Source organism: Podarcis cretensis (assembly GCF_951804945.1).
Source record: "Podarcis cretensis genome assembly, chromosome: 2".
Lineage (NCBI taxonomy): Eukaryota > Metazoa > Chordata > Lepidosauria > Squamata > Lacertidae > Podarcis > Podarcis cretensis.
The window spans coordinates 98,614,433-98,902,790 of NC_137171.1; the positions used below are offsets into that span (position 1 = coordinate 98,614,433).

Here is a 288,358-nt window from a genome sequence, read left to right on the forward strand (position 1 = left end):
CAAAGCTGCTGCTCAAGCTGGAGGTGTGTGTGTGTTGAGATGCTGCCAACATGGGTAGGAAGCACTGGTCCAGATGCACTAATAGTGTATGGCAACTTAATTTGTGCCTTGTAACAGGCACGAGTGCATTTTCCTCACTAACCATAGCTAGTTTTCCTTAAAGGTGGGTTGTTGTCTTTTAAAGGCCTTATTTTCATTTCCTTTGCGAGAAGAATGTTCAATCTTCCTCTGTGGTCTTTTTTCCAGCTGTGATCACTTCCAGAGGTTTGGAGGGTGACTCTCAAAAAAGTTTTCTGCAGTAATAATAAATACCGGTAATAATAACTTTTTATTTATACCCCACCCTTCCTGGTTCAGGAAACCGGGCTCAGGGCAGCTAACAATAAATTTAAAACACTTAATTAATGCTACAAAAAAATCAGCATAAAATATGGTATAAAGCGTAAATAACAATAAAATCAAGAATCAAAAGTCAATTAGTTCCTTGGTTGTGAAGCATCCTCCTTAGTCCACAGGCACATTTGCCTAGCTCAGGAGAATAATTTATTCTTTAACGTGATTGCCAGTGAGCAGATCTGCAGATCTCTATTTAAGACAAAATGGCTTTAGATAATACAGACACATGTCAGAGGCAAGCAAACCCTTAGAAGTGGCATCCTGTAAACCAGAGGAATGCCTCGTCTCAGAAAGCGCCCACAGGTTTTCATTAATTTATTGGATTCAAATAATTAACCATTTAAAATATCTGTTTCCTGATTCATTGGGGTTAGATTTTATGGCAAACCAAATGCTTTTAATAAAATAACCATCTAAAGTAGCCCTGCCGGAAAGTCTCTGGCAGGCATAGCTAACGTGGGACTTTCAAGAGATTCCATTTCAATTCAGTTCAATTTATGTATCCCTCCACATTGCCAGGCATCTCAAAGCGATTTATATATGCTATGTGTAACGATAACATTCAAAACAGAATGTAAAACAAAAGTACATTAAAACAAAACACATATACTAAAAGTATTTATCCCTATGGAAGAATCACCAGTGACATAACATGACTACTCTTTCTACCCAATAAGGAACACCAAAACTAAGGATGAACTCCAGCTCCCATCAGCCTCAGCCACCATGACCAATGGTTAGGGATGATGGGAGCTGGAGTCTAACATATCTGGAGGGATGCAGCTCCCCCCTCACTGTGACAGACAATAGCAAAACCATGAACTGAAAGCCTTATCTGATACCAAGAACAGATGATATCCTGCGCACGAACAGTGAAACTTTACTTATGAAGTGTGGCTGGATATTTCCCCCCTCCCCCTCGTTCCTCTTTACTCCAGACTCCCAACTCCCATCAGCCCTGGCCAGTATCAGATAAGGCTTTTGGGACCCTAAGTGGATTGACTTCATCGTTACACCCATCTCTGTCCAGTTGTGTACATGGAATCAACTATAAGTCTTCCCCTCGCCCCACTACCACAAGCCAGATATGAGAGCCTGGTTGTTAAAGAACTAAGCATTTCATATCACCTAATGATATCATTTAGCTCAGAAGAAAGCTAATTTTGGACAGTAAGTGGATTGACTGACCAATTTGTGTTTTAAGATGATAATTCCCCCATGTACTGCACTTCAACGCGCTCCACGGAGAACCGCTTAACACCTTCTGACACTCCGCGGAGCAGCTCTGCCTTCCGCAACTAGTGTGGCAGAGATGCAGGGAAGAGTTAAAAGTGAAGCCTCTGCCTATTTGAACTGTTTTCTCAGCGCTGCGTGTACACAGATACACTTTTGATGTGTTAACTAGAAAATCTGACGGAAGAAGAACAAAGCAGCTGTCACTGAAAGGAAGACGCTGATGAAGAACCACACAGCCTTTTATTGAAGAACTGTCAAGATTGATCCTGCAGCACTCAGTTTGTCTGTAGTATTTATCAAAGACCCAGATCAGATGAAGGAAATTAAAAAAAAAAAAAACCCCTCTCTCCACTGGACAGTTATTAATGGTATCTCAGATTGCGTTGCATTTAAAATGTCTAGGGAGGGGTGGCTGTATTTTCCTTTTTCTTCTTTGAGGGTTGGAATATGTGCACAACAAAGCATAAACAAATAGCTTTTCATAACTGAGCAAATTACTTAAGGGTGAATTCATGCCTTTTAAATGGATGATTATCCTTTTCTGGATCCCACATCCATGCTAGCTTCTATACCAGCTGATTCACTTATTTATATTGCAGCAGCTCCTGGAACTGGGTGGATGTGTGAGGGCTCTGGGATGCTGCTGGAGTCCTCCTGATCCCTTCCCAAAGACCAGTAAGTGAGGAAAACCCCACCTATCTGAATGGGTTGCCCCAGCCACTCTGGGCAGCTCTATTTAGCCACCCCCCCTCCCCACAAGGTTGTGATCACAGAGTGCTGGAAGGAGCTGGGTATGTTTAGCCTGGAAAAGAAGAGACTGAGAGGAGACATGACTCCCTTCCCAAAGACCAGTAAGCGAGGAAAACCCCACCTATCTGACTGGGTTGCCCCAGCCAGCTACTACTTAGCCACGCCCCCCCCAACAAGGTTGTGATCACAGAGTGCTTGTAGGAGCTGGGTATGTTTAGCCTGGAAAACAAGAGACTGAGAGGAGATATGACTCCCTGGTGGAGTACAGGGTCATGACCTTTAAAGCCCTTCATGGCCTAGGACCCTCATACCTACGGGACCACCTCTCCCGGTATGCCCTACGGAGAGCCTCAAGGTCCATAAATAGCAACACCCTAGTGGTCCCGGGCCCTAAGGAAGTTAGATTGGCTTCAACCAGAGCCAGGGCCTTTTCAACTCTGGCTCCGGCCTGGTGGAACGCTCTGCCTCATGAGACCAGGGCCCTGCAGGATCTGATTTCTTTCCGCTGGGCCTGTAAGACAGAGTTGGTCCGCCTGGCCTTTGGCTTGGAGCCAATTTGATTCCCTCCCCCTCTTTCTTTTTCTTTTTTCCTTTCTCCTCCTGTGATGAGGCTGCATTTTAATATTTTAATGTTTCAATATTTTAATGTTGTATTTTAATTTTGATTTTAAGTTGTATTCATTCAACTTGTTTTTATTATTGCTTGTTAGCCGCCCTGAGCTCGGCCTCGGAAGGGCGGGGTATAAATAAAAATTATTATTATTATTATTGTCTTCAAATATCTTAAAGGCTGTCACATGGAAAAGGGAACAAGCTTGTTTTCTCCTGCTCTGGAGAGTACAACTAGAACCAATTCCGACTAAACATTTGGAAAAAACTTTCTGACAGTAAGAGCTGTTTGGCGGTGGAACAGACTCCCACAAGAGGTGGTGAACTCTCCTTCCTTGAAGGTTTCTAAGCCAAGGTTGGATGGTCATCTGTCATGGATGCTTTAGCTGAGATTCCTGGAAGGGACCACCTTCCAACTCTACGATTCTATGATTCTACCACTGAGCTAAGAAGACCCTTCCTCTAACTGTAAATCAGGCAAAACCTTTCCCTGAGCACTTCCCCACACCCCCAAGGAAGGATATCTTATTTGATAATGACACTATCTGAATCATTTTTATTTTTTATGCAAAAGAGAAATACTTATTACAGCAACTTACCTTGTACTGGAGCATCTCGAACTGTCTCCTGGTTGTTGGGAGTGTGGTTTGGAACAGCAGGAGGGGCAAGTGGCGGGTGCTCCGCTGTCCATTCTGAGAAAAGAAAACAGATGTGCATTGGCTTTTACTCTGTTGACACCAGGGGAAAATCAGCAATCAAGAGGGACTCGACATGCCGACCATGATGGCTCTTCAAGTGCCTAGTCAACTTTATTTGCAACCCTACAGAAGACTTGTCACATAGAATCATAGAATCATAGAGTTGGAAGAGACCACAAGGGCCATCAAGTCCAACCCCCTGCCAAGCAGGAAACACCATCAGAGCACTCCTGACATATGATTGTCAAGCCTCTGCTTAAAGACCTGCAAAGAAGGAGACTCCACCACACTCCTTGGCAGCAAATTCCACTGTCGAACGGCTCTTACTGTCAGGAAGTTCTTCCTAATGTTTAGGTGGAATCTTCTTTCTTGTAGTTTGGAGCCAATGCTCCATGTCCGCTTCTCTGGAGCAGCAGAAAACAACCTTTCTCCCTCCTCTATGTGACATCCTTTTATATATTTGAACATGGCTATCATATCACCCCTTAACCTCCTCTTCTCCAGGCTAAACATGCCCAGCTCCCTTAGCCGTTCCTCATAAGGCATCGTTTCCAGGCTTTTGACCATTTTGGTTGCCCTCCTCTGGACACGTTCCAGTTTGTCAGTGTCCTTCTTGAAGTGTGGTGCCCAGAACTGGACACAGTACTCCAGGTGAGGTCTGACCAGAGCAGAATACAGTGGCACCATTACTTCCCTTGATCTAGATGCTATACTCCTATTGATGCAGCCCAGAATTGCATTGGCTTTTTTAGCTGCCGCATCACACTGTTGGCTCATGTCAAGTTTGTGGTCAGCCAAGACTCCTAGATCCTTTTCACATGTACTGCTTTCAAGCCAGGTGTCACCCATCTTGTATTTGTGCCTCTCATTTTTTTTGCCCAAGTGCAATACTTTACATTTCTCCCTGTTAAAATTCATTTTGTTTGTTTTGGCCCAGTTCTCTAATATGTCAAGGTCATTTTGAAGTGTGATCCTGTCCTCTGGGGTGTTAGCCACCCCTCCCAGTTTGGTGTCAACTGCAAATTTGATCAGGATGCTCTTGAGTCCATCATCCAAGTCGTTGATAAAGATGTTGAATAAGACCGGGCCCAAGCCAGAACCCTGTGGCACCCCACTAGTCACTCTTCTCCAGGATGAAGAGGAACCCTTTGGGTTTGGTAAATCAGCCAGTTACAAATCCACTGAGTGGTAGCATAGTCAAGACCGCATTTTACCAGCTTCTTTACAAGAATATCATGGGGCACCTTGTCAAATGCCTTGCTGATATCAAGGTAGGCTACATCCACTGCGTTCCCTTCATCTACCAGGGTTGTAATTCTGTCAAAAAACGAGATCAGGTTCGTCTGACATGACTTATTTTTCAGAAATCCATGCTGACTATTGGTGATCACAGCATTCCTTTCTAGGTGCTCACAGACTGTTTGCTTAATGATCTGCTCCAGAATCTTCCCTGGTATTGATGTCAGACTGACTGGGCGGTAATTATTTGGGTCCTCTCTTTTCCCCTTTTTGAAAATAGGGACAACATTTGCCCTCCTCCAGTCTGCTGGGACTTCGCCTGTTCTCCAGGAATTCTCAAAGATGACTGCCAGTGGTTCTGAGATCACATCTGCCAGTTCTTTTAATACTCTTGGATTTACTCTTCAGCTTCTCACCATGGATTAAAAAACAAAACAAAAAAACAAATAGTGATAACTCATTTGTTTATTGGTATGTATACTGTGTTAGAGGAGGGGCAGTAACTCTTGAGAGGGATCTGTCATGTTCATTCTGGGTAGTTAACCCACCTTTGGTCCCTTACCCTGCACTCAGTTCTCACCAGTGGCACATAGAAGCTGTCAGCGTGTCACAGAGGCCACATCCCAGAAAAGGGCTTCGATTGGTTGGCTAAACCCAGTGAGGGTAGCCGATGGGCCTTAAATCTTTGGTGAGTTAGAGACTTGTCTATTGCCTGCATGCAAGGACAAGTTCCAGCAGACTGAGGGGACAAGGCTGATAGTGGGTCCAAGGGTCAAGCAGGCAGCTTCTGCATGTGCTGTTGAGGGAAATGAGGGCTCCCCAATCTGGGAAGGTAGCCCATCCACATCTACTGCATCTACTGCCTATACAGTGGTACCTCGGGTTAAGTACTTAATTCATTCCGGAGGTCTGTTCTTAACCTGAAACTGTTCTTAACCTGAAGCACCACTTTAGCTAATGGGGCCTCCTGCTGCCGCTGCGCCACCAGAGCACAATTTCTGTTCTCATCCTGAAGCAAAGTTCTTCACTCGAGGTAATATTTCTGGGTTAGCAGAGTCTGTAACCTGAAGCGTATGTAACCTGAAGCGTATGTAACCTGAGGTACCACTGTACTCGTTTGTGAGGAAGGCTTTCAAAGTAAACCCTGAGGAACAATCCATATTCACTACCTTTCAGGACATCTTTGGGAGAAGAAAAGGCCAAGGAGTCAACGCAACACAAATCCGGAGTGGAGCCCCTAAGGCAGTTGGATGGCACCTTGTACGCCTCCTTCCTGCAACTCTGCAGCCAAGCTGGTGCCAAACGTATTGCTCTGCGTTCCTTTGGACCACATCAGTGAGGCCGAGGGGGTCGGTGGGTGTCTTGTCATCTGGGCAGCCCAGGATTTCCATAGACACTGTCCAGGCTTGTGCCCTAGAGAGGTCACTTCAGTGCTGCAATGGTAGCAAAATCAATGCGAGAGACAGCACAATATTGAATTCCAGCCTGTATCTTCTGTATTTTTCTGTGTATAAGATGCCCCCATGTATAAGACGACCCCTACTTTTTTAAACCCAAAATTAAAAGATTAAGTTGTTTAGCTTTTGGGGTGGGGGTCGGAAGGTCACTTCCACCAATTGCTCACCTGCCTGCCTGCCACGGCCGATCGCTTGCCACAGCCACTGCTGATCGTACACATCACCACAGCCGCCAATTGTCTGCCTGCTCACCGCCACCAACAGCCCACCCGACCACTTGCTGCAGCTGCTAATCGCCTGCCTGCCTCACCACGGCTGCCAATCACCTGCCCAATTGCCACAGCCACAGCCAATCAGCAGCAGGCCTTGCCGCAGCCACCAATCACCCACCCACTCGCCGTTGCCAATCTCCTGCTTGCTGCCATTAATTACATGTCTCCCCTCTGCATTCACTATCTGTGTATAAGACGACACCCAATTTTCGCCCTTTCTTTTAAGCAAATACGGTATATTGATACTTAGACAAAGGTCTCACTAAGTTCATTGCAGCCTACTGCCATGTAAGTTTGCATAGGATAGCAGTCCAAGGCTGCAATCGTATACCCATTTAACTGAAAGTAAGTCTCGGTGAACTCAGGGGGACCTACCTGCAAGTACACATGGGCAGGATCATACTGTTGGTGTCTATTCTTGCTTGACAATGCAAGCATTTCCTCTTTGCCAGGTCTCAGAAAACTGATGGAATGAGCTTGAGGATTTATTTTGCTAAAAAACCCCAAAACAAACCACCCTTTGTGGGAAATGAAACTGGCTGAACTACAAACTACTGTTTTATCCATCACTACCTGCTGTAGTGCATTGGCCTCTAGAGAAAGGATGGGAAACCTGCGGCCCTCCTGATGTTGCTGGACTACAACTCCCATCATCCCTCACTGTTGACCATGCTGGCTGAGACTGATGTTAGTTGGAGTCCAACAGTATTTCGGCGGCTAGTCACAGGCCCTCTGCTTTAGAGAGTGGCTTTTATTGCTTGCCTACCATAAATGTAAGGGATCCTTCAGCTATTATTATTATCTTCTGTTTTGCTTATGGCATTTCTTGCTGAAATTGTTTTAAATTTGTCTTATTGCTGGCACATATTGTTGTCTGTACTTCTCCATAGACTGCTGCTTTTTAATTGTATTTATTATCATTCTAAGCTGCCTTGAAGGCAAAGTGGAGTATAAATATTTTTAGTAAATAAATATGTCCAGAGGGAGTGAGGTTAGTGCAATTACTATGCCTGTTTTTGATTGGATCGGTTTCCCAGTAAACAACAAATAGATATCGGAAAAACGGTTCTGTTTGAGGAAACAGTAACTGTGGGGGTAGCTTGTGTTAGGCTGTTCACCTCTTCTAAGAAAAAGGCTGACACTTAACAGGCACTGACATCGCACAGGAGTTTAGAATATGAAATATAAGTCATTTTCATCTTGCCATTGTTCTGAGCAGGGTTGGAAACATATTGCCCCCAAGCCTTATGAACCTGTTTCTTTTTTTCCTTTCACGGCGATTGGAACCTCTTGAGCATGCATGAACTCACCATCCACCAGCTCAAGCCTCCCATCATTAATATACAGTGCAAATCCAGACTGGTTTAGAGGATGTTCATGGAAGTTACTGAGGCAATGAACGTGAGGTACTCTTGAGAGTTTGGGAGAACTTCCCCATGACTATCAAATGCTATCAGCACAGTCCTACACCTGTCTATTCAGAAGGGAGTCCTATTAACTTCAAAAAGTAAGTGTGTATAGCCAGGGTCAGCAATTTGGCACCTGCAGGTGCATACATATGAGCCCGGCAATACCTTCCCTGTCACCCTCAAGGTCTCCTTCCTCTGGTAAAATTAGGCTTGAAAGAAGCCAGCAGAAAAGGTGGCCTTGTGCAGATGGCATCCACAACCTTTTCTCCAATATGTTGTTGTGTCCACAAATCCAAAGAGGCTGAAGCGTCATCGTTTGTTTTAGACAGTAATTTCTCAGTTTAGAAAAGAAAAACCATTCAGTGAGAACACAGTCTTTCTGTTTCTGTGAATACTTCTGCTGGCCTTTGTAGTCAGATGCTTTTGCCAAAGGGGCCGCATTTTCTTGTCGGGAGAGCTTTCTACACTAGCTTACAGAGCTCCTCTTTGGGGTTTCCTTTCTACCTTTTAATACACTTTCATAACAAAATACAAGCGGTCATTCAAACAGGTTTATTCATGGGCGATGCTCATTCATCTGCCAGCAACCAGAAAGAAGCAACACTGCTTTCTCCATTACAGAGAATGAATACGAAAAGGCCGCCAGCTTTCAGGGGAAGTTTGGTGGAAAGCACATTGTGGCTAGGAAGAGGTATCCTTTTCTTTCATGTAAATAAATAGATCACTTTACAGCAGATTTTTTTTTTTAAATAGAGAAATGAATGCAGCCTATGAATGCATCCAGGGCCCTATATTCAGTCTGAGAGTAAAATGTAAGCAGGCTGAAAAGAGAAGGGGTGGGGACAGAATGTTCGTTTTCAAAAAAAGAAAGAAAAAAGATTGATACACAGGAGACAAATTTACATATAAATACTCTATTTTTAAGATAAAGAGAAAAGTTAACTACTAATAGGATGCTGTCTTGCACTAATTCAGACTGTCGGTCCACCTAGCTCAGTACTGGCAGCAGTATCCAATGGTTTTTAGGCAAGGGAGATTCCCAGCCCTACCTACAGACCAGTGTTCCTCTAAATGTAAAGGAGATGATGCTGGCCCAAGACATTTTGACACCTGAGGCAAACCACAGAATGGTGTGTCCTCCTGCCTTGACAAGGGACAGAGGGCTGAGTGAAGATCTACATTGGGAACAAGGGTGGGGCAATCAATTTAACCTTACCCAGCAGTTGTAAGTGGAAATAAGAAGCCATCGTTGAGGGGTGGAAGAGATCCTCTCTAAATCACACCAGGCAGTTGCAAAGCCTAGGAGAGCCCAGTGTATTCACTGAGAGGCTGCTGTAGAGGCGGAATTGCCAAGGAGAAGGCAGATCCAGCCTCCAAGGAGCAAGTCACAGCCATCAAGACCACTGTAGCAGCAGCAGCCTGAAGTGGTCGCCTCAACTTGCCTCATGAGTGGGCCGGCCCTGAAAGAAGAAGGTCTGCCACTGAGCTATGGCCTTTCCCCATGTAAAATGTAGATAATAATGGTAATCTCCAGGCAGCCTGCAGTTTCTCTGCAGCGAGTGCATCATGGTGAAGGAAGTTCTTTTCACTGATCCCCTTGCAGAATATGTGCCTTTGGAGTAAGTGACAGGATACCGAAGCAAGGAGAGAAGGCTCCCAGAAGCCTATTTTCATGGAAATTTACTGCAATGGGAAATCTGGCACAGATTTGAAAAATGGCTCCCCACCCCCATTATTATTATTTTGTGAAAGTTGCAGATTTTGAAATGTTCACATTTGGACTGTAGATTTTGATTTTGGTGAATTCACTGAAATGAATGCTTAAATCTTACTTAGTTTAAATAAAGTTTAGGTCTTAATTTAGTCTTATTTAGTTTTTAGGTAATACTATCAGGCACCGGCTCCCAACCACAATACATGACATTGTTCTTAAAATTCTAACATTATATAATCGAGACTTTTTATTGCAACACAATTATGAGAATACTAGTCCTCCTAAATAATTTGCAGGCTGTTAGTCTTACTCAGCACAGCAGACTCATTGAAAGTAATGGACATGACTAACTCAAGTCCATTAATTTTGATGGGTTTGCAATGAGTCAGGCTTAGTTGGATGCAGCCCTGTGAGCATGATCCATTTCTGAATGGGTTCAGTTCTGCGGGCCCTTGAATCATTTACACAACCGCACGTCAGTCTCTCAGCCCCACTCACCTCACAGAGTGTTTGTTGTGGGGGAGGAAGGGAAAAGAGAATGTTAGCCACTTTGAGACTCCTTCGGGTAGGGATAAAGTGGGATATCAAATCCAAACTCTTCTTCTAATTATTTGTAATGGGGTGCCCCTATTTGGGGGAGCTGGCTGCAGTTAGTATCAGTCCTGTGTAGAGAGTAGGATCATGGTGAAAACAGCAGAAAAGCGAAAGAATATCTTAGCTGACATCTTTTAATGAAGCAGAAATTTAGAGGGCAATTTCAAAACAATGTAGAAAGTAACCTGGGTAATGTAGTTCTGTATCATCCATTGATAAGAAGAGCCTGCTGGATTAGACCAATAGCCATGGGGTGCCAACTTGAATAAAATATGGGGGGCAGAGCTAAGCCCTGCCCTGCATAATCAATCACATTGTGGGGTTCACCCACACCATCTGAATGGCCACGGCCATCAGTTTTGTGGGGGGCCAGCCCCCTCCAATATTTTATTGGGGAAGCTGAAGAGACCTCGGCCCCTAAGAGTTGACTCCTATACAATAGCCCATCTAGTCCAGCATGCTATTCTCACAGGAGTCATCTTGTTTTTTAAGCTGTATTTCAATCAATTGTTTTTATATTTGGCGTTAGCCGCCCTGAGCCCAGTCTTGGCTGGGGATGGCGGGGTATAAATAATGATGATGATGATGATGATGATAATAATAATAATAACAACAACAACAACAACAACAACAACAACAACAACTCAGAAGCATAACTGCTTTCAACCATGGAGGCAGAGCAGCACAGGGAAATGAAGAAAACAGGTTGTGTGGTGGCAGTAAATATATATTTAAATGATTGTATTTTTCTTTTAAACTGTTTTTAAGTAAGAAAAATCCGGTGGTTGTTTATGGAAACAAATATTTCACCTTTAAAAATGAAGTAGAGGGACTAAGTGATAAGATCTGGAACACAGTTTGCTTCTGCACGGCATTTCTGTTTGTGAAGGATTAAACTAACAAGAAGTGCGCTGTTCATAATGTCTCTCCACTCTAGGCTTAATTACACCCAATATTGAATTTTTGTTTTGTTTTTCAAAGTACATTTTCACTGTTCCCTGCAAAGAATCGCTCGAGGACTAAGATAAGCAATCATTTAACATAATTATTCAAGCCACTAATTGTACTTAGAAGTCTGCAGAACAAACTTTGTAGAGTTGGCCAAGGCCCCTTCTAGGCTCGATCCCACAAAAAATTAGTTGTGCTTAAGTTAAGACCTAACAAGACGAATTTCCCTGTCAACTCCATTGTTGCTTAATTGTCTCCCTTTAATAAAAGGCTGGAACCTTTGCTTCCTAGCTAATCAGGAACCAGAATACTGTATGTGAATCAGCAGCAGGCTAGCTTACACCCACCATACCACAACAGGATATGAAAACACGGGTTTCAACAGAGACAGAAACCCGTATCCACCCAAGAGGGATATGTCTGCAGGACCATTTGTCTTCTAACATTATGGCACCATGCTACAACATCTCAGAGCAATGAGTCCCACAGATCAGTTTGTGCACTGTTTGGGAACAAAATGTGTGTGGATTAAGTATAATGAGTGCTTTCTAACTGGGAGCTAGAGACAGTGTAATTACTTCTTTATATGAATATATGTATAAAGAAGGAGTCTAAAATGTTCCTTTCAGTTCTTTTCTAACAAAACATTGTTTTAATCAGAAGTGTAATTAAAGCATTCTGAACAGTCCCTAGCAAATAATCTCACTTCCACATCAATATATCATTTGTGCCACAGTTTATACATCTGTATTTCCTCAATGTTTCTAAAAAAAAAAAGCCCACTGGCATTTTTTTAAAAAATATATAACAGGGTTTTTTGTTTTTTATTAAAGTGTGGAAAAATTACATATTTGCAAGTTTAATAGCTCCTCTAGAAACAGTTAGAGCCTATCAAACAACACACCCAGCCCCGCCAATACAGTTAATGAAAATTGTAAAACCACATGGTGCATATATGTAGCCCAAATAATATAGGAATTGTAAAGGATAAATTTGAACTCCTCAGGAAAAAATTGCAGACAATGATTGAAAGGATACACCAGGAGTTTTGATGCAAGAGAGGACATGGGAACTGGGAAAGCACAGGTAAGTTTCTTTTTCTTTTCTTTTTTAATACTGTTTTTATTTACTTTTATGGTACGGAAGATAAATTCTGAGAAAACCATTGTTACAACAGTAAATGACAAATAACTTGTCCTGATAAAATTACAGACTTTTATCACGCCATGTGTTAAAGTTTCATTTGATTACTCTAACAGTGGTTCTCAACCTGTGGGTCCCCAGATGTTGTTGGACTACAACTCCCATCATCCCTGAGCTCTGGCCTTGCTAGCTAGGGGTGATGGGAGTTGTAGTTCAACAACATCTGGGGACCCACAGGTTGAGAAAGGCTGCAAGAGATCATGCCACATTTTCCCATGAGTGCTGAGCGGATTCCTGCCACAGTCTGAACAATGTGTGTATTCAATCAACATTTGCCATATGTTATAAAAGGAATATGGATTGTGTTTGCCCTTTGCCGCTCTCACCTGGCATGTTCGTTTCTCAGCCAATGCTCTGCTATACCAAGAATCAATGTTCAGCCCATCACCAGTTTCCCAACATCTGCCTATGACTTGCACTCATTTATTTTGGTAAGCCCTTGTTATCTCAAGGTGTTAGCATGCATATGCTCCAACTGCCCTGATCTACCAGGAATGCACTCTGCTTCATAATTCCTATTGCTATGAATCTGTTTTTGCTTTTGGGTTGTTAACATGGGTTGCTAGAGTTGCCTTTCTTCATGTTTTGCCTTTCAGGCCTTTTCCCCTGGGTCTCTAGCAGTTTGGCATCAAGGTGGAAGGTAGGATACCCACTTATGCATCTGCAAAAGAGAAGGTGGCAAAGGAAGCCAGAGATTTGCACCCACTGATTTATGACAATAAGAGCTGCTCGACAGTGGAATTTGCTGCCAAGGAGTGTGGTGGAGTCTCCTTCTTTGGAGGTCTTTAAGCAGAGGCTTGACAACCATATGTCAGGAGTGCTCTGATGGTGTTTTCTGCTTGGCAGGGGGTTGGACTCGATGGCCCTTGTGGTCTCTTCCAACTCTATGATTCTATGATTCTATGACTGCACAGGCAAATTCAGAAATAATTATTATAATTTAGTTAGAAAGATGATACATCTCAACACAGTCTGAAAGGCCTGCTTAGCCTGATCTTCAGGTTCCAACTGCAAGACCTCTGCTCTCTTTCCTCCTTACGGCTCTTTGTAGGGCAGCCCTTCAAACATAGTTCATCAGATGTCGTTGCACTACAATGCCCATCATCCCCAGACAGTTTAGCCAGTGGGTCATGGATGATGGGAGTTGTAGTCCAACATCTGGGGAACCAACATCAAGGGACACTGAAATGGAGGGTTCCTTCAAATAGAGGACTAAGACACATGGCCACTCTAGTCCACAGGTTGCACTCTGCCTGAGTCCTGGAGCTGGCACTGTTTTGAGCTGTCTGTGATTGCCAGTTAGGTGATGGCAAGTTACTATCGCTCAGAAAAGGGACACAGAAGTGAGTACTTAATTTCACATAGTTCAGTGGCAAAGCATCTGTCTCCAGTTTCTTTCAAGCTTCCGCTTGAACCCCTGCCAGTCAGAGCCTTACACGGAGTCAGACCATTGTCTCATACAGCTCAGTATTGTCTTCTCTGACTGGCAATGGCAGAGCTAGCTAGAGACACAATCAGTCATAAGGGAAATCACCTGTGCACTTGATTGGAGTATTATTGCCCGCACAGTTCAATACCTTGGCATTGAAAGCAATGGCCAAGCCTGAACCCTGATGCAAATTAAGGCCTGCCTTTCTGTAAAGGGATGCGGGTGGCTCTGTGGTCTAAACCACTGAGCCTCTTGGGCTTGCCAATCAGAAGGTCGGTCGTTCATATCCATGCGACAGGGTGAGCTCCTGTTACTCTGTCCCAGCTCCTGCCAACCTAGCAGTTTGAAAGCACACCAGTGCGAGTAGATAAATGGGAATCACTGCAGCAGGAAGGTAAACAGCGTTTCCGTGCTCTCTGGTTTTCATCACAGTGTTCCATCGCACCAGAAGCGATTTAGTCCTGCTGGCCACATGACCCAGAAAGCTGTCTGTGGACAAACGCCGGCTCCCTCGGCCTGAAAGCAAGATGAGCGCCGCAACCCCATAGTCACCTTTGACTGGACTTCACCGTCCAGGGGTCCCTTACCTTTTACCTTTTCCTTTTCGCTGAGCTCTTGCTCCCGTCAGGATTCCTCACCACCAGCACCACCCAGTCACTGAAAAGCCTTTTATGTGGGATGGGAACAAGAGCTCCATTTGCACAAACTCTTCAAACATCAGGGGTTAACAGAAACCCTTCCAAATTGAAGGAGGAAACAGATATGTTGGAAGCAGCAAAGGTCCTTCATGGAAATGGGAGTGTGTGTGTGTGTGTGTGTGTTCCAAAAGTACCATTACAGGCTGACTTTCCTTCATGATGCAGCTTGAGTGAGAAGAGGTCATCTGGCCTCGTATCTCCATTACTGGGGAAGGACTGTGGTGGAATCGTTTTAGATTTTCCCTTTGGATGCCAAACAGGCCCTAACGCTGTGTACACCCTGCCAAAGGCCTCCTTCTGCCCATTCCCTTCTCTGCCACGATCCTAAAGAGGTTAATCTCTTATTCTTACGGAACATGCTAAAACAAGAGAAATGGAATTTATCCATATTAAACATTGGCTTGGCCCATTTCCCCTCAGGTTTGCACGCACGTATATCCACACCATCCACACCAGATCTCAGTGTGTCTAAAATGGCTGGAAATTGTGCTTGCATGCCTGCTTAGCACAAGGGATAGGAGTCCTGGATCACAGAACATCACCCAGGATGCTGACTGCCATCTAAGGTGTCAGCTTGACACTTGTTTTTAAATGTGGCCATTGATGGATGGATGATCTGGGTATGAAGCAAATATCCTCCTTTTCTCTCTCCAAGGCAGGCGTAAGTTCAAATCCCACTTTCATGTCAAGTTTACGGATACAGCTCTTTACATATGCAAGGAGGCTGCTTTTCCCCCTACCCCCTACCCTTAAATCTAATGTTATGCTTCTGAATACAGAATTTACCTAAGTAAATAATTATTTTTAAACCTAAGATTTAGGCAGCATTAGGATTTGATGTTATGCTAATGTTTGACAATTACTAAATGTGGGTATCAGGCAGTATTTTTTTTTAAAGTTTAATTTAAAGCAATTTGACATGGAAAGGTTATTACTTTAGTTGCCAATAAAAGCTGTACTTTTAACATAAGTGTACACTAGACCCTAGGGTATGTGACTATTATCTTTTCTGCAATTATGTGGTGTTCTACATAAATGCTAAAAAAAAAAATTAGAAATATCAAAAGTATGAACTTAGATACAATATAAAAAAAAAGTTGAATAGATAAAACCAGAAAGCAAGTTGACATGAACATAGACAGGTTGAGGTTTCCCCCTAGAGGTAATATTTGGAAAATCCTGTAGCATTTCGGTTAATACATGAATTCAGATTTTAAAATTGGCAAAAACATAAACTCTGGTCAGAGTGTTGCTTTGTCTTGTAAATTCGTAAAAACAGACCGTGAAATATGGATGAATCTGTCATGTAGGCATCCTGATATCTGTAATCAAGTCATTTCCTTTCAGCAACCCAGAGTAAGGCAATCCTTTACATTTTACCACATCCCCTCTCAGTTTTACTGGACAACCAACTTGGCAAAGAGCTCTGATGAATTCAAAAACTTGCTCACTTTTTGGTGGCATCTTTGTAGCCATAGATTGATTCTTCTTGTATCAACGCGATGTGTAAATTTTGCTGGCATTCCACAAAAGCAGGGCTTTTTTCCCCGGCTGGAACTCAGTTATGAAACCTCTCTGGTGGGCACCATTGCCATTATAAGAGAACAAGGGTTTGTGGTGAGTTCCAGCACCATCCAGCCTTAGGTGAGATGGGTGGTGACTGAGACAGAAATTTCTTGGTTGTGACACCCAGCTTCTGAAATTCCTTCTGGGACAGCTTACCTGGTCTTTTCAGTGCCAGGCAAAGGGCTCTTTATTTCCCACGACACCTTTAACACTGAATTGCACTGTTTTATTTCTGTTGTTTTGCCTGCTGCTATTGACTGTTGTATTATTTTAGCTAGCTCTGGGGACTAGGAAGGGTAAAGGCGGTTGTGGAAGAGGAGGCAGGCCCTCCCAGGACCCTGAACAGGACTTCAATCACCTCACTCTTGGTCGCATCCAGTTGAACAAGAGCGCTCACTTTCGAAGTGAATTCATGTGACATCCCTAAAACACTGATCTAAAGCGACTTGGACAGGGGTCGGGGGAAACTTACATCAGATATCTGTGGAGTAAGTGGACAAATCCTGCAAAGGACTGGTAGCTGGTTAAAGAACAGTAAGCAGAGAGTAGAACTAAATAGCGAGATGTTGGCTCAACCCTTGGTGCTAGATGACAGCATTTATTGTGAAGGGACAAAGGGAAATCACCCCTGCCAAAGCAATGCCCCTTTAGCCTTCTTAAAGAAGCAGTCGGGGTTGTGGTGGATAGCTCCATGCACATCAATGCATATGTGAAGAAAGGAGTTCTGCTCCCTCCCCAATGCTTGATTACACTGAACCACCTTTAACATTCTAATGCCTGGTTTGGGGATTATTGTTTTTTTGGAACAACTTGGTGTCATCAGCAATAACTCCATATTATTAACACCAGTCCAAAAGGAATCAATCCCAGTGCAGAGCTTTGGAGAACCCTGCTTCGTACATCCCTCCGTTATGAGAACTGATTATTTTCTAGGCTACTCTGACATATTGGTGAAGGTATGCCCCTCTCCTGTACCCATGAGGTTGATCCTTTACACAAAGGTTTATGATCTATAATCCACAATTTGGGGATTTGGAAGCCCCTTGTAGACTGCAGTACGGTTGTTTCTACTTAGTTCAGAAAATGCTGCGGTGTTACAGACCTGTTGGCATATTTATAGCTCAAGGAGCTAGTCCAAAAGATTACTAACCAATACCACTTTACCCGCCATTACTATGAAGAAGTATATACTCAAAGAATATCGTCGGTGGAGGAAGGGAGAAGCACCATTGATTTGAACAGAAGGACTAAATTATATGGTCTTATGACTACAATGTGATTCATATCATAATTTTGCCCCAGATGTTTCCAGTTTGAAAGTCGGAGAAGTCATTATTGGACATAAAAGGTTGGTTCACAGTCTGCTTACTCCATAGTCTTTCCACTAGGTCTGGAAAAAAATAAGGCTTTTTTTCTTATTATTATTATGCCAATTGCAAATGGTGGCTTATGTTTCAAATTAGCTGAAGTTTGTTATTTTCCCCTCTTAGGTAGGGTCTAAAACAAGCTGTTCACAAGAGGTCCAGCCACAGTATTACAAGTCCCCCTAGAATTAGTTGGAAGAACTCCTGATGAGTTCACTCCTGTTTGTACATTAACCTTGGGATGAAAGGCCAGCCACAGTCATGTGAGAATCAAACCAAGTTTTCCAAAGCATGACACAATTTGATGGAAGTGTACGGGGCTCACAGAAAAATGTTTCGTGAGCCCAGAAAAACAATGAAAAAGCTTTAAGTTTTTAATGGTTCCACTTGAAGAATTACTAAGAGGTTGTTGACTCCAGAGGCCATACTGTAATGTTTGGATGAAGAAACGGGTCAGGGAAGGAAGAACAGCCAACTCAGCTTGTGATGGGCAGTAGAAAGTCATGAAGGTGGGTGGAAAATTAGGCTAAGAATACAGCTCATCTGCCCCCCTCCATATCAGCATTTGCTGAGAGCAAAAATTAGTATCCCAGATGAATGTTGGTGTTTGCATAGGACCGTGTCCATAAATTCGTCAGATATACAAAATTTTATGCTAAGAAAATATAAACTCCACATTTATAGCAGTAAAGGGCAATGGAAGGGCCACTGTGCCCTGCAGATGAACAGCTTTCCCCACCATTTCTAGAGCTATTGCCAGCCTACAGGTGCATCACAAGTAAGGATGCTTGAGGAATTTGACCTTGTAATGCAACTGATCTCATCCTCACTTCCTAGACTGAAATCCGGACTAGAAATTAGTTTATCCCCCAGCTATCAGCCTTCCTAAATATTTTGCTGCAGTTCTCAGCACACCTGCAAAAATCAGAGCTACACTTTAAAATGTGTGTTTTGAAAGACACTATGTTTAAAAATGTGTATTTAAAATGCAAACTTTGTGCAGCGTTTTTTAAAATGGGATGCAGGTCAACGCTGGGCAAGAATACAGAAGACAGCACACAGTTCTTCCACTGCCTATCTCTGCATTATGGTGCAAGGGAAAGCGTGCCACTGCTTACAAAATGTGGTCTGAGCATGGAGCACCACCAGAGCAAATAAAAAATGACAATATCAAAAATGAATTAGATAAAGTGATTTTAATTTTGCAATGCAGAATGCAATCCCAACACCTTTTAGAGAAATTGCTGGAATCATTTCCACTTAAAGACAAAATCCTGCTGCAAGAATAACTTAGCATTTCAAGCATTTCTCTTCCCACCCCCTGTGCAATCCCCCCCCCTTATATTTGACATTACAGCTGCAGTAGAAGTATCAACAAATTTTCTTGATTAATTGAAGCAGTAATTTAGCAAAGATTCAAACACAACATTCAAGCTGGCAACAGGATGTCTTCTCTGTTGGCTAAAATATAGGATCCTACTTTATTTTTATTTTTTTAAGTACAAAATTATTTGCATAGTGGCAATCTGTTTACTCCACTGAACTGAATGTGTCGATAGAGGGGAAATCTCTCTCTCTCTCTCTCTCTCTCTCTCTCTCTCTCTCTCTCTCTCTCTGTGTGTGTGTGTGTGTGTGTGTATGTCTGTGTGTGTGTGTGTGTGTGTTTACTAGTACAGCATTCAGCCTAGGGCAGATTTTTTTTTTAAATAAACAAACCTCCACATGCCGACTTTTGTTAAGACAAGAGCTGCTGTAGATTGGGTCTAAAATAGCAGTTTGGAAATTAAAAGCTGTATTTTGGGGAGGAAGGAATTAATGGACAATGTCAAGAGAGAAGCTGAACACTCGTAACTCGTGCAGAACTGCAATGTGATCAGGGGAGTCTTTCCTGTGTGCCTGTCATTCCTCCGCATGCATTGAAAGAGCATTTCCATTCCTTTTCTACCATAAGCTTTGCCCTCCTTCAATGACTAAGTTGTGGCCAGTCATATAATCTGAAGCTTCAGATGCCAAGTATACGACGGCAGCTTGCAAGTCTGTCACTCGAGCCAGCCTTCCGGCTGGGATGTCCATGAGCCAGCACTGCACAAGGGGTTTCAGCTCCTCAGAATGGATGAGTGGTGTTTCAACAATCCCCCTGTATAAACATATAAGACACAAACCGGCTTGTTATGGCTTCTTTCTTTCTTTCTTTCTTTCTTTCTTTCCTTTGCAGCACAAAATTGCAACAATACAAAAATAGCCCTGGGGGTACTTTTCAAACGAAGGATGAGAAAGATTCCAAACCTCCCTGGCTAAAAGCCACCAGAAACTTCAAACATGATTCCCGTTAAATGTCTTTCTAATATAGTTTTTATGTATCATCATTGTGTCCTTCATTTATTTCCACATTAGCAATACATTATTTAGCATAACGTCCCAATTGAAAGATTTGCCTCACAAACAATCACATCATCTAAATTGAAAGTGACTTGCGAGCGTTTACCTACAAATAGATTTTTTGGAACTGGACATAGCAATTATTCTATTCATTAGGAGACACTGCGAAAGGGGGTTTACAATATGTTCAGCGAATGCAGGCGGTTCACATGCTATCATTTCAAGAGTAAGGCATAACCATTATTTATTTCTTTTCTAATTTTAGAATAAAAGTTCACGTTCGCTAGGACTTTTCCCGAGAAGAAAATGTCAGTTAGTAAAAAGCTTGAAGGAACTGGCTCCTATTGTCTTCCAGCTTAGACACCTTCTCTGCAATATGACAGAGAATTTATCAGGAAATGTTTGCATATATATATCAACCCCCCCCCAATATATATATATATATATATATATATATATATATATGAATGAGAGCCAAAGAATCCACAGCACTCCATAAACACTTGGTGGGTGTTTAGGGCTTTAACAATAACTGATTTGTCACCCTCCTCCTTAGCAACATATTTGTATTTTGAGAAATGTTATAATTCTCTCCCCCCCAGTTCCTGTATAAATATATTTACATAACTGGGCCTAACAAGAAATTACATTTAACTTCTCAGAAATGACAATAACTAAAACCTGAGCTGCCAATTCCACTTCATTAGTGTGGTAGAAATGCATTCCAAATGTTAATAAAAATTCCAACATGCTGATAAATTAGTGCTTCTAAGGAACATGTGACACCTTGGTTAACATATTCAACCTCAATTATATTTCTCTTCAGCACCCTGTTATCTGGAACCTTTGCTGGCAATCAGAGGTGCTGTTTTTCAGCGGCCAATTTTCTAGATAATGTAGCTTATCAACACTGTGGGTAAACTTGCCAATGAAATCAGACTGCACTGAACCACACACGCGCTAATTGCATCTCTTTTTTATGCATATTTACAGACTGTCACTTCAAAGAAATCAGTGGCCCATTGAGGCAGCCAGTTAGCTGGAAGAATTGCCTCTTGCAAATGAAAATTAGCAAACAAGCTAGTGATAAATATGAAATGAACAAAGTCTCGAAATGCCGTTTTGTTCTCAAACTTCATCCTCATCCCAATTTATGCTTCCAAAGAAACAGGGTTTAGAAACACTGAATTCTGGGAACTAGAAACCCCCGCCTTGTACTTTTGTTTTAAAAGAAACTCTTACGATATTGTTTAATGGATGTGGTTCAGACTTTGCTCTCTTTCTCATATACATGTTTTTAAATGTTTTAATTCTTTTGCTTAACCGGTGCACTCTTCCACAACCCGACTTTCTTTTCAGTCTGAAACTGACAATAAACAGAATAGCTATTCAGAAATAATACCACACAAGGGCAACACGATTGACCTCTGGCACTATCCTGCATTCCAAAGTAATATTATAATCACAATATTATTTTCCCTAAGTAGTTCCCTATCCCAGTCTTCTCAACCCCTTGACTCTAGCACATGTTTTCTACAAAAACAATTTGATTTTTCAGTTGCAAAAGAATATCAACAGGCTTATCATTTACTGTTACTCAACAACATTTCCCCCGTATATATTAGACACATGCACACACACACACAAAATATGAAACAATACTAGGCTTGGGTCGCACTGATAATAATGACAATAACAACAATAATAATTATTATCAGAATGTGCTAGGTGCTCTAGGGGTAGTGACGGATGATCCAAAGAAGGCCAGCCCTATTATTTTATTTTACTTTTAGTAGACATTTGGAGACTGGGGGGGGGGGGCAATCCCATTTTTTCAAGCATTTCCTGTGAATCTCTGATTACAATTCAGTACCAGCTTTATTTGCAAATGTTAGCAGGGTGTGGCCTTAGGCTTCATGCTACACCATTTTATTTTCTATTCATTAGAAACTAGATAAAAAGTCTGACTTTGATCATTTAAACCCGATCCAAGATGCATCTCTTTCTATATGGAGATATATTCAAGAACCAATTGTGTAACAAATAGATCGCTCAGTTTGTTTACCTTTTCACCAAACAAAAGGTTTTTTAAAAAATAAAATAATTGAATGGGTTTATTCAAATGAGGAATATCCACACAGAGATAATTGGTGGGGTGTATATGTGTGCAGTGATGCAGTTTGGTAATTTTAGACTCTGGAATCAAGGGGAAGAGCTCCTATTAATTCTGCTGAGTATGGCCCTGAACGTCTGCCTGAAAGTCCAATGGCACCCTTGCTGGGGGGGGGGGGGGGGGGACACAGTCATCTCTGACAAGTCTGTCTACCCAGCAGTGTGTATAGCGGGGAGAAGAGGAGAGCAAGCTTAGCTTCTCCCCAAAACAAACAATACTGGGCGGGAGGTTTCTGCAGTAAGATCTTTGCAATTCTTCACTGGGGAACAAAATAGGATGAAGTAGGACTACTTGAATGAAACTTTCCACCTCTCTCCATTTAACAGGCTAAAAGGATCGTCAAACCTGTCCATCCATTATAGTCCTCTAAATTTTTCCTTTTCCAATCTTATATTCAGTTCCCCACATTTCCACAAGGTTTTGTTTTTTTAAAAAAAAACAAAACCCTCATGAACGTTCATCAGCATTTTAGTGTGAATTATTCCCCAAAAACACATTTTTTTTGTATGCAGTTTTGACAAACGTACACATTTTTGCAAGCAGTTATTCTTATTATACTGCCTTTTAATACGTTGTTTTCACTGCTATATGCATTTTTAGAACAGAACAGAACAGAATAGAATATCTATATTTATTGTTTGGTTGTCGAACTGCCTCACAAAATTCAGACAAGCGTGCATTTTGAAGGATAGCTGTGTTTGGTTCACACATTGGTTCAAAATATGTGAATTAACTAATTTCTCAGTAAAATAAACACAAAATTCAATTTCGTCCTTAATAGCAGGACAACAACCAGCTTTCTGAAAGGAAGGCCTCGGAAACCCTCCTGAGCATACAGAAGTCCTCTGAATAGCGCTGCAGCCATTGCCTCCAGGCAAATAAAACCCAGCAAAACTGAAATTTCTGAAGTTAATTGTGATATTCATAAATTATAGAGCACGGTACCACATAGTAGAACTTAGGCCTTTCGTTTAATTATGCTGGCGGTGGGAGGAAATTGAACGTTTTATACTAAAGACAGCATAATTTAGGACTGTTCTGGTTTGGAAAAATAAGCAAACGAGAAAAATAATAACAACAACAACAACATAGTGGCTTGTAAGCACGCTTTTGGGTTCTTATACAAATATTAGATATGCCCCAGTATACTGCACATCTTCTGGGAGAGGCTCGGTGCCAAGATGGGCAATTTAATGCTGGAGATGGAAAAACCCTTTTAGGCAAATGTGCGTTGGCTCTTAACCATTCTGAGCGGTGACAAGTGCCAAGGCGTTAATTCTCTGCCTCATCTGGAATGCAATGCTGTTGCATAACAATGGCTTATCACACTATCTAGGTTCCCTTCACGGGAGATGCAGAACTGACATTTCGCTGCTGACTGTGGGTTGATTTAAGATTCAAGTAGCCTCCAAACAATCCCACACTTTATGCCAGTGGATATGTTGGTCTTTGAGTGCCCTGTTTATCAGCTGCTCCCTTAGAATGCTTGCAAGAGTTCTTCTCCCAAAGTGTGTGCATTTGTGTGTTTTGGAGAAAGGGGTTTCCATCTGTGTATAAGTTGATTTCTTTCAGATGAGTTATTAATTTGAATGATTTAAGTACACTTCAATTACTCAGGAAGTGTTTAATCAGTAAAACCCACTTAATTGGGACATCTCCCAAGAAACTACATAAAAGCCCAGAGATATTTAAGAGCAACTGCTGTTGCTTAATGGGGATGGTAATGCTGGTTAATTGGGATGCCTTTAAGTGATAGGGCTTTGCTTGGTTCTTCCCTCTGGTGTCCTTTTATGCCAGTTAATATACAGCGGAACCTTGGTTCCCAAACTTAATCCAGTTCGAGTCTGTTCGATTCTCGAAACAGTTCAGGAACCATGGCGCGGCTTCTGATTGGCTGCAGCAGCTTTTTTGCAGCCAATCAAGAAGCCAGGCGTTCGGCTTCCAAAGAACATTAAAAAACCGGAACAATTACTTCTGGTTTTCGTTCGTTTGGGAGCTGAGGTTCCACTGTACACACAAAAACTTATTGCCCACCCCCCTGTCAGTGTGAAGATGCTTCATCCTACCCTGAAAACTTCAGCATTCCAGATCTCTTGCAGATTTTGTTGATCCAGATTGGAGAGCAGTGTTTGGATTGCTAGAATAAGCATTCGCAATCCAGCTGTTCTCAACTGGCCTTGTCATTCACATGTTAACACAAGAACCGAAGGTGCGCTTCCAAAGGAAGCTTCAGCTGTATTTATGTATGTACCTAGCCACAGCAGCAAGGGATCTTTATGCATGGACGTGGAAGGAGGGAAGAATATCCTCAAAGGAAGAATGGCTGGTAAAAATCATGGAATATGCAGAAATGGCAAAACTGACGGCTCTGATAAGAAACACATTTAGAATCTTTCAAGGAGGACTATATACTTTTACTGTATTTAAAAAATAATTTTCCATATGTGAAGTCCACAGCAGGGTTTGAAGTTTAAGAAAAAAAAATAGAATATACTAAGAGGATGAAACTCGATAGGATGGATTTTTAAGACGCAATCGTGTATAATTATGATTATAAACATGGGTGAGTATTTTGGAATAAGCATTATAACTGCTGAGTGATCAAATGTAAGTTTGAATTGAAAAGAAAAAGAAAGTGTAAAAAAAAAGAGAGAGAGCTGTAGAGAACATTATGGCGTGATGGAATTCCATCACGACGTGATCATGGGCTAACTGCGGTGAGAAAAAAGCAGCAGATGTTACCAACGATGGAGACCACAGTCAGTGGTTCACAAGAGCACAGAAGCTGGTTTGATCACAGAACCATAGTGAGTAAATGCGGTTGGTTTCCTGGAAGTGTGATTGAGTGGGCAGCCTCCATAACATGAATTCCGTCTACAAAGTTATTCATGCCCACAAACCAATCTCCTTCCAACTCCCAAACCCAGATTTCTCTCAGACCAGGAATGGGAGAACTGTATCCCTCCAGATGTTGTTGGACTACCACGGCCTTCATACCTGACCACTTGCCATGCTGATGGGAGTTGGAGTCCAAACCAACATCTGGAGAGCCCCTGGCTCAAATTTTCTGGGTTTTGAAGCTAACTGCCTAGCCCAAACAAAAACCGCACAATATCCTCTTTACACCACATTCACCCACCCTTCTGGGGATCCTAGGAAACCCAAATTCAAAGTGTTGGTGCTGACCTTTAAAGTCCTAAATGGCTTTGGCCCTGTATAACTGAAGGAATGTTTCCCGGACACCGAGGTCCAGCTCCAAGGGCGTTCTGGTGGTACTCTCATTGCAAGAAGTGATGTTACAGGGAACCAGGCAAAGGGCCTTCTCAGTAGTGGCGCCCTCCCTGTGGAACACCTTCCCATCCAATGTCAAACTGATCAGCAACTACACAACTGACCCATCTGAAGCAGCCCTGTATCAGGAAGTTTTTAATGTTTTGCTGTGCTTTTGATTATGTTGGAAGCTGCCTAGAGTGGCTGGAGCAACCCAGTCAGCTGGGTGGGGTATAAGTAATTAATCCTCCTCCTCATCACCCTGGTCATTTAGTTTGGGAGGCCCTATTGTTATAAAAGTGACGCCATGCTTTCCTCTTTATCAGCCTGTCCAGTCTTCCCCCATCCCTGCACTATATCTACCACTAATTGTGTGCCGTATATTAGGACATTTCTGTTGTTTTATGCATAACTGGAAACAAAACATAAATGCACAAGCAGATATGCATTAGTTAAGATATATGCATTAGCACTTTCATACTGCAATAATTCTGGCAATTAGATATTTGCTAAAGGAAGCCTTAGGCACCGACACAGCAATAAATATGGATTCTCTTGTAAAATTTAGTTCAGGAATGCATTTCCTTGTGGAGCTGGAGTCTGTATACTTGCTAAAACCCTGTAGAGCTTTAAAAAAATGTAACACATAGGGAACAGTGCATGCAGGGCTCATGTATTCACTTATCTAATACAAAACTGTGAAACATGTGTCAAAACTTCTGCCAGTATAGCTATTACAGCCAGGGTAAAAGAGCTAATCACTTCAAAGTGCTTGTTGTTGTTGTTTAGTCATTTAGTCGTGCCCGACTCTTCGTGACCCCATGGACCAGAGCACGCCAGGCACTCCTGTCCTCCACTGCCTCCCGCAGTTTGGTCAAACTCATGTTAGTAGCTTCAAGAACACTGTCCAACCATCTTGTCCTCTGTCATCCCCTTCTCCTTGTGCCCTCAATATTTCCCAACATTAGGGTCTTTTCCAGGGAGTCTTCTCTTCTCATGAGGTGGCCAAAGTATTGGAGCCTCAGCTTCAGGATCTGTCCTTCCAGTGAGCACTCAGGGCTGATTTCCTTCAGAATGGAGAGGTTTGATCTTCTTGCAGTCCATGGGACTCTCAAGAGTCTCCTCCAGCACCATAATTCAAAAGCATCAATTCTTCGGCGAACGGCCTTCTTTATGGTCCAGCTCTCACTTCCATACATCACTACTGGGTAAACCATAGCTTTATCTATACAGACCTTTGTCAGAAAGGTGATGTCTCTGCTTTTTAAGATGCTGCCTAGGTTTGTCATAGCTTTTCTCCCAAGAAGCAGGGATCTTTTAATTTCGTGACTGCTGTAACCATGTGCAGTGATCACGGAGCCCAAGAAAGTAAAATCTCTCACTGCCTTTATTTCTTCCCCTTCTGTTTGTCAGGAGGTGATGGGCCCAGTGGCCATGATCTTCGTTTTTTTGATGTTGAGCTTCAGACCATATTTTGCGCTCTCCTCTTTCACCCTCATTAAGAGGTTCTTTAATTCCTCCTCACTTTCTGCCATCAAAGTTGTGTCATCTGCATATCTGAGGGTGCTTATTGCCTGTTAAATAATGGAGGCCCATCAACAGGAACACAACAATCTTTTTTAAAAAATAATAATAATACAGGTAGGCATGTTGGCCCATATGCAAAATTCCAAAACTCATCTTACGGTGACACTTTTATTAGACCAGATGGCAACAACTGTGCAAGCTTTTGAGTTCAACAGGTCTCTTAATCAGGCTAGATGGCAAACAGAGCACTTGGGCTGGTGATGGTGGGGAAACAGCAGGAGATTGCAGACGTTCCATGAGGCTCTTTTGGACCTTTGTGCTTATCAGGTTACACCTAGGCCCTGCTGGCATAAGGGGTTCACCTGGTGGGGCAGAGCTGCAATACTAGCTTTCCCACAGAGGAGTCGCTGTGGCTTACTGGGAGGGAATGGTGGTGCTTGGGGTGTATGGGTGCACTGGTGCGAGTGTAGTGCTTCTGATGAGTGTCAGAGGCTCCACTGATGAGAAATCAGGTACATGGGGTATCCCTGTCACCTAGGTCCACCTCCATCCTGAGACAGAACATGCAGGTTCCTAGATAGGTGGAAAACATGACTCAAGAAAAACTGGACGGTCTTCATATCAGCAAAAGTGGATATTAATTTTAAGTGGTGTGCTAAGCCAAAACGAAATTGTCAAAAGCCAAACTGGATGGCTTCACCGAGCCTTTGTAGAGAAGGTTCCCTCCGAAGTCCTATCTGTAAAACCCTACTTTCTCTAATTTAGGATTCTGCTGTTGAACACCTCACTTCACTTGTTGGGTTTTTTCCAAGTCACATAAAGGTGGCCTTGTTGATCAGGCAAAGGAGAAGATGGTGTCCCTCCCACTCCAAAAATATATAGAAGCCCACCAGAGTCACAGTTGAATTTTACTTTACACTGATGACAAGACAATGTCCTCCAACATGCTGGAGGCTACAGGGGGAGCTTAGGGGGAGCCCAGGGCACGTAGTGCGGCACACACAGCTCAGGTACCCAATGTGGAAGAGAAATGTGTGTGTGCGCATGCACAGACACATGCACGAGTCTTGTATTTTTCCTTTTCAGAAATTCCTACCTTTAAGCCTTCAAAAAATAGGTAAAATGCAATTGATAATGAATATATTTCATAAAAAACAAAAAATATACCGATGTGACTTGTAATTGCTACCGCCGAATGGAATTTCAATGATGGTAGTATAATGACGTCCCTTTTAAAGTGCCTGTATATTTGTCTGAGGTAAAAAGAAGGGTGAGGGAGGGGGACTGGAAGGGGGAAAATATTGTCTGTTAAGTGTCAAACGCCTTTTCTTTTACCACAGAAGACTTGGACAGTAGCAATGAAATATTTCACCTGGGAAAGAAATGTTAAAAACCACCCTTCACAAAATTAGAAAACCTGTTATCAAATGGCATAATCTTTTCAAAAATCCCAGAACATATACAGCAATAGAGAAGACTTTTTGCTACGCACTTGGCATTGGTGTTATGCTTGAGAGTATTCCCCCCCCCCCTTATATAAGGAACTGAAGTTTTGCTTTCTTACATTTTCTTGAGAACTTCATCACATTCATCCTTATTTCCTTATTTCCTCACACATACCCCAAACCCTACATGTTACTTACGGAGAAATGCAGTTCACTCTCACTCCTCTATCAATCCACTCCGTCCCCAATGTCTGAGTTAACTTTACAACCCCGGCTTTCGAAGCATTGTAAGCTAATTGCTTCTGTGGATGAGGAACTGGGTGGTTGGGAAGGGAGAGAGATAGAAATTTAATTATTACTTCTCGACAGAAAAAGAGTAAATAAAAACTGAGACAGTTATTTGTAGAGGTTTGGAAATCAGGCAGGCATACCTTTCCATTGTATTATCCTGACTTTTGGAACAACATATGGAAAATGAAACAACTGCAAACAGACCCCTCAAAAGTACCTACATTTTAGTGTTACATATAGCAAACCTATATGCTATTTAAAAGAGAAAGCCACTGCGTTCAGTAAGACTTATTATTCCCATGTAAGTGTGTGTATCATATGCCAGCCTAAAACTTATTATACCTGCAGATGCTTATTAAAATTAAAACTCAACCTATAAAAAGGTAAACAAGCACAAAGTTATAGAGCATGGGTAGGCAAACTAAAGCCCGGAGTCCAGATCCGGCCCCATCGCCTTCTTAATCCGGCCCGCAGACGGTCTGGGAGTCAGCGTGTTTTTACTTCAGTAGAATGTGCCCTTTTATTTAAAATGCATCTCTGGGTTATTTGTGGGGGCATAGGACTTTGTTCATTTTTTTCTCTCCAAAATATAGTCCGGCCCACCACATGGTCTGAGGGACAGTGGACCAGCCCCCTGCTGAAAAGCTTTGCTGACCCCTGTTATAGAAGATCAAACATTTATGCAGATATTGGTACACTTCTGTCCCGGAAATGCCAATCTCTCAAAGCAACTTGACTGGTTGGATGCTTTTTGATGGGGGGGGGGGGGGAGGGGGCGAATGCACACATGTCACATGTCAGTCAGAAACTAAAATGATCGGCTTTGTTAATTATAACGTTCATGCTTACAAGCGACTTTGGTATATTCTCCTCCTCCTTGCCCCTTTCCTTAAGCTGATATACCTGCAAAAAGACAGCTTATTTTTAGCAACCAAACCATTCTTGTGACATTTTAAAACAGAGTTTAGCCCCCACCAGGCAGTATCTATGAAAAGTGCCTATGAATTGATTTTAGAATGAATTGATTTTAGAATGAATTGATTTTAGAATGCATTTCAATTAATTGATTGAGATTTTATGTAAACTGTGTTACTTTAATTGTTGTTAGCCACTCTGAGCCCGGCTTCGGCTGGGGAGGGCGGGATATAAATAATTTATTATTATTATTATTATTATTATTATTATTATTATTATTAAGAAATTTAAAAAAAAAAACCTGAGAGGGAAATAGGACCATATTATTGGTCAATTCATAATTAACATGAATTTGTCGACAAGGAGGTATTTTAGACCCATTTTTTTGTAATGCACATACAGAACTTTTCAAAGTGCAGACCGTCATCCCACCCAGAAATACCCTTTTTAGTAATCTATTCTTCATCTGGGCTATTTTTATTCCCTTCCCCTCAATTTTATTCTGGCGTTCATTCATTTGCTTCAGTATTTCCATGCTGACTTTTAGGGCCAAGCCCTTGCAAGGCAACTTAAATAAAACTGTCATAAAAATCATTAAGAACAGTGGCTTAAAACAGCAGTGTTTTGAATAATACACAGGTGAGCAACATATCATTGCAACTGAGCTAAAACAATTAAATCATTTTCAATTAAAACAATTAAATCAGTTTCAGAATGTTGACAAGTATAAGACATATTTTTGTTTAATTGTTATTTCGATAATTATTGGGGTGGGTGCAATTCTGCTACAGATCACAAGTCTGTAGAGTTTAACCATGATCTCCAGTAGTGCTCAACCAGATCCCTGCATCACTACATTCCCCAGAAGCTCCATATCAGGCCACGAAACACTCTGCAAATTTTCTTTTTTCAGTTTTTCTTTTTTTAATTACAGTAATAATAATATGCTTAAATGGTTGGAAGTGTGGTAAGATTTAGGATTTTTTATTTCTAGAAAGAATAAGAAAATACAAATAAAAGGAAAACAAAAAAAAGCCCCACAAATCAATAGTTAAATTATTACTGCATGTCAGAGTGGTTTTCATTTAATTGGGAGCAGTCCTATAACAAAGTCAGGAGAATTTGACCAAATAAACGAACTTAGTAAAACAACATTTTAAAAGGCTGTAGCAGATTTATCCTTCCAATTCATGTATTTTGCTTGCCTGCCTGCTTTCTTGCCGGTTTCTTAAAATCAACACGGTGGAAAAGAACGTTTTTGTTGAATTGTACAAAAGCATGTAAAAACATACCACATCTTGAAATCACTTAAATAGACATAAGACTGTAATCCTAGCCAGCCGTTGCCTCCCTTTTTCCACTGCATAATAAAACTTGATTAATAACGATTTTTAAAAAAGAATCCCTTTGCTTTACAACAGAGAAATCATTTTTACAGACCCAACATATTTATTCAATAAGCTTTCATTACAAATATTTTCCCTCTTTTTGCTGTTGTTTGGTCTGGCATACCGGCAAGCAGCACTCCATGTGGGCTGGAGAAGAGGAGAGGAATCTAATTTCTTGATTAATTACTCTACTCAAGATCCAAGTTACATACAACTTTGGTAGTTAACCCCATCGCCCTTGCAAAAGTAGCACCTGCTAAAGTTTCCAAATATGCCTGTTTATGATAAATTACTGCATGTTTGCTTAAAGGGGCCAAACACTTTTGCATCTTTCCCATCTGAGAGTCTTTGTTTCCAGAAAAGCAGAAACTTATTTATTTATTCAGCCAGTTCTCTGACCTCTAATTATGAACAGACCTATCAGGTGGCTTCCTGCAGTGCTTATCATACATTTTATAGGAGAAACTTTTGAGACTTCTTCCTACTTCATCCCACCCTTGACAGCATAAAAGTTTGTTATAGAGATGGAAAAATTTGTCAATTCCCATTTCTCCCAGTTTCTCATGTTTTCAGTCTTAAGTTCTGTTCTCTTTTCCACATTTCTGCATCACTTTGCTTATTTATTTATTTTTAAATCCTCATTCAATAGCATTCTATGAATATACACATTTCTGTAGGTCATTTTGCCTGACATTTGTACAAGCAATCTCCCCTAATATAATGCATTCTATATGTTCTTTTCAGCAACATACACATTTTTTGCACACATTACTTGTCTGGAAAACCGTGCCACAAAATTCAGAGACGTGCAAATTTCGAAGGACGGTTTTGTTTCCGTTCGTGTAGCGTTTTAGAAATTGCAAATTTGGGAGGTTAGCTCTTACACCGCATCAATTATTATCAGTGATACAGTCGGGGGGGGGGGAGCTATGAAAGGAAATCTCTCCTTGTTGAGTGAGATGATGTGTATGCTTCGAGCTGTGCAGCTTGCAGAACAAAACTGGAAATTGGGAAGAAGGACCGTGCAGAAGGTCCCAAATCCTATCTCCAGTCGAAAGGATCAGATAGCAGGTAAGGCAAAATACCGTATTTTTTGCTCTATAAGACTCACTTTTTCCCTCCTAAAAAGTAAGGGGGAATGTGTGTGCGTCTTATGTAGCGAATGCAGGCTGCGCAGCTATCCCAGAAGCCAGAACAGCAAGAGGGATCACTGCAGCGATCCCTCTTGCTGTTCTGGCTTCTGAGATTCAGAATATTTTTTTTTCTTGTTTTCCTCCTACAAGAAGGTCTTGTGGTCTGGTGCGTCTTATAGAGTGAAAAAATACGGTAATTCTGCCTGGGGTCATGGAGAACCACAACTTGTCAGAGTGGTCAGTACTGCCATAGACAGCCAGCTAATCTGATTTGATCTAAGGCAGCCTACTTTGTGGGAAACAGCCATGCTTAAGTCATTCTCACTATTTCTGATGCTTGTACTGGGAGTGCCGTTTATATAGCCCAAATGGCATCATGAACATAAAAGAAGGAGGTACCAGCAGACTTGGAGGAATCTTGAGGTTTAGGGGGAGGGAAAGTCCTCATGGCGGGAACACCCTAAAACATCCGAATGAGGATTGAATTTAGGGGTGGGACTTTCCAAAAATCTCAATGTTATGATTGTCTGCATGGATTCTTTTCTTAATTCTCATCTCACAGCTTGGTCTCAATTACAAGGGAATTATTCCTCCCTGGGTCCTTTAAAAATACAAACATATTATATGCATTATTATGTGTATCATTATAAATATAATATTACACACATATTTCATACATATACCACCCCGGTTTTCCTAAAGTAACCAGCACATAAGTAAATATATACAACAATGCCTATAAAAATACATAAGGATTAATTCCTTAACGCTGCAGAAATATAATACCACATGTGGTTTGACTATTTCATACTTTTTATACTCTCTGCAGGTACCCGTATTAAACTGTCTTAGATGCCTCCTAGAAAACTTTTTTATTTGAAGAAGCCTACCCAAATACATAATTTAGACTTGTATTTTAACGTATGCTATTTTACCTATGTGTTACTGCTACTGGTTTTATGCATTTAGAGGGTTGTTTTCGTTTTAATTGTCTTACAAATCTTTCCAAATAAACAAATAGGAGATGTAGTTTGCAAATAATTCCCCATATAATGTGCCAGAGTGGCAACCCAGTCAGATGGGAAGAGTAAAAACAAAAACATAAGAATAAGAATATTTAAATAGACTTCAAAAACAAAGAAACCGACAGTTTGCAGGTGGCTTAGACATAAGCAGGCACTCTGTGCAAAAGGCAGTCCAATGTGGGCAAAGCTCACCAAATCCCATATGTAAGGGCATAAAGCAAGCCAGTGTAAGTTAAGCCAGTGTAAAGATACACCAGATATACCAGAGTAGCTGCTGCTCTGCCTGAGTCTGGCAGAGGGAAAACAAGCCTTTTTAAAGCAGTGTTTGATGCTGGTCATGTGACCAAGGAGAAAGTATCCCCATGGTCCACAAACAGCCCCTTTTAGGGACTTAACACCAGGCTCAACTAAGCCAGATTTGGCTCACCTGGGATGAGCCCGTTATGCTGTCATATCGTTGGCTGAGCTGGGGTTGGGGACCGTGCCAATTTCAGGTGCCATCTTGCCGGTTTGGGGCGAGATTTCTCCCCAAATCACATGAAACCTCGTGCACTCTGCAAGCTCCCATGCAATGATGACGAGATCTTGCCCGAAATCAGCACCAATGTCGGTGTCGCTTCTCCGCCTCATCCTAAGGCCTACCGACAGCGTTGCCTTCTCAAGGGTTTTGGCTGCTTGAGGCATTGGCCTCACTATTCCTAATGGGTGGGCCGGCCCTGGACTTCAAACTGGCTGAGCCAGGGAACAGAAAACAAAGGGAATGAAAGGGAGAGGATGGAATCCTGACCTCTGCACTCCACATAGCAACACTTGTGACACACTACATGCATTTCTGAGTAGTATTTTGTCGGGATTGATATCTGAGAACCCACTCTTGCAGAGATATGACATTAAGAAGATAAGAAAAGCCTTGTTGGATCAGGCCAAAGGCCCATCTAGTTCAGCAACTAGATCCCTATAGGATGCCCCCAAGCACTGGTGGAGGAAGAGGAATGTGGGGGCAGCGCACCGCCCCCGGCAGCGCAATCCCGGTGGGGTGCCATCGCAGCTGATCCCCACCTGCGCTGGGCGCCACGCCCTCGCAGACAGTGTGCCACACCCCCAGGATGTGCATCACACCCCTGTGGACGGTGCATCATGCCCCCAGGATGAGCACTGTGCCCCTGGGGTGCACGCCAGCCCCGCCCCCACCTGCTCTCCGCCCCCCGGTGCCGGAGCATGAAGCTCCGCCACTGCCCCCAAGCAGGACCCAAAGGCTTGAATTTATTGCAAACTTGAATTTTTAAAGTGCTGTTTGTTTTCCAGCCGAACAGTGAGCTCGTTTCCAGTGCTGCAAATTTAGGCAGAAACGTACTTTTAAATTAAACATTTCAGAGCAGAGTCGAAAAGAGATCAATGAATCACAGTGCTGAAAATGCCCTTCTCGCGCTTTTAATATTATTAACAGGATCTCTAATCCAGTCGTATTATGGCAACAATGATATCAGTAAATTGTTTCTGGAAATGATTTTTCAGCAGCAGTGGATTACTCTGAAAATGTCGGTTCAGCTCAGAGGAGTGCCGCTTTGCTGCTTTCGTGAAAAATAATGGTGTTTGAAAACATCTCTATATTACCCTAAGCTGTTTTGCCTTCCCAGAATTCCTGAGAGCTGTCTTGAAATAGCTGAAGGGGTGCTAGTATAGAAGATGGAGTGTGCATGCTCTCGCTTGCTCCAAAGGACCAATGGGTGGAGGAGGCAGCGGTGGCCAGCACTAAAAGAGGATTGGACAAATTCATGAAGGATGAGACTATCAGTGACTATAAACTATGATGGCAAGGCTCTACCTCCAGAGCTCGTGGCAGCATGTATTCTTGTGCTTGGGCCCTGCTTTTGGGTTTCCCACAGGCATCTGGGTAGGCACTGGGAGAACAGGATGCTGAATTAGAAGGGCTGCTGGCCTGATCCTGCAGGCTCTTCCTATGTTTGCGGGTTCTCCCAAAAGTAAGAGTGGGAACACAGTGCCTTGGGAGATGGTGGGCTCTCCTTCACTGGGAGCACTTAAGCAGAAGCTGGATGACCATCTAATTGTGATTTATCCTGCATTGCTGATCCTGCAGGATGTTGGAACCGATGACAGTACAAGATCCCTTTCAACTCTAAAATCATTACTATTCTCTCCCCCCCCCCCAGCTCCAGTTCTTCAAAATTTGGCATTATAATGTTCATAGTTGACAGACTTTGCCACAGTTGGAGGTCCTGTTTTGAGCCTCAGCTCTCTTTAGGTCAATGGATCTCAATGCATCATGAGGCGTTTCTAGGCTGCTCTCTTAATAAGAGCGAGAAGCTATTTATGCTGGCCTGACACAGAACGTTTAAACATTGTGAATGTCTAAACGTGATTCCTTTTCAGAGAATGGAGTCTAAAATGTTTGCAAGATCTTCTACTTTACAGATGCCTTTGACTTGACTAGCAAGTCCTTAGTGACTCTCTCCCTTATGGCTTTGGAAATGCACACTTTTCACCTTGAGAGAGAGACAGAAAGCTAAGCCTTTTTAGAAGGCTCTGGCTGAAAACTGAAGCATATTGGGTACCACTGCTTACTTGAGGAATCTGATGTATAACCAGTGTTCATAATGCTTGTGTTTGCTTCCAATAGGCTTTGCTTGTATATTTTTAAGTAAACATATTACATGGTCTCCTGCGCCTTTATAATCCAAATGTAATGGTTTTGTAGTCCTGCCACTGAATTTCACACCAGGATATCCTAAAGAATAACACTCTTATGCTGCTCATTCATTATGCATTCATTTCTTTCCCATCTCTAGCAATTAGCTCCCAAAGACTGTTTCTTTTCCTTCTCTCCCTTTTCCAAACTTCCCAGAAGCTATTCGGTAATCTAGTTAGTAGCCAACACGGTGCCCTACAGATGATGTTGGGGACTAGAGCTCCCATCAGAACCAACCAGCTGAGAATTCTTCTTTGGCTCAGGTTAAAATCTATGCAGGTGAACAATTCAGGGGTCATAATGCTCAGGGGATTGCTGGGAGAAAACAAGTCCAGTGGCGTCATTATGTTTGAGACGGATCCAGTGAGTTGCTGCCAATTAGGGAAAGACCGTACTGGTCTACATGGATCAGTGGTCTGACTCAGAACCATCGCTGTGCCCAATTTGACATTCTGCAAACGACATTTAATTAATTAATGGTCCTCTGTGAGCAGCCTTTAACATGGCTAGCCCAAAATCCAAAAGGACAATCCACATACAGACTCTGTAACCTGAGAAATGGATGAGCCGTTGAGGAGAATGAGGAATATCAACGCTGGAGTAATGCAGTCAATGTCTGGCCTCTCTAGTCTAAATCACCAGGCCTACTGTTCTTCAGTCATTTGATAAGGAAAGTTCATCCTCGATTCTTTTCCTCCTTACTTAGGGAACACTTACTACCAGTCCAATGGTGTCTAAATTGCCAAGGTGTTAAATGGCCATTTTGTAATCTATATTCACAATGCATTTTCAGCCATTGGCCTTTCAGCCTAACTGCAAGCCACATGCATCATGCAGCCCAGGCCATTGAGCATTGCTGCTGTGCAATCTTCATTCCTGCAGACATTGGTGCAGGGAAGAGACTGTGCTAGACCATCAAGGGGTCATGTTTTATACCTGCCCTGCCCCTGCCCTCTTCCTGAGACGCTTACAAGGAGGAACTGCTCCCTAAGGATTTACTCCTGCTCTCTCTGACATTTTTGTGGGGACTGGCCTTTGCCAGGACCATGGATTTATTTGGACTTCAGTCTTTTTTTTATTTTTTAAATATACATTAAAAAGGTTTGCATTTTGTTGACTTAAACTTTTGAAGAGTACATTTTCCCTCCTTGGATTTTATTCTCGTGTGTGAACCTTTGTGAGCTGCCTTGAGAACCCTTTTGGCTGAAAGGTGGCATGGAAACAAGCTCTAACTATCGCAATCCCATTACTTCAAATAGGACTTCTACAAAAGCCATAATCAAATCTGGTGCACTGTAGACCTCAGCCTTCGCTTTCCATCACGTGTTCTGGGTCAGGTATTGGAGAGATCACCGTTTATTGTACATTACCACTGAACAATAAACAATATAGGGAATGCATTTATTTATTTATTTACTTTAATCCCTACAGGACTTGATATTGTCCTAAACTGAGACCAGTATTTTCCTCCCCTTATTTTAAAAAAATGACCTTATTTTTTGTTTGCAAAAAATGCCTTCCACTTGGGCAAGAGCGACATCTCTGGTATTAAAAACCGTTAAGTGAAACAGCTGGTAAAAGCACTTGAAAAAAAAATTAACAGCAACATTATAAATGCATTTTTCCCCCTGAAGAAACAGTTAAAGTTACTAAGTAATAAACTGAACAGAATGTCATAGAATGTCAAACTGGGCACAGTAAAAATAAATGTTATTCCCAAGGAAAATAAAAAGACTGCATATTTATGTAACATTCAGCAGATGGACATGATATTAATATCGAGCTTTTCAGTTGCACTTCTATAGCTACTGGATTTCTCTCTCTCTCTCTCTCTTTCTTTCTTTCTTTCTTTTTTTTTTTTTTTGCCTAACTTGGCAGCCCACAGGCACCATTTGATTTTTGGATTTGGACAATCCTGCAACAGATGTCCAGACCAATAAAACAAATTCCTAAAGGGCTACGCTTAATTTGTGTAATTGATCAATTTTTGTTACATGGGCCTCAATTCACCAGCATGTAACTGCCTTCCAGATTAGCTCTGCAGTTGGGATTTCGTTCCATATGTTGCAATAGTTTATTGGCTCCTTGACGACGTGTCTGATACAACAGCGCAAGTGGGGAGACACCTGTTGGCAAGAAGCATCAAATAGAACAATTGGTATTAGAGCAGAGGCAAGAGAGCCCAGCTGGCACACAAGGGTACACTCTCAGGCATGGGCCCAAGGCTGGGATCGGAAAGGTCATTGCCAATAACAAACAAAGACCATCTTCCAAGGCCAAATGGGCCTGGATAGACAAGGCGACAGGGCAGAGGGTGGGTACAGACATGGGTGTGAATCAGCAGATGTAAGTGTGGCCCAATTTGGCTCTAAGAGCTAAAGCTGAGGTAGCTCTGATGCACAGCCTGCACACATCACACCCGGAATAAGGCAGGAGGCTGCCTTTTGATGAGTCAGACCACTGTGGCGTCTGCCGTTTGAATATGACTTTTGGACTAATGTGAAAATCCACACAGGACTACAACAACGTTCATTTCAACTCACTTGTGGAGACTTTCAGAGATTATAAAGAAAGGGGAAAAATACAATAACAAGAAAATTGAAAGATGATTTGTAAAGGAAAACAACAAAGAGATGAATGGACAGAACTGTGAACATCAAAGCAGCAGAAAGATGAGAGGATTGGACCCTTTCTGAGCTTGAAGCATGGGTACCCCTAACAAAAATTTAAAATTCGGTTTTGTAATTTGGAACTAATGTGATTTGATTGGTTTGTCAATAAAAACTATTTTTTTAAAAAAATGAGCCAGTCCACTGGGTCCATCTAGCTCAATATTGTCCACATTGATTGGAAGAGACTCTCCTGGGTTTCAGGCAGGGGATAGTCTCAGCCTTGCCTGGGGATGTCAGGGATCAAACTTGGTACCTACTGAATGCAAAATGTCCTGTCACTGAACCATGGCTCTTCTCCTTCTGGAACCAGGAGCTGGCCTAAGGATATATCAAATTGTCCGAGCAATTCAAAGGACGATGCTGGAGACCAATCAGAGCTCAATTTCCATATACAGGGTGGCTCTCCACCTGCAGTATTTCGGAGCTGTTCTCCCCACTATATATAGAATGGAGTAGTAGAACTATGGATTCCAGCATGTCAGCTTTAAGGTGGGTGTTAAAATATTTATTATTATTATTATTATTATTATTATTATTATTATTATTATTTATTAATTATTATTATTATTACAGTCGTACCTTGGTCAACAAAGCTTTGCTAGTCGAACGTTTTGGCTCCCGAACACCGCAAACCCGGAAGTGAGTGTTCCGGTTTGCGAACGTTCTTTGGAACCCAAACGTCCGACGTGGGTTCCAATTGGCTGCAGGAGCTTCCTGCAGCCAATCGGAAGCCACGCCTTGGTTTCTGAATGTTTTTGAAGTTGAATGGACTTCCAGAACAGATTCTGTTTGACTTCCGAGGTATGACCGTATTATGTATTTAATTTATATACTGCCCTCAAGTTCTCGAAGCGATTCACAAGATAAAAATACAGGATAGAAGCACAAAAGAGGTAGTTGAAACAAAACAAAACAATAACCCCATGCTTGTATGACTTCATTTCTTATACTGCATAAAAAACTCTCCAAGTGCCATGAAAACAGCACATTAGGCAGAACTCTACACTGTTATGCTCATTCCATACTCTTATAGGAAGCTTCTCACATAAGAGAACTTTTTTATTAAAAACTAAACTATACCTAACCTACCTGCAGCCTCCAGTGCTACATTTCAGAATCCTACCATTTACCACATCATTCTGCATAATGGGTAGATTGGCTGTGAGCTTCCTGGGTGCATCGTGAGGTGGAAACATCCACCAACCAAGGCAAGGAACTTGAATTCCAGTCCTGTATATAAATGGTGAAAGGATTAACACGCCTTTCACTCTGAGGGTGAATGTAGATTACACCCAACACCTTTCTTACATAATAAAATGTGTCAGCTTCAGAGGGCTTTAACCCCACCTCCTTATAGGAGTAATAAGTGCTCTAAAATGGAGAGGACAGATAAATGTTGAAAAATGATATCAATAAAATTTTTGTAGTACATTTTCCCTAATACAAAATGTCAGTGATTTACTTCTGCGCAATACAGGTTTAATTGATTCAAATAGCATCGGCAGTAATTAAAATATGGATTCTGAAGCACAACTGTTAGCTCTCATCACTCACCTATTAAACTTGCCATAGATGCTGTGTTAATTATCTTCCCATATCCTTGATTCAGCATAATGCGGCCTGCAGCCTGTGATAGAAATTAAAGGAAAGACCAGTGACCCCTTTTGTGATTCCGCTAATAATGACATGATAATAAATTAGTACTCACTTTTCAGAAGAGTTTATGTGCTAACTAATTTTCCCCTTCTCTAAAGTGCTTGATGTAAAAACTTGATATGGGGGAAATGGTTAATGCGGGAAAGTTTACGTAGCCATTTTAGTACACTCCCAAACTGCAGCTCCCAAAAGCCGTCAGCAAATTTGGGGTCTCTGCTTTAAGTCCTTAGAGCTGATGCTGAAAATATTAGCTTGAGTTTTTGTATCATTAGTAAATGTAAGATGAATGAAGCATTCCCCCGTCCCCCCAAAAAAAATCTGTATCCATTGCACTGGTTGTAAGCCCAATTCAACTTGCTGGTTTCTAAATGTTTGTAGGCCACATGATTTGAAGGGCCACCTTTCCCCCCCTCTTTTTGAGAGGTGGGGACAGATTGAAGAACTCCCTTCCAATTGAGCTGTGCATGGTCTCATTCCCAAGTGTTAAATGGATGTATAAAATACACCTCTTTAAGTCTGCCTTTTATAATTAAATCCTTTCAAAAGAGCTGGCCCTGAAGGGAGAGTTTTTGAGTTCTGATATTAAAGTTTGGCTGTTCTTTTAAATTGTGCTAAAATGATTGTCTACATTGCTGCCGTTGATGCTTAGTTTTATATTTCGCTATATTGAATTTGATATTCTCATGGATTTAGGAAAGAGAAATCAAGAAAAGACATAATTTAATTTAATTTTGAAGTGTTTATCACCCACTCTTCAATGAATGTTTTCAATCTCTGAATGAGAGTTCCACGGCAATTCCTTACATGTCTAAACCATGCTTTCTATGTTTGTAGCTTGGACTGTAGATCTTAAAACCTCCAGAAGCTGAGCCATAGCAGTGGGATGTTCTGTTACTGGTCTGTGCTTCTATACGCTTCTGCTCTAATGGATAGTCTGATCCAATGAGATGATTATGATATTACTGAATGCTAACAAGAGGCGATTCCAGATGGAAGTTTATTGTGAAATCGGCGCCGTTCTTGCATTGTCCACATGGCATCATCATCACAATGCCAGCCTGATTTTTTTTATTTATTTAACATTTAATCTAGAGTTCCTCTTGGAAAAACTGGTAAGTAACAATAGAGCAATTTTTGGGTGGTGACATTTTGGTGAGTGGTCTCTATAGCCACATCTGTATTTTTGTTTGTGCCTCACCTGAGCACAGTCAGCCATTTTGTTTTTAGTGAACCAAATGATGCAAGCATGCCTCCCTCCACCAATTGCCACATACCAAAGGCATTTTATTTATCATATCATATCATATCATATCATATATCATATTATTATATTATATTATTTCAGAGTTTCAACCACTCAGACAGGAGTAGCTATTCTATCAAAATCTCAACACATTGCGAGCGACTATGTTGCATATTGTGGTCAATATCCAGTTAAGTAATTCTGTCAGCTCACGGATTTCTTGCTGTACAAAGAACCTACTTTCCCTCCCTCTCCCTCAATCATCCTGTAAATCTGTTCTGGGGGTTACTGCAACCCCACAGAGCAAATCTGGAGAGGATGAAGAGCACATGAGGAGAGATGTCCCTTACGGCGGTCAACTTTGCAACCTTGATGTTATCAGCACCACACTCTAGCCAACTTAAGCTATCCTTGTGTTACTACAAGGTAACAGCCTGTAGTTGTGGTACATACATCAGGACCTTTAAAAAAAATTAAGTCAGAGGTCTTGTGCAAGACCTATTTTATCAGAATTTCAATCCAGCTAAATATCAGACTTGTGCAGGATCTCTCTTTCCTCTTTTCCCTAGCCTTTGACACTTGAGGAGCCTATTTTTATGATCTGCCCTATTCCTGTGTCTGTAATTTGTTATAAACAGTTTTTAATGCTATTTTAAAAACTGTTTTAAACTACCCCAAGACCTTAGGGCATGTAACAAATCAAATAAATTAATTACTAAAAAAAAATGTGTGCTGTTTTTTAATTAAACCCCTAAAAAATAGCACAACCATCCATTGTGCCCATTGAGAAACCTGATAATTAATGGGTGGTAATGTTTCTCTTGGGCTCTTTTGCACACTTCCTGCGCAGACAGATATAGAAATTGCCTGCACATCTGCAGATCAGGAAAGTACTGTATAGTGGAAAGATAAGCAGTGGCTACTGAGGGGAAGTTTCAGAACACAAATCACAGAAACATTCCACCAAGGATCACCCATGGAAACAGCATTATAGCCATGCAAAACAGACGGTCATGTGTGTGTGTGAGAGAGAGGGCCCTCACATGTCAATTTTGCACAAAGAAAAATTGAGATCCGAGCAACTCATTTGCAAGATATACCGTAACTTCCATCAGGAAACGCCTTAGTAAATATAGTGTCGGCAAATTATTTTTGCTAGAACCTTGTAAAGTAGTCAGGATCGTGCTAGCAAATCTCTGACAATATTGCTTTGAACGCTTAAAGATGGGAAACATGTTTTTATATAAAGCATTGCAGGGTCCTATACTCACCTGGCAACACAAAAACAAGCCTCGCAAATTCACATTGAAAGTTTTGTCCCATTCTTCCAGGGAGGTAGCTTCACTTGGTGAATTCATGTTGATCCCTGCATTGTTACATGCAATATGGACTGTGCCCCACTTATCTACGATCGTAGCAAGCATCCTCTGCACATCTTCCGGTCTGCTTACGTCTGCTGCTATAGCAATGCTTTTTATCCCTAAATGAAGAAGCAAAACAAAGAGAAAACATCTGACTTGCTTGCGGTTTTGTTGATGTTGTCATCGGTTTGCTCTTTCAACCCTCTTAATTACTGTGTGTCATTGCAATTAATACAGTAGTGGTAATAATTTGCAGATGCATAATGTTTGAAGAAGCAAAACCATTTTCGACGGTGTACAGTGGTACCTCGGTTTAAGAACTTAATTTGTTCTGGAGGTCCGTTCTTAACCTGAAACTGTTCTTAACCTGAGGTACCACTTTAGCTAATGGGGCCTCCCGCTGCCGCAGCCACCACCGCGCAATTTCTGTTCTCATCCTGAAGCAAAGTTCTTAACCCGAGGTACTATGTCTGAGTTAGCGGAGTCTGTAACCTGAAGCGTTTGTAACCTGAGGTACCACTGTATGTGGGGTTTTTTTAAAAGTAACATTTCAAAAGGGCTAAGCACAATCAACCCCTTGCAAGGCTTTTGGATTTTGGCCGAAGCTTTGAACACCCTGCCATCTACTGGCAAAGGATTTCAACTGCAAGTCTTCTACTGAAATGTTTGAGATGCTGCTGTCGGTTGTTGAAATCTTTATTTCCGTCTTCTTCTCACCCCTCTTCAATTTTAGAATACAATTCACTGTATTTGGTGTGTGGGGGGGTTGTCTCTTGGCTGCAAATATATCTGAGAATGCTAGTACCCACAGCTGCCACAGGAAGCAGATCTATGGACACTGTGATTCCAGAAGGAGACTCACAGCTTTCAGGTTCTGTGAAGAAAGTGAAGAAGTTTGGGGAATGCCATTCAGATTGTCCATTTGCACCTATTTCAATTTATTAGAATCAGGGCTGGAGCCCTGAACTTCCCTTATGTCTTGAAAACTGCATTGTGGGAAGTGACCTTTACTTTTTCTTAGGGTACTTTTGCAACGTAGTTGGACAAGGGTCAGATTAATTGGCCCACCCTTCAGCCAGGAATTACATTTGGCAGTTGCTGCCCTCTGCTCATGCGATGCTGCTTTTTGCAGGCTCAGTCTAGAAAATGCCTTTCATGCGATTGGGGATGGTGGAATCTGACAATTTCAGCCTCCCTCTGTTTCTGCATTGCAAAATTCAGAGAAGTGTGAATGTAAAAGGATGGCTGTGTTTCAGTCTCTGCAATTTTGTAGATCCATATTTACATGTGAACTGGATCTCCCCTGTCCCTCCCACACCCCTTTTCTGACAGTAAACAAAGAAGGCAGCTACTTTCCCAAGGTATTTGCTTTATTTCACTTCCCAACTTCCAGGTACGTGTAAATGCACCTAACCACTATGAATATGGTTGGGTACAGTTGTGGCCAAACACAGACCCCACCATGATTTATTGAGGTAATGTATTGGGGCATTAACTGCTTGCTGAATCCACAGTCAAATCCTGGCTGAGCTACTTACTCACCTGTCGGTCATGCTCAAACCCTTCTCTTTATCATCTACAATTGACCCCTGTGAAAAATGGGCCCCACAGGGTAGTTGCAGGAACAAAATTAGGTAAGGATTTTAAAAGTGCATCTCAAAAGTGCCCTATAGTTGATCATAATTTTGCCAGTTGCATATTGTGCCCATTCTAGGGTCAGCCAGCTAAGTCGGGCTCTGAGATCATTAAACTGGCTCATTCTTATCAAACTGTAACAAGCATATAGCTGCTCCAGGATTTTAAGAGATTGGGAAGCCCAGGTTTCCTGGCTTCCTGATCAACACAGGCCTGGGCAGCTGATCCAATGGCCAAGCACAACACATTTCAACATTGAGCCAGTTAAACTAAAGCAGGGCTTAGAAGGGTGAAATGCTCACATTTTGATGATGATGATGATGATAATAATAATAATAATAATAATAATAATAATAATAATAATATTTCTTCACATATTCCTACATGAAACAAATCTCTACAGAACAATAGTCTTGAAAATGCAACTGATTAAATAAATAAAATGTAAACATAATTATAATGTAACAACAACCACACCCTCAAAGCTAAAATTGAATATTGTATTGAATCATCTTGTATAGGACCATTTTCCTATACATTTGTCATTATGTTGGCCTCTAGATTAAGGTGGAAAAATCTGTCAGTTTTGGTTTCACTCAGTTTCTCATTTTGCCCCTTCAGCTCTCCCCATTTCCACATCTGTTTGTGAATATATACACTTTTCCCCTCAAGGAAATCCATAAATGCTTTAGAGTATGTTTCTCCTAATATATTTTGTGTATTTTGTATGCAGCTTTGCCTAATATACATTTCTTTGAAAACCAAATTCCCTACTGCTATAATACATGTTTGTTGTTTTTACTAAGATGTGCATTTTTATGCACACTTTACCCTAATATAAGCATTATTTGGCTGCAGAATTGCTCTGCAGAATTTGGAGAAGTGCACTTTTTGAAGGATCTTCGTAATATTATATTACATGTTTCCCAAAGCCAATCTACCCCACAAGGTAAAGAGAGAAGGTATGGACCACACTGGAATGGAAAAACAAGCCTTGTTATAGGGAAGAATAACCATCCTCTCTATGTCTTCTCTGAAGGAAGCCCTGCTGAACTGAATGGGGCTGATGCCCAAGTAAGGCTGCATCAGATTGCTGTCCTAAATCCTTATTCACTTGTATTGATTTCATCTGAAGACATTTAAGTATTTGAAACCAAACGTAAACCAACTTCAACTGCTGGTTCATCTGGCCCAATCCTTTCCAACTCCTTTTGGCAGCAACTCTCTAGGTCAGGCTTCCTCAACCTCAGCCCTCCAGATGTTTTGGACTACAATTCCCATCATCCCTGACCACTGGTCCTGTTAGCTAGGGATCATGGGAGTTGTAGGCCAAAACATCTGGAGGGCCACAGGTTGGGGATGCCTGATTGAACTGGAGGAGTCAAGGACTAACCTTAGGATAGCTATCAAGCAATGCTCTTTCCCTAGCTATGGGAGCAAAGGAGCTCAGGTTCGTCAAGGTCTTCTTACAGAGTTTTCCTTGCAAAGGAGCTCAAGTCTTGCACAAATGTCTGCCTTCACCCAACCCTGCAGCTTCTCAGGTGCTCATTTTCATGAGCAAGCAAATTATTGGGGAGATGGCTTTAATGACATTGCTTTTAAAGCCTGAATGAAGATGGTGTTGACTGGGCTAGGGGTTTGGGAAGAGAGGTAAGGTCAGATTGAATTTCAAAGCCAGAGGCTCTCCCTTACTATCAGGTGTCCTCTCAATATGAGAGAGTTGGCAGGTCTGGATCCCATGGAAGCAACCTGATTTATTAATGCCCCCCTAGTGGAGCTGAGCCAGCATTTTTGATCCGGCAACCATTTTAGCATGTGCAATGCGCCCGTAACAATTTGCACATGAAGGTAATAAAGAGCCCTGCACGGCGTTTGATCAGAACTGGCCCTAATTTGTTGTGGCTATGCAGCGGATATGTTCTCTGGTAGCATAAAGAGCAGGGAGAGCAATAGCTGCTGTTTGGCTCCACTTTGTTAGGGAAAAATCTTAAATGCCACAGCTGACACATGATTTATTGTATGGAACACCTTCTTTTGCTGGCTGATTGATGTGTATTATATAGAACCGGTTAACAAAAGATTGCTCTCCTCTGTTCCCGTCAGTCATGCCTCATTGTATGTTATTTTTCCTTCAAGTACCCCAGTGAAGAATTCTATATAGGGTAATTTGCTTTCCTGGTTGAATCATCTCTGCTAGGCAACAAGGATCCGGCTAAGCTAAGTTAGTCCTTGTTTACCAACAAAGAGTTGAGGCAGTAGCTTTAGAGAACTTGCTTTATTGTTCAAAACAATCCCCTTGTACGGAATATCTCTTAAGCCGCAGGTCACATACACCCGCCCAAATGTACTGATTCACCTGCCACCACCAATCTCTCGCCTGCAAGGTGAGTGCCATCGCTTTATGTAGCCTTAGAGAAACCTGACTGCAGCAGTACAGAAAATCTTTGGGATAAAAACCTCTAACTGAGGGCAAGGGAGAGGCCAAAAAAATAGCCCAATGAGGACTGAGCAATCTCAGTGGCCGCAATATATCAACTAGCTGTTGGAGAGAACAGAAGGAAGTTGGGGAAACGGAATGGAGTCAACTGGAGTGGCTGGCACACTGATTGGCAACCCTCTGCACTGCAACATTTTGTTGCAGCATCCCACTTGGGAACATCCCACCTCTGACCTTTCCATTGCTGTTCTAAGAAGAAACATACGCACCGTCTTTGTACAAGAGCCATGCTTGGGAACTGAATTATGTAAACTTGCCAAATGACACCGGGAGAGCTCGCGGCAGCAGACGGCAAGAGCAGAATCATTGCATCCCGGACTAAGGATGTTACTGGCAATTGCTGGTCTGTGCTAACAAATGTTCTAGCCAAAGACAATGAGAGGTTTGTCAAGACAAGCAATGCCTGCTGGGCTGCCTTTGCCTTGGTGGGTTGCACAAGGTCCATACAATTGCATTTACGGGAACCAGCACTGACGGCAAATGTTGATGTCCAGGTACACGCTAAAAAGTCAGAGTTGTGTAAAAGACGCTGCATTGGATTCGGGTCAGTGACCTTTGGCACTCGCTGTTTCATATGCTATTCTCCTCGCAGGGCTGTTTTGAGGACAAAATAGTGGGGAGCAATGTATGCTAGCCAGAGCTCCTTGGAGAAAGAATAGAGTAGAAAAGTAAAGTAATATATAAACAAAGTGCATAATTGTTCTGAATGATGTCCAGAACATTGGGGGCATAAACGATTATACTGTCAGAGGAATGGTCTATCTAGCTCAGTATAATTAACACTGACTGGCAGCAGTTGCCCAGGGCTTCAGGCACAGATCTCTGTCTGGAGATGCCTAGTGTGGAGCTGGGTAAATTTAGACCCTGAATTTAATCGTCTTCTGCTCCTGCTCTTTGGGTGGCCCTTCAGTTGTGAACATAGCTGTCAACCTCCCCATTTTTTTGGTGGGAAATTCCCTTATTCCAGCACCATTTCCCACTGCTTCCCTCTGCTATCCCGGATTGCTAGATATCCCATAGACTGTCCCCGGGACCGGTGAGGCAGCTGATCCCTTATTTTCAAGGCTGCTGATCCCTTATTTTCAAATCTGAAAGTTGATAGCTATGGTTGTGAAACACACAGCATTTCCCTTCCTCCTACCATGCTTTACAACTACTTCTAGATGTCCAGATACATTAGAACAGGGTTTCCCAAACTTGAGTCTCCAGCTGTTTTTGGACTACAAATCCCATCATCCCTAGCTAGCAGGACCAGTGGTCAGGGATGATGGGAACTGTAGTCCCAAAACAGCTGGAGACCCAAGTTTGGGAAAACCTGTGTTAGAACAACTACAGCAACAAAAGACAAGCCTGTTTGTTTGTTTTTAAAAAGTTACTCTGAACATGTGTTGTTTCACATTTTAAGCTCGTTTCAATCATAGCACCGTAAAGAGTTTTGTTTCTACTGTCCTGGTGCTAAGAACGTACTTACTTGGAACAGGCACTATTCCAAGGAAAGGATGATCCATATTTTTAACAGGAAAAATATATCAAAGTGAGCATATATACCCAATTACATGTCTGGGCCCCTGCTTTTTATTAAATTTGTGCACTGCCCTTCACCCGCAGATTCCAGGAGGGTTTGCAAGATAAAATTACAATATAAACCAACCAATAATTCCCCCTCCCACAACACATTTAAAAGGCCTTTGGATGCCAATCAGCCAAAGGTCTGGTTGAAAAGGAACATTTTCACCTGGTGCCTAAAGGTGTATAATGAAGGCACTAGCCGAACCTTCCTGTTTGCTACTGCCTTATGCATCTGCTGTTTCTGGGTGCCATTGGCTAGGGACCATAGGATAGGGACCGTGCCCCCAACCCAGCCCTAGCTGCACCACTGGAGACGCCAAGGATTGAGCCTGGAACTTCAGCACAAAAAGCAGATGTTCTCCTGTTGCTATCTGTGTTTCATACCTTTGAGCCTCAGCTCACATGCTACTGCCTCTGCTTTGGCAAGCACCAGGTCCGCCACAGCTACTTTTGCCCCTGCTTCCCCCAGCGCATGGCAAAAGGCTCGGCCGATCCCCTGGCCTCCTCCGGTGACATAGGCGACTTTGCCGTCCAGCTGCAGGCGGTCAAGGATGCGGCGGTCACGGTGGCCCCAAAACACGTCGTCTTTCACAACACCCTTTTGTAAGCAAAACAGAGGAGTTCGCTGAGGCACGAAGGAAGAGAGTGTGACATGTAAAGATGAGCCGACACACTCTCACTTTCAAGAGCTTGCGATCAGGAAGCTCAGCAAGCCTTTCACCGTTAATGAGTGTATACATAGTGCCCCCATATGGATAAGACGTGGATTTCTAGCATGGGCATTTTTCCATGCTTAGAAAGAGTTGCATTTGCTGCTGCAAGCTTTTGGAAGGATTCAGCCAGTCCAACCCCCAGGAAGCGTAATCGGAATTAGCTCAACAATTGCAATGGATAATCAACATTTAAATGAGGAGCAGGACTGTGCCCTTCTCCCAAACTTTATGCACTTGCTGAAGCTTTTTTTTTCTTTACAAAGTTGTTATTACACTTCACCAGATCTTAACCTATTACAGGAATTGCAAAATTGGATTCCAAATATCATTGAATTTATCAATGGCAAGTATGTGTTTATGTGCAAGTTGTTCATATGTTGCAAATTTGTATAAGTCTTCAATCCAATCGTAGAAGGGAGCCACATTTTTACTTTTCCAATTCATCAGTATCAGTCTTTTTGCCGTGGTAAGGGCACAGAGAGTCCACTCATATTGTCCTTTTGTAAGGTTCCATGTGCTGGGCATATAATTCAAAAGGATATTTCGCTCTGTAAGTGCAAGGTTGTTCTGCACAGTTCTGTTGATAGTTTCCATCAGTGCCTTTTTTCCCAGGGGGGACTCAGGGGGACGCATACCCCTAAACATTTTGTGAATCTTTGTATTTTGTCCATTTACTGTATTTATTTTTCCTGACTTGAACTATAAAACAGTGATTTTCTTGAGTCAAAATGAAAGTACCCCTAAACATTTTTTTTAGGAAAAAAAGCACTAGTTTCTGTTACCTTCTGCCCAGAATCTTTCAATATATGCACTCACTCAAACTTGTGAATAGAGCACACACACAACCTGTATGTATCTATAGTAGGGGTTGACAACATTTTTGATGCAGTGGGCACATTTCGAGTTTTGAGAAAGCGCCTTGAGTGCCAGTCCCAGAATCATAGAATTGTAGAGTTAGAAGAGACCTTGAGGGACATCTAGCTGAACCCCCTGCAATACAGGAATCTCAACATACAGTTGGTTCCTCCCCCCCAACCAATCTGAAAACATACCAGACCTGGCTTGGCTTTGCAAATATGCTGGCAGTTTTATAAGGGAGCACGGGCAGGAGCTCACTGTTGCAACCACAGAGATGTGCCAAAACAGCTGCAACTTCACTACTGCCCTTCCCCAGTCCTATCTAGCTGCAGCACTCCCGCTGTTAGGAGGCAAACTCCTTAGTGCTACCCCATCACGTGTATGACTACTTCTCGGGGTAATATGGTGCTATCATGATTAGTGGCCACTGGGTACTCAGGACTGTGTGGCTCAGGATTGCTGGTTAGGAAGTTTGACTTTATTTCCTTAGGGTAGATTTGTGTTTTGTGTTATTTGTTTATAAAAAAAATATATTTAGATATCACAACACTATCAAAATTCTTTTAGTATTATAGACATATATAATAAATACATATACAAATTAAAAATCAGAGGCCATCAACTGGGGGAGCAAAGTTCTGACTGGGAGGGATGCAAATGTGTGAGGCCAGCCTTACTAGCAAGTCAATGGCGTGAGGGGATAAAATGGCCAGATTTTTTTTTTTTTGTTTCTTTCTTTCAAGTTTGAAATGCACACAAATTCCTTTAGAGAGAGGCAAATACATACTCCTAGGTTAGTCTCCTCATTGGCACATATCCGACTCCTTTGGAGAAGAATCAAGCCACCTTCCACAGGGAGGACCACCTTGACAAATGAAAACACACTTCATGAAACGCTTCAGATAAAACCTCATCCATTCACTTTGAGCCCAGTCATGGCAACTATTGCAGAGAGGAGTGTCAAAAACATTCACAATGCCCCTTCCTCTCCCAGTAACAGGGGTCCTTTCCTCCCGCCGTGGTCTCAGGAAACACTTGTTACTTCATCAAACCACCTTTAGATACATCAAGGTCAGTTTTGAAAGGGATCAGTGGAAGGTTTTATTCTATCTTGGCGGCAGAAACTAGTGTGTTTGCTGCTGGTCTGAACTGGGTCTGTGGTCTTGGAATGCAAGACTTCACAGTTGCCTGGCTTCTGTCAGCTTGAAGAGGGAACATAGAGGTGAATGGGGAGAAGAAGCCATTGTGGGCCTGGAGACCTAGGAGTAAGCAGGGCTCTCCTAAAGCTGTGCATGTTTGAGTTTACCTGAAGTGCCTGGAGTCTAAGGCAGGCAGCCCTGCTGGGCAACAGCACACCTGTGTCTGCTCTTGACTTGAGACAGAGAGCACCCTTCCTTCCCTATCTTCCTTCCTTCCCTATTTCACACCTGTGAACAGTGTGGAAAGATGCCCAGTGACAGCATGAGGGACATTCCCTCAGTGATGAGCGAGGGATTCGCTCGATTCTTTGCCAGACTTACCCTTTCTCTCAAATTCTTCTTTTGCCCAGAAGCACCAGCATTAGACCCTGTCTGTGTCAGACTCAAGGAAAAACCCTGGTACCCACCAGAAACCCAGTACAATTTCACAGGCCTATAACTATCTGATATGTAGGAAAGCCAGATTGACAGCTCCATCTCATTAGTGCCACACTAAGAAACTTACAGTGAAAAGCTACGGTGATAATTTTTATCTGATTCCATCTAGTCTCCCCCTGCCCAATGAGGCAGGCATCTCAGCTATCTTGAAACTTGTGGATCCGGCAGAGAAAGAGAAAATAAGCAGTTCTTAATGTATTTATTATTTAGTTTTACAGTGAATCCCACCAGAGGTTTCCTACCACTCTTTTTTTACACAAACACACACACACAGAGAGAGAGAGAGAGAGAGAGAGAGAGAGAGAGAAAGAGAGAGAGAGGGAGGGAGGGAGAGAGGGAGGGAGAGGGGGAGAGAAAGAGAGTCTTATACAGAGGCACCTCGGGTTATGAACTCAATTCATTCTGGAGGTCCGTTCTTAACCTGAAACTGTTCTTAACCTGAGGTACCACTTTAGCTAATGGAGCCTCCTGCTGCCACCGTGCGATTTCTGTTCTCATCCTGAGGTAAAGTTCTTAACCCGAGCTACTACTTCCGGGTAAGCGGAGTCTGTGACCCGAAGTGTTTGTAACCCGAGGTGTTTGTAATCTGAGATACCACTGTAACAGCAAAAGAGAGCAGCAGGCATACTTTGAATAAGCACTAAAAGCACCAAACATACTTTTAAAACTAGAGCATATATACCAAATCAAAAGGAGCGGGCAAATAAATTTGTTTTTACCTGGCAACAGGCAGAGCATTTCAGAGTGAGGGGTGGGGGGAGAGAGACAAACAAAGAAGGCTCAGTCCTCAGTCACCACCCACCTCACCTTAATGTGATTATAATATATTCCTATTAGCGAGGGAAGCTTATATAAAGATAATCAGTATGTTTATGTCAAATGGAAGGGAGCAAGCAGAAGCGCCTAAACAAACATAGCACTTCCACCCCGAAACATGCAGAAAGCTATTATAATATTGATGTCACCCTTAATTGTATCACACTAACCTGCTCCGTGTGAGGATCTGAATTAATTACTTGATTCAGTTTTTTGACACCTAATACATTTTCATCTGCCGTATTCTCCAGGTAGGCCTCTCCTTTCATGAGGGCGTTCTCTATGCAGAGCGTCCCATCCATCCTCAGCAAATGGTTCTCCATGACAAAGCGATAGTACTCTGCAGGGTTCCTTTGATCGGCATCAATAAAGACTATATCAAAATCTTTCCCCACGGCTGCTAACTCCTGGAATCAAAAATATTATAACCATGTCAAAGGAAACATCATAGCTATGTGTTATTTGGCCCCGAGGCCAAAACAAGTCAGGTGTCCTTGCTTTTAAACAAGCAAATGTCTTGCCTGCTTGCTTTTAAAAAAATACATAATAAAATCCAGCTGCCGGATAGTTCTGGTCAGGTCTAGACATGTTCTTACAACTCTCACTTTGTGGATCAACATGACCCGAGCCAGCATTTCTAAGCTTCGCAAACTTAATACACAGTGGACTTCACCCTGCACTGCTAGTTGACTATGGCTGGCAGTGGCTGGTGCAAAGACAAGAACGGCGCTCAAGCTGGTATTGCAGAGACACCTAAGGAAAAGAGACCTGCCTTGCTTTGAGTATTCAAATTGGAATCTGGACATCGCCCAACAGCCCAATCAGACACTTTCAAACATGGCTATCTGGTTTCCTTTAAAACGAACTTTTCCATACTAGTCGCCAGCCATGACAAATCTGAATAAAAAAACAAATACACATAAAGGGATGCCGTGCCGCAAATAATAGTCTCTATTTAGATCTCTGCATCTCCCTTACAGTTCAATAATGCTATATTGTCCAGGGTCTTCTTTCTGATCTTTTTGGCTGCCAGAGGAAAAAAGGGTGACTTTATGAGTCAATGAAGCGTTTACATTACTAAGAAGCCATAGGACCTTCTCTGCTGTGGGGAGAGACATCTTTCCTGTACAGATGGCAAGGTGAGAAATCACCTCCTGGGTCCAATGAATCTCGGGCAGTATAGTAAATAGGGCAAGATGCCCTCCATCCGCGGTTGCCCACATATAGAGAATCTGTCTTCATACAGCGCTGGTACACCTTGGTGATTTCCAGTGATGCACCTTGTTCTTGACCTAAATGAGGTTGTAATTCTTCTATACTGTGGAATATATAGGATACGGCACAGGTAGCCAAGAAAGCACACTACAGATGTTGTTGAGCTATAGGTCCAATCAGCTATGGCCAATACTCAGGGATGATGCGAGCTGCACCTCATTGGCTACCCCAGGGGCACCTAATATACCTGGGGGAAAGCACACGGCCCTTTTAAAAACACTATTGGAATATTTCACTGTATGTGGACATCTACTCTTGTTGCTTCTGGATGCTATTCTATTGAGTACAGTTTATATTCACTGGCAAAGCTAAATCTCGGGGGAAGCTAGAGAGGGAATGCAATTTCTAGTAATAACAGCTCACAACAGTGAATACTATCCACTTATCCCCACAATTTCCAGCTATTTTGGACTCCTTTCTGAATTAACCTTTCATATCAAAAGGAGCAATTCTGCACACTAGAGACTCCGACACAATTTCATGCATAATTTATTCACTCAGCTCAACATTAAACGTGGAGTCCTTGACTTTGTCAAGGTGGATTCTGTTGGCAGACTTCACAAGCAGCCAAACAGGGGGAAATGAGATCTGCGCTTCAACCTCTTCACCTAGCCTGTCGAAGAAACGAGAGGAGGGGATGACAAAGGCAGCAAAGTCCCTTGCGCACGTCCACAGCGGTGCTGCAATTACCAGCAGCTTTTGCAAATGCGTCCTTATTACTTCCCGGTATTATCTGGTTAAGGCTTTCAAAAGGAGCGATCTGAAACTGCGCCTCCATCAAAATAATAATAAGCCTGGAGGGCGTGAGGAAAAAGTTCCAAACCCGCTAGATATATAAATAACATGTTACAACGGTGCCTTACACGATGGGGACCCTGTAGCATGTCACCAGGATGATAATGTATGGTTTCTGCCCTAATCAATGTGAGGGGTATCAAACACTCAAAACGTTGAGTGGTTGTTGTTGTTGTTGCTGTAGTGTTTATTCTCATTATCCTTTTATAATGAGGCAATTGTCTCCCTTTATGGGCAAGGGATTAAGACACAAGGCAAAGGAAACGCAAAACCCCTGTGGCCACCACAGGATATCAAGAGTCTGGCTATATCAGCAGCTCCTTTAACATGGCCTGGGTGTCTTAAAGAGAAAGGAGAGCATTCACGGAAGGCCGCCGCATATGTTCTGCTCGGCATCCAAGCAAGCAGAGAAAGCCTGTGCAACAGGAGGCTACGGGATAATTTTGCTTGGCGGCTGTTCAGACCAGCATCTGCAAAGGGATTGGGGAACGTGCGAGAGTAGGCCCGCCTGTGTTCACAACCATCTGCTAATTCCCTGCCTTGTGTACCCAAATCCCTACTGAGGCACCTAGGCAGCCTGTGGGCTGCCCTATCCTTCAGTCTATGATCTGCAGCATGAATTAGAGCTTGCCTCCTTTGACCTTCTGCAAAGCATCCGCACAGGAAATCTTTGGCTTTAGCTTATTGGCGCGTCCATGCGAGACAATGAAAAGCTCCACATAGCCAAGTCTCATATAAGCTCAACAGGGGCTGGCCCGAAACATTTTGATGCCTACGGCAGCAAAGGAGATGACAGTGCCCTCTCCTATTCCAGGTACAGAAACCGAGCAGACTGGCAGCTGAATCTTGCTTTGGCGCTGGCAATGGGACAGCATCTTCCTAGCTCCCCAGGCGGATGACCCATCTCTTCCTTCTGCACCATGCCATCTTTTATACACAGCCAGTGTGGTGTAGGGGTTAGTGTCTCGGACTAGGACCTAGCAGACTAGGGTTCAAATCCCCACTCAGACTTCAAGCACACTGGGTGTCCTTGGGCCAGTCACTGCCTCTCAACCTGTCAACCTGAAGACTGGTGGTTCGAGCCCACACAGCGATGCCTGTGGGCAGGATTCCTACATTGCAGGAGTTGGTCTAGATGTCCCTCGGGGTCCCTTCCAACTCATCAATTCCATGAATCTATGAATCCTTGGAGGAAAATGTGGGGGTAGAAGTGAAATAAATAAATACTAGTGGGTTTCTTTGTCTATTTGAACACTACTTTCTTATTCCCCATTTAGTAAAGCCATCTTGCATAGGCTTGCCATGCGTCCTCTTTTTCCAGGATACGTCCTCTTTTTCAGGGGTAAAAAATTGAGACAAATTGCATTTATTAGCTTTGAATGGCCACCATGGCGTCCTCTCTCTTTTGGCTCTTGTTTCTAGAGTCTAGAAACAAACACGACCTTATCTCAGGCACCATAGCACTGTTTGGGCAGAGGGCCATGTTGAACTCCTAAGAAAAAAGCTAAACTCCATAGTATGGGAACACCCTTATTAGCAAGCCAAATGTCACAAAAGGGTGAGCAAGAAGTCTTTTGCAGGCTTGATGTTGAGCAAAGCATGGGAGAGGCGGGGGAAACTGCCTTGAAATCTGTGTTGGAAGACTGTGGCTAATTTCAGTCAGAGTCTCCCATTACTATTATATGGGTGGCTACTCCACACTGCAGGGGCCTGATCTGGTCCCCCCAGGATCTCACCAATTTTGGCCAAAAGCATAGGCCCCAACTCCTAGGGGCTGAGGTCCCTTTCTCCCCCCCAATAAAATATTTGAGGGGGCCGTTGTCCCAAGTTGATGGGCATTGTCATTCAAATGGTGTGTGAGGGCTACATCTTGTGATCGATTATGCAAGGCAGGGCTTACCTGGGCCTGCCCAATATTTTATTCAAATTGACACCCTTGAACAAAAGGAGGGGGGGAGTATAATAGACATAATACTGGGATGAGTGGCGCTCCGAGCCCCGACAGAGATGCAAATGGATCCCTCCCATCAGATAAATTATTTAAATAAATTAGCATAGACACAAAATTTATGCAAACTGTACCAATTATTTTTTTTTGCGAAGGGTAAGTGTCTGCCCTATCCAGAGTTGCCTCAGTTTTGCTTTAACGTCCTAGGCCTCATTTGCCTATGTGATGAATTATTTTTCAGTCTTTTGGCTTTGTCATCTTAAACAACCCTCCCCTCCACACACACACACACACACACACACACACAAACTGGCAAGGAACAAATCTGGCAAGCAGGCAGAACACATAAGGCACCTCCATATGGCACTTATTTGAGAAGATGGCTCTGCACACACACACTCTCTCTCTTCTCTTTCTGAGAGCAACTCCATCCCTCATTCAGTATCGTAATCTTCTTGGCCCATCTAACCAGAGTGCTTACTGCAGCTCGTCTTCAGTCTGAAGAAGCCCTTTTCTCCCTTGAACGGGCGTACCTTCAGGCACCAGGAAACCTCTCTGCACTGGAGAGGATGTGCTTGCTCCAATGCATACAGATTAGTAAACTCTGTGTTTGCGGGAGTTTCAGTGCTTTAATGATCATGAATGAAAGCTAACCACAGATATGGGATAAACCAGAAAGGGGCAATAGGGGGACAGGGAATGTTGTCTCTAATGCTACATCAATCCAATCCAATCCAATGCACAGATACTAACAAGGAGATCCTATGAACATTCTGCTGAATTTCTACATGAAGAGGGTTGCCACCTGGAAGGATGTGGCTGCAGCCTCTCCCCACTGCTCAACCACATGAAATGTTCAGATCGCAGCAAGGTCCACTACCACAAGACCTTCAAAAGCTCAGATGTAATCGATGTCCAAGGTGGAAACAATCACAACAAGAGCTCAAAAGTGGGCAAGAATATTTTCAGTTATCAGTGTGTGTGTGTGTGTGTGTGTGTGTGTGTGAGAGAGAGAGAGAGAGAGAGAGAGAGAGAGAGAGAGAGAGAGAGAAATATATTCCTGAATGCAATATGTTTGGTGGACAATGACCACCATGGGTAAGACATGTGGTTAAACAGACAATATATGTATTCCTCTTTTGGCATTTCCTGGTGTCTCTCTCTCTCTCTCTCTCTCTCTCTCTCTCTCTCTCCACCCTCCATCTTTGGGAGCCTCTGTTCCCTCATTCTGGATGTTCAGGGCTGAGAGAAAAGCAGCAGTGCTAAATGTGCTACAAAGAGTTTTGACTCTTTCCAACTTAACTCCACTTTGGAGGTATTGAAAACGTGCTCCTTCTGGCCGCGTTTGACAATCTAGATCACTTAGCCTTTCGCAAGGGCTGTTTACAGCACGCCGTCGGAAAATCAACCGCGGCGCTCTCCTTTAAAGGTTCCATTTTCATGTCTTCGCTCCCATCCAGGGCCCTTCTTTAATCTTCACACTGCATGTACTCTGCTTGCCTCTAGATATTTTTATTCACAGTCAGTTACACTGAATGAGCACTAGAGAGCAACAGCAATTCAATTAATTTCACACTCTTTGCAGGGAGCCAAAAAGGATTTTTAAAACCTTGCACCATTGCAGGTGATCTGTAACGTTCTCCCCCCCCCCACCACCACCACTCAGTGTATCTGCCAAAATCATTGTATCGAGGTGTACATATTTATTTCCTGTCAAGCACACAGCGACAAAAGAGTCCGAGAAGCTTGCAACCATTTAACTGAGAACCAAAGGAAAGACAGCAGAAATAATGCAAAAGAAAGCTGCAGTGAGGAAGAGCAGGAAGAGCATATGAGGATCTCAGTTGGCCCTAACTAAAGCCCAGCTGGGTAGTGAGATGTTGGGCCTTTTTCAAGCTGTATCATTGACTGGGAGGCCTGATCTCTAGCAAGCCCACCAGAACAACTTTATATCCTCCTCTGCGTCCTCTGTGTCCAGGGCAGCTGTTTACCAGCTCCATCTGGTACGTAGGCTGAGACCCTATCTGCCTGAGGACTGTCTCGCCAGAGTGGTGCATGCTCTGGTTATCTCCCGCTTGGACTACTGCAATGCGCTCTGCGTGGGGCTGCCTTTGAAGGTGACCCGGAAACTACAACTAATCCAGAATGCAGCAGCTAGACTGGTGACTGGGAGCGGCCGCCTAGACAATATAACACTGGTCTTGAAAGACCTACACTGGCTCCCAGTACGTTTCCGAGCACAATTCAAAGTGTTGGTGCTGACCTTTAAAGCCCTAAACGCCCTCGGTCCAATATATCTGAAGGAGCGTCTCCACCCCCATCGTTCTACCCGGACACTGAGTTCCAGCACCGAGGGCCTTCTGGCGGTTCCCTCACTGCGAGAAGCCAAGTTACAGGGAACCAGGCAGAGGGCCTTCTTGGTAGTGGTGCCCTCCCTGTGGAATGCCCTCCCACCAGATGTCAAAGAGAACAACTACCAGACTTTTAGAAGACATCTGAAGGCAGCCCTGTTTAGGGAAGCTTTTAATGTTTGATGTATTACAGTATGTATTACAGTATTTTAATATTTTTTTGGAAGCCGCCCAGAGTGGCTTCTTCTTCTTCTTCTTCTTCTTATTATTATTATTATTATCCTCCTGAACATGCTTCCCCAACTCCTATACTACTATATACAGTAGTACTCAAGAGTTCAGATTTAAGGCAAGCAGCATGGGGAAATCTGAGGATTGGGGGGAAAGCAAATAGTGCCCTTTTCCTTTCGACTCTCAGACCTACCTCCCTGTGTAGCACAGATAGGTGACCTTTACAACCACAAAATGTGCATCTTTCTGATCCTAATTCCACTCCAGGTTAGTATGAAGGTCAAGGTCTAGAAGGCCGATTTCCTCTTTCCTTCCCTTCATTTTATGTAAATCACCTGGAGGCTCATGAGCAAGATGATTAATACATACATTTCCCCCCTTCCCCACCCAGATAAGACCCTCAGTATTTTGCAGCAGTATTCTGCACCAGGCAACTTGTTAAATGCAAGGGTGGGGTAATCTTATGAGCCTAGTCTAATTTGTATGACCTTCGTTCATGGAGTCAATCTTTGGTGGGTCTAATGAAGCAGCAAGGGAATTTAGAATACAGGTGTATGTGAAGCTTTGCAATAATTTACAGTGTTTGTCACTTAGATTCAACAAACAGTTCTTAAAGCAAAACTGTACCTCCAAGGAGTCCATTATTGGTCCTATTTGTGCCCTCATTTTGTTGCCATGAGCTGAGAAATCAAAGGCCTCCTGGCTGGATTCTCCAAAATGGGGCTGTGGGGCACATATGGTTATGCTGCTATCTTCTGGCACCAGTTCAGCCATAGCCAAAATGGATGGGACTTTTAGCCTTCCTATTATCAAAACCGTTTTGGCTCCCGTCATACGCACCAGCATCCTGTGAAGTTGCCCTGGGCAGAAAGGAAAACAGGATGCAAATACATTACATTTCTACCATTTTGACTTCACATACACAAGTACCACTGGCAATGTCCAACGCATGAAACTTTTATATTTATACAAACTGACTAGAAGCTGCCGGGGGGGGGGGGGAGCTGTGATTCTTAGACTGGCAATTTCCATGAAAACAAAACATTCTTCTAGCCCTTGCGGTGGAGGTCTTGAGGAATATTGTGGGATGTGTGCTTAGTATCTGAAAAAGGCTTAAAAATGGTTCAGGTCTGTGTAGGGCTTTCACAGATATTGCTTTGTGGTGAGCAACTTGTGTGGTAAATTTCTAAAATCGGATTGTTTTGTTCCATTACATTTTGTCGTTGTGCTTCCGCGGCTTATGGAGACCCCAACATACCGTAAGTTAAAAATTATGGTTCCCAGGGAGTTTTTTGTTGGGAAGAAGCTATGTCTGTTAAACATGTTATTCCTGTCAATCCACACCACAGCTGGGGCCAGAGTTTTACTCAAGAGGTACTCAAATGGCAAGCGAAGGCGCAGAATGATGATACAAGAAGATTTCAGAATTGGGACTATAACCACAAAGTGACAGCATCAACATGGAGCTTCAGGAAGTAACAGGCAATCATTTAAAATGTTAAAAGCCTTTTTGATAAATGCCAGCTAGCATTGTTCTAAAGCAGGGCCTGAACTGCTGAATATTTGAATATTAGCCCCTGTGAAAAAGGCTTCAAGAGGTTTCACATATCATGTTCCTGGGACATGTTAAGTCAGTGGGGGGTTTGAGAATCACGAGATTACCTTGCATTTGCTCTTAAAGTCATTATCCCCAGACAGCAACATCATTTAAGAGATTTATCATCGCTGCTGCCCTTTGAACAATGTATTCCTGCTATACGTTTCCAGGGCACTTTGTTTCGATGATGTATTACTCAAAAGATGGCAACATCTGGGATGCACGAACCTGGCGATTTAGTGTAATAACTTCACAGAGGAGCAAAGGCACTGAGTGTTGAAATAATCTGAAATGGACCAGTATTCATCCCTGACAAATCATCCTCTATAAAAACACCCAGATTTTTGCAGGAATAAAAATTTGACTCCTCCTTCATTAATTTAATATCCTTACTGCCAGCAAAATAAGTAAAGATGGCTTGAGGGGAAAAGGCTGTTCGCTCATATCAAATGCTTGGACTGTGCATTCTTCAGGAACGGAATAGGTTGCTACTGGTGTGATGGCAACAATGGGTTGGGTCCAATGTTAATCCTACTCAGAGTAGACACATTAAAATTAATGGACACGAGTAACTTTGGCCCATTAAAACTTTGTTGTATACAACCCTATATCTCCACATCTTTATCTCCCATTTGCATGATTTTGAATTTATAACTGGAAGCTTGTTAAAGCTTGTCTTCAGCCTGCGGGTGTGCATACCTATTACATTTTATCTCTTTTGTGGGGTACAAAAAAATTAGAGCACCTATGGACCATAATAGGATTGCAAGCCCTCCTCTGAGACTGCATACTTATAATTTTCAGCATGTTGATGCAAATCATGGAAATATCTATGGAAAAGTACCTCTTTTCTAAAATTGAAGTATGACTGCTACTACGCAGAATGTGCAACCATTACTCCCCGGCACCGGGAGCGGCATACATCCAGGGGTGTGGCTGGCATGCATCCCAGGGGGTGTGGCGCACCACCCGCGGGGGCGTGACACGTGTCGGGCAGGTGCGTGGCAAGCGGTGCGCATCCCTGGGCGTGAGCGGTGAGCATCCCGGGGGTGCATGGCAGGCACCGAGCATCATGGGGGCGGGGGCGGCCATGATGTCAACCCCCCGGGATAGCACCCAGGGTGGCCTGCTCCCCCCACCCCCACCTTCATTTGCCAGTGTGTAGGATTGCCTCCTTTTGTGGCAAGGATAGGAAGGGAGGAGAAAGAGAACTGTGGACTCAATTGTACAAAAACTGTGGTTTCTGCTGTGTATGCATAGCTGTCAACATTTTTCCTTTTTTTAAGGGAAATTCCCTTATTTTGAATAGGGTTCCTTGCAAGAAAAGGGAAAAGTTGACAGCTATGGTGTATGGTTCATACAACTGACCGCCTTCAACACTGTTTAGATATTGCCATAAGCAGTACCCAGAATGCTCAGTTGGCAAGAGTGCTTTTCACCAGCTTAGGTTAGTTCGCCATTTTTACCCTTTTTGGGGATAGAAACAAGTTAGTACAAGTAAGTCATGCTTTGGTGACATCCTCTAGACAATGGTAACACACTTTATGCAGGGTGTGGCTTTTTGGGGACTGCAACTGTTCCAGAATGCAGCCGCCAGGTGGCTAACTGTGCAAACCAAATGCTTCTTTTACATATGCTGGCTTCTAGTTGGTTTCTGGACCCAATTCAAAGTACAGTAGTTCCTCGGGTTACGAACTTTGTCCCAGGATGAGAACGGAAATCGCGCACCAGTGGTGCGCTGGCAGTGGAAGGCCCAATTAGTGAAAGCACGCCTCAGGTTAAGAACCGTTTCGGGTTAAGGATGGACCTCCGGAACGAATTAAGTTCGTAACCCGAGGTACCACTGTACTGGTTTTCACAAAAAGTTTCAGACTAAAACTCCCATCACCCCCAGCCAGCATGGGTGGATGGGAATTATAGTCCCATATATCTGGAGGGCACCAGGTTGGAGAAGGTTGTCATAAATGGTCTAGGTCTGGGATACACTAAGGACCATTTTCTTCCAAGTGGACCTTCCCACACATTGAGATCTTCCTTAAATTTCCTGCTCCATTTATCCCACTTTTTTATGAAGAGGGTAGGGCTTTCTCTATTGTGCTTTATTGATTCTGTTGTGTGTGCTTGATGTTGGTGCTATGTTTATTTGTTTTAGTTTTTATTGTGTATTATAATGTGAAATGTTTTTTTTCAATATTCACCAGCTAACTTATAGAATCCATAAAATGGAAAGGCAGGATATCAGTATTTTAACAAATGAATGAATGAATCAGGCAGACAGGCAGGCAACAACATTCACAACATTCACTAGATGTCTGCAACATACCACAAGAAATACTGTATTTTTTGCTCTATAAGACTCACTTTTTCCCTCCTAAAAAGTAAGGGGAAATGTGTGTGCGTCTTATGGAGCGAATGCAGGCTGCGCAGCTATCCCAGACGCCAGAACAGCAAAAGGGATTGCTGCTTTCACTGCGCAGCGATCCCTCTTGCTGTTCTGGCTTCTGAGATTCAGAATATTTTTTTTCTTGTTTTCCTCCTCCAAAAACTAGGTGCGTCTTGTGGTCTAGTGAGTATTATAAAGCGAAAAATAAGGGAGTTGTTGCAGCCTATACACTACATGATATTGTAATAAATATAAACTACACTGGCATAAAGCTAGTCTACTCTTGGATATAAATAAATAGTGCATGTGATCACATCTCTATGCTTGCAGGTATGCATTTCATGGTTTCTTAGTTCTACCCAAAATTTGGAAATCCATATATGCTTTGTGAGTAAACATATAGGATTAGATGAAGCCTTTGTTGAGGTTTGCCAAATTTTACCTGCATGCAAAGCCTAAATTCCATTATCAATGTGAAAACATAGTTATTTCATAATGCAAATGACTCACCTTCTGCATAGCTTGAGAGCTGCTCTTCATTAGTTTTGACCTTCATTTCACTGAATTCGACATTCAAAAGGCAATCCTTGGATGACGTTGTCCTAATAAATGGGAAAAAAGAAAAGGACCAACTCACTGGAAACAGAATTTTTTTTTGTACCCCTTTCTAAGAAATCCTTAGGCTATGACCCTAGTCTTTAAAAAAATCAATTTGCTACCTCAATATGTGTTGATTAACACAAGCTTAGCTTGCTTTAGATAAATTTGTGAAGGACAGATCTCTTCATGGATACTTCTGGTTTTGAGGTACCAGGAGCAACTAATAGAACAGGTGTGGGGAAACTTTGGGTCTCCAGATGTTGCTGAACATCCATCATCCCTGGCCATTGGCTATGCTTGCAAGGGCTGGTGGGAGTTGTAGTTCAGCAACATCTGGAGGGCCAAAGACTTCCCACTCCTGTAATAGAAGATGGCCATGATCTTCAAGTCCTACTTATAATCTTCTCAGAGCCACCTAGTTTGCTGTTGTTGAGCAATAATACATTGTTGCATGGAACTCTGGCCTGATCCAGCAAGGCACTGTTTATATGACTATGGCCACCCATGTATAAGAATAGTCATTGTCTAGGCACAACAGACATCAGAATGATGAACCCCCAAAGAAACTGTAAGCTCTAGATCAGTGGTTTGTACATTCTGGTGAGATCACCTTCCTGAAGGAGAGCATTGCGGAACCATCTTGTGTAGTTGGTCGTTTTTGGCCACCTAATTGGCAATGCTTGACAATTTTACATGCATTTATTCCACACTGAGCTAGTGTGGTGTCGTGGTTAGAGTGCCGGTCTGCATCTCTGACTAACCTACCTCACAGGGTTGTTGTGGGGAATAAATGAGGAGGGGAAGAACCATGTACACCACCTTGAGCTCCTCGGAGAAAAAGGCTGGGCATAAACACAATCCAATCAATCAATCAATCAATCAATGTAGATAATTAGGATCACTCTATGCAGCTGTTTTTTAAGTGGGTCACAACATCAGCTGCAATGTTCGAATAGCCAAGCATTCCTCCTCCTTTCAAAGAAATGAGATCTGTCTCAGTGGAAGAAAGCAGAACCCCACAAGGCTTAGGTATGAATACCTCCAGGCCAGCATTTGAAATAGACATCATCTGTTCCTGCTCTGCTCCCCACACAGTCTTCCATAATATAAGAAAAAATTCATAACCCATAACAGATATGCTCAGCTACTCCAAGACTGGAAGAGTAAGACATTTCAGGTAACCTCTTTGCTGCCCCTCGCCAGTGCTTGAACAACTTTAATAAGATAATGTATAGCTATTATCACCAGCAAGCGTTAGTCAGACAACTACCGACTATTATTTCAGCAACAGAACCAACACTCAGTTTTCCTATAACCTACAGACTGGAACAGTTTACACATTGGTAGCTCCTAAGAAATGAACAAACTTTTTTCTCTTTCCCCCCCATAGCAGAATATATGCTGATAAATGGGAACTATTTAGCAACCCAGGTATTATTGTTATAGCTGAGAAAGGAATAATGACAGTCCCAGTCAGGCTGCTGAATTAATGATACCTAAAATTAGCTTAATTAATTAGTTTAGTTACTAAAGCAATTTAGTTAGAGGATTAATTAATGCTCACAGAGTAAGTTATTTGAAGACCCAAGCTCTGGTGCATCTAAAAGCACAATCTTAGAAGTGTCTAAGTGTTTAATGGAGTTTTATTCCCAAAATAAGGCTGAAATCCTAACACCATGTATCTGGGAGTAAGCCCGATTCAATAGTATACTTGGTTACAATTGCAACCTGTGTAATATTGTAGCGTAAATTAATTGAATAACTGGAGTGGGCCCACATCTACTGTGTATTTGTTTAGCATACTTTTTCCACAGACTGAAGTAAGAGCCATGCTTCATCCATTAAACTTTCTGAGCTCCTACTTTCCTGATCTCCATTGCTTGGCTTGAGAGGCACGTGAGTAACAATTTTACTTGCATGTCTCATTATTTGCATTGTTATATGACAGGAGTTAGGGGACACAGGTGGCGCTGTGGGTTAAAGCCTCAGCGCCTAGGACTTGCCGATCGAAAGGTCGGCGGTTCGAATCCCTGCGGCGGGGTGCGCTCCCGCTGCTCGGTCCCAGCGCCTGCCAACCTAGCAGTTCGAAAGCACCTCCGGGTGCAAGTAGATAAATAGGGACCGCTTACCAGCGGGAAGGTAAACGGCGTTTCCGTGTGCGGCTCTGGCTCGCCAGAGCAGCGATGTCACGCTGGCCACGTGACCCGGAAGTGTCTCCGGACAGCGCTGGCCCCTGGCCTCTTAAGTGAGATGGGCGCACAACCCCAGAGTCTGTCAAGACTGGCCCGTACGGGCAGGGGTACCTTTACCGTTACCTTTTATGACAGGAGTTGGTTTAAGTTTGTCATTGTGAGCTTCCCTAAATAATTCTTGCTTGAGCTGAGGAATATAACTCCCCTCTCAATGCTGCAATTTGGCATGGGAGGGAAGCTGTAATATCCCAAAATTGTTTCTTTCGTTCCTTCACACACAAACAGACACACCAGCCTTTTACTAGGGGTAGATCAGAAGTGTCACTCTCACCAAACTCTGATTCTTCTCTGGTTGCAAAACAATCCCAACAGAGACTATCAAGAAAACATTTCCTAAGAATTAGATTCCATGAAGAGAAATCACCTAACCATCATGGGCTATTAAGAAATATTAATTTTTTCTCCAGATTTCCATCAAAACATTTGTGATAATCCCACTCATGGCAGTAAGAGACCCAACACATAACAATCAATTGAACTATACATTCACAATGTAGAGAAGGTAGCAGAAGATAATTAGACGCGCCTTCTGTCACAGCCAGATGATAAATGTGTTACCTGTTAGAACTTGCCTCTCTTGTCAGGTAAAGGTCCAATCCTCCTGCTGCATCAAGAGCTTTCTGCAAGTAACATCCTAGCTCTTCAGGAATTCCAGGGTGACCATGTGCTACCTCTCTCGCTTTCTTGAGGTTCTCAACTATAGACCCAATAGATAATTCTAAAACAAAAGACCGAAGGTAAGGTTTTAAAATGAAAATCTGTGAGACATCTCCATTGCTCAGGCACCTACAGGTGATGGTGATGAAGATGAAATGGTGTGATTTTTGAAGGAAAAAATAGATTTGTAGAAAGCAGTTGGCAAAATAATATGGGTTTACCTATTGCGGATTGACATTTTCTAAGTTTCAGTTAAAAAAAGGAAAGAAGAGCAGGGGCAAAAGTGTTTCCTTTAAAGTCAGTGATTTACATAATTTACCTACAAAAGCACAGCTAACTGCTAACCGTGCCTTGCTGCCCGTGAATTATGGCCTTGGCATCTGTAGTTTTATAACCCAACTCCACCCTTATGGGTTATAACACCAAATGCAGGTCTCTAACATGGTGTGGGAATGATGACTGTCGAGCATCATGCTTGACTGCATAATAAGATCAGAAGTGAACATGGCATTTATATATTCAATATGGCATTCATAATGGATATTACACGTGCAGAATAGGGCACCACATCCTAACACTAGACAACACTGATGCATTTCTTTATGCAAGCCCATAAACATGAGCCACTGAGGCATCCCCAGACAACGTGTTCAAATGGGATGTTACCTAGACGAGAATTTATGCAAACATTTGTTAATATATCTATTAACAATCCCTGAAAGGTCCATTATCAGGTGCATTCAGTTGTTTTGAGAGGGGAGATCATGTCTAGCTTGTTTCAGAAGACAGCTCTTTTGCAATAACTAGGAGCATCTTGGAAGTAGGAAGCTATTATTCAAACAAGAGTGACACAATCATGCAATAAATGTTAGCAATTCAGATTTCTGACAGTACATGGAATATAAAGCATGAATGTATAATATTCATACCCCCGGAGCAATGAAGACTAGAGGACATTCTAAGAGAAAACAATGTTTTATTACAAATCTTTTAGGCGGCAATGTTTTATCAGCAATCTTGGTCACAAAGTCATATTTCCCCAACATGAAATATTTCTTGCAAAAAACCCCAAGGTGCATTTATTTTTAGTATTAAAGGTAAAGGACCCCTGACAGTTAAGTCCAGTCATGAACGACTCTGGGGTTGCGGTGCTCATCTCGCTTTACTGGATAAGGGAGCTGACATTTGTCCGCAGACATTTTTCCGGGTCATGTTGCCAGCATGATTAAGCCGCTTCTGGTGAAACCAGAGGAGTGCACAGAAATGCCAATTACCTTTCCAATGGAGTGGTACCTATTTACTGTTGTTAGCTGCTCTGAGCCCGGCTTCAGCTGGGGAGGGCAGGATATAAATAAATTATTATTATTATTATTATTATTATTATTATTATTATCTACTTGCACTGGTGGGATGCGGGTGGCGCTATAGTGTAAACCACAGAGCCTAGGGCTTGCCAATCGGAAGGTCAGTGGTTCGAATCCCCACGACAGGGTGAGCTCCCGTTGTTCGGTACCAGCTTCTGCACACCTAGCAGTTCAAAAGCACAAAGTGCAAGTAGATAAATAGGTACCGCTCTGGCAGAAAGGTAAACGGCATTTCCGTGCACTGCTCTGGTTCGCCAGAAGCAGCTTAGTTATGCTGGCCACATGACCCGGAAGCCGTACACCAGCTCCCTGGCCAGTAAAGCAAGATGAGCGTCGCAACCCCAGAGTCGTCCGCAACTGGATCTAATGGTCAGGGGTACCTTTACCTTTACCTTTACTTGCACTGGTATGATTTCGAACTATTAGGTTGGCAGGAGCTCACCCCATCGCAGGGATTCGAACCGCCAACCTTCTGATCAGCAAGCCCAAGAGGCTCAGTGGTTTACACCACAGTGCCACCAGCATCCCTATTAACAAGGTACTAAGGACCCAAAGAGGCAAACCTGGGTCAGGTCAGCCTCATGCCCCCCTGCCCGCCCCCTGAAGGTCTCAGTAATACAGACTTGGGCTGCTGCTTCATCCACAACCAAATTGTGGATGACTGTTGTTTTATTATGGGATGACCTAGTGTTCAGGGTCAGCACACACATATCCCACATACAATGGTCTATTGATGTTCTAATTTCTAATTTCTTTTTTTAATTTTCCCTTCCTTTAAACTTGTTTTCATGTATTTGTAAATTGCTGTGATGCCTTTTTTATGATACAGTGGAATTTGGATATTTTTACAAGCAATAAATAAAACACAATTAGGAAGGCTAACATAAGAGCCTAAATCTTGTTGGGTGGGAGAAGGACCAGAAAAGGGCAATAGCTTCCAAATGTCTAAAGCCCCTCTCCTTACATAACTAGTCTTACCTCCAATATTATACATCCCTCTAGAAGCCGCAATGAACCAAAAATTACTTTTCCCCCTTTTGATCACCCAGGTACTTGTCAGGCCCTGCCCTTACCTAAAACAACCAACAACCAGATCAAAGTCTGTGACTGCAAATAACGGTTAAAAGACGGACTAATAACAACTGTTGAAAATAGTGCCCCAGGGGAAAGGCACCATTACCAATACACTCATCTCCTCCCAGTCCCCAACTCCATCCTTTCCCACCACTCCTGGACAGAGAAACAAAACAAAACAAAACAACAAGGCTTCAAATAAAATAAACAGTTCAACCAACTTAACGTGTCACAACAAAATGTCTTCTCCCGCCCCTTTCGTGATGCAGACCCAACTTTGAGGTTGAAAGACACCTCTCAAAAAGAAAAAGAAAAAGTGAAACACAAGGAAGTTGCTGAGAAGTAAAGGGTTACCTGCAAAGTGTGGCATTGTGGTACCCTTCACCCAGGCTTCTGGAGATGTTGCGGCTGATTGTACGAGATCGGTTTTGCAGAGCTGGGGAGGGGTGCATATCTTTTTGTCCACGTGACGGGCAGGGCCAATTATGCCAGCACGTTGGAGCCTGTGGGCCCTCTTACAGAACGACTTGGCTGAGGTGCAAGATCAGCAAGACTTTCTGCCGCCCTGGGGCATTTTCAAAATTTGCTCTTTGGCTAAGGAGTATAAGGACTTCTGACAGTATCACACGGCAGCAGCGGCAGCACATGTGCTTGTTTGCTTTATATAAGCTGATATAAGTCGGCCTTGGAGAGGGGGCTCTCGTCGAACAAGACGTATGCCTGGAATCTGAGGGAGGGACCAGCAGGTGCACTGAATGCAAAATGAGACCATTATACTGGGTGTCATGAGGCAGGACATGCAGATTGATTACAGTTGGAATCTGATGGGTCGCTTGTAAGATTCCCGGGGGCTGCAAGAGACTGGCCAGAGATAGTAGTACAGTGGTACCTCTGGTTACATATGCTTCATGTCCAGAGGAGGGCAACCAAAATGGTCAAAGGCCTGGAAACGATGCCTTATGAGGAACGGCTAAGGGAGCTGGGCATGTTTAGCCTGGAGAAGAGGAGGTTAAGGGGTGATATGATAGCCATGTTCAAATATATAAAAGGATGTCACATAGAGGAGGGAGAAAGGTTGTTTTCTGCTGCTCCAGAGAAGCGGACACGGAGCAATGGATCCAAACTACAAGAAAGAAGATTCCACCTAAACATTAGGAAGAACTTCCTGACAGCAAGAGCTGTTTGACAGTGGAATTTGCTGCCAAGGAGTGTGGTGGAGTCTCCTTCTTTGGAGGTCTTTAAGCAGAGGCTTGACAACCATATGTCAGGAGTGCTCTGATGGTGTTTCCTGCTTGGCAGGGGGTTGGACTCGATGGCCCTTGTGGTCTCTTCCAACTCTATGATTCTATGATTCTCTGTTACATACACTTCAGGCTGCACACTCCGCTAACCCAGAAATATTACCTTCGGTTAAGAACTTTGCTTCAGGATGAGAACAGAAATCGGGCTCCGGCGGCGCGGCAGCAGCTGGAGGCCCCATTAGCTAAAGTGGTGCTTCAGGTTAAGAACAGTTTCAGGTTAAGAAGGGACCTCCGGAACAAATTAAGTACTTAACCCGAGGTACCACTGTTGTCACAACAAAGCTTTGATCTGACCTAGCACAATGTCAGTGCTTTTGCTTTTGTCTTGATGTTTGTTCTTAAGAATGCATTTACCTTTATAAAGATGGTAACTGCTTCACATGTGATTTAAAAGGAAACAAGAAAGCATGGGTTTTATAAGGTGTACAGGGTTCACTCGACAAGTTGCTAGCTTATTTTATGGAGTGCCAAAGGAGTTGGAACATATTGAAAGGGCACTAACTACAGCACCTTCTAGTTTATTTTCATTATTATTAGGATTAGGCTTTCTCACCCATCCTTCAAAATAAGGTCCCAGGAAAGGCTACCACAACATAAAAATACAATATGACACCTCCCCGTTTTGCCTGTAAGGTCTTTTATGCAACACTTTCTTTTCAGACCCCATAATGAATGTCCTCATTGGGAGAAAATATTAAGTTTTCCTTTTCTAATAATTTCACCAGTTACAGGGTTATTTAGTATTTAGCAGATTTAAATGTTGAATCTGCTTCAGTACTGACCCCTGTCATCATGCCCTTTGGGAGGGCTTCATCCAGGGTCTCTAGAACCCTGCAATGGGCCAGTGTTTTGCCATTGATGCTTCCAATCGAAAACATGTAAGTGATATGCCTGAGATTGCAGTTAAAAGGTTAGCAGCAGCTAGACTGGTGACTGGGAGTGGTCACTGGGACCATATAACGCCGGCCCTGAAAGACCTACATTGGCCCCCAGTATGTTTCAGAGCACAATTCAAAGTCTTGGTGCTGACTTTTAAATCCCTAAACAGTTTTGGCCTTGTATACCTGAAGGAGTGTCTCCAACCCTGTCATTCAGCCTTGACCCTGAGGTCCTCCTCCGAGGGTCGTCTGGCGGTTCCCTTACTGTGAGAAGTGAACTTACAGGGAACCATGCACAGGACCCTCTCTGCAGTGGCTCCCTCCCTGTGGAACACCCTCCTATCAGATGTCAAGGAAATGAACAACTATCTGACTTTCAGAAAACATCTGAAGGCAGCCCTGTATTGGGAGGTTTTTAATGTTTGATATTTTACTGTGTTTTTATATATGTTGGAAACCACCCAGGGTGGCTGGGGCAACCCAGTCAAATGGGTGGGGTACAAATAATATGTATTATTATTATTATTATTATTATTATTATTATTATTATTATGTCATTTGGGGTGTGCCTTGAAAAGCCCACAGAGCTGAAAGAAAAAGTGACAAAGAGTGCCACTCTTTGGACTTCCTCCTTTCACTCAGTGCTATTTTTCTAGAAAAAGAGCTGCTGGAACTCACCATGAACGCTCCCTTTTTCTCTTATAATGGCAATGGCGCACACCTGAGAGGTGCTGGAAGTGAGTTGCAGCAAATTCTGGCTGGGAAAAAAAGCCTGCTTCCGCTCTGTGTATTGTTCAGAGGAAGAGGCAAAGATAATCACCCTCACCATTTCATGATAAAGGGGACTGTGAGTGGGGTTCAAGGGAAGTCGTCAAGGCCAGCATTCCACCCAAGGTACCACATTGGCAACCCCAGGGCTTTGGGAAGGTGGCGCATCTTGGTCCATGTTCTGTGCCTGTGGAAATAATATTGCATACTTGTATAGGGGAGAGAAATCATGCAGGAGCCCTGAAGAAGAAGAAGAGTTTGGATTTGATATCCCGCTTTATCACTACCCTAAGGAGTCTCAAAGCAGCCAACAATCTCTTTTCCCTTCCTCCCCCACAACAAATACTCTGTGAGGTGAGTGGGGCTGAGAGACTTCAGAGAAGTGTGACTAGCCCAAGGTCACCCAGCAGCTGCATGTGGAGGAGCAGGGAATCAAACCCGGCTCACCAGATTACGAGTCCACCACTCTTAACCACTACACCACACTGGCTGATCATTCATAACTCTAGATTAGAATGGAAGACTGAATATTTTAAAAACACACTTTGTTTTGGGAGATGCTTTGGACTAGAAGACAACATGGCATCAGCAGCTGTGTGACAGTATAACATAGTGGATAGTGCTGCAATTTGGATGGGAAGACATGCCCTCAAATCACTGCTTAGACATGACCTTGCATGACCTTGAGGCAATTAGTTTTAGTCATGTCTATTTCAGTGGGCTGTTACATCAATGAAATGAGGTGGGGGAGGCAGAGGTGTATTACTCTGGGCTGCACTAAGGACAAGTGAGCTACAAATGTGAGAGAGAGGAGGAGAAAACAGAGATTGAGAATTGTTGTGAAGAAGATCTCATGCATTTATTTTATGTACTGCATTTACAAATAGTTTAATATTTTTTTTAAAAAAATCTCCAGAAGTGCACAGTATAAAACAAACGATATGTTTAAAAAACACAGCATAAAACCAACAAAACAGGAGCATAGAAGCCCATAAAAACAAATATAAAACACACAATTCAGCAGTGCCTTAGAATCCAGTTCTACTGTACAATATTATGTGGCTCTATCTCAAATACCATCAAGGCTTACATAAAGTTGTGTTATAATCAAAAGGGTCAGGAAGTTGAGATAAATTCCTGGAATCCTTCTTTTTATGGCATAGAAATGATTCAACATTAATCACTGCCGTTTCGTTGCAGGGCCTCCTGTTAGAAGTTAAGTGTACTCTAATTGTACTTTTTGATCATTATAAAACTATTGAGTTATACAACCCTAGGCTCTGCATTTTCACTGTACGTGTGTGTATGCACACGTGAGCACGCAGGTCCGGGTGATGTGACCACCCCTCTTTCATGTCTACAGATTAAGTAATGATAGTTTTGTAATCCCCCCCCCCGCAGCCCAACCTTTTCACTCCACCAGGTGAGGAACACCTCCCATTCCAAACTATGGTCCCCGTGGAGCTTTTATAAGCAAACAGCAGTCCCCCTCTTACCAGACACCTCTTGAACTAGACATTGCAACCATGCCACAGTCCAAAGAGATCTTCTTGGCTGATACAAAATCTGGAACACAGGGTTCCAAGCAAACAGACTTCCAGCTAGTGCGGGTCAAAAATACTTGGTGCCGAATCAAGAAAGATGAAACCATTCATGATGCTGAGAATGAGATTGTGGTCTCCCAGGCTAAAATGTAAGTAGATGAGGTTACTACTAAGAATAATTTTATTATTTATACCCTGCCCATCTGGCTGGGTTTCCCCAGATACTCTGGGCAGCTTCCTGCAAAATATAAAAACATAATAAAACGTCAAATGTTTTATTTGTACAATACTCTGTGATGTGAAGCAACAGAGACACTGTTCCTCTTATTTGGGTTAAGTAATCATGCATGGTCTCTGCAATGGGAAAGCATGGAGCTATTAGATGTCGATGCCTAGATTATTTGTTCTCATATATTGTCCTGACGAGTGTCATTGCTAAGCTTTCAATTTCAATATCAATATTGACATGCAGCCCAATCCTAGGCATGTTTACTGAGAAGGAAGTCTCCCTGGGTTCAATGGGGCTTATTTCAATGTAAGTATTTTACTGGGTTTTCTTCTTGTTGATATTTACATATATATATATATATATATATATATATATATATATATATATATATATTGTATTTGCAAATTTAACAAGGAAGAGGATAAAAGATAAAAGATAATTAAAGAAGAGAGAGAAATGGAAAGAAACAAAATAATAATATACAAACAATGCTGATAATATGGGTAGACCATCACCAGCTCACACCGCAGATACATTGGCCGTCAGCACACAAATATTAAAATTAAACATACATTATAAGCCCTCCACGTGTCCGAGTAGGTATCCACGCAATATTGATGCCTCTATGTAATATGCTTTAATGTAGCCAGGGTGGTAAGGTCCTCAAACAACTGTGTAATAAGCGGTTGTTATTTATCCTTCAAGGCTTAGAGTGCACAGGTCTCTTAGCCATCTGAGTATGGCTGAAGTTGGAGACAACCCTTTGAATTCAACAGGGTTGAAGCAGCCTATGGTCAGATCTGCAGCCTAGTCAGAATAAGAAACCAGTTTCGGTTGAGCATAAGTACCGAGGCACAAAAAAAGGAGACTGCAGTGGCATGACTTAATGATGTTGCCTCTCTCATTGTTGTGCTAAAGCTTTCTCTAATGCTTGGAAAGTCTTTTGAGCTAAAATGGAATTTGATTGGGGTTGGGAATTGAACAGAGAAGGGATTTTCGATGGCAGACATTTCCAAATTCACAGACACGGGTAATGAACTCCAGAGATGGGGGAAAACAAATACAGTGATACTAAAAACCATCAGCTTGATCAAAAAGCATAATGCATTTGTCATAAACTTCAAGTGAAGTTTGCATCCTGCAGCAACATTAAAGGGGGGAAAGTCACAGATGGGTGAATGTCTGACAAGTTTCCCCCTAAGGACAAACGTTACTTTCTGTACAGGAAAGTCATCTCTCCAGTTAATTAACCTTTGAGTGTAGGACAATCTCCTTCTTCTTTCAATAGAACACATTTGTGACCATTAAATATTAACCATGTTGTATTACTTCACATATTGCAGATTTCCACAATATTTGCAGTTGTGTAAAGATCATAATCATCTTTGTAGAATCAAGATGAATTTTGATGTAGACCATCAACGGTTACAGATTTTTAGGCTGCATTTTACAAAGGTAGAAACACACTTCGGTTCCTGTTCATTCTGAGTCACTGTGGAGCTGGCAGGTTCTAGCAGTGCAATGACTCTGACAACCTTGCCAGCAACAGTGTGAGTGAACTACAGAGATTCTTTGACGGTTGCACAGAATTTATGACAGAAATAATATGTTTGATTCCCCTCCTCCCCCACCAACTTGCAATTTTATCCATACAACGGCCTTGCGAGGTAAGGTAGTCTGAGAGGTGGTGACTGGCTCACAGCCACTCAGTGAATTTCACTGCTGGGTTCTTAAGCGTGTCTCTCCACTTCCAAGTCTGACACACTAACCACTACACTGCACCTAATCAGGCCCACCAGGCCTCCCCAGTTGGTCTTGTGACAGGGTTTAGCCCAAACCATGCTCACCTGTCCATCATCTGACAACACACAGCATCAGGAGCAAAGCAGAAAAATACCTGAGATGCTAAATTCAAAAGAAAACAAATCATTCCTTCCAGCTGCTGCTTGACTTCAGCCTTTTTAAAAGTTGGCATATAGTTTAAAAGTTTTGTTGCCCTGCATAGCGACAGAAAAAGACATCAAGTTCAGAAAGTGCTGCATTCAAACTGAAAAGTAAAAAAAAATTAAGATCACACCGAGGCCCCATCAGCGGCACACATTTAAGGCAGACCACTTTAAACAAACATGGCTTCCCCCAAAGAATGCAGGGGAAACTCTTGCTTGCTAAGGGTGCTGAGAATTATTAGGTAGCCCTCATTCCCCTCACAGATTTAGGATTCCCCAGAGTTCCCTGGGAAGAGGAATTGATTGTTAAACCACTCTGAGAATTGTAGCTCTGTGAGAGGAATGGGGGGGTGGTCTTCTTACAACTTGTGGCTGTGGTAAATCAGGTATTTCTTTTCATGGTAGCTAGAGGTTACCACTTTGTTCTCCTGAGCGTACCCCTGTGAATGATGTTACTTCCTCAGTATGTGATTTTGTACACCCAACAGAAAGAAAAAGAGAGAACCCAAGGCTTTAGAAAAGCCACAAAAGAATTAGCAGAGGAGAGAGCAAAATACAGAAGACTGAAGAGAAATCTAAGAGAGCTTATTGGGGGAAATGGCAACCCCTCATTTGTTCACATTCGTTCACCCCCCCTCCCAAAAAGAAGTGCCTCTGTCCTTTAGAAGGACACCACATCTAGATGTTTCATAATGCTAAGTGCATTCCAAAGGAGAGAAAATAGCAGCCAGAGGAGGGGCCTCTCTACCAGGAAGAGGTCCAAGATGGCAGTGAGAGGGCAGCGAGAATAGCTTTTCAAAAAGATTAAAAGGAAATGATGATGCTGTCACTGAAGATAAGAGTGGGTCTGATTTTCAGCAGGGTCTCCGTCAAATGGACTCTGCCCTTCACGTGCAAATGTGAGAGTGAAAACTGTGGAGGGCATTTTGGCTCAGCCATAGACAAAACTAATGTATATTCCATACTACTCACCCCCACCCTCATAATTCCCAACAGATCTGAAACTGTCTCAGATGGAGAGATATCCTGGACTGTGGAAGCACCTATCTACCTTTGCTATAAGGTGGTGGAAACACGCGGTCTCCTGGATCCCTCCAACAAGACATTGCTGTACGGGCACATCAGAGATCCAAAGGAACTGGAAAGAGCACTTCACAACAAAGAGGCCCAGAGGCGTTTCATTGTAATCGATAAGACGGTCGATGACTTGTATGGCACCGCAGTCAGAGAATATTTTGAAGCAAACTTGGTTCAGTGTAAAATCCTTTCCCTGACCACCACAGAAGAGACCAAATCCATGGATTTGGTGCTTGATATCTTGCAGGAAGTGCAAATCTTTGGCATCGACAGGCGTGCTGAGCCTATTATAGCAATTGGAGGAGGGGCTTGCCTGGATATTGTGGGGCTGGCAGCATCGCTGTACAGGAGGCGCACCCCTTACATTCGGGTCCCCACCACCCTCCTGTCCTACGTGGATGCTAGCGTTGGAGCAAAGAACGGCGTCAATTTCCTTCAGTGCAAAAACAAGCTCGGGAGCTATGTACCTCCTGTTGCCACTTTCCTTGACAGAGCCTTCCTCAAAACAGTCCCCCGCCAGCAAATCTCCAATGGACTTGGGGAAATTTTAAAGGTATGATGGTTTTGCTGCAGAGACTCCTTCCTCACTTTCACCAACTGCTTCCACGCTCTCTCTGCTCCTTGCAAGCTCATTTCCACAGATGCTCCCTGTTTATTCATTTCTCTCACAGTGATTTTTGCTATGTGGCTCTTCAAGAGGAAACTGGAAGGACAGGCCTCTTTCATTTTTTGTTTCTGCATCTCTCTGCAACTCCTAAAGTGGTACTTACAACCCCTTTTACCCCTTCCTGTGCACATCCCTCTACACATGGAAATGAGTAGTCCCGTGGAGCTGCCTTATGCTGATTGGTTGTCTCTTTAGCCCAATGTTTTCTGACTGGTAACAGGAGGGGTGCTCACCTGACCTCCCATCATGCACATTGCTGCTGCTTTCCAGGAGGTATACGAGGAAGGGAGAGGCAGCAGTGAGGTTAGTGTGGTGCAAACACACCAGCAGAAACACCAGGTTCCCCAGTGTGTTTGCACTGCAACAACTTCCCCACTGTCTTTTCACTCCCCCTCTACCTCCCAGTAAGCAGCACTGATGCAGGTGATAGGAAGACTGGTGAGTGTCCCCACCCCATCAACTACTTGGCAATAGCAATCCAATGCTTCAGGTCTGGATCTTTCCCAGCCTTCTTACCTGGGCTTCTTTGCCTGGGCATGCCAGGGATTAAATTTAGAACCTTAAGCATGCCAACTATGCACTGTACTGCTTTTAGCTATGTCCTCCCCAATTCTTGCATATCCAGAGTCACTCTCAATGCCGCTACCTTGCTATTATATCCTATTCCCTGTATTGGAAACATCTTCTCCCTTCTTGCATTTACTGCTTATCTTTTACATATTCAGAGTCTCCCCACAAAACCCACTCCATTCACTTTCCTGGATCACTGCATGTCAACTGTTACACAGAGAGCACCATCTCCCTTCCTTCCTCTATCTGTACCTTTGTTGTTTCTTAATCAAACTCTGTCCAATGTCTTGGTATTTGTCCCATATACAGTGGTACCTCGGGTTAAGTACTTAATTCGTTCCGGAGGTCCGTACTTAACCTGAAACTGTTCTTAACCTGAAGCACCACTTTAGCTAATGGGGCCTCCCGCTGCTGCCACACTGCCGGAACACGATTTTTGTTCTCATCCTGAAGCAAAGTTCTTAACCTGAAGCACTATTTCTGGGTTAGCGGAATCTGTAACCTGAAGCGTATGTAACCTGAAGCGTATGTAACCCGAGGTACCACTGTATCCTATTCACAATAGCTTTCACTGCATGCACTCCTTATGAAACACCTCTCTTCTCTTGTGGCTCATGTACCACATCTATTATGTGGTCTTTTTGGCTGAAACATCTACAGAACAAAGCTGTTGCTTCCTTTTCTCCTGTGACTGACTTTCACTCCCAAAATATCAGCTTCATGTGCATGCTAAAGCCACTCAAATTGCCTATGATCATCTCTGAGATCTACTCAGTCTCTTGTTTTATGTCTACAATGTGAGGTCCATGCTTTCAAAGCAAGCCTCTTCCTGGCATTATTGTACAACCCTCATTCAGTCCACTGCAACCCTTCTTTCTTTCTGTTCAAGATGGCACTAATGAAACACAAGGGCCTGTTTGACGTGCTGAAAAGTCATGGGAAATTCTTACTGGATACCAAGTTCCAGTCACACAGCGGCTTAGCTGACCATGGTGACGCTGCACTGAAGACGACCAGAATTGCCATAGAAACCATGCTGGAAGAGCTTGCCCCCAATCTGTGGGAAGATGATCTGAACAGGCTGGTTGATTTTGGCCACCTTATAAGCCCAGAACTGGAAATGGTGAGGAGCACATAGCATATTTATTGTGGAACAACATTTCTATCCCGTCTTTCCACCCAATGGGCTTACAATAGTAATATCTTAATTGCATGCTTCTGCATTTTCAGCTTGTAACATATCACTACTTGTACCCAGAAGTGTGTGATGATATTGGGTGGAATATAGTGTTACAAACTATTATGATTGTTCTGTAAGTGCAAGGATGGATTTCTGCTTGCCAGGTGAAAAGATCTCCCCCTTTGCCTCCCCAGTGCACTATTTTGGGGGTTCTCCTGAGCCCCCCCCCCCCGAGCTAGTTGTGGGGGTGCAAGGGGAGGTGAGGGGGCAAAGCAAACTCCTAGCTCTGGCTCCCGCTAGTCCAACTATTTAACTGAACCCAACCCTTTGCTTTTATATAACCAAAAATATTCAGCAGGAAGCACTCTTCACATGACAATAACATGTACAAGTAAATTATTATTATTATTATTATTATTATTATTATTATTATTATTATTAACATACTCCGCCCATCTGACTGGGTTGCCCCAGCCATTCTGGGTGGCTTCCAGCATAATAAAACCACAGCACAACATCAAACATTAAAAACTTCCCAATACAGGGCTGTCTTCAGGAGACTTCAGTAAGTTGTGTAGTTGTTTATCTGTTTGACATCTGATGGGAGCCACAGCCCCACTTTCCCCATACATGCAATTATCATGTGAGGTGTTTGACAGGGGGCTGGGTTAGCATTTCCTGCCTTCTCCCTTAATATCACAAACATTGGTTTCCTTTGGAAGGAGGTTTATGGCATTTTGACATGTTTGGGCTTATTTACAAATGTACAGATTGAGCATAGGTGGAGGTGGCCCCATGAAACCTCTCCTGTCTAAATTCCCAATCTCGCAACAATATTGATATGCTATAAAGGTAAAGGTACCCCTGACTGTTAGGTCCAGTCGCAGAAGACTCTGGGGTTGCGCGCTCATCTTGCTCTATAGGCTGAGGGAGCTGGCGTTTGTCCGCAGACAGCTTCCAGGTCATGTGGCCAGCATGACTAAGCCACTTCTGGTGAACCAGAGCAGCACACGAAAATGCCGTTTACCTTCTGGCCAGAGCGGTACCTATTTATCTACTTGCACTTGATGTGCTTTCGAACTGCTAAGCAGGCAGGAGCTGGGACCGAACAACGGGAACTCACCCCGTCGCGGGGATTCGAACCACCGACCTTCTGATCAGCAAGCCCTAGGCTCTGTGGTTTAGACCACAGTTCCACCAGCGTATATGCTATACGATATAATAAATGCTTGTGTGTCCTTCATTTCAGAGAGTTTTACCAACGCTGATGCATGGAGAAGCTGTGAATATTGACATGGCTTTCATGACTTATCTGTCCCACGTGAAGGGATTTTTGAGTGATAGTGAGAAGGCTCACATCATTCAGTGCATGGTCGCTTTGGAGCTCCCAGTGTGGCACAAGAAATGCACATGGCATCTTATCAAAAAGGCCTTGACGGAAAGATTGAAGCACAGTGCTGGGCACATGAGAATGCCTCTTCCAACTGGACTAGGAACAGCAGGTGCGTCATTACTGGGTCCATCCGCTTTAAGGGCAAGCTGAGAATGGTGTTGTGCTTCTTTCTAAAACACAATATTGTTTGTATTTCGTTCTGAAGTCCAGACCATCCTAAAGGCTCAGGATGTGGAGCAACAGAGTGAAAAGCAATATGTAAAACAGATAGATGATAGATAGATAGAAGATAGAGCACAACGGGGTGAGCTTCCGTTGTTCTGTCCCAGCTCCTGCCTACCTAGCAGTTTGAAAGCATGCCAGTGCAAGTAGATAAATAGGTACTGCTGTGGTGGGAAAGTTAACGGCGTTTCTGTGCGCTCTGGTTTCTGTCATGGTATTCCATTGTGCCAGAAGCAGTTTAGTCCTGCTGGCCACATCACCCAGAAAGCTGTCTGTGGACAAACGTCGTCTCCCTTGGCCTGAAAGCAAGATGAGCGCCACAACCCCATAATTGCCTTTGACTGGACTTAACCATCCAGGGGTCCTTTACCTTTACCTTTTTTTTTTTTTTGATAGATGATAGATAGATAGATAGATAGATAGATAGATAGATAGATAAATGATAGATAGATGATAGATAGATAGATAGATAGATAGATAGATAGATAGATAGAGTAGATGTCTCACTGTTGTCTTCCATCCAGGATGTACCTGGGTCAACGTGGAGAATGTGTGGGTCCAGTATCACCCACACATGCCCAGTGAGGGAGGAAAGCCCCCCCTCCCCAAAGAAGCTCTCTCAAACCTGGAGCCAGCCCTGCTCACAAGGAACTTTTCAATGCTCTGCACTATGTGTTCATTCATACATTTAGCAGATATATGAATAGGTTCTTGCCAGACCTTTTCTCCTGGAACTCTGGTTGCAGTCTTGAAACCACTCACTCCAGAGCAGTTCCAACAGAGTTCTAATCTTGGTTCTTATTTTACACTGGCAGTGTTTGTGGGAAGAGGAAAATGATGGGGTGGGGAGAAACCTCTGCACCTGAAATCTCAACCATTGCAGCCCCACAAAAGGGATATACATTAGCATGCCCGTCACACAATTTGCAGTTCCATGCTTATAGTTTTAATTGGGTTTCCCTTTTAATTACAACCTTTTAATAAACTATGACAAAGCATTTCCTTCAGATATTATACAACCACCAGAATTATTATACAACCTCCAAGATGTAATTAAACAGGCAACTTTAAGTAATTGCATTAGGGTTGACTAATTCCCTTTGTAAAGCTTAGCGGGTATCAAAAGCATTTAAGCAGCATGTGTAATTCCCATTACAAAACCAGACTTAGGCTCCAACCCTGCTCACACTTACTTGGGATTAAGGTAACCAAGTCTGGAAAGAGAAGATTCTGATAGTGGGCAATCTGAAAGAGCCAGGAAGGACAGCTGACAGAAAATGCTTTCTTCATCTAAGACAGGGACAGGGATCCTGTGGCTGTCTAGGTCCCATCTCCCATTAGCCTCAGCCAGAATGGCCAATGATCAGGGATGATGAAGTTGTAGACAAGGAGGACCACAGGTTCCCCATGGCTGTTCAAAGATGTACAAGCACTGCAGATGGTTGCGAGTCCCTTGCCATCAAGTGATAGCACCCAACCCTGAGGCCACCTTAGCTCTACCTAACAGAACCATGTCACGAGCACAAAGCAAGAACTAAGAGCGACTACAAAGACATAAACAGGACAAGTCTATCTGCAGACTGCCCATCAAGTCACATGCATAGCTGTCTGATTTTTTAAAAGGAAGTAAGCATTCAGAAGACATTGAATCCATGGGCAGAACACAAAATGCACACATAGCAAGCAGCACTCAAGGAAGTGAACAAACTTAGCTGCAGACCATGATATATATTGTATGGTTAATTAAGCATTCACGAAACGTTTACTCAGGGCAAAAATGCACACACTCACAATGCAAATACAGAACTTAAACACAACAAAACAACTGCTCAATTTACCAGAAACAAAAAGAAACTAGGTAACAGTACAAATCTTAGTTTGGCACTATTTTGGATTACTGATTAGAACTTTTGCTTTCCAGATATATTCAACGACATCAGTGAGGAAACCCTGGAGAGGGCTTACATTCTCTGGACCAGTGAATGCAAAAACATCTCTGCATAAGCATGAATACAATGGAAGCAGATGAAAACAATAAATCACCACCAGAGCAACAGGCAAATTGGGAATTCAGATAAACAGCCAATGGGCACTTTTGAAGGACCAACCGTTTGGTAAAATCCCAATACCTGTCTACATGAAGTATGGCGAACAACATGAATCCAGGATGAAATACCACAAGCCACTCCTTCTTCCTCCTTCTCCAAGATGGCTCTTAGGACTAATCCTTATACTATCTCTGTAGTATGGTTGGTTGTAGTCCCCATCTGATCAGGTTAAATGGGGAGACTTCCTGAGAGAAGCAATGCCAATACAGTGGTACCTTGGGTTACAAACGCTTCAGGTTACAAACTCCGCTAACTCGGAAGTAGTACCTTGGGTTGAGAACTTTGCCCCAGGATGAGAACGGAAATCGCGCGGCAGCAGTGGGAGGCCCCATTAGCGAAAGCGTGCCTCAGGTTAAGAACGGTTTCGGGTTAAGAATGAACCTCCAGAACAAATTAAGTTCGTAACCCGAGGTACCACTGTAGCATGGAAAGAACCATGTCACCTACCTGCCTCAGGTAGTCTTCCTGGTTCACATATGACAGAATTAGCAAAAAAATTTCTCTACTCACTGGATACTGCTTGGGCCACTCCCAAACTTTCACGACAAACCATCAACTGAAGAACTAATTAGTTAAATAATGTTTTTAGATTAGCAATGTAGAATCCATCTTTTCTTTTCGTTTATAGTTTTTTGCTGTCTTTCTTCCAATTTTTGTTCTACACCTCGCAGTCTATCTCAGAGTTATTATGTGAATTGCTATTCAGTTCAATCCAATTCACCATGCAAGTCTTCACAAGCAAAAGTTTGACATCTAACAGGCGGCTTGTCAACTTGGGAGTCCAGATTTGCCCTGAGGAATGCGATTAATTTGATTTTGTAGCAAGGAAGCATTTCCATTTTGAGGCATTTTGTTGTGTTTTCCTGTAACTGGTGATTTGTGTAGAAGGTGTGTACAGACCCCCCCCCCCCCACATTCGGTAGCTTATGCGCTTCAAAGTAAAGAGAGCAAGCAGCCTGAGCGATGTTTGTGGCACTTTTTCTGATGAGCTTCTTTTAACATGCTGAGATATGAGAGTCAGGTTGTATGCATTTTTCCCCCTCCACGAATGCTGCTTCTTATGTGCATTGTACTGTATTGTATTTTGTAGCTTTCATTAAATCTCCAAAGGTCGTCTGAGGTTTAAGGAGTTCATTTAACAAACTCGTCTGAGAGTATTAAGGAAGCAGACTTATCTTATTACTCCTGTTGACTCTTCAGCCTGAAATGCTACTGAGATTTGAGGTTCTACCTTTCCCTGGAGGAAAGGAGAGGAGATGGGGAGGTTCAACCAACTCTGCCGTAAGTCTGAAGTAGTTCAGCAGGGTTGGAGGGAGGCTGCTCCTTTCTTGGCTTGAAACCTAAGTCAGCAGATAGGGGCAGCTTCACGCTTCTCCTGCTAGAATGCTGAAGTGATCCCATGGGGAGAGGAAGGATGGTGTGAAGTCTTCCTAATGGCACATAGAGGGGGAACAAAGCTGAGGATAAGGCAGAGTGGATAATTCATGAATAAGAGATAAGGAGGAGAAGGGGACGACAGAGGATGAGATGGCTGGATAGTGTTATCGAAGCTTCTAAAATGAGTTTGACCAAACTGCGGGAGGCAGTGGAAGACAGGAGTGCCTGGCGTGCTCTGGTCCATGGGGTCACAAAGAGTCAGACACGACTAAATGACTAAACAACAACAAAAGAGATAAGGACTGAGGGGGTGATTGATATACAGTGGTACCTCGGGTTAAGTACTTAATTTGTTCTGGAGGTCCGCTCTTAACCTGAAACTGTTCTTAACCTGAAGCACCACTTTAGCTAATGGGGCCTCCCACTGCTGCCACACTGCCAGAGCACGATTTCTGTTCTCATCCTGAAACAAAGTTCTTAACCCGAGGTACTATTTCTGGGTTAGCGGAGTCTGTTACCTGAAGCGCATGTAACCTGAAGTACCACTGTAATGAACTGAAGACCATTTGGCAGGGAGGTAGGATATGGTAAAATCAGCAGCAGAGGATAAAATTATTAGGAGTACTTTCAAACAGTTCACAAAATCTGATATAAATCAGATTACCTTAAGGGAGTGCCTCATTCCGTATATCCATAGCAGTCAACTGGGCTCCTCAGACGGGGCACTGCTAGAGTTCCCATGTGTGCTCTTGGTCTGGACTAGAAATTGGGCCTTTACTGTTGCAGCTCTAGCCTCTCCCACACTATTCAAGGGGTGGTGCTGCTGGTGGTGGTCCCCAACCCCTAGAGCAGCTTTTAAGGGAGCTGTCAAGGAGAGGGGGGATTGTCAAAAACCACCACCCCTCACCCTTCTTTGAGACAGATATAAATCAGGCAGTCTTGTCCTCAGTGTTTAGCCACTGTCTGTCTTGAGCCGAGGCTGCCGGTGATGCAAATTACATGCTACATCCAGACAAAAGTACTTACAAATTGGAGTATTAAATCACGATTCGCATTAGAGCAACATGAATTTCATTGGGTCTTCATTGGATTAGAACTGATCATATGGAACTAATCTAATGTGGTGTGTGGATGTCACATTAGTTCTGCATTTGTCAGAGAAATTATGCAAAGCTGCAACGTGCAACAGAAATAACAAATCTGGCATGCTGGGCCAAGCCCGCGAACACAGATCTACCTTCAACTAAAGCCTCAGGCATGTCAGTTACCTGCCACCCACAGTCATTCCTACTCCCCGTTTGACTTCCTTTTTTTAAAAAAATAAATAATATTTATTCAAATTTTAACGATTACAAATAGAAAAAAGAGAAAAAAGAAAAATAAAAAAGACAGAAAAAATACAAACAATTAAAAAAGAACAGATCAAACCTTTACATAGCTTTCTTTCCTTTGCTTATTTCCTTGACCTCCTCACACCTCCCATTTTTGTATTCTAATTCAATTTGTTATTTCAGCAAATCCTTCCAACCTTGTTTTTATCTTAATAATTTGTCTTAATATACTATAATTTTACATTCTCTCTTTCACCAATTCATTTTTACTTAATCCTTTATGTCATTTCTGCTAAAACCACATAATTTTCTTTTCCCAACATCTTTCTAGCAATCCTTAATTTTGCAATATTTTTGAAGATAGACTTTAAATTTTTTCCAATCTTCTTCCACCGACTCTTCTCCTTGGTCCCGGATTCTGCCAGTCATCTCAGCCAGTTCCATGTATTCCATCACTTTCATCTGCCATTCTTCCCAGGTGGGTAGATCTTGTGTCTTCCAATACTTTGCGATGAGTATTCTTGCTGCTGTTGTGGCGTACATAAAAAAAGTTCTATCCTCCTTTTGCACCACTTGGCCGACCATGCCCAAGAGAAAGGCCTCTGGTTTCTTCTCTCCCCGTTTGACTTCCCTCCAATAAAAGCTTGGCTGTGCCTTGAGCTGTGCATATTGTGAAAATTTGCATCCTTTCTCCAAGTAGAGAGCCAGTGTGTGGAATGCCAAACTACAACCTGAGAGGCCAGGGTTCAAATCCCCACTTGGCCAAGAAGCTTACTGGGGGACCTTGGGCCAGTCGCTGCCTCTCAGCCTAACCTACCTCATAGGGTTATTATGGGGATTAAATGAGAAGCGGGGAGAGCCATGGACCTCACCTCGAACTCCTTGGAGAAAATGTGGGACATGACTGCAACCAAGCAACCAATAAAGACATAAGTAGTATGCAGGTGGTCTAGGACTTGCCGATCAGAAGGTCAGCGGTTTGAATCCCCGCGATGGGGTGAGCTCCTGTTGCTCGGTCCCTGCTGCTGCCAACCTAGCAGTTCGAAAACACATCGAAGTGCAAGTAGATAAATAGGTACCCCTCTGGCGGGAAGATAAAAGGCGTTTCCGTGTGCTGCTCTGGTTTGCCAGAAGCGGCTTAGTCATGCTGGCCACATGACCCAGAAGCTGTACACCAGCTCCCTCAGCCAATAAAGCGAGATGAGCACCGCAACCCCAGAGTCGTCTGTGACTGGACCTAATGGTCAGATGTCCCTTTACCTAGTACAAATTACCACTCCTTCAGGTCTATTCCTGGCTCTGGCTCTCATTGGCTCTGGCTCCACCCACTATTAGTCTCCCTGCCTTGCTCCCTACCAGTCCCATGGCTCACCAACGACCACCGGCCTGAGGATTCCAGGAATTAAGACCCCCAGTTCTGGTTGCCCCAGATTGCTATCGTTTGATTGTAGCAGCCGTTTCTCAAGAACCATGGGCAGTAGAATTTGCTTTTTTTCAGTTTGTGGCTTTGGGCATTCCACTGGGAGGAAAAGGCAGGAAAATGAAATGAGAAACCAGCTGGTTCAACCTGGCCTTCTCTGATACACTCATATATGATGTGGAGGGATTTGACACTCTGAATGAAGTCAGTTGTTAGACGCTTGCTATATTGCTCCCCCCCCCCCGGCTGTTACATATACAGCCGCCATTTATGTCAGAAGTCACCAACCTACTGCTCATATGCACTCGACATACTGCTCATTGTTCTACTCAAATTACTCAATTCAGGTTTGTGTGCCTATTTCACAGTTTATTTTTAACGTCCTCCAAGCAAGATGATGGCATTTTAAATTGTGTATCAGTTTGAATAGAACTGTATCAATAGTCAGTGTTAGATTACACAGCCAACACTAGTTTCCACTAGTTGTTTAGTGGAACAAAATTATGAATAATTATGTTTCTCTATCTTATAAGGCGCTCTGGAAAATGGCAGTTGGTTTGTGCCATGGGGCTTTTTCAAACCCATAAAAATGAGCAGTTTCTGAACCAAGATTTGGGTCTCCTGGATGTATTTCATATGGTTAAAAAGGTTGTACACATTTCTCGCTTTGCCCAACATTTTGCACCATCCATCTGTAATATTGGCCTGAGCCCACCAGATGGCACAAATGAACCTACGTGAAACAAATAAAATGTGCATTAGCAGCAAGAAGACTTTCTTATTTTTAGGCAGACTTGATTTCAGGTTTGGAATCACATCTATGGAACTGCAATCCCAGTGCCTTTCAATGGTATACACAATTATTTGAGGTAATTCTAGTGCACTCAAGTATTAGAAATCACTCTGGGATTCAAGTGTTGGCATGAAGTTACATGAGGAACCCTTAAAGAACTGGGTAACCTGGATCCTTGAACAATTTACTTATTTTGTTGTTTCTTGACCATGTCTCTGTGTCTAGGAGTTCTTTAGCCCAGGAGATGCAGGGACAGGGTAAAGATAAAGGGTAAAGGGACCCATTACCGATAGGTCCAGTCATGGACAACTCTGGGGTTGCGGCACTCATCTCGCTTTACTGGCCGAGGGAGCCGGCGTTTGTCCGCAGACAGCTTCCAGGTCATGTGGCCAGCATGACTAAGCCGTTTCTGGTGAGCCAGAGGAGCGCACGGAAATGCCATTTACCTTCCCGCCGGAGCAGTACCTATTTATCTACTTGTACTTTGATGTGCTTTCGAGCTGCTAGGTTGGCAGGAGCTGGGACCGAGCAAAGGGAGCTCACCTCGTCGCAGAGATTCGAACTGCCGACCTTCTGATCGGCAAGTCCTAGGCTCTGTGGTTTAGACCACAGCGCCATCTGCGTCCCACAGGGACAGGGTGGGCTGATGCAAAAAGGGGACAAGTTGCACCTGCTGAAACCTGCACCTCTCTTCTACACAATTGTTATAAAAACAGCAGCCCTGCCCTCTTGCATCTGGACATGGTAGACCTCAGAAGTGGGAAAATTTGTGCAGTCTGAGGGCCACATTCTCTTCTGGGCAACGCTGTGGAGGCCACATCCAAGTGGCAACCAGGGCCACAAGCAAAGGTTGACAAAAGCAATGGGTGCAAATTATTACCTTTTTACAGTAGGCTAATACACACACAGAAGACAGGAGTGCCTGGCGTGCTCTGGTCCATGGGGTCACGAAGAGTCGGACACGACTAAACAACAACAACAACAACAACAACAACAACACACACACACATACACACACACAAAGCTATCCTCCATCCCCAAAATGCATGAGGTATTACCAGAGTTCAAGGACCCATTCTGGGCAGGCAAAACCATTTGGTGTTGCAAAGCAGAGCCAATGAGCAAAGGGTGGTCTGTAGAGAGGGGGGGTGGCCTGGAAATGATTTGGAAGCTGCTAAACACAGGGGTCATGAAGAGTCGGACACAACTAAAGGTAAAGGTACCCCTGCCCGTACGGGCCAGTCTTGACAGACTCTGGGGTTGTGCGCCCATCTCACTTAAGAGGCCAGGGGCCAGCGCTGTCCGGAGACACTTCCGGGTCACGTGGCCAGCGTGACATCGCTGCTCTGGCGAGCCAGAGCCGCACACGGAAACGCCGTTTACCTTCCTGCTGGTAAGCGGTCCCTATTTATCTACTTGCACCCGGAGGTGCTTTCAAACTGCTAGGTTGGCAGGCGCTGGGACCGAGCAGCGGGAGCGCACCCCGCCGCAGGGATTCGAACCGCCGACCTTTCGATCGGCAAGCCCTAGGCGCTGAGGCTTTAACCCACAGCGCCACCTGCGTCCCTCTGTCAGACACAACTAAACAATGAAACAAGCAATGAAAAAACCCTGCAGTTCAAGAGAATAAAATGTGGAAAGGCCTCGTCTCTAATCTCGATGCAAAACAAGCAGCACTTCAGGAAAGGGGAGAAGACTATAAAGCTGTCGCAATGTATTGAAGGTTAAACTGGGCATGTTTTAAAGTCTTGGTGCTTTCTCCACTCTGTGCCAAAGCAATCCAGCTTTCTACAACATGCAGTGCAGTGCAAGGCTTCATTTGTTTACTCAGAAGTAAGCCCATCTGAATTCAGTCTGGGTACTTGAAACAATGAGATAATTCATACCGCACTCCCCCCAACCCCAACATTTTGGGAGGGCAATTTGGAGCAGCCCTCAACCTGCTGACCCTGTCCCTCGTGTATACCAGTGTGGTGTAGTGGTTAAGAGCAGTGGACTCGTAATCTGGTGAACCGGGTTCGTTTCCCCGCTCCTCCACATGGGTGTCCTTGGGCTAGTCACACTTCTCTGAAGTCTCTCAGCCTCACTCACCTCACAAAGTGTTTGTTGTGGGGGAGGAAGGGAAAAGGAGTTTGTTAGCCACTTTGAGACTCCTGGCGGTAGTGATAAAGCGGAATATCAAATCCAAACTCCTCTTCTTCCCTCCCTGCCCACCAACCCCTTCCTCACTCACCCCTCCCTCCTTTTTCTAGTTGTCCGCAGCACCCATGGCACAGGCTGGGAGAAGAGGTGCAGGCCGGGCCAACCTTCTAGCAAGCCAGCCGCCTCCCCTCTTTTGGTCCCTTGCTCTGGCACAACCAGTGTGAGGGACCAAAATCAGGACATTCAGGACTGGGAACAGAAGCTGGGGCGGCTTCTGCCGATTCGTGATGTCCCAACTAAATCAGGATACTCGAAGGGTCTGGATAATTTGGGAGTGGGAGGGGTGCAAGCAGCTGCTTAGGCAGAAGGCTAGCACCCTCACACACCACAAACTCAAGTGTGAACTTTAAAAGCGTTACCAGCATATACTGCATTCAAATATTATAAATAAAAAGGATTGTGAGAGAAAGGTTCTGTATGGTGTGCTGTCAGTTAAATGGATCCAAGGGAAGACTAAATGGATGCCGAAGAGACAGTGTCAAGAAGTCACAGGAAAGATGGTGCAGGAACAAAGCCTGTCCCTTTTTCTTCAGCCCGATGCTTCCTTTGTCACACAAACTCACACAAAGCTGGAAACACAGTCCATTGGTTCACACAATGCTAAGTATTTCATTTGCACCATGCACAAATTATGTAGCCGTTGTGCGAAAAACCAAACACTTTAATCCATCTATTAGGAACAGTTCAAATTATTTAATTGGCTTACATTAATATTGATCCATAATTTACAGTGCGATGGACCATACACAACTTATTGCTGTGGCCGACAGCAGGTGAAAAGATCACTAACAGCATGGTACTAAGCATCCAGAACAAGAGGCAGTCATTTATGTCACTTTTTCAAGATACAGAGGCCTTTGATACCATCAATTTCCATTTTTCACCAGTGCATTTTATGTCCAAAAAAATAAAAATAAAAATGGTAAGTGCATTATTTTGTGCTTTGCTTTGTTTATTTTTCTCCATATATGCTTCCTAAAGGCTTTATAGGCATCAGAGTTAATATTGCTTTATCTATATCTATCTATCTATCTATCTATCTATCTATCTATCTATCTATCTATCATCTATCTAAAAGTAGTAAGGAACATGTTCATGGCACTAATATATCTTGCATGGTTTTGGCAACAGTTAAAATTGCTTGGTACTCTGTGTTACCTAACTAGCCGTGTCATGACTCGCTCCCCGGTTTTGGCATCTGGGCTTGTGTAATCATTGTGGTTTGAAGAAATATCAGAACAGCCACACGCTCCATGATTTCCTACCACTTAGCAAGTGTCTCCAGCATCTCTTCCCCTGTAGAAGCACCACACTTTAAGGCCTAACAGTTCTGCAGCTCTTGGTTCAAAATAAAACAAATAAAACGTCTTCATTCAAGACCTTAATTCCAGGCTTGCAATTCTGGAAGTCCTACTCACTCCAAGAGATTTCAATGTCGGTGATATGAAAACTCCACCTTAAAAAACATAGGGGCTCCAAACATAATTTGAGGAGAGAAAAAAGCAAAGTAACCAAGGAGAATGTTGACGTGCAATGGTGAGAAAGCCCAAGGGATTTTGGAAGCGCATGATCCAGCTGAAAAGAGCCATAAATCTGATCCAAGAGAAACCTAAACTAGGAAGTTTGCATTTCCCAACGTGCCATGGCAAAGCACGCTTACAATTCAGTCACAGAGTAGGGTTCAATTTTATCAGGACCCAAGCGGTACACTAAACCTTTATTTCTTGATCCAAAAACACTGCTGAGTTGAACCCTGGTAAAAATGTTTTTCTTAACTGAACAGTTGCGCTATGTCTCATTTGTTATTACTACTATAATCAGGGCTTTGTATTTGCAATCACAAAATATGGTACCTAAACATGATACAAAGCATCCTAAAAAAAATCTTAGGCTGCTGTTGTTATCGTTGTTAAAAGCAGGTTTCTAGTCCTTGCTGTGCAAAGACAGGCTTGACAGTGTGGAAAAATAAATAATGCCTGAAGCCTGAGAAAGGATATCCAGTGTTCTGAGGAGCAGGGATGGGGGTAGGTCTGAGCTTCAACATGCCCACCTTGTCCCAATGACAAATGAAACATAATAGATTGTGCAAAACAAGCAAATATGTAAGCTTGCCTTATGTGCATATTTTACATGGTTCGCATTGAAGTAAAAAAAGAAGCCAATATCTAGAAAAGCTAATATGTACAGGATACACACAGCTGTAGTTCTCTGCTTTTTACTTCTAAAGATACAGGCCACTTGCATTGTTAAGGATCAAGACTTCACTGAAGCAGACTGGGATAAAATTTGAACCCAGTTCTCCCGTATCAGGGGGGGGAATAAGCTTCCTTTCCACACTGAAATTCTAACTAGCTTCCAGCTACTAGTATGCCTCAGGGACTGGGAACCTGCAGTCCTCCAGGTGTTCTTAAGATTCCAGCTCCATTAGCATGGCAAGAGGTCCAGTAAGATGGGAGCTGGAACATCTAGAAGACCACAAGTACTCCATCGCTTGTAGATGGCAACAAACCTTTCATGAGCTGTAACTTGCACCACATTGCTAATGATGGGCCAAACACCCGCTTGCCTCCACAGTCACTTACGAACTCATTGTTAAAACCGTGTTTATGGAAGACAATCTTACTCGGCTACGAGTGATCGCCAAAGAAAGAAAGAAGAAACAGGTCAGGATTCTTAACTCGCTGTGAAAGCTAACACTGCAATCCCAATCATGCTTACCTGGGAGTAAGCCCCATTCAGTTGGACTTACTTTTAAAAGCAGGCATGGTTAGGACTGCGCTCTCAGCACTAAGGCAGTTCAAATTTTGACTCCTACATTAACAGTCATTTGTGACCATTATTACTGGCCAGATAATAGTCAAATTGGAGGGGGGGAACCCCTACCACATGCAGTTATTGAGTTGGAAGATATTTTGAGGTTAGGAGAAAATGCCTTCCTGTTCCTTCAAACCACAGTTGCCACCTCTGATTATTTCTCTCTTTTTTGTCTACAATGGCCTTTCCCAATCTGGTGTACCCCAGGTGTTTTAGACTACAACTCCATGCTGGTTGATGCAAGTTGTAGTCCAAAACATCTGGAGGGAGCCAGCTTAGGGAAGGCGGGTCTATGTGGATTCTTGGCGTTGCAAAGATGAGGCCCTGGTCTTGCTCCCCCAAGTTAGTGGTGCACTTACAAAGGAGCATGATTTGGCCTTAGTGGTTTCACAGATGTTTAACCAAACTACACAGCAGCTGTTTGCTTTTGAGACTCGTCTACCTTAACAAATCCTGATTGTTGCCATGCTTTCACCCTAGCGTTTTGAAGAACTATCAGCTGCCTATAGCTCGGGTTTCCAAAGCACAGATTCAAAGCTAGAGCAGAAAAGAAGTCCAAGACATCTGGAAATAGTGTCAGAATTTGCACAGGCTTGGGTGAAAGATTTGGGTGCTCTTGCTTCACGTCACAAGCGCTGCGCCCCACCCATCAGCCACCACCAGCAATCCCCTCCTCCCAAACCGTCTTGGGTCGCACACTTCAGTCAGTGCTAGTTCACGGAGACTACGGCTAAATTTAAGGCACTTCACTCTGAATGAGATATGCTTCCCTGCCATTTGCAAGTCAGCTGGGTGGCTGCTAGGGCGGGAAGCCAATCACTTGCTCAACTGGTAAGACCACACAACCACTGTATAAAATATTTAGGCATGACAATCATACAAGTATCACTACTGTTATTGCATAGGACTACGCTGGAGAAGATAATGCACGGAACATGCTCTCACGACAACACTGTTGCATGGTTAAACTTGACAACGTTGGGATCAAGTAACAGTTAATACCTGCAGATATAGTAAAATCCTCTTTCAACCTGAAAAATCTAACAGCGCACTAAAAGATATAGCAACCGTGTTTCTCAAGCATATTTCTATTTGTCCTGTATCACTAAAAATAAATACGTTAAGTTTGGGGTTGGTTTTTTTTCCTTTTTCCTTTTTTTTTTTTTTAACACAGAGCATCGTCTTGTTAACTAGACCTAAATCGGTACTATGATTTAAAGCTCTGTCGGTGTCAAAACATTTCTTCCAAGTGAGACTGTAATATATAAAATAGTCACAAAACCACTCTTGAAAAGACAGGAACCTGCACAAAAGCTTACTTTGAAGTGTGTACAAAGAATGCAGAACAACCCCCTTTGTGGGGTTTTAAAATGTTAAAAATAAAATCATTGCGATAACTAGAGGCATTTTCTTACAAATAAAATACAAATGTACTCAGAATGAAAAAAAAGTGAAAAATTCATGCAAATCAGGTAACTGTACAATGCAATTAAAAAAAACCAAAATCCAATTGGTTATATCCAATTGACAGAAGGTACTAAGATTTTTTTTTTGTTAAGAGCTTGAAATATTCACCTGTCTTGCATTGTTAAAATACCAGTATAGATTTCTTACCATGATTAAAAGTGATTTCTTAAAAAAACACACCCTGAACCATGATTTAGAAGGTTGTCCACTCACCGGAGACCAGAACAAAAATAACCACATGCCAATGTCATTGAATATCTCTCTTTGTCTCTCCCTACTTCATTCTAGCTTGTACTTTGTTCGAGATCATCGTGAGTTAGTTTCTGTACAGGTGACCCGCTGACATACATATTATATTTAATGCCTTGGGAAAGATTAAATTGGATTAACAAGTACTGTATCTTTAAAAGGAGGCACTATTAAGTCAACACAAAAAAAAAAGTTTTACAAAGCTAGTCCTTTTTTTGGTTTCTTTACATTCTTCTACGTTTCATTTCCACGTCAATGGGTATCATTTACAGTTATGCAGGAAGTTTCACCTTTTGTGGATCATGGACTTGGTGATAAGTCTAACTCTATTGCTTTCAAGTAGACATGAGCTCACTTTGGAGCTCTTGGCGAATCTGGTTCACAGATGCAGTACAATACTTTGGAAGCATTGGTAGTTTTAAAATAAAATATACAAGTCTCTGCAAACATTAAAAAAGTCACATACACTGGGCTATTTGAAGATTTATATTAAAAGATAGTTATTAAGAAAACAGAGCAAATTACTTAATCTACTGATCAAGAAACAAAGAAGTCCACGAAGAGCCTTTCTAATTTGCATTCACTAGCAAGCGTGGTCAGATTCATCCATGCTCACGCTGCTCCTTCGGCTACTTGTTTTCGACGCCCCAGGAGACAATGAGGAAAGGAGCGGGTCGGTCACCCCGACAGGAGAAAGGGTATCGTCCATCAAGATGTCTTCCAGTTTGGAGCCCATTTTCGTAGGGACAGCATAAGTGCCGGCAGCTGACTCAGTCACATTGGCCAGGCTGTCGTTGAAAGTGATGGTGCCGTCGGTAAGGTCAAGAGTGGTTGTGCAAGACAGGTCGGGGTGGCGCTGCAGGACCTCTTGGCTGCAGTTGTCGATGGCGGGCTCCTGCTTGATGAGCCGGTTCACCATCTCGGGCGAGCAAAGGCCTGTGGACGGCACGATAGAGAGTCCGTGTGCTCGAGCCTGCATCTCAAGTTCCTGTGGTGGAGAACCATGCAGAACAATAAACGTGTTTGAAGAACAATTATTAATTAAGAAATGGCAACTCTGAAAATGGACACTTCCCTGCAAAATAGACCATTAAATCCATGTGTCAGGCTTCAGGGAATCTCTTCTATTCTACGTCAGAGAAGCGCTGGCTTATCTGTGCTTTCTGCCTCTGAGCTTTTTGTTCTATTACTCTCAAAGCGCGCCGGGTCCTGAGAAGGGTGGGTGTGTCAGGAATGCTGTCTAAAGTCACTGAGTCTGTCAGCTGTCTCTCCCCTGGTGTTTCTTCTTCCTGCTGCTCTCCCAATATTTCCCAGTGTCTCCCCTCTGAACCTTCTGCAAACCACTGTTGTAATTCTATACCGTCCTCCTCTTCTTGGGGAAGTTCAGGAAGGTGGGGGTTCCCCACCATGCCTCCTCAGTCCAGTCCCCGACATCATGTTATGTTGAATGTATCTGCTTGTTTTAAAATACCTGTTCTGTGTGTGTGAGTGGTGGGGAGGGCAACCAGGCTGGGAACCAGACTACCACACAAACACAAAACTGTCCCTAGATATTTGCACTGGTATTTGCAATTTTCGTTGTATAAGTTTCACTCTGCTGAAAAAGGAGAAGCTTGGCTTGATTTACTTTGTAAAGGTTTGCCATGTTGCCAGTGGCTATTTGCCACTGTTGCTTACTGCTGCATTCTCTGAGCTCCGCCCTACAAAGTCATGGCACAAGTGGAATGACCACACAATGACCTCCCTCTTCTCCTCCTGTGTGCCTGCCCCCCAAATCTACACTGGATGCGACCACAACCCTCTAGATCACAGCTTGAGGTAGGGAGGCTTGGAGAGAGAGGAAGTTGCTTTCCCAGTGACTTGGTTGGATTCAACTTTCTGCATTACAGTTTGACATGATGGCCTCAAAGTGGAGCTAATATGCACACTATTGCTTTTTTTTTTTAATGTTCCTGATGCTTTTGTGATACAAACGGGGGAGAAGTTCTGTTCAGTTCACATTTAAAGGCACATCTACCTAAGTCACACTTTGCAAAATGACGCACAAACCAAAACACAGTCATCCTTCGAAATCTGCCCTTCTCTGAATTTTGCAGTGCCACGTAATGTGTACAAATTGCATATAACTAGGGTAACATGTGCCTGGATACGCATATATAGTGAAAACAACATACAAACATCCAGTTTATTAAATGTGTATATATTAGGCAGAGCTGTGTACAAAAATGTGTCTATTAGGAGAAAGAGGCACAAAAAGGCTGGTGAATTTTCATGAGGGTGTGTGTGGGTGTGCTTTAAATGACCAACTGATGTGGGGGAAATGGAGAGAAACCAGAACTGACAGGTCCACCCATTCATATCCTACAGTACACTTGTTATGCTCTCCTGCATTGTAGCCCATTGTGATCTCTAGGTAGAAGGATGAGCCTAAGCATGTTTAATATATAAACAAAATGTAAATAAATAATCTGAGACCTCCTTTACCATTCAGGTATAGAGAAGTACACATTGCTTCCCACACTTGTGCTTCTGGAGCACTGCCTGGTGTCGCAGAGAATGAGGCCATGACTTCTATCTCCTTGGTTACAGAACACAGTGCACGTGAGAGGAAGTGGGAATGAGGGAAACGCCCCTTCACTGAAGTTGCTCTCTTCCCCTGAGCCACAGTTCTATCTAAACCCTTTTAGATCTCTTTATTTTGTGAAATCATTCAGCAGGGCAACTTTTCCTGCAAGGATTCTGCTTTATGTGTTGGTGGTTTATTAAGATGTTCCGTATCTGTAATGTAGTGCCCTCCAGATGCTGTCGAACTCCAACCCCCATAGGTGCCGGCTCGCTGGAGCCCTGGGTGCCCGAGCACCCACAAAATTCCCCATGAAGGGGCTGGGCACCCACAAAGCCCATGGCCCCAGGCACCCACGGCTAAACTGGCACTCTTGCCAAACCCCATCATTCCTGAGAGGAATCCTGACCACAGGCCATGCTGGCTGGGGTAGTCCAATAAGGCGTGAGGAAATTTTAGGGCTGTTCCTGAATACTGTATCCATTTAGAAAGCACATATTCTGCCTTCTGGAAACTATTTCCATGCTGCCTTACTGAATGTACCTGGGTGGTCATACCTTGTCTTAACCATGCAAGATGTGCCTTTGTGGCTCAACCCCTGGTTTGTTCTGAAAGTGGTGACCATCGTTTCCAGGTTAATTGAAACGTATTCATTTCATTCTGCTGTGTCACAATGGGATTGGAGAAAGAGATGGATGCCCAAGCAAAAGGCTCATCCTACATTGCATGGAATATGGTCATTTGAATGCAGCTCTTATGATCTTATGACTGCTGCTTCAGGACAGACTAATATTAAGAGGGCAATCTGGAAAACACACACACACATCTGAAGCGCCATTATATTTATGCATTAATCAGCAAACCTGTATTCTGAGCAAAAGGTGCCTGTTGGCATGTTCCAGTTTCTTTTGTCTGTTCTCTAGTTCTTTTGTACGTTGCTGTTCTCTTTGCAACTTGCGGATGTAGTCCACAGAGGCCTTTAAAATAGTTCCCTTATTCCAACGCATGTCCCTGCAAGATGGAATGTGAATAATCAAATCTGGAAAGAAGCAACATTGAGGCGATGGCAGGGGGAGACATTTGTAATACAGAAAATTCATTTACATTAATATGCTCCAAAAGTGAGGATTTAATAGGTTTGCACTCAAACCTATTAAACTCAAAAAACCTGCTTTTTTGGTTTTTGGGTTTTGCTGGGAAGCGGGGCTAATCAATGGTTTCTCATAGGAAAGTCGCCTTCTGTCCTGTCGCCTTCTGTTCTTTTAGGTGGACCTACATTGCTTTTGAAGGGATTCGGGTGGTGCTGTGGGTTAAACCACAGAGCCTAGGACTTACCGATTAGAAAGTCGGTGGTTCGAATCCCATTGCTTGGTCCCTGCTCCTACCAACCCAGAAGTTTGAAAGCACGTCAAGTGCAAGTAGATAAATAGGTACCGCTCCGGCGGGAAGGTAAACGGCGTTTCCGTGCGCTGCTCTGGTTCTCCAGAAGCTGCTTAGTCATGCTGGCCACATGACCCGGAAGCTGTAGGCCAGCTCCCTCGGCCAATAAAGCGAGATGAGCACCGCAACCCCAGAGTCAGTCACAACTGGACCTAACGGTCAGGGGTCCCTTTACCTTACCTTTACATTGCTTTTATGTTTGGTATGTAAAGCAGCAGCAGGCAATGGTATTCACCTAACTCAGAGCAGACCTACTGAAACTAATGAACATGGTTTAAGGAGCCATCCTAGGTATAGGAAGCCAGTGTAATTTATGCCAGTTAAAGTTAAGTCAGCAGATCCAAACTCCATTCAGGAGCAGTGCTGCTGCCAGCTGAGCCAACCAAAGCCTGGCAGAAGGAAAGCAAGAATTTAAAACAGAGTTTGACTTACACCACCCTTTTTCCAGGGGAGAACTTCTGCCAAGTTAGGATCCAACCTAAGCCCCCCTGCCCCTGCCCTGCAATGCCCATTTTTCAGGGCTCACGTCAGCATAAAGGCCACTAGCCTGGCTCTGCAGGGATGAGCCAAGGTGAGCATAACTTGGCTGCACTGGGAATTGGTCGGCTGAGCAGGAAATCCAATGCATATTAACTTGCTTATCCTGGTGAATCTCAGCTTTGGACTAAGTTAGTTCCATTAATTTCAATAGCTCTACTCTGAGCAAAACTTTGACTACTATCCACTGTTTTGTTGGGTGGATGATTCTGCCTTTCCCTGTAAGTTTTGAGGAACCCAGGTTATGTTTATTAGTTAAACATGTTCATAGAACTGGCAATGCAGAACTGGATTAAATGCAGCTGGATTAAATGCCCTATGTCACAACAGTATTCCAGAGCTTAAGGAACATCCACTAATTTCTCAAAAGAATTTCACCCCTTGCATTTGATAACCTGTTCTAGGACATTGACAGTACTTACGGGTCGTTCGACTTGGGTATCAAAGTGCCAAGTTCTTTTATACGATCGTTAATATTGAATCGTCGTCTTCGTTCAACTTTTAAGGAATCAACACAAATTAGTAAACAACAACAGCTCAAAAGGTAACATAATTGTCAAAAGCATCTTGCAAAATACAACTGCAGATATAAGAATTTTACTTAAGTAGAGATGGGATATAGAGATGCATTGATTAAGGAGCAAGAAGGAAGGAAGAAACCTCATTCTGCTCTTTTTTTAATTGCCACAAAAGTCTGAGGCCACATCTGTTTTCCAAGCATATCATCCAACTCCCCCATTGGAAGTTAGTGGAAAGTTCTGCTGATTAATCTGAGCGACCCAGGAAGGGTATTGGAGGAAATCTTTTAGAACTTAGTAGCACATGGTTATTATCCTTTACTGGGTTTTAATCTATGACTAAAGATGAACAAGACTAATCTTGTTTTGCTTTGGCCACATACGCAATGTTTTCCTAAACCACAGACCCTCTTTTCTGGTAAGATTACACATCCCCAAGCATTGTCTAAATTCAAACTTGGTCCTATCAAATTCTGTTTTCCCAGTCAGGAGGTTGGTGCCCATTCCATGAATGGAAGGGTTGTTCCCATTCCTAGAAATGACTGAGATCCAGCAGAGGCTCCCACATGAGGACAGGAGGATGCAGTTCATTGATAATCCCTTCCCTCTATAGTGCCCCATAGCCCCTCCTATAATGTTACTGAGAATTCCCAGAGAGGCACAGGATGCAGGGGGAGGGCAGAAAACATATTTTATTCCATCTTCCTGCAGAAGCCTCCTATGAGTGGAAATCGGAGGAATTATTGATCCAAGCTCAGGTCTGTTATGCCATGTTTCTGCAAGAATCCTCACTTTTGATATGGTTTTTGAGCTGAGAACTGTGTTGGGACATTTGGGAAACACAAGCACCAGTGGTTTGCCAAGGTCTGATTTGCACACTGATCTGTGAGGTCAGTTTGCATCCAAATTGTTCAAGGATCTCTAGGTAGCATCTAAGGCAGCCTTTCTCAACCTGTGGGTTCCCAGATGTTGTTGAACTACAACTCCCATACCCTTAGCTAGCAAGGCCAGAGCTCAGGGATGATGGGAGTTGTAGTCCAGCAACATCTGGGGACCCACAGGTTGAGAACCACTGGTGCTAAGGCTTCCGTGACTTGCACTTGAAGATCGTTCAGAATTACATCGTCTTCAGCAAGGCACTTGGCTGACCAAAAATTGTGCGAAGTACAAGGCACTGGAATTTCAACTGCACAAGCATTGCGGAAATGGGTGAGTTTTGCTTCTAGATGGGGGCCTAATCTGCAAAGAGTTTTGGTTATTTTAAACTTACTCGATTTTCCCTGGAAAGGGAAAATCCAAATTAAAGGGTAGGGGAGAATAGAGGAAGATATGTCACGTTGCTGCTGCAAAATGAAACAAAAAACAAAACAAAAAACCTACATGGCTGATGAGCACTGTTTGTACAATATACACTCATCTGGAAGTACCCAGGAATTAAGAGGGCAAATTTAACCTATTTCAATACGGACTGTGTGGTAAAAGTAATTCCAGAACATTATGTGCAAATATTAAACCACCATTTTCACAAATTAAATAATGAAAAACAAGAAACTTACTCAAATTGTGATTGTCTTTCTTTTGTCTCTCTTTCGCCAGCGCTCTCGCCTCTGACTCTGTTGGAAATACACATGCTATGCATGTTAACGAAGTAATTAGAATTAGAGATATGTAAGAAAGGCAGTGTTAAGCCAAGAAAACATTCACACATTTCACATGCACTTCTTGCATGCAGCATCAGACAAGACCCTTGCAATGCTTCTTGTTTAATATCACAGCATATTATCACGCAGTACTATTTAGTACGCCCCATCCTAAATATTGGTGCAGGCTGGAAGATTAACAAGTTTGGAACAAAACTTTCAGGGCCAGGCACATGGCTATTAGTCGCTGGTGAATAAGTTTTCCAAGTGGGCAAGGTATTGAAGTAACATTTTCCCTTTAGACAGAAGTGAAAACAGGGATATTGAAACTCTTGTCCTTTTCCATGGAAGCCATTGCTTTCTGCAATGAAATAAAGCCAACATCTCTTGCGCCTAAATATGAAAACCAAACTAGAAAGGGCTACGTATGCAGGAGTTAACAAGTTTATGAAGGTCAGGCACACAAAACGTATAGTACATCTTTTGTGTAGGCCACTTTTAGTTTACGTTCCAAGTTAGGGCAATACAGGGCCCTTTATTATAAAAACAAAATAATGAACAAAAACACACAATGGTGAACACAATGGTGCATTATCTTTGCCTGCTGCGAGTCTTGTTATTTTTCCTTCGTTAAATAAAACAGGCAAAGGGTAGACATTAAGGAAGCACTGCTCTGCACTCATGACTTGTCCCATCCATTCATAGATGCAACTGCAGCTCGGCACAATGTGACTAGTACAATGAACTTTCTGAGAGAACTTGACATTTCACGTTTCAACACAGGATCATTTATTTTCAGAGTACACTATGTGAACTGCTTCGGGATACGGTCTAACCTTGAGCAACTTAAAAGATTATTTAAAAAGGCAAGTGTCTAACCGCCCATTTACCATGGGTCTGACCAGCACCGTCTTCACAGATTCAATGATCTACAATCATCGAGTCTTTCCACCACTATTTAGCATGAATGGCAGAAGTATGAATGGCAACCATTAAGGCCAACAACAAAATTAAGTTTTATTATCAAAGTTTCTCCTTATTCCCTTAAATCCTGCCCGCCCCCCAATGTATGCTTGCTCCAAAAGATTAATGAGCAGATTTCCTTCTCCTTGACCGTGCTCGGCGAATCTCCACTGCAATTACACTTTTATGGCAGATTGGTAGACGGCACCCCTAAGTGTCCACTGTCAGTTACACAGCATCCTGTGGCGAGTGATTTGGACCTAAGAGATGCCTCCTGAGATGCTTTGTACTTCGATACCCTAAAATAAAATGACATGCGTGCAACACTGGTCTTTTCTCCTTTGAAATATACATCAAGCAGCAGCCCAATTATTTTCAATCGCAACCAATGTTCTTCCTAAAAGCTGGAATCCGCATCTTACAGACATCTGCATCCTTGCAGTGCTTCATACATTATGGATTAAAAATGTGCCCGATGTGTATACTCAAAGCACCGACTGACTTGAAGCACTTTTAACACCTGGGAAAAGGATGCTGAGCTGTCCGGTCCAGCAGGGTTTTGATTTGGACAGGACAGAGCATTTGCTTTCCACGCAGGCAGCTCAGTAAATGGGATCTCCAGGTGAGGCTAGAAAACACGGAAACTTTGGAAAGCTGCTGCCAGTCAGAGTAGGCCATACTGAGGAAGGTAAACCACTGGCCTGATTCAGCATCCAATGTTCCTGGTATAAATGTATTACCGGCCATTTATAGGTTCAGCAGAATTCTTAAGTTCCTAGAAGCACCTTTATCAGAAAATGCACATTTTGAAGCATACTGTTCTAAATTACCTGTGAGTTCCCTTTTTATATTAGGAAGGTTGGCAGGACAAGAGTTGCTGATGTTGAGTCCGGGGGGAGGCATGCCTTGATTGCCATAGAGGTCCACAAGATTGCCGGAGACAGGTAACTGGGGGAGACAACGGAGGGTATGGATTATTTCCCAAGTCCCATATGAGACCCTTGGATGCAGAAAACTGAAGCAAAATGACGGCTAACACTTTTTGCACTGTTGGCCACTTGCTAATGCAATTCTCCATAGGACACATAACAGGGCCGGCCCTCCCATGAGGCATGGCGAGGCAACCGGCTCAGGTGGCAGGGTCCATAGGGGCAGCAGATCCCCATGCAGATCTTCATTCCCCACCTTGTTTCCGATGTAGAACTTCAGTCGCCTATTCTTCCCTAGTGGGTGCCACTTTGTGATTTTACTCAGGCAACAAAACATTTTGGGCCAGCCCTGATCCATACTACGTATGGATAAGGAGATACCGGGTGCATGCTCAGAAACAGCAGCTGGTTCAGAACACAGTTTAAAGAGTGGGCTGCTCAGAGTGCAAACTTCACTGGCTTTCCTTGGGTTTCTGGGCACAATTCAATGTGCTGTGTTTATTCTATAAAGGTCTAAATGGTTCTAAGTGGCTTGAGGCACAGACGTCACATTCATGGGGCTTTTTCAGATAAGGAAGTGCAATGAAAAGAAAAACACCCACATGACCCACAGCTACCTCTCAAGAATAAGGCAAGCTCGAGCATGCACCCACCAAAATTGTAAATAAATTCTAAAGTCCCCAAAGAAAGGGACAGGGGGAATAGAAGCAAATTTTGGAGGAGAATAAATTTTCTGGGAAATTGGAAGGCAGGTTCCAGCAAACCACTAGTTAAACTTATCCACAGTTTAGGTTTCCGGCATAATACTAAACACATGGTTAATCAAAAACAGAAGTGAAAGTTTCCAATCTCCACTCACCCAAGAGTGCCATCTTGAATAAAATATTGGAGGAGAAGGCAGTCAAGCCCCACCCTGAATAACTGATCACATGATGTCGTACACGCACACCACTTCAATGGCAATGGCCATCAACTTTGGGGGGTGGCCCCCTCAAATATTTTATTGGGGAGGAAAAAGCCCACTCGGTCCCTATGAGTTGGCTCCTATGCAGCCCCCCCCCATACACACACTTTGTCTGGTTCCAATCATGAAAAAACATGGTTTAATGTGATGTCTCCGTGCAGCCACTTGTGACCTTAAATGAGATTTATGACAGAGATGAAGGGCCAGTGCAGAAGTATATAATGCTCGCATTTCATGCTCCTAGTGTAAATGGCACTTTAATGATCTCTGTAGATGCTTGAGTAGCAATTGAGCACAGCTTGCAATGTAACAAACAGGGGCTAAACCTTTGCTGCAAAACAACAGAATCTTTGTTCTCTCTCTGAGTGTAGAACTATTTATAGGCTGCAGGCAAGCTACTTCCTCTGCAGGGATTTTGCATACCTTCTGTTTAGGAGCCCAGACATCTTACCACTGCAAATGTTAAGACCGAGAATGCATACAACTCTTAGAGAAAGGCACTGCATTTCAGAAGCAAGGTTAACTTATCCTGGATATTACAACTTGTTTCAGGAAAAACACTGCATGAATTGTGGCTGTGTTCATCTAGAGGATGAAACTTACTGAGACTTGGCGTTACTCTTGAATCCAGTCCCGTCTACTTATTTCACACAGAGCCAGTATTCCTAGTTAATAGGTCATCAAGGCCTGTCCTAGAGATTGTTGTTTCAACTACCATTTTGTGGGTAGGAAAGCAGAAGGAACACATAAAACTGCTTAACTACAACTGCTTCTCTCATTTGCATGTTGATAGCGGTGAAACAGTTGGGAAATGCCTAATCCAATGCTTTTCTTCACCCAAATCCAGAGGCAGTGCCTTGTCAAAATCCTTTCCAAAATAATAAGAGCACCTTTCCGAAATAACAGGAAAAGGGGAAGCCACAGATTTCAAGGATGTGTCTAGAAACTGGTTCTAGACACTGGCCCTATGATCAGAGAACTACAAGAGAGTCACTAGAATTCTATCAAATAAATAAATAGTGTTATGAGAATGGGGAGGAGCAGACTCGCCACAATCTCTAGGGTCAGTAAAGAGCTGAAATTTGAGAAAACTCATAAATTCATGAAGCAAGCAAAGGCTGGCTAATTAAAACTAAGCCAAGTGCTGTTGCATTCCATTTAAGATCAGAAAGCCCAGGCATCTTCACTTAGTTAGCTAGGGATAAGCCAATTCATTAACATGACAAAAGGGGTTGGTGGCCTTTTAAGAGAAATACTCTGGTATGGGCAGACAGAGGTTGCCAAGGTGTTGGGGGGGGGGCGATGTTTGAAGTGACAGGAAAAGAGTGTTTTTAGCAAGGTGTGCTGGGAAGAAGGAGGAGTGGGAGGACAAAGAGAGAACCATCTTAGCAGACTGGGTGAAGGGAGGTTGGGAAAGATGCCTTGGGCTGCAGTGCTGCACAGCTTGTGGGGAACAAGCCCCTCTTGAGATGGCCATCCAAACTCAGGTGTAAATGTGCGAATAAATTCTATTTCTTAAAGCTACAACAGTCTCCACTGTGTCTTGCATCTCAAAGAAACAGAGACCTTGGGTCAACGCCTGGAACCCCCTGGAATCTTGCTACCGATCAGCGGAGCGGTAGGGGCTCCCAACTTTTGCAACAATATGGTTGCTTGCAATAAACAGGCATTGTTCTTTATTTGAGATTAGATTGAATTGCTGATTACTATTTCAGCTGGGGGAGGCAGCTAGTTAAAACATGCCACATTTAAACAAACAAATAAACTCAACTTTCATCCTTACAGGCACTCTGAAATAGAGGTGCTGAATAATACAACAGCAAAACAAACAAACAAACACCCCACCAAAACACAGATTATAAACACAAGTACCGTATTTGCTATTTGTAGGGCAGGATCCATTAAACCAAATATTTCTTCGTTATAACTTGACTCCAAACTGATAATGTCGTCAATTACATCATCCATCTATAATGGAAAGGTGAGACATGTAAGAAATAGGAACTATGTTCAAGAGGAGGCATACATGAAGAGACAAACACTAACCAGCGAGATGCCCAGACCTTTAGCTACTCCCAATTTAGTGGCTGGAACATTAATTGCATAACTGGTGGCAGTGTAGGGGTGGGTGGGGAGGAAGAGCTACAAGGAAGGGAGAACTGTACCCTCAAGTTCAGAGTCAAAACCACATGCACAGTTTTCTCCTTGTCCTTTTAAAATAGTGTAATAGAAGGAACAAGCCCCTTGTACCGAAAGGTATATTAGTGAAATACTACAGGCATTCCTGGATGTGACACTAAATACTGAAGTCAAAGAGGGATATTTCAGTCATTAACAGACTAACAGCAACAAAACCCAAGAGTGACACTGGTTGTTTGTTTGGCAGAAAACCTTAGCCAATTCGCAGCCAGTTCTGCGATACGTATGGTCCGTGCTTTATGCTTGATTGCAACAGCCACATTTCACACTTTTAGGTGTACATTAAAAAAAAGAGAGTCTGGAATGGACACTGTTATTTCTGATTGCAAGGAGGCTTTGTATCTCCCCAGGATGATTAAACCGCTTCCAGCGCAATGGAACACCATGAAGAGTGCCAGGGCGCACGGAAACTATGTTTACCTTCCCGCCACAGCAGTATCTATTTATCTACTTGCACTGGTGTGCTTTCGAACTTCTGGTTGGCAGAAGCTGGGACAGAGCAATGGGAGATCACCACCGCAGAGCAGATTCGAACCGCCAACCTTCTGATCGGCAAGCCCAAGGGGCTCAGTGGTTTAGGCCACAGCGCCACCCGCATCCCTTTGTCAACTAGTACCTGCATGCAAGATGCTCGAGAATGTGTGTTGAGAGTCTGGCATTCATTCTCCACCCTGTTGCTTTGCTCTTCAAATTTATAAAAGCCCTGTAAACATGAAAAATGAGAAATATAAGGAAAAAAAGGTAGATATGTGTGGGGGTTTACAGTTAAGGCATAGCTGTCAACATTTCCCTTTTTAAAGGGAAATTCCCTTATTCCGAATAGGATTCCTAGTAAGAAAAGGGGAAAGTTGACAGCTATGAGTTAAGGGGGTCGGTCTTCCTTAGAATGGCTGGTGTTGTGAACCTACCGAATGCCAGAATGATAACTAGAGAACTTTGAACCACAGTTTAAAATAACTAGGTAGGCCAGGCCCATCCAGGCTCACCCTGAATGCCAATTCTGCAATTGACTTGACATATTGCAGCTATTCCCATTCTCTGTACCAATTATGTGCTGAATGCATTACAGCTATGTGGAAATGGACTAATATGCACAGCCCTAAATGTGACATGAAGGCTGCCAACATCAATCCCGCCCTATGGGAATCCCTTGCAGACAACTATAGTGCCTGGAGACAGACAGTCAAGTTGTACATCCACAGCAGTGACCAGAGGAGGAATGACCGCTGGGAGGAGTGCAGTGAGAAGAAACTCCATGGTGCGTCTGTAGTAGCACAACTGGATGCCTTTATATGTCCCAGCTGCAACAAAACATGTCTCTCTCGTATCAGTCTCTACAGCCACAGCAGGCGCTGTGACCTTCCAACAGTTAAAATTCGCCCACAAAGGTGCACTCCTCCATTGTCTCCAGAGATGGAAGGATGCCAACAATGTGACCCAATGGAAGTTTTGTCGTTTAAGACCATGCATCTAAATTCCAAGGTAGGTGCTCATTTTGACTACAGCTTCTGCTAAGTTTCTCCTTCATGCACCCACCGATTCCTTGCATTGTTAACAAGGAATCCTAAGAGCAAATATCCTTCTCCCCACCCCAAAATGTAATGAAATCCCACAACATCTACTTTTTTTTTTTTTGGTTCAGTGCCACAAAATAACTCAAGTATACACTAATATGCACAAGTGCAGAGACAGATAATAGGAAGTACTTATTCATGTACCGTATTTTTCGCCCTATAGGACGCACCATCCCATAAGGCGCACCTAGTTTTTTGGGGGGGAAATAAAGGGAAAAGAATTATTTCCCCCCCCAGGCGCGGGGCTGGGGCGGGGGAGGCCCGAGCTTCCCCCGCCCCAGCCACCAAACAGGCAGCTCTCTGCAAGCCGTGGGAGCCCAGCGCTGGCTCCTGCTGCTTGCGGTGAGGTCCGCGAAGCCTGGATGCTCTGAGCTCAGCGGGCAGGCTTCTGCATGCAGGCAACTCTCCGCAATCAGCGGGAGCACTCCCGCTGCTTGCGGAGAGGTCCGCGAAGCCTGCAGAGCGAGAGGGGTCGGTGCGCACCGACCCCTCTCACTCTCTAGGCTTCAGCGAAAGCCTGCATTCGCCCCATAGGACGCACACACATTTCCCCTTCATTTTTGGAGGGGAAAAAGTGCGTCCTATAGGGCGAAAAATACGGTAGCTTATAGTTAAGCTATGGAATTTGTTCCCATAGGAGGCAGCAACAGCCACCAGCCATGTTGGCTTTACAGCGCTGTTCTTGACTTTTAAAGCCTTATTTAGCTTCATACCAAGTTATTCAAAGGGCTGCCACAGACTGAAGATCAACTAGGGAGACAGAAAGGCTGACAGGCCGAAGGAATCTGGCCTTTTCCATGGTGGCCCCACCATTGTGAAACTCACTGCCCTAAGAAAGAGGACTGGCCCCTTCCATGCTATCATTTAAAAGGTAAAGGTAAATGACCCCTGACAGCTTAGTCCAGTCACAGACAACTCTGGGGTTGTGGCGCTCATCTCGCTTTACTGGCCGAGGTCATGTGGCCAGCATGACTAAGCCGCTTCTGGCAAACCAGAGCAGTGCACGGAAACGCCGTTTACTTTCCCGCCAGAGCAGTACCTATTTATCTACTTGCACTTTGACGTGCTTTCAAACTGCTAGGTTGGCAGGAGCAGGGACTGAGCAATGGGAGCTCACCCCGTCGTGGGGATTTGAACCGCCAACCTTCTGATCGGCAAGTCCTAGGCTCAGTGGTTTAGACCACAGTGCCACCTGCGTCCCTATGCTATCATTTAGGTGGTCTCTAAAAAAATTTTGTGTTCACATAGGGGCTTCCGTTTTGGTGCGGTTGTGGGTGGGTGATGGAACTGGATTACAGAAAGTGAAATGTGTTTTGCTGCTTCTGTTATTAATGGTGTGTCATTTGATACATTATAAGGTTGTTAAAGACAGAAGTGCCTGGCGTGCTCTGGTCCATGGGGTCACGAAGAGTCGGACATGACTAAACAACTAAACAACAACAACAAGGTTGTTAAAATGTTTGTATATTAAAATATTTAGACCAGTGGCATACAGAGCCATTAAATGAAAACGATAATATAGGGAAGCCATGTTAAATATGCAAGCAGTCGTTAGTACAGAAGGTCGGCAACAATAGGGTATTTAAAACAGATTTGAATAGTTAAAACCAATGGGTGTGTAAATAGTGGAATGGTTGGCCATGCCAAGCAGCAAGTTAAGGAATATATGGCAGTCCACATAGACACTGGAGCGTTAGTGGGTAATTATCATGAAATTAGAATGCTGGGTCACCTAATGAAACTAACAATCTGGCAAAGGCAGAAAAGTTTGTATCATTTACTTAAAACATTTATATGTTTTTCATCAGGATAGATTCCAGAGTGGTTTGCAAGCATCAAAACTATAATAACCATATGCAAAATACTTTGGCATATCATAATTAACTTACAGAATCTGCCATTATAAGATGCAGAAATTACCATTGGCTTAGTTTGCTTCAATAAGGGATTAGAGAAATTCAAAGAAGATAGGTTTATTAGAGGGTAGGGATGAATGGATTGTCAGTTTTAGCTACACTGTTCCTCGTTTTCTTAACTTCATTCATCCCATTTCTTCATGTTGGTGCTTTTTTAAAACAGCCCACACAATAACTTGTACACAATTTCATGTGTGCTTCTCTTAATATACACCTTTTTTAAAAAAAAAAACCCCACACATTTATTTATCATATATAAATAAATAAATATCATTTATTTACCTAATGCTAGTCCTACTCAGAGCAGACCCATTGGAATTAATGAACATGACTAATTTATCTCCGTAGGGCTTCTCTGAGTAAAAATTAGTTGCAATATTTATTATTACAAAAGCAGTTTCCTTGCATAATTTGCATTCCTATATCTTACATTCCAAAATCACAAACTAAAATAATTTGTACACATTGTGGTAATAGATTTTGGCATATTTGGAAGCAGTTCCCCATGATTTAATGAATTTTGTATGCATTTTGGTGTACCCTTGCCCCTAGCATAAGAGTTTTTGAAAATAATTTTTAAAAACTGAAAGTTGTACAGTACTACAGAAGCAAATTTCAAAGGATAATGATGTTTCAGTTTATGTATTTGTTCGGGAAGTTCGCTTAAAAATGCAAACCAAATGAATTGGCCCCTCCCTCCCTATCAGCAAACAGCTAAATGGAATCTCTGTGTTTGGAGGAAGCATGCCACTGATTGCTAGTTCATGGGAGATGAACAACAGAAAATCTGGTTAGTCACTGTATGAAATAGGATGTCATTCTCTACAGACCCACAGTCACATATAACAAGTCTTTTCTTATGTTCGAAGTATGTGCCCTGGCAGGCAATTCAAAAATGTCACTGTGTGGTGGAATCCTGCCATCTGAATCCACCCTGAGTCACAATAACATTTATCCCAGAAAGTTTTGAAAGAAACAAGAAGGACATTGTATGCTAAAAGGTCAGTAGCATCCTTCCACACAGTGTATGCTAACACAACACAAAGAAAATCTAAATAATTTCGCTAAGGGTTGGCACAGGTTTTTTTTTATTGTTGTTGTTAACCAACGCATATTTTTACGCCAGACGCATTCACATTAATACCGTGACTTGTTTTGCCTTCTTAAAAAAATGAGTTACATAATTAGCTGTTAACAAGAGTAAATTAAAAAGCAGCATTCACGCATCGTAAGGAATACACAGAGGGCTCCTGCTTAACTCCTCCCCTTGTGTGAGCGGGAGCAACAAACAATGATCACTTGCTTAGTGTTTGTTCCAGGTGTACAAACCATGGTTGGTTTGAGTGAAACAAGTCATGGTTCCTGGTTTCAATGTAATGGTAAGTGGAAGGAGTGAAGTGGGAGCATTTTGGTAGAATATTCCGTTCCAGGAATGATTGTTGTATGTCACATGCGTGTTTACACTCCTGCACAGCACAGCTTGCTGGGAACTTCCGTTTGTGTATAGCTTTTGCTTATGCTGTTTGCTTGGACATGAAGGGGAGAAGGCATGTTTTTCCCTTCCTCCTGATGCTGAATAAACTGCCTGTAAATACGCTTTACACAGCCTCTATCTGCCACTTCTTTTGCGTGTTATTCACTCTGCTGATTAGAGCGTGCTCAAGCTTCTGGAGGCTTCTGAAGCTGTGAGTCGCTGTTAGATGCTGAACCACGGACCGGAGATTACCCGGCTGCCAACCAGTGGGCTGGAGCCAGCTGGGGGCCAGCGAATTGCCCCCGTTCCCTTGGATGCATCCCAACACATTTGTAATGAATCAGGATGCATGGTGTGTGAACCACTGCTATGAAATGTAAATATCTGCATGTTTAGATGGAGGAGGGACGATAACACAAATAGAAAACATAAGATCTTCCTTACCTCCTTTTCACAGTTGGAGTTGAGCGTAAGCATGGCCATTGGGCTGTTTGGTGCGCTGCTTCCAGTGCCAGGTGGTATAATATGATCCCCTGGCTGATTTGGGCACGGTAAGCTTAGCGCCTGGTTGGTGTGCTTGTTTCCTAATGTAGTAGAGAGGTACTGCTTGACTTGCTGCCGTTGAGCTTGTTGGATGTGGTACTTGGTAGGGTTTTCCAGGTGAGTCTGCACCTGCAAAGGCATAATAAGAAGGTGGTGGCACCTAGTTAGTGTTCATCATTTCAACATCAGTTTCTGTACGTTCATCTGGCATGGGTTTATCTAGCACTGAAAATTTTTAGGTTGCGCCTGGAAATACAGCTCATTTGCAAGTTCAGATGTTAAAAAGAAATGCACGTAAACGAAGGCAAACACATAGCTTATAATAAAAATCAAATGCAGGTTTCGCAAAAGATGACAGGCGGAATCCTACGAAGTAAGAATTTCAAAATGTCAGCAACGTATTGAACTTAGGTAACGGGAAAATAAAGATGAAGTCAACTAGAAAGTTCAACTTTCCTCCCTCAAATTGCTGGAAAGTAGACAAAATCTGTATGAAGCAGCAACACACTTAAGACATTAATAGAAAATTGTGTTGACAAGGAATACGAGAAATATTTGACTTATCCACAATTATTTATCTTGGTCCTTATAGTAGAAAAATGAACTTAACAAACATTAAAGCTCATATAGTAACCGCACCATGTATACGCAGAGACTTAGGCTCAATCACTTTTAAATGGGCTTTATTTGATTCAACTGTTTATGTTGGCTTTCAGCTGAATAATGAAGCGAAACACAAAGAAAATGCTCATTCCATTAAATCAACTATATAGGCACAAATAGGAAAAGGCGTATTACGGTATGTCCCCCTTACTATTCTTACGGTAAAAGTTGTATCGAATGAAGTCACACTCCGAGTAGACACACTGAAATCAACAAAACTAGGTGAGTCGTGCCCATTAATTTCAAGAGGTCTGAATCTTATTTAGTTGGCTAAGATTACAAACATTATAATGCAGGAGGGTCTGCATGTACCCATAGCCCCAATGAAGTAATTGGGTTTAGGCATATGCAACTGTGCAGAGATTTTTTAAAAAAGAAATAAATAAGGTAACTCACCTGGTAATGATTATACTCAAGCATTTCCAGCATGACATTTATATACTCCTAGAAAACTAGACAACCAGTTTGGCAGCTTTCCTTTAATTTTCTCCTACTCCAGTTCAAAGGCTCATCCACGGACGCACTGTAAACAAGTTATCCCCAAAATGGCACAAGCAACTAGGGTATAACAGCTCAGGCTTATAATAACCTAAACTAATTAGTTATGCATGTAGAGAAACTGTTCACACAGGGGGCTTTTTTGGAGGCTGTGCAAGTCTGGCCTGACATTTTTGGGATTCATGATTTTTTTCCATGGCTTTTGACGTCATGCTTTTTCATAAACATGAAAGGGCCTTTTAAAGTGATGGGTTATCAAAGTCAGATTGATAGTTTGCTTAAGGCCAATTTGCCATTCAGCTTTCGTTCCAGTCATACTAGCAGACAATGGGATTTTTCTTTGGCAGTACCATTAGTTGTTGTGTGTCTGCCGCTAAAGACGACACTGGAGGAAAACCACTAGGCGAGTTTGTCCACTATGCACGCTACGGCTAGGGAACGCTGCAACCTTCTGTCGGACTTGCTAGCCGTCTCTGAGTTTCCACAATGGTTTGTTGGGCTCACTGAATTCTTACTCCAGACAGAATGTGGCTATGGTAGGATCGCAACTCGCACACATTAAACTTGCGTGATCCGTTCAGGACACTACTGGAAACCGTGGAGACCTGGGACAAAAGCCCACCTTATTCTGCGTTAGCAGAATTCCACTCTTTAAAAAGATACTTGCCATACATGGTAGCATACCCAAAAGGTGCTGATAGTACTCTACTAAAAATGTGTTTTGGCTTTGTTTGTATTATTTCTCCACTCTTTTTACATGAGTACTTAATTCAATAGGAGTCAAATTATCTGGAAAATCAAAGATCACAAGAACAGTTTGAACTGTACCTCTTTAACATTTTCTTCTAAGAGCGAGGGAAACTTTTAAAGCATTTTCTTTAGCATGCATTGAGTACTTCAGCCACAGAAGAGAATCTAACTTCCTGTGCATACAGACATCTTCAGGGTGCTATGTAAGCCAGCCTCATTCAACTGTAAATGTGAAAATTCACAAAAACCAGCTCAACGTGTATTTAAAATGTGCCCTACTGAGCTTGTATTGGGAGTGATTTATTGTGACTTTATTTCAAAAGTTAAAACCACCACAGAACAGACTAAAAGAAAGTAATAGGAAAGAACGGATTGTTTAAATTGTTTCCTGATGCTAGGAGTATAGCACTATTTAGAATTAACCCTGTATTTTTGAATCGGCAAGTGATCTTCTGCCTCTACTTTCTATATAAGGTAATGGATGACCCCCCATTCTAAAATATTAAGACAATTATTTAGATAGATGTACCTATAAACCAAAGTGAGGAAAAACCTCACTTAACAAAGCCCAACCAAGTCTCTTTCTTCATATGTAATTTAGCTAATAGTGGCAAACATGGTCAGAAAAACATACCAGATTTCAAGTAAGACACGTATTCAAAGGGAGGATGTTTATAATAATGACCTTTTGTTCCTATTAATATTGCCCTAGGAACTGGGCTTTGCGATTATAAAAAAAATCAAAAAATCAAATACTTTTTTAGCCTTTGCTCTCATTTCAATGGAACTTTTGTTTCAAAATGTCATGGGATATAAAAGAAAAGGTTAAAAATTTAGGTTTCTAACAATTAATGATGCCAAAACACAAGCCCCACCAACCCACATCAACTAAAAACATTTCATGAACTATGCAGTGCCTTTAGGGTTAGGCCAATTTCACTAGAAAACCAGTCCAGTCAGCGAGACGGAACTCAGTCCGGAAACAGGACTGCGAAACAAGGCTTCAACCCACATTAAAGTGGCTTTTAGTTTCCAGAAATGGAGAAAGGAAGCCTCTAAATGATCTTGTAGTTTTGACTCCATGCTTGGTGACCAGTCTAACAATTCATGGTCCAGGCCAGTTTGCATTTCTTAGTACAGAAAGTATTGATCCGATGTGTAGAGATCTTTGCTATTCTAATTAATTCAAGGGGGTCCTGGAAGCTTCTCTGTGTGAAAGAAGCAAGCACAAGGTTCATGGTGTTTGGGTTATTCCTTCAGAGAAGCTGAGTACAGCTGGCTTAAACTGGTTTTGTTATCACTTCTGTCAAGGTCATGCTGACTATAATAATAGGCCAGAAGGAGCCTGGGTCTTCACTTTCTCTTTCTATCTCTCTTCCTTCTGGTGTGGTGTTCCATACACAGTATACTTAATGGTAAGGTTTAGTCTTATTATAAGTTATTGTAAATTTAAGTCGGCTGCAACTGGATTTCTTATGGACAGTGCCAATCCTGAATGTATTGGATTTGTGACCATTATGCTCATTTGCCTTCAGTAGCAGTAAGCTCTGCTGGGTGAAATACAATTGTCTCTGGTCTATTTTGGAGGGAACCTTGCAATGTGTGTAAGTTTTTACTCTGCTAAGTGTACATTGGAATCTGCTCTGGATCAATACTGAATAGAATTTCATGACAATAGGTAGGCAGTATCCAGTACTACTGTTTTGCTAGACTTTGTCCTGAGCAAAGGAACTTTCCCATTCTCTCCCCTGCAACCCTGCCACACACCCTTGAAATCACTTCCAGGGGGTTGATGGACCCTCCAGAGCAGATTTTGAGGGTGCAGATGGGGAGAGAAGAGGAAAGGCGTGTCCTGTTGCATAAGTAGACATGTGCAGCAATGGATACAATTCAGAGTCTCCAAATCTGAAGGGCACCTGGCTCTAACTTTTAGGAGCGTCATCTAAGGTCTTCTAATAAGGCTCAGAAAAAGAACTCTGAGGGTTCGCAGAAGTTCACTTCAAAGGAAAAAGCTTTCAGGTTGAAAAATATTCTCTGGCTCAGATCAAAAACCTGATGGCGAGGTGGAGGAAGGGATGTCAGGTTCCTTGGATGCGAAATGCTTTACATAGACTCTCTCAGCCTGCATCATGGGGACATGACAGCTCTTCTCCCAGGCGATTTCCTGGTTTGGCCTGTATTTTGACACTGTCTGGCAGCCCATCTTAACACTCCAAGCATTGATTAAACTCCAACACCCACTAGACACAGGAATGTAGGGGAGTCAAGGCACAAACTCATAACAATACCCCACAACAAACTCATTACTATAACAATACCCTAAACCAATCAGCTACTCTCCATGTTTTATGATAGGATCTGGAAGGTGCAACAACAAATGACAACTAGTCATCACATTCTGCAGCATCACACAATGAGAAAAAACTAATGCTGCTTTGAGATGCTGTTTAGGATCAGGTAGCCATCCACAGACAAAAGAATCCATGTGCATTTGAATAATAAAAGCCACCATTATAGTTCTTAATGCAGCATTTTTATTTTTTTATTTTTCCAGTACTGTCCACAGCACAAAAGACCACTTGTTTTATCAGTATGACCATGTTTTCACGCTACATGCTTTTGCAGTGAATATTAAGTGCCACGGGAACAATTTGGCAAAGAATGGGAGATTTTGTTAATTCAAAACAGTTTTGTGCCACTTAAATGACTTTAGCTATTAGACATCATAGTTAATAATAAAAATAAAGCAAGCCAGAATCTACCCTTCGTTGCCTGCAGCCTGTAATAGCTTTTATGTCAGCATCAATACCGAGAAGGTTGGATAAGCAGTAGCACAAAAAAACAATTTAAAGGCTTTCATTTTATCACACGATTAACATAATCATTAAGAGATTACCTTTTTTATTTTTTAAAAAATGCTACCGGTATTTTACGGCGAACATGTGCAATGGTTTCCTACTGAATTGCTTGGTTTTATTTCTCTGCTTAAATGAGCTGTGATGTTATTTATGTGCATACTGAGCCCACTGAATTATAATAAAATACTTTTGGATACATCACTGAACTTGATGATCAAACACTAAGTGCAGGATTATCGCAGTCACCTTCATGGAAACACAGCCGATCTGTTTCATCTGCTGAATGAAATAACAGCCTCAGAAGTACTTGCATCATGGAAATATAGTAAATAAACAGGAAAACACATTGCAAAAGGGTTAAAGGGAGTGAAGAAGCACTCAACTTCAATGGCTTGAGTCAGCTGGCCTACAGAAAATGGAGTTCTGACCCATATTGCTATCTAAAGAAATTACTGCCTGTACATAGTTACAGATTAGTTTTTGAATTATCTATGTTTGTGGCAGCTCGCATACTGTGTGCTATGTTCTGGAATCTCCCAAATTCCATCAAGCAAGGAATGGCTGATTCCCTTTTTTGGCCCAAGCGGAGACTAAAAAGCCAAGTTAATAGCAATAGGTCAACTGAGGGTCAGGCAAAGCAGTACTGAGCCACTTAAAATATTCACCTCTCTATACTAGATACTGGAGTAAATGTTTTTGAATAATGATTGAGCAGAATCTATTTTCAACTGTAAAGCCTTGTTTTGTACACTGCATAGTTGCTTAATAAAGCGAAGAAATGTGATGAATAGGTTGCTTTGCAGGCCTTTATTTTCAACAGTAGCAAATCTCATGAGATAATGGTTTGAATTCATAAATGAGCTGCTACAGAACAGAGGTTTCCACTTAGATGGAAGCAGAGATCAATTATTAAGTCACCATTTTGAATTTAACATTGTGCCATCTGTGATATACAAGCAGTGTGACATCACCATGATATTACCTAGCTGGATTTGATGGTGTGACAGCATCATGAAGCCAAATCAAATTGAGGGCAATATTTCCTGTACTTACTCTGAATAGGCAACAATTTTTGCCCCATTTTACTGCCAAAACAATTGCCAACACGGGGAGGGATGTGATTCATGGAGGTGAAGAAATATGTTCCCTTTAGGTTTCACCTCAGTCCTACAAACAAAAACCCTCCAAACCTACTCAGCATAGTAAACTGCATGTACTGCTGACATACTATGAAAAAAATCCCTTAATAGCTATTCAAATTCCCATATGAGGCCTGAGGGATTTGTGTATCATGACAATTGAAACAACAGTAAAATGACCTTTTGTACACCAGGAAATAAAGTCTATCCATAATTTCAGAGTAGAATAATAGAATAGAGTTGGAAGGGACCCCACGGGTCATCTAGTCCAACCCCCTGCAACACAGGAATCTCAGCTAAAGCATCCATGATGGATGGCCATCCAACCTCTGCTTAAAAACCTCCAAGGAAGGAGAGTCCACCACCTCTCGTGGGAGTCTGTTCCACTGCCAAACAGCTCTTACTGTCAGAAAGTTTTTCTGAATGTTAAGTCAAAATCTCCTTGTAACTTGAAGCCATTGCCTCGAGTCCTATCCTCAAGAGCAGGAGAAAACAACCATGCTCCCTCCTCAATGTGACAGCCCTTAAGATATTTGAAGTTGGCAATCAGTCTCCCTTTTTTCCAGACTAAACACACCCAGTTCCTTCAAACGTTCCTTGTAAGACCCCTAGATTCATTTCACATGTACTGGTAGTAAGTCAGGTGTCCCCCATCCTATATTTGTGCATCTGGTTCTTCCTGCCTAAGTGCAGAACCTTACATCTGTCCCTACTGAAATTCATTTCCTTAGATTGCACCCAGTTCTCCAATCTGTTAAAGTCATTTTGAATTCTGATTCTGTCTTCTGCAGCATTAGCTACCCCTCCCAGTTTGGTGTCGTCTGCAAATTTGATGAGCATCCCCTCCGTTCCTTCATCCAAGTCATTTATAAAGATGTTGAACAACAAAGAACCCTGTGGCACCCCACTTGTCACTTTTTTCCAGGATGATGAGGTACCATTTATGGTTACTCTTTGGGTTCGGTCAGTCAACCAGCTACAAATCCACCTAACAGTTACCTTGTTCTGCCCACACTTTGCCAGCTTCCTTGTGAGAATATCATGGGGGACTTTGTCAAAAGCCTTACTGAAATCAAGATACACTATGCCCACAGCATTTCCCTGATCCACCAAGTTTGCAATTCCATCAAAAAAAGACAACAAGTCACTAAAATAAACAGTCATTTTTCCTTGTTGTGTGAATGTTTCCTATGTATGTTCTGACAATACAGCCCACAAGTCATATCTGAGAACAAAATATGTCGGAGTGATGTTCCAAACCATTACAAAAAGAAAGGTTTAGTAAAGTGAACTGAGAAATTACGAAGGCAGTTTTGCAAAAGGTGTTATGTGAGAAGATCATATTACGCAGGATATGTTTTGATATTAATTCAGTAGGAAGGAAACCAGAGCTTGTTTTTCAAAGGATGGCTGATGAATTATTAGGCTCCAACTAGATTTCTCTCTGTGTGTGGTTTGACTTTCTAGCACAGGCAAACAAAACAGCGACTTCTCACTTTGCTGTTAACAGCCAGGAACCTCTTAAGTAGGAGGAAATCCTCATTACACGCTTGCTTGTGTGATTCTGAATATAAAGCAACTTGGATGCCTTGTTGACATTAAACCCTTAAGTAAGACATTTGGTCACATTTCTGAGGGTGAGAGCAAAGAGGTTTCCATTGGTTTCAGTTTTAAGCCAAGCATATCATACTAACACAAGAGAATTTCAAAGATGGGGAATTATTGGCGCACACTTAAATGAGCAGCATTTCATTTAAAATAGCATCTAGTTTCAAGCAGGAATAATTAATTCTAATTGGAACAAAGATAATAAGAGAAACTAGAATAATTACAGGGATTGTTTAGTCAGGAGAGGAATAAAAGGTAAAAAGGTAAAAGACCCCTGGACAGTTACAGGCAACTATGGGGTTGCAGCGCTCATCTCGCTTTCAGGCTGAGGGACCTGGCGTTCGTCCACAGACAGCTTTTCAGATCACGTAGCCAACATGATGAAACCATTTGTGGTGCAATGGAACACTGTGATGGAAACCGGAACGCACAGAAATGCCATTTACCTTCCCGCCGCAGCAGTATATGAAGTAGAATGCTGCAGTCAAAGAGAATTCATTCTCAGGCATTAGTCTCTTACAGGAAAGACACAGAGACTTGTAGCCCCTTATTACACATGAACTTTCATGGACCGCAGTCCACTTCATCAGGTGCATGAGCTGTTATCCTGAATGAGATAGCACTTCAAGATAAATCAAGGATAAAGGTACCCCTGCCTGTACGGGCCAGTCTTGACAGACTCTGGGGTTGTGCGCCCATCTCACTTAAGAGGCCAGGGGCCAGCGCTGTCCGGAGACACTTCCGGGTCACGTGGCCAGCGTGACATCGCTGCTCTGGCGAGCCAGAGCCGCACACGGAAACGCCGTTTACCTTCCCGCTGGTAAGCGGTCCCTATTTATCTACTTGCACCCGGAGGTGCTTTCGAACTGCTAGGTTGGCAGGCGCTGGGACCGAGCAGCGGGAGCGCACCCCGCCGCAGGGATTCGAACCGCTGACCTTTCGATCGGCAAGTCCTAGGCGCTGAGGCTTTAACCCACAGCGCCACCTGCGTCCCTAAATCAAGGATACTAAATACTTAATGCGTCAGATGAAGCGAGCTGCAGTCCACAAACACTTATGCCATAATAAGTGTTTAGTCTTTAAGACTCTTTGTTGTTTCAGGGAAATTAGTTAAATTCTGGCTGATATGAAATCCAGTTTATTAACTTTTGCTACCCAATGCATCAAATTTATTTATTTATTTGGTTATTGCCCTTCAACAGTAGGTCCCAAGTCTTGTAATAACAATCTAAAAAGGAATATAAAAAGCAGTTAAAAAACAAATCCACAGGAATACAGTGATTCCATAAGACACCTATCTCTGGTGTCAAAGGTTGGGGCAGACAGGTTTGTTTTCATTATACAACAAAAACTGTATAATGAAGGTGCCAGACACACCTCTGTGGGGAGGGAATTCCATATCTAGGTGCTACCACACAGAATGCCCTCTTCTCAGGTAACTATCACCTGAACCTCTGAGGGCAGCGGAACTACCAAGAAAACCACCTCTGCTGATCTTAACATTCAAGACTGCCTATAGCGAAGGTGGTGGTCTTTCAGATATTGGGGGTCTAAGTCATTTAGGGATTTAAACACCAATGTGAGCACTTTGAATCAGGCCTGGAAACAAACTGGCAGCTGGTTTTAAAGCATAAAAAGCAATAATAATAAAAAAGTTTTCTTTGTATGTAAGAACATGAAAAGAGATGTAATGTAGCATAATTAATCAATAAGCAGAGGCCATGTATAAACTGCAGATCTGTGGAATACATCTTCAGCAGCTGCTTAGGAAACAAAATGAATGGCTGACCATCTTGGCAGTGAGACAGGAAAGGCCTGCTCTCTGCCTTGCAGGCCTTTTTTCCACCAGGTCCCTGACTGACTCCAGCTCCAAAAGCTGAGGCTGCTGTAGAGGCCAGAGACCATCTTGGCTGTCTCTTAGGGCAGACTCAGATCATCAAGTATGAGCTTCCACAGCTGCTGTCCGCCATGAACAACCATGGGCACGATTGGCAGCAACAGTAGCAATATACTATGCTTATGATATTTCTTGCTAACTATGCTGTTTTAGATGTGGGTGTTTTTTTTTTTTAATTTTTGACTTCCTTCAGTGACATCTTCTTCTGAAATGTTTCAGGTGAACAATTGTTTTGTTAACTTTGCTGCGTTAAATGTGCATTCTGTAGTTTACCTTTGTAATGTTTTATTTTGAAATTTTTAAGGTAACATTTTAGTTTCCTGTTAATGATGTTGCTTTGAATGTATACTTTATATTTGACTTTCCTCAGTAATGTTTTATTCTGAATTGTTTTATTTGGTATTTTAATGTAGGTTGTAAACTGTTTGGGTTTCCCCCCTTAAAAATAAAAAAGCAATACAGTGGTACCTCAGGTTACATACGCTTCAGATTACATACGCTTCAGGTTACAGACTCCGCTAACCCAGAAATAGTGCTTCAGGTTAAGAACTTTGCTTCAGGATGAGAACAGAAATTGTGCTCCGGCGGCACGGCGGCAGCAGGAGGCCCCATTAGCTAAAGTGGTGCTTCAGGTTAAGAACAGTTTCAGGTTAAGAACGGACCTCCGGAACGAATTAAGTACTTAACCCGAGGCACCACTGTATAAAAATGAAATGAATAATAATAATATCTGTATGGGGTGTTAGGGGAGGGGTAGTACCTCTGGTGGGCAACACATCGTACTCCTTCTGGGGGAGTTTCAGGGGCAGAGGAAGGGGGGTGCGGTGGGTGCAGGTCGCCCCGGGTGTCACTGAGGGGGGATGACAAAATGCCGAGTGGCACTCACTGTGGGGCCTGCAGTGCGCCTGAGCCACGTGTCTCTCCTGGGAGAGATGCAGTGGCTTGCGTGTGTGCAGGCTCCACGCTGCCCAAATGGTCCACCCATTGCCTCCCCCCCCCCAGCTGTAGGGCAGCTGAGTGGGAGGAGGCAGGCAGACTCCAGAGGCCCCGCCCCTATTGGAGGATCGCCTCGCCCCTGGGCATGCCGCCCCAGGCGCCCAAGCGGCTTTCTCCGCCGCTGGGAGTTTGTCCACCTTTGGTCCCCACCCTGCACTCTGTTCTCACCTGTGGCTCCTAGAAGCTGTCAGCATGTGACAGCGGCCACACCTCAGGAAACAGTTTCAGCTGGCTGGCTAACCAGGTGAGGGTTGATGGGTCACAAACCCTCAGTGAGTTAGGGATTTCCCCTGCATGTGAAGACAGGCTCTGGCGGATTGCGTGGAAGAGAGCAAAAGTGGGGTCAGCAGTCAAGAAGGCAGTTTCTGCATGTGCTGAAGTGGGAAGTGAGGGGCAACCTGAAAAGGCAGCCCATCCAGGAAAAGGAAAACTGTGATCCTAAACTTTCGGTGCCTTGCAGAAGAAAAGACTAAGGTGTAAACTCTACACAAATCCAGAGTGGAGTCCCTAAGGCGATTGGATGGCATCTTGTACGCCACCTTCTAGCAACACCTGCAGTCAAGCTGCTGCAAAACCTATTGCTCTGCTTTCCTTTGGACCACATCAGCAAGGCCAAGAGGGAGGTCTTGTCTTCTGGGTAGGCCAGGACCTCCATACACACTGCCAAGGTTTGTGCCCCAGAGATGTCACTTGGGTGATGCTAATGCAGCAAAAACAACACAGGAGGCAGCTGCATCTCTGCAGCCACAGCAGGCGCTGTGATTCTCTAGCGGTTTGACTTCACCACCAGAGACCCACTCCATTGTTTCCCAAGACAGACAGATGCCACCATTTCAGAAAGTCAAAAATAACAAAATAGAAAACTCATCCCTCTTCTAAAAAGCTGATATGCAAACCCATTCTTCCTATTAAACATTCATCACCCCATTTGAAACACTCCACAATTACTTTTAAAAAAAATAAATAGTAAGGGCACAGCATTCTAAATGAAGCTTCTCTATTCATAGTACAAAGTTCTGAATTTATATATGTTTTTAGGACACCTGGATTTTAGCAAAAACGGGATTGGTTTCAAAGATGTCAAAGGATCACAGTCTTTAGGGCTGTAGAATCCTCAGAATAGCTAGAAAACAGCACCAGCAGCAACTTGTAAGCAGCAGAAGCTTACAAACGTAAAGTACATTGCCCCACGGCAATCAGGGGCGAGGGACCTCCATCGCTTTTATATCTCGGTTTGTTTAAAGCACACAGAAGAACCCTTCAATATGCTCCTTTTCAAGACACGACGCAGATTCTGAAGAAGTCAATAACAAAAAAGTTGCCGTCAGAAGCTATTTGTTCCCCACCCCACAGCTAATAATGGCAGCTTTAGGGTCTTCCAAGGTCTTCTAGCCTAAGTGAACTTTTTTTTTTAATAGTACAAAGGATCGGTCTTCAGCTTTACATCACTGAGCAGCCACGTGCTCACCGCCCCCCCCCCACCCTCAATGACAGGTTTCTTCATATATTACTTACTGGATACAACACTTTCTAGACTCACTCTGACAATTCAACAAAGAAACACTGGATGTTTTAAACTAGGGATGGGGGAAAACAAACACAGAGATACTTATAGTTACTTAATAATAATTTTCACCATGGCTTCGTCAAGTTAAAATTCCCAATCCTGTGCAGGTTACTCAAATAGTAAGCCCCACTGGGCTTGAGGAGATTACTGTCAAATAAGTATACAGCAAAGTTTTTTGGGGGAGGGGGGTTGTTTGCTTTTTTGGTTTTTTAACCATCTACCATGTCCTTTTCCTTCAGCCCTAACCCCCCCCCCCCCCGTGGGATAACTGCAATAAACTGTTAGAGGTCTTGTGCAGGCTATCTCCTTTTCTCTTCCCATCTCCTTCCTTCCCACCCACCGTCTATGGCACCTCAACATTGTATTTAATATCTTGGAAGGAACCAATCTGCTTTTGAGGTTGCTGTTTTTAATTATCCTGTTAGATTTGGTGTAACTGTACAAAACTTTCTAGCCGTGGAAATGCATCTAGAAATGAGATACTGTAGTTTTCCGTGTATAAGACTAGTTTTTTTTCCTTTAAAAATTGTGCTAAAAAGTGGGGGTCGTCTTATACATGGATAGCGCATGGGGTGGACGTTTGACTGGTTGCTGCCATGGCTGTCAGCGGCTGTTGGGCATGTTATTGGTGGCTGCGTGAAGGACTAGTGCTGATTGGCTGTCGTTGTGGCAATAGGGCGGGCAATTGGCAGCTTCTGCCGGCGAGGGGACGGACAAGAGGCAGATTTTGCAATGCGTGCGGGTGAGCAATTTTCAGCAACCCCCCCCCCTAAAAAAGGCTCAGCAACCCTCGACAACCCCCCCAAAAAAGCTCAACAGCTCTGTGCCATCTCCCCCCATTTTCTTAAATTTCAGTCCCCCCCAAATAGGGGTGTGTTATACATGGGGGCGTCTTATACATGGAAAAATACGGTAAGGAGCATAAATGACTAATCAACTGACCACTGTGTGTATGCAGGAGATAAAAGATTTGAAAAGCACACTGTGAAACTGCTGGTACATCAGTCCTAAAGATATGAAAAGGGATGCAATGGCAAGATGACTTGTACCAGTGCGTCCCGAAAGCAGCAAGCGGATGATTCCTGCAAAGAAAAAGCCTATCATCAAGAGGCGAAAAGGCCATTTAGTGTGGCATACAAAAGAGCCATCCCTGGTCCTGAGGAGTTCTCCTCATCCCAGCAACTTTCTACAAATCCAACAGTCATGTTTCATTTTATTTTGGTTGGTTGGTTGGTTGCATTTACACCCCACCTTTCCTCCAAGGAGCTCAAGAGAATGCATTTCTCCTCCCCCTCTTATCCTCATCACTATTATCAGGTCAGGCTGACACTGACTGATTCGTCTCCCAGGTCCTAGTCCTGCACTCTAACCAGTACACCATGCATATACATTGACAGATTTTTTTTCCAGTGCTTTATTTTTCCATGGGAAAAACCCACAACCACCTGCATTTCATAATAATGAATGGACGGCAAGTGCTAATAATGTGGCCAGCTTGGCAGCTTCAAAGCTTTTAGTTTTGTTTACTAAATACATGCAGAATAAACATGCTAAGTTAAAATCCCTCTCCAGGGCACCGGAACAACTTCCATCACAGCCTGAATTTTTTCCTACATGAAATTCCACTCATTTGCGAATTTTCCGAAACCCCCACATTGCTGACTATGTAACAATTTTTTTGCAATATAGCACATCGGGGCTGCATACTTGCTTTGAAACTTGTCTGTTTTACACACACACAAAAACTCAGTGGTGTACAATAAACTGTTAAAGCCTGTAAACAAACAAAAAAACTCAAAAACTTTAAAATCCTCAGCTGTATTACACAGCAACAAAAGCATCAATGGCCACCTGTCACTTCCATTTCATGTTTTAAGCATGCAGTTTGCTTTTTGTCCTATCGTAACAGATATCAAAATGCAGAACCAAAACAGTAAAAAAAAAAGTAAGTGTAAAAGCGATTCCTAAAATGCTTTTATGTATTTTATTGGCAGTGAGTGGGAAATACTACGTTTCAAGACACTTAATAAATCAAATTAACAGTGTTAAGAAACAGCATCTCTAGGAAGCACTATCGCCATCTGCCGACTACTTCAGGAAATACTATTGTCTGGTATTCAAGAGAGGCTTTGCATGACCTAACAAGTGCTAGACTGACTACAGATCAGGAGTTAATGTTTAGTAGCCTTTGAGAGCAAAGGTGCCTATATAACAGGGTTTCACAACTCAAATTGCTGTGATGCACACTTTTCAGTGTTTTGTTTTGTTTTCAGTGTTTTGCTTTGTTTTAAGGTCATCTAGGGACGAAGGCAGGAGGGCGATTCAGCTCAGTTCACATTTTAATGTGAGCCAACCTAATTTGAACTTGCCAAAACAATATTTGAAACCAAAACACAGCTATCCTTTTGAGATTTGTGCTTTCCCAAATTTTGCAACGAAGTTTGCAAAAATAAAATAAAAAATGCCAAAAAGGGCACATATTAGCCCCTAATACATGCATGTTTTGGTACCTCTTTTGTTGTTGTTGTTAGAGAACTAATGATTACTCTATATAAAAATGCATATATGAGCAAAAATAGCATACAAAAATGTATTACATTAGGAAAAACTGGTTGCAAAAATGATACAGGAAAATGTCTATATTTGGAGAAGTTTGCACCAAAATGGTGTTTTCATGAGGACTTTTTTTTTTTAATGCAAACTGATGCAGAGATTTGCTGAATTGACTGGAACAAATGAGAAACTTAATAAAAACTCAAATGGGAAGACTTGTTGATTGCTGTCAATTGGATGCCAAGAGGAGTAGCATTTGCATCAGGGGACAAAGCCATGAGTCGGAACCAAAGAGCAAGTCAGCCCTGGAGGAAAAACCAGAACGCAGGATAAAGGAACAAACCAGAAAGCCAGGACTGGAAAAGGATAGAGAAAGGCACCAACAGCACAGGAAGAGAGTGCTGCTTGGGCAAAAGGCTCAACTGGGACAAGAAGCCGTTTTATGTACCTTCTTGGTCAAGGGGATTCAGTGGCCAGCATGGGTGGGAAAAGTACTTCATTGCCTAGGTAGATGCTGCAAACTTCTTGTTTTAACGAGCCTGAACAACTTAGTGTTGTCAGCAAACTTAGCCACCTCACTGCTCATCCTCAATTCTAGATTATTTGCGAACAGGTTTTATTTATTTATTGAATTTCTGTCCCCAAGGAGGCGAGGACAGCAAACTACAATTAAAAACTACAGGTCCCAATACCGATTAAGCAAGGACTCCACTTTCTATGTCTCTCCAACTGGAGAATTGTCCAATTCCCCTTAGCCATACCACACATGGTCAGAAATCTGAGGTGATGAGAGTTGAATCCCAGGAAGGCCAAAGGTTTCCAATTCTGGTGTAGGTAAGAAGAGAAGAGAAATAAAGACCACAAACACAGAGAGGGGGTAATTATCCAAAAGAAGCCACTCTTATAGGGAGAATATTACAGCGCTAAAATCTGGTTTATAAATGCACTGTAGTATTGTTTTTGTTTAAGAGCTCAGCTATGCCTATGAAACACCTCAATCATAGTCGAGCGGTCATTATTTTAAAGCAGCCAATTTTACGAAATGAAGCTGAAATGGGAGAGGTTGGGCTAATTGCAAACATTCCTTGATGTATTATCTAGTGGTGTGTGGTAAAATCAATGTGTGTCTTGATCCCTCTCCCCCACCCCACCCAAATCTAACCCCTTATTTATTTCTCAGGAGGTTAAAGGACATGGGGGCTAATTAAGGCACCAAATGAATGAAAGAGAGAATCATTCAAGGTAAAGACCTGGGTTTTACACACTTTCTGCATCTCTGCCTGGTACAACTTAATCTTTTCTTTTCTTTCTTTTTTTACACAACCATTACGAAGGGGTTGGGGGTAGAGAGCGAGAACGCTAATCTTGTCACGGTCAAGCAGGCTGAAATCGCCATGCAGTACTGGGCAAAATGCTACATATTTGTAATTTAGCCAATAAGAAATTCCTTAAGCCTCTCCTGAATGGCAGGAATGTCTCTGGCTTGTCACTTTCAATCCAGTCATTCTACAGGTTAAGCTCCAAAGAAAATAATGCTCCCCAAACCGGCTATCTGAAAAATAATAATAATTAAAAAGAAGATGTAGCAGCAGAGGATATCTGAGCTGCATTTAGTTTTAAGAGGCAGTGTGGGTAGTGGTTAGAGGGCTTCACTGGAGCTGAGGGAAATCCAGAACGAATCCCTACAAAACACAGTGGGTGATATTTGGATTGTCACTCTAGCCTACCTCACAGGGGTGTTGTGAGGATAAAAGGGATAACCATGTATACCATATTCTGAGCAACTTGAGGGACAAATGAAATGTGAAAAAAAATAGATTTAAAAGATCATGAACTATACCATCTTTGTAGAATATGGACTCACAATTACAGTATTGAGATACATGATAAATTTCAGTTACAGTTCCAAACACAGCAGTGTTTCCAGAGCATTCTAGTAGCTTCTAACATCAATTTCAAGGATCATGACAGTGGGGCAATAACAACCCAACTATTGCTCTATTTCCATTAGCAGCTCTTTTTTTTTGAGAAACAGGAGGAAAGCCAGGTGTTCAGAAATATCATTTCATGTTTAATGAGATATCTATGCTGCCCTCTTGGGATCCCTTGAAAATGTGATTCTCTGAAATCAATAGTCCAACTGTTTAGGACGCTGCAAAGGGTTTCAAATGCTATTTGCTGATGACACATTGTCACCAGCCTTCTGCCTGCCAGTTGGGCCCCACATGAGTTGTCCATGTTTTTGTCATGGCAACAGACCCACCCATTTTCGCTTCCACCCCTGGCTGTTCCTGTCACATGGCACTCCTTGTGCAATCCCCCAGTTTTCTGCTTTTGTTATTGAGGGAAGAAGCCTGTTTTGCTATTAAGAGGAGAAGCATCAGGCCTCTTCCGAAATAAATAACTCCCCATTAGCCAGATTTTGTTAACAACCTGCTTCAGTGTTATTTCAGCACAGCAATGAGCTGTTCTCATTTTATCTGTAAACCGCCTTGGCTCCCTGTCAGGGGAAAAGGTGGGGTATAAATAAATATCATCATCATCAAAAGTCTTAGATATGCCTGGCTCCGTATTGCTCTCTAGCTGCTCCCACAGAGACATGTCAACGCAAAGTCCTACTGATTGTGCCTCCAATTCAGTACAATGGTACCTTGGTACTCGAACAGCTTGGCTCCCTAACAAATCAGCTCCCAAACGCCGCAAACCTGGAAGTGAGTGTGTGAACTTTTCAGAAGCCGGTCGTGGCTTCCAATCGAGTGCAGGAAGCTCCTGCAGCCAATCGGAAGATGCGCCTTGGTTGTCGAACCGTTTCAGAAGTCAAACAGACTCCTGGAACGGATTAAGTTCAGAAACCAAGGTTCTACTGTACTCTACAGTTGTACTGAGGCTGCTTAAGTTGATGATTACTGGTGTCTTTCTTAAGAACCTGGCAATTCTTTTTGGACCAACTCATAAGAAGGAGTGGTTGCCTCAAGGGAACATTCTACACATTTCTGAATTAAGTATTGGGCATCTCTCAACTAAGACTCATTTTAACATACCGACCCTATTTGAAATGATCACAGTTGGAAACATTGACACTGGAACTGAATAATTTTACCATTTGCACAATACAATGGGTGTTGATTAGCAAACCATTCTTAGCACAGAGCTTGGCATAGGATACGGGCTTCTACTTCACCGTGTTATAAAGTACGTTAAGAGCAGTATCAGGTAAACGATAAGCCTGTAGACCAGGCATGGCCAAACTTGGCCCTCCAGCTGTTTTTGCACTACAGCTCCCATCATCCCTAGCTAACAGGACCAGTGGTCAGAGATGATGAGAATTGTAGTCCTAAAACAGCTGCAGGGCAAGGTTTGGCCATGCCTGCTGTAGACAGTAGGCAATCATCAGGGCTTGGATGAATGGGGCCGGCTGAGCTAGGGTATCCATCGCATAGCCTCTTGCACTGCACTGGTTTGAGAGCTGGGAACAGGGTTTGAAACTTCTGACTTCTGACCCAATGGAAATAGTCCCTGGAAAAGGTAAAAAAATTGCACCTTCTTCATATCATGTCTGGGTCCCCCAGACCATACTGGGGGTTTCAACAGGAATGAGAAGCCAGTAGAAAATCAAATGTGTATGTGTGTGCACCTTGTTCTTGGCACAGAGTTGCTAGTTGTACAACAGCGTTCTCTATAAATACTCTAGCTGGCATAGCATAGCCTCATTAACATACCTTTCCATAATCCCTGCATATCTTTTTTTTTTTTAAGGGGGGGGGGAACACTACGTTCCACATGCTTGCATTCTTGGCGTGATGTAACCACCTCTGTAACTGGGATAAAGTCAGGTTTTCCTACCAAAGAGTCCCAAAGTTGATAGAGACATTAATTTGCTTCCTGATGAGATTTAAGGCAGCTCACAAATCTCTTTGCTAATCTTCTGTCTTTCAAAACAGAACAGTGCTTTTTTATTTAAAAAGAAAAAACACCACCAGGGATCACAACTGAAGATATTCTGGCACAGGAGCCACAGCCTGGGGCCTGAGGGGGAGAAAGCTTCGCTCCTTACACACATTTTTGAAAACGTTCTCAGTTTAAAAAGAGAGAGCGCTTTCAACTTTGTCAAAATTCAAGCCCAAGTTCAGCTATAGCTGTCAGCCAAGGGTGTGCTGGACACTCCTTCAACATCTACATTTCATTATTCATAATTATTTATTTTAACTATCCAGGGGTTTTTTAATTTACAAAGCAAGAGCACATGTGTGTGCATACACACACACACACACACACACACACACACAATCTCTTACCAGTGAAAATATAACTAATCTGTGCTCAATAATTCTGCCTGGTATCAAATCGGTCCCAACAAGCTTGGTATTTGACTACACTGACTGGCAGAAGCTTAAACAAAATAAAAAAAATTCCTTCCAGTAGCACCTTAAAGACCAACTAAGTTAGTTCTTGGTATGAGCTTGGTATGAGATACATCTGAAGAAGTGTGCATGCACACGAAAGCTCATACCAAGAACTAACTTAGTTGGTCTTTAAAGTGCTACTGGAAGGAATTTTTTTATTTTGTTTTGACTATGGCAGACCAACACGGCTACCTATCTGTAACTGGCAGAAGCTTGCCAGGGTTTCAGACAGGGGACATCCAAAGCCCTACCTGAAGATGCTGGGAAGTGAAGCTGGGACCTTCTGCTTGCAGAGCATGTCTTCCAGGGTGAGACTATGGTAAACCTAGTCCGGCATTAATTGTATGAATCGCAGAAGACAGGAAAACTAGGCTGTACACACTCTGCGCACACTTGCTCTACAGAAACATGGCAGTATACATTGCAAGGAAGACTAAGATGCCATAATGTGCTGCAAGCAAAGGAGGACAGGAGAATGGCCATGATATGCTATACATGAAACCCCCTGCTGCTGCTCCACTTGTGGAATGGCTCTTGATCCAGCAGAAGCACCCGCTAATGTAAGAGGAAAGGAGACAATTTCCCCAGCACCCCATGGCACCTTCCACACTGGTTCCACAGCAAACCTCCAAAAAAGATCTGGGGAACGAGTCACAGTGCAAATCAGCAAATGTTGCTGCTGTTGTTAAACTTACCGTACTAGTCACCTAGGCGGTCCCCAAGCAACTGACATTGAAGGACACATGCATAAATACAATAGAAAAGAAAAATCAAATGAAAACATTTCATACGGCGTGTTAGAAAACAAAAATAAGCAACAGCCCCCATTCCATAACAGCGATAACTACATTGGCAGCATGGTGACAAACAAACCAAATCCTCCACCCAAAACCACACCAATATAGGAATATAGGAAGCTGTCTTATACTGAGTCAGATGGTAACGAATCCATCTATCTCATGCCTGTCTACACCAGTGATGGCCAAACTTGGCCCCCCCAGCTGTTTTGGGACTACAACTCCCATCATCCCTAGCTAACAGGACCAGTGGTCAGGGATGATGGGAATTGTAGTCCCAAAACAGCTGGAGGGCCAAGTTTGGCCGTCACTGGTCTACACTGACCGGCAATGGCTTCTCCAGGGTTTCTGATAGGGATCTCTCCCACTCCTATCTTGAGATGACAGGGATTAAACCTGGGACCTTCCGGTTGAAAAGCAGGTGCTCTGCTACAAAACACCATACAATACTCCCACCCACTGACCAGAAAATAAAAATAAAAACTCAAATATCAGCAGCCCCCTTTCCCTAGCCCAGACATCCCTGACTCAGAATTCAGCCATGACAACACATTAGTTTGTTTGTTTTTCATCTCTCCATGTTAGTGGATACCTCTACTGGATCAAGTTGTTCCAGACACTGGATTTCACCCATAGTGAAGAGGTACACAGAACAGGTAGTCCCAGACGATGCAAGCAATTTGTGGCCCTAAGAATCTTCAGCTGCAAGATCCATAAGACTTTCTTGACATTTTCAGAAGTTCTCCAGTTTCAAAAGTCAAGTTTCTAGTGTTTATGGCAGCAAAACTATTTGACATGTGATAAGGAGACTACTGGATGGGAATACACTGTAACTGGAATGGGTTTTCCATCTTTTTAACTTCCTCCACTGATAACAATTTTAGTTTAGCATAGGAAATTTAGTTTCCTAAATTAATTTGGGGAATTCATTTTTGAAACTGCATGCAGCACTAACTTAATATATTAACATTGCATACACAGAGACAAGATATGCAGCTTAGCTTCAGCAATCTAAAACATTATGTTACTCTTGGGCCCTCACAAACTGTTCACCCATTGGGTTTCAAAACCAGATTCCTATCGCACTGTTGGTACACATACCTTTTGTTGGAGGAACTAGGCATTAACATTTGATCTAACTTGACTTTCAGAGTGTATTGATTAATTCAGCTATATAGTGGCTAAGGTTATGATCCAGGATGGAGTGGCATACAAAGGATGAACAAGTTAAATCAGTGATGATAGATTGGGCAAGAGATGTATGACATTACATAATGTTTGAGGATTAGGAAAGATTGTGGAAGAAAGGGGTTAAGTTCACTGCATGTACAATGTTAAAGGAAAATATAATGAAAATGATGTATAGATGGTATTTGACCCCTGTTAAACTAGCAAAGATGTATCATAATTGTGATAATCTATGTTGGAAATGTAAAAAAAAAAAGAAGGTACTTTTTATCACATGTGATGGACCTGCCCCAAGGTGAAAGACTTCTGGGGAAAGATTTATAATGAATTGAAAAAAAATTTGAAATATACATTTATAAAGAAACCAGAGGCTTTCTTCTTGGAATAACAGGTTTGGAATTGCCCAAGAAAGATATTAAATTATTTTTGTATGCCACAACTGCTGCTTGAGTTTTATTAGCTAAGAAGTGGAAAATGCAAGAAGTACCAACTGTGAAAGAATGGCAGATGAAGATGATGGATTTTTCGGAGCTAGCCGACCTGACTGGAAGAGTCCGCGACCAGAAGGATGACGAATACCAGGAAGAATGGATGAAATTTAATGATTATTTAGTTAAATACATTAAGTTAAATTAATTGGAAAAAGCTTGCAATTACCAGAAAGGCTTAGGATTTAAACAAGTTATGTGGTGAATTAATATGTTTAATGCTGAATTTGTAAGATAGAAAGATGTTAAGTGATTAAGTTAAATTTATAAGAACTTTGATTTGGAAAACCGTTAAAATGATATGCATTGAAATTCGACTAGGGGGATACGAGGAAGTCACTTAACAATGTTAATAAGATTAGCTTTAATAAGGTTATGTTTTATGTTTGTTTCTTTATTTGTTTGTGTGTTTATAATTTTGTGAAAATCAATAAAAAAAATTGAAGGGGGAAAAAGGTTATGATCCTGGAAGAGGGCCGGCCTACCCATGAGACAAGATGAGGCAACTGCCTCAGGCAGCAGGATCCACCAGAGTAGCAGATCCTGATGTCCATCTTTCTTTCCTCCCTTGTTCCTGATGTAGATCTTCCCTCTCCCTTTCTTCCCTGGCGGGGAGGAGGGTGTCATTTTGGAGCCCGCCTCAGGTGCCAAAATGTCTTGGCTAGGAAGTCCCCAGTTCAAATGATGAAGCCCCACTCTCTCAGATTCACCTCCCACCTTGCAACAATCATGCCTCTTGCGAAAGTTTTCATTGTAATTATTAGAATTAGAGCCAATATGAAATTCTATTAAAAGAATTCTTAAGTTCAAACTATGGTGGACCTTGGGGAGTAAAAAGGTCCCCCAAACCTCATATTATCTTGTCTATTGCAGCCACCATGTATTTCAAGATTTGGGAGCTACAATTTTGCTCCCCAACATCTTAGTGGCTGGAGGTTACTGTGTTTCTGTTTTCAGGATTCTCAGAGAGCAGGAATAATTGTCCTCAGGAATGCTCACACCAGTAATCTATGAAGAGTTTGGATTTGGATTTGATATCCCACTTTATCACTACCCTAAGGAGTCTCAAAGCGGGTAACATTCTCCTTTCCCTTCCTCCCCCACAACAAACACTCTGTGAGGTGAGTGGGGCTGAGAGACTTCAGAGAAGTGTGACTGGCCCAAGGTCACCCAGCAGCTGCATGTGGAGGAGCGGAGACGCGAACCCGGTTCACCAGATTACGAGACTACCGCTCTTAACCACTACACCACACCGGCTCCCATGAAAAGGAAACATGGTGGCCAACAACCAACCATAGCAATGTTGTGGTGCACCATTGCTACTGATGTTCACTGCAAATTTCACCACTTTTTGTATCCTTCCCAAATAGCCAAAAGTGCCCTAAGTTCTGGAGCCTGTAAACTAGGGAGATAAAATTAATAAAACATTTTGGTTCAGATCTAATTCTAAATTGCACATGTCCATAAATTAGCACTCCTTCTAGTTGCATAGGATACAACCCAACACACATGATTACCTGGAAGCAAGTTCTATTGAATTCAATAGGACTTATTTCTTGGTAGACATGCATAGGACCTCCCTGTAGTGTTTCAATATTAAATTCATGCTGGGTGGACATATTGCTTATTGGATAGACAAATCACTTGGTGGTCTCGTCAGTTACAATTTACTCTTACTCAGCAAGAATTTACAACATTTCTTTCCCTACTTTGGCATAAGATCTGTCATAGTCAAGATCAGACTGATGGAGAAAGAGATGACAAACCATTTCAGATCAGAACTGACAGGCAGGCCCCTGCTGAATTCAAGAGAGTTCAAGGATTAACCGCAGGATTTTACGGTATAGAATTAAAACCTACATTAATCTAAAGCGTCTAATTATAGCTTCTGCACAAAGACTTTATGGTAACTATTTTCCAACTCTAAACAAATGAACTGCAAAGCTTTAAATCTCATGCACTGAGGTTGTTCACTTATGCACAAAAATATTCACACCCTCTAAAAGTTTTAATTTCAGACTCATGCTCTAGGGGGGTTATTGTTTTGCTGTTTTTGTTTTACTTATTTTATTGTTTTTATCCTGTATTTTACTCTGTGAACTGCCCTGAGATCTTTTGATGAAGGGAGGCATATAAATCTCATAAATAAATAAATAAATAAATGGTCATTAGTTGCCGTCACTTCACTACAAGAAACGGACACAGCTCATACAGACCACACATGGAATGGAAATCAATGGTCAAGCTCATAACCTACATGCAACAAGTCCCCAATCCAATATCTGGCCTCTCCAGTTAAAAGGATTTTGGATAGCAAGACTTGAATTTTTATTTTATTTTTGTCTCTGGAGACCCTGTGGAATGCAACACTGACCTATGTAGACCAATGGTCTGACACTGTATAAAACAGCTTCATTTGTTATGTTAATTTATTAAGGAGGTAGCCATTTTGGGAATGGACACCCTCTGGGGCAGCATTTTTTCAGAGCAGTGACAACATTCCCTCAAAATTCCAAGTTTGCCTGTTGGTGATTCCTGGTTTACAAAAAGGGGCACATTTTGCAGATCCCCCTATTAGTGAGCAGAACTGGCAAAGGTCTGCCTCAGAATGAGGCCGCTTCATATAGCCAAATGCCCATTTATTTTCATTGGAGTCATTTACTTTCATCCGAGTTCACAAAAAATGACAAAACCTTCTCAGAGTGCTTTACCCAACAAGGAACAAGACAAAAGATCAGGTTGTGTATTAGATGCAGTACAAGTGTTCTGTGGAGTTTCTAGACCATGGTCTTGCCTTGCATTCCATCAAAAACTTATCCCACACATCTCACGTTCCAAGAATATGATCCTGTGCAGCCACCTTCTCAGACCTAATTCTACAAAGACATGTAGGGTCTACTACTGCAAATTCACCTGTGACCTTGCTTAGCCACCTAACATAACCAATGCCACCGCAACAGCCATTGCTAATATTTGTTAATGTTCTTTAAGTTGGGGGTGGAGAACATGTGAATTCCAGATGGTGCTGAACGACAATTCCCATCATGCCTGGCCACTAATGATACTTGCTGGGGCTGATGGGAGTTGTATTTTAGTAACAACTATAGAGCCACAGGTTCCCCCACCCCTGCTTTAACTGAAGTAGTCTCTCTGCATTTGCAAACTAAGCTTTACTTTTAAAGTGCCCAATTAACCATATTGTTGGAGAGCCATAGGCGTTGCAGCACACATGTGGACACACAGCAGTGAAAATTACCCAACCATCAATTTAAGTGGGGAAAATACAGTTTATATATGTCGCAGGTGCAAAAGCAGGGGGGTAAAACTAACATCCAATTGCAGCATCTCTTCTGAATTTTGGAGTTACATAAATTATTTTCGAATTCTGAGTGTCGCTTAAAATTAATTGCGCTACTCTGCAGTAGCTGGTCTAACCCAACTCCGGTGAAGTGAAGAAGTCTGCATTTCTGTCTGTTCCAGATACAGATTCTCCCCAGTAATTAGGACACTGGATGAAGAAGGAGCACAAAAGCAACAAAAAGAAATGAAGTCATTTGAGCAAAAAAGGATTACTAGTGGCAAACAGCAAAAGACCGTATTCCAGATTAAGGCTTTCTGAAACAATCCTTTGTGCGGGATCTTTCCTAAGTTTCTGAACAAAGCTATTTGCCGGTATTTTTTCTTAACGCTTATTGCACAGAAACCAGGAAACCTGAAAATGCAAGAATTCGGGTAAGTCCTTCTTTTTTTAAATGTCTGAAATTTGGGGGGCCGTTTTTAAAACCGTGTGTTTCACATCCATTTTTTCAACTGAAGAAAAACTCACCATTTTTGTTCTTAAATGCTTTTCTTTTTCTAAAATGTAGCTTTCATTTCCCGGCCCTGGTTAGACTTACCTGGGGAAAAGCGCAGCAGCTGCAAAAAGGGGACCGGCGATGAAATTGATCGCACTGTTATAGGTGAAACACTTTTAGAAACACTCGTGCTAATTGTATAGAGAGAGACAACCTTCTTAATGGAGCTCCAGAGCCCCACGTTGGAAACTTCACATACCTTGAGGACTTCCATTGGCACTTGAGTAGCAGGGGGGAGACTGGCTGGGAGGCTGACGTTGATGGCTGGTGTCTGACTCAGCGCCACTCTCTGCTGCATGAACTGGGCTGCTTGCTGTTTCTGTTGCTGCTCTCGGCGCTCCTGCTCCTGCATCTGCTCACGCATGAGCTGCTGTCGTAGCAAAATCCGTGATGTCATACTGGAGGAGCTTAGCGGGGGCTTCGAAGCTCCAGGGTGCTCAGAGCTGCTGGGGGGGAAACACCAGAAGACACAGATAGTTCCATTACTCATCAATTGCATTGGCTGGACTCGGTAGACTTGTACTGGGGGTGGGGGAGACCACATGCGCCAGGGGAAGGGAATCTTTGTCAAAGCATACATAGCACGGGCTGAGATTTTTAACTAGTTGCTCTGTCAGTGGATCTTAGCAACCTGGTTATGTAAAATTCATACCTTTCCCTTTCAAGTTCAACTCTGAATGCATCGTTCAAAACTTAACGCACAGCTCTGATATGCATAGTTAAATACTGCTGCGTGATAAGCACTCAAATGATTTTATAAACACTATAGTTTAGGTGCATGTCTCACAGAATCATTAGAATTGTAGAGTTGGAAGGAACCCTGAGAGGCCTCCAGCCCAATCCTTTGCGATGCAGGAATCTCAGCTAAAGCATCCATGACATATATATAAATAAGTTTTATTTTTCTCTCCTTTCAAACAAGGTTCCTTTTTGTCAAAAAAAAGTCTGGTGGTGGAGCTAACCATTTCAAAACAATCAAATCAACTGTGCAATCCCTATACATGTCTACTACTAAAAAAAAAGGTTTGATTTCAAAGGAAATTGGGTATAGGACTGCACCCTAAATTACCGTTCTGGGTCCCTTGTTTTGATTGATTTCATGTAGTAAGGCAAGCAATGCACCCTCACAGCTGATAAAATGACAAACATGGAAACTGCTTTTTATTATTAATATTCTGCAAGGGAGTTATTGCCTGAGAAAGCACATGGACTCTGCATGTATTTATGGGTCATGGGCCAATTATCACGAGCATATTTTTGACCTTTAGATACTTCTGAAACAACAACACAATCCTAGGACTATTGTAAATATTTCAGCCTAAATCTCTTAAAAGACCTCCAGGAAACAAGCACATAAGTGTATTCTGGTCTAAATTTAATCTGCTGGCATACTGCATCAAAGCATATAAAAATGGAAGTAACCCAGTACCACACATTGATTCCACAGCATGTAATCAAAGAAGCTGATTGCCACTTATGTGAAGGGGAGAAGTTGTGGGGTGACTTTTCACTCACTGAACTTGAAAGTGAGTTTAAGTCTACAGTCAAACCTTGGTTCCCAAATGCCTCCGTTTTGGAACGTTTCAGCTCCTGAACACCACAAACCCGAAAGTAAGTGTTATGGTTTCCAAATGTATTTTGGAAGCCAAAAGTCTGTCACGGCTTCCGCTTGAGTGCAGGAAGCTCCTGCAGCCAATCAGAAGCGATGCCTCGGTTGTCGAACATTTTAGAAGCCGAATGGGCTTCCGGAACGGATTACGTTCAACAACCAAGGTTTGACTTTGTGTGTGTGTGTGTGTGTGTGTGTGTGTGTGTGTCTGTGTATGAGAAACCTTTATTGCGGTCTGGAGTTCATACCGATAAGAGATAAAGTATCAATAGACTGCCCACCCCTAATATATATATGCAATTAAAATAGAAATTTAAATAAGGGAGTTTTCAGAAGTGAACATTAGGTGAGCATTTCCACCTCTGCAAAAAATGAAGTTCAGCCTATGGTTCCCTTTTAATCAGTACAGTGGTACCTCGGGTTAAAGACGCTTCAGGTTACAGACTCTGCTAACCCAGAAACAGTACCTTGGGTTAAGAACTTTGCTTCAGGATGAGAACAGAAATCGTGCATCGCCGGCGCTGCAGCAGCGGGAGGCCCCATTAGCTAAAGTGGTACCTCAGGTTAAGAACAGTTTCAGGTTTAGAACGGACCTCCGGAAAAAATTAAGTACTTAACCCGAGGTACCACTGTAATCACTTCCAGGGAACCATACAAATTTCTCAGCAAAGGTAGGTAATATTAAGGACCTCCATGGATTCTATCCCTATAGATTTTGCTATTGAAAACAAATTAGGATTCATTTCTAGGAGGGAAAAGTTGTGTATGTTTTGAGAAAAACCCCAAATAGGGACAGAAATTGTTAAGAGTGCCCCACTAAGCATAAAAGATGGACAAACAGAGCAAAGACTCATCCTCCCCAATTAACATCCAGAGCTGTACATTATTAACATATCTAAATAAGCCTATTTTCATTCTTCATGTCAATAATCTGTAGTTTGAAATGTGAGTATTTTAAGACCAAAAAAAGGTTTAAACCCACATTTCAGACCGAACTATTTTTTTCCTTCCAACATCCCGCCGCCCAAAAGGATGGGGGTAGGGGTGGAGAATGATGACCATCTTGCTGTTTCAGGCCTGTCAGGTTGAAACATTCCCAGGGAGACTGATCCTTTTGATAAAACAAGAGAAAAAACCTTTGCGGTGAAACTAATGCAGCTGCGGAATAATCGCACTAATTAGCTGCTCAAGAGAAGTCACTGACTGTGATACTCACAGAGAAAAGGGAATACTTTCAATTAAGGGCGAAGTGTTCTCATATCCTACAATGCATCACAGGGAATCCCTAACTTTTTAGTGGGAAAGTTCATACCTTGGGTAAACAGCTACTGATTTTCATCAAAAGGAAAGAATTGGAACAGAAAATGCTATACAAATCCCCCAACAAGTACCATCTTCTTGTATCCAGCCCAGGGCGGGATGGGGAGAAAAATATGTTGCTTAATTTTACATTAATGTTTACAGAGTGACAGATCTAGCATCATCACCTAGCTCAGCCTTTCCCAACCTTGGGTGTTGGACTACAACTCCCATCACCCCTGCCCACTGGTCCTGCTAGCTAGGGAAGATGGGAGTTGTAGTACAACAGCTGCGGGTCCAACGTTGAGAAAGACTGGCCTAGCTGTTCACCATTAATGCAGTTGCAGATCTCCCTCAAACAATTTCAAACCCTACCATACTCCCTTTTAAAAATCTGTATTTTATATAACAACTTCAGGAGCGGAAGACTGTAAGAATGTGACAGGTTGAGGCAGTTTTGCAAAGTTGATAGACACAATAAATAAATAAATACTGTAACAGTAATCTAACATTTTGAATGTTGCACTTTGAAAGATTCATAAATTGATCTCTTGCCCAAGGACAACCTCCAAAACATTTAAACATAGAGTATGAAAGGAAAATTCAAGATTCTAGGCGTCAAAAGTCCCAAACCTGTAACATTAGAACCAGTTTCATATTTAGGGAATGCTCCAGAGCAAATTTAGAGAGGGGGGAAAGGGGGCTGCAATGGTAAAAATTGGCCCTGCTCCCCATTCTGCTGTCAGGTTCCTTCCATTAGTGGGCAAACAGCATGATATCACCTTATGAAAGCTAAATGAATTTACCTTAGCTTTCATAAGGTAAATATATAATATATACAGTAAGGTAAATATAATAATATGGAAACTAGCTTCCCAAACACTTCCCAAACCTATGACAGATGTTTAGGTGGTTGGGGCCAACTGAATACCCAAGGTAAATACTACCAGATTTCACATTCTACTGTCAGTGGAATAGACTCCCTTGGAAGTCTCCCCCCACCCTCTTTTTCACAGAACTGGATGAAATTTACAGGCATAATAGCCCTGACAGCCTGCCACACAAATAAGCCCAAAATTATTTTGCTAGACATATTTTAATGAATAAATACATAACAGAAGCATCTATAACTTCGGCAGAATGGTATTGAAATTGAAGGTGTGTTAGCCCCCTTCCGAGAAGATCGATCCTGACAAATTTCAGAACTGGGGGCCCTTGAACCAACCCTGCTTCACCTTGGACAAGAGCAGAATCCCTCTAAGGTGCCCCACTTCCGTTCAGGATTTGGGATTGGTCAGAATACTCTGCACACGCTGAGTTATGCGCTGTAGTTATTGAGGCCGGTGATTAGCGGCAAGCATCAATGCGCAAGAGGCCTCAGGTTTTTAACTCTACATATAAGATTTTATGATTGCTACCCTCCCTGTTAAGTGTGTGTTCTGTAATATGGTGGGCCCACAACTTATGCTCACTTTACATACATGATCACAACCTTAATGTGTGGGGCAGGTGTGTGTGTGTGGATAAATAAATAAATAGAGTGGGGAAAACCCACCATTGCCCGCTCTCGAATTATTTATTTTCCTCACATCACTCAGTTGGTTAGAGTGTGGTGCTGATAATGCCAAGGTCATGGCACCCACCCTGTGGAAAACCCTCCCTTCAGATGCCAAGGAGATAAAGAACCACCCAACTTTTAGAAGACATCTACCGGGAAGTTTTTAATGCTTGATGTTTTACTACGTTTTAATATATGCTTTAGGGACGCGGGTGGCGCTGTGGGTTAAACCACAGAGCCTAGAGCTTGCCGATCAGAAGGTCTACGGTTTGAATCCCCGCGACAGGGTGAGCTCCCATTGCTCGGTCCCTGTTCTTGCCAACCTAGCAGTTCGAAAGCACACAGTGCAAGTAGATAAATAGGTACCGCTCCGGCGGGAAGGTAAGCGGCATTTCCGTGCGCTGCTCTGGTTTGCTCTGGCCACATGACCCGGAAGCTGTACGCCAGCTCCCTCGGCCACTAAAGCGAGATGAGCGTCGGAACCCCAGAGTAATCCGCGACTGGACCTAACGGTCAGGGGCCCCTTTACCTTTACCTTTAATATATGCTGTAAGCTGCCCAGAGTGGCTGGGGAAACCCAGACAGGTGGGTGGGGTATAAATAATAAAATGATTATTCATATTATAAGGTTGCAGGTTCAATCTCTGTATGGGACAGCTGCATATTCCTTCGTTGCAGAGGGCTAGACTAGATCCCTCCCAAGTCTACAATTTTAGGGTTCTACCTGCACACCCATTGGGTTTTCCTTGCTTACAGGGCTCTGGGAAGGAGGTGCAAGGGCTCTGGGTGTGTCCCACAACCTTTCCAGAGCCCAATACACAGCCCTTCACCTTCTGGGGGGGGGGGGGTTCCCACTATTTTGCTTTTGTGCACAGAGCCCCAGAACCAAACCCTCACATAAGTGGCGGGCCAACTGTACTTCAACTCAAAGCGCCGCCTGAAGCCTCCAGGACTAAAAAATTTAAAAAGCTCTAGATAGTCAGACAGACATATGCTAAACCAGGGCATCAGGTTGCAACACTTTCTTAGGACCTTGTATTTTGACTGGAGGTTGCACTTTTTTCAAGATCTTCCGTGCATGCAAAAGGCTGTATTATGCAACTGTTTTAACACACATAAGTGCATGTGCCTGAGCACACATGCCTCTCATCATCAAAATCACAGACCTGGAGAGTAAACTGGCAACGGGAGAGAGACTAAGTTGATTATAAAATGTTCTGCTCATCTTTGGTAGTAAGGAAAGAGCCAGAAACAGATTTAGCACAGACAGAATTTGAGATAAGCATAATGTTGCTTTTATTCATGCACATAATGTGGAGTATTCCGTTACCACGTGGGCATAAAGAGCATTCATTAGGTGTGAAACTCCAAAGTGGAGAGACATTCCGTTCCCATTCCATTTTCCAGCTACTGCCAACAGTCCCCCCGGCACTGCTCCACCCACCTCAAAAATTAATTTTGGGCTAAAACATTCCCGGTTCAAGCCAGGTCTCCTTTGGCAAGCAAAACAGATTCGCATAAACCAGGACTGTATTCATATGTCCTAATAAAAGCTGCACACTCACATTGTATAATCTCCTGGCCAGAAAAAAAATAGAGCCTTTAAGTTTGAAATTAATAGATCAATTATAAAAAAAAAATGCCATCTGCATTACACATTGAACCGTTTGCCAATATTTGGATAAAGAAAGCCACAGCAGTAAAAGGTTTGCTAGGGAACTGGCAGAGCTTGGCCTTTGCTTGGGACTCTCATGTCAATCAAACCCTCTGACATTAAGCATTCTAGTAACACCACAGTATTATGTGGCACCTGCTACTGGCTAAACTGGGTGGGGTGGGGACAAAAGACAAGAAGCAATGATGAACCTCAGGAAATACTGCATTGCACTACTAAAAGATCTGTCTGCATCTTTTAAAAGTACAGTATATAAAGTATATAAATATAAACAGTATTTATTGCAGTGGCAGGTTGTTCTAAAAGTATCTATTCTGCAGTTGCATATTCCACTCACTTTCCTTCCATCTGGGGGTTATACTGCAGCCTTCAAGTTAGTCAAAAAGAAAGAAAGAGAAAAAAAGTCTGAGTAAATTAAAATGCATACAGTTGTGAACTCTTGAAGTTCTTAAACCTTCCAGCCACGGTTACACGAAAGCAAGTCTGTCATAGGACGCATTAATGTAAACATCCTGCTCCCCAAAAAGTACAGGTCTAAATTGCATTCCCAGCTCTGAACAAAAGCCGAAAGCTTTCACTAAGGAAGATTTATCTCTGTGTTGCTTGAAGGGGTGTGTGTGTGTTTTAACCTATTTGGCTTGATGCGCTATAGAGATGTCTATTGTTACATCTAGTGTACAAAAGAACTAGATTAGTTTGGAATGTGAAGGGATGAAAGGATTAAAATGCGCCCTTCTGTTCCTCGCTACCCCCCCACCCCCAAATATCCAGCCAATCTAAAGCTAATCTTCAGGCTACTGCTTCGAGTTCTCAAAGCTTTTGCCATTTATGCTTCCAACAAACAACAGGAAAATATGAACCACTGATTCGTAGTCAAACAAGTGGCACTGGGGAAGAGTTCTGTTCTGAAAGCACGGGGCACCAGCACAGATGCATGCTGGAAGCCCTGTTCATCTCCACGTGCAAAAGATCGAGGACAGAGCCTTGAATGGGACAAATAAAGTGATGGTTCTCCTGCTGTACCTCATACTGAAAGAACGTATCTCAGCTACCTAGTAGACATCAATATGGTGCCTTCAACTGAATTCTGTTGGGGGTTTTCTCAGGTAAGCAACTTATCAAACACCACTTAAGGTAAATTCCGCCTGAGGGTTTAGTCACTGCTGTTTTACTAAAGGTTAGAGGACAAAATGGTGAACTGATGGTGCAGGATAAGTTGAAATAGTAATAACAGAGCTTTCAAGAGTTGAGCAATGCACCCCTCTCGCTAAAATTAATGAAGCAGCATTATTCAGCCAAGATGAGACACCAGTCAAATGTTTTAAGTGTCTGGGAACAGCATAACACGGCCTAAATAATCTTCTGATTAAAGGCAGCTGTCTAAGAAGTCCAGTGGTAAGTGAAGTAAAAAAACTTTTAATGTATCTGCTAGCTGATTCATATTTGTTGGGATGGAAAGGGGCTGCAGTTACATACAGTCCACACACAGAGAGAGGGTGCAATCCAGGTAAAATTAGGAGTTCATACTATGTCCCAGTGAAAAACTATGACATAGTTGAATGAGGTTAAATCCAACCAATTTGAATTTGTTTAGCGTTGATTAAAGCTTCTGCATCGTATAAACAATTTATTTTGTGAGTGAAGGAATCCATGTGAAGACACAGGGATCAAACTACCCAATGATAAGATGGGAGCCTTATAATTCTTTTCTCCACTTTCCTTCTTAAACAAGAGGAGCTTGAGCATTCTGCAAGCCTGAGCAGAGGAAGGTAGATTTGGGAGAGACTGCTTAAATCTCCCCTCCTTGAATGTGTTCAGAATTGCTCTTTCCTTTTTTTTTAATAAATATTTATTAGGAAATTTTTTTTTTAATTACAATTACAATACAAATAGATAAAACACAATAGTACATGTCATAACACATTTTCTTGTCATCTTTGGACTTCCTCACATCTCCTGCGTTCCTAAATAAAATTTAATCCAGCAATTTATCACCTTATTTCCATTCTTACTAACTAATTTCCTGATATTATATCCCACAATTTCAATAAATTTGTTCAATACCTTAAAAAATTTAATTTAGCCTAGTCATTATCTAATTAAATAAAACTTATCTTCGTCATTCACCTCATCTGTTTTAATGGTGCCAAGTTATTCATAATCTAGCATCCTGCTTAAGATTCATACAATTTACAATATTTTTGCAAATAAGTCTTGAATTTCTTCCAATCTTCCTCTACCGTCTCCTCTCCCAGGTCTCGGATTCTGCCAGTCATCTCGGCCAGTTCCATATATTCTATCAGTTTCATCTGCCATTCTTCCAGTGTGGGTAAATCTTGGGTTTTCCAATGCTTAGCAACGAGTATCCTTGCTGCTGTTGTTGCATACATAAAAAATATTCGGTCCTTCTTTAGCACCTTCTGGCCGACAATACCCAGAAGAAAGGCCTCTGGTTTCTTAGTGAAGGTATACTTAAATACCTTTTTCAGCTCATTGTATATCATTTCCCAGAAAGCCTTCACTCTAGGGCAAGTCCACCAGAGGTGAAAGAACGTTCCTTCATTTTCTTTACATTTCCAACATTTATTATCAGACAAATGGTATATTTTTGCAAGTTTGACTGGGGTCATGTACCATCTATATATCATTTTCATAACATTTTCTTTCAAAGCATTACATGCAGTGAAGTTCAGCCCGGTGGTCCACAACCTTTCCCAGTCCTCTAGCATAATATTGTACCCAATGTCCTGTGCCCATTTTATCATAGCTGACTTTACCATTTCATCTTGTGTGTTCCATTTTAACAGCAAGTTATACATTCTTGAAAGTACCTTAGTCTTGGGCTCTAACAGTTCCGTTTCCAACTTCAATTTTTCCACCTGGAATCCTAACTTTTTGTCAAGTTTAAAAACTTCCTTAATCTGAGCGTAGTGTAACCAATCTCGCACTTTATCTTTTATTTTCTCCATGCTCTGCAATTTCTAATTATCTCCATCTTTTTCTAATATTTCCCAATACTTTGGCCAATTGGCCTCCACATTGAGTCTTTTTCGGGCCTTGGCTTCCAATGGTGAAAGCCACCTTGGAGTTTTATTTTCCAGTAAGTCTTTATATTTTGTCCAGACATTAAACACTGCCTTTCTGACAATATGGTTCTTGAAGACCTTGTTAATCTTAACCTTGTCATACCATAAATATGCATGCCAACCAAAAGCATTGTTAAAGCCTTCCAAGTCCAATACATCAGTGTCTTCAAGAAGTAGCCAATCTTTTAGCCAGCAGAAAGCTGCTGCTTCATAATACAACTTTAAGTCTGGCAGGGCAAAGCCCCCTCTTTCTTTCGCATCGGTTAATATCTTAAACTTAATTCTGGGCTTTTTGCCCTGCCAGATAAATTTAGAAATATCTCTCTGCCACTTCCGAAAGCACTCCGTTTTGTCCACAATCTGTAATGTTTGAAACAAGAACAACATTTTTGGCAAAACATTCATCTTAATAGCAGCAATTCGGCCTAACAAGGAAAGTTTCAATCTTGTCCAACTTTCTAAGTCTCTCTTGATTTCTGACCAACATTTCTCATAATTGTCCTTAAATAAACTCAGATTTTTTGCTGTTATATTTACCCCTAGGTATTTCACTTTTTAAACCACATTTAACTCTGTTTCTTTCTGAAACCGTTCTGACTCTGTATCTGTCAAGTTTTTTTCCAATACCTTAGTTTTCTGCTTATTTAATTTAAATCCCGCCACCCGACCAAACTCTTGAATCAATTGTAATACTCTTTTCGTACTAGATTCTGGCTCCTGCAGGGTCAAAACTAGGTCATCTGCAAAAGCTTTAAGTTTGTATTGTTTCGCTCCGACCTGAATTCCTTCCACCAACCGGTCCCCTCTAATCATATTCAAGAGCACCTCCAGAACCGAAATGAATAACAATGGGGAAATAGGGCAACCTTGTCGTGTTCCTTTTTCAATTTTAAACTCTTCTGTAACCACATTGTTAACTATCAATTTAGCCTTTTGTTCTGAATAAATTGCATCAATCCCATTTCCAAAACCCCGTCCCACTCCCATCCCTTCTAAATTTCCCTTCATAAATTTCCAGGAGATATTGTCAAAGGCCTTCTCCGCATCTATGAAAATTAACACTGCTTTTGTATTGATATTTGTTTGTAAGAGTTCCAAAATATCAATAATGTTCCTTGTGTTAGCAAACAAATGTCTACCTGGGAGAAAGCCTGCCTGGTCCTTGTGAATTACTTCATTTAGGACTTTTTTAAGTTTGCTTGCTAGAATGTCTGCAAATATTTTGTAATCCACATTTAAGAGAGAGATGGGACGGTAGTTCTTAAGTTGTGTCTTTTCAGCTTCCGATTTTGGTATCAATGTGATAAACGCTTCTTTCCACGATTCCGGCGCCTTCTTCCCCTCCATAATTTCATTGCTGACCTCCATTAATGGTTGTATTAAATAATCTTTCAATGTCTTATAATACTTGGAGGTCAGCCCATCAGGCCCTGGAGATTTGCCCAATTGCATGTTCTGAATGGCTTGTTCGATCTCTTGTCGTGTTATTTTGCAATTCAGGATTGATCTGTTTTCTTGGGACAGTTTTGATAGTCCATTCTTTTTCAAAAATTGTTTTATCTCAGCCTCATCTTGCGGCCCTTGAGTGTATAATTTTTTGAAATATCTCTGGAAACACTTTCTAATGTCCACGGGGTTCTGAATATTTCTTCCTTCAATCTCTAAATTTGTAACTGTATTCAGCTTTTGTCTTTTCTTCAACTGCCATGCTAGCAGTTTCCCACATTTATTCGCCGATTAGAATGTTCTTTGTTTCATTAATTTAACTTTCCACTCTATTTCCTGGTTTATCAATTTAGAATATTGTACTTGATAGAGTTTAATTTCTCTCAGAATCAGCTGTGACTTCGGGTTTAATCTTAACTTCTTCTCTAATTCTTTGATTTTCTCCAAAATCTTGTCTTTTTTCTCATTTTGTAACCTTTTCTTTACAGCATTCTGTTGTATCAAGAACCCCCTCATCACAGCCTTGCTTGCGTCCCAGATGGTTCTTTTTTCCACCGTAGTATTCAATTTTATCTCAAAATAATCCTTCAAAACTTTTTGGGCCTTCTTGATGATCTCCTGATCTCTAAACAAGCTGTCGTTCATCTTCCATCTGAAGGAGCCGGTTGGTAGTAGTGTCATATCCATCTTTACAGCATTATGGTCGGAGCAGGTCTTTGGGCAGATTTCCACCTTTCTGATCTTAGGTGCCAGACCTCTAGATATCCATATTTGGTCGATTCTTGTCCATGTCAGTTGGGCTTCAGAAAAGAATGTTCCCTCTCTTCCCAAGGGGTTCTTTGTCCTCCAGATGTCAATCAAGTCCATATTGTCAGTGAGTTCGAAAAAAGTCTTAGGTAGTCTGCCGTCTTTTGTCACGTTTTGACTTTGTGACTTATCCATGTTGGTTGATACGACCCCGTTCATATCTCCCATCATAATCATGTTGTCATAGTCCAGATAATCCAGCATGCTCTCATGCAACTTCTTATAAAATTCCGATTTCCCCTCATTTGGTGCGTAAATTCCTAATATCAAAAGCTTCTCTCCTTGATGTTGTATCTCAATTGCCAAAATTCTTCCTTGCTCATCTTTAAATAAGAATTTAGGTGACAGGCTCTCCTTTGCATAAATCGCCACTCCTCTCTTCTTAACTCGGTCCGAAGAAATAAATTCTTGGCCTAATCTTTTATTTATTAACACTTTTTTATGAAGCCTAGTCACGTGTGTTTCTTGCAAACAGATAATGTCCAATTGTTCTTTTTTCAATATATGAAATAATTTCCTCCTTTTTTCCGGAGAATTGCAACCATTAATGTTCCAGCTCAGAAGTTGCAGAGACATCCTGAATAAATCTGTTATTTTTCTGGGGGTGGTATCTTTTTCTCTGGGTCTTCAGGCTCCAAGGATAAAGGTGCAGCTGGTAATCCAGGCCCCAAAGGTGTTCCAATTCCTTTCTGAAGGTCCTCTCCATAGGCAATTAGAAATTTATCTCTGTCTTCAGGTGTTCTGATTTTAACCTTCTTCCCTCTGAAGGTAAAAGATAGTCCCTGAGGGAATTCCCACCTAAAGATGATTGAGTTGCTCTTTAACAATCTGGCCAATTCAAGATAGGTGGATCTAAGGTCCAAAAGTTGTTTCGGAATATCTTTATAAATTTCAGCTCTCCTATCCGAAATGTCCAATGATTTTTCGTAATGTAGGCCCAATATCTTATCTCTTTCCTCCTTCGATCTCAAAATTATCAAACAATCTCTGGGCTTGTCCTTCCTTGCAAATTTTCCAAGTCTGAAAGCCGACACAATTTTAAAGTCCTTTTCCTCCTCTAAGGATCAAAATTTAGAAAATTCTTTCATCAGGAACTCAATTAAATTTCCTTGTTCAAATTCTGGAATTGACCTTAACCTTAGGTTATTTTCCCGGTTTCGCAGTTCTATCATGGACAAATACGTCTGATGCTCTCCAACTTGTTTATGCAGTGGTTTTACCTCTTGTTCCAAATTTTCAACTTTCTGGGCTGTTGCCTCAGCCAATTTACGATTTTCTGCAGTGTCCTCAGCAAGCTGTCGAATTGATTTTACATTCAAAGCCACCTGTTCAGTTATTTTGTTTAGGCAGGTTGTGTTTTGGTCAATCTTGGCCGTTTGTTCATCCGCTTTCTTGTCCAAAGACTCCACTCTCTTATCCAAAGATTCCAATTTTTCCAAGATTTTTTCTAAAATTGAAGCAGTTGCTCCTGCAGCCATATCTTCCGGCTGCAGTTGCTCAGTTTCCTCTTCCCCTGCCAGTGAAAGAATAGGCACAATTTCTTCTTCCCCTGCCGCGGGCAAAATAGGCACAGACGATCTACGTGTCTGTAAGGCTGAGGCCAAGGTTGTTTGTCTAGTTCTTACTCTAGACTTCTCTTCTTTAGACTCCTTTTTTCTTGCGCCACTCATTCCAAATTTATCTAATAGTCAAGGTCAAGCTGACTTGTTCCCATGGGAATGCAACAGCCCAGAGAATAAACAGTCACACAGGAGGAAAGGAAAGAAACAATAAAATAAAATCCTCTAGAGGGAGCTCAAAATGTCTTGAGGGAAGAGGCTAAACCAGCAAGAATCCATAAAGTCAATAAAAATCCATAAAGTCAACAAAGTCCAGTTAAAAGTCCATAAAGTCAACAACATCCAATTAAATGTCCAGGAACCTTCAAAAGCTTGAATTTAGCAGGGTTGGTTTGAATGTATTACACTGTCTCTGATAAGTAGCAATTGATTTTTCAAAGTATCAAGTCTGTAAGCACTCAGGTTGTAACAAATCCCAGAAATCATGTAGCAAAAACTGCAAGCTGACAGTTCTATTTATTCAGGCAGCCCAAGCACCTGGGTCTCTCAGTCCAAATTTATAGTCCCCAAAAGAAGAAGATTAACACAGTTCCAATAAAAAGGTAAATCACAAGGGTAACTTAAATCTTCACTTTAACCCAACTTCAATGGAAGCCAGGATCAGTTAGTTTTAGCGCCTCTTCAAAGGCTCCATAGCTCAGGATCTTTGCTTTGATGTTACCGCAGCAGTGGAAGACGGACTTCCTTTTTGACGTCTCTCCGCTTTCAGCCAAATTTCTGTTAATTTTAACTCAAATTTGTTACAGTCTCAATTTTACTCACGGGTTGTTATTTCTCAAAGCCAAATTTTTCAAAGAAAAAAGGTCAGCGCTCACCGACAGCAGCTGCGCGGCTTCACTCTGCAGAGTAGCGATCGACTCACAGCGCCGCGACCCCCTCCACGATCAGAGGCTCCTTACGGGGTCTCTTCTCAGTTTTAGGAGCCGCTTCTGGCGCCCGCCGAGTCCCACGGCCACAGGCTCTTGCTGCCTGTGGTTTTTCGGTGCGGGTCTCCGCTTTGCCGTAGCGGACGACCCGTTTCTGCAGAGCTTCCTCCTCAGCGAGTGAGAAGGACCGCCATTGCCGTTCGCGCCGCCTCCGGAAGTCTCAGAATTGCTCTTTCCAAACTGTTTTCTAATGTGTTTTCTAATGAGTAATTAGGAAGGAAGGAAGGAAGGAAGGAAGGAAGGAAGGAAGGAAGGATGGATCTAGGGCAAATCTCCACTGACGTTGCTTTCCAAAAACATTATCAGATGCCCACCTCCATGGATACGTCCCTCAAAGGGAGAACCATGTTGCACAGTTCACAACTTTGCCACTTCCCAATAACTGCACTGAGATTAGAAGGGCCACCATTCAGGGGTAGACCATATGCTTTGAATGCCCCTGACACAACCCCTGGTAACTTCGCAGGGCCATGGGGCGGGCAGGGGCAAGAGAAGGTCCCAGATCTAATCACACAGTGTAGAACTTTGGTTGCCTTCAACTCTGCCACCCCTCCTCTTCTTCACGATGGTTGCAGCGGCGTCCCCTCCTTTCCCCGTTTGGTTTGCTTCTCTCTCTCTCTTTGCTACGCTTTTAGCAACAGTTGCAGCCTCCTCTCTCTTTCCGCTCCCCCCCCATCCCACTTTTTGGCAGTAACAGCAGCTGTGGCAGTATGGTCCTGTTCCTCAACTTCCCTGTTTCTTGGCTCACTCTAGAAAGGGAGGTGTTGGAGAGCATCTCTGGGAGGCAGCCCCCCCCCCACCAGTGCATCAATCCTACTTCCCATGCAAGGGACAGTTCTGTATCTCTAAGGTACATTAGGGAGTATCGCCCATCTGAAATCCCAGAGAGCCAGTGCCACTATTAGGGTTGCCATAAGCCATCAAGAACTGCATCTGGGCAGGAACCCCTTTAATGTCAGGAAATTTTGTCTGTGAAGATTTTTGTGATTTGGGGGGGGGGCTCTAAAACTCTTTTTTTGGGGGGGGACCACTTTACTTAAAAAAGCTCAATGACTTTTCTGTCTGTACAGTGGTACCTCGGGTTACAGTCGCTTCAGGTTAGACGCTTCAGGTTACAGACTCCGCTAACCCAGAAATAGTACCTCGGGTTAAGAACTTTGCTTCAGGTTGAGAACAGAAATCGCGGGGTGGCGGCAGCGGGAGGCCCCATTAGCTAAAGTGGTACCTCAGGTTAAGAACAGTTTCAGGTTAAGAACGGACCTCCAGAACGAATTAAGTTCTTAACCTGAGGTACCACTGTATTATCACTTTCTGAAATATGGCCACCTTAATCACTATAGGCAATACAGCACTGAGCTATATGGCGCAATGGTCTGACTCTGTATAAAGTGGCTTCCAATATGTTCAGCCTGGAATCATTCTTAATAAATGGATCGCTAACTTGTTTCTACATGAAATCATAACCCTTTAATAACGTTGCATTGTTTCATTGTTCGCAGAGGCAGAAACGAACTTTTAAATGGTTGTAAGGAGCAAGTCCTCTCACTGGTAAGTAAATACTTCAGAATCATTATCTACTATTCATTCCTACCCCCTTTAACCAGAAATGTAACAAACCCTGATTTGTAAATTGTGCACTAACTGTAAATAGTATTATTAGTGTCTACTGTTGGAATACTCATAGAATACCCTGTAAAACATAATAATGGAAGCAGTTTAGAAGAGTCAATACATTTGTAGTCGACAATACACAACAACACACGCCAGTGTTTTTCTTCTTATATCTATTGTAACATTTTGTGCTTCATCCCTAAACTTAACAATTGATTGCAGGCTGTACTGAAACTGGATTCAACTGCCCTGTTAGCTGGCATGATCTAAACTAGAGCCATTTAGAAAACAACAACTTTGCATTCAACTTTGTCATTTGCTGCCACGGATAGAACAATAAACCTGGCAAAAATTGTTTTTATACACGGAATGATAAATACATGTACTATTGATAATAGCTGCTGTGCGGCAAGTATCCCACAGAATATAGGATCAAAACACCTGATAGAATAACCCAGTTGCTCTGGAAAGCCTCAACGGTTAGGATAAAAAATCACAAGCCTCAACTTCCGTGCCGGAATAAAGTTTTTGCAGAATTGCAATAGGTACCCCAGAATGAGACGGCAGCAAGGAAATCCAACTGTTATTTCCACTCAGCTAGACTTTAAGGCAAAAATGACCCAGACCTGAGTATATAGCATGCAGGACTGGCATGTATAACAAGACTTTCATTTTAGAGATTAAGGGCCAGGAATCAAGATGCTTTGCGGCTTCTCTTAGTTAAAAAAAAAGAAAAAAGATTTGTGATGTGCAAGTGATAGACTGGGTATTTCTTTTGAAAAGGATAGATCAAAACAATGTGCCCTTCATGTACAGGTCTGCATCCTTCATCATTTCATTCGAATGGTTGGTACTAGGGGTGAAGGAGGACTTTGTTTTGTTCAGGATTTAAATGTGAACCTCACCTACCCAAACACTATGTGAAATGAAACACAGCTATCCCTTCTATATTCACGGTCTTCCAGCTTTTGTTGCGCAGCTCTCCAAGTCGAAAATGTGTACAAAAATATGTGAAAACTCTGCATAAAAATGCACATAATAGTGAAAATGACACAAATGTTCGAAGAAATTGCTTGCAAAAAATGTGCATATTAAGAAAAGCTATATGCAAAAGAGTGTGTATGTGTGTGTGTGTTCAGAGAAATCTGTACTAAACTGCTGGTGAATTTTCACTTTTTTAAAAGAAATAAATCACAAACTGATACAGAAATTAACAAATCACAAACTGATACAGAAAGAGATGAACCTAAGACTGATCCATCCCTAGTTAGTAAAAGGTAAAGGTAAAGGTACCCCTGCCCGTACGGGCCAGTCTTGACAGACTCTGGGGTTGTAGTCATACTTTTTATTATGTTTAGCATGTTTCGCCTGTTACAATCCATCTGTTTCCCCAAAACATGAAAATGAGCTCATGTGTAAATAGTCACTTGCTAGGCTGCTTATGACAAACAAGAGGTCATCTCAAGCAGCAGGAAACTTTTGCTGAATTTTGTTTCATGTCATGAAGTGTGATAGAAGAGCATTCATGTGGGCTTGTACATTTTATATGCTAGTTTTAATAGATGCCAATTGGAGAGAATAGTTTCACACTAAAAGAACTTTGAACAGAATTCAACAAGCTTAGTATGAATCAATAGTGTGATGCCGCAGCAAAAATTAAAAACTAAAAACTAATGTTATTCTAGGATTATTTCACTGTTTTCTGTCTTGGTCAGACCACACCTGGACTACTGTGTTCAGTTCTGGACACCACAGTTTAAGAAGGATATTGAAAAGCTAGAACGTGTACAGAGGAGGGCAACCAAGATGATCAAGGGTCTAGAAACCAACCAAGCCTTATGAAGAACGGTTGAGGGAGTTGGGTATGATTAGCATGGAGAAGAACAGACTGAAGTGATATGTTAGCCATCTTCAAATATCTAAAGGGTTGTCACTTGGAAGACAGTGCAAGCTTGTCTCCTCCTCCACCAGAGGGTAGGACCCAAGCCAATGGATTCAAATTACATGAATTATTATTACATAATAGTAGTAGTAGTAGTAGTAGTAGTAGTAATTTCCCCAGCCACTCTGGGTGGCTTCCAACAGAATATTAAAATACAATAATCTGTTAAACATTAAAAGCTTCCCTAAACAGGGCTGCCTTCAGATGTCTTCTAAAAGTCTGGTAGTTGTTCTTCTCTTTGACATCTGGTGCGAGGGTGTTCCACAGGGCAGGTGCCACTACCGAGAAGGCCCTCTGCCTGGTTCCCTGTAACTCGCAGTGAGGGAACCGCCAGAAGGCCCTCGGTGCTGGACCTCAGTGTCCGGGCAGAATGATGGGGGTGGAGACACTCCTTCAGGTATACTGGACCGAAGCCATTTAGGGCTTTAAAGGTCAGCATCAACACTTTGAATTGTGCTTGGAAACGTACTGGGAAACTAAACATTAGGAAGACCTTTCTGACAGTAAGAGCTGTTCAACAGTGGAATAGAATACCTCAGAAGGTGGCAAACTCTCATTCACTAAAGAGTTGAATGGTCACCTGCCATTTAGCTGTGATCTTGCTTTGCAGGGGTTGGACTAGTTGACCATTTCAATTCTACAATTCTATGATTCTAAGTTGTTGCATGCACAGAATGAGATCTGCTTGTGCAACAATGCTCTTTTCCTCACCTCTCCACCCCCTAAATCTGCTCTCGAGGGTTCTGCTCTGACACATCACCTTGGTGTGTCATCCAGTCCTAGAATATTGACTTGAGACAAATTCTCTCCAGTTTCAAGATAAGCCAACTTTGAACCATTATCAGAATCAGAAGAATCTTTATTTGCATCAGCCACAAGCCATAGCAATAAAATAAAAATCTACTGAAGATGGAGGTAAAAACTTAATTATACAAAATACATTCCAGAGGTTTACATCAATCAAATAATAAAACTTATGCTAATCCCCCCTTTTTGCAGTTTTTGCTGTCACCTGATTAACTCGATCTGCTAGAAGAAAGGACATAGGAGCAATGGTTGAGCGACCTGTGACTATACAGCTGCAAATAAAAGTTTTAAATGTGTTGTAATGTGCAATCGTACAAATGTGACACTAGATGGCGATAGTGCGCTATGCCAAATCCAATGTATTTTTTCAAAACCTTTTATAAAAAAAGCATTTTCACAGCTTTTTTTATATGTGTGTAGAGCGGTAATAACCTCACTCCTCGAATATTTATAAGGAGCGCAAGCTAGAAGCACACGAGCTACTGATTCAATACTGCCACCTACACATGGCACAAATGTATGTTTCCAGCAGAATTTTTGGAAATCAACCCTCAAGTACAGCTGAAGGCAGCACATTTAATCTTGCATTAAGTGAAAGAGCATCTGAACTTTGGAATTGTTAAATTTTGCAAACAGGGTGCCAATGTATCAGTTGAACCGTTGGTCACGAATCCAGTTTGTGTAACCAACCAGTGTGTTTATGTGTGCATGCACAGTCACACACTCACAATGCCCTGTGAATGCTCCCATGGTGATCAAGTTTAAAGCTATTTTTTTAAAAAAATCTACCATCTGCTAAACAATTGCAAGCATTTAGTATTTTTCCATTTCCCCTCCTTCCTGCCTTTAAAACACACCTTCACAAGCTGCTAAGCAATAAAGCTTTTGCTACTCTAATGAGAGCCTTCCTCATGACCCAAGAATGTTCACTAAATAATTATTAAACTCTGGAGGTGTGGGTTTGGTTTGTTTTTTGCCCGAGTCGCAATTCAATAAAATGCTGCAGGTTGATTTGCTTCAATGCTTCATTCTCTTTTCGGGACTGGTGGGATATGTTTCACCAAGAGCTACACAACAAGCAACCGCTGAAAAATTCCTACGAGCCAGACCTGTAGGAGATTACTTTCCTACTGACTGGTAAGCAATCCACCACCAACTTTGCTGTTTCCCCCACTGTTTTTACAGCCCCATACATTGAGCTACCACTCAGAAGTTTATTTCTTGAACCACAAAAGGTGGTTCAAGAGCAGCACTGGACAGAGAACCCTGAAGATCAGACCCTAAGAGTCTGGCACTCCTCTGCTTCCAAACCTCATAATGAAATGTGCTACTGCTTTACTTTTTGTCTGTTACACCAGTGATAATAGGTATGTTAACTGCAACAAAGCAATGCCAACTGCAATTGTGTGTTTTTAAGAAAAAAGATTTTGCAGCTAAAAATACCTCAAATTAAAAATAAAACCGTATTGTTCTGTAGTCTTCCTCATCCAGAAAATATATATTCACACAACTCCTAAAGGAGATGCATTTGACATCAGAAAGTCCACAATGTGTTTCAAATTCAGTGTTTTGCTGGGATGTAAATTCATATTACTTTAACAACAAGAAAGCCACGAAAAAGATATATCACTTATCTGTTCTCCGCATTTTAAGTTATTATCATTATCTTGCTCAGGCAGACACAGCTGCTGTGCCTTTTAGATAGCAAGAAGCTGAAGCAGCACAGTAGGTTTAATCTCTCATAATGTTCTTTTTTTATGTGTATGTACATATATATATATAGACACACACACACTTATCACCATGTTAAAACAGAGAGCTCTTTGCCCCCCTCAAATGAAGTGTCACTTACAGATAGCGGCTTTGAAAGGAGCAAGGAATGAACATCGGGATTCTAAGAGCTTCCATCTTCCCCCCCTTCCTGTTTAAGGTGCTCTGCAAAGCCCTTGGAGAAGAGTCAAAGTCAAAGCAAGTCCTGGCACTGGATGTGTCACTAGGGGTGGCTCTTGATAAAGGCCATGGCAACTCCAATCCAAACACAGCTCAGTGCTGAAATGGTGCCCTGGTGTCTCTGCATTAGCAGACCTGTTTAATCCAGCACCTACCTGAATAATGTGTGTGTGTGTGTGTGTGTGAGAGAGAGAGAGAGAGAGAGAGAGAGAGCGCACTTCGTTTTACCAGTGGAGGGAGATGTTGGCTTGGGGAGAGAAAGTGAAGGAACTTGTAGAAGTGAGAAGGCATCCGGCTGAAGACAGGATGCTATTTCAGCTGCTTGTTTTGTTCTCCTGAGCTACTGCATACTGCACAATATATAGCACCATATGGTCTGGATGACTGATATCTTTGGGTCTCTTTATGGTGAGACACACACACACACACACACACACACACACACACACAGTGGTACCTCGGGTTAAGAACTTAATTCGAGGTCTGTTCTTAACCTGAAATTGTTCCCAACCTGAGGTACCATTTTAGCTAATGGGGCCTCCCACTGCCACCGCACGATTTCTGTTCTCATCCTGAAGCAAAGTTCTTAACCCAAGGTACTATTTCTGGGTTAGCAGAGTCTATAACCTGAAGCGTCTGTAACCTGAAGCGTCTGTAACCCGAGGTACTGTGTGTGTGTGTGTGTGTGTGTATCACCATATTCTTTATGGTGTGTGTGAGAGAGAGATCTAACTCTATCATCCATCATCTATCATCTATCACCTAACACCTATCACCCCCCCCTCTCTCTCTCTTTCTAAAGAAAGAGACCCAAAGATGTCATCCAGACCATACAGTGACACACCAGGTGTGAAGCACCTAGGCATACACTACTCAGGACTTCTTAAAAATCAATTGACTTTAGCAACGTGGGTGAGAGATAGCATCTGAAAAACACGTGTCAGCATTTTACTGCATTCACCTGTGCTTCAGTGCAGCAAGACCAAATAGATACCGGCACAGTTTTCACACGACACTGGGGTTTTGTTCTCACAATTCCTGCAAGCAGTGCTTTAAGAACCCAGTTTACTTTATGGTAACCCAATTATTGCGACATGGCTGTGGATCTCACTACATTTTGTGGAAATGCTATATTAAGCTATACCCTTGATTGTTGGTTAATGAATCTTGAGTATTCTTGCAAACATTAATAATGATTTGAATCCCCAGTCCATACTCTGGAGCAGCCTTTCTCAACCTGTGGGTCCCCAGATGTTGTTGAACTACAACTCCCACCACCCCTAGCTAGCAAGGCCAGAGCTCAGGGATGATGGGAGTTGTAGTCCAACAACATCTGGGTACCCACAGGTGGAGGGTCTTGGCAAAGTGGGAGAAGTCGATTCTTTCATTTCTCTTGTCTAGGCCACGGAAGTAGCCAACCTTCCTCAGTAGGTGGGGCTGCCAAATTTCAAAGAACCGTATATAAAATAAATGACTTCCTTATAATCAAACAGAAATCTGTACAGTATAATCCTGTTGCCAAGCCCAAATTATCTTTGTGTATTCTAGTGTCTGTAACACTAAATTTGCTGGTGTGGGGAGGAAGTGTTGTCATGGCTGGAGGAGGACAGAGAAGAATCTGGTTGTAAAGCAGCCTTATTACAAGGGATTTGACTAACAGGATGAAAGTAACACAGGGTAGCATCAACAGAAGTTAACTTAGACCCAAATAAACTTCAACATAAATAAGCTTAAAATGCTGTATTTCCCTGGCAGATCACAGCCTGCCACTTTTTAAAAGGAAAGAGTGTTCCTCTTTTAACAAATATTAAAATGCAATGTTAAAATAAAATGGGAAGAAGCTGAATGAATGTATGCAAACCTGAATAAAGCCTGAATGACTAAAACAAACTTCTGAATCTGCCTGGCCAGGCAGCATCCTCTCAAGTACTGTCTCCTTTAATTGGTTATTGCAAACAGAAAATTCACCCAGCACAAACAGTATAGACTCAGTATTGCTCTCTCGATGACTTATATAAAAAAATGTGATACTATAATATTTACAATATCTAGGTTTAAACCACAAGGACAGGTATATTCAAAGTATGGCATACTCTTGAACACTCCTTGCTAAAACAACTGAATGCATCAGAATTAAATGAGCTTTAGTAAAGACCACCCTGTCTTTTAATTTATGCAAGTCCTTAAAATAACAAGGTTATCTTTTTTTTTAATGCAAAGGAAATTCTCAAACAATGGTGCTGTTTCATAAACCAATGTGGTTGCTCGTTCCATCTGAAGGGATACATCATACAATCTCTGCTTCAAAGGCCTTGTTTAAAGCAAGCTTCCTCCCCATAGTTTTTACGTACAGTTCAGAAAAGCCTAATGTCACTGCTAGGGAGGAAGGAAGCCTTTTTCCAAAAGTGATTGTCCATTTCTTCAAAGGCTACCTGAACAGAACAGCAAAGCTTTTTTTAGCCAGAAGTTTAACATCATTTTATATGTCACTGTTTATATTCTATATTGCCAATTTAGCTCTGCGCAAATCAGAAATGACCAATAATGGAAATATCACCAGGAAAGAATGTATAGATTTGTCTTGGAGTACAAGGGCCTTAAAGCCTCAGAGGCCGACTCAAAACTTTTCACATTCTGTTGAAGAGATTATATTGACTCACTGAGAGTGGTACTGTTCTCTTCAAAGCAATTAGCATCCATTGGGTTTTACAGCCATTCTCTTTCATTCATACTTTGATGTTTTCAGCAAACGGTTACATCATGCATTTATTACTACAGCTGTTAGAATACATATTTGGATTGCTGTTATCTTTAGTTTTTAAGAAATGTGTCGTTTATTTTATCTTCCACTGCATTTCCAACCGAGTATCTATATATCTGTATCAATACACGCACACACAAACCCAACCTCAGCACAATGCACACAGCCGACAAAAATATGAAAGTCCACACCACAATAAATCAGTTACAGCAAGCCTGCTCATGTTTACTCAAACATATGCAACTATGTATGGACACTGCAAACAGGGAAGTGGGTACAAATTGAAACTGCTTCTCTGAAACTGTGGTGAGTCGCAGTTAGGCAAAACAAAACTGCCATCATGATTCTCATTTACCCCCTGCTGGAACTAATGACAGCTTTTCCAGAAGGCAATTTCAATCAGGAAAGGGTTAGAAAATGCCTTTCTCCCCAGTGCCACAGATTTGGTCCAGAATCAAAGTTCCCTGAAGCTTTAAGTTAAAACAAGGTTGAGAAGTCTGACCGTGGGTGCACACAGTGCTTTTTTTTCTGGAGGTACCCAGGGGTATAAAGGTAAAGGTAAAGGGACCCCTGACCATTAGGTCCAGTCGTGACCGACTCTGGGGTTGTGGCGCTCATCTCGCTTTATTGGCCGAGGGAGCCGGCGTATAGCTTCCAGGTCATGTAGCCAGCATGACTAAGCTGCTTCTGGCGAAATAGAGCAGCGCACGGAAACACTGTTTACCTTCCCTCCGGAGCGGTACCTATTTATCTACTTGCACTTTGACATGCTTTTGAACTGCTAGGTTGGCAGGAGCAGGGACTGAGCAATGGGAGCTCACCCCGTTGTGGGGATTCGAACCACCAACCTTCTGATCGGCAAGTCTTAGACTCTGTGGTTTAACCCAGAGCGCCACCCGCGTCCCCACCCAGGGGTATGCATACCCCTAAACATTTTGTGAATCTAAGTTTGGCCTCATTGAGGGGCAGTATTTCAATATGAGTAGGAAAATGAGAGTACCCCTAAACATCATCATCATCATCATCATCATCATCATCATCATTAAAAGCACTGGGTGTTTGCCCTGTTATTGAAACACAACTGGCCATTTTCATTGGGCATACATAGCAAAGGCTACTGAAATTTCCACTGGGCTATCAGAAAATTTTGCTCTGCATGCTCCAAAAATTCTTTTAAGGCGAAAATAAGGGCTCTGGTTCATAAGAAATGAGCAGATATCTAATCAGACTGTATCACTGAACACCATCAACTAGCAGTCCAGTGCCTGGCCTGGCCCATTTTTTATTATTATTATTATTTTTTAGAGGAATTATGCTATTGCCTCCTTGATTACTGTAAATGAACAGAGAGGGCTGTAACAAAATACTTTGATAGTTGGAAATCTCTTTCTAGCCTCAAAGTGCAGTTTGGGGACACCACACCCTTCAGAGCTGGGCGGGGGGAGGAAAGGTGGGGGGGGCAGCCTGGGGCTACTGTGGCAATCTAATCTTTAAAGAAGTGGTGAGGAAATTGTGCCCCCTCCACCGACATTATTGGAGTCCCAACTCCCATTATGCCCAGCACAGTGATGAGGAATGATGGGAGTTGTGATCCCAGAGCTTCTGGAGGGCTACAGATTCCCCTACAAGTGGGAGCCTCATAGCTTACGTAACTCGGAGTGCTTATGACACATAATTTGGATATTTGCGATAACATTAGACGGAAGTCTAAAGGCAACATCCACGTAATCACAAATGATGCCCTCTAGGCTGAGCAGTAGAACTTCCCACCACCTCTCCTTTTCCCACGATGAAGGAACCAGCGCAGCCTTTCAGCCAACGCTATCCACAATGGTGGTAGTTTAGTTTAGTTAAGTTGCAAAACCAGCATTACTGCTACTACTGCAGGAGCCACATGATGGATCAGCTCTAAATATGCTTATTGTCACTTGGTTTCCAAAGGGGGGGGGAGGGGTCTGAAAATGATGGATTTCAATGAGCCTTCTCCTGCTTCCCTCCGGGGCGGAGTGTAACAGTCTACACGGAATTGTTTTTACTTCTTTAGTTGTTTTTAAAAAGAGAGGCCTAGTTGGAACAATTCGCATATGGAAATGATGAAAAGCCTTTTTGTGGCCTAAACACTGGAGAAATTGTTCCCCCTTATATAGCTTTGCCAGAGCCGTGGCGAATTTGCGTTAGCTGCTACGTAAATCGCCAAGAGGGCAGCTGTGACTTGCGACCTTTGGAGGAGGAGGAGGAGAAAGGGAGAGCGTCTTTGCATCTTGCTAGCGGGCGTTCTGTCCCGCTAGCATATCATGTACCTAGTTTGAATTATACAAGAATGATAATAGGAGTATTTTTAGCAGGCAATAAAGTCTTGAAAAACAACAGTCGGGTGGAGGAAGAGGAAATATACCATACACTTGATTTATACTGCAACTAAAAAATTTGGTCTAAAACAAAACAAAAAAATATCTTAATATGTGAAGGCTAGGGTTCCCCCCCACCCACCCACCCATTGCTTGCATCCCAGCCAGGGCCGGATTAAGGTTTGATGAGGCCTTAAGATACTGAAGGTAATGGGGTCCTTTATATGTCCAGCCATCCTTTGTCAACAACAAATTGTCGCTGTTTTTTGTGTTCAATATATGCTACATGGTAATTTATGGACCTAATAGGTATCTAAAGCCATTTACACATAAGAGAATACTGTACAGTGGTGCCCCGCAAGACGAACGCCTCGCAAGACGGAAAACCCGCTAGACAAAAGGGTTTTCCGTTTTGGAGGCGCTTCGCAAAATGAATTTCCCTATGGGCTTGCTTCGCAAGACGAAAATGTCTTGCGAGTTCCTGCGGGGGTTTTTTCCCCCTTCCCCCCCCCTTTTCCTAAGCCCTAAGCCGCTTATCAGCTGATCCGCTGATAAGCCGCTTATCCGCTGATCCGCTAAAAGCCACTAAACCACTAATAGCGCTAATCCGCTAAGCTGTCAATGGGCTTGCTTCGCAAGACGAAAAAACCACTATACGAAGAGCCTCACGGAACGGATTAATTTCGTCTTGCGAGGCACCACTGTATGTATTTTATCAAAGTAATTTTTGAACTGAAATACAATTAAGAAGAAGTATATTAATTGTTGTTTAGTCATTTAGTCGTGTCCAACTCTTCATGAGCCCATGGACCAGAGCAAGTATATTAATAGTGAAATAATTATTAAGCTCTAACTTAAAATGATTGGAGGCCCATTATTTACATCATAGGAGCCTACACAACACAAAACACTGTTGCTGCATGTAGGGGGACTTTTATTTGTTTTTTATCTTATATTTTGGAAATGTACATCCAGGTTTTTTTCCCTTTAAACTTTTTTTTTGGGGGGGGGGGCAAGAAAGTGGGGCCCTAAGCTATAGCTTGTTTAGCTTATATGTAAATCCGGCACTGATCCCAGCCTGTGGGAGGGAATTCAATGTACAGTGCTGCTTTTCATGTGGAAGCTCCTGATGCCTTAGAGAGCTTCCATGCATGCCAAGAAATGGATGCCTCGAGGAACGCCCAGCCCTGGTGAGATATTTATGCCTGCGTCAGATATTCCTAGGGGCATCTTCTGGTGGTGGTGTGATAAAGAGTATTATGCATTACACTTAAATACAAAAAAGGAGGAGGGGGATAGTATCAAAATAACTCAAAAGAGTGACCTTCAAAAAAAAAAATGTTAAGAAAAAGCTTCAGGTCCTAATGCATTTTGATAAAAGTTATCCTGACAAAGGATTTTTAACTTCTGAGAGAGCCAGAGTGGTGTAGTGGTTAAGAGCGGTGGACTCGCAATCTGGTGAACCGGGTTCGCATCTCTGCTCCTCCGCTTTGAGACTCCTTAGGGTAGTGATAAAGCAGGATATCAAATCCAAACTACTACTCTTCTTCTTCTTCTTCTTCTTCTTCTTCTTCTTCTTCTTCTTCTTCTTCTTCTATGGGTACTACTGAAGTATTTATGTTCATGTGACATTTTACCTCCCCTCTACAGAAAAGTCACTGAGCAAAAGTCTTGGTAAGATCATGGACAAGGCTGTAGGCTCAGTGATATCTGTTCTGCATGCAGGAGGTACCGGGTTCGATCTTTGCTATAGCCAGGTAAGGCTGGGAAAGAGTAATGGCTGAAACCCTGGAGAGCCTTCAATAGTCAATATTGCAGACAATACTGAGTTAGATGGACCAATGGTCTGATTTGGTATATTCTAAGAATTAATTCAAACGCTTGTGAAAAGAACTAAACTATCAGAGCTGTGTACATGGGGAGGGAGCACATGTCTGAAGCCATCTCCTTGTCCATGAGGAGAGGAAACGGCTAGGCACATTCATGTCTCACTAAGCCATTGTTTAGAGCATGGGTATGCAAACTAAGGCCCGGGGGCTGGATCAGGCCCCTTTGCCTTCTAAATCCGGCCAGCGGACGGTCCGGGAATCAGCGTGTTTTTACATGAGTAGAATGTGCCCTTTTATTTAAAATGCATCTCTGGGTTATTTGTGAGGCATAGGAATTCGTTCTCCCCCCTCCCCCCCAAAAAAATAGTCTGGCCCCCCACTGAGTGACAGTGGACCGGCCCCCTGCTGAAAAAGTTTGCTGACCCCTGGTTTAGAGTGATGTCTGAATGCGAGCAAAGACCTTAAAGTTAAGACATGGAACACAATGCCGCCAGCAGACAACTCCTTTGATTGAACAAATATTACAGTATAAAATATATATTTTAATAGACTTCTACATATTTTTCTGTCTTTTTAAACTTATCTTTAAGTTTTAACGTTTTTAATTATTTTTGCTGTATTACTGAAGCAAGAATCATAGCACAAAATTCAGAGAAGTTCTGCAGTCTCTCGCACTATCTTCCACACATGAGTTGGGGTGTGTGGCTAAGTTTGGTTCACTTTGATATGTGAACTAAATTAAATCCTTGCATATCCATTATGCCTTTCCATGAAATGCTGCTCAATATGGCTAATGGTAAAATGTCAACATTCAAAACATGCCGATGTGAATCAAAATTCAAGGAAATCTAACTTAATTAAAGAGAGGTCTCTAATGTCACCCCTTGTGCCTATTCTATTTTATACAAACCTTAGGAGTCCATTTTTCTGCATGAGTATTACTAATGACTGTACGTAAATCGCATTTTGGCTGATTCTGCTTTTCCTTTAGACTCCCTCCACTGGAAAAAATACTACACCTGTGATTTTTGCCATTTATATATAGAATGGGAAGATGGATAATACACCTGCATTAACAATGCAAGTGACTCTGGCATAAGATGTTTCAGCAATTATTAGAAATATTTATTTCAGAAATATGAGGCTCTGATTTTCCTGATCACATCCTCAAGATTTTTGTTCTGGGTGATTGCTCCTGAGTAATCTACTTGGAAATGGCCATCTTAACCATTTAGTCCTTGTGGAGAATCAACGAAGTCCAAGTAATAATAATAATAATAATAATAATTTATTATTTGTACCCCGCCCATCTGGCTGGGTTTCCCCAGCCACTCTGGGCGGCTTCCAACAAGGATGAAAAATACACTAAAATGTCACATATTAAAAACTTCCCTGAACAGGGCTGCCTTCAGATGTCTTCTGAATGTCAGGTAGTTGTTTATTGCTTTGACATCTGATGGGAGGGCATTCCACAGGGTGGGCGCCACTACCGAGAAGGCCCTCTGCCTGGTTCCCTGTAACTTGACCTCTCACAGTGAGGGAACCGCCAGAAGGCCCTCGGAGCTGGACCTCAGTGTCCGGGCAGAACGATGGGGGAGGAGACGCTCCTTCAGGTATACTGGACCGAGGCCATTTAGGGCTTTAAAGGTCAGCACCAACACTTTGAATTGTGCTCGGAAACGTACTGGGAGCCAATGTAGGTCTTTCAAGACCGGTGTTATATGGTCTCGGCGGCCGCTCCCAGTCACCAGTCTAGCTGCCGCATTCTGGATTAGTTGTAGTTTCCGGGTCACCTTCAAAGGTAGCCCCACGTAGAGCGCATTGCAGTAGTCCAAGCGGGAGATAACCAGAGCATGTACCACTCTGGCGAGACAGTTTGCAGGCAGATAGGGTCTCAGCCTACGTACCAGATGGAGCTGGTAAACAGCTGCCCTGGATACAGATTTGACCTGTGCCTCCATGGACAGCTGTGAGTCCAAAATGACTCCCAGGCTGCGCACCTGGTCCTTCAGGGGCACAGTTACCCCATTCAGGACCAGGGAATCCTCCACACCTGCCCGCCTCCTGTCCCCCAAAAACAGTACTTCTGTCTTGTCAGGATTCAACCTCAATCTGTTAGCCGCCATCCATCCTCCAACCGCTTCCAGACACTCACACAGGACCTTCACCGCCTTCACTGGTTCTGATTTAAAAGAGAGGTAGAGCTGGGTATCATCTGCATACTGATGAACACCCAGCCCAAACCTCCTGATGATCTCTCCCAGTGGCTGCATGTAAATGTTGAAAAGCATGGGGGAGAGGACAGAACCCTGAGGCACCCCACAAGTGAGAGCCCAGGGGTCTGAACACTCATACCCCACCACCACTTTCTGAACACGGCCCAGGAGGAAGGAGCGGAACCACTGTATAACAGTGCCCCCAGCTCCCAGCCCCTCAAGACGGTCCAGAAGGATGTTATGGTCGATGGTATCAAACGCCGCTGAGAGATCCAGCAGAACTAGGAAACAGCTCTCACCTTTGTCCCTAGCCCGCCGGAGATCATCAACCAGTGTGACCAAGGCAGTTTCAGTCCCATGATGAGGCCTGAATCCCGACTGGAAGGGATCCAAATGGTCCGCTTCTTCCAGGCGTGCCTGGAGTTGTTCAGCAACCACTCGCTCAATCACCTTGCCCAAGAATGGAAGGTTTGAGACTGGGCGATAATTGGCCATCGTGGCCGCATCTAAAGATGGTTTTTTAAGAAGCGGTTTAATAACCGCCTCTTTCAGCGGGTCTGGGAAGGCTCCCTCACGGAGGGAAGCATTCACCACCCCACGAAGCCCATCGCCCAGTCCTTCCCGGCTAGCTTTTATAAGCCAGGATGGGCAAGGATCCAGGAGACAGGTGGCTGGCTTCACTCGTCCAAGCAGCCTGTCCACATCCTCGGAGGTAACAGATTGGAATTGATCCCACACAACTTGACCAGACAGGACTCTAGCACTCTCCCGCCCCGGCCCTGCTCCCACGGTGGAGTCTACTTCTTCCCGAATCTGAGCGATTTTATCTGCAAAAAAATTTGCAAAATCATTGCAGGAGAACATATGGCCCGTACTGGGCCCCGATGTTACAGGTGGTTCCGCTAAATTGTGAACCACCTGAAAGAGTCTCCTGCTGCTGTTTTCTGCAGATGCAATAGAGGCGGTGAAGAAAGTCTTCTTCGCCGTCGCTATCGCCACTTGGTAGGCTCGACGTTGAGCTCTAACCTGTGTCCGGTCAGATTCGAAATGAGTTATCCGCCACCGGCGCTCTAGCCGTCTCAACTATTGTTTCATTGCCCTCAGATCCGTGGAAAACAACGGGGCTCTCCGGGCTCCATGCAATCGGAGAGGGCGCTATATGTAACTGCATCACTGTTTTCAATTTTGCTTTTTAACACTAGATACGCTCCTGAATTAGTTCTGTTATTGTTTGCATGGTTATGTGGTTAGTTTGTACATACATTCATGATAAATTGCTACAAAATTATAAATAAATAAATAAATAAATAAATAAATAAATAAATAAATAAATTGACACTCCCAACTGCCACGGAATATCAAAGCTAACCATAAGGTAAATCAGTTTGTTGGACATCTGCTTTATTAATGCACACATCCTAACACCCATCATTTTTTAATTATGGCATTTAGCAGTAACTATGGCGCTGTGGGTAAAAGCCTCAGCGCCTAGGGCTTGCCGATCGAAAGGTCGGCGGTTCGAATCCCCACTGCGGGGTGCGCTCCCGCTGCTCAGTCCCAGCGCCTGCCAACCTAGCAGTTCGAAAGCACCCCCGGGTGCAAGTAGATAAATAGGGACCACTTACTGGTGGGAAGGTAAACGGCGTTTCCGTGTGCGGCTCTGGCTCGCCAGATGCAGCTTGTCACGCTGGCCACGTGACCCGGAAGTGTCTCCGGACAGCGCTGGCCCCCGGCCTCTTGAGTGAGATGGGCGCACAACCCCAGAGTCTGTCAAGACTGGCCCGTACGGGCAGGGGTACCTTTACCTTTACCTTTTAAAGCTCTCTGAGCAGTATGTGAAAAGGATCTAGGGATCTTAGTAGACCACAGGCATAACCTGACTACACAGTGTGATGCAGCAGCAAAAAAAAGCTAATGCTATTCTAGGTTGCATCAACAGCAACATAGCATCCAGATCGCACTGCTCTATTCTGCATTTTGAATACTGTGCCCAGTTCTGGGCACCACAAGTTAAGGATATCAACAAGCTGGAATGTGTACAGAGGAGGGCGCCCAAGATGATAAAAGATCTGGAAACCAAGCCTTATGAGGAACAATTGAGGGAACTGGACATGTTTAGCCTGGAAAAGAGGAGACTGAGAGGAGATATGATAGCCATCTTCAAGTATGTCAAGGAATGTCACAAGGAAGATGGACTCAAACCAATGGATACAAGCAGTGCTTTTCTTCTGGGGGTACGCAGGGGTACGCATACCCCTAAACATTTTGTGAATCTTAGTTTGGCCTCATTGAGGGGCAGTATTTCAATATGAGTAGGAAAATGAGAGCACCCCTAAACATATTTTTAGGAAAAAAGCACTGGATACAAGTTACAAGAAAGGAGATTCTGACTAAACACCAGGAAGAACTGTCTGATGGTAAGAGCTTTCTGACAGTGAAATGGACTCGCTCAGAAGGTGGCGGAGTCTCTTTTCATGGAGGTTTCTAAGCAGGCCATCTGTACTGGATGCTTAGTTGAGATCCCTGCACTGCAGGGCGTTGGACTAGATGACCCTCAGGATCCCTTCCAACTCTACAATTCTGTGATTCTATGAATCAATTAAAAACTCATTCAAAACCACAACTCCCAAAAATCATACATCAGCTACAGCAGAATAATCCTATAAAACAACAAACCGTATCAAAACAGAGATTAACACACAAAGTCAGCAACAATTGTATGTTTTAAAACATAACCTAACATCCCGTATTGATTCAGTATTTGATGAGTGTTTGGGTGGTTCTGTTAGTCTTCAGGGTGTCATGCTTGGACAAGTATTAACTGAAACTCAAACATCTGGAAGCATTAGATGTTACACCACTTGCAAAATAAATAGTTATTAATTTCTATTTAAATCAAGCTTGCTGAAGTTTAAGATTTCCTCGGAAGACAGCTTGTGCCAAAAGAAGTTGGTAGGGAGTACAAACTAATAATCTTATGGAACAAGAGATGCTCTCTTGCAATTGTTTTTATTCATTACTTTACACCACCCATGCAATTTGCAACTCCCTTAGGGCAAATAACATTCCACTTTCTCGCTAGCTCTGTTCCTTTACCGCAAGTTACCTGCAGCAGACTATCCCCTGTTATTATAGTCACTGCAATTTCTCATTTACTAATCCTTTAAAGACCTGATGTGATTTAAAAGGAGATGCACAGTTGTTAAAGGGCTATCTTGCACTATTTTTTACTAATTGTTTTATCTACCAATCTTTCGGGGAGCAAGACTAGGGAATACAACAGAGGGGATTGGCGGGGGAAGGAGAATGCCATGGTTCTGCGTTGCAATTTATGAAACATAGCATCTATGGCAGGGGCGCCATCGCACCCTCAGGATTGTGGGTGCCCACCACTGCAACGCGGACATGCAATGTCACAGGCTTGCACAGTAATGTATAGGCATGTGCACATGACGTCACACATCCATGTTGTGGCAGCAGTGACTCCTCTTCCTCCTATCCACAGCCAGCGAGGCCCCCTTTTCCATGGAGAGGAGCTCTGCTTCTGAGCCACACCTCACAGAAACTGGCTGAACTGCTTCTCTCTCAGATGCAGCACCACTGTCGTCTGCTGGCTTTTTTCATTGACTTTGTGGATGCCCGCCCCCACAATTATATTATTGTGGGTGCCCAAGCACCCAGGGCCCCCTGGAGTTGGCTCCTATGATCTACAGTAACAGATACGGTGAAGGGAGTCCAGTGGAAGCTGGGAAGGAAAGATGAGACAGCAGAAGAGACTGGCAGAGGACAAGGGGCCAATATCCCTCTCATACGAGTTCCAGGCACCAGTGCTGATTTTAAAGGAACAGTAATACCACAGTAAAGGGACGCGGGTGGCGCTGTGGGTTAAACCACAGAGCCTAGGACTTGCCAATCAGAAGGTCGGTGGTTCAAATCCCGCAATGGGGTGAGCTCCCGTTGCTCAGTCCCTGCTCCTGCCAACCTAGCAGTTCAAAAGCACGTCAAAGCTCAAGTAGATAAATAGGCAGGAAGGTAAACGGCATTTCCGTGCGCTGCTTTAGTTCGCCAGAAGCGGCTTAGTCATGCTGGCCACATGATCTGGAAGCCGTACGCCGGCTCCCTCGGCCAATAAAGCGAGATGAGTGCCGAAACCCCAGAGTCAGTCACGACTGGACCTAATGGTCAGGGGTCCCTTTACCTTATTAATACCACAGTGCTGTGAAGCAATTGCTATTAGTGCCACAGGTACTGTATCACAAGTGCAAAATTTTATGGGTTTGTTTTTATGCTCCATAATACAGTGCTTCTTGCAGCGCAACACAGGGCTAATGTTACTTAATACCGCACTGTGTTTAACACTAACATATTCATAAATGGTTTGAGTTAGAGGTGAGCAGCGAGGTAGATGAGATAAACAAGTTTGCCAATAGCACCAAATTGTGGTTAAAACAAAATGGATTGTGAGGTGGTACAAGCAAGTGTAAACTAATACACTTTGGGGCAAGAAACCCCCACCCCACCTTAATTTCATAGATACACTTCCCAACTGATGGTGCCTGGGATTGTAGTGGATAAGTCAACGAAGATGCGTGTCAGCTGTGAAAATGGCAAATCCCATCTTAAGACTCATTAGGAATGGGGTCAAAATTAAAACTGCCAATATCATAATGCCGCTACACAAATCTGTGGTGCAAAGCATTGTTAGAGGTAGTAAGCCTCTGAATACCATTTGCTGCAAACCTCCCAGACCATATCCCATAGTGGTTTAACAATCAATACTTCTTCCCAGAGAACTCTGGAAATTGTGGCTGTGTAAAGGGAACAAGCATTTCCTAACTCCTCTCAGCACACTTAACAGACTATAGCAGGCTTCCTCAACCTCGGCCCTCCAGATGTTTCGAGACTTCAATTTCCATCATCCCTGATCACTGGTCCTGCTAGCTAGGGATCATGGGAGTTGTAGGCCAAAAACATCGGGGGGCCAAGGTTGAGGAAGCCTGGACTATAGCTTCCAGAAATGTTCAGGGGAAGCAGACTCTTAAAGTAGCATCATAGTGCTTTAAATGTATAGTGCGAATGTGGCCTCAGCATCAGCTGGTAAAAAAAGGAAAGAAAATAAAGCCCTGAATACACACACAATATTTAGCGAGTGGATTAACATGTCATTAGCACATCCCATGGCTGTGAATTAACATTCAGATGTTTAGGAATCTTTCTTTGAGATTCCTCAGTCCCTGTTCCACATCCTGTTCAAACACGTACTGTTGCCAAAGTTAACTTTGACCGAGTCAGCTTTATGAAAATTAAAACATGTTCCTTAGAGGAAAACAAGCAAATTAAAAAATTATACAGCACGGACTCCTGTTTTTAGTAATGGTGGAGGTTAGTTTGTTCAGCCTGTGCCATGTCTGTGAATTTTAAGCTGTTTTGCAGAAATATTGGGAAATGAAAACATTTCTGCTACTATCCCACTGAAATCTACCTTTCTGTGATTTAAGTCCCTTAGATGTAGTCCTGTCCTTGGGCGCAACAGAGATTTTATTTTATTTTTGCTCCCTTATATGTAGCAGACCTCCTCTTACCATTTTCCATTCTGCAGGTGAAACACAGTCAGTTACAGTGGTGCCTCGCAAGACGAAAAGAATCCGTTCCGCGAGTCTCTTCGTCTTGCGGTTTTTTTGTCTTGCGAAGCAACCCGCTTAGCGGATTAGCGCTATTAGCGGCTATTAGCGGCTATTAGCGGCTTAGAAAAAGGGGGGGAAAGAAAAAAACCCGCAAGACTCGCAAGACGTTTTCGTCTTGCGAAGCAAACCCATAGGGAAATTCGTCTTGCGAAGCGCCTCGAAAAACAGAAAACCCTTTCATCTAGCGGATTTTTCTTCTTGCGAGGCATTCGTCTTGCGGGGCACCACTGTATATCATTCTATTTACTTATGTAATAATGTATCTTTGCCTCTTGCATTAGAAAAAAATCTCAAAGTAATCCACATGGGACGTTGCCAGTGCATGGATCAATGTGGAAAAACTCTCCCTACCCAGGAAAGGGCATGGTTGGTTCACCAGCCACAGGTGGTAACTGGCATTCTCGCAAACAAGGCCATTTATGCCTCAGGTGGCATCTTATTTATCCCTTCAGTTTGGGTTGAGCCTAACGGCAAGATATTCTTTTTAACTACTAAAGGGAATAAACCAAACCCACACATCAGCATTTTTTCATACATACAAGGGCAAATGTATACATACAAACTTTTGTTTCTAAACAGCATGTTTCATATGTTTACAGAAATACCTTTTCCTGTGTGGTGATGAAACTTTCTACCGGTGCCTTCAGTAAAGCACAAACTTACCTATTTGTCAGGGATGAAAATTATTATTATTTTCTTACAAAGCACTGTGGGCCCTGAGCTAATATTTCAGGGTAGGGGCAATGCAAAATACAGGTGGTGCCACATTCTCTCTCTCTCTCTCTCTCTCTCTCTCTCTCTCTCTCTCTCTCTCTCACACACACACACACACACACACACACGCACAGGAACCCAACATCTACAGCACTAGAAGGTTCCCCCATACCTAATTTCCAAAGGAAGGTGATCTCAGCCAATGGAAATCTCAGCATATGGGGAGAGAGGGGTGAATCCTTCCCCATTCAGCTGCATCTCCACAAAGACTGCCTCCCCAAGAGGTGATTTTTGGAAGGAAGTTGCAGTACACAAGGCAGGGAGAGTTAACCCTCCACCCCCTCATGTGTTGTGATTCCGCCCGCCCCCCCCCCCCCCGCCTGCCCCCAAGTTCTCCCTTCTCTAGCAATTAGGCTTGAAAAAAGGTCCATCATCTAGTCTTCCGGATGATAGCTTCATAGAATCTGGTGGATATTACTTATTTCATAGACCTGTAAGTAGCACAGATTTGCCATCACAAACATTGCCATTAACCAGCTGCCAGATCTATTGGGGGGGGGGAAATCCTCCCACGCATAAGAAAGCACAAACACAAAATACAGCATGCTGGGATATAAAGGAAAGGCCTGCTTTAAGGATTGCTGCTCTAATTTCCAAACTCGGTATACAACTCTTTCCTAACTTACCCTGAGAAGCCATTCTTTGGATCCAGCAAGCAAGCCTTCACTCTGACCCTGTGGTTCTGTTTCCAATGGCCCAATTCCAGCATCTGCACTGTAAAGTCTCACTAAGCACTAGCTTCCACTAACTGTCTGCTCTCGCTCCTACTGCCCACCCCTTAACCTCTGTTACTATGAGAGAACTTCTGCAAAACGAAAATAGATGACTAATGCATGCTGCTTTACAACCACAACAAAAAAACTCAGAAAACTCAGTGCTAGTAATTGTCCTTCATTCTTACAATTAGCAGACCCTCCAAGTGTCCCTGTTTTCCAGGGACGTCCCTGATTTAAAGAAGCCATCCCAGTTTCTGATTTGATCCCAGAATGTCCCACTTTTCCTTAAGATGTCCCTATTTTTGTTGGAGAAACACTGGAGGGTATGGAGTTATTCAACCCCTGAGCCGTCTGAAGCAATCCTGTACAGTGGTACCACGGGTTAAGTACTTAATTCGTTCCGGAGGTTTGTTCTTAACCTGAAACTGTTCTTAACATGAAGCACTACTTTAGCTAATGGGGCCTCCCGCACTGCCGCTGCACGATTTCTGCTCCCATCCTGAAGCAAAGTTCTTAACCTGAAGCACTATTTCTGGGTTAGTGGAGTCTGTAACCTGAAGCGTATGTAACCCGAGGTACCACTGTATAGGGGAGGTTTTTAAAAAATTGTTTAATGTTTTATTATGTTTTTTATATATGTTGGAAACCGTCCAGAGTTGCTGGGGCAACCCAGTAAGATGGGTGGGGTATAAATAGTAAAATTATCACTATGGAATGGGACGTCCCTATTTTTGTGGGAGAAATGTTGGAGGGTATGCATTAGACCTCAAAATATTTTTTTCAAAAGCACAAAGCCTTATCTATTTGTTCCTTGGACAAAGAAATACTCGGAAACCCATATTAACAAAACAGTAAACCACATCATATTTTTTAAAAGGCCATTTCAGCTTTGGTGCATCTTTCTGTAATGCAAAATATCAGGTGTGCAAGTATGATTTTTTAAAAAAACCTAATTCAATATACTGTTTTTACCATTTTAAAAGCAGAGGTAATGCAGTGCAAATGTCTTCCTGTAAAAGGGCCTAACTACTTTCCTCCAATCCTACTTAATACAATTTCCCTTTCCCCCCGCCCCCCCCCCCCCAAATAAGCCCTCTATAAGACAGCAGTGCTTGCATCTACCATACTGCTTGGCTTGCATCCTAGAAGTGTTTGAAAATAAGCAGATCATCACTGGACATTTATCTGCTCCAGCTGCAACAAAACATGTCTCTCCCATATCGCCACAGCAGGTGCTGCAACCTTCCAACAGTTTGACTTCACCCCCGATGGCGCACTCCTCCACTGTCTCCTGAGTCAGACGAATGCCAACACATCTAACCATACATAACTCATAAAAGTATCACTAATATCTGTACAGAAACACAGGCTTAAAATTTCCTGTTTGGTTCACAGCTTTAACTTTTGTGGATTGATTTTTGTGTGCTTGTTTCAGGTTGCAAACGCACCCACGTTTTTAGCAGAATTTTGAAATAATTTCTGTTGCTTGCCATGCATCCACACTCAGTGACCACAAATTGCTCTTCAAAGTCCCCCAATGCTGGAAAAGCAAAAATAAGTCAGAATTTGGGGATTTGTCACAATAAAGGAAACATGCCACCTGTATGCACAAACTGTTCCCACCCCTGATTTTGACCACAACCTAATTGAAGAAGAGGGATGTATTTTTAACAAAAGTGGCTCTGCTTCCCAATCTGTTATAGGAAGAGTGGAGGGGGAAATGCAGAAAAGGAACGGCTCTCTAAACATCTGTGTGTGTTCAAAGTGATGGATGAAATGAGAATGTAAGGATGAGAGACACTGGAAAACCATGAGCAAAGCTCTCTTCACACAAAAGCAGAGTGTGATTCATGCAGCACAACAGACTTTTCAGTAAATGCACTCTGATTGTCCAGTTACGATAATTTGCAGCAATGTGGCTTATAAGTCTAAAGTTTAAATGCTTGCCCAGGATGCTACCTCAGCTCTGTTCTAGAGAGCTCGCCTGTAACGAGGCCATACTGAAGTCCTGGTTTGCCATACCAAAAACAAAAACAAAACAAAAACACAAAAAAACCCGGCATGGCTGCTTCAGATGAAGAAGTAGAACGGGTTTTTGAAAGATGAATATTTCCAATTAAAAAAAAAAAATTTCTTTTATCTTCCACCAACCTGACTATTGATTCCCCTAGGTGCATGAGTAGCTTGCTGTTGTTGTACTTGAACTCCCATATGCCAAATGGGGAGGGAGCAGGCAGAATTGTAGTCCTATCAAATCTGGAGGGCACCGCTTTGGCTACCTTTGCCATAGGTGATTTTAAAGGTGATTTTGACTGCATCAGACCAGCACGGTTACCTACCTGAATTTAAAGGTCATGATCACTGTTACCATGCTTATGAGATACTGGGGTGGGGTGGGGTGGGGTTATCTCCTAAACAGGAGGGGATCTCTGGAGGGTAGGAATTGAACCAATGGCTTCAAGTAATAAGAGAGGAGGTTCAGGCTAAACATCAAGTAAACCTTTCTGACAGTAAGAGCTGTTTGACAGTGGAATGGATTCCCTCAGAAAGTGGTGAACTTTCCTTCATTGGAAGTTCTTCAGCAGAGGTTGGGTGGCCATCTGTCATGGATGCTTTAGCTGAGATTCCTGCCTTGCAGGCGGTTGGAATGGATGCCCTTTCAACCATGCAATTCCATGATTCTACAAAAAAGCATTTCCCTCCACTCCAAGCACTCTCAAAAAGTTGGCTGATCACCAAGGGCAATAGTATATACCAGCATGCCCAACAGGTAGATCGCAATCTACTGGTAAAGGTAAAGGTAAAGGGAACCCTGACCATTAAGTCCAGTCACGGACGACTCTGGGGTTACAGCGCTCATCTCACTTTATTGGTCGAGGGAGCCGGCGTACAGCTTCCGGGTCATGTGGCCAGCATGACTAAGCCGCTTCTGGCGAACCAGAGCAGCGCACGGAAATGCCATTTACCTTCCCGCCAGAGCGGTACCTATTTATCTACTTGCACTTTGAGGTGCTTTTGAACTGCTAGGTGGGCAGGAGCAGGGACTGAACAATGAGAGTTCCTGGTAAATCTCAGGTCTTTCAGCGATCTCCTCCCTCCCGCACCCCTAAAAAAGAAGCTCAACAACTTTGGTCCATCCAACGACAATGGGTAGATCACTGCCCGTTTTTTTTATAGTGTGAGTAGATCAGAGTCTATTGCGAGTTGGACGTCCCTGGTATATACTATTATTAAGATCCTTAATTCTTTTGAAACAAAAGACTTGGCTTCATTTAGTTTCAGGTGTTCATGATTAATTTCCCATTAAACTACACATTAGATGCAAAGATGTACAAATGGCAGCTCAACAGCACTTTTTACTATCAGGGAAACGGCTTTAGAATGGGATAGTTGGAAGAAGAGAAGTAGATGGAGAAATACCATCTACTTACTTACACAGAGGCTTTTCCAACAGTAAAGTGGCCCTTAAGCAACTATTAGGTGTATTTACATATAACATGTAGCACAATCCAATCCATTAAAAACCTGTCCTTTTTGCATACGGCATTTAATTATAAAAAGGAAAGCATGCATTGTAACTAGGTAATAGCTTCTAAAGTAGGCACGGATGAACCAGCCTGTCTCCAATCTATGTATGACTTTCACATGTCTTCACCGTTGAGTCCATCCCAACCCTTTTTCTACATATCTATGTGTGTGTGTATTTAATCTGCACAAAGATATCATTATGAATTTAAAGATGCATGCCAATCTCAACACATGCGTTTCTAAATGCACTTTGAGCCATGTCAGAGCATTCACACCACAAAGCTTTGGTCTGCATTAGTCTGGAAGGTACAGATCAGTTTATATCAGGATTCACATTCTTCATGCATATTCTAAGCTTATGCAGAAATGAATGTTCTACCTCCTTGTTATATAAAAAATGATTAATCTAGGCTTAAACCAGGACTTAAATGTGTCCCAAAGTTCATTTGATGATCAGATCCTGAGTTTATTTTGAGAAACTGGTAATACTGAGAGATCCTCTGACCAAATGCATTGTGCAAACCCAACACCCACATTAAGATTAAAGGCCAAGGCTTCCAGAACATGGCTCCAATAAATGCAACTACCATGTTTTAATTTTTTAGGGAAAGAAAAAAGAAAACAAAAACTCTAAGTGTATCATTCATACAGGTTTCATACTTCCAAGCCAGGGAAAGAACTTACTAGCCTCCAATATAGGTTAACATCCCCAAATGCCAGAAACATCACCACACAACTCAGTCCTTAAAAGTGGCAAAGCTGACTCTTTAACCAAAGCCTTCTTTAAATAAAACATTTTTTAAAAAATGAATAGCTAATGTACTTGGAAAGTGATGTATCATTGTGTGAACAGGTTTAGAACCCTGTCCTACGACAGAGAAATTTTTGCACCTTCCACATAAATAGGAAAAGCTAGAAGAGTATGGTGCTTTCAGACTTAAAACAACAAAACACCAGGGATGATGACATGATTTCAATAGGTTAACATGGCAGCGTATCCTGTACTATGAAGGATAGGGCAAGCGGCAGCTTTAAGTTACTGCGCCTTAAGTGAAAATTCAAAACTACAGCATAACATTTTGTTCTAAATATGGCAATGAAAAGCGGGGCTTCAGTCATTTTACATCCTAGCTTGGTGAGGATGCTCCAACTTCTGTTAGCAGTCTTTTGCCTCGCTTATAGTTTCCAGGGTTCCCCCCCCCCCACACACACACACATAAACAGGGAATGAGCATTAAATCTATTTAGGTCCCCGTAGCACAGCTTTAAGATTCCTATGAAGGTTACACAGACCTAATATGAAACATCAGTGGCCATGAGCACAAAACTGATTCTGCAGTCTCAGCCCACATAAGACAGGTTTACAGTGTACAAAAATTAAGTTTCCAGGTGCAAACAACAAGAGCAATAGCAGGAGCTAGAAAGATAAGATGAAGCAGTATACTGAGTCAAACCATTGATCCATCTAGCTCAGTGCTGCCTACACTGGCTGGCAGGAGCTCTTCAAGGTTTCGGTATTGTTTTTCTAGCTCTCCCTGGAGGTGCCAGGAATTGAAACTGGGGGTGCTTCTACATGCCAAGCATGTGCTCTGTCTCTGAACTGTTGCCTTTCGCGTACAGTATCTCAAAAGACTCCATGCATCAGGGTGCCATCTTCTTTCTAGTCAGAAGCAATTATTCCATTTCAATTCGCCTTGCTGCCACGTAAGTGGGTGTAATATTGCAGCTTCAGAAACCCAAATTCTGTGAATTCACCATGACCCAAATGCATTAAGTTCTGAAAATATCTTATCAGACTTGTTTTATGTTCATTAAAAAAAAAAAAAGACAATACGATTGAGTCCAATAATCTGTCAAACGGACACTTGGATCAATTGCAATTATTGTAATTGAAGCAAATACACAATAATTAAAATCAATTCACAAGCAGTCTGCACAGCGGGGTAAGGGGATGACACACAAAACAAATGGGAACATCAGAACCAAAATGAAAATACAGTGCAGCCACTTGGAGTTGGGGGTGGGAGATCTTAAAAAAGTGACCATTTTAGATCTGAATAACAATTCGTGTAACAGCTGGTGGTGTTGAAGGGGCAGAAGATTTTTTTAAAAGGAAAGAAGGAAGGAGGCATAAAATGATACAGTGGTACCTCGGGTTACATACACTTCAGGTTACAGACACTTCAGGTTACAGACTCCGCTAACCCAGAAATAGTACCTCGGGTTAAGAACTTTGCTTCAGGATGAGAACAGAAATTGTGCTCCAGTGGCACGGCAGGAGCAGGAGGCCCCATTAGCTAAAGTGGTGCTTCAGGTTAAGAACAGTTTCAGGTTAAGAACGGACCTCCGGAACGAATTAAGTATGTAACCAGAGGTACCACTGTATTGGGGAAATATGAAATGTATTTAATAAGAAAATAATTGGGCATTACTATTTTATTGTTTTTTGTATTTTAAGTACCATTTTAAAGGCTCTTTTTCTTTTTTGTTAGCTGGAGAGGAGAATGCATATCTGATCAAATTGTCTGGTGCAGACTGTTTTGGGAGGTGGGCGCTCTTTTCAATGATGTCTCTCCCCCCCCCCCCATATCCGCTGTGCCACAGACAGCAGCTTCTACATGCCTATCTCCATAGGTGCCAACTCCCTGGGGCCCTGGGTACCCAAGCACCCACAAAATTCCCCATGGCTGGGCACCCACAAATTGCAATGCCAAGTTGGCACTCCTTTCCGTAGCAGAGCAAGAGAGCATTGTAGATGGGGACTTGCATTCCTCTAGCCGCCTCCCAGCTAGGAGAACCAATTGGAAAAGGAGCATTACTAGGAGCAAGAAGTCTCTTCTCTTTCGTAATTCCTGAGGTGGTGTGGTGGTAGGAAATCAGTCTTGCTGTATATTCTCTCTTAGGCAACTCAACTGCTTCTGACCAACAGAGTTTTCAGGCCTTCACCTCCTTTAGCATGACTAACCATGAAGAATCTCAGCTCTCCCTTAAAACCAAGACCTGGCTTCTTAAAATTAATTGCCATGGTTGCTCATTTGAAGCATGTGGGAATTTCCTCAACCCAGAAATAGCTGCAGGCCCCCCAATATACACCTAGTGCTTCTCCACCCACAAAGGAGGCCCCCATTCACCTCTTCATACGCAATGCAGAGCACAATACTGAAATTAATTGCAGCTTTGGTGCTGTAAGAAAAAAAGTGATGATTAAATGAACAGGACAACGGGCATGCACAGAAGCTCCACGTTTTGAGGCTGCAGTGTCCTAGATCAGGCATAGGCAAACTCGGCCCTCCAGATGTTTTGGGACTACAACTCCCATCATCCCTAGCTAACAGGGATGATGGGAGTTGTAGTCCCAAAACATCTGGAGGGCCAAGTTTGTCTATGCCTGGTTTAGATCAGCCTGTTTCAGAACTTCTGTGCTCGTTGGACAAGCTGATCCACTTCCAAACCCCTGGTGTTCTTCTATCAATCAATTTCACAGAACTGCCTCTTCCCGCCAACACATACCTTCCAAATTATGAGAATCCTTAAATCCTACATACTTCACAAAGCATGCAAAAGCAAATAAGTTATGCTACATGAACAAAAGCACATAAAATGTCCCAAACAGTTACCATTTTGTTTTGTGCATGGCATGTTTGGTTCACAGGATTTTGGATTTTTATTTTTTAAAAAAACAGACTTGGCTGTTCCAACGCAGAACATGATATTTTGAATCAACTGTTGATGCTAGCCAAAGGAAGCATCCGCTAGCTAAGAATGAATAAAATAGTATTGTATGTGGAAAATGACCAGAACATAAGCAATTTTATAGGCTCTAAGGAAAAAAACAAAACAATGTGCTCAACATTCTTAAGCGCACGCATTTCCAGCAAAATATAAATGTTTGATGTTGTGTCATTTTAAAAGGAGAGTTTAAAAGCAATTGCACTATAAGTATGCCTAACACTGATTCATTATCTGCCCATTTTGTTACTCATACTATCTGTACAGGACCACTGTGGAAAGCGTTTGCTTCTAAAAACAGAACAAGTCAACAGCAAGGATGCGGTCAGATTACATGCAACTCAAAATAAAGGGAGGAAAAGGAATATTTTACTCATGGCTCACATCAGAAATCTGTCATGGGCTGGAGAGACTATATGTACGAACTTGCATTTTTGGTGTAGTTTACCATTTTATTTTATTTTTGGTAACCCAAACTTAAGGTTTTGTTTATAAATATTTCCCCCCATAAATACAGCAGATATTTGACAATAATTGGTGAACATGCTGCCATCATATGTGGTGGCCTACGGAGGCACACTTGATTGTCTCTCGAGACAGATTGATGCCACTAGGTGATAGAAAGAAGAAACCTCCCATTTTTGCAGTCCCATCAGGCATCAAAAATAGGAGGCTTACTGAGCCCCTCACAAACTGCAATATTGCATATAAATATGTGTATATTGGGAGCAATTGACACTAAAAGGCTGAAGAATTTTTATGGGGATTTTTTTTTTTAAGGTAAACTGATATGGAAATGTGGAGAACTGAATTTAAGACTGGAAAAATGAGAGATTGAGAGAAACTGAAATGGACAGATTTGCCCATATCTGTGCATAGAGGAAATAAGGCATAGGGATGTAAAAGGCAGAAGTGATTCAGCAATAAAGTGGGGGAACTCCATTCATGAGAAACTATGAAGTAGAAGAGAAAGCCAATACTAAGAAGTGGACTTGAAAGGGCAATAACAGTGCAATGCGGCTGGCCATGAAGGTCATGAAGTCCAAAACATAAATATGTTTCAAATTAGGTGAACAATACTTGAGTCTACAGGCTTTAAATGGTCATTCACTTTCTCAACTCCTTCCTACAACAGAGAGTTGTGGTTCGAGGACCCGATCCCCGCTTTGTGGAATGAAGACACACGGATACTGAATATAAGGACATAAATGTGTTTCAAATTAGGTGAACAATACTTGAGTCTACAGGCTTTAAATGGTCATTCACTTTCTCAACTCCTTCCTACAACAGAGAGTTATTCACTAAAATTATGAGGCCTACAGAACATTTCCACCACATTACCACTGTTTGTACCGAGACATATTTAGGCAACCACTTAAGCAGAGGGAGACAGAGAGCTGGAAAACACATTACAGTGGTACCTTGGTTCTCAAACTTAACCTGTTCCAGAAGTCCATTCCAAAACCAAAGCGTTCCAAAACCAAAGTGCGCTTTCCCACAGAAAGTAATGTGAAATGGATTAATCCGTTCCAGACTTTTAAAAACCCCTAAAACAGCAATTTAACATGAATTTTACTATCTAACGAGACCACTGATCCATAAAATGAAAGCAATGAACAATGTACTGAAATCACACAATCAATCAATCAATCAATCAGTAGCTAAACTGGGTTCCACACAGTCACAAAAACCAAACAAAAAAGCCGCGAAAACAAAACCACAAAATAAATAGCAAAAACAGACAGACCTCAGCGTAACACTCAAAACGGAAGGGTGGCACTCAAAATGGGGCACGTTTGGCTTCTGAAGAAAGTTCACAAACCGGAACACTTACTTCTGGGTTTGCAGTGTATGGGTTCCAATTTGTTTGAGTACCAAGGCATTTGAGAACCAAGGTACCACTGTACGAATTACTCAGCATAGCACAAAGCTTGCACCCAATCAGATGAGATCCAAAGGCATTACGCATCAGGAACCAAGCTCAAAATCTGTTTTTCCAGATTATTTGCCAACATGATAAAGGTACAGAAAACACACACGCCCCGTTCAATCCACAAACTTTGCTGCTACATACTACGCATGCATTTGAGGATACTTTTGTTGGCATGCGGCCAATAAGAACCCCTTTCTGGAGTCAACCTGGCCTCCTACCTAATGCTAGTGCTGCTACCTCATTACTCCCATCAGTGGCCCCTTCAGGCAACAGCACCACATGGCACAGTTGTTTGATTCTGTCACCACTCACTCAACCCAGCCCCCTCCTCCCCACAGACATGTTTACCTGGCTATAAGAACATAAAAGCAATACACGAGTGTGCTGGATCAAGGTCAATGGTCCATAGAATCCAGCATTCTTGTTCTTACAGTGGCCGAACAGGTGGCTATGGCAAACATGCAATAGCGCTTTGCCCTTCCCAGCAACTGGCATTCAGAACCACAATGGGGGTAGAATGTAGCCACCGGGTTTAGAAGTCACAGAATACCTCCCTGAATTTGTCTATTCCTCTTTGAAAGCCAAGCTGGTGGCCATTGTTGTCTCTTGTGGGAATACGCATTGTGTGAATAAGGACTTTTCTCCCACCTGTCCTGAATCTCCCAACATCCCAGCTTCATTGAATGTCCCCAAGTTCTACTGATATGAGACGGGGGACAGGGGGGACTTTTTCCTATTCACACCATGCATAATTTTATACAGTGGTACCTTGGGTTACAGACGCTTCAGGTTACAGATGCTTCAGGTTACAGACTCTGCTGATGCAAAAATAGTACCTCAGGTTAAGAACTTTGCTTCAGGATGAGAACGGAAATTGCACAGCGGCAGCGGGAGGCCCCATTAGCTAAAGTGGTACCTCAGGTTAAGAACAGTTTCAGGTTAAGAACCGACCTCCAGAACGAATTAAGTTCTTAACCCGAGGTACTACTGTATATACCTTTCTCGCATTGCTTCATACTTGCCTTTTCTCCAAGCTGAAAAGTCCCAAACATGGTAACCTTTCCTCAAAGGGGAGTTGGCTCCATCCATTTGGCTAATTTGATTGCCCTTTTCCAACTTCACAATATCCTTTTCGAAGGTGTGGCAACCAGAACTGTACACGGTATTCTAAGTGTTCTCTGTAGCCAGCGGCATTTATTATGCATGCTGAGATCATAGGTGGCTCCATTCCCTGAAGGGCTACCGCCATGTTAATTTTCCTAAGACGCAGTGCCTGATACACTGCATACTGGGGAATCTACCATGGCAGGTGTCTGCCTCAAACAGAGCTAAGCTCATAATAACAAGCACTGCCCCCCATAGAACCACATCAGTGGGGAGAAGGCGTCTGGTGGTAGAGGCAACAATAGAAGCGCAATACCATACTGCAACTCTGATAGGGGCAGGGATCCCAATGGCAGCACCTCCAGGGTGGGCCCGTCCAAGCTGCTGGGGCCTCAGAGATATCCCAGTCATTCCAGTGCAAAGCACCAGACCTGCATGGTCTTACTCTTTCCTTAGGATTTATAAGTCAATGCATTGGAGGACAGGGCAGGTGAACAAATTGGATTTCTTAGGCAGCAGCAGATCATGCTAACGATCCATTTCATATTTTTATTTAATTTATTTTATCACAATGCATTGTTCATTTTAACGTGATCTTACTATTTTTTCATTTGCTCTTTGTTTTTAAAACTTTTGTGGGAGTCCTTTTGAGGAATGAAGAGTGAGACACCCCATAAACATGAACTACAAAGGAAGAAAGGAAGCCTTAGGTCAGTAGCTTCCATGATAATCTCACTGTTGAGAAATTCCTTCTAGCGACAGACCTCCTTGTCAGGGGAAGAAGAAAAAATTGAATGCACCAAGGTGGAATGGTGGAAGGTACTTAACCCACTTCAGTTTCTCTTTCAGAATGAAGCATGAGCTTGCATATCGACGTATTTGCAAAACTCGTGGAAATACCCCACTTCCCCTCTGGAGCACAAACTGTTTCTTCATCTGACCCGGACTTTAAATAACTGCAACTTCTGTGACTTTCACAAAATAACACTTCAGAAAAAGGCTTCTGTCTGAAGCCTTACAGGTGTGTAAATATACATGCATAGAACTCCCTCGACGGACGATACAAAAATCCATTGACCGGGATTTGTGTACTCCTCGGTGGGAGCCCTACACACATGCAAGCATAGGGCCGACTCCACAGTAATGCCGATCATGTACTGACTGAGGATATGGCTGAAACATGCACCAAAATCTAGGTGAGAGGCTTGTGCAATCCCCTTTACGTGTTTATACTACCCTCTTCATTATGACTTATGTCCTAGGCTCAAGGCCTAGACAATAGTTGCCATGGCGCCCTTGTGTGATTTCCCAGTTGGTCAGAGGTACCACAGGGAGGTCCTCCTTCTCTCAACATCTGTGTGAAGCTCAACAACTGTGGTGGTTTTCTAAGCTCAACAACTTTGGGGGTCTCAGGAATTTTACTTTTTGAAATATGGCAAGCCTAGCAGTATCAGAGGAGTCCAGAGGAGAATGCTTGTTATGCTTTAGGATTACAGCTACCAGAGTTTAGGCCTTGTATGTAATAATACACAGTGGTACCTTGGTTTACAACCATAATCCGTTCTGGAGGTCCAGTTGCAAACCAAAACAGGTTGTAACCCAAGGCACGCTTTCGCCAATGGGGCCTCCCCCCAAAAAAATTGGTTGTAATCCCCAAAACATGGGTTGTAATCCAAAAACACACTTCCTGGTTTGACGTGGTTGAAATCAAAACAATTGTAATCCAAAGCGGTTGCAAACCAAGGTACCACTGTATTTCCATAGGTTCCAGGTGGAGTTCTGGCAATCACCAGTATAAATAAACAATTCCACAATTTACTGAGGGGGTGAAAACCCTTGAAGATGGGGGAACGCATGCCTTTCAGTACCTGCCATTTACAAATGAAGAGAAGTCCCTTGGGGTGAGGGCTTATGGGGCAGCACAGAGGAAGCTGTGTAAACTGGAAAATTTCACCAGCATCTCTGGTAAATGCCTAGAGTCAGGGCCGCTACATGACATTTTGGCACCTGAGACGAACCACAAAATGGTGCCCCCATCCCCCTTCAGAGACGGAGGTGTGATTGAAGATCTACATCTGGAACAAGAGGGGAATAAAAATCTACATTGGGATCTGCTGTCCCTGTGGATCCTGCTGCCTTGAGGTGGTCGCCTTGCCTTGCCTCATGGGTGGGCCGGTCCTGCCTAGAGTTCAAAAGATACCTGGAACATCTTCAAGGCAGACAAACATACAAAAGCAAAAAAAAGGCATCCGACAGAGGCTTTAAAAATACATATAGGGCACTTTGATGTAGGCATCGGTGGTTTCAGAAAACGCAATTTCTAAAGAGTTCCATGAAAAATCTAGCACACAAGTGCAATTCATAACAGCACACAAGTCCCTGCCCGCTTGGTTCCATGGTCTTTTCCATTCACAAAGAGGCACCACAGTATTTTGAAGCGCAAATAATCAAATTCTGATTCGACATTTCAAAACATTAGGAAAATAGGCCTAGCAAATGGTTTAGGAAACTGCCTCCCAAAATTAGTTTCACCATTTTTGGAACGGGTGGGGAAATGAAAGGGAGGGCCAGCCCTGCAGTCACAAGAAAATAAAGAGTTCCATTCATGCTACAAACCACATAAAACTGACAGCACTTGTTATCAAAGACGCCAGAATTTCAAAGCCATTTGTTTATTATTTAGGAGACTGCAACTTATAGGTGCTTTAAGGTCTGCACTCCCTATTGTTGTTGGGCTTTTTTTTTTGTTTTTTTTTGCACAAATCAAGCCGCCAGATAAACTTCTTAGACTCTGCATACCCAAGCCTTTCTCCTATAAATTACATGAGCCAGTATATCTGAAGGAGCGTCTCCACCCCCATCGTTCTGCCCGGACACTGAGGTCTAGCACCAAGGGTCTTCTGGCAGTTCCCTCACTGCAAGAAGCCAAGTTACGGGGAACCAGGCAGGGCCTTCTCGGTAGTGGCACCCGCCCTATGGAACGCCCTCCCACCAAATGTCAAAGAGAAGAACAACTACCAGACTTTTAGAAGACATCTGAAGGCAGCCCTCTTTAGGGAAGCTTTTAATGTTTAACAGACCACTGTATTTTAATACTTTGTTGGAAGCCACCCAGAGTGGCTGGGGAAACCCAGCCAGATGGGCAGGGTATAAATAAATTTTATTATTATTATTAGCCGCTTAGGTGGATTTTCAATTATTAAGTTTGATTCAGGGTAGTGTGAGAAAAGTTCCACTCATGCAATGGGGCTTTTCTAACACCCTGTGTTGTAACCACTTGCAGCTCCTGAAAATCTGCCCTTGATGGGTAGAGGGACCCTCCAGAGCACTATGGAATTAATACCACCTTTATCTTCCAAGGAGCTCAGGGTGGCATACATGGTTCTCCCCCCCCCCCCATTTTATCCTCACATCAACCCTGTGGGGTAGGTTAGACTAACAGATGGTGTCTGTTATGACTTGTGAGCTTCATGACTAAGTAAGGGGGTTCGAACCCTGGTCTTCCAGGTCATAGACCAACACTCTAACCATTATGCGACACTGCTAGGGGATGCAGCACAAAAGGTGAATTTTCAGAATTTGCACACAAGGCACTTCTGGCTTATTATTCATTTGCTTATTGAATTTCTATACTACCCTTTACCTGAGGATCATACTGAGCGGTTTACAATACAAAAACACAAAAATACATAACATAGCAGCAAACAGAAGCAATGACCCACCCCTGCCACACACGCACAGCTTAAAAGGCCATAGATTTATTACTATTTATTAGATCTCAGACCCTCAACATTTAATATGTATTTTACAAGATATTTTTATGTACATGTTGAATGCTGCAATCCATTAGAATTTGGGGGAATGCGTACATAGGGCTGTATCCAAGAATGGACCCACAGAGTTTCACTTATGCAATAGACTTCCCCTTCCTCTTCACTCTCCCTGCATGCCCCCCCCCTGCAACTACAGGGGGCTACAGGGGAAAGGAAAGGAGAGGGAAGTTCTGTTGCAAAAGCCGAAGTATGTTGCACAAGCAGAACGGCAGCATTAGGCGCAACTCATAGACACAAAAGTCCAAAATATGTACACAAGCAATCCCAGCTTCACAATCAGACATTCACATAAATAAATTCCCAAGATCCAGGAAATCTATGTAATACTGAATAATGGGATAGCGGAGAAGGAAATTATCAAAAGGCTACCATATCCCGCTTGCCCAGGTTCCAAACATCACATCCTCCATTGAAATGTAGGGAGGCTTTCACAGAACATCCAGCATCATCTTAAATAGTAGGAGAAGCAAACCAGAACCCCATTCCCAATTATGTATCAGTTGCTGGGGATTGTGAGCTGAGAGAGTGCTCTCGCACCCAGGCCCTGCTTCCCACAGGCAAGCGGTTTGCCACCAAGAGATCAGGCCCCTGGACTAGAGGGGTCTTTGGTCTGATCTAGCAGGGCTCTCCGTATGTTCTCACAGAGGAAATCAAAGCATAGACATACAAGGAACAAAAATTGCAACCAGTCCTCAGGCAGGTTCTTCCTCCTCTTCATCAATACCTTGTTCACCGCAAATATGTTCTCTTCCTAGGCTCTCCCTGTCCCTTTTCCTTCAAGCTGTAACTCTTGACTCTTGAACCTCAGCTGCTGAAGTTGCCTGCCACCCTCTTCTTAATTATCTCTCGTCTCGTTTGAGTCTCCCAAAGACAAGCGGTAGTGTATAAAACAGACATAAGACACACAACAAGCAGCTTTAAAACAACTTTTCAAAAGATAAATTTAACAAAAAACAGATAAGAAATTGCCTTATCGCACGACAAGATGGCTCCATACATATAATCTCCCTCATCTTTTTTTTTTTTTTTTTCTGAGGAGGACAAATCACGCAAGTTGAGACATCCCACATACAAGCATCTGTAAATGGTAGTAACACTGGGCAAGTGTTTGAACTAGTTGCAAGCTAGCAGTCGGCAACTATATGTGCAGACGGTTCTGACTTCTCTGAGAGGCCGCTGGCTATTTTGTCACTTGTTAAGGCTAGGCTGATAGCCCTTCTCCCAGCTTCAAAACACCACCAGACCTTTGGTTAGGTGCACCGTCTGTTCCAGCGGCAAGCACTGTTGGGCATCTGCTGAGATGCTGGCCAATTGCTGGGAGTTATAATGTAAGAAAACTGCAACCTGTGCTGCTGATAGTAGTACGACTCATGCAACACGTTGGCCACTAATATACAGACAATAATTACCAAAATGATTATACATTCTTTATCAATCTTCTGAAAAAAATACAAAACCTTATGCAAAGCCACAGAGACTTGCGAACTACCCAACCTAAGATGAACTTATAATGTCTGATTTCAATGAATTTTTCAAGTGCTTAACTCAGTCTTTTGTTTTCTTTATCTTTTTAGGTAAGTTCATGAAGATACCAACAAAAGGTAAGTTTGGTGTTGTTCACAATACCGAGAGACGCTAGTGAAGTTGTAGATGGATGTTAATGAAGTTGTAGACAGGGTGCCGGCATTTTGCACCTGTTTCGCCCGGGCTGTCCAAGTAATCGAGAGGCCACTGTTCTCCCCCGATGGGGCCCTTTTACTGGGGGCTTGCAGGTAGCACACTCCCAAGGTAGTTTCCCGGACTTCTTCAGTGGTCTAATCTCAAAGCCTTGATACATATATTCAATTTCATAGAGAATACTATTTCTTGGCTTAAGCTTGAGAGACTGATTTGCTTAGCCTTTGCATAAGGTTTTGTATTTTTCTCAGAAGACTGATAAAGAATGTATAATGATTTTGGGAGTTATAATGTGGCTTTAATTGCTTAAAATGGTGAAGCCGTCTGGCTCAGGGCTCCACAGCACTTGTGAAAGACATATTTGGTAGCATGGCTCCTTGCCTCCATTTTGCTGTATAGCATGGGTGGGGAACCTCTTTGATTTAGACAGCCAGCTCCTTAATAGTCCCCGCCCCTGTGGGTCAACTTTGACAGGTGGGTGGGACAGCCCGCCTATCAATCATTTGACGTCAGATGACTGTCAGCTAGAAGAAGAAGAAGAAGAAGAGGAGTTTGGATTTGATATCCCGCTTTATCACTACCCAAAGGAGTCTCAAAGCGGCTAACATTCTCCTTTCCCTTCCTCCCCCACAACAAACACTCTGTGAGGTGAGTGGGGCTGAGAGACTTCAGAGAAGTGTGACTGGCCCAAGGTCACCCAGCAGCTGCATGTGGAGGAGCGGAGACGTGAACCTGGTTCCTCAGGTTACGAGACTACCGCTCTTAACCACTACACCACACTGGCAACCAACGTGTCAAAGTCGCTTGCTCAGAAAAGAAAAGAAAAGTTGCTTGCTCAGCACTTCCCTAGGGCATCACAGCCAACTGGTTGTTGGCTGCTTAGAAAAAGTGCCCAGCATGGGGCTGGCAAACCTGCTTTCTTCAGGGATTGGCTGGAAAATCTGCCACACAGCGAATCCAGCAAGCTGGAACTCACTGCCCACCAGCTGATGGGTGCTGACTTCAACTCTGCTTTTCTGGCAGGGATTGCTTTGTGATAAGAGTTTCCCTGCCTTTCAGTGTTTCCTTTTTTTTTTTTTTTTTTTTTTGAGTAGCATCCAGCCACATTTTTGTCACCCTGTATACAATTGATCTCGCATGGAAGCCTGCTTATAACAAGCAGACACCAGTACAATTAAAACATGACTCTGCAGCTGACCTACAATTATCATGTGTGTGTGGCTGCCTCCTATTTATTGTCTCAATTTGTAAATATCTATCCAATTTGGACATTCCACACTTGGAAGTTATAGGAAATGAGTAGGGCAACAAATATGTAATAGGCTTGAAATAGCTGTGTGGCATGGTTTAAATACCACATCATTCTGAAGCCATGTTTGGGGCATAGTTTCTGGCATTTTTCTCACTCAACCATCACTGGTTTATATATATTTATATATATGCAGTATGTGTTTTGTAGCATGCTGTTCAGTGATTTGTGCATAGTGATGAGTGAAAAATTATTTCAACATTGTTTTTAGGATGGCATCCACCTACGACTTTGTCACCTTATGTAGCTTTTTATATACAATACTTTTTATTAATTTTCAATTGCAATCCAATAATAGCCTCATTATAACAATACCAAATTATAATACAATTACTAAAACCTATCATTGAAATGCCAAATTATATAATTTAGGTGGCCCCCCACATGCTAGATTTGATGGTTTTCTTTAATTCTGTGTTCCAAAATCTTATTAATTTCAATTACATTCCGGTCAAAATAATAATCCCTTATACAACAACTGCAATATTAATAACTTCTATTTCTGTTGACGCATTAAATGATTTATAGAACTGCAAGTGAGGCACTCAAACTATATCCTTGTTCTTCCCGTGTGTGGCAATTATTCTGTCCGTGGTGTTTCTTCCTGTCCTTGTAAAATGTTATGTCTGTCCTTTCCCAGTTGTTGTTCTCCATCATGCCTTGGGCGGAGACCTTATGTAGAATTGATCCCACATGGCTGCCTTGTTGTAACTCATGGACTCACTCATTTTCTAAAGCACATTCTGGATGTTCCCCAGTCTGCTACAAGAGCGAGAGAACAGGTGTGGCATCCATTACATGCCTTGCACTCTAGGCAGTTGTGTGGCTTGGGCCCAGAGGGAGAGGACCCCAAAAAACTGGAGCCAGAATTAGGGGGTGGATTTGTCTCAGACTCATGGCCTGCCCCACAGCAGCTAGATCTGGAAACCTGCCCAGCACTGGCTCATGAGAAATGAAAAGAGAGCCAACAGTAGCATCCTCCCAGAAGTGGCACTACACTCATCAAAACAATGATGGGACAAGAAGAGAGAGCGATGTTGGAGAAGCTCTCAGCGGTGTGCATGAATCTATGGGGCTCTCCCAAACTTGCCACCACCTTCCTCTATTCCATTCCCAATAAGCAACAGCATTGCCATCAAAAAGATGCCCCTGCCCCTGCCCTATGAGCCACTGCTGGGTCCCAATTTAATTATCACCCTAATTTGGGCAGAGAAGAGGTACATGTGATCTTCCAAGCAAATTCCAGAAGAAGCAACTTAAACCATCACTCTCTTATATAGTTTCATTTCCAATTGGGGGTGGGGGAATAAGTCCACATTTCTCTCTGTGGAAGGGAAGGGAATTCTCCTCTGCAATGAAAGATCTCACAGTTCTGAGTGGTCTGAAAAGTCGGCTTAATTCCATAGAGTTTTGTAGCACCCAGCCAATCCATGCAGCCATACTCTTCAGCTACACTAGTCAATAATAAATCGATGATTCATGTTTTCCGTGTGCTGTGGTCTTTACTGTCTCTTAAAAGGTCTGTCTGGGAGCCTGACACACATTTCCCCTTAATTATACATGCAACTATATTTGTCTCTGCAGCCCAGATACAGACTCTTAATTGAGTAAGAGTATAGCGCACCCTTGATGATGCAGAGTTTCTAACAAGGGGACTTCCCAATATATAGGCCCATCCTCCACTGAGAAACAAAATTATCCACCCATTTTAAAAGAGAAACAAGGTTCCATGGTGTCTCCTTGAGTTCTTAAATAGTGCAATTATTAATGGAAACCTTTGCTAAAGGAAATTATATGTCCTGGCACAGCACTTTTGCATGTAAAACATCAAATTTAAGTAGTACAACATGTCCCAGGAACATGTACTCCTAAACTGTATAATTTTGATACCATGGCTATTGCAAGTCTATTTCTTCAAAACTTTATTAAGCAACACTACCATGGAACTGCTAGATGTACATATGGATAAGAGCAACAACAACTAAAACAAACCGAATGTGTCACTTTACAGAATCCTGTGATCAACCACCAGCTGATCACTAAGTCCTTACTTACTTACTTCATTACTCCTCCTCACAGCAATCCTAGGTGGTAGGTAACATCGTCGTGTGTTTTTTTTATAAAGGGAACAGAGGCACAAACCAAACAAGTTCTCCACTGCACCCGAGGGCAGTAGACTAGCTTAGGGCAGTGGTTTTCAACCAGTGTGCCGTGGCACCCTGGGGTGCCATGAATGATGGTCGGGGTGCCGCAGGCAACACTGGTCTCTGTCCCTCTTTCCTTCCCTCCCTCTTCTGATGCCCTCTCGTGTCTCTGCCTCCCAAAGGCTTGCATGGCTGTTTGTTCCAACAGCCCTGGCTACAAGCTCCCCAGGCGAATGGTGCCTCTGGGGGTGGATAGTGGGTGCTGGTTGCCATGAGATGAGGTGGTCTCAGAGTAAGCAAACAAGTGGGCGAGGGAGCCCAGCCAGTCGGTCGACCAGCGCTTGCTGTTGGGAATGGACGGACCAGTCCTAGGCCTCTGTGGGGCAGTGTGAGGAGGCACCTCTCTTTGGGGCGAGGGGGGCAGCTCAGAGACCGGGGCGGCAGCAGCGGCTGCCCAGAGGACTCCCAAGGAGAGGGGAGAGGCGGCTGAGGGAACACTCTACAAAGGAGGGTGTTCGGAATAGGGTGAGAGGCTGCCAGCTCCACAGGCAAGGGGTGACATAACTAGGCTCCTGAGACCCACAGGGCTGCCACAGAAAGAATGTAGTCAAGGGAGCCGTGGACTCAACAAGGTTGAAAACCTTTGGCTTAGGGGCTCGTGGCAAGGTCATGTGCCACAGCAGCTCTTTGTTCAAGACAACACAACCCATTGCCTGTACAGTGATACCTTGGGTTACAGATGCTTCAGGTTACAGATGCTTCAGGTTACAGACTCCGCTAACCCAGAAATAGTACCTCAGGTTAAGAACTTTGCTTCAGGATGAGAACAGAAATCGCAGCACGGCGGCAGCGGGAGGCCCCATTAGCTAAAGTGGTACCTCAGGTTAAGAACAGTTTCAGGTTAAGAACATACCTCCGAACGAATTAAATTCTTAACCCGAGGTACCACTGTATCTGTCCACAGCCATTGACTGAACCTAAGAACATAAGCCGTGATCTGCTAGATCAAGCCATTGGCCTATCTAGTTCAGCATTCCGTTTTCACAGTGGCCAGCCAGATACCGATGGGAAACCTGCAAAAGCAGGGCCTGGGTGCAACAGCATTCTCCCCACTTGAATGCTCCAACAACTGCTATTCAAAGGCATGCTCCCTCTGACGGTAGAGGTAGAACATAGTCATCTGGGCTATCAGCCGTTAATAACCTTATCCTCCTTGAATTTTTCTAATATTCTTGCTCCAACTCCTTGATCATTTCGGTTGCTCTCTGAACTTTTTCAAGCTCTACAATATCCTTTTCGAGGTAAGGCAACCAGAATGGTACACAGTACTCCAGACATAGGCAAACCCGGCCCTCCAGATGTTTTGGGACTACAATTCCCATCATCCCTGACCACTGGTCCTGTTAGCTAGGGATCATGGGAGTTGTAGTCCCAAAACATCTGGAGGGCCAAGTTTGCCTGTGCCTGCAGTACTCCAAGCCATAGTTTTGTATGATAAATGGGTGGTTTTATTTTCCATCCCCCTTCCCAATGAATTCTAGTGTCAACTTTGCCTTTTCAGCAAGGGTTCAAAATTACCAATTGTTCAGCAACAGCAAATAAATTTTTGTGTCCCGTACCCGTACCCCCCGCTATTAAAAATGTTGGTTGACTGTGGCAGAATGAACAGCTCCACACCCTGGCATGTCTGAATTTGCTCCCCACCCCCTTCATAATTTGAATTCTTCCATACCAGATCCATGAAATCAAAATTATAAGTCAAAGGTCTAAATGTTTCTGGCATGCTAAAAGAAATGGGGGTTGGAATGGGGAAGGTGCCTTCAAGAGGAATGTGTGACTCACACCAAGCAAACTACTCCAAAGGGCTGATCTTCTCGAATTGAGAAATTTGTACCCAGTTTCTAACGCAATACTCACATCTGAAATCATTATCTTGGGCCTGTAGCACGTAAACAAGACTATCATCGGAATGCCTACTTATTACTGATATTCAATCTCAGAGAGGAATCGACCTGGGTGGCCTCTTGGTTCCCTTGTTATGCAAAAGTCCTTTATACAAATTCTATTCCATCCAGATTATGGGACAATTAAGTATGAGCCTCTGAAGGCTGAAAATGATTTTTTTTTTAAGTATTCATATTAATGTTTGCCAATGATGCTGTCTACGTTTTTTTTTTTGTTGTTGTTGTTGTTTTTCTGTCACACTGAAAAAGCAACCAGAAACAGGCAAGACCAAATTAGATTCAAGTCCTCAAATTTGGGAAACAAATTTCAGGTGCATGGAATAAATCAGCCAACTTAAGCCATGTTACTTAAGCTATTTCAGTACCTAGCAACTTCTTTAAAAAGTAAACCAAGTACATTTCCACAGGCTAAAAGACTGAAGAAACACACACACAAATGCATTTTTATTGTTATTATCAACAAATCGTAATAGTAAAAACAGGCAAAGTACAAGGAAGGTTCATCTGCATAGAATAAAAACGAACAAAAGGTTCAGAGTTCATCATTGTCTTTCTTCATAGAGCCCTGTTAAAACAATGCATAGTCTGGGCTTTCCTTCTTCTTTTTGCAATTTATACAATCATACCTTAGATCTCAACTGCCTTGGCTCCCAAACAAATCGGCACCCGAACAATTGAATCCCGGAAGTGAGTGTTCCGGATTTTCGAACCATTTTCAGAAGCTGAACATCCAGTGTGGCTTCTGCAGCTTCTGATTGGCTGCAGGATGCTCCTGCAGCCAATCAGAAGCCGTGCCTTGGTTTTTGGATGGTTCCGGGAGTTGAACGGATTCCTGGAACACATTCTGTTTGACAACCAAGGTGCCACTGTATATCATTTAAATTCACAATTGTCTCTAAGGACTGTATGAGAATCTCCATACAACGAAAATAAAAATCAGTTAAAATTAGGTTTTCAGTTAATTGCATGCCATAATAATAATAAAAATATTAAAATATTCCATAGGCACCAGAAGTCGACAGGGAGCAGCAAACTCCACCCCAGAAAGGCAAAACAAAATACACAAACTCGGAATCATCAGAGCACTCCCCATAAAGGCACAGAACATTAGCCGAAAAGACTCCCAGACATGCAGTATAGACGTAATAATGAACAAGGTGGATGCGTCCATACATAAAACCACAGAACTACACATAGCTGTGTTACTATTACCTAGCCCAATGCAAAATCCAGCTTGTGATGTTGAGAGATTTAGAAGAATGAGAACTCAGGCTCTGAAAACTTATTTTTTAAAAAACTAGTAATTTGGAGTGGGGAGTTCACAAGTTATGGCATGAGACGTGAGAGGGCCTTGGAACCCTACTGAAGAAGCGCCCACAGCTGAAGAATGTGCAGGTTACAGTATTATAAAATGAGCTCCTTTGTCGCTGATGAAGTTCCAGATTCAAGCGACTGAGGTAACAGCAAACAAGTTCTATAGCAAAGAGTTTCCATAGGATATTGTTTTGTGCCAGAATTGGGGGGGGGGGAGGTAACGCCAGTTAACATGTTTTTTTTAGCAAGAAGTACGAGAACAGGAACAAATTTATCATTTCAAAGAACTGCAACAACTTAATTTCCAGATGGGCAGCCTTTTTAGTCTGCTGTAGCGAATGCAACAAAGATTCTTGTGGCACCTTAAAGACTAGTTAGGATAGCTCAGTCTTAATTTCAGGGTCAAGGGTTCAAGCCCCCACTGCATTGCAGGGTTTGGACCAAATGACCCTTCCAACTCTACAATTCTATGACCTAAGCCTTAGTAGACCAGAGGAAAATTTCCCATCTAACGAAGTAGCCTTAAAGACACGAAATGAATGAAATCAAGCCCACTGGTTTCAACAGATCTGCTCCAAGTATTATTTAGCTGGAGGTCACCCCTTGTCTTCACGCTGTCATAAGACACTGCTGCCTTTGCTGCAACAACTTAAGGCAGTGAACGGGAAGAAAAGGCTGCTGTTCCTAATCTTGCCAGTAAGTGTAGCTGTTTGACAGGGGAGAAGATACAAATGAAGGACGTTCTTTAAAAAAAAATGTTTTAAAAGAAACAGCGTAAGTTTCAGAGTTCTCTGTTGTACCAGCCACCATGCACACAGGGCCAGTTTTTGTCTGCTCATATTTACTGCAGATTCAACAGAACATACGTAAGAGAAACAGTGTGGCAAAGCAGAAAGGGCATTATTACTAAGGGCAGAGCAGCTATACATACGGTAAATATAATAAATAATAATAATAACAACAAATTTTATTGTTTACACCCTGCCCATCCAGATGGGTTTCCCCAGCCACTCTGGGCGACTTCCAGCAAATACACAAAATAATAAAATGTCAGGCATTAAAAACTTCCCTAAACAGGGCTTCTAGAAGTCAAATAGTTGTTTATTTCCTTGACATCTGATGGGAGGGTGTTCCACAGGGATACGCAGCCACTACTGAGAAGGCCCTCTGCCTGGTTCCCTGTAACTTCACTTCTCACAGTGAGGGAACTGTCAGAAGACCCTTTGAAATGGACCTCAGTGTCTGGGCTGAATGATGGATGTGGAGACACTCCTTCAGGGAGCGTCTTAATGGTCCCCTGCTGTGAAGTCCAAAACACCGTGCAGAAAAATACACATTTTGTGCGCACACACACACACACACACACACACTTCGCTACCAGTTGTGTGAGATGAAATCCACAACATCAGTAAGCAAATCAGACAGTGAAAACATATTGTGCAACATGTTCTGAGCAAAAATGTGTGGTTTTTCCGTCTTCTGAATGTTCAATGCTGTGATGCTCCTCAAGGACCAATGCAAAATAAATAAATAAATAAATAAATAAATAAATAAATAAATAAATAAAAAATGCAGTTCCAATCTGAATCAGAATGTAGTGTAAGCATTGTGGGAGTGGGGCTTCCTTTCTGTAGCCCAAAAAAGTGCAGATATTCTCACATCCGCCATAAAGATCGTTATTTTTTTTACAGCAATATATATTTTACAAAAGGCCACATCTGTATATCTATCATGGAGATGAGCAAGGCACCCTTAACTTCATGACTTAGTCATGCAATTCTAGACAGGGCTGGGACAGGTCGTTCAGAGGGCTCTGCGGAGAGTATGTAAAAAGGAATTTAGCCTCAGCTATATCAAAGTCAGGAATTTCACTGCCGCCTTTCTCTCAAAGCTTGGGAAATTGTGGACAAAGGTTCGTTCAGAGACTGCACAGTAAAATAAAATAAAATAAAATAAAATAAAATAAAATAAAATAAAATAAAATAAAATAAGAATTACTCTTTGCAGGTTTCTGCATAGCCCCATCCAAGCTGTCATGTTTAGTGGTCTGGATGAGAAGTTTAACAAAAGATTCAACCTTAGTGTGTGCTATGTTTTGGCATGAAAATTGAAACTCTGCCCCAATAAATACTAGGACATTAGCATTCTGGTCAAAGGGGTAGTGCATTTTGGTCACTGTACAAAAGTTTCCAGCCAAAGCAACCAAGCCGAGAGACATTAGGTTGGGTATTTGGATATGGCTTCCCACAATCCCAGCATAGCTACAATACCAATAATCCTCTGCACTTAAGCAAATACCCACCATCACTTAAAGGAAAGCAATCTCAATGGATTGTCCCTCCCCCCCCCCCCCTTGGCACCAAACACTTTGCTGGAAGTTTCACAGGGACAATTGAATATTCGTTTTTGTGTGTGTGCGTGCCTCAGACATGAGGGGAAAGAAAACCTGGATCTGTGGGATACTGATCCTAACACAACAGGCAGCTGTGGGGCAGAGAGAGGATCAGATTTCCAGAATCGGCCTATATGACCCACCTTTAGCAAACAGTGAGTCACTCATAAATACTGCAAGCCCTATTCTAATTTTTTTTTCTTTTTAAAGCTTTGGCTCTGAAAGCAAAGATGAAAAATCAGGACAGGAAATAGAGAACAGGGTACGGGGTGGGGAGAACCTGGAAGAACAGAGGGATCGCTACTTGCCAGCCGTGTTGCCATTATCAGAGATTCTTAAGGACAGTTCCAGCAACCCTGGTGCAAAGGCATACCTAAAATGTAAGTTGTATATTTTCACAATACGGTGCATACATTGCATGACTGTGTTCAGTAAGGGGGACAACTAAAGTTTCCAAAAGTTTGACAAGCTATTAAAAACAGGGTACAGGGCCATGACAGGAATCGCTAGTACTACTAGGACCTAGGAAATGGCAAAAGTAGGATTAGATGATGCATATTTTAAATTAATTGATATACTGCTTATATGACAAAATGGCATTTCACAACTCTATAGAACCAATACATAATGAAAATATACAATAACAAATCCATCGGCGCATTAAAACATACCTAATTAAAATCTATAATAAATATCAAACAGTAACACACATAGCACAACAACAAAACCGCAAGTTCCACTCAGGGCGACACTTGCTTAAACAGGTGTGTCTTTGGGACCCAGTGAAATGCCAGCGCTGATGAAGCCTCTAATATTTTAGCAGAGTGGAAATTCCACAACACAGGTGCCACCAGTAGAAAAGCCCACCTCCATGTTAGTACAAGCTGGTAATCATTAGGCTGTGGCAAAACTAACCAGCGGCAGAAAAGGAGAGTAGAGAATTGGACCGCTCCACCCAGCTCTACAAAGAAGCCAGTTCTGGCAGGATTTTCGTCTCCCTCAGTTGTCATCCAGCAGCAGTAGCTGCCACTCCATCCTCATTCAGCAGATGAAGAGGAAAGGTAGTGTGAGGTAGTGGTTAAGATTGTGGGAGCCCAGGGTTCAAATCCCCACTGGGTGACTTTTGGCCAGTCGCTGCCTCTCAGCCTAACCTACCGCACAAGGTTGTTTGTGGGGCTATAAATGAGGAAGGGGGAGAATCATGTAAAAAGGGAAGGTAAAGGACCCCTGGACGGTTAAGTCCAGTCAAAGGTGACTATGGGGTTGTGGCGCTCATCTCGCTTTCAGGCTGAGGGAGCCGGCGTTTGTCCGCAGACAGCTTTCCGGGTCATGTGGCCAGCATGACTAAACTGCTTCTGACCCAACGGAACACTGTGACGGAAACTAGAGAGCACGGAAACACTGTTTCCCTTCCCGCTGCAGTGGTACCTATTTATCTACTTGCACTGGCATGATTTTGAACTGCTAGGTAGGCAGGAGCTGGGACAGAGCAACAGGAGCTCACCCCGTTGTGAAGATTTGAACCGCCGACCTTCTGATCGTGGTTTAGATGGCAGCGCCACCCGCATCCCTACAGAACCATGTATGCCACCTTGAGCTGGAAAGAGGGGATATAAATCCAGCAAATAACTGAATAAGTGAAGCAGGGCTGTTCAAGTGGCTCAGCTGAAAGATGGGCAACTTTCGACTCCTCCCTTCAAGTTCTTTCTGCTCCAGCTGGTCATTATAAGAACTTTGTAACTCAGAATTAGTGCCTGAGCTTGCTTCCCCTCCCAATCCTCCTTCCCAATCCCTTTTCCTTTTGTGTTGTATCTTTTAGATTACAAAACTGAGCCCAGGGATTGTCTTATTACCTATCTTTGTAAGCTGCCCTGAGAGCCTGAGGATAGAAAAAAAAGGCTTTAAATAAATCCAAGTTAAGAAGGGCATGCAGTCAGGACGATACTGTTGAACAGAGGTGCCCCCACTGTCTTATTATCACGTCTTAATAATTAACTTTTCTGCATGGCTGATGTGTTCCAGAAGCATAGCCCAATCTAGAAAAACGAAGCACAACACAGCACAACAACCCACCAGCTTTAGGCACAAATCTTGCAACATGCATGAATTTGTGGCTGCACACCATTAACAGAGGCTGGGCATCTCTTCCGCCAGCAAAACAGATGCTGGTGAAATATTGGTTACTATTGCTCGCAACCGAAGAGATTTATATCATCTGACATTCAGAGACCACTGTGGAAACCGTTGTAACCACAGCATTTACTGCCGTCCTTCCAGAGTTCTGCCAGAAAGATAGCAGCGCAAGACTAGCCTTTATTTGCAAAAAAAAAAAGGCGGCAATATTTTTGTTCCCTGCTTCGTCAGTCCTCATGGCAACAGTCAGAAATACCCTTCAATAACCCAGGCACATGTCAACAGCTTTGTTACATCTCCAGATTGAAATGTTTGGCATAACTGTTTCACAAGCCTCCAGGATGACTGCAAAATCTGGCAACGTCGAGTATATTTCCCTCGATTTCAAAACCAGCTTTGGAGGCACTGAAGATATTTTCCCCTCTGAAACTTTTAAGGATGTCTAAATTTAGAGAGGGACTTGGACCACAGCTTTAATTCTCTCCTTTTCTGACACTGCAGCACATGGAAATGAAGGCAGCAGAGCTATCATGACATAGCAAACCTGCCAACCCCCCCCCCCCCCGAATTGTGAGAAAGGTTCATGGGTGGATTATCAGAGGGTGGCAAGTTTTGCTATTGTTTATTCCTGAGACATTCCTTGGAGGCTATGGCTTTATCCCAATCCCAAGACTTCGCTTGCTGCAGTGGGGTCTGAAGAAGTATATTGGCAAAGACCAGAAGGTGCTCAAATTGAAAAACAAAATGTGATGTCCAAAATGGCCACTGGTATAAGGAAACCTTCCCCAACCTGGTGGCCTCCAGATGTTTTTAACTGCAACTCCCATCAGCCCCATCCACCATGGCCAATGGCCAGGGATGATGGAATTTGTAGTACATTTGGAGGGCAACATGTTGTGATACTCTGGCATAACAAACATTATTTGACAAATCATTCATGTACCAGAGCACATCTTTGTTCTTTTTTCACAGCACAACTACAATTAGCATACAAATGTTTCAAGCACCATAGGTGCAAATGAAATGTACACTTGTGGCTACAGCACCTCCCTAACTCTAAGCTGCATTTGTTCTCAAAAGCTTATTCAAATCTACACAATTTAGATTCTGATTCCCCTTTGATTTCATTCTATCTGTGGCAGCAGGCAAGTGAGAGATCTAAATTGGGTAGGCACTCAATTTAAAAAGCATCTGTCCTTGCAGTTGCTAGTAAATGATGGAAGGTGTGAGAAGGAGCAAGGCTGGGCAAGATTTGCAGAAGTCAGAAGTGAGGCATTAATACACTCCATTCTTTCTGGCATGGATACTCCTAGTGGTTCCTTTGCCACAACCTTCTTTCTTTCCATGGTTTCCCTGCCATTCCAATTCTCAGTGGAAATTTTTTGATTGTTCTGAATCACAGATGCAGATGTGTTAAAAGATTTGCCCGCAAACGACTCCAACAGCAGTATTCTACTTCCTTTGGTTCCAAACTTCTGCTTTTGTTGGCGCAGGAACACCCACAACCCAGAGTTTTGTTTTTTTAAGGTCACTATTACAGATTATAAAACAAGGTGGGGTTGCGAAACATGCTTGGATGACCATTCAGTTCAACTGTATAATTGGGGAAGGACCCATCTGATGGAGAAAGCCATCGCATAGCAAAATGCAAGGTGGGGGGGGGGGGAGAGAACTGAGCAAGGAACACTATTTTCAAAAGATAAAGCAGAAGACAGAAAAGGAATACATTTGGTAAGTGGATCCCAGATGGCTCAAACGCAGTACTATAAAAAGCAGCAGCATGCCCGGAGACCAGCTCTGTGCAGACTGGGCTCGACATAATATTTCAAATTTATAGAAGCCAGGAGGCACCGATCCTCTCTGAGACAGATGCACATAAAATCTAGCATGAGCCTTTTCCCTAAGCGAGCAGTCCGACCCCGGAAAAATCAGGGCAAGAAAGGGAAGAGAAGAATTGCAGCAGCAAGCAAAACAGCAACAGCAACAACTCCGTGACCTGACGCAGAAGGTGAAGGCAGGTCGTGTAACGCCTTATTTGGCATTCTAACAGTACCATGAATGAAGCAGACAGACGTGGCACATGGATGAAAGGTTGCCCAAGACCCTGGACAGCCATGGTCATTCTACGTAGATACTAATGGGCTAGATGGACAAATGATCATATCTGGTACAAGGCAGCTTCCTATACCCTTTCTCCATTGTCTACGCCATGCACCCAACCTTCACTTTTCAAGTCTTTGAATTATAAAAGGAAACTGGCCAGCTGCAGACCCCTTTTCAGATTGATAGTTATATATAAACGAATAAAACAAAGTACCAGATCAAATGTAGCTTCCCACTTTGTGCCCTGACTGTCATGAAACTCAGACTCATGTTCTTCCCCTTCCTCTCATTCATATACCAGGAGGGAATTGGGAGCATCCACCCCTGTTTTAAACTAACCACAGTTCCCTGAGATATATTGAAATTCTGCAAATTGTTGTTTATTTAAGGTATAGTGCTAGAACGAGCCAGGAGCAAACCATGGTTTCAGATTATGGGTTGTTCTAAACTCGCAGTTGAATCAAAAATTAACTGTTTAAGCTGCAGTTCCCCTGTTCCATCCAAAAATGGGAAACGGTGGTTCAAACACACCAGGGTCTTTGAAGGAAAGTGTGCTGTAGGGTGTAGGGTCAAGGCAGAGGTTAGCAAACTCAGTGCTTGCAGCCAACTTAATAAACTATTAAGCCAGGGACATTACGCCTGAACTGGAATGTTAGAACCTCTCCATTGAAACAGCCTCTCTTAGCCAAAGAAAATGCAAGATAGCATCACGGGCAGTAGCTAAAAATACTACTTGGACAAGTAGTAATAATTCTCGTCTTGCATGTAAAAGACCATATTAAGTGACAATGTTGGCAGGAGCTACCTAGACAAGTGCCAAATTGAAACAAATAGCCATAACAACTGTGAATGTAATGACTAATGCCAGTCCCAGAGGGGACAGTATGCACATCTTTTCCCCAAAACAAGATTCTGTTTGCTCATTTACCAAAGAATTCCCCCCCAAGCATGTATTGAGTTCCCATCACCTGAAGTAAGACATTCTGAGTTGCTGATGTAACTGCTCAACAGCAAAACCCACCAAGGCTGGATTGCAGGAAAGCTGTATATCAGTTTTCATACCCATGAAAAGACTTTTGCATCGTTTCTTTAATTCATGGCGGCAGAACAGAATGTGAAACAGGTTGGCAAGGACCTGCCAACACATTAAAGTTATTTGAATGATTCATTAGCCTAGCTCTGAGGCGTTCCCTATTCAAGGTCTAAATAAAAAAGCTATTTAAGAGCCAATTGAGGAAAAAATTGAGGAAAACGGGTCAAAATTTGTGTAGCATCTTCCATTAGACATGGATCACATGTCAACGCAGTTCCCACAACTGCAGAGAAAACTGCCCTCTCCTGCAGCACTGCTTCTGGTACACAGAAGAAAGACCACAAGACTCACGTTAGCATGTTTCATCCTGGCAAAACTATGGTACAGCTGTGCTTTAGTGCTATTTACTTCTCATTAATTAGAGTTGTTTTTCTGGGCAGCTGGAAAGGAGGGGAGGAAAGACATCAGATATCCAGCAGAGGTTGGGATATGAGAAAAATCAGAACACATTATGAGGCTATCTAAAGGAAGAATTGGTGGCCAGGGCAGCAGAAGCCATAGAACAAGGAAGAAAAAATAAGCAGGCAGCCACAGACATCGTGTTGACTACTATTCTTTTAGGCTGCTAAAGGAGGCTCTCTCTTTGTGACAAGCCCATGGAGGGTGGGAGTTAGGTTATAAGGTACACATTCCTCAACCCGTTACACCTTCCCTGTGTGCCATTTCAGCAGCTTCTAACTCACCACTGAAAGGTTTCCTGTTTTCTGGTAGATGAAAGGACCCTGGTAATGTCACTTCCCATGAATTCATAGGATAGCAGCCTCCCAAGTGAGCCTTCCAATCCCATGGGGGTTCCTTGTGCTGGCTGAAGTGAAACGAGCTGCAAGCCTCCCCAAGAATAATTCCCTGCAAAGGGTAGAGTGTCTCTGTCATGGGTACCAAGACTCTCATGAAGCCACCCCTAGGCTCAGGTGTTGTTGTTTGGTACCCGTCTGTCTTGGGAGACAATGGAGGAGCTGGACAAGCATATTGGCAAGGGAGCTAAGACAATGGATCGCCTCTCCAAAAGAATGTGATGTGTGAGAATGAGAATGTGATGCAAGTGATATGAATTGGGGTGAACAGAAGGTAGATCAGCATCAACCAATAGGTCTCCAGATGGTTTGCAATAGATCAGCAAGGCTTTCTGATCCCTATTCTACAGTAGCAAGAAATCCCTTTATAAAGGAGGTTGCTGAGCTAGAGAAAGGTTGAAGGAATAGCAGTGGAGCAGGACTGTGAGTTCAGTTCTGATACCGAAAACAAATTCCTGGATTGAGCATGTGCTCACAGGTGCCCTGCTCCTTAATTGCCCACCCCAAGCCACTATCTTGCACCTTGCTCTAGTTGGTGGATCTGGGTAGATCCTGGAAGCCTGAAGGCTGCCCAATCCTGATACACATATGCAAATGCTACCTTCTCCTTTCTTGTATACGTACATCCAATGATGAGCCTCAGAAACTTTATAATTTTGATATACAATACCCTCAAGCTTACCCGTTTTCTTTCATTGTTGATTCACACCAAGCCTACACTAAATGCTGGCAATGTGAATCAAGAACTATCACAGGAAGTGTATAGCATCCAAGTCAGTTTGATTTTAAAAAGAAAAAGGATGCAAGCATTCTTGCTTTGATGTCAGTTCTAATAGCTCTGCCAATGCAGTTTTGAAATATATCAAAGCTAGATCTGTACAACATACTAAAGCACAGGTAGCCTCCAGCTGCAGGGACCTCCAGATATTGTTGGACAATGGTCTGGAATGATGGGAGTTGTAGGCCACCATTCACAACATGCGTTTACAGCACTGTGATGCCACTTTAAGCTTCCCCCAAATAAACATGGGGGCTGTAGTGTGTTAAGGGTTCCGACAGTTGTTAGGAGACCTCTATTCCCCTCCTAGAGCCAAAACGGTATACGTGAAACAGAAATGACCATTAAGCACATGTGTACGAACAACATTAAAGACCTATAAGCCTCCTTATAGACCTATAAGCCTCCTGAATATAATAAGTAAATTATATGCTAAACACCTCAGCGAGAAACTGTGCGAATGGATAGAAAGAGCGAAGATTCTTGATGATGCACAGGCAGGATTTAGACAGGGGAGATCCACAATAGATCACTGCCTGATCTTACAGCATCTAGCTGAGAAATACACGTTGCATCATAATCATCACCTATTCGCAGCATTTGTAGATTTTAAATCAGCCTTTGATTCCATCTCAAGAACCCGACTTTGGGACAAACTTAACAAATCATCCATCGACCGACGTCTGCTGCTACTAATATCCAAACTGTACAACAACACACGACTCCGCATAAGATGTAGCCAAGAAGGTCAACTCTCTAATTTCATTGGAACAACAAAGGGAGTTAAACAAGGATGCATCTTGGCCCCCTTTTTGTTCAACATCTACATAAATTCCCTAATAGACCACCTACAAGGACCACCTACACACGCCCCAAAATTAGCAGACAAAAAACTGCCTATCCTACTCTATGCAGACGATGCGGTTATACTGTCCCAGACTCAGAAGGGTCTCAAGAGAGCCCTTAACAGCTTATCCCAATACTGTAGAGAAGAGAAACTAGCAGTGAACTACCAAAAAACAAAAATCATGGTTTTCTCTAACAAAAGAAAAATATACAGATGGAAATTAGACAATCATGAGATCGAACAAGTGTCAAGCTTTAAATACCTAGGAGTCATATTCCAAGCATCAAGGAAGAAGAATGCCCACATAAATTACAGCTCCTCTACAGCACAAAAAAGTACAACAGCAATTTTAAGATTCCATCGTACAACGGGAGGAAATTTCATTCCTGCTACAATTAAACTATTCGCTGCAAAACCAACAGCACAAATACTATACGGCGCACCACTCGTCTCCCTCTCTAATCTAGACCCATATGAAAAGATACAATCAGGCTTCCTTAGATCACTCCTGCAAACACCCAAATGTGTCCCAAATGCCGCCCTACGACTGGAAGCGGGCTTATACAGCATCAAAGCCAAAGTATGGATAAGAACCTTATGCACTTGGCTAAGACTTAACAACTTGCCGGTTGGACTACTCTCCCTGATGCTTCTTGACAAATTCCAATCTAGTTGGACGAAGGGCACTCTCAGAAAATTGGCCACATATGGTCTCTCCCCAGAGTATTTATTAAGTTTAGAAAGAGGAAGGGCCAATAACATAATCAAAGAAAGACTCAGGACATTGAAGCCCAAAATGATTTTAATCAACTTCCGATAACTTATAAACTCCTATTCAATTCCCAAAGGCCCCATCTAGCAAACTATCTCAAAGTACTACACAACGCTAAACATCGGTGGGCATTTTCCAGGGCCCGCTTTAATGCTCTCCCTTCAGCTCTCCTAGAGGGAAGATACAACAAAACACCGATCGAACAAAGATTATGTCCCTGTAACAGCAACGAAATCGAAACCATCGAGCATGTCATCTTATACTGTCCATTATATCGAGACTCAAGAAAAGAGCTGATCGAGCCGATTTTAAGGAAAATACCTCGTAGTACAGACGACACCTATATCAGACACCTCTTAGCTGACAAAGAGACCGAAATCAACAGGACTGTGGCTAAGTACTGTTACATCGCAACAAGAGTAAGACGAGCAATGATGTCAGCAACGGAGTTTAAATTGTAAACATCGAAGGAATGATAATAAACAGTAGTGACATTTGAATTGAATTTTTAAAACCTTAAAAGCCGAAACTTGGTCATAAATATAAGCACCAGTTCTGTGAATTGGCTATATTTTTACTGTTATTTGTAGCTCAATACTACTTATAATGTCATATTTTTATAAATTGTTTTCTGGTCATTGACCGTATTAAAGATATTTGATTTGAACATTAAAGAATAAAAATAGAACATTAAGCAAAATATCAGCAAACAACAGAACTGAGCACTGTGGTGAATCTTACAAACAGCACGTGGGAGGGTGAAACAGAGTGGGTGCCGCCGCTACTGAAAAGCCCCACTTTCAAGAAGCTGCCAACTGTGGTATAGTCAGCAAGGCGTTACTGGGAGACCTGAGAGATCAACCAGAGAGGGAATGGGGAAAGCTAGTCCCAAGTTGTTTAGGGCTTTATTATATGCCAGCAATAAATTCTTCAGCCACAAATTATCTTCAACCAACACAATTCTGGAGTGTGCAACATCATGATCTCTGTCCCACTGTGTTGAAACAATTTTTAGATTCAGATTTAATTGTTCTGGAGGAAAATGCAGACAGTGACATAACATGCTAAGTATTTTGGCACCACCTGCTGAGAAGCATGAATAAGCAGACTTAACCACCCCTAGTGGGGAGACAGCATATTGATATCATGATGCCTTCAAACAAAATTTGAAATACTGGAATCAAGTTGACATAAATTTTTAGGGAGGGCTTTCAGCATGGGTGTAGCCAGGAATTTCGTTAGGGGAGCAGGACTTTTATTAGGGGGGCAGAACTGATGGGAGTGGTCAGTTAGTGAAGTATTTCTATTGTTTTAATTGACCTGGGGGCAGCTGCCTAGCCTGTCACCCCCTTGGCTATACCCATGGGCTTTCCACAGATAAAAGATCCGCAGTTGAAAAAGTCCTCTTCCCTTGCCATCACCCTCCAAGCTTCCCTCAGAGGTGGGACTTGGAGAAGGGCATCAGAAGAAGCATAGGTTTGCTTTGCGAGGGGCATTAAGGAAGATAACGGGGACCTGCACCACAAAGAATTTTGGTGTTTATTATTAATTAATTAATTAAATTTATATACTGCCATTGATTCCAGAGATCTCAGAGCGGTCCACAGGATAAAAAATACAGGGTAAAAGCACAAAACAAATAGCTAAGACAAAAACGCTCCCCCAAACACCACAGAGTATTAATCAGCCAAAGGTCTGGTTGAAGAGGAACATTTTTGCCTGGTGCCTAAAGATATATAATGGAGGTACCATGCCAAATGAAACTCCCTGGGGAGAACATTCCACAAAATGGGGAGCCACTGTGGAACAGGCCAGTTCTCGTGTTGCCACGCTCCGGACCTCTCGTAAAGGAGGCGCACTCTTGTTTAATCATAGGCAGATAGATCCAGACTCAAGTCACTTAATCGATATATAGCATCTTGAATTAGGTCACAGCCCTAAATTGATGCAAACAATGTGAGTCAGTGACAAAAAAAGATTAGGAACCCTTATCCGTGCGATAAATTAAGACTCGCGTTGTGTCTACTCAGAAATAGTCACCCTGAATTCAAGAGGACTTACTCCCAAGTAAGTTTGTATAAGGTTGCTTCCTTGGCCATGTTTTCCTGGTTACATCACAGTGCCTTTGACCCAGGGCTGTAGCAGCAGCTTGTGAGCAAAATCTACTGACTCTTAACTAGAGTGGACACTGCAACATTTCTTATATCCCAGGCAATAAGATCATACTTCAGTGCAGCACCTCTGCCTTCCCTCCTCACCAGAAAAGTGTGGCTCGATCTATGTGTGGCTGCTTAATTTAATCCCCTTCACAGAGTGTTGTGCCATCTTGTAGAGATGATTTTCCCCTCTCCCTCCTTCCACACTAAACAGCAATCTAGGCTAGCAGTCTGAATATTATAGCAATATATTTGGTACTAAACCGAACAGACAATTAATCTGAACACATTTAGTCAATATTTCATTTGTCTTCTTTCACATCACTGTAATATTTTTATGGGTATCTTGTATTATCAATATAGATATTAATATTTGCAATGTGACACAAGTAAAAATAAAAGTAGTAAATAATAATAATAATAATAATAATAATAATAATAATAATGGGCTATGAAGTAACTATGGCTGAAAAATTATGACTGCCCAAAGTAACCCAGTGAGTTTCACATATACTGGTGTCAAACATTTTGGGCCTAGGGGCACATTTGCAAACTGGATAGTTGTCATGGGCACCAAACACATATTGCAACAAAGGGCACATCACCTTTTCTACTGGCTACAATCAAAAACTTCTTTTAAGCCCAATTTCAGTGGGGAGGGAATCCAGAAGGCACCAGGAAAGACCTCTATGGGTGCAAGAGCACCTATAGACACCGTCCCAACAACCCCCAGGCAAGTCTAACCTCATTTACTAATATGATTCTGAAGATGGTGTGCCAATACCTCTCCAGTATCCATCTCCTTTATTTAGCTTGCTTCCAAAAACCATGAAATGGTGCAAAAATGAGATACAAGTCCATGTTATCAAATGAAAGTCTGTTCCAGCTGTCATTAACAGTCACTTGAAAAAAACCTCTTCATTTCTGACCACTCTGCACCACAGGCCAATTGCCAGACATACCCTCTCCGTGACTCTGTCTCATCTCCAAAGGCTTTCATGTTTTAATTCTCACGATATTAGATTTGACACACCAATCTGGTCCCTAATATAAAAAGGCAGGCTAATTACTACAGCAGGTTTATAAAAGTGAGAGCAAAACTCTTAATTTAAAAAGCCTAAAGCAATGCAAAGATTGAGAAGCTAATTGCATGAAGTCAAGTGCTGCAGAGAGTTAGCATTCCTACAATGATGAGGTCCTGCCTCAAGGTGAAGCTTCCATTGTGTGGCCAACCTTGAATGGAAAAAAGGGTGGAAAGATTTCCCCCTCTCTGTCAGACTGTCAAAAAACCCCAGAATACTTAACAATCAAAATGGAAAATTAGGGCTAATGACACAGCTTTTTCTAAATAAATCATTGTTGAAAATATTTCTTAACATGCACAAGATATCCATTAAAACCACCACTACCACCACAATATCAGATACTATCAAAAGAAAAAAGCAAAATCTGGAAGCCTCAAAAACTTCAGAAAAAGTGGGCTGCAAAAAGACAATGCATTCCCTCTTCTAAACACTTTGAGGAATAAGTCATTGTTCAGTGCTTTGCATGCAACCCAGCCAGATGGGATGGGTATAAATATTATTATAATTATTAAGGTGGCAGTCTATTTGAATGTGGCCATATCTCTTAGACCTTCTATGATTGTTAGCTCTGAGCTTGTTGCCTATGTTGTTCTGTATGCAGCAAATCAAATATTTATCACAGTCAACCAACCAGTACAAACTGTAAAAATGCATAATCACAACTTCAGAAGAACAGAGGTGGAGAGGCCAGGGAGTGAATTCAGGATTGAACAGGGCCAATTGAGAATTGAACCAGAGAGACGCAGTGCATGTAAAACATACGCACTACTACTGAGCTACAGCCAGTGTTAAAAACTGAGATACGAAAGTTAGCAGCTAAATGGCAGCTAAACCTAGGTTATGGGCACAACAATGGAATGTCTAGGCACGCTTTCTAATAAGAATACAAAGCTGAAAATGAATGAACTATGTTCCCTTTTCACATAGTCTAGTTCCTTCCCCTGCCCACCCACCAAATATTCTCCAGTCTTCAGAGAGTAGCTGGAAGTGGTGAGGCAGAAAAAGGACCTCCTTTCCTTCAACTCTGCAGTTTTAATCGGAAATCTTAGGCACAGTACTGCGCCCAGAGCTCAGAAACATCCCGCACTAATGAAATTCCCCGTTGCAAAATGCACCTAGAACAATGGGAGTTTTGAACACTGGCTATAGCATTAACCCATGACTAATGCATTGATAAGAAGGACTGGGTCAAGAGAAGACATATAACCATGGGGGCAGCAACAGGTCAATGGCCACTGCATGATCATGCCTTGAAGGGGGCCCCTGCAGTTCCATTTTCATTTATTTTTATTATTTCTATGCTGCCTAAAACTGAATAATAATTAAGAAACAAGTCATCAGGGTCCTTATAGTGAGAGGATATGGAGTTTAAGAGCTCGCACACAAAGTTGCCTAAAGCCTTATGAGCTCCTCCCTTCCTTGGATTTATAGCATGAGATGGAAGTATGAAAACATTCTTTATGAAAACTTGGCTCCCCATTTACAAAAGGAGTCTTCAGTGTACCTCTCATAAGGAAAAAAAGACTTAATATGCAATACAAAAAGCCAAAGGCTACACTTACGTTATTGTCAAGTCATTTCAGAAGTGCTACAGAAATGCTGCTGTGGCTTATGCGCTATATATATATATATATATATATATATATATATACACACACACACACACACTTACTTGCTATTGAGAACCATTAAAACAGACAAGTTAGTGCTCGCTCAAAGAGCTCGAGTACTTTCATTAACACCTCTGCATTATGATGCACACTTCAGCCAGAAAGCTAATGTCATGAATAATAATAATTGTAAAGGCACTGGAGCAGCGATCGCAGAAGCATGTATTTGTTCTTCTGAGCATACCCTGCTAACACTGAGAGCCTGTCATTGAGATGCACCTGCTGGGCGGGGAATAGAACAGAATAGAATTCCAAATGCATTCCATTGCACTGGCTGAACATAATGTTACCCTGGCGCTGCAGATTTCTCTTGGTGTTGGGTACCGTTGATGGAACAGTAACACAATACCAATAGCGCACAGAAAGGAGCAAAAATAAGTAGAGTTGAAGAAGTGCCGGGAAGAGCAGCGACACTTAGGTTTGGGCTCAGAAGTCAGTTCCTGTGGGACAGTTCCACCACATACAACAATGCAGTAATGCCATGCTTAAACAAAAACACTGCCATTTTTATTCCATCAGTGGAGACACCTACAGATGACTTCTCCGTTCCCAATGAACATCAGAACATGCACCTCCAGTTCAGGAGCCAACGGCAACACCACTAGCATATAAACCCCAAGCATATAAACCCACCATATAAACCACTAGCATATAAGCCCCAAGAAGGGAGCACAGTTTACTTGATAAGGTGTGCAACATGGGACTGCATCACTTTTCCCTCATGTCTACAGAAACATGGGCATCACTTTGCCCTCGTGTCTACAGAATAGATAGGGGCTGGTGATTGGGAACTTTCAAGAAAGGGAGTATGTTGCACAGGCAGGAAAAGGAGGACAGTTGAATAACAACACTTATCTTCCTCCAGAACTGCCAACAGAGGTCCTGCTTACGGCCTTTCCACAAGCATCTGGTTGGTTATGGTGGGAACACGAAGCTGGACTAGATGAGTCTTTGGTTATATTGTCATACAGCTATTTTGCCTTTGGGCTCCAGACATTAACACCTAGCAAGAGCCTCAGCTCCACTGTTGCAACCACAAGGACAAGTCACTCCACAAAAATGTAAACAAAAGAGAACCTCAAGAGTGAGGCCATGCCTTTAAAAAACACCACACCAATCCTGAACATCTCTCATCCACCCACTGCAAAGCATCCTGAAGTATACAGAGCTCAAAACACCCATAGCCAAAAACGGCCTCCCATTCCACACCCCATTTTGGAAGAACTAGAAAAGCCAAGAACACGTTCAACAGTTCATAGAGTGACAAGGGACCACAAAGGTTGAACATCTTGCTGATGCAGGAAATATGCAGCCCTGATCAATGTCCATCCAGCCTCTGCTTAAAAACATATTTTGAAAGTGTCCATCACCTTTCAAGGCAGCCTGTTCCCTTGTCATTAGCTCTTCCTAATATTTAACTACAGTGTTCCTTCTTGAAATTTGAACCCTTTGGTCCAGATCCTAGTCCTTGAAATATTAGAAGATGGTATCTTAAACTTCTCTTCTCCAAGCAAAATATATAGATAAAAGCATTCTTTGTGAGGACTTGGTAGCATGGTCTCCCACACAAGGGGCACAAGGTTTATATATACACTGTACAGAAAACAAGGTCCTCAACCTGACCATCGATTCCATTACTCCAGGAGAAAGCTATGGGAACACAGCCACAGTTGTGGGTGAATCCAAAGCATCTCACTTCAGTGAACTGCTAGCAAAACATTTATGGTATGCTCTTTTTCTGCATAAGGTGCAGAGTACGTAAAAGCAGACAGAGTTCCAAAGCTACCAACAACAGGCTGAATAGGCAAGTATTGTCTTAATGACTGCATTATCTTCCCTGTATTTCATAAACTGTGCCCAAGAAGCAAGCTAAGTGATATGCTTGCAGAGAAAGGAAACACACTGCCGCTCCTAACTGGACCTGGGATAAACTTCCTTGCCCATTTTACAAATAGCGGGCACCAGACACTGGATATGAAGTAAGAACTGTTTAGCTTTTCCCAACACTATACGAAATCAGGAGAACAGACACCTTGAGTTAAACCAGGTGATTCAATAACCATCTGCCTCCTACCTTCTATTGCCAAAGAAACAGAAACCCAACCACACCAAGTTTCAAAACCGGAAACCGAAAAGGTTTGATTCTCAAAAGTTACTCACAGAATTCCAATGAAGCCTTATTTCCTCTGGTGCACGGGGTGTGGAACTACATTTCTAAGGAGTGTATACAGATACCTAGGACAGGGTTATCTCCTCAAGATCCAGTTCCCTGGGCTAGGTCATGGCAGGTGCAGGCTACAACTTGCTTTGCTTTCAAAAAGGAGCCATCCCTGGCATCTCCACTTAAGCAGGATCTCAGGTTTCAATCCCTGCCCTGTGACTTGGTCAGCATCTACCAGGCTGGGCTAAAAGGACCACTGATCTAACAGTAGAAAAATCAATCATATAGGAAGGCAAGTTCTCTACAATTTTTGGGTGTGGGTGTGTCATTTTTTTTTTTAAAGGAAATAGTGCAAGTCTAATTTGGAAATCAAAGTTTAAGAATGGGGTGACAGGTAGCAAGGCTATCATCCAATATAACACCTGGAGGAGTAGGTATGGGTGCTCTGTCACAATATTTCAGTATCACACAACAGATAGACCTGTTCAGGTCTCCTTGATCTCAAGTTTCTCCACTGTCACCCTAGACATTCTGTTTTTGTTTGGCAACTCCTGTGATTAAAACTTGCCCCCCAATTTCACAGTAGCTTAAAGGCTCCCCATTCCTCTTCTACAGCCAGATTATTATTTTCTGGGGCCCCCAACTAAATACTTTTCTGTATTTAATTTCTGTATGCAAAAAGCAGGTAATATGATTATTCCCCAAATGTAGAGCCTGTAAAGCCTGCAAGTTGCTTCTACCGCTCCAGAAAACAGACCAACCTTTGGGCTTATACTCCCTTTCACAGATTTGGAAATTAAATATGATGTCAGAACAAAACATGGCCTGTTAGCCAAAAAGCAGGGTGGGGTGAGGCAGGAAATGTCCAAATGGTTCCTCTCATTCCATAGGAAACAGTATGCGAACATGTTGCAGAGGATGGAATTTTCAAAAAAAGAAAAATCAAAGTGCAAGTGCTGAGCCCACCATATTTTTGTTCTCACAGGGACAGCAAAAAAGCCATTTGGCAATAGCCTTCAGAACGCCATACCAGGCACTGAACCACTCAAAGCAGACACCAAACAAAAGTTGCATATAGCAACTATGAAGCCCAAAGACTTTTTAAGACCATTAGATATTGCATTATTCAGATCAGTTTGCAGCTGCTGGCATATCATAGAATCACAGAATTGTAGAGTTGGAAGGAACCTTTAGGGTTATCTAGTCCAACCCCCTGCAATGCAGGAATCTTTTGCCCAGACCCACAACCCTGAGATTAAGAGTCTCATGCTCTACCGACTAAGCTAACCCAACTTTCCCTTTCCCGATCGATCAAGCTCAGAGGTAGATTTTACAACCATCCACCAACACAGGAATCCTACCTCACGGAAAGAGTCCACTGATGGGGAAAAAACACCCCAAACTAGTTTTCCTTTCGACAGTCTAGTTTACATTTATTGTAAAGGTACAGCGTTGTGATTGGTTCTGAACTGGATTTAAAGTGATTGACCCAAATCTATCTCCAGAAGGCCTCCACAGAACCACACCAAATAACCATATACACCACTTCGAGCAGGCTTCCTCAACCTCGGCCCTCCAGATGTTTTGAGACTACAATTCCCATCATCCCTGACCACTGGTCCTGCTAGCTAGGGATCATGAGAGTTGTAGGCCAAAACCATCTGGAGGGTTGAGGTTGAGGAAGACTGACTTAGAGATTTTTACATATTATACAGTTGATATATGCATTTAAATAATTTAATAAATCAAAATTTAATGGCTCTATGAGACACAGTACATTCATACATCTCCTAATAGTGCTACACTTAAGATATGCCCCAAATAGTATGAGATTTTATTTCATTTGAAGCCAGAAGTTGCGCTGAAAACCTTTCATTAACTTTCCTCCTTTGTGCTTTCTTTACTACACCAAAGCTAGGAAACCTGTGACCCTCCAGATGTTACTGGACTACAACTCCCATAATTCCTAACCACTGCTCAGGCCAGCTGACGCTGATAAGATTGGGAGTCCAGCAACATTACTATTATTACTATTACTATTAATTAAATTGGTATACTGCTCCTCATCCAAAGATCACAGGGCGATTCACAACATAAAAATACATAATACGTAATAAAACAAAAACAAATAAATAATACCCTTCCCACAAACACATCTAAAAGGCCATGCAACTAGCCAAAGTCTGGTTAAAGAGAAACATTTTCGCCTGGTATCTAAAGATATGTAATGAAGGCGCCAGATGAGCTGCTTTCTGAAGAGCATTCCACAAACAGGGAGCACTGCAGAAAAGGGCCCTTTCTCATGTTGCCATCCTCTGGACCTCTTGTAAAGGAGGCACAAGAAGAAGGGCCTCAGGTGATGATCTCAGGGGCCAGGTAGGTTCATATGAGGAGAAGTCTGGAGAGTCACAGGGTCTCCATCCATGCTAGGTTTACACCATATTAAAGTCAGCAGGCATTATACATATTTGAGATAAACATAACCCACTGAAATATACCGCCATAATAAAATGCAGGGGCTGTTAGAAACAAAAGGCATGCTATAGCCATATATTTCTACCCAGACTGGCTATAATACGTGGTATTAGACTGGTACAGCAAAGCTCAGTAGCATTATAATACCCTGGAAACAATTAGGGACACCTCAGGTCTTCCCCTTTTCCTCTCCGTTGAAATTCTTGTTGAACAAAGCATACATCCTGTAATCAGATAAAAGTACTGTATCTTGGTTCACAGGTAACATATGGAGGAGGATTTATATAAATCAGATTTCCGTTTGGTGCCAAGACAATTCAAGAGACTCTTTCCATTTAAATGCGTCCGGACAGGACTACAATAAATACAGTACAGTGACAAGCTGAGAGGTTACATACCTTCAAAACAACGAAGACAGCTATAAAACAGAAAGCTCGCACGATACATTCACAGACACCAGCGCTCAACTTCACAACTGAATTGACTGGTGGAACATTTCAAGTTGTCAGTCTTGCCTTCCCTGCCCAATCCTCCCATGCTCTCCCAATCTACGTTACTAACAGGTGCCTGAGATGGGAGCTTCCCATCTCAAGCTCCGGGCTGCAGGGCATGTTACTAATTCTCCCCAATCAGAGCAGGAAGAGGATGAGGTGTCAGCAAGTGATGAGGCAATGTTCTGCTAGCATTTGATTCACTGCTACGCTCATTAGAGACAGAAAAATTCAAGGAAGATAAAACTAAGTTCTATTTATCTTCTTTGAATTTTTCTAAGCTCATTTTAAAGCAATCAGAGGATGCAAGTCATGACAGCTACATACTTACTTACTTTCTCTCTCTTGGTTCAAGGGACAATTTCCCTCTGAATACAAGATGCTGAGAAACATGAAAGGGCCATTGCCATTGTGCTCAGGTCTAGCTGGTGGGCTTCTCAGAAGCATCTGGTTCACCTCCGTGGACAGCAAACCCCCCCATTAAAACAGCAGAACACCAGCAACTGAACCATAGTTACAAAAATAAGTGATGCCTGCAGGAAGACCACAAGGCCTCCCTGCTGCTGATCCCCAGCAACTGGCTTTCAGAGGTAAACTGTGGCATTTTTCACGCTATGATAAGGTGAACCGTTTGAAGCTCTCTCCATCATGCAGCCATTAAAGGCACAGGGCTTCTGCCACAAAGAGAAAATGTTGAACCCAATTGCAAACACAGTAGTCTGCTATCTCTGGTACATGCAGGATCCTAGCAAGTTATTTGGCACCTCCACATTTTCTTCTTGAACAAGTGTGGCTGGGAGAAACAGAAACCTCTTGCCAGCACTCTGTATGGAGAGCTAGGTCCTAGCTACAAGAGCAATGAAACTTTTGATGTTGACTCTGATCCAGAAATGCATTAAACTAGAGAGCAGACTCAGAGCATATTGCAAACTCCACTAACTCCACCTGCAACAGGTGAAGCAACTTAAGCAACAGATTATGAAGTTTACATTTCAGAGGTTATCATAACTTCCACAACAACCGAGGAAGCCAAGGGGAAGTCATTACCAAGTTTAAATGCAATCCTACAAGGTGACTCATGCTTGTCAAAGCCATGTGCTCACGATGACACTTCACACATTAATTACACAGCTATTTTTAACCTCCCAAACTGTGTGGGCCCCATAGCATCCTCCCTACATCCCTTTTCCACCACTTTTGGAAGGCCAGTGGAAAAGGCCAGTGGAAACAACCTAACTCTGTCTATAGGAGTGGTTCTTGCTATTGAAGGGAATCAAGTCATTTCTCATTTGATTATTTACTCACCAAAGGCAGAGACACACTTTTCACCAGCTATGCTTTCTTGCTTGCTCCACAAGGAGAGATGAGTCAGTCTACTAGAGGGACTTTTATATATATATAGGAGGAATGTCTTATCCACACCCATTATCAGGCAATTTACATTTGTATTTTTAGCTTTTGGACCTAATCCTGCTTGTAGTTTAGCCCATTTAGAGATGAACTCACAATGTGGATCAGCTCTGAGCAGCAAGATCTTAAGTTTCTTAGAGTTTATAGATTTTATTTTTATTTATTCATTTAATTTCTATGTCACTTTCTATCGTAAATAAAAACTCTCAGTTTACAACACATCAAAACAACTGAATAAAACCACCCAGAATAAAACATGGCTGAAGAAAGTCAAAGATAAAGTATACAATCAAAGCAACATAGCTAACAAGAAACTAACATTATCTTAAAGATTTCAAAATAAAGTGTTACAAAGGAGGTCTAGTAATAAGAGATGAGAGAGAGGGCCTTTTCAGACCTTACACCCCATTTCCAGGAGTCTACCTATCACATTTTCAGCACCAGAGACTTTTTAAAGTGATACCCGAAATTTGGTCTTATTCCATGGTGGAAGGTATTCTGCTTTTTGCATAATTTAATCTTCTTATTCTGTTGCTTACCAGTTTGGGTTTTATTGTGCTAATCGTTAGTATTAATTGAAAGTATTGTTAACAAACCTGAAACTTGGCTGATTGGGCGGCATATACATTTTTTGAGCAATAAATAAACTCAAAGAGTAAGAGAAATTAAAAATACATTTGCTAGTTTCAATAATTATTAACAACAGGCAATGACCCCGGAGCTCTGTGTTCCAGGCACAGCTGGACGATCCGATTCAGACACACACACAAAAGAACAATATAATCACTTCCCCATACAAGTTGCACAGACCTCACTGCATATAGCTTTAAAACAAAACGAATCAATGCTGAATGTTAATTTAAAACAGAGGCAAAGCAATCAACAATGCGCTTAAACTGGAGAACAGTGGGGGGAAATACACAGGGGATCCATGTTTAGATCAGAGAAATTAAACTTCCCCTCTTTGGCTGAGAGCTGCAGTTCCTGGCGGGGGGGGAGGGTTGAGGGGAGAGATCCTTTATATTTAGTGGGGTTAACATGTTATCCAAACCTTAAACGAATGTTAGTGTTAACTATGGTTTCCTGAGACAACCCTAGCCCTCTTCGGGGATTTAACATAGACATGTGAAGACTGGAGAATCATAGAATTGCTGTAAAGGGATATAGATGTGTCTGCTCCACCGGCGATGTATCTATGCAGGTTTACCAGCTGCACTCACAACCTTTTTGCAAACTTAGCACGAAAGCCTGAAGAGGTTTGATAATGTAGCACCCTGCTTGTGGTTAACGCTTAGCTGGAATGAAATATTCAACGCAGCAATAGAGAAATTAAAATAATAATTTATTTGTCAGACAAATAAATATGAGGCACAGTGGTATGTGGTTACCAAGCTCTGGCCTGGCCTCCTGCCATTCTGGCCAGCACTTATATTTCCTTAATCCAGCCCCCTTGCTCCTCCTGTGGCTGCCTCTGTCCAATCAGCCTGGTTGAAATTCCTATTGGCTGTTTGCTAGAACCAATCACAAAAGATACACCCATTTCCTCTCGCCCTTTTATGGAAATCAAAAAGCTATATATTCTTCTATCTATAAATGACAAATAAGTAGTAATATATCTTACATGTGTCTCAACAAGGAACCTTAATTACCAGCTCACCTCGCCCTATTGCCCTCCAAAACAAATGGTTTAATCTTAAATTTTTATCTTAAACAGATGTCAAGGATCTTGAGTTCACATCATCATTGAAAGATCTCCTTCTCTTGGAGGTCTTTTAAACAAAGGCCTGACAACCATATGTGTGCTCTAATGATGTTTCCTGCTTGGCAGGGGGGCTGGGCTGGTGGCTGATGGCCCCTGTGATCTCTTCCAACTATATGAAATAAGAATCTAGCATAAGGATTTAACATTTCTTAGCTTCTAATTCCTTTGCATAATTACATTTAAGCCAATATATTTAATACATAACATAGATAGCTTTTTAGAAGAATAAACCTTTTCAAAGTAAAAAAGGAAGGAACAGTTTCCAGCCTCAAAATAAGATAGGAAAAAACCTCTCTTCTCCAGCCAAGCCAGTTGCCTTTTTCACTGTTCTTGACCTTTCAACCTTAGGAAAATATGGCTCAAGTTTAATGGGAGGCACATGGTTTTATTTTACTATTTACCCACTCTTAATTATGTTTTTCTCTGCTTTTTTATCTTCTGTAATATGTAGGGTCAGTGTAACCTTGGCTGTCAGCCTGTAATTCCCTTTTTACGACTTTGAGAATTGTTTTCCGCTATAAATCAGGGGGCCCCCTTGTCCAGGAGAATAAACATCTTGCCAAGGTTCTTAGGCAGCTGGTCTTCTGCCTGGCATGAACATTTGAAAATCTTTAAGCTCATCTTAAAATACAGGCCCTGATCAAGCCTTAATAAAAATGCAGGCTATGATTAGATGCCTCAATAACACCTTTGCCTGAATGTGCTCACAAGCCTCCTCCTAACCAACCTCACTGGGTTGTTGTGGGGATTACATGAGGAGGGGCGGAAACCATGTAGGCCAACCTTGAGCTCCTTGGATGAAAAGATGGAATAGAAATGCAAATAACAAAATAAACCGTGTAGAAGTATAGCTCCCAATGAAGATCCATATGCACAACTGGGTGGGCAAATGTACTTAAAGGCTGCCTTCAGCCCTCTGCGCCAAGTATACAAAGGTGGGGTGCAGGATAAAGTAAGCATGCATGGAAATACAGTGGTACCTCTGGTTACAAACTTAATTCATTCTGGAGGTCTGTTCTTAACTTGAAACCATTCTTAACCTGAGGCACCACTTTAGCTAATGGGGCCTCCCGCTGCAGCCATGCGATTTCTGTTCTCATCCTGAGGTAAAGTTCTTAACCCGAGGTACTACTTCCAGGTTAGCAGAGTCTGTAACCCGAAGTGTTTGTAACCCGAGGTGTTTGTAACCCGAGGTACCAGTGTATTGGGGGTGGAACCGATATACATGCCACCAACCCTCTGTATGCTTTTGCCCTTACAGTTCCATGCCAAACGCCTGAGAAGCTAAGGTAGCCTCAACAAACCATCATTTGTAGGCATGTCCCTATCCCTCTTCACACTTCCACCTTCATATGTCCAGGGCGAATGCCTGAAGAGAGCTCCTCATCCTTTATAAAACTATGGCTTCCTTTTCATCTTATTTTTTTATTTAACAAATAAATTGTCAAAACCTCTTAAGTGGCTTCTCGTAACAAACCAAAGCTATGATTAAGCGGGGTTTACCCACCCGTGTTTGGACATCAAGACCAGCTGCACCTAATCAAAGATGGAAGGGGAAAGCTGCTAAACTCCTCCTTGCGGCTGCACAGGAGGAAGGGAGGGAGATAAAGCACTAGGCTCATTCTGGTAACACTGAGGAATGTTTAGCACAGTAAATCTAGCAACCCGACCCACTCTGTACAGAGCTCCCCTTCTAAATGACACGACCTATACCCTCCATCCAGCTCTTTTTCTGAGAAGAAGGGGTGTGCACACCCTTTGGGTTTTGAAATCTGGATATGCTTACATCTGCCTTTTGTTCAGCTGCTTTATGCTCTACGCTCTATATTTATCGTCTGAGGTTTCTTTATCTAGTTCTTATGATGATTCAGTGTGGCCGTAAACAAAGCCTAATAGCCTGAGGAAGCCAGATTTATAGCTGTCTTGCCTCACTGAGGTGGCAGAAAAGAGCTGTGAACCAGTGAATCAGGGTTTTCTCAAGTCTCATTAAAGCTTCCTATAAGTTTTGTGCGCCAGTATCAAACTTACCCAAAGAGACCCGACCCCCCCCCCCCGTATAATCCGCTTCCAGTTTCAATCACTGTTAACAGTAAGGCAGCAACAATCAGACAACTTGACAAAATTTGAAGACTTTCTGTCTGTACCATGTCTTGAACCAACCAGGTATTCTGCTTTCCCTCCCACCTCCCTCCCCCTCACACACACTGAACAGAGTTTTATTTTAATTGTCTTTTTTCAGTTTATTACAGAACCACTTTAAGTTATTTAAACACACTCCCCCTTTCCATACCATCTTTCTATCGATTTCCCAGGTCACTTTACCAAAAGAACAGAGCTAACAAAATATTCACATTTATTATTGTTATTGCTATTAGATTTATATCCCACTCATCTGGCTGGGTTTCCCCAACCACTCTGGGTGGTTTCCAGCACATATAAAAGGTAAAGGGACCCCTGACCATTAGGTCCAGTAGTGGCCGACTCTGGGGTTGCGACGCTCATCTCGCTTTATTGGCCGAGGGAGCTGGCGTACAGCTTCCGGGTCATGTGGCCAGCATGACTAAGCCACTTCTGGCAAACCAGAGCAGCGCACGGAAATGCCGTTTACCTTTCTTCCGGAGTGGTACCTATTTATCTACTTGCACTTTGACGTGCTTTCGAACTGCTAGGTTGGCAGGAGCAGGGACCGAGCAACGGGAGCTCACCCCATCACGGGGATTTGAATCGCCAACCTTCTGATCAGCAAATCCTAGGCTCTATGGTTTAACCCACAGCACCACCCACGTCCCTTCCAGAACATATAAAGGCATAATAAAACACCAAACATAAAAAACTTCCCAATAAAAGAAGAGAAGAGGGGCTCCTGCAGACATCATCTTATCAAGAGTTTCCTTCTATGCAATAGGGCAATTGGACCTTCATTGTGGTAGCACCGAACCTTGGAACACCCGTCCCATTACATATCAGAAAGGTGCTGCCTCTGTGGTCCTTTTTAGCAATTATTATTAATGACCATCCTTTTTCAACAAGCATTTCAGGTGCTTATTTCAGAAAAAAATAAAGTAAAAAAAATCCCAGCCTATACCTGTTTCAAACTTGGCATTGTTTTGCATGTGTTTTTGCTGTCTATTTTTTATTACTATTGTTATATATTGCTTCAAGAAGTCTCATGGGAAGCAATTCACCATCAAAAATAAATAATGAGCTAAAAGCCACAAAGCCCTGTATTCAACAAAGTTGTCCTGTTAACATAAGAATTTACCCATCCCCCCACACCTCCCTGTGCCCCCCAATCTGTCCTGGGGATTCCCCTAAAATTCTGGAGAAGGTTTGTGGGAGAGGAAGTCCTGTTGTGCAGACAGACGTGCTGGCATGAACAGGACAACTTCACTGGATATAGCCCAGACACACAAAAGTAGGGTTAAAATTCTTGAATTTTATCCTATGCATGCGCATATATATACAGCGGTACCTCTGGTTATGAACTTAATTCGTTCTGGAGGTCCGTTCTTAACCTGAGGTACCACTTTAGTTAATGGGGCCTCTCACTACCGCAGCCACACTATTTCTGTTCTCATCCTGAGGTAAAGTTCTTAACCCAAGGTACCCGAAGTGTTTGTAAGCTGAGGTACCACTGTGTGTATATATAAACCATCACAAGGCTGTACCCAAAGAGAGCATGTGCACTGAATGCAATTCTCTTATGATCAACATTTAAATGAAGCAATCACCACAACAAGCACTTATGTTGACTCATGTTGACTCATGCCGGAAGTGGTAATTGACATGTGGAATTAGTCAAGCTCTCCATGCTTGATGGGCAGGTTGAGAGAGAGAGAGAGAAGAGCAACTGGAAATGCAGGGAGATGTGAAGAGAACCTAGCAAAGTTTCTGGATTAGAAATAACCACAACAACTATAAGCTATGTCAGAGGCCCAAAGGAAAGAAATGGTTTTAAAGTGAGTGGATGCTTAAGAAACTGAAAAGGGGATATTAGGCAGAAGCAGATACTCTTAAGGGTAGCAGGCACTGTTATGAAGCAATAACTGAACTATGTTGATTAGGGACAATTGAACATTAAACAGTTGCGCTCCTTGGGGCATTCAGTAATGTGAATGAATGAAACTACTACTAACTCCCACACCTTTTTCCCTAACAAGAATCTGCTGCCCAGACTAAAGAGGTAGGTGGCACTGGTACAGGGCCATCCCTGTGAATCACCACTGGTAGAAAACCACTACTGTCTTCTGCACACTGTAATACATCTACATTATTTAGAATAATATAGAGAAGGAAGCCACACTTGGGATATGTGCTAGTTCCTTACCCACCTTGTGTGGCTCTGCTCTTTCACCATTGTATCCTTCTAATGGATGATTTTGCAAATGATATTTACCCTCAAATATTCCTTGCTGGTTCCTGAACATTTCCTGCCGTCGCTGCTAGATTCTGCAGCGCTGCTGCAATAGGCAGAATGGAGCATGGCCCTCGCCCAGGTGCCACATGCCCCGTCGCAAGCATGCTGACTCAGCCCACGAACCCACCGCTTGGCAGGCCAAGAGGAAGAAGAATGTGCATGGGCAGGATGGCGCATGGGTGTGCGGCTGCTAATCCTCCCCAAACGCATGCTCCCTATGAGTGGGCGAATGGCTCCACCCACTGCTGTCTCCAACCTTTCCCACTGCCATGCAACCTAAATCGCCACATGACTCTTGGTCTTAAGAAGGCCACCCATCCCCTTCCTGCAATATACACATCCACACACAAAAGCCATGATTCTGTAAAAGCCCCTGGAGTGAGGCACACAAAAAATACTTCTGCTTAGAGCTGGGAGACGCAGTACTGCAGCCAGCTCACAAGCACATGAGCGATCTACTCTGTAACATCAGGGTGGAGGGAGGGCTATCGAGAAAGACGCAATATTTCTAATCACCAATCTTGTGATTCTTCAAGCCAGGGAGGAGGAAGCACAAGCTTCTTTGAGTTCCCCCTCCTTCAGTGCATGGGCTAGCTGGTTGCAGCAACTTCTGCCTCAGTTCTTTGGATCACGTCATCTTATTGCTCTGAGCAATGAGAAGTTCCAGGGACAGAGCTTCCTTTGGAAGGAGAGGGAGAGGGTGTTGGGACCCGGTCGCCCTGCCTGCTGCTAAAAGTGTGTGAAAGGGTGGAGAATGGGAAACCACCACAACAAAAATCAGGGTCTCCCCACTGTGGGCCTCTCCATACATGCTTTTCCCACTGTGCACTCATGATTACAGTATTTGTGCTCACGACAGGCAGCTATGCTTCCAATATTGCTTGTGCTTGCAAAAGGTTTGAGGGCAGACACGCTGCTTCATTTCCAATCAGTGCACGTCCTTCCTGCTGAAATCCTGTAACCTTTTATACCACTCATGTTCTTGTTTACAACTCTTGTTGCACTATAGTGCAAGAGTGGCTCCTCCAGACATCAATAATGTAGTAACATCAGCAAAGCATGACAGAACCACTGTTGTCCAGCAGGGGGAAGACCTTCTTGTTCCAACAGGTTTTTGGGAACTGACTGCTTTTAATGAAAGGACTGTGATGCTTTTATTGTAATCATTGGTATGTTTTTAATAGATATTTTATATTTATATGTAGTTTTATTTCTATTAACATTTAATTGTTGTTTAATGATTGCAGGGAGGTTTTTTCCTATTAATATTTTATCTGCAGGCTGCCTTGAGTCCGTCAGGGGAAAAGGTGGGGAATGATGATGATGATGATGATAAAGAATGTGTGGACTGTCCATTATAAATATACAATACTACTAATGCACTATTACTGTGTCAATAAGCATGCTGCAGAATGTATCTGCCAAAAAAAACGCCAGACTAGACAGGCCCTGTGATTTGATGCCTCCTGCATTTCTGCATTCTAGTCTCATCACCCAACATTACTTGCTACTCATTCATCAGGGTTTATTTGAGAAGCCGCGTACAGTGGTACCTCGGGTTAAGTACTTAATTCGTTCCAGAGGTCTGTTCTTAACCTGAAACTGTTCTTAACCTGAAGCACCACTATAGCTAATGGGGCCTCCTGCTGCCGCTGCGCCACCGGAGCATGATTTCTGTTCTCATCCTGAAGCAAAGTTCTTAACCCGAGGTATTATTTCTGGGTTAGCGGAGTCTGTAACCTGAAGTGTATGTAACCCGAGGTACCACTGTATTCCTGTTTCCCACTTGCAGAGCATTAAAAGTTCTCAGGAGAAGAACATTTTCAATCCCTGAATTCAGAATGAAAGCAGCAGCAGAGGAAATGTGATGGTGACATTATTCTTTGTAACTGCAACATGTATCTAAAGAAATTCATTTTCCTAGACACCATGAAGCTCTGGAGTGCTCACTTTAGGCATCATTTTACTACCACTGAAAATATAGGCCACTTGTTATTGTTGTTGTTGTTGTTTAGTCATGTCCGACTAGGCACTCCTGTCTTTCACTGCCTCCTGCAGTTTGGTCAAACTCATGTCTGCAGCTTCGAGAACACTGTCCAACCATCTCGTCCTCTGTCGCCCCCTTCTCCTTGTGCCCTCCATCTTTCCCAACATCAGTGTCTTTTCCAGGGAGTCTTCTCTTCTCATGAGGTGGCCAAAGTATTGGAGCCACTACTTCTGTTTAATGTAACTAATACAGAAAGTTTCTCATTAATCACCCTTCTGCCCAACTACTGCATTCATAAAGAGTTCATTATAACAATGTTAAATGGTAACAAGGGATTTTTTTTTGGGGGGGGGGACCTCAGCTTTTGCTTCTGTTCCTTTACGAAGACACATTTTGTTACACTGTAGCTCTGTTCCTCAATATAAAGCACATGTGACCTGTTCTAAATAAAGGATATTTTCCACTTCTTGCACAACTGGAACAGATATAAACAGTAGCCTGGACAAACTGAAGTGCAAAACTACTCAAGAGGAAGAGACTCCAGCAAGGCCACTTTAACAAATAATAATCATAGTATACATATATACATTTGGTTGTGGGGGGGTAGAAATCACATTCGATCAAATTATTGATTATACTAATATCATTTAACAAATGCAATTCCATGAAATCTAATCACACATTACAATTAATGTGTGCATAGTAAAGCAATTTAGACTAGCCTGGTTAAGTTTCAGAGCCCGTAATTGTTGAAAGATCGCACTTAGACATCTTTGGGACTTTTCTACTGCTAATTTTAAGCAGAACTTCACAGAACAACTTCTACTTCTGTTGTTACTTTTTGAGGACAGAACTTTTCATTAGTGATCTTAAAGTATTATTGCATACCACCCCAATCTCCACAGCAGTGCGAGATTGCAGGGACTTCCAGGGGCATCTAGCCAGAGTCCTTGTTTCCTTTTGGAAAAGAGGTACAGCAGAGACAGTGGTGTCTTTATGATATATGGCTTATTTACACATATATATAACCTGCGCCTATGACAGAGGGGTTCCCAGCATTAAACTCCAAGAGGGTCTTGCCGCCTCCCTTGGATTCAAACAGACATCAACCATCATGCCCTGCCAGCTGCTTGGTGTCTCTGTCACATCACACCTTCTCCATTTCTCTAACCTTTAGCTTCATCTGTGAGTGAAGGGGCCTCACCCCTTTGATGCTTTGTGTTCTTCTTAATGCCGCATTCCCAAGTTATCACATCACACGGGAAGCCAGCCTGGCTTAACACATGCTGATTCCAGAGGGTTACCATTGTCTAGCACACAGCTTAATACTCACAGGTCTGGCCTAATACACATGAGTCTAATACACACAAGTTTTGCTATTTCCCAGTTTTAACACCCAAAGTATCAATTAAATTCTGACATTTGTTTGATCCAGTGACCACAGTGGTCTATCACCCACGAATTCCTAACACTATGAATATTAGATTTTGCAGAAGATAATGAATGAAGAAGTAGACTCCAGAATGGATAGAACAAGACACTTTATCAAGGTCTTTCTGGAAGGGGTAGAACTGCTTTATATTAAGGATACTTCAAGATTCAAACAACCAGATATGAAAGATGGTACTTCACCTTCTCATAAAATCACATTCTCAAACAGATTGTTTTTAATTTCTGAAAAACTGATAGGCAATCTTTTAGAATTCAACATTGAGCCAATTGTATGTGCTGATCAGAGCTTCATATCAGTGTTACATTAATCTGCTTCTGGGCACACAAAAACATATTCACAATGGAAATAAGAATTATATTGTGATTCGAGGACCCAATCCCCGCTTGGGGAATAAAAACACGTGGACACAGAATGTAAGGTTAATGGGTAAGGTAAAGGCCACAACTTTATTGATTACAGCATGTGAGAAGGTATTGGCTTAGGCATCAAACCCACGCTAAAAGAGTAATAAATCAACAAACGGCAGGCACAAACACACGCTGCCAGCACACACACACACACACACACACACACACACGACTTAAAATTAGAGAGGAACAGGCAAGGGCAATGGAGGGGGAAAACGTACAAGCACCCTGGCCAACAAATTAAAATGAAAGGCAAACCCACTCAGTCACCCAGACCAGCCAGGCAATCGGACGGGCAAGGGCAATAGAGGGGAAAAACATACAGGCACCCTGGCCAAAATTAAAATAAAACACACAGCCACCAAGGCAGAGGCCGGGGAAGGAAAGTGAGGAGACAAGGGAGATAGAAAGACGGCACTCACACTCAGACCTCGCTGGGGGTGGAGAGATCATGTGCTGGGCAAAGGAACAAGCTGCAGCTTAAGAAAGGTAATTCTCACTTAACAAATCCAGCACCAGGAGTGGGGGGAAATAAAAGGTTAAATGTAGGTTTTTACACAGAAAAGAGGACACAGCAAGACAGCAAGGCAAACTTGGGTGACTAGGTTTTTAAAAGCAGTAAAGCAATGAGCGCACGCAAGCCTCCTAAATTTGAAAAGGCAAGCCAGGAACCAGACAGCCTCCACACACACAAACACCCCCGACTCCAAACCTCGTGGCTGAGCTCTTCCCTGCGATGACTCCTGACTCGAAGAAAATGTGTGTGCAATGGTGGGGATCGCTGGCGCGGCTGCGTTTGAGCAGCAAGCCACTCCCCCGTCGAGCTTCCCTATTGGGTGCTCAACTGGGGAGGGGCGTGGCGCCAGCCCTGGAGTTGAAGCAGGGGGCAGAGCGCCCCCTGCATGACGCGGGAATCATCTCCCGATCACAACCCCTCCCCTCCTGGGAGGAGGAAAGGCTTTGTACTACAAGACTTACATTTTACAAAGGACTGAAGAAAAATAAAAAACATTTAGTTAGAAAGAATAAAAATGGTAGATGCTCAACAATAGTTTTCTGGAACTCTGGTGAAGCCCTTACAATTTGTGTCACAGAGAGGGAGGGAGGGAGAGTTTAGTATTGATAAATGAGTTAAATATATTAAGATGTAATCCTCTTCTGTGTTACACTGGCTGAGGGACTTTAGATTTTTGCAGAAGCCCTGCAACACTTTGCACTATCAATAGATGAGTATGCAAATGCTGAAGACAGCAATAATATATCATGCTGAAAGCAGTAGAAAGCTGTAATTCTGGCTACTGGGGAACAGGGGAGTAAAGAGTATGACAAAAACCAACTAATTAAATTGACCTATAAAGCCTTATATAGCTCAGGACCAGCAGGGCCATTGCTTTTCATCCTCTGAGGCCCTGGTCTTTCTTCGTGTGGCTTCACCAAGGGAGATGTATATGCTGGAGACACAAGAATGGTCCTTTTCAGCTGTGTCTTCCTGTTTTTTGAATGCTCTCCCCATGGAAGCATGACTGGCTAAAATGGCCCACCACTAAGCCCCTTTAGCCATTGGCTACGCTTCAGTTTATGTCATGGAGTATTTACATGCACTCCAATCCCCAGAATAAAGCCATCAATAAACAATAGTTCATAGATGAACAGCGCAGCTTCTGAAAGGTGAAAGGAAAGATAGGTTTTGATGGCAGGCGTGCATCATAGGCAAAACTCTAGCAAGAAAAAACCTTGAATAACAAAAAAATTCCTCATTGTTAAATGTTACTGATACTGAATATGCAGGTTTCAACCCCTGAACATGGCTGTACGAGTGGGCAGTTGAAAATCAACTGATGCTCTCATACTCAAACAAAGCACAAGGGTCGGTGGCTGCATCCCTGAAACTATTAGCTATTTGATTCTGCCGACCTGTGCAAGGGCAGAAGCCCTGACCATTGGCCATGTTGGCTGGGGCTGATGTGAGTTGGAGACCAGCAAGCTCTAGATGGCCGCAGGTTCTCCATTCTTGTTCTACAGTGAGAACAGCTCTGATAAAGAGCAACACACCCTTAGTTCTGAAAACCGGGGACTTTAAAGTCTCCTGCGATGCATCACTAGAATCCTAAGAAAATTAAGAGAGGCATGCTGGAGAAAAGTTTCAACAAGCCCAGGTCCCTGTCTCTTGCAGTGGCAAACCAGATTCTTATGGGAAGCAACAATGTGCTGTTTTGATGTTGTTTGCAGCAGTGATTTTGTCCTGATGTGTTTTATTATTTTGAAGTAAACCACTTTGAACACCAAGAAAAGCTTCCCAGAAATTTGTAGATTAATAACAATATATCAAGTGTTTTCATAATAATTTCCAATGCGGTTGAGATTTTGGGGGAAAGGGGTGGGTGAAAAGTACAGCTCTGATGAGTTTCCCACAGTGAGCCTACTTAACAACTGCCAAATTAAGTCAGTCAGCATTTATATTGATTCAAGTCTGCAATATTTTCCATTTATACAGCATCATCAGTGTGTGTGCCTCTTTTCAGAATGTTAAGAGAGCAGATTGCTGTCTCAAAGAGTTTCGTGTAACCCAGGTACCCAATTTTTAATTGAAAACGTACTCCCAGAAACAGCAATACTTCAAAAGAGTTAGTAATTACAAAAACAACGTAGCGACTTGGCTTGCTTTCAGATCAGATTTAAAGACTGCTGACAACAAAAAAGATCCATATTTATCACTATCATTAATTTCTACAGCACTTTTTTTAAATAAACAAAGTGCTTTGCTGTTCTCATCTTATTCATTACTTGGATATGTCATACGGAGATCACATTTCTCTTGTTGGCTTTTGGGCAGTGATAGGCATCTCTGGATGATGAACTGTGTCTCTCTAAACGTTGGACTACAACTCCCATCATCCCTGACCAATGGCCATGCTGGCTGGTGGTGATGGGCAGTACAGTCCCAAGGACATCTGCATGGCCACAGATTCTGTATCTCTGCTTTAGGAAGTTACAGGCTTTAAAGGGAAGTTTCACAAACTAACAAGCTTAAGTTCTTATCACAGTTCCCCAACATTAGCATGCGATTGTAGGCCCCCAGTCTATGGCCTAGATGAAATTCATCATCAGCCCTCCTTTCCTCATTGTCCCCCCCCCACACACACACACCTCAACCCCCCAGACCACACAGTCAAAGAAAAAACCTCCTGCATGAGAATCGCTCTCCTTCAAAAGAAGACCAAGGATACTGCAGGAGTATTACAAAGTATTTTAGTTTTTCTTTGCGTTTGAAGAAAAAGCATTCCCAATCTTTTTTTTTTTTACACAGTATGTAACACTATAGCACACCTTGGTTACAAAGGATCTAATATTTTGCACATAGTTTAGTGATATGTGGGGAATTATCCAAGATCATACAACAGGAAGTCATGGAAAACAAGCGCAGCACGAACATGACAGATCTATCTACAGCTTTTAATTCAGGAAGCAATTGGAAGTGGCATGCTTGCCAAGAAGAAAACGCTGCAAAGTAGAATCTTGAAACATTCAGCAAGGCCCCCCCCCTTTTCATAGTGCTCTTAGAACATGAAACACATGCATGTTCGTAAAGAAGGTAGTAAATTTCATTTATTTCAATACTTTGTTTTAACAATGTATTTAGGGGGGCGATGTAGTTTTGAAAATGATTTTACAAGAACCTAGGGAATGGGAGGAGGGAAGTCAAAATCAGTATGTATGTATGTATTGTTTTATGTAGAATTGTTGTTGTTAAACTGAAAAATAAAATTTATATTTATTTATTGAATTTATTTATTGAATTCATATACCGCCCTATACCCACAGGTCTCAGGGTGGTTCACAGAATAATAATAATAATAATAATAATAATAATAATAATAATAATAATAAAAATAAATATTTTTAAATTTCAGCAAATAGATCACAATTACAAAAACAGGTTCCACCTTTCTTCAAGGAATGTTGCCCAGCAGTAGACCACATTCTGCACACACACACACAAAGTCCTCAATTCAATCCATAGCATCTCCAGGTAAGACTGGAAAATATTCTTGTCCAGAATCACAAAGAGCTGTGCCAGTAAGGGTAGGCCAGTAAGGGCAGACCAAGAGGGCATTCAGGGGTTGACTCACATCACCCCAACCATTGGCCATAGGCGCTGCACATGCTAGGGTTGCTGAGAATTGTAGTCCATGCCTGGCTTAGTGCCATGGAGTAGTTGGCTCCTCCTGGCCTGCATATTCAAGATCCACACAGAAGGCCTATCCAAGTTAACCCCAAGGTGGTTAGGCTGCAAGTCCACAAAAGTGTTCCTGTCCCAGATCCCTCTAGACACAATAGCTGCAGGAGACTGGTCTGGAGGAAACTGCTTTCACTCTCCAAGTAATGCCCTGGGACTACCCTTCAAACCCACACTGACATTTCCAGGTGTAAAACGCACAGGGAGAGGAGATCACAAAACAGCCAAACTCGAAAGCCCTAGATAGGCCTGATCCGTGCATATAGCACCAAACAGATTGAAATTCCCAATGCAAATCAGGCTCAAAAGGGTGGGGAAAGGAGAGGTGGTAACACATTTGAAAGAGAGGTTGCATACAGGGGTGCCCAAGCTTTTTTCAAAGAGGACCAGATTTCATGAAGTGAAGATGCGTGAGGGCAGACACAAGTGGTTGTGAGCTTTTTTTAGTATTGAAGTTGCTGAGCTTTTTTAAGGATTTTACCCCAAGACATATACTGCCACAGGGACTGGACTAAATCGACTGGCGGGCCAGATTAGGGTTGCCTGACGTAGAATTATAGAATTGTAGAGTTGGAAGGGACCACGAGGCTCATCTAGTCCAAACCCCCCCTCCCCCAATGCAGGAATATTTTGCCCAACATGGGGCTCAAACTACCAACTGGGCATGCCTTCCTTGAATGCTTTGCCTGGCTGGAATGTGCCTTTTAAGTATGATAATAACTACTGCTTGCCTGGATACAACGTGTGTGTATAGAAACCTGTGGCTTTCGTGTAACAGTACAGAGATAGAAGTCACACCACTTCTGTACCCGCCACTGGGATGTACCCCGTACCCATGATTGCACAGGAGGGAATGCAGCCCTTGAGCTGGAAAAGTTTGCCCCCTCCCCAGTAACATAGCTTGGCCTGGCCTTCCTCTAATACTCCCAGGCACAGTACAGAATGTGGCCATGCCATACAATGTTGCTCCTCTCCACCATGCCAAACAAAACAGTTCCACAAACATCCCTCCATTCACATCAGAGTAACAGGAATAGGAGCACCAACTGCAGAAAATCTAAATATGCACCAGATATAAGCTCTATTATATTTATTGTGGACCTGCACAAAAAGAGAAGCTGACCAACCAGCCCCTTTTTATTTCCGCTTTGCAGCAATTCTAAGAGAGTTTTAAAACGCTTGACTTTATATTTACTTGCTCTTGAATCTACCTATAAAGCAAGTGCATGCACTTCTAGTTTTCAATCTGCCGTGAGTTAGCAACATTTACACGGAGCACAAATGTAATAGTATAATGCATACTTTGGAAGAGAGTAAAGAGTACTATTTAGTTTCATGGCTGTAGCTCATTATCCTCATACAATACAATCTGGCCCATCCGTCTGAAACATTCCAGAACCTTGCCTTACCCCCCCTAAAAAAAAACAAAAAAAAACCCACGGTGTTTGTTTACATGGCCACTCCTGGATGGAAAGCTCACAATTCAACAATATAGAAAATTATTGCAATTCAAAAATCTGCCCAAATCAGCCCAAATTCACTACAAGGAAAAGGGATGGGGGGGGGGGGGAGAAGATGAGCCGTTCCTTCTCCGCTCTGCTTTGCTTCATACCCATTTAACTATTAGTGGAAGTCTGTAACTCCTAGTCAAGGCCAGATAATGCCTCTGGTGAGAATGTCTAACAATACCCTTTACATAATACCAGCCACAGGGCTTGGCCCCTCCTCCCTCGCCCAAACAGTAACACACACTAAACAAAACTGCTATTATGGCAGGAACCACTCGCTAAATGGCTGCCTTTATATAGCTTCAATCTGTAAAAAGATGTTTCATTTCAATGTATTTAGAGAGAGAGAGAGAAAAAAACTTTTACAAACAGCCTGATTCAGCAGCACAGAAGTAAACAGCAGGCACATAGTTGCTGGGTATATATTTCTTCTGTAACATTCCCCTCTTTTCTCCTCCTCCTCTTCTCTCCCCCCCCCAAAAGAGACACCAACAAATAGCCCCAACGCGGAGGGGGGGGGGGCGAGCAGGCGTGCTCACGAGCTGCTGACACCCTCGGTCTGTTTTGCCACGCACGCTTCTCGCACCTAAGTGAAATGTGCGCCGACGCCGACGCCTCCGCCTTGGCACCCTGCAGAGCCGTGCCAGCCCACACACATTACTTACACACACACACACACACACACACCCCTTTGCAAAGAAAAGAAAACCCAAAGGGGAGGTGGGGGAGCCTATGCAAGCTGCTCTGAGGTGTCGGAGCAAAAGAAGCGGAGCCAGAGGGAGAGAGGGATACTCTCCACAGGCGCTGCCAGGGAGGAAGGGGGCGGAGGGCAAACGACGACCTGTCATTTCCCCCACCCGCCAAGCGAGCGAAGCATGCGTGTGCGTTGTTGTTGTTGTTGTTGTTGTTGTTGTCCTGCGGTGAAGTTTCTCCTTCTTTCTCCCCGGAGGCAGAAGAGGAGAAGGGGGTCGTAGGCAGGGGGACTCCCGGACACCGGGCAAGGGCTCGGGTTTGCAAACAACAACAACAACAACAACACACCCCGACTTCGGTCAAGGGGCTTGAATGACAGCTGGGACAGGAGGTCCTGCGCAGAAGGCGAGGCGCCTCGACCCGGAGAAGAGAGAGGAGAATATTTGACGGGGTGGGGAGAGTGGTATGGGGAGACACGGCGTTGTAAAGGGAGGGGGCGTCGGAAAGATGGAGAAAAGGCAGAGGGGGGGTGTAAGTAAGAGGAAAGTTGGAAGGAAGGGGGAATTTGCAGAGAAAAAGAGAAAGAGAAAGGAGGGGCTTAGGGCAGTAAAAAAAAGGCGCCCGGTTGCTGTAGCACTCTCCCAGCCGCAATTCCTCCGATGGGCTGCGGATCTGCACCCGCGTCCTCGAGTTCACACAAGCAGGGCCAGGTCGCCCTTCCAGATTTAGTGGCGCAGGGAGGGGTGGGGAGAAGAGGCTGGACGGTCCTGTTCTGACAAGAAGGGCAAAGGAAGATAACTATATAATGTATAGGGTTGGAGGGAAAGGGTGGGGGTGGCGACGGACAGAGGATCGCGCCCCGGACCGCAGAGCCCCCCCGCTCACCTGTTCTTCAGCGGCTGGCTCTTCAGCTCATAGTAGGTCTTGGGCTCCTCGTGGAACTCCTCGCCGACCTCGAAGTCCGGCACGATCCCCGACTCCGCCTGCATGTCTCCGGCAAGGCGAGGGAGCGCGGGAGGGACGGGGAGGCGAGGGAGGCGAGCCGCGCCCGCCCCAAGCAGCGCAGCCTGTGTCCTGCGCTCTGTCTGTGCGCCCCGCGGCTCGCAGAAGCGGCAGCAGCACTCCAGCCCCGACACTCCCGGCTTGGATGGACTCGGCTGGGCTCTGCTCTGCTCTGCCCACAGCACAGCTCCGCGCACACCTTCCTCCCGGCGCCGCCTGGGATTTGTAGTTCTTCGCGGGAGCGCTGCCTACCAAGCCCGACGGCCGCCGCACTACGACTCCCATAAGGCCGAGCGGCCGTGACGCAAGGCCCGGGGGCGGGGCGCGGAGAGGCACCGGCGCGCCCCCTGTCAATGTCAGCAGAAAGCCGCTCGCCAAGGGTACAGCGGCAGCGGCGGCGGCGGCGGCAGCGGCAGCGCCCAGCTTCGGACGCGGGAGGCGCCGGGGCTCTGGCCCGCCGGGGAATCGGGCCTTGTTCCCACGAACAAGGCTGGCGGCGGCGGCGGCGGTCGTCGTTCGCAGGGCCCGAGGTTCTTGCACTCTGCACGTGCTCAGACGTGCCCTCGCCTTCGCTACATGCTACGGGCTGCAGGTCCATGTTCACACACCGGCAAGGCCAAGGCGCTCTGAACATGCCCTGAGACCTCCGGGTATATAAATTCAGTAAATAATTAGAATTGTGCTTTTGAATTATGGTGCTGGAGGAGACTCTTGAGAGTCCCATGGACTGCAAGAAGATCAAACCTCTGCATTCTGAAGGAAATCAGCCCTGAGTGCTCACTGGAATGACAGATCCTGAAGCTACCTCGTGAGAAGAGAAGACTCCCTGGAAAAGACCCTGATGTTGGGTAAGATTGAGGGCACAAGGAGAAGGGGGCAACAGAGGACGAGATGGTTGGACAGTGTTCTCGAAGCTACCAGCATGAGTTTGACCAAACTGCGGGAGGCAGTGGAAGACAGGAGTGCCTGGCGTGCTCTGGTCCATGGGGTCACGAAGAGTTGGACACTACTAAACGACAACAAAAACAAAATAATAAGAAGAAGAATGCTCAGAGGCACCTTCGCTTTTGTGAGGTGTGCCAGGAGTCATGCTCAAAAAGCCTGTCTGGAAACACTTCAGCAGCATTCCCGCATGGCGATGTGAACACTTGCTCTGCGCTTTCATCACCACTGTCTGCCCCATAGTCCGCACTGAAAGTTGGTTGCTCAGCAAAGGGCGTGTGGTAAAGCCCTGGTTCGTTCGCATTTAGACCTGCTGTTGGGGGGTGGGGGGTGGGAAAGCTCTCCATCCTGGAACGTGTTGGGTATTATTTTGTCGCAAGTGCATCCATGAACACACTGAATAATGCTTGCTTCATGAGCTCAACAGGGCTTCTGTCCTCTGGCCAGATGCATTTCCCAGCAAGTTGGCCAGCCTAGAAATAGAAAGGCTATTCAGTGCCCAAGCGCGGAGTCCAATGCAAACTTGCAACCACCTCCCCAACCATGCTACAAAAAGGCCTGTTTTGAAATACTGGAGGATTGATTGCTGTCATTTAGTTCCATGTCTAGCATGTTAGCCTGAATTTTTCAACGTCATGGTAATGGGCTTGCAGTCCAGGCCAAGCCTGCCTGTAAATTCTAGTCCTGCAAAATGTCCTCTTCCCCCTCTGCCCCACCTTTTGGGACTATCTAGTTCCAGCAGAGTGAACTCAGGCTAAAGGCTGCAGGTGATGTTTTCCTGAAAAGATTTGGCATAGCTTGATGCTTATATCCTGCTTGCTGAAAATAGATGAGTGTGTCGACATATTTAAAAGATCGCAAGCTCACTCCTTCTTTTTACTGTACTTTGGATTAATCCAGAATAATCATCATGAACTATTTAACCATCAAACAAGGATCAGAATGCTCCTATTCCTGCATAAACAAAACCACCCTTTTAATCCTTCTTTGGGATAAATACGAATGACCACATATCACAGTAACTTACTACAATTTGCACTTCACCTCTTGCTCAGCAAACCACTTGTTCAGATCCTCCTGGCAAGGGAAAATTTAGCACACTTCCACTTCTACAGATTTCTGACCATGTGTGGAAATAGGGTAAAATTATCCATATCACTACACAGTGTTTATATGCACATCATTATATGATAAGTTTTCTTTCGAAAAGTACAGCAGGATTCTATATTGAGCCTTCTAAGCACCATGGAATATGATCAAAAAAATGCACCTGCTCTGAATGTTAAACGATCCGTAGTGCATGTTCTAGAAACTGGCAGTTACTCCCTCTAATTTCTGATACCCAGAGGTGATTGCCATTCCTTATGCAGCCAAAATGGCACCATCCACCCAAAACAAGGAGGACTGGGGAAGCCTCAAGGTTTGCAGAAGTACAACAGAACATTAGCAGGCGGGGGGGGGGGAGCCCTAAGCGAGAAAACCATTCAGTCAAATATTGATTCCTCTTCCAAATCCTTGCTCCCAAAACAGCTTTTGGAAACCCTTTTCCATCTCATACAAGCAGTCCCAACTACCCAGCTCAGTGTACACGTGTCCTTGCAGGGACAAAGGTTCTAGTTTAACATATTTTAACATTACATTGGAGGTTGGGAGGCAGAGGTTGGTCATGGATGCTTTAGCTGAGATTCCTGCATTTGCAGGGGTTGAGCTGGATGACCTTCAGGCTCCCTTCCGACTCTACAATTCTATTATTCCTTAGCCTGCATGCCCAGTTACAGAAGGACCCCAGGTATCAGGGCTGGGAAGGACATCTACCAAGGACCCTGGTGTTGGGATACTGCCAGGGAGATAAAGCCCATCATGGCCCGCACGTCGCCTCCGGACGATCCATCGATCTCCCGTAGATACAGTATCAGCAATTAGCGACACGAGCTCCAGAAAATAGCTTGCCACATTCCAGAGCTGATGCACGCTCTATCAGCAGAATTCGTACAGCGAAAGATGCACGCAGGAGAGCATTATTTAGAAGTTTATTCAGCGTTGGTCAGAACAAAGGAAAAAACATGACTGCCTGCTTGCGTGTTCAGGCACAGAGAGAGAAACGAAAACATACAGTGGTGCCCCGCAAGATGAATGCCTCGCAAGACGGAAAACTCGCTAGATGAAAGAGTTTTCTGTTTTGGAGGTGCTTCGCAAAACGAATTTCCTATGTGCTTGCTTCACAAGATGAAAATGTCTTGCGAGTTCCTGTGGGTTTTTTCCCCTTCCCCCCCCCTTTTTCTAAGCCGTTTATCCGCTTATCCAATAAGCCGCTAAAAGCCGCTAAACCACTAATAGCGCTAATCCGCTAAGCTGTCAATGGTCTTGCTTCGCAAGACGAAAAAACCGCTAGACGAAGAGACTCGCGGAACGGATTCTTTTCGTCTTGCGAGGCACCACTGTAGACACAACGGAAACATCCTGTGAACAGGAAATACGCAGACTCTGTGACTCACAAAGCCTGCTCCCTTTTAAGGTGGAACGGAAATATCCTAACATCTGGAGAGCTGCTGCCAGTCAGAACAGATGATACCAGGCAAGCTGATCCTACAGAGAGTACCACAGAGTAGCTAAATGGGGTCACAGGCATGCAAGACACATATGAAATGAGTAAGGGGACAGAATAAGTAGAAGACAGGAAGTGGTTTCCATGTGCTTTTGAGACTTGGAACCTCTCTTTTATGAAGCAGACTCCGGGAGAGGTGTGTGTGTTACAGAGTCAGGCAGGTCATGATTCAATGGGGGAGGAACAACAACTTCTTTTTAATTCTCAATTACATTTTTTTCAAATTCATACATTAACCATTACACCCACACATTGACTTCCCTTCCCCCTTCCATGGTTCATTTTAATTATCTATTACTACTGCAAATTCTAATTACTCCATATTCTTTAAATTTCCCTTTCTCATCGTATCTCTGGTTAATTTACACTGCGGACTTTACTCTAACCCTGCTAACGTTTTGACCTGTTTACAATGATGCTTCAGATATTCTACAAACATTTTCAAGGAGCAGCTTATTTTGGGAAGAGTTAGTGTCCATCCCTCGGTTTCTTTTAACGCCCCTGGTTTTCATCAAGGGACAACTTCTTTAGTGATGTGGCCGTGTCTCTCCGAAGTGACTAATCTTATTTTGAATTCAAAGTAGATGATGTAATATATCCTGCACTGGGATAATTTATATTTGGATATGACATGTGCAAATGTTTGATTTTACACAGAGTTTCCTTATCGGGCAAGTGTGGTCTGGTGAGTAGGGTGGGAGCAGAGTTCTGACTCTAAAAATGCTGCACGGTTTGGGGCCAGTCACATCAGTGCTGCCTCAATTCCTCCTTCCCCCTCCTTGTCCCCTGTAAAATGGGAAAAGCTAACAACTTGCTCTGCACCACTATTGTGTTCTTCAATATATAAAAGCCAGATGCCAGTATTCCTACTCACTTCTGTTGTGCCCAGAAACAAAATCTAGGGTGCAGCTATGCATGCAGATAGCAGCAGACTTTCAGTTGCAATGGCTGGGGATGCAGGAAATCTCCTAGGAAATACAGAACATAACAGGTTAAACCATGTTTGTGGTGGTGTCCCCAACTATTTACATCTATGTAAATAGTTGCCACCAAAAGAGAAAGAGTATATTTGATGGTATTGCTACAAAACGTAGGGTGTATGGGGTGTTAGGGTAGGGGTAGTACCTCTGGTGGGGGGACACATCATGCTCCTTCTGGGGTAGCTTCTCCACATTTGCCACCCCCTTGCATTCAGCTGTCACCTGTGCCGCCAAGAAGCTGTCAGCATGCAACAGCAGCTCTGCCCCAGGAAGCCGCTTTGACTGACTGGTAGCCAGTGGGACTCAAACACTCAGTGAGTTGAGGATTTCCCCAGTATGTAGATGAGACCAATAGTGGGTCCAGTGGTCAACTAAGTGGTTTCTGCATTTGCTGTAGAGGGAGGTGAGGGGCAGATGGGGGTCATCAACCTGGGAAGGTAGCCCATCTAGAAAGAAAACGCTGATCCTCAGTCTCCGCTGCCTTCTGGGATATATTTGGGAGGAGAAAGGGCTAAGGAGTAAACCCTACAAAAATCTGGAGTGGAGTCCCTAAAATGGTTGGATGGCGTCTTGTACACATAGCTGTCAACTTTTCCCTTTTCTTACAAGGAATCCTATTTGGAATAAGGGAATTTCCCTTAAAAAAAGGGAAACGTTGACAGCTATGCTTGTACACCTCTTTCTGGCAACTCCTGGCAACATTCCAGATCTCCAGTCTCTGGTCACACCTAGGGCAAGAAGTTCCATTGTCTTGTTAACGACCTACAATGTCTCTCTTAGTGGCCCTAGTTTGGCCAGGCTATCCAGGAATTCCTTTGCAGCTTATATTCTCCCCTCATATCACAAATAACCTAAAATCCTAGCATTTATTAATTTTAGTGTTTAGGGGGACATCCCCCCCCTCAATTCTGTAACACCGTGTTACTCCATAAAATGTCAAAATAAATAATAACTCCCACCCTTGATCATTACTGGATTGTGGCACCTCTGCATAGCTGAGAAATCAATAGTTATAGGACTGAGGGGGTTGGTATGGATAATGACTTTGGGTCCCAATCAAGCCTGTGATTTTGTATCAATAAGTTTGTAGTCTGTAGTTGGAGAATGGTGAAGTAGACAAATAAGCCTCTTTTTAATGGGTCTGTTAGGCATTCATTTACATGGCCTAGTGATGTATTTTCACAAGCACTCACCTGGCTGGAAGCCACCTTATCCTGTAGGTCAGGAGCTAGCCTTTGTCTAGCAAGCTCTAGAGGTGAGAAGACATAGAGGCTTGACTTGCTCGCTGTGCTGAATCCAAAATTTTGGCTAGAAACCTAATGAGGAAGCAAGGTCTGTTGGAGTGTATATGCCGTGAGTCCTTCCAACTTATGCTTAGGTTTGTATACATGTGTAAATAAATAAAACCATATGTTCTAAAGATACCACCGTCTCCAGTGACTTTCATCCCAACAAAATCAAACCCTCAGAGATTGGATAGTGTACAGCAATACATTTTGAATAATTTGAATCTATACACACTCAATTGTCCACGAATGTTGGCTCAGTAAACCATACCACTTCACTGTTTTGTATAGGGGAAAAGGATATGTCTACATATTTTAGGTATGCTTCGTGACATCCGCTGCAATGTTATGATGCAATGGCACAACCATCCTGCTCTCTCCCTTCTATGTAATAGCATTATGATGATGGCGATGATTTAATAGTTAACAGCTTGCAGTCCAAAGTGCTAACAGGCACATAATGAGCTGATGGTGACATAGCATTTCGATGAGCTTGAAAGCAAGTTCTGCTTCCAGAGCTTCGCCTTTGACAATGTGTTTTGTACAACTTGGTAATGAAATGATGACTCCTCCGAAAGGGAACAGCAGACACCTACTAAGTTTGGCTGTGCAAGATGTTAAGGAGTTCCCCCAAACCAATGAGCCACAACACAGGTGGAACAGATTGCATAACAACGAAAAATGCCATCATCTTTGATTATATAACATGAATGTTCTCTTTCCAATTTAAAAATTTGCGATTAGTTAACATTTGGCATGGAGGGGGTGGGGAGAGAGAGAATAATTCAGATGCAATACTCTACAGCCAAGAAGAAAGAAAGAGCAAGAAAGAAAGAAATATAAGAAACTGAGGGTGCGAAATATGGAGGAACACATTTGATTTGGTCTTGGACGAGATAGCCAACATTTTTATCAAGGGGGAGTGTCCCCCATGTACCTCCCACATCTTCATATGTTCACGCAGAAGAGGAGAGTACAAAAAGAACAGGGAGAGTGACTCAGCACTTCTTCTCTCCCTGCTTCTGCGCTTAAACGTGGGAAGTGGGGACGGGTTATTTACATGTAAAAAAGCCCCACTTCCCACGTGATAAGCCGAGGTGGGAGAAGAAGAAGCACGAGGCAGTCATGCTGCCCTTGGCTTCCCATTTCTGTGTTGCAGACAAACTGTCTGTCGCTTAGGAACGTGTCACATGGGATGGGGTCAAATGGTGGGGAACCCTCCATTTTGGGGTGGGGGAAAGTTGAGCCCCTTCTAACCCCTGGACCCAGCATGTGTTGAAATATATGCCAGGCTATTTTCCTGGGTTGAGGTGATTGCCTGGGTGATGGTCCATTAAGAGAACAAAGGATTAAGGAGTTCAGTGGGGGGGGGGGCTCCCTCAACAGACAAAGCCAAGGTTTGAAGTAGAATTTGGGGGGCTTTGAAGCAAAGCAGAAAGCAGAGCGGGGGCGGGGAGAGAGAGAGAGCCATGCTGGATCTCTGTTAGAATCCAAAACTTTGGCTATGGGAGAAACAAGGTGCTTTGGGGGGCTCAGGTTGTATAAATGTGTAAATAAAACCATATATCCTAAAGACACCATGGTCTCCGCTGTGCCTCATTCCAAAAGGAAACATGAACCCTTGGTAAGCATCTGGAACCCCTGGAATCTTGCACTGCTCGGAGATTGGGGTGGCATTCAACCATATATTAAAATCCATATGTATTCAACTGCAAGGAGGAGCCGTTTGCTCTGGCGAATGATCATCAGAGCTTAGCAGTAAGAAAAGTTTGCACTGTGGAGTACAGTGGTACCTCAGGTTAAGTACTTAATTTGTTCCAGAGGTCTGTACTTAACCTGAAACTGTTCTTAACCTGAGGCACCACTTTAGCTAATGGGGCCTCCTGCTGCTGCTGCGCCACCGGAGCACGATTTGTATTCTCATCCTGAATAAAAGTTCTTAACCTGAAGCACTATTTCTGGGTTAGCGGAGTCTGTAACCTGAAGCGTATGTAACCTGAAGCGTATGTAACCCGAGGTACCACTGTATTTGTGGTCCATGTTCCAGCCAGCTGCAAAACTCCATTCCGCTCCCTTTCAGTCAACATTCCATGCCTGCTGATCATGCTTAATATCCCCACGCCACACTTAAGTTCTCCACCTTCCCACAACTGTTGTACTTCTGCAAACCTTTGGGGTTTCCCCAGGCTTGCTGATACCTTCCTCTTGTGTGTGGGTGGCACTATTTTGGTTGCATAAGGATCTACACGTGGAGAATGAGTTCACTCTTAGTAGCTAGGATGCTCTCTGCGGTGTGCAGGAGATTCCAGCTTCAGTTCATGACCACACGGATCCAAAATGTCTCAGGGGGAGGCAACAGGTCAGAGAAATACCAGTTGGTCCAATGGTATGACTCGGTGTTTAAAAATGTTCAATGTGTGTTAGAGGTGTGCAGCAATCACAACAATTCACCTTGTATCTGTAAGCAGATCTGGAGCCGTATCTGTATTTGGAAGCTGTCTGATATGTTTCAGAACCACTCCATGTCTTCCCTGCTCTCACAGCCAAAGTTCTGAGGAGAACAGCCACCCAAATGTTAATAATAATAATAATAATAATAATAATAATAATAATAATTCATTATTTATACCCCTCACATCTGGCTGGGTTTCCCCAGCCACTCTGGGCAGCTCCCAACAGAATATTAAACAGAATAAAACATCAAACATTAAAAACGTCCCTAAACAGGGCTGCTTTCAGATGTCTTCTAAAAGTCAGATAGCTGTTTACCGGGGAGAAGAATCGGTGGAAGAGGATTGGAAGAAGTTCAAAGAATACCTTCAAAAACATTGTAAAATGTTTGAATGTTAAAATGATGTTGGATATAAAAATAATATGGCATTAGGGGTTTGGTAAAAAGAAATACGCAAAAATGATGTGGAAAAGAAGGGGTAAGACCAGAGTACTATTATGTTGTGATTAAACAAATGATACAAAGGATTAAATTAAATTATAAAGAACATGCGATATTTTTTTTTTCTTAAAAGAGAAGGAAAATAAATGCATAATAGGTTGAAATGTACAATATTGAATAAGATTGGAAAGAGAGTAGGAAACTGCTAAAATTGATTTGTGTAAAGGGGAACACAGAAAAGGGAGATGTGAGGAAGTCAGGAAAGAGGGTTATAAAGATAGTAAGCAAGTAATAATTTTTTCTTTTTCGTTTTTGTTGTTTTTGTTGTGTTGTTTTTGATTGGTATTTTTGGTGTACTGGTTTTGATTCTGATTCGTTGTGAAAAACCTTAATAAATATTTATAAAAAATAAAATAAAAGTCAGATAGCTGTTTATTTCATTGACATCTGGTGGGAGGGTGTTCCACAGTGCGAGCGCCACTACTGAGAAGGCCCTCTGCCTGGTTCCCTGTAAACTCACTTCTCGCAGGGAGGCAACCGCCAGAAGACCCTCGGAGCTGGACCTCAGTGTCTGGACTGAACAATGGGGGTTGAGATGCTCTTTCAGGTATACTGGGCCAAGGTTGTTTAGGGCTTTAAAAGTCAGTGGCAACACTTTGAATTGTGCTCGGAAACGTACTGGGAGCCAATGTAGGTCTTTCAGGACCAGTGTTATGGGTATATGGTCTCGGCAGCCACTCCCAGTCCCCCAGTCTAGCTGCTGCATTCTGGATTAGTTGTAGTTTCCTGGTCACTTTCAAAGGTAGCTGCACGTAGAGCGCATTCCAGTAGTCCAAGCTCCTTTCTCCAAACCACTGTGACTGGGGTGCGCTGGGGAAACAGTTTGCCGTGATTAAAAGCTAGACCTGTCTGCGAAAATGAAATATCTCAGCCTCTCCACCTTCTCCCTTCTTTCTACACCCTGTCCCATCTTAGGCTTAGAGCATTTCTCATTCAGTTTGGGTTTTATTTCTCAGGGAGGATGGGGGCATGGGGAGGAAGAATAGCCCTATGTGTTTAACTTTATGGAAAAACCTGATCTGTCCTTCCTTCCTTCCTTCCTTCCTTCCTTCCTTCCTTCCTTCCTTTTATATTGCACCTTCTCCCCTGCCCCACGTAGGTGCTCAAGGTGGCACAGATAGTTCTCCCCCTCCTGATTTAATTCCCACAACAACCCTGTGAGGTAGGTTAGGCCAAGGGGCAGTGATTGGCCTAAGGTCACCTCACGGCTGAGTGTGATTCAAACCCTGGTCTTCCAAGTCCTGGTTTGACAATCCTAAGCAGCTCTCCTTGTTAATAGTGCAATCGGTAATGTGAAGACTATCCTGAATCATCTCATTCACCTCATTATTCAGGGTACACACAAAGCTGATGCATTCCTCTATTAGTGATTTTACGCATGTACGTACGCATGCACACACGCACACACACTTAACTGGTAATTCTATCCAATTAGGAAATTAAGAATACAGCTTGTTCTTAATACATCCATGCTGACCACCCCCAACCATTTGGTACCCTCTGATTCTCTGTACACTGAATTGCTCGTAACTTTTGGAAGTATAAAAATCACATCAATTCCTCTTTCCTTTATTAAGGTAAGAGGTTATAGATGTTTTCCTCCACAGGAGCATGTATTTCTTGCTGGGTTAGATCAAAGGTCCATCAAATCTAACATCTCGTTTTCACATAGAGACTAACCAGAAGTTTCTGAGAACTTTGAAAGCAGGACGTGCGGTCAATAACACCCACTGTTTCACCTTTCCTCATCTGTGAAATAATTGTTTACTTCAGTCTTAAACAACTTCCAAATGACATTTACTTCCCTTGACTATTTCCATTTTAATTAATTCCCTTATTTCTGAGAAGTTCCCTTTTTTTGCAATCAGTTGTGACGGGGTTTGAACTTTTGGGCAACTTTCCACTTACATAAATGGAAAGTGGATTTTAAATTCTGAGACCTGTTCCATTCAATGCAAGTTCACATATACAGTAGCAAATGATTCGGAGATTCACCTGAGTAAATATTTCAGTGTTTGTGGCTTCATTTCTTTATCTCCCGCTTCTCTGAATGTATTCCTATTGTCACATATTGACTGTTGCCTGTCAGATAACTTCCGCAACTGCCAGGTACTGTTACTGTCGACAACCTCTGCATGTCAGCTGTTGAAAAACTACCACAAAGATAGCTGGTACATGTCAGGCAAATACCGAGTGCTACGGCAAGCCAGCTGTTAGAAACCGTCAATCCTTGATTGCCACATGTCGTCTATCATCAAACGTTGAGTAATACATGTCAGACATTGGAAAACTGGCTGTGACGGCATGCTAGCAGTCAGATACTGTCAAATATTGACTGCTGCTGCATAATCTTTGGATGTCAAAAACCATTGCTGAGTAGAAAGCAGGTGGTTGATATGGGAGAATCTCAAGAAGTTTTGCCATGAATATGATGGCAAAAGCCAGGTTCTGATTAATTCCCAACCTCCCTCCCCCCCCACCACCAAAAAACAGAAACCCTCAGTATTGTGAATTTCAGCACCATTTAATGTTCCATAGGAATGCACTTCCTTTGTAAAGATTGGAACAAAGTAGCTATTAGCTCCTACTCCTTTCCCATGAGATTTATTAGAATAGTCATACAGGCATACTTTGTGTAGGTTAACGATTTTGTGCCAGAAATAGGTTCGGTGCATAAATAGGAACCTATTGTTAAACTGTGCGCAGCGATACATTTTTGCTTTTCAGGGCAAACTGGAGGTAATTTCTTGCCTGCAAAGGCCTAATCTCCACAGAGATGATAAACCTGTACCTAGGTTGTACCACTCCAGAGTACAGGTGGTTCATGTGACTATACATTCCTCCATGTGCAAGCACATTTTACCACCTCAGAGAGAACTATGGTCGCTTCCAGACTGTCTATATTTTGTGGGAGAGATTCAGCTGCATACAAGAAATTTAGGTTTGTGAAATTAACTGGATTAACCACCTTTACTGGTTATGAAAGTAGCAGGGAAATACAGTAGAAAGTATGGGATAAGCTATGGATTTATGGGAAGACGTACGAATACTGCGCAAGCAAATCAGGATGAATGCTCAGTGCCCTACAACTTCCCTGCAAACAAATCCGTACGAATGCTCAGTAATGACTGGACATTGTACAACTCCCACATAGGCTTTGTGTGCAAGCAAATCAAGATGGACACTCAATAAAGAGGTCATCTGGTGAAAGACTAAACTACCAAGTCACCACGGAAGACTTAAGAGCAAAGCTCACACAGGTAACAAATTCTTCAGTAAGCCATATCACACTGTTAATATTGCAGGCAGATTGCTTTATTTTTCACTGTTTTCTAAGCAGCCTATTAAAGTGATTTCAACATTTCCGTGCCAGAGGCAAATGGTGCGTGGGGGTGTTTTTCAGTACCTTGTATATGGTAAATACATTTATAGAGGCACTGTCATACTTCTGATGTCTTCCAGATTTAGGGTTTCTTGTAGCCATCAGCCATCAAATGTTGCATAATAGGACATTCAGGAAAAAGGAAGCTTTGGAAGCCACATCCACACCATATGTTTAAATCATACCTATCCCACTTTAACAGTCAGGGCTTCCTCTCCAAAGGAACCTGGGAACTGTAGCTTATTAAGTGTGCCTGCACCTGACTAGACCTGCTAGATCTTTTAGACCACCTGTGGGGGGGGAGTTATTCAAGGTATTGCACCCTATAGGTATCACAAGGAAACATTACTGCAGTGCATTATACATTGGGGTGCCTCTGAAGATGGTCCAGAAACTTCAGTTGGTGCAGAATTTGGCAGCCAAGCTGCTCAATGGATTAATACAGTTTGAGCATATAACACCGATTCTGGCCCAACTTCACTGATTGCCAACTAGCTTCCAGGCCCAATTCAAAGTGCTGATTTTGATTTATAAAGCCTTAAATGGCTCAAGACCACAATACCTCATTGCCTCTCCCCAGTGCTATTTTTCTGGAACTCACCATGAAGGCCTCCCTTATCCTCTTATAATGGCAATGGCGCCCACCTGAGAGGTGCCGGAACTGAGTTTCGGCAAGTTCTGGCTGAAAAAAAGCCGCATGTGAACCAGCCAGGACCCTGTGATAATCATCATTTTTCCTGTGCCCTCTCCATAAGAGGTCCGGAGGGGGGCAACACGAGAACAGGCCTTTTCTGCGGTGGTTCCCCATTTGTGGAATGCTCTCCCCAGGGAAGCTTGCCTGGTGCCTTCGTTACATAACTTTAGGCCCCAGACAAATCCATTCCTCTTCTCCCAGGCCTTTGGCTATTTAAACAATCTATGGCCTTTTAAACTGAGGGAGGGTTTAGTTTTTTGTTTGTTGTGTTTTTATGTGTTTGTAATTGGCCTTAACTGAGATTTAGGAGAGGGGTATAACATGGGCGAGGGACACGGGTGGTGCTGTGGGTTAAACCACAGAGCCTAGGACTTGCTAGGAAGGTCGGCGGTTCGAATCCCCGTGACGGGGTGAGCTCCCGTTGCTCGGTCCCAGCTTCTGCCAACCTAGCAGTTCAAAAGCATGTCAAAGTGGAAGTAGATAAATAAGTACCACTCTGGCGGGAAGGTAAACGGCGTTTCTGTGTGCTGCTCTGGTTCGCCAGAAGTGGCTTAGTTATGCTGGCCTCGTGACCTGGACGCTGTATGCCAGCTCCCTCGGCCAATAAAGCGAGATGAGCGCCACAACCCCAGAGTTGGCCACGACTGGACCTAACGGTCAGGGGACCCTTTACCTTTACCTTTATAACATGGGCAGGGAGTGGTTCTCAGATTGTGAGCAATTATTATGTTGGAATCTCCTTCCTAGCCTGGAAAATAGATGGCCACCAAACCTGGGTTCCCCCCAGGCTCCCAGGACCATCTTCAGAAGGAAATTACTTTATTCTACCTCTTAACCATCTTTACTTCCAAGCACTCCTATAGTCTGCCAACATGATTTTGCATTTGTTGGTAAGCTGACAATATGTGTGGGTCACACAGAACTTTGCCAGTCAAGCATTCACAAGAACAAACGTGGGGTGACCAGATGCAAAGGAGGCAAGAGGACTTGTTTTTTTAACTAAGCTGCACCATTTTTGTTGAAACAACACATGGGAGTGTATTTATATTTCAGCTGTCACAATAGGACAGCTAACAACAAATTGTAAAACAGAGCTAGAGGTACAGATCACCTGTGTGGCACATATCAGCTCCCCAGCATCTCTCTTCTGGTAGAACAAATACTTACACTCTTTCATTTAAAGATAGATGTATTGCAATGCTTTCTAACAAAAGAGGTTTAAAGACTGTCTCAAGGCAAATCTAAAAAAAATGTAGTATAAACACTGACAACTGGGAAACACTGGCCTGCAAGCACTCCAGTTGGAGAACAGCCTTTACCAAAGGTGTCATGGGCTTTGAAAACACTCGAACTCAGAACACAAGGGAGAAACATGCTAAGAAGGCACGCTTGGCAAATCCACACCGTGATCAACTCCTGCCCAGAAACCAATGTCCCCACTGTGGAAGGACAGGTGGATCCAGAATTGGCCTCCACAGTCACTTACGGACTCATTGTTAAAACTGTGTTTATGGAAGAAAATCTTACTTGGCTACGAGTGATCGCCAAAGAAGAAGAAGAATATGTGAAAGCATAATGCATCTAACCGCTTTACAGTACTTTCCCTTTGCCTTTTTCTATCAGCAAACCATTACTCCTTTATGCTGTCTCCTTCTTTGTCCTGAGGGAATGGTAACTTGTTCTGAACCTCGCACAGCCAAATAGGCAACCTCACACCAGCCTTCTGCCAATATAGTCTGAGCCACCCAGTGCTATTCTCAGAGCTGTACTGATTCTTGCTGACGTGATTGCTGATAGCTCACAGATACCTCATGGTGGAAAGCGGAAGGATGCCAGCTCCCAAACGAATAGGAAACAGCCAAGTACTGTGCAAACTTCCCCAAGTACAATCGAAAGGAAAACGAGCGCAGAGGGATAGTCTCAGCTTCTAGGGACTTTAAGTGTTTACGTTAGTATCAAGCACTGCAGAGAACAACTGTTGCCAGCGAGAATTTAACATCTTAGGAAATGTTTAATACATTTCCCCACCCTGTGACTGATCCCAAAAAACACCTGTAAGCTCTTTGTAAATGATTAAGCAGGACAGATCATCTTGGCCTGTAGCATGCTAGCAATACCACCGTCACCAACGCATGAGGTATCACTAACATGCCACACAATCTATCCTAATCACAAGGGTATGGGAATATTCAGGAGCACTTAACATTCAAGATGTCCATTGGAGTCCCTAGTTTTCTTTTCTGGGCTAGGAATAAGCAGGTCCATCAGCCTCGCATCTCGTTACGTGTTCCAACATTGCAGCTACTCTAGTAAAGGCATGGATTCTCCTGCTGAGACCTACTCCAATGTAATTCTGCAAAGACTTTTATTATACTAATCCAAAAGCAGTAAATAGGCACTGATCTCTCACAAAGGGGGGGGGGGGTATCCACAACCATAAATGCCCCACCCCTCCATTTATATACCTGCCTTTACTTTAAATATCTAGATATTGGTTATTTGAAGCATGTTTGTTTATGTCTCCGGACAAGAAAAGCTCCTCATACAGTAAACCTCAGTGATGCTACAGGTCCTGGTGCTTGCAACCAAAAACACCAGTGAAGAACCTTCAACCTGTAACCCTAATTATACCCTCAAGCCTTCCCAATTTGTATCAGGGGACTCTTTTTCCAAAGCCACATGCACCTGCCCTACATGTCGTAATCTTCTTCTTATTTAGTGATCACTCGTAGTCTAGTAAGATTGTCTTCCATAAACATGGTTTTAACAATGAGTCCATAAGTGACTGTGGAGACCAATTATGGATCCACATGTCCTTCCACAGTGGGGACATTAGTTTCCGGGCAGGAGTTGACCACAGTGTGGATTTTCCAAGCGTACCTTCCTCCTAGCACATTTCTCTCTTGCGTCCTAAGTTTGAGTGTCTTCAAAGCCCATGACACCTTTGGTAAAGGCTGTTCTCCAACTGGAGCATTCATAGGCCAGTGTTTCCCAATTGTTGGAGTTTACACTACATTTTTAAAAAATTTCCTTGAGACAGTCTTTAAACCTCTTTTGTTGACCACCAGCATTACGCTTTCCATTTTTAAGTTTGGAACAGAGTAGTTGCTTTGGAAGACAATAATCAGGCATCCACACAACATGACCAGTCCAACGAAATTGATGTTGAAGAATCATTACTTCGACACTGGTGATCTTTGCTTCTTCCAGTACACTGGTATTAGTTCGCCTGTCTTCCCAAGTGATGTGTAAAACTTTTCGGAGACACCGTTAATGGAATCTTTCAAGGAGTTGGAGATGGCATTTATAAGTGGTCCATGTTTCACAAGCGTACAGTAAGGTTGGTGTTCAAAGCTGAAATCAAGGTTCAACTACATGCCATGTCAAATCTTCTGTCTCTGAGGGAGTCAAAACTGAAAAGTTTTCTGCTTGGATGGGCCACACAGCTCTCAGTAATGGTACATGTGCTCTGCATGTGCAACATCCCACATCCTTGGCCTCCCCAGCTATAGGCCCTGCCCAAAGCAGAGAGATCCTGCCAATAAAACGGAAAATACTGGGCCAGATAGACCAATGGTCTGATTCAGCAGAAGGCAGTTTTATCGAAATTTGGATTGCCACATTCAGTAAGTCCAAGCACCATCACCTGAAACATTCCATATGAATGCACTAGCCGCTGCAAAGGCAAAAGTATCTTCACAATTGCATTTGAATGCGTTATAGAAATTGCCTGTGTTGTTGCCATAATGTCACACAGTGCAGCTGTTGCAAAAGCAAGATGCTGGTTCTCTCTTTCTATCCTCATTAGCGAGGACCTGAAATGTTCGTTTCATTCCTCATTTCCACAGCAGCACAAGGTGTGCATTACACCTTCGTACTGGCAACAGCTTTTCATTGCCTGCCTGGGAGGGACACACCTGGCTAATCAGGATTTTTTTTATTAAAAAAACAACAACTAAAAATGCTGCTATTGCTGAGTCACTTGAAATACTTTATTTCTTACAGCAGGTGCTCATTGCTTTATACTTTTTTAAAAAAATTAGGTAGCTTTCCAGTCGGTAAGCAAAATGCAGTTACGACTGAATCCGAGTGGGATATTTAAACAAACAACAAAAACAACCAAAAGCAGCCCCAATTGCCATGGAAAGCAAGTATTGCAGATTGGACCCTTCTCCGCAAATACTGAATGTGAGGTGAGGTAGGGGGGGAAGGCCGGATCGAGGTGGTTGCAGGGGGTCCTGCTGCAATTTTCAAAATAGGATCTGCCTTTCCCCCAAAGGAATGTAGGAAATAAGGTACCACAAAAGTTTATTCAACATTATATAATGTCATAACCTTCCATCATCTACCAAAAAAACCACACACCTCTGAACAGTTTCACAAGTCTCAGCAAACAATTTTGTTTTATTTTATTGCCAACCTTGATAAATGAAAATACTCTGTGCACTTAACTCATCATTGTTTGGGCTCGTTTCCAGCTCAGAATTAAATCCTTCTTTCAGTGTGATAGCAAAGTCCTGGAAATATTACACAATAGTGTCTGCACATGTTTAGAGTTCAATCTTTTCCCGATTTAGATTTGCCTGTGAATAACCATTGCTAGGAATTGCAGGTGGGTGTTTGGTTGGCTACTGTGACAACAGAGTGCTGGACTAAGTGGGCCTTTGGCCTGATCCAGCAATTCTTCTTAAAAATTGTAATAACCTGGCTTCCTATAGCCCTCACCTGTAGAAACGTTTAGGGCAGCTACCAGACTTATGCCCGGGTGAGAATTGCCAGTCTTAGGAGCTGGTCCCCCATACAGGGGCTGTTGATTCAGTTTCTTTATTTGTGTGATTGCAGTTGGTCAATTAAAGACTAAGAGGCTCTACTTCATACAACTGGCTCCTCCACACAATTTATTCTAAGTTGCAAGCCTGCAAATGGACTTTTAAAGGGGTGGACCAGGGCATAGAATTGTATGCATTGTCAGTCACTTGCGGATCTTCAAGCTCTAAAACAGGAATAAAAATTACCTTTTTTTTACTGTGAAAAGCTATGGGTAATCTGCATCTGTTTTGCTTGCCAAAGGTTCTGGGTTCAATCCCTGGCATCTCCAGGAAGAGCTGGTAACAGAATCCGTTCCAAAAGTCCTTTCAACTTCCAAAACATTAGGAAACCAAGGCGCGGCTTCTGATTCGCTGCAGGAAGGTCCTGCAGCCAATAGGAAGCCATGGAAGCCATGTTGGACGTTTGGGTTCCAAAGAACGTTTGCAAACCAGAATACTCCGGGTTTGCGGCATTCGGGAGCTAAAACGTTCGACTCGCAAGGTGTTTGGGATCCAAGGTACGACTGTACAGTGGTGCCTCGCAAGACGAAAAGAATCCGTTCCGCAAGTCTCTTCGTCTTGCGGTTTTTTCGTCTTGCGAAGCAACCCTATTAGCGGCTCAGCGGCTTAGAAAAAGGGGGGGAGCGAAAAAAATCGCAAGCCCATAGGGAAATTCGTCTTGCGAAGCGCCTCGAAAAACAGAAAACCCTTTCGTCTAGCGGGTTTTTCGTCTTGTGAGGCATTCGTCTTGCGGGGCACCCCTGTATTGGCAAAACTAAGCTATATGGACCAATGATCTGACTTGGTTAGAAACTGCCTGCAAAAATTATAATTATTTGTGTGTGGCTAGCATTATTTGTCACAAATGATCTTTTTCCTATAACTTTTTAAATCCCACAAGGTTACGTGAAGATTAGCTAATCCTCTGGCAAATCAGTTCTTTTAAAACAGTTGTGTAAACAGACCCTCAGCCTGCCAAGCAGAGAAACATTATTCCCATGGGATTTTATAGGAAGAATGAAATGAAGCAAAATGAATCGCCAAGAGCCATAAAAACAATCGGTATCAGAGGCAGGATGAAACTCCAGGTAATCTGGCTCCTAGGTAATTTATTTTTTAAAAGCCCTGAACAATGCCTCTTTTCATCTACCAAACAGAAGATTGTTCCTTTGATGCCATCGCAGAAGAAATAGCTGCATTCTATTGCCAGGGACTCCACATGTACAAATCGTTCATTACTGCTGATTTAGCTCCTGCGTCATGCTGGTTGCAAAAGGCACTGATTGGTGGAAATCAGATATTCTGCTGATTTACATATTTTCATGAGCATGTTTTTCCAAGGAAGGTGCGTCTGGCTTGCATTCTAGCTAACCCTAAGTAACTGTCAATCACAGATTCACCATTCATCACCAGGGACAACTCCTGCTACTGTGGATGGGCATTTGGGTACAACTATTTATCTCAAAAGAGGTTCTGCAGCATTTCTTGGCAGATCTGCACACAGTGATCTGGAACAAATGACACTTTGGCTGTTCCATAATGAATGTAGTCAGGGGGGAAATATATATATATATATATATATATATATACACACAATCACACATTTCCCTTCCAGACCCTCCTGCCAAATAATTTCCCTTTCCAACAATTAATTTTCCTCAAAAATTATTCCTCACCTCATTTCCTCTCTTTTCAAAATCCTTTTCTGCTAACATTCCTTTCCCTGAGAGATTTCCTCCAAAAGTCATTTCTCTCCAAAACATTAATCCCCCTCCCCCGTTCTCCCCTAAACAGACTTCGCTTACATTAATATACCCAATATTTATTTGCTGAAAAGATAAGTTTGCATCCAGGGCACTTTACAAAAAGTGAGGGGGAAAATACAGAAATTTTGTTTTAACATGTTAAAAAGAAGAATGCATTCACAGTGCAATCCTATATTGGTAGCAAACCCTTTAACTTCAGTGGGTCTTACTCCCAGGTAGGTTTGTGTAGGAGTACAGGGTTCAAGACACTTACAAAGCCTTCATATTAATGCTTCCAAGTATTTATTCTCCCTTGTGAATAAAAAAAGGTGAGCTGGGACTGTAAAGAAGATCCTTTGCATCCTCTACTTGAATTCAAGGAAGCATTGGGACTAGAAAGAGTGCTTCTGTACTTTTATCCCCCCCCCATAAATTTTTATTATTTTCCTTTAAATAACATTTCCAACATTACAATAACAAACACAAAGCAACCTTTTTGCTCTGCCGAGCTTATGACTTCCTTCATTCCCTTCAACAGGTATCCCATATCACATCCAATTGCGCAATTTACCGGTAAATCTTTGCTATATATCCACATTGTAGGATTTATTTCAATCCTGCTAGTGTCTTCAAAATTTTTACAATTATCATTCAAATATGCAATAAATTTACTCCAGTCTCTTTGGAATTTCTGATCGTCCTGGTCTTGGATCCTGCAAGTCGGTTTGGCCAACTCTGCAAAGTCCATCATCTTCGCCTGCCACTCCGCGATAGTAGGTATTTCTTGTAACTTCCATTTTTGGGCCAGCAAAGTCCTCGCTGCAACTATGGCATACATAAATAGTCTTTGATCCACCTTTGCAATCTCATTTCCCATCAAACCTAGCAAAAATGCTTCCGGTTTTTTTGTGTTTTTTTAAATAATATTTTTTGAAGTTTTGAGAAGGTTACAGAAATATGAAGGGAAAAAAGGAAAAAAGAGCAAAAAGTACAAAGTACACACAAAAGAAATAAAAATAGTATAAAAACAATTAAAAAAAAACATCATCCTTTTCATATCTTAACTTTCATTCACTTGTTTCCCTGACTTCCTCACACCTCCCTTTTTTGTATTCTAATTTAATTAGTAATTTAGGCAAATCCTTTCCATTTTTCCTTTTATCTTGATAATTTGTCTTAATATATCATAACTTTACATTTTCCCCTAATAACATTCAATTTTCAATTAAATAATTTATCTTAAAAAAACCTAACCTGTTAATTAAGTCAATAAATCCTTCCATCTTTCACTACTATATTCTGTCATTCAATTTGCCTTAATTTATTTTAACCTTATCTTACCATAAAATACCTTAAAGCTTAAGACTTAATACTTATTTGTACATAAGTCCTTATATTATTTCTACTAAAGCCAAATAATTTCCTTCCAACGTTTTTCCTAATATTCATTAATTTTACACTAATTTCCAAAATAAAACTTTAAAAATTTTCTTCCAATCTTCATCCAGCGTCTCTTTTTCCTGGTCTCGGGTTATGTCAGTCCTTTATCCTTTACTTCTGGTCCATCAACCTGGTAATCTTATGTCTGAGGCTCTTAGGTCTCTTCCATGTCCCTTCTGCAGATCTTCTTCTTGTTTATACTTGCAATTTACCTTATCTTTTGTTGATCTCTTTCTTAGTTTCTTTCCTTTCTCATTGAAGAGTAGATCTCGGGGATGTTCCAACTCGAAAATGTCTCCATCTCTCCACAAAAAGTCAGCCCATTCCTCAGAGTTCCATTCCCCACAGTCACCAGCGTAGTCCAGAGGGTATTTAAAAACATGCTTCAAGGACCCTCCAAACTTAAGGGCCCCCACAACTCCAAATCCCTCCTGGCCCGCTCCAGGTTCAACCTTCAACAACAACGGCTTATGCTCCTGTGGGGCCTCAGACTTCTCCAATTGTATTGCTTGAAGTTCAACAACAGCTTCCTCCCCTGTCTTCTGCATTTGCACTTGCTCCATCAAATCAGGTTCTTGAGTTGGCTCCTGAGTAATTCCTGTATAAATATTCACTGTTTGTCCAAAATTTTCAACTGCAACAGTCATCAAATCCATCCTCTCATGCAACTGTTCTAACAGGGCGCTCGTCTTGCAAAGAGCAAGCACCAAAGTTTCTTCCAGACACATTTTTGTTCAAGGTCACAGTCTGTTCCCAGGATCCTAATCACCGCAGCTGGAAAAACCCCAGATCCACTCCAGCAACAATTTAACAAACTCCCTCTAGAGGAGGCAGTTTCTATTTGTATCCATCTTAAAAGCAAATCCAACAAAAGAAAGTTACTTTCACTTTTCGAATTTTTAGTTCCTTTTAAATGCAAAGGGCAACATGGAAGATAATTTGTATCTTTTCTTTAGCTGTCTGTCAAAAGATGTTTCTTTCACGGTCAATGAACTTCGCCAAAAGTCACTGTCTCTGACACCCCGTTCCCAGGTTTGAGATGGTGGAAATTTATCTTTCTTTACTCTCTCTCCTGCAGGTATAAACAGTCAAATTTCCCCTCTTTACTCCTACTTTAAAGAGGGGTTTGGATGGTTAAAACAGGAGGAATTTTAGATCCTTATGAACAGCTTTTCCAGGCTTTAGCTTGCACAATTTTTGCTTCGGATTATTTACAAAAACGGAAGGCGGACTTCCTGTTTAGAACCTTCCCGCTTGAGTGCCAAATTAAAATGTTTCTTAGCCCAATTTTCCGTTCTACTCATGGGTACTTGTTTTAGAGTCCAATTGTCCACAGGAAAAAGTCAGCGCTCTCCGGCAACGGCTGTGCGGCTTCACTCCGTAAAAATAGCGGTCGATTCAAGACACCGCGCCACTCAACCCAACGTCGCTTCGGACCCCCCAAAAAGGGGTCTCCTTGCGTGTAGGGGGGGGGCGCTCCTGGTGTCAGCCGAATCCCACGTTCCCAGGCTTACTCCGCCTGGGATTTTTAAGGGGTCTCCACCTTCGCCGCGGCGGCAAGACCCGATTTTCCCAGAGCGGGTTCCTCTGGATCAGAGGAATTCCACCATTGCCGATGGCGCTAACCCAATGCTTCCGGGTTTGGGGGGAAAGTATATCTAAACATCTTCTTTAGTTCATTCTAGATCAACTCCCAAAAAGTTTTTATTTTATCACAAGTCCAACACATATGATACAAATCACCATCTGAATCTTTACATTTCCAGCATGCTTTATCTCTCATCCTATACATTTTAGCTAACTTTACAGGTGTCAAATACCATCTATACATCATCTTCTTCTTTTTTAAAAAAATAAATTTTTATTAATTTTCCAACAAAGTTATACAATTTTATCCAAATTTTTGACAAATTAAATCTTTTTTGGACTTCCTTCAGCTGCTCTGGTAATCATCCATAGTTATTCTTCAGTACGCATTCCCTTCATTATATTGCCATTTATCTTCCCTCCCCCTTCTATTTCTTTTTGACAATACATCTTAACTTTTACAGTGCTTCCTGAAACACCACTAGCGTTGTTTGCACATCACACACATTTTTCAGATACTCTACAAACTTTTCCCAGTCTTCGGTAAACTTTTGGTTTCTCACATATCTAATTTTCCCAGTTAGTTTGTCCAGTTCCGCATAGTCTGTCAGTTTCATTCTCCATTCTTGTATCGTCGGTATTTCCTCTTGTTTCCATTTCCGGGCCAGTAAAATTCTTGCTGCTGTAACTGCATACTGAAAGAGTTTACAATCCTTTCTTCTTATTTCTTTTCCTGTAATCCCTAAAAGAAAAGTTTCTGGTTTCTTTACAAAAGTATATTTTAACATCTTTTTCAATTCATTATATATCACTTCCCAGAAACTCTTCACTTTCTTACATTCCCACCACATATGATAAAACGTTCCTTCTTTTTCTTTACATTTCCAACACTTATTACATGTCTTATACATTTTTGCTAATTATACCAGTGCGATGTACCATCTATAAAACATTTTCATCACGTTTTCCTTCAATACCATGCATGCAGTAAATTTTAGATTTTCTTTCCACAATTTTTCCCAATCCTCAAGTTGAATATTATACCCAAAGTCTTTGGCCCATTGTATCATTACCGATTTAACCTCTTCATCTTTCGTATACCATTCCAATAATATCTTATACATTTTTGACAAAATTTTAGATTCATTATTTATTATATCTGTTTGAAACTTTGAATCTTTTTCTCCATAACCACTTTCTTTTATATATTTTTTAAACATTTCATTTACTTGGAAATAATGCAACCAATCATATACATACTCTTTAACTTGTTCGTATGGTTTCAGTTTCCATTTTCCTCCTTCCTTGGTTACCATTTCACCATATGTAATCCATTTACTTCTCATATTAATTTTCTTTACACTCATAACCTCCAACGGAGATAACCAATGTGGTACTCTTGGTTCCAGTAAATTTTTATACCTGTCCCATACTTCTATTAACGAATTCCTAAAGATGTGGTTCCCAAAACCTTTATGAACTTTTTTTTGTCACACCATAAATATGCGTGCCATCCAAATCTGTTATCAAATCTACCGTACTTTTCGCATCATAGGACGCACTTTTTCCGTCTTAAAAACTAAGGGGGAAAGTCTGTGCGTCCTATGGAGTGAATGCAGGGGGGGAGGCAGGCAGGAAAAGCCCCCAAGAGCCACACACAAGCTTCGCGCGGCTCTTGCAGGCTTTTCCCCAGGAAGGAGAAGGGACTGACACGGCCAGTCAGTCCCTTCTCCCTCCTCTAGAAAAGCCTTGCGCAACCTCTCCAGCCAGGGGAAGGCTGCGCAAGGCTAAAGAGGAAGCCAGGGCAGCGAGCACGATCCACCAGAGGTAGATCTTAACCCTTGCCTCACCTGGGAGCTTCTCTGGGTAGGAATTTCCTTGGCTTAAGTGGGGTGAGGGAAGAGTGGCAGGTAGGGGGGTACCTACCTAGACACTGAAGCCAGTGTCTCTCGGATGAAAATTGGGAGTGGGCATTGTGTGAAGTGGCTGTGGATCTCCTGCCGCAGAACTGTAGGACTGTACAGAGTTGGGGGGGCACCCGAGGGTCATCTAGCCCAGCCCCCTCACAATGTAGGAATCACAGCTAAAGAACGCCAGGCAGATGGTCCCCCAACCGCTGCTTAAAAGCCTCCAGTGGTGGAGACCCCTGACACCTTCCGAGGTCATAGAATTGCAGGGTTGGAAGGGAACCCCAGGAGTCATCTAGTCCAGCCCTGGTGGACAGCGGGTGCGATCCATCCCGTTGCGCAAGGCTAAAGATGCTGCACAAGGCAGCGAGTGGGATGGATCGCGCTTGCTGCCTTGTCTTCTTCTTTAGTCGCGCTGGAGAGGTTTAGCTCCTGGCTGGAGAGGTTGCGCGGCTATGGATCCCGCTCGCTGTCTTGGCTTCTTTGCTCTTTGGGGCTGGGGGGGGAACCCGGGCCTCCCCCGCAGCCCCGAGAAGCTCTGGGAGAATATTTTTTTCCCTTGATTTCCCCCTCTTAAAACTAGGTGCGTCCTGTGGTCCGGTGCGTCCAATAGAGCGAAAAATACGGTATACATCATCTTCATTACATTTTCTTTCAAAGCCATACATGCTGTAAATCTCACATTTTCATTCCGAGTGCTCCTGTGCTTTTGAGATTTGTCTCCTTCTTCTGCTGCAAAGGAAGAGCCAGCCACCACTTAAATTCAATCTGCAAGTGCAAAGGAAGAGTCTTCCTTGAAGTTTCCTGCAGCTGACATCATCTGGCACCAGGCCAAAGAAAAGTGAGCATGGAAAGCCCTGAACAGCCTGGCAGGCCAACCCCTCAAGCCTGGTTGACCTACTTAGGCCTGTAGGCCAGAGGTTCACTGCCAACCAGTGGTGGCAAACCTCGGCACTCCAGATGTTTTGGAACTACAACTCCCATCATCCCTGACCACTGGTCCTGTTAGCTAGGGATGATGGGAGTTGTTGTTCCAAAACATCTGGAGTGCCAAGGTTCGCCACTACTGGATACCATAAAGACAATATGAAAAAGGAGAAGAGAGGTGATCTGGAAGAAGTAGTGGCAAGAGATTGGGGCCATACCTAAGTTGGGAAGAGCTCTCCTTTAAAATCAGCAACCACCAGTTCAGAGCAGTAGAACTGGCCACCAGAAGGCATGTTGCAAGGGTTAGGACAGGCCTGGCCAACCAATGGCTCTCCCGATTGGACTCCAGCTCCCATCAGCCCCAGCCAGCATGGTCAAAAGTCAGGGATAATGGGAGTTATAGTCCAGCAATATCTCGGGGACTACAGGTTTCCCACACTTGGTTTAGGCCCTCAGAGACACATCCCACTGGTGGGGACTTGGACCAATGCAGAAGCCCTCAAATCAGAAATAGGACATCTCCCCCTATAGGCAGTTGGAGAAACTGCCTTTTTGTCTTAAGTACAGTGGTACTTTGGAAGTCGAATGGAATCTGGAAACCAAGGCGCAGCTTCTGATTGGCTGCAGGAGCCAATCAAAAGCCACAGAAGTCACATCAGACATTCAGATTCCAAAGAATGTTTGAAAACTGGAACAATCACTTCCAGTTTTCGATCGTTTGGGAGCCAAAACGTTCAAGTTTAAAGGCTTCCGGCTTCCAGGGTTCCACTGTATTTCCTAGCTTGGTAAAGGCATCAGTGCAGGTGCAAAATTAGGAATTCGTTTTGCATTCTCAACAGTAAAGCTAATTGCCCAATGCAACACAGCAGCACCAAGTTGCCAGCAGCCATTTGAATGAGATGTATTCCTATCATCCTCTAGAGTTCTATTTTCAAACAGTCTATTCATAGCTTTCATTTAAAAAAGGGAAAAAAGCACACCCCTGTGTCATTCTAACATCAACAACACTTGAATCTAAATTAGAACCTGAAAATTTCATTGCATAGGTGAGGTGGAAATCTTCCCAAAACGCACTCTTCATTTGGCTTGGGTGTGAAGTAAATAAAACAAATGGGTTTTTATTTGTCCTCTTACAACTATTTATATACAGTACAATTCCTTGCACTTCCACAACAACACAGCAAATAAGGGCAATGCATTTAGTTTAACTTGAGGAGAACACCATATGCGCAAGAAAGAAATTATTGCAAACCAGCCATTAACAAATCTGATCGTGCTCCAGAATATTAATATTAATAATAAGAATAATAAGAGTAAGACCTAGTGGGATTCATGGCTGATTGGGAATAATAAGAATTATTATCATTACCATCCCACCTTTCTTCCAATTACATGGTGGTATAAAAGGGAAAAGTAAATAATTCTGACCTTTAAAGGCGCATACCATATTACCTTTCATCAAGTGGTTAAAAAAAATATTTTTTGAATTATTTTGAACTTCCTTTGTTTTATATGAAATATTATTTGGGTATTTGTATGAGGAGGAGGAATGTTAATTGTGTTTGTTGTGGTTCAAGTTTTTTTTTTACTATTTTAATGAGAATGAAGGAAAATAATTCTTCTTTTTTTTAAAAGGCACCATATATGCTTCACGCCTCCCCATTTTATCCTCACAAGAATACTGTGAGGTAAATTAGGCTGAGAGACAGGGACAGGGGTCCTGAGGTTCATGGCTGAGTGGGAATTTAAAACCTGGGATACATTCCAGTTACTACACCACCCTGACTCTCTGGTCAGAATATATGTTTCTGAATATTATTTTTCATCTTCTATTCAAGTGCTTTGGTTGTGACACACTTAGACAATCTCCTGCACACATACGGTCTTGAGTTTACTTTCTTTCCGCAAGATGAGGGAGGATGCTGAGGTCCCCAGTGCACCCTCAGAAAGACTGAGAATGGTTTTGGATGTGGAAGAAGTGCCATGGGGACAGGAAGCATAAACACTCTGTGCTTCCTTTTTTCAGCAACTCTTTTTTTATTATTACCCTAAATACAGGGGGCTTGTCCACGTGTTACACGGAGCACATGGGCAAGCTGCCTCTACTGGTACCACGTACACACGTATACCTTGTGTGGAAGCATGTACAACAGTTGATTTGTGCATCTCAGGTATACAGACAGCACACTTGATGAATGTTAAAACATATAAGTGTACAGTTCAACTATTTGTGTACACAGATTGTACACTTGCTGGATATAACATGTAAATACTCCTACCATGAACTCTAATATGGCATGTACATTGAATCCATATACACATGGGTGTATTTATTTTTACTTCTTTACTGAGGAATTGCAGTGTTTTCTTACAAGATTACCAAAGCATTAAATGTGTGTGAGAGAGTGAAAGAGAGAGAGAGAGATATTCTATATAACCTGTAACTGAGAAGCAGGAAAATAACTCCAAATGTGGGAGGATTAGCACTATTGCAATGAGATTTCCCCTCTGTACTTTCCCTACATGTGTCCCAAACCACCCCCAGAACAGATTTAGGCGGCACAAGGGGAGGAAGAGGAGAGACATTTCACCACACAGGAGAAATCCTTGCTCTGACAGAACATTTTCTCTAGTGCTACTTTGAACCCACAAGTTACATTTTAATTGTCCGGTGCATCATGCTGTCTCACAGGTATATAAATATGGGGGTTATTTTAACTGCATTTATTCTAAAAATGTATGTATTTTTGACACAATTTGGTCACCTTTTGAAACATTTTTGAGTGTTGACAACGAACGCTAATCCCCAGGGACATGACATGAGCAAAATGTGTCTTGTGTGAAGAAACAAACAAACTCTGCAAATAAGTGAAATGTCAGCTTCCTCTTTTGCTGGCTTCTGACTTCCCCATATCCCTGTGTATTTGATTCATAGAGATACGGACGCCCAAAAAACTATGCAAAACTGCAGAGCATATGGCGTGTTTTAATCACATGCTGTTTAGAAACACCCCCAGGAAAAATAGCAAAAACTGAGGTGCGCTTGTTTGTTATACTAAATCTGCAGTTTCTCGTTTGTGTTGTATTTTAGAACCCCATGAGGAGTCTTAATGCATCTCTGTGCTCCCTCTTCCTCTCTTCAGACTTTTCTAATTTTATTTGGCATTCTCTAACAGAGTTGCTGTTCGCCGAAGAATTGATGCTTTTGAATTATGGTGCTGGAGGTGTGCAAGAAGATCATGGACTGCAAGAAGATCAGACCTATCCGTTCTTAAGGAAATCAGCCCTGAGTGCTCCTCTGGAAGGACAGATCGTGAAGCTGAGGCTCCAATACTTTAGCCACCTCATGAGAAGAGAAGACTCCCTGGAAAAGACCCTGATGTTGGGAAAGATGGAGGGCACAGGGGAAGGGGACGACAGAGGACGAGATGGTTGGACAGTGTTCTCGAAGCTACAAACATGAGCCTGACCAAACTGCGGGAGGCAATGGAAGACAGGAGTGCCTGGCATGCTCTGGTCCATGGGGCCACGAAGAGTCGGACACGACTAAACGACTAAACAACAACAACAACAGAGTTGCTGACGCCAGTATCAGCAAGGATGCTAGACCCGAACTTGATTATCTTTCCAACAAGTACAGAATGGACAGGAGACTCCTGACTCCACCCAGTTACAATTAAAGCCAGTGCCACCTAGTGGAATAACATAATGAATGAAACATAATGAGGACAAGAACAAACTAAACCAATAACGCCCCCCACCCCCACTATAATGTCCACTCACACTCTTCATTGTGAGCTTCTCAGAGACATCTCTCTCTTACTGCTGTTGGAGACAGAATGGAAGAGTGTTGGTCTAAACCAGAAAGGAAAGCCAATTCATGCATTATTTGGGGTTTGTGTCATCAGGGCAGGGCTTGGGGGCAGAAATCCAGAGCCCCATTTGAGCAGGGGGCGGCCCTCAGATGCAGCAGAGCTGAGGAAGTCGTACACCTTGCCATCTAAAGAGGAGGCCCTAAGGCCCAGAGTCCAAACCTGGGCTAGAGAACCCTCCTGATGTTGTTGGATTCCAGTTCCCATCAAACTCAGGTGGACTGGGATAGTGGGCGTACTAGTCCAGCAACATCTGGAGGGCCACAGAGTACCCCAAGTCCGGGCCCAAGTTACCTGCGTGCATTATGACTGTGTAGAGAATTGGGGCAGATTGTTTGCAGCAGAAAAGATTGGAGCACATGCCAAAGTCTTCTTCTGAAATCCATGAAGCTTGCACAGGAGTACATCCCATAGTGTGCAGTGGGAATCTCTCACATGAAAGTGTGCATAAGAGATTGCAGCCTCGAACTCGCTTAGCGTTGCTTGACATTCAGCCAAGTGAAAGAAGACAGATGCTTTTTGGCAATTCTATCAGCAGGTGGCAGTGCAGGTCTAGGATTGACTCTGGTTCTTAAGAGCAGAAACTTAAAAGAAAAAGAATAGGTTGCTATTCAGGACCATTTCTTTTATATCAATTATTTTGAGAGGAAGTAGAATTATCTTTAGCAGTATTAGGGTTTGCGTCAAAACATCAGTTAGATGTTTTCCAGCAGCCTGTTTTCTGCACTCCAGTTTACAATTCAAGCTCTGTTTAAGAACAGTTTTGCCCACCTTGCTCCACACTGACCAAGAGAAATCCTGAGGGCTACACTTTTATCTACTTACAGCTGCTCAAGCTCTGCCCATGAGTAGTTAGACACTGTTTCCTACCAGGTGGGACAGCTCACACTTTCCTTGCTCATTGTCAGTGCCGGATCTACGTATAAGCTAAACAAGCTATAGCTTAGGGCCCCACTCTCTTGGGGGCCCCAAAAAAATTTAAAGGAAAAAAACACCTGGATGTACATATCCAAAATATAAGATAAAAAACAAACAAATAAAATAAAACCTACATACAGCAACAGTGTTTTGTGTTGTGTAGGCTCCTAGGATGTAAGTAATGGGCCCTGCCTGCTAGCCTGCTCCCTAAAAATATCACTGGTTTGCTCATTTCTATATATAGGGTTCCTACATTCTGCGTGGACTGGTTACATGGCAACATGTGCAAATGGCTTTAGATACCTATTAGGTCCATAAATTACCATATAGCATATATTCAACACAAAAAACAGTGACAATTTGTTGTTGACAAAGGACAGCTGGACATATAAAGGGACCCATGACCTTCAGGAGCTTAGGGCCTCATCAAACCTAAATCCAGCCCTGCTCATTGTCCACAATGGAAATGCCAAGCAGATGTGGTAGACAGAGGACATGTTTTCTCAGGTTCAGTCCCAGGCATCTCCAGGAAGGGGCTCATGCAGAGGCCCCAGACAGCTGCTGCCAATCAGTGTAGACAATATTGAACTAGGGGGACTAGTGGTCTGATTTATTCTAATACAGTCATACCTTGGGTTGAAGTCGCTTCAGGTTAAGCCTTTTTGGGTTGCGCTCCGCGGCGACCTGGAAGTAATGGAGTGCTTTATTTCCGGGTTTTGCCGCTCGTGTATGCGCAGACGCTCAAAATGACATCACGCGCATGCGTGGAAGCGGCGAATCGCAACCTGGGCATGCGCAGATGCATGGACGCGGGTTGCGTTCGCATCCAGAGGTACCACTGTAGGCAGCTTCCTATATATTCACCAGTATGTCCAGTAAACATCTACATGTTTCTTTTTTAGTTGTTAAAGGTATTCTTGGGTTAAGCATCCACGTGTTTAAGCAACAGTTGATATTTTACTCAGTGTTCCTTTTAACAGACTCTGAATGCCTACTAAATCCTTCGGAAGGAGGAAATTTCAAAAAGGTTGATGATTTATGTATTTTTCTAAAGAACCAGCATTTTTAAATATATATATACAATCATGGATACTTAACACCAGTGCTGTTTTTCTTTTAAAAATGTTTAGGGGTATTCTCATTTTGACTCACTATTTTATAGTTCAAATTGGGAAAAATAAATACAGTAAATGGGCAAAAGTACAAAGGTTCACAAAATGTTTAGGGGTATGCATACCCTTGCATCCCCCCAGGAAGAAAAGCACTGTTACCACACTTTATGACCAAGTGGAACACGGCAGTCTGCCTCTGATATGTAACTTGTTGCGAGGAGGAAGATCCGGGCATCATGAAGCCCTAGATTAGGCAATTTCAAACTCTGAGATTTAAATTCAATGGAAGCATTAAGCAGGGATGGTGCGGCCTATTTCACCGCCTGAGGCAAAGCAGGAATGTGCCTCCCCACCCACCCCTGCCCTTACCAGAGTTGTGCAGCGGCACTTGCAACAGCAATGTCCAGCGAGAACTTGTGAGTTCTCACCAAAATCTCATGAGATCTTGTAGGGTCCCTGAGATTTTGGCAAGATCTCCCTTGAAACCAGCATTGCTGCCAGCGCCACTCCTCTGCCATTCTGTCTCATGGAGTTAAGCATGTGCACCAAACTTCTCCTCCAGTCAGTGAACCCATTCTTTGTTTATCAGGGGAATGGTAGTCATTCAGCCAAATCATATTTCATCCAATTACAGTGGTACCTCAGGTTACAAATGCTTTGGGTTACAAACAATTTGGGTTACAAACTCTGCTAACCCAGAAGTAGTACCTCAGGTTGTGAACTTTGCTTCAGGATGAGAACAGAAATCGTGCAGCGGAAGCGGGAGGCCCCATTAGCTAAAGTGGTACCTCAGGTTAAGAACGGTTTCGGGTTAAGATCGGACCTCCAGAACGAATTAAGTTCGTAACCGGAGGTAGCACTGCACTAACATTCGCTGGCTACTGGGTGTGATTAACTGAAAGCTTTTTGGATATATTCTATTGGTAGCATCAGTGCTTTTTTAAAAAATGGGGGTACTGCAGTACCGGCACCTCTATTTGTTGTTAAAAAGCGTGGTACTTATTTTAACAACATCATGGTGAGTACCTATTTTTCTAGAAAAAAAGCACTGGCTAGCATCATTTTGACAGAGGATAGTACACAGAGGAGCCACAGGGGAGGAAAGGAATAAATATGAGCCTGGTGGCATTATTTGAAAAAGGAGTTGCTAGTATCTCTATTCCTGGAGATGCCATGAACTGAACTATCATTTTATACAGAGTATTTGCTAAGCCAATGTTGACCTGCGGCTTAATTTAGCAACAAGATTATTCAAGGAGAAATAATGTACTAAGAATTTTAAAAAATCCACCTTTGTATGACAAGGAATCCTTGCCAATAATAAACTTGGCCAAGGAGCATGAAAAGCCAAATGGCCACTTGGAAACTTAATTGAATTTCCCACAAAATGCACTGGTAACAGATGTGAAGATAACCATATAAGGAAACATTCAAGAAATTGCTAACGAATCACCCTAATATCCCGTCTCAATCCTAAATAAATAATCACAGGGGCAGTAAAATAATATCTATACTAGGATAGAGCATGGGAGTTTCCAAATTATGCAGAAGTCTTTCTTGGGCTGGATACTTAAAAGACGAAATAAGTGTAAGCTTGTTTTGGTAATGATAGTAATGAGTGTACACACACACACACAGAGAGAGAGAGAGAGAGAGAGAGAGAGAGAGAGAGAGAGAGAGAGAGAGAGTGCCTGCTTCTAAGTACAGGAGAATCAGGCCTTCATTGAAGTTTATAGTGGGTGGGTTTTCTTTCCTTTGGGGCAGCTAATGCCTGTGAGTACAACAGAATAGTGACTGGCAATTTGGAGTTGGACTAAACCACAGTTTAGTGTGGGCCCCTTAAGGAAACTCTAGGCATAGAGACCTTAGCCTAAGTTGCTGACTCTGACAACCACACATGTGCACAACACCATTAAAGCTGCAAAAAGTTTCTTCAGGCACAGGATATGCAGTCTTTCTCTATTTTCTAGGAGTGTTTTAACTCCCCTGCTTTATTTTCCTCTTTTAGATTAGGGCACCTTATTTTTACAGAATTAGAAGTGTTGAATGCATTAGTCATAAGCGCTGACCCACATATCTCTTATATGGTTAACTTGCATCTATTAATGTGCATCTAGCTCTCTGTGCTATTTTCCTTGTAATAGAGATCTGTGAGAGAGAGATCCTTGGGTGCAAAAGGTATTATTCGGCACGCATTCGTGGAGCTGTTTCTCCACACAACAGGACTCGCCTCTCTAGGAAGCATGTTTTAAGGGACTCGTGTACATGTGCGCCCACACATGTTCTGTGGCACGTGTGTAACAGTCTGGAAACATGCATCAAATGCACACTTTGGACAAATTTATGGAGGATAAGGTTTCAGTGTTTACTAGCCATGATGGGTGCAGTTAACTGCAGCTTTCTGGCATAGGTTTTCAGTAGGCATCTTCCTCCTAGACTTCTTGACTGCTACAGAACTTTTAGACTTCATGTGAAACATAAATAATATTTTAGTATTTATTCTGAACTCCTTTAAGATCCCTTGATGGGCTGAGGCAATGGTATAACATGTCTGTCTGTGATGTGTTTAATTTTAAAGAAACTGTACAAAACACAGAGCCTGATTTAGGACAAAAGGGGACAGCCCAATGAGATGAAAACAGATACAATATATGAAGAGGAAAGACTTATCTACAGCCAGAAAATAGGACTGTGCTGCTGTGGGACCCTGAAATGCCATGATATCAGGACCAGATCTATGGGTGATAGCCAACTAAGCCATACTTAGTAGACCCATTGATTTCAGTAGATTTGCTCTGTGACTAACACCCATGGATATCACCTATCATGCAAACAATGAATAGTCTTGCAGCAATTTAAAGGCTATCTACCATATTGGCCTGAATAGAAGCCTCACTTTCCCCCCAAATTACGACCATGAAAAGTTAAAATGTGGCTTATATTCGACCTTATGGTATGCAGCCAGGAGCATGGGGTAAACAGTGCCAGGAGCATGGCAAACCTGGCTGCCCCATGTGAAGTCCCCTGTCCTCTCCCCCAAGGCTGGGAAGGGAGAGAGTGAGGAAGGGAAAAGGCCGCCTGCAATGCAGCGCAGTCCCCCCCCCCCCCCCCAGTATGCAGCCAGGAGCAGCAAGGAATGGAGTGGCTTATATTCAGGTAATTTTTCTTTCTCTCTCTCTCCCTTTCCAATTTTAAAGGTACAGCTTATATTCGGGTGCGGCTTATATTTGGGCCAATATGGTACAGTGGTACCTCAGGTTAAGAACTTAATTCATTCTGGAGGTCTGTTCTTAGCTAATGGGGCCTCCCGCTGCTGCCACACCATTGGAACACGATTTCTGTTCTCATCCTGAAGCAAAGTTCTTAATCCAAAGTACTGTTTCTGGGTTAGCAGAATCTGTAACCTGAAGCGTATGTAACCTGAAGTGTCTGTAACCCGAGGTACCACTGTAATTTATAATGGCCCAAGGCCCTAAGCTTTTGTGAACCAGGGTCTGCTGCATTCAATGCCTGAAGTGCTACCCTAAGTTTTCTCTATTCCTACGTGACTTTGATAACAATCCAAATTGCTGAAATGAAAACACTCGTAGAACTTATTTTATGTACCAGAGATACTTTTTATTGGATATGCTCTGTTGCACCGCATTTTAATGGCACTTATCCTCGACTGCTTTAGAATACTAATGATATTTCATACGATCCGAGGAGTGAAGGAACAGAGTCACATTAGTTCTCTCTAATAAAGCTCTCTCATGGAGAGCAGGTGATAATCTCATTGGTTTCCAGACGCAACTACCGAATAGTTAGTTAGACCACTCAACGATTGCGGCGTATTTTTGATTTTATGGTAGTGTCACTAGATATATAGATATATGATTTTGTTTCTAAGTCAACTTTTCACCAGTTTTTACATGAAGCATGAGGATAAATCAATAGTTATTTCATTCTACCTCTAGGCCTTAGGGCATATTGCAATTTTAATATGCCATTTTACATTGTACTCTAAAGGTATGTCTGTGCACGACAGACCCAGAAGCACCTTTCAACTAGCTGGGGTGGATGGAACTGAGTGTTGGATATTTCATACTTTCCAAGTGTCTCGATTTTGCAGGGACAACCCCAGAATTACAAATGCCATCTGGCTTTCTGAGTTGATCCTGAAATGCCCCTATTTCCCCCACTAGTGCCACCACCAAGCTGAGGGAGGAGGATGAGCCAGCACTTGTCAGCTGCTGTGGCAGCGGTGGCTGCAGTGAAGCTTTCTGTTGCATGTCCACGGCCTCTCCAGGCCTGCCACAGCCAGCGGCGTAACTAGCCGCTCGGGTGCCTGGGGCCGCCCATGGGGGCAGGGTGAGCCAAGGTGGGGCGTGCTGCGTGGAGCCTCTCTGCAGCCTCCTCCTCAGCTGCAGGGCAGCTGAGGCGGGCGCCAGGCATAAGCCCTGTGCAGCTCGAAAAAGCAGCACAGAGCTTGCAGGCACCTCAGGAGAGACACACTTATGCTCAAGACTGCTGCAGAAGAAAAGCTTCACGTTTCACATCACAACGTGAACACGGCTTTTTTGTACAGGGTTCTGGGGGAGGAAGTGTACATGCTTCCACCTGATGGAGTGCAGGTACAGAAGGGAATAGTCTGAAAGCTACAGAAATCCCTATATGGTCTCAAACAGAGTGCCAGGTGTTGGCACACAAACTAACAGAGACATTGTTTTCTCTAGGTTTTCACCAAGGCAAAGCTGATCCATGTGTGTTTGTCAAAGAGGAGGGGCAAAGCAAACTGTATTGTTTATGCTTTGTTGATGATATTCTTTTGTTTTGGAAGAATCAGGCTTTGTACCAAAGCACCCTAGCTCAGCTGGAGGAGCACTTTGACATGAAGGATCTTGGTGAGGTATCCAACTATCTTTCTCTGCAGGTGGAGAAGGACCAAGCAGGTAATTTTCTGGTACACCAAACACAGAAAATTGCAGATGTATTAACCAGGCTGAATTTGGTTGATGCAAACCCAGCAGACACACCGATGGTGACAGGTTACCAGGTAGATGGTACTGCTGAAGCATTTTCTGATACTACATTGTATAACGCCCAGTGCCCCCCGCCTCTGGATTAGGCAGATTCATGGAAGAGAGGGCTGTCGAAGGCTACTAGCCATAAAAGCTGTGCTTTGCCTGCAAAGTTGGAGGCAGCAATGCTTCTGGTTTCTGGAAATCACACAAAGGGAGAGTGCTCCTGCAGTGGCGTAGGAAGGGCCGTGCGGTGGATGCAGGAATTATTTTTTTCAAAAACACATATTTTTGCCATTTTGTCACCACCCCCTCAGTGATGATACCCGGGGCATCCCGCACCCACCGCACCCCCTTCCTACGCCACTGGCTGCCACTGGTCTCCTTTCTTGAGCAACTCGTAGCAGCTGCTGGAGAGCAGGTGAGCACAGCAGGCTGTGTCGCTGAGGCCCTGAGGTGCAGACAGAGGGCAGGGCTGCCCTGGGTGGGAGAAAAGGGGGAGCAAAGCAGAGCACAAGGAGTCTGGATTTAAAAACAAACAAACAAACAACTTTGTGTGTCTGCCCCTTTCAAAAAAAATGTTCGTTGGTGTGTGTGTTTCATTTTTGTAAATCTGCCAAAGAATAAAATAAAATAAAATGGGGATTAAGGGCTTTTCTCAGGACAGTGGAGGGGGTGTTTGCTGTGTCCCATTGGTGTAGTGGTGGTTGAAATTCTCTGCATGGGGCAAAAGGAGGGTCATTTGGGAGTGAGTGAGAAACGTCCCTATTTTCATGTTGGAGGATATGATGTTTGTGTCTTAAGCCCTCAAGGCAAGGTACCTGTAAAGATTCTAGGCAGTGGAGCATTAGCAATCTGCTCAAGTTCCCATGTGAGTTGTAGTACCAGGCTCTTTTGGGCAAAGTGCTCTCTTTGTGCTCAAAGTGCCTTTCCCCCAATAGTTTCCAGTCACCAGAGGGTCTCCCTTTGAGTGTGACCTGAGCCAGAGAAATATTGCCTCTTGCCACAAGGGATGAGGGAGAAATTTGATTCTGTACACATTTAAAGGCAAGCCAATGGAATTTCCATTTTCAAAAACAATATAAGAACTGAAATACAGACATCCTTCAAAATATGTACTTCTACAAATTTTCTAGTGCAGTTCTCCAGCCAAGTAATTGTTGGTCTTTGTTTTGTGGTTTGGTTAAATGCTAGGTATAATAATAAAAGGTGAATTCCCTGGAGGCCTATATCCAGGTCTGGGGCAAGTACTCTTTAGCGAGAGAGCCACAGCAGAGATTTAAAATCACAAAATGTGCAGCAAAGTTAAGTATGGAAATATAGACTGTTAGACCTTTGAAATATCCCCTTCTAAGTTGCTTCCAAGGTTCCCCACTTCCCTTAGCATAGAAAGAGACCACGTTTGGTAAATTAAAAATGGTTTACTTACAAACTCTTCAAAGGTCAAATTCATGTGCTTTTCCATACAGCAGTAAGAAAACACAGGCAGTGAGACTGAGGTTCCAAAGTGGTGAGAATTTCTGAATTATCCACATAGAAACACAAAGATGGTTTGGTTAAGCTACATGGTCTAAGCTCAGAGCATCCAACTTAGACCTCCTTGCTAGTAGACTTCACATGATAGAATGGGAAGAACAAAGGCTTGACAACCCTCCCTCCGAAGGTGAAGGGAAGAGAGTAGTGCCACGTCTTGTATTCTATCAACACAGTGGTGCTTCTGCAGCCTTTCTCAATCTTGGGTCCCAGGATGTTTGTTGGACTACAACTCCCATCATTCCTAGCCAGCATGACCAGTGGTATGCAATGATGGGAGTTGTAGTTCAAAAATATCTGCAGATCCACAGCTGAGAAAGGCTGTTCTAGAGTGTCCCTCAGTTAGGAGATCCCTCTGTCAAGCTGTCACATATAAGCAGAAATTGGCAATTGATAGAATCTGACCCAAAATTGGGGTCCATAACTCAAATCAGAAGTACATGGCCAAGGTGGCACAAAGATAATCTGTACTATTCAGAGTAGAGCCATTTTAAAAAATGGACCCAAGTTACCATGGGCCTACTCTTTGTGGGACTAGCATTGGATACAACCCTCTCCCCTTAAAATAAAAGTCCCGAACACTTTCCTACATACTATTGTCCTCTTCCAGGAGTTTCCAACGGTAGCGGCTGAAATAGAGAAATAATTTCTCTGGAAATAATTCAAATGGTTGACATGAGTAAGAGGTACAAAGGTCTTCCAAGAACATCTCTTCAGTGTAGAAAAGTGTTTCTAAATTAATACTTAAATGTAAAACACTCAACACCGCCGTAAATTTAATATCCACAAAGTGTTGGCTGAACGCTATGAACGAAACCAGGGCAGAATGTTTAATGGAGTGCTTGCCAGTATACTATGCATTATTTAAAGTTTAATTTGCTACTGCTGGTGCCTTTCACACTGATGGTGTCCATAGCGGCTTTTCAGAGCAAGTTCTCTCAAGGAACCATCTGACTATTCTGGGCCTCAAGCTACAGTAGTCATTTAAAGATCACCTATTTTTTATTTACTCAAAATTCTATTTATTTTATGTTTATTTCATATTCCTGTATAAAATTCAAATGTAGGTATTTTTAAAATGCATTTATTTATTGGATGGTCATCTGTTATGGATGCTTCAACTGAGATTCCTGCCTTGCAGGGGGTTGGACTAGATGACCCTCGGGGTCCCTTCCAACGCTGCAATTCTGTGATTCTGTTAACAACGGCCTGTAAATGGGAAATTCCTTCTGTGTGCATATTTTGCTTCTCTTTTGTAGTTTATATCTTCCTTTCATTTCAAATGGAGCCCACATTAACATTTTCCAGACTGGTTCATTGAGGTACTTCCTGTAAAGTAAAGAAGAAGGGAAAAACCCAGTACTATGCATTGTGAGTCACAAGATAGCTGCAAAGAGGCAAATATGGAAAGTGAGGGTGAGTTCCCAGTGACCAAAAGGAAGGAAAAAGCAGCCAGGCCAGGAACCCTAAGGGAAGGTGGAAAGGGAACTGCTGTGGAAAACTTTCTGAGACAGAGAATAGATGGGGAGAGACGTCAAATTCTCGACAAGGGACTCAGCTATACAGCTGAAATAAAACGTTTTAAGTGTGTTTTAAGTGACACTCAATGGCGATGCTTTATGGCAAATTCAATGTATTTTTTAAAAAATATGTGTCTAGATTCCACCTAGGAGAAGCATGAAGTGGACGAAAAGGAACGGAGAGGTGGAAGATGACTTGGCCAACTGGCCAAGAACAAGCTGGACCACCAAATCTTTTCTTTGGTGTGGGGGGTGCCAAAGAGGGACAGGAATGCCATTAAAATTCTCTCCCATGTTCTTGAGAAACCTCTTCAGTGAATGCCAGGCAAAAAGACTGCTTCCCTGGTACATCGTTGCTGCTGCTGCTGCGTTGTTTATAATACAGTCGTTGTGTTAATCAGTGGCGTAGCGTGGGTTGTCAGCACCCGGGGCAAGGCAAGTAATTTGCGCCCCCTAACCCGTAGATTTGCGCCCCCTAACCCGTGGATTTGCGCCCCCTAACCCTAACCCCAGATGTTGCGCCCGGTGCGGCCGGGCCCCCCCTGCACCCCCCACGCTACGCCACTGGTGTTAATCAACAGGATGGCACCTCTGTGGAGGCAGACTTACCACCATTGCCCTCCCAGGTGCTTTGCTTTCGTTGTCACCAGAGATAAAGAAGAGTTTGGATTTGATATCCCACTTTATCACTACCCAAAGGAGTCTCAAAGCGGCTAACAATCTTCTTTCCCTTCCTCCCCCACAACAAACACTCTGTGAGGTGAGTGAGGCTGAGAGACTTCAGAGAAGTGTGACTGGCCCAAGGTCACCCAGCAGCTGCATGTGGAGGAGCGGGGAAGCGAACCCGGTTCACCAGATTACGAGTTCACTGCTCTTAACAACTACACCACACTGGCTCTTGAGTTCGCTGTGGACCATCTCACCTGGTGATGAGCCCCCGCCAGCCCTGAATGGTAGCTAAGCCAGGAATGCTGCGGGCCCTCAGAGTGCAGCACGACTCATACTTGCAGTGTGGGCTGGCTTTATTTTTCTGTGTTTCAGTTTTGATTGTAGCCCCCTGTATCTTTGTAGTCATTTTTTTCATTGGCTTGGATCCTAACTGGAATGAAACAGAAGGGCTTCTGGGAACCAGAGGACGTTCACACTGGAGGGTGGCATTTTTCACTAGTCCCCCCTTCCCCTGCAGGCCCTTGCGCTGCTTTTCGTAGTGCACTTAAACCATCTAGAACTGTTTTTTGAGGGGACATGGAGAGATCAGTGGGGAAAACCAGCTACCCTTCTGCTGATGGCAGAGCCCCATTAGCAGAACTAAAGGTGGCGCTGTGGTCTAAACCACTGAGCCTCTTGGGCTTGCCAATCAGAAGGTTGGTGGTTCAAATCTGCACAAAGGGGTGAGCTCCCGTAGCGCTGTCCCAGCTCCTGCCAACCTAGCAGTTCAAAAGCATGCCAGAGCGAGTAGATAAATAGCTACCGCTGTGGCGGGAAGGTAAATGGCGTTTCCGTGTGCTCTGGTTTCTGTCACGGTGTCCCATTGCTCCAGAAGCGGTTTAGTCGTGCTGGCCACATGACCCGGAAAGCTGTCTGTGGACAAATGCTGGCTCCCTTTGTCGCCTTTGACTGGACTTAACCACCCAGGAGTCCTTTACCTTTACCTTATTAGCAGAACTCCATTTACAGGATGTGCCTGTCAGCAAATCCTTGGTTTCAAGGCATAAGCTACTGTAATACTGGATTTATCCTCCCGAATTATTGAATTGTTGGTTTTATCTTCCTTATGTTTTATCACAATCTCCTCTTCCCTCCCCCAAAAAAACATGTTATGTATTTTGAGAATAAGTTAATGTTTATTGTATGGTGCTTTGAGAAGTGTTTAATGCGGAAAAGCAACATATAAATAAACTCAGCTCAGCACTGTGTATCACAATTCTTATTTGTGTAATTTTTAATATGGATTTTATTCGTATCTTAGGTTCAAGGACCAAGGGAACTCTAATAATTACATGAGTCAACCCTGACAGTAAAATACCACCGACAATTTGTCTTAATTGCACAGTGCATGTCTCAAACTGGTAGCTGTTGGTATACATGTCAAAAGCCTCATCGTGGAAAGCAGGGACATTTATTTTAAAATTAGCCTGGAGATGCTTTTCATATTACATTTTTAAAAAGCAGCAGCAATGGGCCAATGCTGTGACAAGCTTGCTCATTTTTTATTTCTGCCATCCCATTACTCATCTATAGTGCTCCCTTTGTACGTCAAACATGCATATAAAATATACCCGCCTGTATGAAAAATGTAATTTAAATATAAAATTTGCCCTAAAGTTAGCAGGCTAGAATAAATTAGAACAGTTGAATGATCTGTCACTGACATGGGCAAGTTATGCACAGACTTGGTAGGTTGCAAATCTTGCGTCCCCAGCTTTCTCTTTTATAATTTTTTGACATTTGATTTGACAAGGCAGGGATGTGTAAAATAATGTTGTAAACCAAAACTGCCTTTCACTAGTCTATCAACTACAACACTGATTGCAGGCTATCGTGTTGTGAGCAACAGACAAGTTACCATGGTAGACCTTTCTGATTAACATGTTTGGGCTCCTCGCTGTTCCAGGGATATGTAAGCTGACAACTTCAATTCAATTAAAAGCATCGCAAAATGGACCGATTTCATTAAGTGGCACAGAACAGCCACCATATCCCATTCCCCGTGAGACATTTTGATGGGATCACTTCTGTAACAAGTAGGAGTCACACATCAAATTCTGGCCTTTGCTTTATAAATGCATAATTCACCACACCAGGGACGAAAATAATGATCTTGGGAGTCAAAGGTAAAAACCTTTGCAGCCCGAAATATAAAGGCATCGCACAGAGATCTGTGCTGCTGGAACATAATCCCTTATACTTTACCATTCAGGCAGATTAAAGATTCATAGCCTGTGTATTCCTTACATAAAGCATCAAATCTAATATCAAATCAGGCTAATCTTTTTAAAAATAAGGTTTCTAGTCTTCATTGTTGCAGGAAACATTTGAAAATAGTGGAGGCTGTGAAACCGCACATATCTACACTGTAAGCTGAGTTGTCATATATGTGGGAGCAAATCAAAGAATTCTGCACCTGCTCAAACAGGACTTAATTTATGCATCTGATTAATTAGATTCTAGTACAGGCATAGCTAACACAGTTCCCTCTGCCCCAGATGCTGTTGGTCTCCAACTCCAATTAGCCTTGTCCAACATGATCAATAGCCAGGGATGTGTTTGCCCCCCAAAATGGAAACAATTGTAACATTTGGTTGTAAAACTGCTGTGAAAATTGGAGGAGAGTATGTATTGGTGATGTTTCAAATGCTGGCCAATCATCCACAGTTGGCTTTTGTTTCTAACATACACAACCAACTGCCCTTCCCATAACTTTACCCCAGAGAGAAAGATCCATTTGTAATAACTACTGTGAAAGTGTTCCCAAAACTGGTTGAACTCCAACATTATGTTTTTCCATGATCAATGTGTGTTGCTTTATGAGTTTTCAGCACAATCCTACACATCTCTTCTTAGAAATCAATCCTATTAAGTTTGACAGTTGTCAATATATATGACAACAGCCTTCACATTACCTTGTGAATGATAGCCACACAGTCCCAATCTTATCAATGGATTGGAAAGAATGGTCATTCTTAGATAATGCTCAACATTCTAAATGGTTGGTCTGGTCTCATGGATATCTCTGATTCCCCCCCCCCCAAAAAAAAAGTGTGTGTGTGTGCGTGCGCGTATTGTGGGGAGTGAGAGCTCCTTTTATATCTCAGTTTTTTAAAAATGAAATATAATAGGAGTACCGTATCAAATATTCCCACTGCTAGTTTTTAAAACAAAGAAAGAAGCTGTCTTGACACAGATCTCTTGAGGCTGTGATTTTTACAGGTGCTGAACGTTTCTATGCCATCAACATCAATTGGCAATGACACGAATTAAATCATATCTGAACATATAATTGTGTAGCGCTAAAGATGAGATTGTCCACAATGTCAAGTTCAATCATTCAAAGGCACCTTTAATGTAGTTAACTATGGGGTGGGGTGGGGGGAAGTATGGGTAAGAAGCTTAGCAGGGAACCACACCTAATAAAGCACTGCTTTTACGAGGAATTAGCACCCGGAAAATGCCAGCAATTAACAATTGAAATAATCCAATTTTGAAATATCCCCCCCCCCGATGTAAAAAAGAATGGCTTTAAAGTGAAATGATAGAACCTGCTGCTTTTCTAACTCAATGGCTTGTGACAGAGCTTTAAATAAAACCTCAGCCGCAAATGACGGAGCTTAATCATTCCAGTGAACATGGGGAAAATCTACTTTTCTTATTAGTCCTCGTTATAAGGAATGCCTAGCCGTAGCAATTTCAGCACTCCTCCAAGACTTGCCTACTAAATCTTTCACATTAGCAACGGCCCCATCCACTGAAAAGCCAAATGCCGAGGTTTTACAGATCTTCCCTTGAAGCCAATTTCAGGCTTTTAAAACCTTTGCCAAACACCACCTCAGCTTTTTTACAGTCCTGTTTTCATGCCAATAAACGGACACCATGGATTGCTCATAGAAATGGTAAATGCATCACTCTATCAGATGGCATGCACAATGCACATATCTTTAGCCAAAGTTATCTCCTGACTTATTGTTTGAGGGGGCTTGCATCCATCACATCCGTGAGCAGAAGGGCAAAACAGGCAATTTTCACAAGATCCCATTTTCTACTTCAGCCTCTTGCACTACCTCCCATGCTGTTCTGGAGGGTACCCAAACTGTTCAGGGATGAGCTCTTGGCAACTCAGTTGGAAGCATTTGTTGGATTTTGCCAGCTTCAGCTGGAAAGTGTGCCAGAAACGGCCAAACTGTTTTGATCAGACCCAACAGCAAGACATGACAGAGGCGTATAAGGTATATAGGGAGAAAACTGTTCTTTTTTTCTAGATTGTGCATAACGGCATCTTGTAACAATGTTGGGAGTAAAACAACAATGCTTGCAAGAAGCTACTTGGACCGATGTGGGGTGACAGAAAGAAAGTCAACCTTTTCCTCCTCACTGATTGCTTCTCTTTTAGTAACTACTTGCTAGATAATTTCCCTTTCAGGATTTACTTCCTTCCTGCTTCTTCTCAAAGTTCAGTGTGCGTATGAGTCAGCATGTACTAATGTTAACTTCTTGACTCCATCTTGGCTGCGTTCAAAGCCTGTGTTTAGAATGGCTTTGTTTGCCTTCAGAAACAAACTTTCCCTTATCCTTGCAACCTGAACACTACCACAATATTTTTAACAAACTCCAACAAATGCTAGATCTCTGGGCCATCCAATCTTCATGGGATGTTGGAAGAAACAGAATAGAAAGAAGTACTATAATGTACAGTGGTACCTCTAGATACAAAGGGGATCCGTTCCGGAGCCCCATTCGCATCTAGAGGTAAACGTAACTAGTGATGGCACGTCTGTGCACGCACGCGTCGGTTTTCGTCGCGTCTGCGCATGCGCAAGCGGCAAAACCCGGAAGTAACGCACTCCATTACTTCCGGGTTGCCACGGAGCGCAACTCGAACGCGCTCAACTCAAAGCATATTCAACACAAAGTATGACTGTACAGCACACAGTTAAACTACAGAATTTAGGCTGCTTGCACACTCCTGTTAACTCTGCGTCAAGGAGCCCCTACGGCTGTTTGGGGCAGGCATGCACACATGACATTAGCCACTATCTATATCTATTCTGTAATTTATTATGAAATACAGTGTTTTAATGCATTTACTCCCAAGCAGCCTTCAAACCAAATAGGAACAACCTAGCTGCATTTTAAGCCAGTATATGTGTGCACGGGTGGTGCTGTAGTCTAAACCACTGAGCCTCTTGGGCTTGCCAATCAGGTCAGTGGTTCAAATCACTGTGACAGATTGATCTCCCATTGCTGTCCCAGCACCTGCCAACCTAGTAGTTCGAAAGCACACCAGTACAAGTAGATAAATACCGTAGGTACTGCTGCAGCGGGAAGGTAAACGGTGTTTCTGTGTGCTCTGGTTTCTGTCATGGTTTCTGTTGCGCCAGAAGCGGTTCCTGGCCACATGACCCGAAAGCTGTCTGTGGACAAATGCTGGCTCCCTCAGCCTGAAGTAAGATGAGCGCCACACCCCATAGACGCCTTTGACCGGATTTAACCATCCAGGGGTCCTTTACCTTTACCACACAACCTCCCTCTCACAAGATGGCCATCAACTGGATGGTTTTAAATGAAGATGAGACAAGTTCACGGAGGTTGAGGCTATCAGTGGCTATTAGCCATGATGGCTGTGTTCCTCCCTCTAGTGTCAGAGGCAGTTTTCCTCTAAATGCCACTTGCTGGGGATCACAAGTGGGGAGAATGCTGTTTCACTCAGTTCCCACAGGCACCTGTTTCGCCACTGTGACTTGGGTCTTGGCTTGAGCCCGCACATCCTTAAGAGAGAAAAAAGCTATGCATTTAACTACAAACCATAAAGGTATAATAACAAACAGTGTAAGAAAAGTCCTTCTGGATGAGGCTGAAAGCCTATCTAGTCCAGCATCCAGTTTCCTATACAGTGGTACCTTGAGTTACAGACGCTTCAGGTTACAGACTCAGCTAACCCGGAAGTAGTACCTTGGGTTAAGAACTTTACCTCAGGATGAGAACAGAAATCGTGTGGTGGCAGCGGGAGGCCCCATTAGCTAAATTGGTACCTCAGGTTAAGAACAGTTTCAGGTTAAAAATGGACCTCCGGAACGAATTAAGTTCTTAACTCAAGGTACCACTGTAGTTGCCAACTATAGGTAGCAGAACATATAGGCAAAATCCATCTCCCACCGTTCTTCTCCAGCAACAGGTGTTGCGAGACATGTTTCTATGACCCTTGGGCAGCAATGAGCCAGCAGCACTATCATAAATCTGGGTGGTGTTCAACTAAGCTTCACTCATTGAAATTAATGAACCTAGCTTAGTCATGTTCATTCATTTCAAACGGTCTACTCTCGTTGTTTTTTAATAAAAAAAGCTTGCCACTCATTCTTTGCAGAATGTATCGCTTCCTCCAAGAAAGAACAGGACAACACACCAATGAAATGCTCTGAAATTTGTGTTAATTTCAAAAATTTCCATAAAAAACAGATAGCTGGATATGTTTTATGGGTTGTGGGGTTGTGTCAAATTCATTTATACTCAGAGCAGACCCGCTGAAATTCATAACCCTAAGTTAGTCATGCCGATTAATTTCAATGGGTCTACTCTGAGTATGACTAATGCCGGCAACAACCAGATAGAAAGATAGATCAACATTTGATGCTAATATCCGTTAGCTTTGCAGTCGCTTCTGGAATGAAGAGTATTTTCTTTGGTTCAGCACACAGCTATCACGAAGCACCAGTGTAGGAATAAATTATTATTTATGCATGAAGGCAACATAAAAGAGCTTTTCTCCACAAACAATGGCCATAAAATAAAATAAATAGAAACCACACTTTTAATCCCAAAATGTATTTCAGGATAATACACATAAGAATTGGAAAATCACATCAAAATACTAAAATATTAAATATTAAACCACAATAGAGGAATAAAATAGTTCAATTTGTTGAAAATGCATTATTTTAAAAATGACTGGGCAGATAAAGAAATTTTAACCCAGTGTCAGTCCTCGCTAGGGGAGCCTTGTTGCAGAGGGTGTTCCATAGTTGTGGGATTACCATAGAAAACTCTCTCTTGTTTATTTGTACACATGTAATATATGTCTTCTGTACATGGAGTATGGAGAAGGATTTACCATGTTGGTATGAGAGGAGGCTCTCCTTTAAACATTTGGGCCCCAATCTCTTAGGGCTTTGAAGGAAAGTACCAACACATTGAACTGGGCTCAGCATTGCACTCTAACCAGCTGAGCTATCCAGGCTCCGCAAAATGTGAAAACTTTGTAAAGAGGCATTAAGAATTCACTGCATATTTAACTTAAATGTAAAGGTAAATGGACCCCTGACCATTAGGTCCAGTCGTGGCCGACTCTGGGGTTGCAGCGCTCATCTTGCTTTATTGGCCGAGGGAGCAGGTATACAGATTCCGGGTCATGTGTCCAGCATGACTAAGCCACTTCTGGCAAACCAGAGCAGCGCACGGAAACGCTGTTTACCTTCCCACCGGAGCAGTACCTAGTTATCTACTTGCACTTTGACGTGCTTTCGAACTGCTAGGCTGGCAGGAGCTGGGACTGAGCAACAGGAGCTCACCCCGTCACGGGGATTCGAACCGCGACCTTCTGATTGGCAAGTCCTAGGCTCTGTGGTTTAACCCACAGCGCCACCCACGTCCCTCCACTCCTAGGTAAGCAGGTACAAAATTTCTGACAGAGTTCAACAGGTTTAGCCAGGGCTGGCTCAAGACATTTTGCTGCCTGAGGCAAAGGGCAAGATGGTACCCTTCCCCAAGGCATATACAGAAGCCAATTGGACTAGCAGTTGAATCATACTCCAATCCTGGTGAAAGGATAGTGTCTTCCACTGCACTTGAGGGGAGCAGGCTAGCATAGGAGGTACAGGGCAGGCCACATGTCACTCACTGCTTCATCATAGCGCCATCCCCAGGTTTAGCCTTTGGGCCCTCCACTTCAGCTGCAAAAAAGGACAGAAATGTGCATATGACAGAAAGAGTATGCAAATTTTGTGCAAACCTGTGGGTCTGAGGCTGGAGACCTTGACATACACACACACACATACAAACAAACAAACAAACAAACACAGAGTGATGATATAATACGGCAAACTAAGTAGGTGCAATACAGTAACTGCAGTTTCACTGAATTGTGTCCAGTACAAGCATTCTTCCATCATAACCATGGCCAGAGCAAATAGAGGATAACAGATTGACAATGTGGGGGGAGAGAGTAGTAAATGAGCAAACTGGTGCACAGAAATAGGAAGAGCTCAAGGGCATTCACTGATTAAAAAGGCACCGTTTATGTCCTTGATGGATGATTCAGTGCCCTACACAGGCATAACACCAAGTGATATGGAAAAGGCCAGGCTGTTGAAAACTCATCTCTAAACATCTGAAACATGTGGAATTTAGCTTCAGATTATTGTCCTCTTCTAAAAGGCTCAAAGTAGGTTATTAAGACCCGGTCTTAGCTATACTGCTAAGAATTGTCAAGCCTAGTAGCAAAATACTTCTTTATATGCTACTGGGATGGGGAATGTGTGACCCTCCAGATGTTGTTGGACTACAAATCCCATCATCCTTGACCAAGGGCCATACAGGTTCCAGGTGTCCAACCACATATGAAGAGTCACCGGGTCTTTCTTCACTGATTTAAAGTCATCAGGGCCCCCTCCAAAGCCTGGAATTTCCCTTCCTCACATTTCATAGAATTTGACTTCCTCATATTTCAATATAGGTTAAGTTTATGGATCCATTCTAGGACAGTTTTGAATTCAGTTATGAATTTTGAGAAATGGGGAGGGGAGTGATCAAGTTATTAATGAACCCCCTTTCAAATCCATCTTCTTTTCTCAATGAGAGAGCCCCGCAAGCTTTATTGTTAATTATTCGTGCCATGTGATTGAAGCACCTGACCAAAGAGGTCACCTGCGCATTGTGACTCTGAAATGAAAAAGATGTGTGGGCAGGATTGTTTAAACTAATTAATTTGCAAATACAGATAGGTAGCCGTGTTGGTCTGCCATAGTCAAAACAAAAAAATTTTTCCTTCCAGTAGCACCTTAAAGACCAACTAAGTTAGTTCTTGGTATGAGCTTTCGTGTGCATGCACACTTCTTCAGATACACTGAAACAGAAGTTTCCAGACCCTTCTATATAGTGAGAAGGTGGGGAGGGGTATTACTCAGAAGGGTGGTGGGAATGGGTGATTGGCAGATAGCTGTGATGAGCCTGTTGACGACTCTTAACGACTGCAATAGGTCTTACAGGAAAAAGCAAGGGGTGAGAAGGTGAAAAATGGCTTTGTCATGTATAATGAGATAAGAATCCAAGGTCTTTGTTCAGACCAGGACTCTCCATGGTTTTAAGTTTGGTGATAAGTTGCAATTCAGCAGCTTCTCTTTCCAGTCTATTTCTGAAATTCCTTTGTAGTAAAACAGCTACTTTGAGATCTTGTATAGAATGTCCTGGGAGATTGAAGTGTTCTCCTACTGGTTTCTCTGCCTTCAATCTCCCAGGACATTCTATACAAGATCTCAAAGTAGCTGTTTTACTACAAAGGAATTTCAGAAATAGACTGGAAAGAGAAGCTGCTGAATTGCAACTTATCACCAAACTTAAAACCATGGAGAGTCCTGGTCTGAACAAAGACCTTGGATTCTTATCTCATTATACATGACAAAGCCATTTTTCACCTTCTCACCCCTTGCTTTTTCCTGTAAGACCTATTGCAGTCGTTAAGAGTCGTCAACAGGCTCATCACAGCTATCTGCCAATCACCCATTCCCACCACCCTTCTGAGTAATACCCCTCCCCACCTTCTCACTATATAGAAGGGTCTGGAAACTTCTGTTTCAGTGTATCTGAAGAAGTGTGCATGCACACGAAAGCTCATACCAAGAACTAACTTAGTTGGTCTTTAAGGTGCTACTGGAAGGAAAAATTTTTTTGTTTTAATTTGCAAATGAATGTGAATGAGGCTGGGAAATGAGGCATGTTGGGGGAAGCGATTGGGGAAAGGGGGGGGGGGAGATAATTCCAAGCCACGCAATATGTACTTACAACAGCAGACAAACCCACAGAGAAAGATATTGCTTTTGCCAAAATGTGCAAACATACTAAATATTCAAGAGGCTAAAGCAAAGGTTTCTCTGTTTGCCTAATCTCATTAGCTATTTGCCAATGAAAGAAAATAAACTTTTTTCTCCACTACACAATCGCAAGACATGTAAAAGAGCCATTTGCCTTGTCTCTCACCAAGACGGCTAATATTAAATGGAAGCATTTGTTACAGCTTCAGCCTCAGGAGAGAACCTGCAAACACTTCTTTCTCAAGCACCTCAACATCCCTGCTACAAAAGACACATTCCTAGAAATTGAGCAAGGATTTATTTCATAAATATTTCACAAATAAGTGTCGTCCTTTTACGGTGGGCATCGCCAATGAAAGAAAACACCAATTTGCATTAGAATTTGCTTATGTTGGTGTATGTTTAGAGATAAGGACTATAATTGAAGTAGAAAGATACTGTAGTACATCTCATTATACTGGGGAAGAGTATAATCAGGTCCCCTGGGTGTGCCTGCTCAGGCTGATGTCCAAGTACTAATGTTTATGGGTGACTCCAAGGCCCGTTTCCATCCCACGTTTGGTTTTTAAATTTAGGCTGGGACCAGACACCCCCAGTCAATTGAACCCATGGTCACAGATTATGGGAGTTGTAGTCCAACAACATCCAGCAGCTTCTGGCGATCCAAGGTTGAAGACGGCTTAAATAAAGGATGCCTTCAAAAAGATGCCTGTACTCTGTAAAAGAGGACACATAGCCACCCTAAATCCCATATAGATGTTCTCTGTTAGTGCATCAAAATTGTGAAGATTTTCAGCTGTGATCCATGCCTTCCTACGACAATATCATCCGATCCAGCTGATTCATTAGCGTTGGGTTAATGTTTTTGAAGGGCCACAGAATATAAATCAAGGCCTTTGAACCTCACTTGCTGTGGTCCTTCTAAGCCTAGAAAGCCAAAGTCTCTCCAGGTCAGAACCTCAGAAAGCCAAAGTCTCTTCAAAAATAACTGCAACTGATAAACATTTTAATAAATAAATGAAGATAGATCAGCAGAGGGCATTTTGTGTGGCTGGCACAGGCTCAGTTTTTAAGTACTGCCAAGACTAGTGTTTCTGGTGGACTGTGGAGATCTCTACATACACTTGTCATTGGGAAGTGCCAATTATTTTGGTGGGGTTTTGTTTGGACTTGGATTGGGAAGAGCTGGGAAAGCTGGATAGTTACTGCTAGAGTCCTAAGTGTGAAACAGTGGCGACAAAATCAGTATCGGTATTCAAAATCAGGGGAGCAGATTTCAAGCCTGGCATACTATGGATTTGAATAAGCTGATGACCCATTGGAATTCATGGAAACTATGTTTCTTTATTTGAGACAATTCTACACTGCTTAATTATTTGCAGCTCTAAGCGGTGTACATAAAAACAGTCCACTGAAAATGGAACAGTAAAACAATTAACAATCACCATAAAACTGAAGCTGACTTTGGCTATCTGACTGTCTCCAAATTTCAAGAGCCTGCTCATTTTTATCTAAAACAGGGGGGGGGGGAAACTGAACAAAAATACAAGGTAAAAGCAGTTTACGACGGTGACCTGTATTTTAGTTTGGGTTGTGTGTATATACAATGAAGGCTGCTGAATGACATTGGGCCTGACACACTACCTCACAGCTCTGTTGTGAGGATAAAAGAGTACCTCATGAACCTTGCTATGAGGAGGAAGGCTGGGATGCAAATGTGTTAATTAACCATGCAACATGTTAGGGTTGGGGCTGTTCCCTGTAAGAAACCCTGAAGAACAGCTGCAAGTCAGTGCAGACAATACTCAGCTAGATGGAATCAATGGTGGGACTCCTCTGTACCTATAATCCAATTTTAATTAGCCCATGATAAATTGTCTTGCTGCTGCATATCCAGCTGAAGTCAAGAAATGATGGTTTTGAGTTTATAAAGACCTGCTCAGTTGATCAGGTTGTGTATTCAACACCAAGCACCTCTGTGTAGGATGCGGCTGAATCTCTGACCTTTCCTGTCTGGAACAACATAAAAGGCTGTATATTTGCTTTGATTAATAAAGGCTTGAGGGTATAATTCCACACTATCTGACATCAAATCTAAACACTCTTTTTTACGGGGATATAATTTATGAAAGTTTGTCTACCAAACACTAAACCACAACAGCCTTAAACAGCACTTAAAAACCTAGCTGCCAAACCTTTCAAGTGCATTAAAGGGAGAGGTCAACAGTGTGTATGAGAATGCCTTTCTTGACT

The 288,358-nt window shown here is 42.9% G+C and overlaps 3 protein-coding genes across 10 annotated transcripts; 1 reads left to right on the forward strand and 2 right to left on the reverse strand.

Annotated features, from left to right (window-relative positions):
* Positions 1-19,240: 19,240 nt before the first annotated feature.
* LOC307208607 (uncharacterized protein) lies at positions 19,241-69,487 on the reverse strand. Its single transcript, XM_079963392.1, has 11 exons — positions 69,374-69,487; positions 66,483-66,642; positions 63,583-63,674; positions 59,720-59,952; positions 52,663-52,899; positions 50,827-50,904; positions 48,853-49,066; positions 42,678-42,886; positions 40,062-40,134; positions 28,575-28,692; positions 19,241-19,719 (listed from the first exon to the last, which is right to left on the reverse strand). The coding sequence occupies exons 1-11, from the start codon at positions 69,387-69,389 to the stop codon at positions 19,524-19,526; spliced, it is 1,626 nt and encodes a 541-aa protein (XP_079819518.1). The 5' UTR covers positions 69,390-69,487; the 3' UTR covers positions 19,241-19,523.
* A 3,874-nt stretch (positions 69,488-73,361) lies between these two features.
* On the forward strand, positions 73,362-84,015 carry LOC307208747 (2-epi-5-epi-valiolone synthase-like). Its single transcript, XM_079963675.1, has 5 exons — positions 73,362-73,659; positions 76,682-77,315; positions 78,889-79,122; positions 80,429-80,681; positions 82,716-84,015. Exons 1-5 carry the CDS (start codon positions 73,493-73,495, stop codon positions 82,796-82,798), a joined length of 1,371 nt encoding a protein of 456 aa, XP_079819801.1. The 5' UTR covers positions 73,362-73,492; the 3' UTR covers positions 82,799-84,015.
* Positions 84,016-90,698: 6,683 nt separating this feature from the next.
* Positions 90,699-236,265, reverse strand: MITF (melanocyte inducing transcription factor). Of its 8 annotated transcripts, none has more exons than XM_079963438.1 (10): positions 235,982-236,265; positions 137,274-137,520; positions 111,717-111,944; positions 106,925-107,011; positions 105,982-106,077; positions 103,047-103,164; positions 101,170-101,226; positions 99,518-99,593; positions 97,982-98,129; positions 90,699-95,543 (listed from the first exon to the last, which is right to left on the reverse strand). In XM_079963438.1, the coding sequence occupies exons 1-10, from the start codon at positions 236,083-236,085 to the stop codon at positions 95,139-95,141; spliced, it is 1,566 nt and encodes a 521-aa protein (XP_079819564.1). In that variant the 5' UTR covers positions 236,086-236,265; the 3' UTR covers positions 90,699-95,138. The 8 variants fall into 8 exon arrangements, with proteins under 8 accessions (XP_079819564.1, XP_079819563.1, XP_079819562.1 ...); XM_079963437.1 differs by having other exon boundaries at positions 101,170-101,244; positions 137,274-137,517; positions 235,982-236,264; XM_079963436.1 differs by having other exon boundaries at positions 101,170-101,244; positions 235,982-236,264.
* Between the last annotated feature and the right edge of the window lie 52,093 nt (positions 236,266-288,358).

Excerpts from the sequence above, each read along its gene's own strand:
- LOC307208747 (XM_079963675.1), top strand. The coding sequence starts at position 73,493 with ATGCCACAGTCCAAAGAGATCTTCTTGGCTGATACAAAATCTGGAACA. Across the intron at positions 77,316-78,888 it reads GACTTGGGGAAATTTTAAAG|ATGGCACTAATGAAACACAA; the intron begins GTATGATGGTTT and ends TTTCTGTTCAAG. Across the intron at positions 80,682-82,715 it reads AACTGGACTAGGAACAGCAG|ATATATTCAACGACATCAGT; the intron begins GTGCGTCATTAC and ends TTTGCTTTCCAG.
- LOC307208607 (XM_079963392.1), bottom strand. Across the intron at positions 52,900-59,719 it reads CAATAATGGACTCCTTGGAG|GAGTTAGCAGCCGTGGGGAA; the intron begins GTACAGTTTTGC and ends TTTTGATTCCAG. Across the intron at positions 49,067-50,826 it reads ATGAGGAGACTAACCTAGGA|GGTGTTGTGAAAGACGACGT; the intron begins GTATGTATTTGC and ends TGCTTACAAAAG.
- MITF (XM_079963436.1), bottom strand. The coding sequence starts at position 236,085 with ATGCAGGCGGAGTCGGGGATCGTGCCGGACTTCGAGGTCGGCGAGGAG. Across the intron at positions 101,245-103,046 it reads TATAAAAAGGGAACTCACAG|CATGTGTATTTCCAACAGAG; the intron begins GTAATTTAGAAC and ends TAACATGCATAG. Across the intron at positions 98,130-99,517 it reads ATACCCAAGTCGAACGACCC|GGACATGCGTTGGAATAAGG; the intron begins GTAAGTACTGTC and ends TCCATCTTGCAG.